At 46.6% G+C, this 245,543-nt stretch overlaps 11 protein-coding genes across 24 annotated transcripts in view; 5 read left to right on the top strand and 6 right to left on the bottom strand.

Moving 5' to 3' along the window:
* The window catches only part of FASTKD5 (FAST kinase domains 5), a gene marked incomplete at its 3' end in the record, with an annotated part of 2,342 nt that extends 1,299 nt beyond the window's left edge, over positions 1–1,043 (top strand). The window contains exon 1 of the mRNA XM_084246921.1: positions 1–1,043. This exon is cut by the window's left edge and continues 1,299 nt beyond it. Coding sequence (XP_084103047.1) covers positions 1–1,043 — 1,043 coding nt within the window.
* Positions 1,044–17,003: 15,960 nt separating this feature from the next.
* UBOX5 (U-box domain containing 5) lies at positions 17,004–23,139 on the top strand (the record flags this gene model as incomplete). Of its 3 annotated transcripts, none has more annotated exons than XM_084248047.1 (4): positions 17,004–17,057; positions 18,424–19,618; positions 21,550–21,711; positions 22,833–23,139. In XM_084248047.1, the coding sequence occupies 4 exons, from the start codon at positions 17,004–17,006 to the stop codon at positions 23,039–23,041; spliced, it is 1,620 nt and encodes a 539-aa protein (XP_084104173.1). In that variant the 3' UTR covers positions 23,042–23,139. The 3 variants fall into 3 exon arrangements, with proteins under 3 accessions (XP_084104173.1, XP_084104172.1, XP_084104174.1); XM_084248046.1 differs by having other exon boundaries at positions 22,838–23,139; XM_084248048.1 differs by lacking the exon at positions 21,550–21,711.
* A 14,773-nt stretch (positions 23,140–37,912) lies between these two features.
* On the top strand, positions 37,913–40,057 carry AVP (arginine vasopressin; the record flags this gene model as incomplete). The annotated part of the gene is made up of 3 exons (XM_084247531.1): positions 37,913–38,032; positions 39,505–39,706; positions 39,870–40,057. 3 exons carry the CDS (start codon positions 37,913–37,915, stop codon positions 40,031–40,033), a joined length of 486 nt encoding a protein of 161 aa, XP_084103657.1. The 3' UTR covers positions 40,034–40,057.
* A 9,074-nt stretch (positions 40,058–49,131) lies between these two features.
* Positions 49,132–49,919, bottom strand: OXT (oxytocin/neurophysin I prepropeptide; the record flags this gene model as incomplete). Its single annotated transcript, XM_084246463.1, has 3 exons — positions 49,132–49,187; positions 49,266–49,467; positions 49,800–49,919. 3 exons carry the CDS (start codon positions 49,917–49,919, stop codon positions 49,132–49,134), a joined length of 378 nt encoding a protein of 125 aa, XP_084102589.1.
* Positions 49,920–58,441: 8,522 nt separating this feature from the next.
* MRPS26 (mitochondrial ribosomal protein S26) lies at positions 58,442–59,950 on the bottom strand. The gene is made up of 4 exons (XM_084247166.1): positions 59,687–59,950; positions 59,418–59,564; positions 59,209–59,332; positions 58,442–58,672 (listed from the first exon to the last, which is right to left on the bottom strand). The coding sequence occupies exons 1-4, from the start codon at positions 59,905–59,907 to the stop codon at positions 58,538–58,540; spliced, it is 627 nt and encodes a 208-aa protein (XP_084103292.1). The 5' UTR covers positions 59,908–59,950; the 3' UTR covers positions 58,442–58,537.
* A 5,283-nt stretch (positions 59,951–65,233) lies between these two features.
* PTPRA (protein tyrosine phosphatase receptor type A) lies at positions 65,234–151,657 on the bottom strand (the record flags this gene model as incomplete). Of its 10 annotated transcripts, XM_084247052.1 has the most annotated exons (22): positions 65,234–65,308; positions 66,060–66,195; positions 70,650–70,801; positions 70,882–71,007; positions 71,818–71,952; positions 72,443–72,519; positions 72,794–72,887; positions 74,014–74,163; positions 75,136–75,271; positions 75,751–75,917; positions 76,543–76,662; positions 77,219–77,316; positions 81,496–81,532; positions 82,884–82,960; positions 83,807–83,897; positions 96,961–97,097; positions 97,317–97,390; positions 98,564–98,648; positions 115,948–115,974; positions 123,528–123,866; positions 124,377–124,455; positions 151,631–151,657. In XM_084247052.1, 22 exons carry the CDS (start codon positions 151,655–151,657, stop codon positions 65,234–65,236), a joined length of 2,439 nt encoding a protein of 812 aa, XP_084103178.1. The 10 variants fall into 10 exon arrangements, with proteins under 10 accessions (XP_084103178.1, XP_084103181.1, XP_084103180.1 ...); XM_084247055.1 differs by lacking the exon at positions 115,948–115,974 and having other exon boundaries at positions 70,650–70,792; XM_084247054.1 differs by lacking the exon at positions 115,948–115,974.
* A 40,680-nt stretch (positions 151,658–192,337) lies between these two features.
* On the bottom strand, positions 192,338–205,562 carry VPS16 (VPS16 core subunit of CORVET and HOPS complexes; the record flags this gene model as incomplete). Of its 2 annotated transcripts, XM_084247167.1 has the most annotated exons (24): positions 192,338–192,492; positions 192,606–192,709; positions 193,332–193,428; positions 193,510–193,679; positions 193,774–193,851; positions 194,111–194,218; positions 194,299–194,396; positions 194,485–194,593; positions 194,689–194,823; positions 194,983–195,091; positions 195,272–195,307; positions 195,433–195,560; positions 195,664–195,795; positions 196,235–196,311; positions 196,418–196,539; positions 196,615–196,704; positions 196,976–197,031; positions 197,161–197,283; positions 197,382–197,497; positions 197,618–197,762; positions 197,843–197,971; positions 198,054–198,151; positions 198,359–198,447; positions 205,495–205,562. In XM_084247167.1, the coding sequence occupies 24 exons, from the start codon at positions 205,545–205,547 to the stop codon at positions 192,348–192,350; spliced, it is 2,547 nt and encodes an 848-aa protein (XP_084103293.1). In that variant the 3' UTR covers positions 192,338–192,347. The 2 variants fall into 2 exon arrangements, with proteins under 2 accessions (XP_084103293.1, XP_084103294.1); XM_084247168.1 differs by lacking the exons at positions 195,433–195,560; positions 195,664–195,795; positions 196,235–196,311; positions 196,418–196,539 and having other exon boundaries at positions 205,495–205,547.
* An 805-nt stretch (positions 205,563–206,367) lies between these two features.
* PCED1A (PC-esterase domain containing 1A) lies at positions 206,368–210,617 on the top strand (the record flags this gene model as incomplete). Of its 2 annotated transcripts, none has more annotated exons than XM_084247321.1 (7): positions 206,368–206,506; positions 207,025–207,104; positions 207,214–207,452; positions 207,562–207,712; positions 207,826–208,072; positions 209,683–209,958; positions 210,274–210,617. In XM_084247321.1, the coding sequence occupies 7 exons, from the start codon at positions 206,383–206,385 to the stop codon at positions 210,510–210,512; spliced, it is 1,356 nt and encodes a 451-aa protein (XP_084103447.1). In that variant the 3' UTR covers positions 210,513–210,617. The 2 variants fall into 2 exon arrangements, with proteins under 2 accessions (XP_084103447.1, XP_084103448.1); XM_084247322.1 differs by having other exon boundaries at positions 206,383–206,506; positions 207,367–207,452.
* A 6,952-nt stretch (positions 210,618–217,569) lies between these two features.
* Positions 217,570–218,049, bottom strand: TMEM239 (transmembrane protein 239; the record flags this gene model as incomplete). Its single annotated transcript, XM_084247653.1, has 1 exon — positions 217,570–218,049. The coding sequence occupies exon 1, from the start codon at positions 218,029–218,031 to the stop codon at positions 217,570–217,572; it is 462 nt and encodes a 153-aa protein (XP_084103779.1). The 5' UTR covers positions 218,032–218,049.
* A 706-nt stretch (positions 218,050–218,755) lies between these two features.
* LOC311180206 (uncharacterized protein C20orf141) lies at positions 218,756–219,349 on the bottom strand (the record flags this gene model as incomplete). Its single annotated transcript, XM_084247872.1, has 2 exons — positions 218,756–218,993; positions 219,087–219,349. 2 exons carry the CDS (start codon positions 219,347–219,349, stop codon positions 218,756–218,758), a joined length of 501 nt encoding a protein of 166 aa, XP_084103998.1.
* A 5,912-nt stretch (positions 219,350–225,261) lies between these two features.
* On the top strand, positions 225,262–231,114 carry CPXM1 (carboxypeptidase X, M14 family member 1; the record flags this gene model as incomplete). The annotated part of the gene is made up of 14 exons (XM_084248347.1): positions 225,262–225,433; positions 226,781–226,942; positions 227,089–227,198; positions 227,315–227,454; positions 227,545–227,635; positions 228,031–228,181; positions 228,266–228,354; positions 228,710–228,833; positions 228,917–229,113; positions 229,199–229,378; positions 229,460–229,757; positions 229,934–230,073; positions 230,643–230,745; positions 230,873–231,114. The coding sequence occupies 14 exons, from the start codon at positions 225,262–225,264 to the stop codon at positions 231,112–231,114; spliced, it is 2,199 nt and encodes a 732-aa protein (XP_084104473.1).
* Positions 231,115–245,543: the final 14,429 nt, after the last annotated feature.

A 245,543-nucleotide genomic window follows, 5' to 3' on the forward strand; every position in this document is an offset into this window, starting at 1 on the left:
GAGTTCAGGGTGTCATGCACCTGACCCTTGCCTGTTCAGCCTTACGTTTCCTGCATGAAGGGGTAATGAATGCTGTGGCTGCTTCTTTGCCATGTAGGGTAGCATACTGTCGAAGTAAAGATGTCGCTAAGATTCTTTGGTCATTTGGAACTCTGAATTATAAGCCACCCAATGCAGAAGAGTTTTATACTAGCCTGATAAATGAAATTCACAACAAGTTACCTGAATTCAACCGATACCCAGAACACCTGCCCACTTGTCTTCTGGGCCTGGCATTTTCTGAGTGCTTTCCATTAGAACTGATTGATTTTGCTTTGAGTCCAAGGTTTATCAGGTTAGCTCAGGAGAGAAGTAAGTTTGAACTCATTAAGGAGCTGTGTACTCTTGATGGAACAGTTGGCATTGAGTGTCCAGATTACAGAGGCAGCCGTCTTAGTTCTCACCTTCAGAATGAGGGGTCAGCAATTTTGTGGAATTTAGCAAGGAAAGATATGAACTCAAAACCTGAATTCCTTGAAGCACTCTCTTTACTTGAGACCATGCTGGGTGGTGCCCAGTATGTTAAACACCATATGATTTTGCCTCATACCCGATCTTCCGACTTAGAGGTCCAGCTTGATGTTAACATGAAGCCATTGCCATTCAACACAGACACCACACCGACTGAAGATGGAGCCAAATTGAGGCTTAAGCATGTGGGAGTCAGCCTTACAGATGATTTGATGAATCAGCTACTAAAAGGGAAATCAAGAGAACGTTTCCAGGTTGACAGATTGGGAGCCATGGAGATGACTGGCTTCTGCCCCCCAGACTGCATACAGCACCCACAAGTGAAATTGGCTATTCAGCTGACAAACAGGAACCAGTACTGCTATGGTTCGAGGCATCTACTTGGACTGCACAATATGAAGAGGCGGCAGTTGAATCGACTAGGATACCGAGTGGTGGAGTTAGCCTACTGGGAATGGTTCCCGCTGCTGAAACGAACTCGCCTAGAAAAGCTGGCATACCTCCATGAGAAAGTGTTCACTTCTGCTCTCTGAAGGGCCTTCAGGGGCATTTATAATCGCAAATGCTGTAGATGTTCACTGTACCAGGTGTTAGGACACAATTATAAAAGCCAGAATATAGGTTTGGTAACAGAGGAGACTTAGTTGTGCAGACTGAAGTTTGTGTATGTTACAATGAATTAATTATAGCCTGGCCCACCTGTACAAATTGCTTATTTGTGCAGGTATATAATAAACATCTTTAAATGTCCTATGGTCAAGTCCTATCTTTTTTTGTCTTCTGTGTTTATGGCCTTATCTCATGGTTATTTTGAATTTTTAGGGTAATAGTATAGTTAGACATTGTCTAAAGCCTATTTTTTTAAAGATTTATTTATTTATGCATACAATAACTGGGGTACAGGCCAGAGGTGAGGGGGGTTGAGAGGATTCACCAGAGACAGAGTGGCGAGCAGAGCAGGCAGATTGACTGAAATACATTGCTAGGGGAGCAGTGGTCGAGACGGGAGAGGTCTACTGCGCCATGTGGGTCACTTCCCTCGGTGGGGATCGATCTCGTGCTGCAGTGGCTGTGTATAGCTTCATAGTGCTGTGTCTTAACCCCTAGCGCCACCAGGGAGGCCCTAAAGCCAGTTTTTTTAAAGTGGTTTTCATATACTTTGTTTCAAAATAAGATTTTTTCATGACTTCACTTACATTTCAGGATCTCCTCCCACCCCCATGTTTTCTTTATAGCCTCTAAAATTAATGTTTTCATTCTTGTGTAAATTTGTTTAGTAGTCCTTTGTTGCTGGCTATTCTTGCTTTAAAGAGCTGTTTTAGAATCAGTGAACTTAGTATCTTCCTCTTTGCCCCCCTCGTCTGCTTTTCTACTTCTCTTGCATAAACTCTACACACCCCCTGCCCTCCCAGGATATTTTCATCCTAAAATTGGACCTAGAAGAGAATTATATGAATGCCTGTTGGGTTAGTATTTCCCAAAAATGATGACCAGGCAGAATATTTTTCATGGCAAGTGTCTCAGATGAAAAAATGTATTCCTTTCCATAATAGGAAGTCTAGTGGGTTTCAGATTTGGTTGGTTTTAGAGTCACAGCTAAGAAGAGTGTGTGTGTGTGTGTGTGTGTGTGTGTGTGTGTGTGTGTATGAGTAACTTCATACAATTAATTTTTGTAAACACTTGTGGTCTGTGAGAATTTCTTTTTATTTTTTTTCTTTAAATTTTATATAATTTTTTTTTAAGATTTATTTATTTATACAAGCATTGGGTACAGTCAGAAGCGTGGGAGGGTGAGAGGATTCACCAGAGCCAGAGCGGGGAACGGAACAGGCAGACTGAGGAAGTGCACTGCTGAGGGGAGCAGCGGGTGAGGCAGGAGAGGTCTGTGCGCCATGTGGGACCCTCGCCGGTGGCCGGGGAGCAGCCACCAGGGAGGCCCGAGAATTTCTTTTTAAATGGATCTCTTCCACTATTACTTAAATCTCCTCTCAGAGATTAACTCTGTCCATATTTTTTTAAAAAGATTTATTTATTTATGCATACAAGAACTGGGGTGCAGGCCAGAGGTGCGGGAGGTGAGAGGATTCACCAGAGACAGAGTGGGGAACAGAACATACTCTGTCCATATTAACTAAAACAGTACCTCTTGTCTCTGATCATGTTGTCACCTTCTCCAACTTATTTTCCTCTTTGCACTCTGCAGTATCAGAAATTACTTTTTTGTTTACTTGTTGGAAGATACAGCCCATTGAGTTAATTTTGTTTAGTTAACAGATTTATCTGCAGTGCCTAGAATGGGTCCTGGCACAAAAATAATACTGTTTAGTCAGTGTGGTCTGGGAATTCAGAGAGGTTGGACCTTATTAGGGATGGAAGGAGGGCCGAGTGTGGGGCTAGAGAGAGGTACGTGGGTCACAGAGACATGGCTAAAAAGCCTAAGTCTTTAGGGGCTGGAGTAACTCTAAAGGAATCTTAAATTGTAATAATCAGGTATATTCATGTTTTAGAAATACGAAAGGAGCAGGATAGGACTAGATTGGGGTGAGGAGATAATGTGAAATGAGTCAGTTTCAATAAAAAGCTCTTTACTGAGTAAGGTTCAGGAGAGAGCTAAGAACAGATCAATTAAGACCCTAGAAGGGGGGACCTCCCTGGTGGCACAAAGGGTTAAGCAACGCGCTGTGAAGCAATCAGCAGCCTCTGCAGCACAAGTTGGATCCCTGGCCGGCCAGGGAACATCCCACATGGTGCAGCAGACCTTTCCTGTCTCACCCGCTGCTCCCCTCAGCAGTGTGTTTTGGTCAGTCTGCCTGTTCTGTTCACCACTCTGTCTCTGGTGAATCCTCTCACCACCCCGCACCTCTGGCCTGTACCCCAGCTTTTGTATGCATAAATAAATCTTTGGGGGAAAAAAAGACCCTAGAAGGAAGAGACAAAGTTAGGGTCAGGTTTGTGCTTGGCAAGTTTGACTCCCTCATTTGGTTCCCATACATTTTTACTGAAACTGCTATTAAACTGCTGAGTAGTGAGTGGGAACCTTTCGCCTATCTGTGCCTTGTTTTGAGACTGTGAGTTCCTTAAGAGTAAAAACAGTGCCTAGCACTGTGCCTCTACTTGTGCCTAGCAGAGTACCTAGTACATATCAAGGGAATCCAGTTATATAAAATCACAAGCTGCTTTTGGCTCCACACTTCTGGACTGCCTGTGCACCTCTCACTGGTGGGTGGCTGTGTGGGATAGGCTGGGACAACCATCTTTCATTTTAACCAGCTCTAAAAAAATGCACACAGTCAAAATTTTTTCATGGATGGACAAGTAACTCAATTTAGAAATTACAAGAAGTATTGTGCTTCTTTAAAAGCTGAAGTGCCCAATTTGTAAAATTGCTCAGTGAATTGATATTCCACCCACTCTTTGAGGTTAAATGCTTTTCTCTTTGACAGGTAATCTTTTCTTCTTCTTCTTTTTTTTTTTTTTTTTTGCGCTATGTAACCTGTTTGAGCCTAGTCTTTAAAATGTGTATCTGTCAGAATTACTTTCTATTACATTTTTGACAGACTGAAAATCTCAGCTACAACTTCTTTATAGACCAAAGGAAGATGATGGATGCCTATGTGTTCACGGTCACCTTATTCTCTTCCTATTGATGCCTCCTCGCCCCCAGGATTCTGAATCTTCAACCACAAAAAGGTTTGCTTCTCTGCTTCAAACTCTAAAACAGAAGAAGCCTTAGGCATAAACCATAGCATGGACAGATAGGATGACCAACCAGTTTGCCCAGGACTTTCCTGGTTTTAGCACTGAAAGTTCTAGAAAACCCTTCATCTATGGTAGACTGCATGGTTGGTCACCATACTTCTGGGTACCTTATAAGATTTTCACTTGTACATTTCTTACTCAGCCTGAGTACAGGGAGATAGTGAAAGGTCCATTTTCTGGACATCTAACCCTATACTGGAGGTCAGCTGCAAGAAATACTCCAAGCACAGTTATCTAGAGCCTCATTCCACTTCGATAGCATCCTGGGGCCTCAGGAACCCAGTTCAGTTGTTCAGCTACTTTAAACATATGAAAGGGGGAAAAAAAAAAACTGCTCCTTACCACTTTTAAAGGCATATTTAAATTTCTATATATCTACCATAACTTCCCCAACTCTTTATGTTTACTATTTCTAGATAGACTTTTTTTAACAAATGTATGATCCTAACACTTCTACTATTTTGTGCTCTTTTTCTTAATTTTATTTTTCTGCATAGTCATGATAGTGTTGCTTAGGTGACACTGAAGTTTTATTCTTTCTTTTTTTTTTTTTTTAAAGATTTCTTTATTTATGCATACAAGAGTTGGGGTATAGGCCAGAGATACAGGGGGTGAGAGGACTCACCAGAGACAGAGTGGGGAACAGAACAGGCAGACTGACTGAAATACACTGCTGAACGGAGCAGCGGGCGAGTCAGGAGAGGTCTGCTGCACCATGTGGGTTGCTCCCTTGCTGGCCGGGGATCGAACTCATGTTGCAGAGGCTGCGGATTGCTTCATAGTGCAGTGCTTAACCCCTTGCACCACCAGGGAGGCCCCCTGAAGTTTATGTCTTACAATGTAGGTAGTGGGATTAACAGTCTTCAACTGATAGATTTATAGTTGGGTGAAGAACTTCAAGACTTTTGTGGTAATAGAGTATTTGGATTTATAACATAGAAGGATTCTTACAGGGATGTACAAGGGATCCTAGTGCTAGAACTGTTCTGTAATCTTGAATTGGCAATGATTACCAAATCTATACATAGAGTAAAATTGCCTAGAAAGTAATACAAAGACATATACAAAGGAATTCCTGTAAGACTGGTGAAGTCGGAATAAGATTCCTGGGTTATGTCATTTCTTGGTTATGAGGTTGTAACACAGCTATATAAGATGATATTGTTGGGGGAAACTGGGTCGAGGGTACATGGAATCCCGAGGTGCTCCTATGACTGCACGTTGATCTGCAATTATCTTAACCAAAAGTTTAATTAAAAATTTTTAAAATAGACTTCTTAGAGGGTAGTTTTGAAAACCTTGTGAAATGCTCAGTAATACGTTATACAGAGTTCATTTTCCTCCTTCCTTTTTTAGAGAAAACTTCCCTAAAAAAAATGTCAAAAGAAAAATGGAGACTGCCAATTATGTCTAAGTAGTTTGTACTTTCATACTCATTTTTTATGTCTTCAGGAAGCCATTTGCAGAGATAGCCTCTCATGTAGTACAGAAAAGACAGTGAGAAGATGTCAGCCAGAGGAAAGGGAAACCTCTTGAAAGGTGAATTGCCTCTAAGTGGTTCAGAATTGCTGTTGACATCCAGGAGGTTAATGGCAGACTTTTCATTAATGTCATTTCTTTCCCTTGTTATAAGCCTTCTGTGACTTCCCCCTAACCAGAGGCTTTCAAAAAAAAAAATTTTTTTTTTTACTATACTCCTTAGTAAGAAATGCCTTTTACATCAAAACCCTGAAATAACATATATATTCTGGGGAGGTGGGACGAGGTTACTATATATGTATGTAACATATTTGTTTATATGTGCATAAAAATAACTGAAACAAAAGTTCCACAAAATACAACTCGTTCTCCATGTGACACACACTGGCATTTTCTTTCTCTTCTAAATTTTTTTTTTTAAAGATTTATCTATTTATACAAGAACCGGGGTACAGTCCAGATGTGCCGGAGGGTAAGAGGACTCACCAGAGACAGAGCGGGGAACAGAACAGGCAGACCAACTGAAACACACTGCTGAGGGGAGCAGTGGGAGAGACAGAAGAGGTCTCTTGTGCCATGTGGGATTCTTGCCAGCCGGCTGGGATCGAACCCGTGCTGCAGAGGCTGCAGACAGCCTCACAGCGCTGCACTCAACTGTCTGTGCCACCAGGGAGGCCCTCTTCTACTTAATTAAAAAAAAAAAAAAATGCTGGTTATGACTCAATAATGTGAGTTCTTGATTCTTGATCTGCAATTTGGAAAATCACTGCCTTGGTCCACCAGGTATAGTCTGAAGCCCCTAAGCATGACATTGAGGGCCTTCCCCATCTGACTCCATCTGCCTTTCCAGCCCTACCTCCTCTAACCCCTGCCAGCTGAGAGGCATATTCAGCATTTCCTGAACCTGCATCACGCTATGCTTCTTAGTGCCCTTCTCCTGTGTTCCTGTTCCTGCCTCTTGGCACCTGTAGTCAAGCCCCTGTCTCCTGTTGTATTACTGGTATGTAGTGTCTGTCTCTGCAGAGTTGCCCATAAGGTCAGGCTCGTATCTTCCTTGTTTCAGTTCAAACCTTACTCCTATGAATTTGTCTCTGACTTCTTTTTTTTTAATTAATTAATTAATTTTTCATTTATTTATTTATTTATTTATTTATACAAGCACTGGGTACAGTCAGAAGTGTGGGAGAGTGGGAGAATTCACCAGAGCGGGGAACAGAATAGGCAGACTGACGAAATACACTGCTGAGGGGAGCAGTGGGCGGCAGGAGAGGTCTGTGAGCCATGTGGGACCCTCACCGGCAGCCGGGATTGAACCGGCGCTGCAGAGGCTGTGGGCAGCTTTGCAACCCAGTGCTCAACCGCTGCGCCACCGGGGAGGCCCTGTCTCTGACTTCTAATATACTTTTCACCAGTGTTTTTCTTTCTTTTTTTTTTTTAATTAAGAGTCACAATAAGAAATAGGACCTCCCCAGTGGCGCAGCGGTTGAGCGCTGGGTTGCTGGGCTGCCCGCGGCCTCTGCAGCGCCAGTTCGATCCCCGGCTGCTCCCTGGCCACCGGAGGAGGGTCCCGCATGGCGCGCAGACCTCTCCTGCCGCCTGTTGCTCCCCTCAGCAGTGTACTTCGGTCCTTCTGCCTGCTCTGCTCCCTGCTCTGGCTCTGGTGAATTCTCTCACCCTTCCGCGCGTCTGACTGTACGCAGTGCGTGTATAAATAAATAAATCTTAAAAAAATAAAATAGAAGTCCAGGATATGCCTTTAAATATATATATATATGTATTTTATGTTGCACCTAGTATATGTATTTATTTTTTTAAAGATTAATTTATTTAGGGCCTCCCTGCTGGTGCAAGGGTTAAGGCGTAACCTGTGAAGCTGTCTGCAGCCGCTGCAGTCAATTGCCTGTTCTGTTCCCCACTCTGTCTCTGGTGAATCCTCTTACCCCCCGCACCTCTGGCCTATACCCCAGCTCTAGATTTATTTATTTATACATCCAAGAGCTGGGGTACAGGCCAGAGGTGCGGGGGGTGAGAGGATTCACCAGAGAGAGTGGGGAACAGAACTGGCGGATTGACTGAAATACATTGCTAAGTGAGCAGTGGGTAAGACAGGAGAGGTGTGCTGCTCCATGTGGGTCACCTCCCTGGCCGGGGATTGAACTCATGCTGCAGTGGCTGCGAATAGCTTCATAGGTTGCATCTTAACCCCTTGTGCCACCAGGGAGGCCCCAAAGGACTGTTTCAATCTAATAATCAGTGTTATGTTCAGATATTAAACACTTAGGAGGCGTTTTCTTTTTTTTTTTTTTTTTTTAAAGATTTATTTATTTATTTATACAAGCATTGGGTACAGTCAGAAGCGCGGGAGGGTCAGAGAATTCACCAGAGCCAGAGCAGGGAGCAGAACAGGTAGGACCGAAGTACACTGCTGAGGGGAGTAGTGGGCATGGCAGGAGAGGTCTGCATGCCATGTGGGGCCCTCGCTGGCAGCCAGGGATCAAACCGGCGCTGTAGAGGCTGTGGGCAGCTTCGCAGCCCAGCGCTTAACCGCTGCGCCACCAGGGGAGGCCCAGGAGGCATTTTCTAATAGGTGTGAAACAAGCACAGCAACTCTTTCATTTTCTTTTTATTACTATTTTTATTTATATCTTTTACATTATTGTGTATTACTTCTAAAATTTCTACCACCAAGTCACCTGTGGCCCATCACCGTAGTCCCTTGTGCCTTCTCTCCCCTGTTTTGATCCCTTTTCTTCCTTCTCCCTCGTAGAAAGTCTTATTTATGGTTGCCTGCTAATTTTGATTTTTTAATTATTATTGTTTATTTTTTCCCTGATCCCTTATTTAGTTCCCCTATATTCCTCTTATAAATGAAACCATCTGATATTTTTCTTTTTCCTCTGGCTTATTTCACTGATCATGATCCCTTCTAGCTCCATACATGTTGCTGTGAATGGCATGAGTTTATCTTTTTTGATTGCTGAATAGTATTCCATTGTATGTATATACACACCACATCTTGATCCACTCATCTGTTTTGGGATATTTGGGCTGTTTTCATGTCTTACCTATTGTAAATAGTGCTGCAGTAAACATAGGGGTGCAGGGGTCCTTTTGAATTAATGTTTTTGTGTCCTTTGGGTAGATTCCTAGGAGTGAAATTGCTGGGTGATAGGGCAGCTCCATTTTCAGTAGTTTGAGTAACTTCCACACAGCTTTCCATAGTGGTTGGACCAGTTTGCACTCCCACCAGCAGTGTGGGAGAGTTCCTTTTTCTCCACATCCTCACCATCATTTGTTGACAGCAACTCATATAATTCTGCAAGTTTAATGTAGCAAGATGAGAAACAGAGGTAAGAACTACCATTTTGAGAAAGACTGCTAATTTTTGAAATTGTAGAAATACCCCCTCCAGACCAACTGAAAATCTGTTAAAACCACTGAGTTCAGTAAGACAACTGAGTACATAACAAAGGTACCAAGATAGGAGGCTTTCCTTTATATAACAATAACTGGCTAGAAAAACTAACAGGATAAGAGGGTTTTTTTTCATAAATAGCAGCCTTAACAGGCTTTCTTAAGACCCCTTAAGAAAAAAAGTCAAAATTATACTAAGATTTAAAGATAAAAATATACTTAAGATTTATATCTTAGTATTAAGTAGTAAAAAAAATATAAACAACCTAAATGTCTACCAAAAAGCGTATTATTTTTTTTTATACCCCATCCTGTTTCAAAATGATTTTAAGGTAGCTTTCACAATATGCACACTGACGTAAAAATAAAGTGAATTCAGACAGAAATTTGAGTGATGACCTACAGATTTTATTTTGAGCTTTCTAGCTGCAAAAGAATCATGATCAATTATATGATTCATAGCACACCATAAGATATTAAGGTGACTAATAATGAGACCAAAGAGAAGTTTCTCATGGGTCTCTGAGAGGATACCATGCAGAGTAGAGCATGATCATTTGACAGCCTAATAAGAACAGCAAACATGTTCTTAGAAATTTCCGTACTGATAAGTCACACAAAACCAGCAAGCTGTTAGGTAAAGAGTACTTGTGGAGTGACGAATGTCAGTCATGGTGGCTCAGAACACTGCTCTCGGGGCAGCTTAGTGGGTAATACATTTTAGAGACTAAAATTGTGGTTCTAGCTGATGTGTCATGGCACCCCAGTGTCCTGTAAATTTCACAGATTGGCCATCGAGTTTTTATCAATTGTGTTACGTTTATTTTTCCTGTAGTTGAGGATCAACACTGCTAAGAAGTCTGTCAGATGGTGTGGGATATGACTGTAGCAGCCACCAGTGATGCCAGGCAAGATGCAAAAGGTGCCACTTAAGCTGGCATGAAAAAGAATTTAATGTGGATAGACTGAACAGTCTTCATAGGTATTCTCTCAAATTAGAATTTGGTGTTACAAAGAGCAAGGCGATAGACTGTGGTCAGCTGTAGGTCCTTTTGTTTTAATAGTGAAATTAACTAGCAAAATTAACAACCTCTGAAAACACTGGCAAAGTCTCATGAGGTAAGATGCTTGAATAGAAGACTAATTTACCTAAAGATTTTCCTCAAAAAAACAGCTTGGATTGATCTGACACATGTTGGGAAGGGCAGTCAAGGTTTCCAGATTTCTCTGTGATAGAACATAGCTGCCTTAATTTGAAGTTTGAAAGGATTGCTTTTTTCTTTTTTAAGAACCCTGACAACAACAAAGTAAGATATCCTTAGAACATGACTTTTTTTAAAGATATATTTTTATTTATGCATACAAGATCTGGGGTGTAGGCCAGAGGTGCAAGGGGTGAGAGGATTCACCAGAGACAGAGTGGGGAGCAGAAGAGGCAGATCTACAGAAATACGCTGCTAAGGGGAGCAGTGGGCGAGACAGAAGAGGTCTGCTGCACCATGTGGGTTAGCTCCCTGGCTGGCGATAGCTTGATAGTGCTGAGACTTAACCCCTTGCGCCACCAGGGAGACCCCAGAAAATCTGACTTGAGCTATATAACTTCTCAGCAAATTCTTTAAGTTAAATGATATCCAAGTAGACAGTAATCACAGTGGTTTAGATAAGTTTGAAATCTGATTCTCAGCTTAACCTCTCTTTGAGCCCCAGTTTCTTAATCTGCAAAATAAGTTTATTAGTGTCCACTTAGAGCTAACTAGTTGGCAAGAATAAAATCAAAATCCCTGGTGGCCTCCTCTAAACCGTTTTGTATATTTGCCTCCCTGGCCAGAGTTGTGGTTTTGCCACCAGCTGGTGCTTGTCTAGTCACTAGAGGAGTGAGCCCTCTGTTTGCTGAGACGCGGTACAGATAAAGCCTTTTAAACTATTGTATTGATAGAAGGAGCTGTGGTGGAATTTTTTTTTTTTTAAGATTTATTTTTTATTTAAACAATAGCTGGGTTATAGGCCAGAGGCGTGGGATGGTGAGAGGATTCACCAGAGACAGAGTGGGGAGCAGGATAGGCAGACAGACCCAAAGCACTGAAGAGGGGAGCAGCGGGCACAACAGGAGAGGTCTACTGCGCCATGTGGGAATCTCCCTGGCCGTCTGGGAATTGAACCCACGCTGCAGAGGCTGTGGATAGCTTCACAGCGCTGCGCTCAACCCCCTGCACCACCAGGGAGACCTGTGATGAATTTTTAAAAGTTTAATGATAGCAAAAGTTTGAAAGCTCTTGGGTCATCCTTCCCCTTTATATTCTGGTTATTTCTGAGTCCAACCACTGAAGAAGGTGTCTGGTGATAACTGAACCAGAGGTTAAAGGCTAAGGGCAGTTGTCCTGAAGGTGGTCACTTCTGGACAACTCACTCTCTTGCCACCATTTCTTACTGTACTCAGGTTTTGAAGATTTTTCCATTTGACTTCATACCTCACAGAGAAGGTTTTCATAGCTCCAAGAATACACCTACCCAACATTCTCTGGTCCTGAAATGTTGGTTCTCAGAGAAATAAACTTCATGGTATGTAGAATTGTAGGGTAAGTGATTTAATCAGGCTTTTTACACCACTAGCCTTTGTGAAAGCCTTGTGGCTTTCACCTGTGGCCTTGATTGTGGGAGCGTGGGTGCAGGGCGTGGGTGCGCTTGATTGTGGACACTGGCGCATGCCTAAGTGTGCACACCCGGGCCTAGAGTCTAGTGCTATAAGGATGGTGAGAGGACTAGTGACTACAAAAGAGGTGAGGCCATGAGAGAGCGCCAGAGAGAGCCCAGAGAAAAAGCATAAACATTCGCTGGGTGTTGGGGGTTTTGGTTGCTGCCAGCCTTCCAGCTCCTCTGCCCACCCTGCACCTGGTTGCCCCATGACAAGAATGAATCAGTTGAAAGATCACAGGGTGAAATGTCCAAGAAGATAAGGAGATAGGAAGAATGGAAATGTTTGCAAAATCAGTGCCTCCTTCTGGGAAACCATATCAGCACTTCAAGAAGTTGGCATTATTTCCTCTGCCAGAATTGTATTTTTCCCTTAAAAGGGGGATTAGACCTTTTTGGTTTTGTTTTTTTTTTTTAGATTTATTTATTTATTTATACAAGCACTGGGTACAGTCAGAAGAGCAGGAGGGTGAGAGAATTCACCAGAGCCAGAGCGGGGAGCAGAGCAGGCAGAAGGACCGAAGTACACTGCTGAGGGGAGCAGCGGGCGGCAGGAGAGGTCTGCGCGCCATGTGGGACGCTCCTCCGGTGGCCGGGGAGCAGCCGGGGATGGAACCGGCGCTGCAGAGGCTGCGGGAAGCTTCGCAACCCAGTGCTCAACCGCTGCGCCACCGGGGAGGCCCGGATTAGACCTTTTTGTAACCAAGTTTTTATCTCTTGTTTTTTCTTACCAAAATTTCTTCTTAATCAGGGCAAAAAGGGGAGGAAAGGCAGCTCTCCTGCCCATCTGTGACTATGCAGGTGCTTCTCTTTTTCATTCTTTTTCCTAATAAACTTATCCTTTTAAAATGTAAATAAATAGGGCCTCCCTGGTGGCTTAAGAGGTAAGATGCAACCTATGAAGATCTCCACAGCCACTGCAGCACGAATTCGATTCCCGGCCAGGGAGCAACCCACATGGCGCAGCAGACCTCTCTTGTCGCGCCCGCTGCTCCCCTTAGCAGTGTACCTCGGTCAGTCTGCCTGTTCTGTTCCCCACTCTGTCTCTGGTGAATCCTCTCATCCTCCACACCTCTGGCCTGTACCCCAGTTCTTGTATACGTAAATAAATCTTTAAAAAAATGTAAATAAATAAAAGAGGGGAGGAGAGAACTGCTTGTGGTAGTAAACAGAAAACCCTCTCAAACCCCAGAATCATGAGACTTCACCATTTTGCCCCAGGCCAACCCGTTCTTCACTTTCTTATCTGTTCTGTCACCATCTGTGTCAATGTCATGTGTCTGTTTTCTAGCTTGCTTTTCCAGGAGAAATGCTCTATTTATTTGTTTGTTTCTGTAGAAGAGCTGGGATGTAGGTGGTGAGAGGATTTACCAGAAATAGAGTACGGAGCAGAACAGGTGGATTTACTGAAATACACTGCTGAGGGGAGCAGCAGGTGCGACAGGAGAAGTCTGCTGTGCCATGTGTGGGTGTAGGGGCAGGATAGGCCATTGAGCCGGTTTTCTATGATCCAGCAGACTGGGTAAAGGAGGAATCAGAGACCTCAGCAGGTCTTCACTCTGGGCTCTCCAGCCTTCTCTCAGCTTCTGCTTCTCTTGCTTCTCTCTCGGCTTCTGCTAGTGTCCCCGTGATGCCGCCCTTAAAAGCCCAGTCGAATCCCATCTACCTATGTCCATACCCTACTCCAGGTGCCCACCATCAGGCATGCATTCAGGACCGCAGGGTTCCGTCATCTATCCTAATGGCAGGAGGGCAGAAAAGTCTGATACTTTTTACCTTACCCCACAGTGGGTTAGCTCCCTGGCCAGGGATCAAACTCAGGCCGTAGAGGTGATATTGCTGAGACTTAACCCTTGCACCACCTAGTATGCCCTATTTTTTTTGTCTTTTTAGTACTTCCATATCCAGTCAAAGTTAATAGCTGTATTTTTGTATTTAAAATAAAGCAAAAACTTAACAAGAAGTCACTGTCCTAATTGGGCAGGAGAATTGAAAGAAATGCTGCTCTAGTGTCTTCTGGTTTCCTGGTCAAGAGGAAGTATCTAGAAGTGCCCTGAGAATACTTGCAGATACTGTTCTTCAAGCCCTCATTTTTGTATTTTTGCGGCAAATAAGAAAAGTGTCAAAAACCTGGAGACATTGTTCATAACAATTAAAAAAAAAAAAGGACTTATATAAACTAGTCCATGTTTATAGAAATCTTTCAAGAAAGATTCTAGAATGTTCTGGCAAAGATAGGACTTGTAGTCCTCAAAAAAAGGGAAAAACACTAGGAGTTTCAACAGGTTACAAAAAAACAGGAGATTTTAGCATAAGAATTCTCTACCTCCATCAGATTTATCTCCCTTTTTTAATAATATGTTGTAATGTTCCTTCTGGTACCCTGAATTTAAAGTTAAAGATAGGATGTCCCTAGTGGCCTAGGGGTTAAGTCTCAGTGCTATCACTGCGATGGCCTGAGTTCAATCCCCGGCCACGGAGCTAACCAACCCACATACAACACAGCAGACCTCTCCTGTCTTGCCTTCTGCTTCCCATAGCAGTAGATCTGCCTGTTCTGCTCCCCACTGTCTCTGGTGAATCCTCTCACCTCCTGCAGCTCTGGCGTACACCCCAGTTCACAAAAATAAATACAATCTTTTAAAAAAAAAATACAGGGCCTCCCTGGTGGTGCGAGGGGTTAAGCACCACACTATGAAGCAATCTGCAGCCTCTGCAGCACGAGTTCGATCCCTGGCCGGCCAGGGAGCAAACCACATGGCGCAGCAGACCTTACCTGACTTGCCCGCTGCTCCCCTCAGCAGTGTACTTCAGTAGATCTGCCTGTTCTGTTCCTCACTCTGTCTCTGGTGAATTCTCTCACCCCCACCCCAACACCTCTGGTCTGTACCCCAGCTCTTGTATGCATAAATAAATAAATCTTAAAAAAAAAAAAAGAGCAGCTAAGTCTTTAAAAAAAAACATATAACCAGGCCTCCCCTGGTGGTACAGTGGTTGAGCGCTGGGCTGCGAAGCTTCCCCCAGCCTCTGCAGCGCAGGTCGATCCCTGGCCACCACCAAGGGTCCCACATGGCGCGCAGACCTCTCCTGCCACCCGCTGCTCCCCTCAGCAGTGTATTTCGGTCATTCTGCCTGTTCTGTTCCCCGCTCTGGCTCTGGTGAATTCTCTCACCCTCCCGCACTTCTGACTGTACCCAGTGCTTGTATAAATAAATAAATTGAAAAACAAAAACCAAAAACCATACAACTGACATTTTTTAAAAAACAACATAATATGTTTGCGTGTGTGTATAGGTACATGCGCATATAGTCATCCTTACACCCATACATAAATACACACAAATGCCTTACCAGTAATAGAAAGGAGAAATTATATATATATATATATATATATATATTTAGGCTCTAGATTTATTTATTTATTTATACAAGCACTGGGTACAGTCAGAAGCGCGGGAGGGTGAGAGAATTCACCAGAGCCAGAGCGGGGAGCAGAACAGGCAGAAGGACCAAAGTACACTGCTGACGGGAGCAGCAGGCGCAGCAGGAGAGGTCTGCGCGCCATGTGGGACCCTTGCCGGTGGCTGGGGATTGAACCACGCTGCAGAGGCTGCGGGTAGCCTTGCAGCCTGGCGCTCAACCACTGAGCCACCAGGGGAGGCCTGAAAGGAGAAATTTTAAAGTGTGATAATAAAATTTGCTCTCATGTAAATTTTGGATATGACCATACTAGAAGTACAAAGAAGTAATCAGAAGCTCTTACCAACATATAGAATCACCTGGCATATCAGCTGCTATACAAATGTAGACTGTCAGTGATGTAGTTTTTAAAAATGATAAAAGCCTCTTGGTAAAGATCCCAGCAAAACAAAAGTATGATCTTCCTATGATTTACACGGAAGCTACCTTTCAAGAAAAATCAGCATATATTAAAGCCATCTTAGAATAATACTTTGTGTTAGCTGTAACCAGAGTGAGGGACTCTGGCTTGTACTCTTTGTGTGCTGAGATGCAAACATTTAAAGGTCCCAAGGCAGATCTTCACTCTGCATTTTACCCACTAAAATGTTGTGGGGTGCCCAGTGCACCTGGCCTCTGCAAAGGGTACCTACTGATCCTGACAACACAATGACCCCAGAGGGTGGCTGGCAGTTTTTCATGTCCTTGCCTGTCAGATGGAAAAGCATAGAATAGATGTCTGCCCTCAAGCAAGGAGTTCAAATGTGCTGGAGAGGCCTGGCAATGAAGGGGTCTTTCTAGTGTTGCCCTACTTGTCTAGAGTACCAGAATCTGTTGGACACTGACCGTCTTTTCCTTCCAATTTTATTGAGATGCATTTGACATAGAATACTCTGATTTGACATAATGTGTGTATTACGAAGTAATCTACTTACCACAGTAAGTCGAGATAGCATCCATCACCTCACATAGTCAGACATTTTTTGTGTGATGGAAACCTTCCAAAATCTCTGAGCAACTTTCAGATACACATTACAGTATTCACAGCAGTCACCATGTCATATTTTATGGCCCGCAACTTGGATTCCTCTTTCGGCTAGAAATATGTACCATTAACCACCTTTACCCATTCCCAGTCCTGGACGTGGCTCACTAGAAAGGTTGTTTGTTTATAAAAAAGGAAAGAAAAAGGCTTGGTTAGATGTTCTTGTATGGTACTTTCCAACCCTAAGGCTTTGTATTGACTCTTGTAATTGCTTTCATTTTAATAAGAAAATGTAATTACCTTGAAAGTGACAAAGATTCCTTAAAACCACTGAAGATTTCCAGTGACCCTTTTCATTCTAAGCCCTCTAGATAAATAGTCCTGTTTTTTGTCTGAGCTCAGCTACTTTTGACCTCCGTTACCTGTGGGGAGGCCCTTGCAGAGCTGACGGGCCCTTGGCTCCAGAGTGCCAGCTTCTCAGTTTGCAGTAGGCCATTTCCTAGCATCACGAGTAGGGTCCAGAGAGTGAGTCAGCCCACGAGAATCTGTATGTGTTACAGCTTTTGTTGCTGTCCTGTTTGATCCTCCTTGCTTGGGAATCAACTCTTAAAAGTTTAGAATTGAACTTTAACTTGTCTAATATCAAATTTTATTTTTTATTTAAGGCTATTTCTGATGTTGGGAAGCTATCCTTTCGGCCACAAAGATGGTAATAAATCTTTGCCTCCCACAATTCAGACCGAGAATTTACTGCAACAAGGTAAAGAAAACAAGTATATGCATATAAATAGATGACATCTTTCATGCTTTCTCCATTTGCTGCCTTGTCGGGTTTAATGTGCCTTCTCATTTTTGATGCCACCAGATGGGATTTAGGTATGGGGCAGGTTGCACCTATAGAGTCACACAGCACCATTCCGGAGGACCTGTCACTCATTTTGTAGAGTGTCATATTCATTGTGTTCTTCCTCTGATAAATTTCATTTCCTCTCAAAGTCGTGGTGAAGATAGAAATACTCTTTTCCCCAGATCTTGCTAATTTCTAATGCTAGAAATAATGGCTTCTATCTGTTATTTGGATTCCTTTTTCTTTATGTACGTTAAGCTGCCTCCCCTTTTATAAAAAGGCAGGGAGTAGAGAAACTCCAAGGAGTTTGTTGAACCACTCCCCTAATTGGAGTTTCTGCATACAGAGTACTATCTCAGCTTCCCGCATTGCTAAGCTGACTCCTTTGCACAGAGATAGCATAAAATTTCCATTGATTGTAACAAATATTAGAAATATTAAAAGGGGACCAGGCCTCCCCGGTGGCGCAGCGGTTGAGCACTGGGTTGCGAGGCTGCCCGCAGCCTCTGCAGCGTCGGTTCGATCCCCGATCCCTGGCTGCTCCCTGGCCACCGGAGGAGGGTCCCACATGGCACGCAGACCTCTCATGCCGCCCGCTGCTCCCCTCAGCAGTGTACTTCAGTCCTTCTGCCTGCTCTGCTCCCCACTCTGGCTCTGGTGAATTCTCTCACCCTCCCGCACTTCTGACTGTACCCAGTGCTTGTATAAATAAATAAAAATAAATCTTTAAAAAAAGGGGGGGGGACCAACTAACAGTCTGACCCTGCTTGGGGGTCCCTCTGCCCAAGCATATCACTATTAAATTTCCCAGTATTTTGTGACTTTTTTCCAGTGTACATTGTTTTTACCAAGTTTGATCACTCATAGATTTTTAGGAAGCTTGTTTGTTATGCCTTCCTAGGGAAACTGGTACAGTTAGTGGGGCAAAAATACCAAATTGAGAATTTTAATGAAAGTCTTTGTTTTCCCCTAGATCTGCATGTTTTCATCTCCTGAAATATAAAACCAGTAGTGTATCTGCCCCTTTTCACACAAATGTTATTTTGACGGGATTTTTGCTTGAGTTTGGTAGAGTTTTGTTGCTCGTGTTTTTTAAGGATGGTCAGTACTTGGAAGTACAGTTCCCCTTGGCCTGATGTGATCTTGGGTGCCTGCAAAAAGACCCAGGAGAATTCAATGTGATCATGGAAATTTGAAATGAGAAGTGGGTTCTTGAGAACTGATTGTCTTCTTTTGGATCTCATCAAATCCGTTTTCTCATATTTGTCATTAAATTTAGATATCAGCTGATGGTTACGAAGTTGAAAATCTCATCTCAGAGGATCTCACAAAGAGAAGTCGTGGTTTTAGGACAGAGTATTTCATTAAGCCACCAGTCTATGTGACAGTTTCCTTTCCCTTCAACGTGGAAATCTGTAGGATTAACATAGATCTTACAGCAGGGGTAGGCCAGAATGTCACTGGCGTGGAAATGTACACGTCTGCCTCATCCAGCAGGGCATCTTGGAATACCCCTGAGTTTCCATGCCCAGCTGAGCCATCCATCCCAGACAAGGAGGCCTTCACTTTGGTAGGCAAAGTCTTGTTAAAAAATCAAAGCCAAGTGGTGTTTAGCCACAGGGGTTTCAAGGCCAGGCCTCCTTTTGGCCCATTGGAAGCCACACTCCCCTCCCCTGCTGTTGTGACTCAAGAACTCTGGAATAAAGGGGCTCTTTCTCTTAGCTTTGTGGCCCATCTCAAGATATGTATCACCCACGTGACAGGCAGTGGCATCCCTTGCATCAGGCGGTTGGAAGTGTGGGGTCAGCCGGCCAAAACCTGCTCTCAGGAGGTGATAGACAGCGTCCTGCTGGTTGCCTCAGAGAGCCTCCCTCAGGACTTGGCCCTGCAGGCCCCAGCCTTGCCCATGGAGAGTGACTGTGATCCAGGGGACCAGTCGGAGGACCAGCAGGACCTCTCCAGCTTACACGAGCTGACTGAGGTAATTCGGGATGTACCTGAGGAGTTCCTGGATCCCATCACCCTGGAGATCATGCCTTGCCCCATGCTGCTGCCCTCAGGCAAGGTCATCGACCAGAGCACGCTGGAGAAGTGTAATCGCAGTGAAGCCACTTGGGGCCGAGTGCCCAGTGACCCTTTCACAGGGGTGGCCTTTACTCCACAGTCTCAGCCCCTGCCTCATCCCTCCCTGAAGGCCCGGATTGACCACTTCCTGTTGCAGCACTCCATCCCCGGCTGCCATCTGCTTGGGAGAACACAGACTGCACTGGCAGTGACTCCTTCTGCCATTGTTCTGCCTTCTCGGAAAAGGAAGATGGAGCAGGCTGAACATGCCCCAGACAGCAGCCTTGGTATAAATGCTTCCTGTTTTTCTACAACAAGCCTTCTGGTCTCACCCACTACCTCAGAGCACACTGCTAAGAAAATGAAAACTGCCAGTGAACTTGGTCTGACACACATGGACTGCTCAACAGGTAACCACCACCATCTGAGTCCACGCCTCTTGTCATTCCTACCCTCTCAGGTAGCACTTGGCACTGTTGCCCTTTGCTTTATGCTTTGCCACTTTAAACTATTCCAACACTGAACTGGCTTGAAGCATCACCTTATCTCATAGCTTCAGCAGTCAGGAATCCATGCATGACTTGCCTGATCATCTGCTTCAGGGTCTTCCAAGGCTGCTATCAGTGTTGGCAGGGCTGCAGAAGTCTCAGGCCTTGACTGGGGAAGGATTCACATCGAAGCTCATGCATGTGGTTGTTGCAGGGTTCAGTCCTTGCCACATGGGCCTCTCAAGGGCCGCATACGACCTGGTAGCGGTGCACCCAGAGAATGCAAACATGGTACAAGTCACAGACTTGTAACCTCATGGAAGTGACATCCCATCACTTTTTTTTTTTTTTTTTTTGCTATTGGACCCCAGCTGCAAAGAGTTAAGTTAATCCTATTCTTTTTTTTTTTTTTTTGATTTTTTTTTTTTTTTTTTTTTATAACATCCCATCACTTTTACTGTATTCACTTTGTTAGACGCAAGTCACTAGGTCCGGCCACACTCAAGGGGATGGGATACCCAGGGGCACAAATACTAGATTAGGAGGTGGCATTCACTGGGAGCTGCTTCAGCTCTCCTTCCACACTCTGAGTTCCTGTTTTATTCAGTTTTATTGTCCAAGATTGGTGGTTGAATTTTGTCCAGTTCCTTCTTTGTGTTAATGGAGATAACGTGATTTTACATCCTTAGATCTTTTAATGTGAAAAAGTACATTTATAGACTTCTTGATGTTGGACCATTGCCACATTCCTGGAACCAGCCCCGTTTGGTCATGCATCTTTAACGTGCTACTTGGTTCACGTTTGGTAAAATGTTCACCCTTGTGCTTTTGGAGCTAGCACTTTGACAGCTTTTTCCTTATGAAAATTAGTCTCTTTAGGTTTTATCATTCTTTTAATTTCATTTCTTACTCTAAAAACCCTGTGTAAATAATATACTTAAGCATTATATCTGTGAATTCTCTGGTTTTGAGCATAAATTCGTTAACATGACCTCCAGAAATTCCTGGAAGCGTCTGAGCTGCAGGGAGATGAGGAGGAAAGTCCTTAGCCCTGGAGTCTGTGGAGGTCTCTAGTGGTGTTGACCTCCCCATGTTTGTTATGACACAGCACCACGCAGCACCATGTCAAGACCCCAAGCTGACATCCTAGTCTCCAAACTATAGATAAAATGTTCTGCTCCCCTCTTAGAGGCAAACCCTGCCACGGTCAGGTCTCTGGGTCCTTGCTTGGGTGGTTCCCTTTACTCTCATCCACAGCTTTGCTCTCAGTGGGCCACACACAGCAGGCCCCTAGCGCCTAGATCTTGGGGGAGACCGAGGTATGGTGTTCATTATTCTACTAGGTAACAGTTGCTCTGCTTTACCTTCTAGGAGAGAAAAGATACACACCCCTAGAGTGCAGGCCAGTGGCCCTGCAAAGTGGTGGGGCCCCAGGAAGAAGGATATGGGGAGAAAGCAGACCAAGGCAGCTGCTGGGGAGGGACTAGGCAGGGAGCATGGTGCGAAGCTGGGCATTTGCTTGTCTGTCAATTTCCTTGGCAGTGAGCAGGGAGGTCTTGGGAAAGGGTGCAGGTCTGCAGATGAGCCACGAGGTGGCTCGTGCCTGCCCAGTACTTTGTTCAGGAAGAAGAAAACTGGCGCGGAGCCCGGGAACCCTGGCAGTGATACGGGATGGGTGGGAACCGCCAGAGTCCCCAGGGCATTTGCTCCTGGTTTTACATGGAGAAATTGCTTTACATTTGTGTCTGTTTGAACTTGAAAGTGCTGTTTTGTGCTCCTCAGAGGACTTGTAGTTTGGTCTGGTTTTTTTGCTAAATTTCTCTGGATATCGTGCTCTGTGCATCTCTTGACAGGTCCAGTGTCCCATGAGCAGAAGCTGTCACAAAGCTTAGAAATTGCCTTGACGTCGACCCTTGGCTCCATGCCCTCCTTCACAGCTCGGCTGACTAGGGGGCAACTCCAGCACCCCAGTACAAAAGGGAGCAGCACTTCCTGGAGGCCAGGCACCAGCTCGGGTAACATGGGCCCTCCCTCTCCTTGGAGCTCTCGGACAGGATGCTGGGCCCTGCCATCTGACTCTGTGACCCTCGTCCAGCCTCCTTAGCGCCCCGCCCAGTCCTGGGGAGGACCTGGTTTCTTTCCTTCTCCAGGGGAGCAGAGGGGCTCTCTTCAAGTTTAACTCTACCCTAAAGGCTTTCTTTGTCCGCTCATAGTATTTCTGTGAACTGGTCTCCTTTCTTGTTTCCTGTTTCTGATCTAGTCTGCTTCCTGTCTGACACCTAGGGACTTAGGCACGTGTGACGGGGGTTTGGGGTTATGTGTCATCTTCATTCCTTCCTAGCAACATTTTTATCTTTATCTTAGAAAAGAACAGTGGTAACTTACTGGCCCTTTTGTGGTTTGTCCCCAAGGAGGCCATCCTTGCCCTCTCCAGCGGGGTGTGCCTGGGAGAAAGAGCAGCCTCCGTAGGTCAGGACCAGGAGAGAAGGAAGAGCAGCGGGTACAGCTTCGTGGGGGCGGGGGTGGGGGTGGCAGGACTGTGGTCCTCATTCAGGAGGCCCTTCGGGTAGCATGGAAGGAGAACGCGCCTGCCCAAGGGGCCAGCGTGGCACGGGGATTGATGGTCACGGGGAGGAGAGCTGCGGGCTGCAGGACTGAAGATAAGTGGGCCCCAGGCCCAGCAGGCAGGTGTGCTACAGACAGACCTCAGCCCTGCCCCTCTGCTGACCTCCCTCCCCACCCCTTGACCATTTTCTGCTCTTACTTTTGTTTATCACATCATGCCTTCCTTGCAGTTTATTAAGGGTCCTGTGGTGAACTTGTGCCTGGTTCTGGCCTTGGTGGCCTGTTCCGGTGGGGAAGTAAATCTTGCTGGGAGGCTGGGAGGAGGGACTGCTGTTACCCAGTTGTGCTCAGAAGCCATTTATAGGAGCCCCGAGATTCGGTCAGTCAGGAAGAGGCTCCCTGTTATCCTCTCTTCCCACACCAGCCAGAGGCAGCCTGGGGCGGGAGGGTGAGAGTGAGAGGGAGAGGCGGCTTCTGTCCCACTCCGGGCGGTTGCTTGCCTCCAGTGTGAAGCCTGGAGCAGGGGGGCCGCATTCCCTAACCCTGGCCTCTTTTCTTCCCTGATTACCAGAGCAGCCTGGGAGCATCCTGGGCCCCGAGTGTGCCTCCTGCAAAAGACTGTTTTCTCCCTACTTCAAAAAGGAGCCTGTGTACCAGCTTCCCTGTGGCCATCTTCTGTGCCGACCCTGCCTGGGGGAGAAGCAGCGTGCCCTGCCCATGACGTGTTCAGCCTGCCAGCGGCCAGTCGCCAGCCAGGACGTGCTGCGGGTCCATTTTTGAGTGATGGGTATCACCTGAGAAGACCTATTGCTGGGAGGAGTTGAGGGAGAGCAGGAATGGGGGGTCAGAGCTCCCCTGAAGTCTGGCCAGGGGCCAGGCACAGAGGAGCCTCAAGCAGGTCCCTGAGCAGCCTCTTCCTTCCCAGGGGACTTGCTCTTTGTCTCCTTCTACAGTGTAGCGCACAGGCCCAGAGTGAGGGGTCGAGAGGGGCCACGCTACTCCTGCGCCAGTGGCAACAGGATAACAAAGCCATAGTTTGGGCTGGGAGGGAGGGAGATGTCCCTGCCCTCCTCTGCCTCCCTGCCACACCCCTGCCCGAGTTCAGGGCCTTCTAGACCCAGCCCCACCTTGGGCAGGAAGATTGCCCCTATTGAGGGTCCCTCCCCCAAGTTGTCTGTGCACCCCCATCGTGCAGGGTGGTTGTGAGTGGAACACAATAGACTAGTTCAGCTCAAAGTGAGCCACCCAATAGTAGACTGTGGGGGTACGTGGGGTCTGTGGAGTAAATGGCCCAGCCCCTCAGCCGGTAGCCCGCTCCGAGCCTTAATAAAGCACTGGTTGATGTCAGCTGTGCGCGTCCTCGTGGTGGGCCGTGCCCCACCTGCACCCACACGACATGGGACAGGGCAGCCTTGAGCAGTCACTGCCTCCCTGGCAGGTGGTAATTTGGGTCATTGCCCAAAAAGGACAAGAAGTCACGTCATCAGGTGTGCCTGATGGTGGCCGGGGGCGAGCGGCCTCCCTCCTCCTCGCTCGGTCAGCTGCCGCGCTGTGCCCGGGCTCCTGTCAGGAAAGCCACTTGTGCGTGGACTCTGGTTTTTTCCATTCAAAGTTTAGTTTTATTTAGTTTGTAGCACATGAATATTGCTACAGTTCTGTCTGCTGTGTGGATTGGAGTCTAGTCCCCCGAAGAATACAGGGAGGAAGCACGCGGCTCCCTGTTTTCCTCTGAGCACCCCCGGAGAAGAGCACCTGTGACCCTTTGAATTTTGTCCTGGAGATTTCCTCTTGGGGACCTGTGCACAGGCCATGGGGGCCTCATGCCACCCAGGATTCTGAGCTTTCTGCTGTCCCTCCTTGCCTGCAGCCCTGCGCTGCTGCCTGGCTGCTTCGAGGGGAGCCCTAGGGAGGGAGCCCCGTTCGTTCCCCCTTCCATGCTTTGCGTTCGCAGCAGAGGGAACTGGATCCCTTACACTGAGGGAAGTGGGGACCTTACTAAGAATTCAGATTCTTGGGCTGATCTAAAATTTTAGATCTGGAGTTGGGGCTCAGGAGTCTGAGCTTTGAAGAGTTCCCAGGGGATTTTTGTGTCCCCAGAGGTTTCTGCAGTGAGGTGATCGTGTGTTTCCCACTACTTCCTGCTGCAGCCTCAAGGCGATTTCAGGGTCTGCATCACTGGGGTCTCCCCTGGGCTCCCGAGGCTCCCCTTTGCCCTTGGCTTTATGGGTCTGGGCCATTCCAGGCTCTTGCTTTACCCTCCATGGGTGCTCTGTTCTTAGAGAAGTGCTCTGTAGCCAAGTATTGCTGCTCCTGCGGGTGGGGAGGCTCCTAACCTCAGCCTGTCTGGCCTCAGGGTGGTGGCTGGCTTTCCGCTGGCAGGTTGCTACCATCTCTGGAAGGTGTCCTGTGGAAGGTGTCCTGTCTGCCCCACCAGAGCCCAAGGCAGTTTCTTTTCCGATGAAAATGGGAATAACATTTCTCTTGCTACCAACTAGGCCCAGAGGATAGTTTATTTCTTGCTGGAGCCTGGGCCGGCATAAAGCAGCTAACCAGTGAACGTGCTGAGCTGACTCCATTGACTGGGAAGTCTCAGAATCTCAGAGCCCTGAGGTGACCCTGCTGCCCCCATTCTGGCCACAGGGCCTGGGGCATGTACCTTCACGTCTCCTGTATGATTTACTCAAGCCTGTTTGAGGTGCTCAGAGAGCAGAGGCTGGGCCACAGCATCCTGAGGCTTTTCAAGGCAAGGCCCCGGGGATATCTCCGGAATCGGGGAGGCCTTACTCCAAGTCCTGGCTGTCCTTCCTGTGAGGCCAAGACCACCCCAGCCCAGGCCTCTGTGTTCTCACATTGCAGCTGGGTGGGTTCTTTCTGGTTATTCTTGGCCTCTAGCAAGGGAGGCTCATTAGATGTCCTGAAGATAGAAGTAGAAGAACCAAATGGCCAGGAAGAAGATGAGCATGTGCTCAGTGCTCACAGCCTGGTCCAGCTCCTGGCAGCACGGGGGGACCCTGTAGTACCTGGGTCTGGGGGCCCGGTAGATCCCCCTATGCCCACACCTGCCCTGCCTCCTTCTTTGGGTTTCCAGCTTGAGGCCACCCAGCAGCTGGGTGCTTTTCCATTCTCTGCCGCTGCCCAGGCTGCTGTAAGTAGGTCTGCAGACAAAGGGACCTGCTCCTGGAGGAAAACACCCGCAGTTTCCAGGCTGCCGCTCCCCTCCTGCTGGCCACGCTATTGTGATGCTCTGCTTGGTCATTGTAAGGGTGGGGCTTGGGTGGGGCTGCCTGGGGCTGGGCCTCTCCTTCCCAGCTGGCCCCTCAACCCTCTCAGTTTCCTGCCTGCCCTCCCCCAGCCTGCACTACCTGACTGGCCTCTGAGCCTCCTGGCTCAGGCATAGGCAGGATGTCTCCTGTTTCTCGGCTGGAAGGAGTAGACTGGGCCAGAAATGCACTGTCCACTGTAACAGCTGCTGGCCACATGTGGCTGTTAAGAGTGAATAGAAATTCAGTTCCTCAATCACACCAGCCACATTTGGGGTGCTTAATAACTGCCTGTGCTGGTGGCCATCCAGTTGGACTGCACAGATACAGGACATTTCCGAAAGGTTCGGCGGTAAAGAAAAGGAGAGCCAGGCTAAACTTTCTCAAAGGAAGGGAGAATTGATTGCACCTCTGGGCGAGCTGTGGGGGTCCGTGAAGTGGGGGTCCGTGAAGTCAAGCCTGTTGGGGGGCGGGGAGATGTCCTTTTATGTGGTGAGGAGAGGTTAGGCAGGAAAACTGGGTTGGCAGTGGGGGAAACAGGTTTAGGCGGAACAAAGTTGTTTCTCCAGCCGAGTTGTTTTTCTCCTGTTTATGGCTTCAGTTTTGGTTTGGTGGTATCAGTGGTCCTGGTGTCAGGGCCATCTTGTTTTTTCTGTGTGGGCGTCCTCATTCCTGGCCCCTGCATCGACCTTTCAGTTTCCACCCTTGCAGAACATCCTCTTGGACAGGACTGGGGCAAAAGGAGAACTTGGTGACCCTCGCCCTTAATGTTCCTCTCACCTTAGAAACCTGTCACCTGGGAGTAGGAGGGTGGGGGTGGGGTGGGAGCTTATAGTGAAGAGTAGGGCAATAGATAATGGGGTGTGCTTGAGCTTTGCCATACTTCCCATCCCTTAGACCCCTTCCCCAGCTGGGAGAGCCCTGAACCCCCGGCTCCCCGTTACAACCCTCAAGCTCCCTTACAAAGAGGTGCTATGGCCCAGAGATCGCCATTGGTGTGGGATGAGGGGAGAACACAGGGTGAGCAGGCAGCTTTGTGGCCATTGGCAAGTTCCTTCCATCAAGGTTTGTGCTCATGACGTGATAGTGAGGCCTAGAACCACACTCAGGTGATGGCCGCTCAAACCTTGCTTTTTTCCCTTCCCAGCATTTTCCTACTGTGAAAAGTTGGGTGTGTACATGGTGAGGGTCTGTTGCACCATTTCCATTAACATTTCACAGCCATTTATCCTGGTCACTAGACACTATTCTTGGTGAAGGATCATGTGGAGGAAAGAGCCAGAATAACCAGGAAAAGCCTTGTTTTCCAGATTTGGGCTGAGGGCGGGAAGAACTAACCTATAAATGCCCAGAACAGTGAAACAAATGACGGTCCAGACACAGGCCTGGCTGCCCGCGGAGGTTCTGCTGGCGGAGAGACAGGCTCTGGGCCGGGAAGGGTGGGGCTTCCGGTAAGTGGGCCTGGTGTCGCTGGAAGGTGAAGACAGCAAACAAGGGCATTCCTGCAAACCTGGGAATGAGAAAAACACAAAATCCAGATACTGGCAGGGAAAAGATTGGTAAATTTGACTACCTAAAAAATTTTTTACAACAGTACCTCCTAGGTGACCAAAACGAACCATTAGCAAAGTAAAAACAAATTACAAACTGGGGAAGTAGATGTGACTTGCATTACAACGGTTCATATCCCTGAGGTATAGCTTCTAAAAATAAAGTCACAGAGAAAGGTAAATGGCCTTTTAAACATGTCATAATGTTTAAAATGCCCATAATGCCCATAACTCATAATATTCTTGATACAATGAAGGAAAGAGGGCCCTGAATTGCCTTTTTTTTTTTTTCTTGCCTGTTGCCGCAGCGCAGACCTGCAAGTTTGGCCCCATCTGTTGGTAAAGCTGTGGGTTGACTGGCCCTGTCATGCTCGGCTGGTGGGAGTGTTAGGGGTGTGGCCTGTCTTCGATGGCAAACATGATATCGAGCCAAGTTACATGGGTGTGGACGCTCCGAGGCAGCCATTCCATTTCTGGGGTGCTAGCCCCAAATCTGAAACCTTTTGGTCCCACCAGCAAGCAGTCTGAGCGGCAAGGGCTGGCCCGTGGGGCCTCGGGAACCATGTCCCTCCTCCCTCCACTGTGGAAAGGCCAGCAGGTGGACCCAGTTTACACGTCCATGGTTTTTGCATGTTTGTATAATCAACAAGATTATAGAGACTTTGAAGGTCGCCCATTTGTATTCAAAAGTTTCTGTATGGAACAGTGCTGGGAGTGGTGCGAAGCACTATTTAATCCTCACAACTCTTGCAAGAAGGAGGAAGCTGAGACTCATCCATGAAGAGCCCATCTTAGTTACTCCAAAGTCACCAACTTTATTTTTTTGGTAAAGATTTATGTAAAGGCAGGGATGGACACAGTGCAGGTTTTCTGATCCCATGCAGACCGGGTAAAGGAGGAGTCAGAGTCCTCAGTGGTTTTACAGGTTTTTATTGGGGTTCAGCGGGTACGTGGCAGGCAGGGGTGCTGGGGGGCTGGGAGGCTGGCAGTTCTCCCAGCCCCCAGCAAATCTTCACTCTATCTGGGCTCTCTGGCGTTCTCGGCTTCTCTTCGGCTTCTGCTGCTGCTTTCTCGGCTTCTGGCGTCCCTGTGACGCCGCCCTTAAAAGCAGTCTTAGCGCAGGTGTCCCCACTCCAGGTGCCCGCCATCAGGCACGCATTCAGGATCACAGGGTTCCCTCATCTATCCTGATTGTGGGAGGGCAGAAAAGCCTGATACCTTTCACCTTACGCTACAATTTATTTATGCATACAAGAGCTGGGGTACAGGCCAGAGGTGTGGAGGGTGAGAGGATCCACCAGAGACGGAGTGGGGAGCAGAACAGGCAGATTGACTGATTCACTGCTGAGGGGAGCAGCGGGCGAGACAGGCGAGGTCTGCTGCGCCATGTGGGTTGCTCCCTGGCCGGCCAGGGATTGAATTCATGCTGCAGTGGTTGTGGAGAGTGTCATAGGTTGCGTCTTAACCCTTTGGGCCACCAGGGAGGCCCAAAAGTCACCAACTTTAACAACTGAGATGCTCCGTAGGTGGCTGAAAAGGGCAGGACAGGACACGGTGCAGGTTTTCTGATCCCATGCAGACTGGGTAAAGGAGGAGTCAGAGTCCTTAGTGGGTTTTTGCAGGTCTTTTATTTGGGGTTCACCAGGCATATGGCAGGCAGGGGTGCTGGCTGGGGGGCTGGGAGGCTGGCAGGCCTCCCAGCCCCCAGCAAGTCTTTACTCTATCTGGGCTCTCTGGCGTTCGTTCTGCTGCTTCTCGGCTTCTGCTTCGGCTTCTGCTGCTGCTGCTGGCGTCCCCGTGACGCTGCCCTTAAAAGCACAGTCTCAGCCCAGGTGAATCCCATCTACCTATGCCCACACCCTACTCCAGGTGCCCGCCATCAGGCATGCATTCAGGACCGCAAGGATCCATCATTTATCCTGATGGCAGGAGGGCAGAAAAGCCTGACATTTTCTTTACCCTACAGTGGCAGAGGATGGGAAGAGCAAACCCAAGTCCCCTCTACCTGGGTGTCCTGGATGCTGTCACCACGGGACCTAGAATCCCGCCACTGAGCTGGAACCCCGCACAAGGTCCAGGGGCACCAGTGGCCTTGATCTTGGGGGGACGGCCGCAGAGGGTGATTGGTCAGGCTTTTACGCCACTAGCCTCTGGCGATCACCTGTGGCCTTGAATGCCGGAGCTTGGGGGTGTGGGGCACGTGTGCCTGATGGCGGCACCTGGAGCACGCGTGGGCGTGCTTAAGTGGGCGCACCTGAGCCTGGAGGCTGAGCCTATAAGGGCAGCGTCTCTCCGAGACGGGGGTCTCCGGGAGGGAGGAGGCTTGCGGACAGGGTTGGGGGGGGGGCTACAAGAGGGCGAGGCGCGGTAGCGCAAGGAAGCGCCCCCAGAGAACTCCAGAGAAGAACGACCTACAGAGATACGTGGGGGCCAAGCCCTGTCTCCCCGCTGGCTTGCTTCCCCCGCGGGCTATTAAAATCACCTGCGGGGACGGTGCCGCGGGCGCCAAGGTTCCCTCCAGCTGCCTGAGGCGGCGGTGACCTACCCCGTGCCGCTGCAAACCACAACCCAACTCCCTGACCAGAAACCTCCCCTGGGGTCCAGACCCACCATGCAAAGCAGAGCCAGAGGCACAAAAAAGTGATGATGGATGAACAATTCATGATCTAAACAGCAGCGTTCTGGAAAATTCAATCATCTCACACCCTCAAATAAAAGACGTTCCCCCCATAACGGCTCGGCAGACGGAACTTCATGTAACGGAGACGCCTGTTTGAAACGTGAATGGAAAAGTCCCTCAGTAGCCACCGCTGCCGGAAGGGGAGACTGCGGGGAGCAACGACCCCGACAGGGGAGGCACCGGTGCCCAGCGGCTCGGGAACCATCTTGGGCAGACTGGCCAAGGGCAGTTGGCACGAGGATCCTACCTAGATGCAGTTGCCACGCTGCAGGCGGCGACCCGAGTTGTGTGATGTGTGTGGCCGAAGGGCATCGGCTTGAAAGAAACGGGGTGGCTGGAAAAAGCGTGAGCAAGTGACCCGCGCAGGGTCCTGCGGGGCGGGAGGGCGGGCGGGGTGGACGGGAGCCGTCCAGGAAGGTGTCGAGCAGCAGAGGCGGGAGTCGGGGAGGGGGTGCTGCTGGAACCCTCTGAAGATGGAAAAGGGGCTGCAGGCTGGCTGGCCTCCCCCCCATGATTCCTGACACCCTCCCCTGGGGTCCCGGGCGCGTGCACTGTGACTCAGCTGATGAGATGCAGGCCCATGGCCCGTCAGGAAGTCTGTAATTAGCCAGTCTCAGAGCCGCGTCCCCCAGAGAGAGCCCCTCTCACCTGCCTTCCCCTCCTTCCCCCTCCAAGGATGAGATCAGGCTGGGGGGGACCTGGCCCCGGGGAATGGGGAGCGGGAGGAGGCGCGTGAGCCCCCGGGAAATGAGATGCTGGGGCACGCGCTTGCCTGGGACGGCCTGGGTCGCCTGACCTGCGAGGATGAGAGGACAGAAATGACGGCGACTGTCTCAAGTCCCGAAGTTTCTTCCTCTAAGAAGGCCGGGCCGGGCCGGTGTGATTCACGCCTGCTGAGAAGTGGCCCGCGGGGGACGTGGGCAGAGGAAACAGGCCCAGCAGCCGGGGCGGCCCTCCACCTGGTCGGGGCTCAGGAGTGCCCGCGTGGGGGGCTCCCCCGCCCGAGGGCCACTCCAGGGCGGGCAGCTAAATGCCCTTAGCAGCCGGGGCTCGGCCCCTCTGGGCAGAGGGCACCTGGTCAAAGGGCGAGGGGCGGTGGCTTCACCCCCTCAGCCTGGAGCCTCTCTCAGGTCACAGGCCAGGGTGGGCTCAGCTTGGCTTCTCTGCCGCCCTTGGGTGTCGGAACGAGGCGTCCTCAGAGACAGCAGTTGCTCGAAAGAGAATCGGGTGAGCTCAGGGAGGGGCACAGGGGGCGGGAGGACTAAGCAGCTCCCCCACGCCGCCGGGGGTATTTTTCTGAAATCAGAAGCAGAGCCCACCTTTCCTCCTCCCCCCGACCTGCTCAGACCGGCGCCTCTGTAGACCCCTGCGGGGTCCTAGCAACGCCTTGGGGGCTGTGTCCCCGGCTCCCGCCCCCCCAGACCTCGCTCTGAGCCGCGGTGTGTCCGCAGGACTCGGCCTGGGCCGGACACGGGGTCTGCAGTGAGTGCCCGGGGCCCATGCGGGCGGCTCGGGCGAGCCCCTCCTCCTCCCGAGCTGCTGTCCAGAGTGGGCCCTGGTCAGGATACAGAGGACCAGCACCCCCACATGTCACTCTCCCCCTCCCCTCTCCGTGAGGCCGCTGCCCTCCCTGCCCCTCCCCTCCCCTCCCCAGCAGCGGTGCAGGATGCTGGGGCCGGGGCAGCTGCCCTGCCTGTTGCCAGCCCCCCAGCGTGCCCTGGAACGTCGCGCACGCCTTGTCACGCTCATGGACTCTGCAGGGCAGGAATCTAAAGAGGTACAGCAAGGACACCCCTATTCTGCTCCACAATGTCTCCTCCACCGAGAGAGGGAAGGGCCCGGGGCCGGGATGATGGAGACGTCCTCACTCACCGGCCTGGGGCCGGGGCCACCCCCACGCCGGGTTGGGCCGGGGCTGCCCACTGGAGACCTGCCGGCCCGTGGCCTACCTGTGTGGCCGCTCACAGCTCCGTGGCCCCGGGAGAGCTGGACTCACGTGGCGGCCCAGGGCCTCAACAGCAGGTGTGCAGCAAGCAAGGCAGAGTGAGGGCCGTGACCACAGCCACGGAAGCCACGGAGCACTGCCCCACCGCAGGCCGCCGGCCGCGCCTGGCCAGAGCCAGGGGAGGAAAGCGCGTCCCTCGGGATGGCAGCTGCTGAGGAACCGGCCCCCCCGCCGGGAATCGTCCCGTGACGTGGTGTCAGGGGAGGGGGTCACAGTTTGGAGCAGATTTTTCCAAGGAACCCGGAAAGGGAGGGGAGGGGAGGCTGCAGCCGTCAGGCGGGAGGAGGCGTGGGGTGAGGACGGGGCTCGGAGAAGGGTCGCTGCTGCTTCACACCCACTCTTGGAGCCGGTCCTGGGTTCAAGTCCTGTGGCCCCCAGAACCACCCCAGTCCCGCGCCTGCTGCTCTAGCCTCCCAGTAAATTCCTTTTCAACTTTTTTCAAAGAACATGGGACAAGGAGCAGCGGGCGGGCTGGTCCCCAAGGGGGCAAGGCCGGGAACGGATGTGAAGACTCTGGCGTGGCCCGCGGGCCCCTGTGGCAGGGGGGGGGGGCTGAAGCAGCTGAGGGCGGCGCCTCCTGCGGGTGGGGATCTGACCTGCGCCACTGGATTTGAGTTGAGGGCTTTGAGGACCCATCATGCCTGAGACCCTGGCCCTGTTCCCATGCCATGGAGCCTGCTTTGCCCCCTTCATGTGACTCCAGGGGCTACATCCGCCCAGAATCCTAACCCTGTGGGCTGTGCCTTGGCGCTCCCGGCCTCCCTGCCCCCCTTCCTGGACCGGAGGCCTTGCTGTCCCTTCCTCTGTGCCCCACCACCTGCCTCAGGTGTGCCACTGAGAGCGGGGGCCGCTGCCCGAGTGTCGCTTCCCTGGGATGACAGAGGTGGCGAAGGAAACCCTGTTGGTGGCTGCCCCTGACGGCGAGGAGAGACCCCCAGAGGCGCGGAGGGTGAACAAGCTGCAGGCCGCACCCCTGACCGCGCAGCCAGGCACAGGCCCGGCGCAGCCTCCAAGCCCGCGGCCTCTAAATTCCAAGCGCCCCCGGGCGCAGCCACCCTTGGCTACACGCGGCAGCGGGGTGAGGAGCGGACTGCGGGGCTCGCCTCTGAACCCCAGGTCTAAAGTCACTGCCTGTGCACGGCGGGACGTTTCTCCATCTCTGTTATTCAGCTTCCAGGCTACACGTGAGGATTAAAAACCACCACGACCAAAACACACGCTGCCTCCGCGTAGGCGCCGGGGCCAGGCGCACGCGAGGAGCGCGGGGCCGGCGCCGTCTCCGGGGCTGCGGGCGGGCCGGGCGCCCCCTGCGCCGAGCAGCTGCGTCCCGCCCCGCGCCGGATCCTGCCCCTGCGCCCCTTTGGCGACGCTGCCAGAGGCGCCCTCCCGCCCGCGTCTCCTGGGTGTCCCGGTCCCCCATCGGCTCCCCAAATGCGGGCGCCGGGAAGCCTCTCCTGCGGGCGGGCCTGCCCCGTCTCCGCGACGGGCGGGGCGCCGGGGCGGACGCGGTCCTGCTTTTGAGACGCCGCCGCGGGCGGGCCGGGCCGGGGAAGCCGGACCCGCCGCCTCCCGCCGCAGCCGCCCGCTCGGGGCGCGGGCCCAGCCCGCTGATGGCGCTAAGTGATTCCGGCGCCGCGCTCCCCCGGGGCCGCGCTCATGCGGCGCTCAGCATTCCCGGCACAGCTCGGCCCGCCCAGGCTCCCCGGCGCCGCCGGCACAGGCGGGGCGTGCGCCCGGGCCCGGCCGTCCAATTTGTGCTCGACCCGGCCCGCCCCGTCGGGTCCCAAGACCCAGGCGCTTCGGGTCTTGGCTGCAGCTTTGCTCTTGCCCCGCCCCAGCCCGCGGGCACCCCTCGCCCCCCACCGGGTGTGGACTCCCCAGCCCAGCAAAGGGGGCAGCCTCTGTCACCCCCACCCCCCCAGGCAGTAGTGGTGACGCTGAGACTTACCCCCGAGCCACAGGCAGGCCCACGAGGCCTTTTCCACCCTGACTCTTGGGGTGGATCTGTTAGGGGGAAGATCCGTTTCCTTTCATACCCATCAGCCCAAAAGCCAGCACTTTTCTCATCTTTATTATCCCTGCGCTATACCCCCTCCTTCTTCTTATTTTTTTTTAAGATTTATTTATTTTTATACAAGAACTGGTGTACAGGCCAGATGCGTGGGAGGGTGAGAGGATTCACCAGAGACAGAGTGGGGAACAGAACAGGCAGACTGACGAAATACACTGCTGAGGGGAGCAGCGGGCGAGTCAGGAGAGGTCTGCGGGGCCATGTGGGTTACTCCCTGGCCAGGAATCGAACTCTTGCTGCAGAGGCTGCAGATAGCTTCATAGTGTGGGACCTAACCCTTTGTGCCACCAGGGAGGCCCCTGGAGATTGGGGTTTTATCTGGAGGCTTGCAACTTTTTGTTATGTAAAGACTGTAGACAATCTGAACCCTTGCTAGCCTCTTCACTGCTTCCCTTAAGACCTCAGTGGGCTAGGCGGTAGGGTCAGTACATCACACAAGTAACTTAGGGAACAGGTGGGGCTTGCCCAAGGTCACGCTGTAACTCCTGGGAGAGCTGAGGCTGGTTCCCGCCCTCTCTTCTATTCCTCCCTGTACAGGCACCTGTGGAATATTCCCGGAAAACACACTGTGGCAAGCACTGCACCATGAGTGGCGCTGCTGTTACAGGACATGAAAAGAGTCCTTTTTGCCTTGGAGCTGTTACTCTAGAGGGGGTAAAGGTGCACATAGAGGGTGCACAGCCACATAAGGCCACACACACAAAAAGACAATGTACCACAAGTTGTAGTGAGTGCTGTTAAACCCACCAACAGATACCCAAATTAGAAAATAACACGGGTGATGGGTAGGCTCCTCTTAGGAGATGACATGTAAGCAGCCATTTGAACCCCGGGCAGGAGGGAAGGTAGGTGAGTCTTCTAGACTAAGGGACCATCCGGTTCTGAGATCCCAGAGTAGGAACGGAAAGATGCAGACAATTTGAGATAGCCGGTAGAGGTAGGACTAGCAAAGTGAAGGAAAGAGAAGGACCAGGCTGAGTCCCAGGTTCTTGGAAGAGTGGCTGGTTGGGCGGTGGTGTGATACAGTTTGGGGGACCTCGGGAGTGAGCAGGGAGCTGAGAGCTGAGTGAAGTTGGATCATGTTAAATTTAATATCCAAGAGGAGGTGTTGCTGGGAACTTGTAATCACAGATCTGGCACCTGGGAAGAGAGGCCCAGGAAGCAGCTATGAATGGGTGAGTCATTACTTTGTGGGAAGTGCATAATGTGGGGTGAGAAGCAATCGTCCAGTAAGAGAAGAGAGAGGACACAGGACTGAGTCCTGGGGTGCACCAACATTTAGAAGTCAAGGACCAAGAGAAAGAGCCAGAAAAGGAAACTGAGAAAGAACATCCAGGTGGTGGATTTAAAAAGCATTATTTAAAAAAAGAACAAGAGTTCAACCATGTCAAATGCTGCTAAAAGATGATATAAAATGAGGACACAGACATGATCACCAAATTAACGTTGTGGAGGTGGTTTATGACTTTGTAACAGGAACTTCAGTAGACTTGTTTGGGTAGACGCCTGAATGGAGGGAGTTGAATACATGTTGACTTCTGGATTAAAATGGCAGATGGAGGGGCTTCCCTGGTGGCGCAGGGGTTAAGTCACAGCGCTATCAAACTATCACTAGCCTCTTGGGCATGAGTTCGATCCCCGGCCAGGGAGCTGACCCACATGGCACAGCAGACCACTCCTCTCATGCCCCCACACCTCTGGCCTGTACGCCAGCTCTTGTATGCATAAATAAATAAATAAAAATAAATTTAAAAAAATAGCAGATGGACTATATTGAAAAACCAAGACAATTGCTAACTTTGGGGAAAGCAAAAAGTCATTCAGTCATAGAGGAAGGTCATCGGAATATATCAATGGCTTAGCTTGCAGGGCATATTTGCTGTCTAATTCTTTTTTTTTTTTATAGAGGCATGTTTTATTTATTTGTTTGTTTTGTTTTGTTTGTTTTTTATTTATACAAGCACTGGGCACAGTCAGAAGCGCGGGAGGGTGAGAGAATTCACCAGAGCGGGGAGCAGAGCAGGCAGAAGGACCGAGGTACACTGCTGAGGGGAGCAGCGGGCGGCAGGAGAGGTCTGCGCGCCATGTGGGACCCTCCTCCGGTGGCCGGGGAGCAGCCGGGGATCTAACCGGCGCCGCAGAGGCTGCGGGCAGCTTTGCAACCCAGCGCTCAACCGCTGCGCCACCGGGGAGGCCCTGCTGTCTAATTCTTAATACTGATCTAACCATTATGATACCATTTTATCAAGAAATGGTTGGTGAAGGGGCCTCCCTGGTGGCGCAAGGGGTTAAGACGTAAACTGTGGAGATGTCCACAACCACTGCAGCATGATCCCCAGCCAGGGAGCAACCCACATGGCGTGCAGACCTCTCCTGCCGCCCGCTGCTCCCCTCAGCAGTGTACTTCGGTCCTTCTGCCTGTTCCGTTCCCCGCTCTGTCTCTGGTGAATCCTCTCACCACCACCCGCCCCACCCCCCCAGGCACCCCAGGCACCTCTGGCCTGTGCCCCAGTTCTTGTATGCATAAATAAATAAATCTTAAAAAAAAGAAAAGAAAATAGTAGGTGGGAAGGTGCTTGTGGGGGATGGTGGGGGAGGACTGGTCGCAAGAGACATCCTCTCTTTTCGATGACATATAATCGACATCTTGAACCGAGGTGTGGGAGATGTAAGGATGAAGGTGTGAAAGTGGTTTTGATAAAGGAACACACAAGGGAATGGGCCGCACATGAGGCAGCGAGGCCCACATACACCCCCAGATGCCCGAATCACGAAGGCACAGAGAGGTCGTGGAGTGACCGGCCCAAGTCATGACATTTCAAGCAACAGAGGCAGAGTTGGACAGACCACTGTCCCCACGATGTTCCTGCAAAGCCTGGTTTCAGGTTCTGAGAGTAGCACCAGCCCCCTCCGGCACTTGGAGGGAAGGAAATGGCCGTGTCCCTGGGAGTTCCTCGCACACCCTGGAGAGAAGGCCAGGAGTCTGGGGCTGTCAGAGCTGCAGGCTGAGCCGCGCCCAAGAGGTGTAGTGGGACAGCTAGGCCGGACCCAATGACCCGCGGGGTGCTTGGATGGCCTGGGAAGGGAGGCTGGGGCGCCTTTCACCTGTCAAGCTGAGGTCATGAACCAAAGGCTGCTCTTTCAGACTAGGCCCATTGGCTGTGGCTCCTCACCTCCCCCGGCCCCAAAGCCCCAGTGCTTCCTAGACCTGAGATGCTGCCTGACTTGGTCCCCACAAACTAGGGTCCTGGCGGAGGTAGGGACTGCGCCAGGCTGGCTGCCGGGTTCTATGCCCCCCCCCCCGACACTTTGGCACCATACTCGGTCTGGATTTCTCTTTCCTCTAGTAGAGGTTCCCCCACACCCAAGTCCTGCCAAGGTGGGGACTGATGGGAAACAGACCAAGAAGCTGCCCCAAGGCCCTCAGTCCCTGAAGCCTGCTCTGGGTGTGCAGAGAGTGGGGGCTCCCCTGCCTCCCTGGGAGCCTGATCCACTCGCCTACCCCGGGGGGGATGCCCCTTCTGACTCCATCTTGGCCCCTTCCCTCCACGGCGGCGACTGCCAAGTGTCGTTTCCTCTCGGGTGGCGCCAGCACAACGCTCCCTTCTCACCATCTTGGGTGTGTCGCTCTGGCTTGTTTGTCCTTTTCCCAGGGCTAACCCTCTGGCAGGGCCCTCCAGCGTCTCACTGTCCCGCCGCTTTGGGGCATGTCTCGCCCCCCAGCCCCTTCTGGGCGGCCAGATGCCCAGAGACAGCTGCAGGCCACCCTCCGCCTGTCCCTCCCCAGAGAGCCTCAGTCACGGTCGCAGCAGCTCCTGTCACATCGTGGCTGCCACATGGGGCCAGTGACAGCCCGGAGGCCAGCGCTCCCCTCCCCCGCCGCCCCTGCACACGCGGGCCCACGTGCCTCCCCAGATGCCTGAATCACTGCTGATGCTGCAACCTGGCGGCCCTCGGCTCCGGGGGAGCCACTGGGGAGGGGGAGGCCTCACTTCCGAGAGACACCTGCGACCATAAATAGGCAGCCCGGGGAGGCGGCAGCGCAGTGCAGCCTCCGAGCAGCCACGCCAGCCACCTGTGCCAGGATGCCCGAGGCCATGCTGCCCGCCTGCTTCCTCGGCCTGCTGGCCGTCACCTCGGCTTGCTACTTCCAGAACTGCCCCCGGGGCGGCAAGAGGGCCGCGTCCAACCTGGAAGTGAGAGAGGTATGACCGACCTGGCCGTCTCGGGTCTCGTCTCGGGTCTCGGGGCTGCTGAGGGGCAGAGTCTCAGGCTCACACCAGAGGGAGGAGGTGGGAGAGGAGGGCCCGGGGGAAGTGCCAGCAGAAGCAGGTTGGGCATGGCCAGGCTGCCGCTGGGCAGGGTAGGTTGGGCTGCAGGGTCTGGACACTGTCCCCTCCTGGGCAAGGTCTGTAGGAGAGAGAAATGGTTCCCTGCATCGCACCTGGGGCTGAATCTGGGGATCAAGGTCTCCTCCGTGGTCCAGGCCTCCCGGGTCCTCCCTCCAGGCCTGGCCAGAGCAGAGGAGGGGCTGTGACTCAGTGTCCACAGCCCCCCTATCCAGCGTTTCCTCGCCACGGCCCCTGCACCCCCTCCAGAAGATGCCTTGCTCTGAGCTCCCCTGAGCGGGGAAGCTTCCAGGCAGCCCGCCAGGAAGTCCTGCTGGGTACCGAGCCCACTTCCCTCATGCTTCGTGTCCGGGGGATTCCTTTATTCTCTTTCAGCAAAGCTGAAGGAAACCCAACCACCCACAGTCAGTTCTGCTCAGGCCACGGGGTGTGTGTGTGTGTGCGCGTGTGTGTTCACTTTTGAGCTGTTGAAATGGGTAGGCGGGCAGCCCACAGACTACCCTTCCCTCTGCTTGGCCTCGTTGGGGCCTGAGTCCTGCAGGTGTCTCACCATCGAGTCTCAGGCCCTGGCGGTCTGGTTAGTCCACAGGCAGGTGAGGGAGGCCAGGTCGCCCGGGGAGGCCCAAGGAGCGGCGGGAGGGGCTGGGATGGCGCCTAGGCCAGGGCAGGGAAAGCGCCCCAAGGGCCGCCAGTGGTCAGGAGGGGTCGCAGCCTGGGGCCTGGGACAGGTGCTGCAGACAGGCCTGAGCCGCGGGCACAGGATGAAGATCTGTCTTCGGGGAGAGGTGGTGGGTGCCGAGATGCCACACAGGGGTGCTCCCAGCTGAGAAGGGTCTCCCCGAGCTGCAGCCGGCAGGAGCGCCCCCTCAACAGGGAGGGAGCCTGCTGCGGGCTCATTGCGAGGGGTCTTCAGCCGCCTGAACTGGGGAAATGGAGCGAGTTTAGGAGAGTTTGGCTGCAGTTCTGGGAAGGCTTCTGGGTCCAAAGCCGAGCCCCAGGGGCCCAGAAGCTCGGGCGCGCCTCTGCCCGGCCTCCCAACCTCCGCCCCAGCCTCCCTGCCTGGCTCGCCCACCCTCCTCGCACCCCCGCACCTGCGCGCGCCCCCCACCTGCGCGCGCCCCCACCTGCGCGCGCCCGCTGCCCGCGGCCCCCACCTGCCCGCGTCCCCCACCTGCGCGCGCCCCCACCTGCGCGCGCCCGCCACCTGCGCGCCCCCACCTGCCCGCGGCCCCCACCTGCCCGCGCCCCCCACCTGCCCGCGCCCCCACCTGCGCGCGCCCCCACCTGCGCGCGCCCCCACCTGCGCGCTCACCCCGCCGTCCCGCCAGTGCCTACCCTGCGGCCCCGGAGGCAAAGGGCGCTGCTTCGGGCCCAGCATCTGCTGCGCGGACGAGCTGGGCTGCTTCGTGGGCACGGCCGAGGCGCTGCGCTGCCAGGAGGAGAACTACCTGCCGTCGCCCTGCCGCTCGGGCCGCAAGCCGTGCGGGAGCGGGGGCCGCTGCGCCGCCGCCGGCGTCTGCTGCAGCCAAGGTGCGCGGCGCGGGGCGCTGGGCGCGGGAGGCCGGGGAGGGCGGGAGGCCGGGGAGGCCGGGGAGGGCGGGCGGCCTGGGGTCCCGGCGAGTCTGGTCCCGGCGGATCTGGGGCGCCGGCGGGCTCGCCGCCCGCACCCCGCGCTCAGACCCGCCCCCCGCAGAGAGCTGCTCCGCCGAGCCCGAGTGCGACCCGAACCCCGGCGTCCGGCGCGGCGCCCTGGCCGGCGACCCCAGCAACGCGACGCGGCTGGACGGGCCCGCGGGGACCCTGCTGCGGCGCCTGGTGCAGCTGGCGGCGGAGCCCCCGCAGCCCGGCGCCTACTGAGCGCCCCCCCGCCCCCCGGCACCCCCCGCCCCCCCCTGAGAAATAAACCTTCCCGCGCTGGCCGGCGTCTGTCTCCGTTTCCGAGGAGGGAAGGGGAGGCGCGGAGGGGGGTGCGGACCCCTGACTCCCAGCCCCGGGCTCTGGGCGGACCCCCTGGAGGACCGCAGCCCCCGGGGAAGCCGCGCTGGGCCCGCGGAGCTCGGGGAGGGCGCGGGGGCCTGGGCGGGGCGCCCGGGGCGCGGGGGGGGGAGGCGGGAGACGCTGGTGAACAGGCCCCGAGACCGGGACGCAGGGGAGACTCTGAGTGGCAGAAGGGGACGCGCCAAGGGGTGGCCCCGAGTCCCTGTCCCCCCTTGCATCCCGGGAGGCTGCGGCACCGCAGACGCCCAGATCCCCAGCCCTGTCGGTCGGGGAGGGGCCGTGACCCCAGAGCCGCAGAGAAGGGGGGGTCTTCTCAGGCCCACCCCCTCAGTCAGAGGGCCAGGCCGCCGGCGGCCCCCCAACCCCACCCCCCAGGCTGGCGGCGAGGCTGGAGACTCGGACACGGGCCTGAGACACACGCTGAGTCACAAATGCACCCAGAGAAACAGACACAGGAGACTCCACGGGGAGGTGTGCGCACACACGCGTGCACACACACACACGCGCGCACACACGCGCACACACACGCGCACACACACGCGTGCACACACACACACACGCGCACACACACGCGCGCGCGCACACACGCGCGCACACACGCGCACACACACGCGCACACAGTGCACAGGCCGCGGCACACAAACCACCTGAGGGCGCAGGTGTCCTGAGCGTCGGGTGGCGGCTCCGGTCCTCTGTCCCCGCGGTCACGGCTCTCCCGGCCGCGCCTTCATCCCCTGCGGCCCACGGGTCCCCTGTCCTGCCCCCCAGCTCCTGGGCTCTCTCCCGAGTCTCTCTCTGCCCCCCACCTCTCCCCCTTGCCTTTTCTGCCCCCCACCCGCTACCGCGGCTCCTCCCTCTGCCCTTTCTCTTTGCCTCTTCTTGGGTTTCTGGCTCCAGGACGGGGCGCCAGAGGCTGCGTCTGCCCTGCAGCCCCTGCTGACCGGGGCGCGGGGCGTGTGGGCCTGGAGAAGCCGCGCCCTGACCCCGCGCCCTGCCTGTGACTCAGCCTCAGTGGCTCTGGCCAGGCCAGGCCCCCGAGGGCAGGTGGCCTCCCTGAGTCTTCCCGCAGCTCCGCCTTGCTGTCCCCGGCCCCTCACCGCCCCTCGTGATGAAGGCCCCTCGGGGAGGGGGCTCGGGATCCCATCGGCCGCGCCGCCCTGATGTGCTGTCCCTGTCCTGTGTGGACGCGGGGACAAGGCCGCAGGCCCAGGGAGCAGGGCCAGACCCGATCAGCCCCCCAGAGAGGCAGGGGTGGTGGCCCTGCACGCCAGGCCTGGGGCTGCGGTCCCGCAGGCCCCTCCTCCCCCGGGGCCAGGCGCTTCCACTCCTGGGAAAGGGCAAGCGTGGGCCCGACCCAAATCACAGCTCCCGGGACGCCGCGGGGTGGGGGGGGTACAGCTCCTGCTCCGTGAGCTCAGCCCCCCACTCGCAGGGAGCTTGTGCACGTGGGTGGCCCGGGTCAGTAGGGAGTGTGCAGCCGCCGCTGCACCTGTTCTTCCCGCGGGAAACTCTTGACCGTTGTTGCCCAAACCTCGTCCTCTGCCTGCACTCAGGACCACGGCTTTGTGTTGCATCGGGCTACGCTGTCAAGTCTGTCTTCTCTGCCTTAGATGCCTCTCACTTCTTATTTTCCCTTTCCTTTCTGTCCTTTGGGGCTTTCTCTGCTAGTCTTTCCCCAGCTTCTTAAGCTAAACATTAAACTAATTAAAAAACAAACAAATTGCTGTCTTATTTTCTGTGCTTACCTGAAGCTGCACACTTGCCTCTGGGTCTTGCTTTCTTCCTTTTCACACTGAGTCTCCTCCTCCCCAGCTCTAAATAGTTGGTAATTTTTTTGATGATTGTCTCGTTAACCCAAGGGTTATTTTGTAATAAGCTTTTAGAGTGCAGGCCTGGATTTCCTTCAACTATTCTTCTGTTAACTTTAATTATATCCGTGAAGGTCAGAGGACAGAGTCTGCATAATATTGACTCTGAAAATCATCTTCTTTTGTGTCAAGTTCACAGCTGACTTTTGTGAGTGTTTCCTATGTGCTTCCCCTAAATGCACACTTTCTCTAGCTGGGGTGTATGTATTTATGCGTTCAAATTTATTTATTTTTAAGAATTTTATTTTTATTTTATTTTTTTAAAGATTTATTTATTTATTTATACAAGCACTGGGTACAGTCAGAAGCGCGGGAGGGTGAGAGAATTCACCAGAGCCAGAGCGGGGAGCAGAGCAGGCAGAAGGACCGAAGTACACTGCTGAGGGGAGCAGCAGGCGGCAGGAGAGGTCTGCGCGCCATGCGGGACCCTCCTTCGGTGGCCGGGGAGCAGCCAGGGATCGAACCGGTGCCGCAGAGGCCACGGGCAGCTTCGCAACCCAGCGCTCAACCGCTGTGCCACCGGGGAGGCCCTACGTATATATTTTAATATCTAGCTTGCTCCATTTTTTATTTAAAGGCTCTTTTCCTGTTTCTTTTTCTTTTTGTATTTAAGGTATGATTACCATATGGTAAAATTCTTTTAAATATACAGTTCTATGAGTTTTTTGTTATTCATCATTAAATTTTTAAAGATTTATTTATTTATTTATCCATAGAAGAACTGGGGTATAGGCCAGAGGTGTGGGGGAGGGGTGAGAGGCTTCACCAGAGACAGAGTGGGGAGCAGGACAGGCGGCTAAGTGTATTTCAGTACATTCACTGTACTGCACTGTGCTTACTGACACAAGTTTATGTCATCTCTGTATGAGAAAGTTTTCTAAGTGGGGGCCTCCCTGGTGGCAGATGAGGTAGGAGAAGCTGGGGCGTGGCTTCTCTGTGCTATTACGTCACCTGAGTTCGACCCGGCCAGGGAGGTGACCTCCATGGCGCAGCAGACCTCTCCTGTCTCACCCGCTGCTCCCCTCAGCAGTGGATTTCAGTAGATCTGCCTGTTCTGCTCCCCACTCTGTCCCTGGTGAATCCTCTTATCCCCCACACCTCTGGTCTACACCCCAATTCTTGTATGCATAAATAAATTTAAAAAAGTTCTCTAAGTGAGTCCACACAGCTTAAATGTGTGTTGTCCCAAAGTCAACTGTAGGAAGTCTGGGAATTAGACTGTGTGACTCTTCCAACTTTGTCCTTTTTCAAAGCCGTCTTTGACCATTTTAGTTCCTGAACCTTTCATGTCAATTTTAGAAGCAATTCAATGATTTCTATCAAGAAAACCCTTGTGCGATTGTGATTGGAATTATGTTGAATCTATAGATCAGTTTAGGGAGAATTGAAATCTTCACTACGAGGAGGCTTCTGAGCAATAAACAGTGTCGCATTACCCGGGTCTTCCCCTACTCATTTACTTATTTTGTGAGCATTTAACCGTTTCCGGCACACAAATCTGGTGCATAATCCACAGAACATGAACTATTCAGGCACTACGTGTAACGTGTTTGTTATACGTCACTACATACAATGTATTTGTTATACGTAGCTGTCCTCGTCAGATGGCTTTATTGTGTGTGTGTCGCTAGTACATAAAGCCTGTTGAGTTACATATTAAAGCAATATTATTTTACAACATTGCCTTCTTTTTCTCTGCATTACTAAGTGTAAGGGCCAGGACTGGCCACAGTGCAGGTTTTCCTGATCCCATGCAGACCGGGTAAAGGAGGAGTCAGACTCCTCAGTAGTTTTGCAGGTCTTTTATTGGGGTTCAGCGGGTATATGGCAGGCAGGGGTGCTGGCTGGGGGGCTGGCAGGCTGGCAGGCCTCCCAGCCCCCAGCAAGTCTTCACTCTATCTGGACACTCTGGCGTTCGTTCTGCTGCTTCTCGGCTTCTCTTTCGGCTTCTGCTGCTGCTGCTGCTGTTCCTGCTCCTGCTGCTCCTGCTGCTGCTGGCGTCCCCGTGACGCCGCCCTTAAAAGCAGTCTTAACTCAGCAGAATCCCATCTACTTATGCCCACACCCTATTCCAGGTGCCCGCCATCAGGCATGCGTTCAGGACCACAAGGATCCATCATCTATCCTGATGGCGGGAGGGCAGAAAAGCCTGACATTTTCTTTACCCTACACTAAGCCTAGTCTTGTGTCGGGCAGGCAGGCATGTTATCCAGGAATCTCGCTTCTGGGTGGTGATGTGGGCTCACAGAGTACCAAAGTTGGGGGGCGGGGAGCTAGAGGTTTGCAGGGTCATTCCATAAGGACCAAAGACCGTGGGACTAAGCAAGGAAGGAGGATGGAGGATGATGGAAACTTCACTTCTGCGCAGGGCTGGCCGCTGCCGGGGACACTCTTCCCTTTCCCCCCACCCCGCACCCCGGCTTCTCCTAGCTCATCTGCAGTAGATGACAATGTAGGGTAATACGCTGACTATAATGTCATGTATGTGTTTACATACATGCCTCCATGCTGCCTGGGAGGGGACGGCACAGTCAGACCTGTGTTGTTTTTTATTAAAGATTTTTTTTTAATTTATGCATTCAAGAACTGGGGTACAGGGGCCTCCCTGGTGGCGCAGCAGCTGAGCACTGGGTTGCCAAGCTGCTCACAGCCTCTGCAGCGCTGGTTCAATCCCCGGCTGCTCCCCGGCCACAGGAGCAGGGTCCCACATGCCGTGCAGACCTCTCCTGCCGCCCGCTGCTCCCCTCAGTCCTTCTGCCTGTTCTGCTCCCCGCTCTGGCTCTGGTGAATTCTCTTGCCCTCCCGTGCTTCTGACTGTACCCAGTGCTTGTATAAATAAATAAAATAAATCTTAAAAAAAAAGAACTGGGGTACAGGCCCGAGGTGTGGGGGGTGAGAGGATTCACCAGAGACAGAGTGGGGAGCAGAACAGGTGGATCCACTGAAATCCACTGCTGAGGGGAGCAGCGGGGAGACAGGAGAGGTCTGCTGCACCATGTGGGTAGCTCCCTGCCTGGGGATCAAACTCATGCTGCAGTGGCTGCAGATAGCTTCACAGTGCTGACTCTTAACCCCTTGTAGGATAAAGAAAATGTCAGGCTTTTCTGCCCTCCCGCCATCAGGATAGATGATGGATCCTTGCGGTCCTGAATGCATGCCTGATGGCGGGCACCTGGAGTAGGGTGTGGGCATAGGTAGATGGGATTCACCTGAGCTAAGACTGTGCTTTTAAGGGCAGCGTCACGGGGACGCCAGCAGCAGCAGTAGAAGCCGAAGCCGAAGCCGAAAGAGAAGCCGAGAAGCAGCAGAATGAACTCCAGAGAGTCCAGATAGAGTGAAGACTTGCTGGGGGCTGGGAGGCCTGCCAGCCTCCCAGCCCCCCAGCCAGCACCCCTGCCTGCCACATACCTGCTGAACCCCAATAAAAAACCTGCAAAACCACTGAGGACTCTGACTCCTCCTTTACCCGGTCTGCATGGGATCAGAAAACCTGCACTGTGGCCTGTCCTGCCCCTACACCCCTTGCGCCACCAGGGAGGCCCCAGGTCTGTGTTTTGAGGCTGGGAAATACTGCCTGGCGTTTGAAGGAAAGAATAGGGCAGTGGGTGGGTGTCTGAGAGGGTGAGGGGACCCTAAAGTCTGTCCCCAGGTGGGGAAACCTAGGCTGATCCCTCAGCTCTGCGTGAGCCAGAGTGTTGTAGAGCAAATGAGTTAAAAATCTGGCTTTTTGTGCCCTCCCGCCATTAGCATCTATGACCAGCACCTGCAGACCTGCACGTGCACCTTAGGGCGCAGCACGCAGGGGGCATGCGCATATGTAAATGGAGACACCTGAGCCGAGGGCACGGGCCTATGGGGCAGCATCCCTCTGCCCGGGGCCTGCAGATGAGAGGAGACAGCCAGGGGAGTTCTGAGAAAGCTGGTCTGTGCCCCGATTCAGCATGAAGGCCTGGGCGAGTCCACCCAAGTCTCCAAAGTTACCTTTTCATCTGGAGCACTGACCGTGGACCTCCAGAGCTACCTCGGATGGTAGCAAAACAGGCGCCCAGGACACCCCGGGGAGAGCAGCCGGCTGGGGGTGAGGGCTGGGGGTGAGGGGTGTGTGGGGGCTTGTTCTGCACGTCCCGCTGGTCCGGCAGGGGGCGCCCAAGCGTGGAGAAGGCACACATCTGCAGCTGCGTTGCTGTCTGGAGAAAGCGGGGTTCCTGCCGCGGCTTACCCTTTTGTTCTGTGCGGGACCTAAGACCTCTCGGGAACAGGCGTGGATGACTCACCGTGTCCGTCCGGCCTTCACCAGAGCTGATGTGAATAGGACTCCTCCGCCTTGAGCACCTCTTGTTCCTTCCCCTCCTTGCCCCCAGATGTGGCTCATAGGAGGGTCACCCCACGCCCCCCAGTGTAGGTTGCTCTTGGCCACTGGGGCTTTCAATAGCCTCATCTCTATTCTCTTCATACCGCTTAGTGATGTTGGGCACAGGAGGAAACCCCCCACCTCTTTGGGGTCTCCTGAGGCCGGATGAATGAGCAAATCAACTTCGGTTAGATTAGTGGGAGAAAAAGATGGATGGCGCAGCGTGTGTACTTACAGGACTAAGATCTAAAATAAGTGGGGCCACCAGGGGTTCGTGTCCTGTGTTCAGGGACCTGGGCCATCAAGCTAAGAGGAGGGGGGCTGACTTCATGTTTATTCTAAGGGTAAAAACATGGGGTTCCCAGATAGAGAGTACGTGTTCAGTGATGAACTGGTACCTAGATGACACCCCCAAACGTATTTTTCTAGGGGACGGGGGTCACACTTCCTTAATTAGAAGGGGGCAAAGGCCTAGCGAGCGATGGTCTCTGATGAGGGGAAGGGCAAGGAGAGCACCTCGTGTGACAGGCAAACCCCCCTATGAAATGGGGTTGCCTGACTGGGGGTCCTCACCCGCGCGCTTAAAGGGGACTTACTGATGCTGAACTGCAGACGCACACGAAGCTTGATGAAAGGTTTATTTACAAGGGCGGGGGAAATGGGGAAACGAGTAACTCAGGGAGACAAGAGGGAGATGAGTGTGTAAATGTGTCCTGCCCGTTCCGCTGACCTGGGACCCCAATGACCCGCCGAGCTGGTGAAAAACCAGCAGGCCTGGAAGCCAAGAGGGGTACCCCCCACCCCACATGGCCCGTTACACACCCAAACCCAGAGCCTAGTTGCTAAACTCCGCCCTCAGGTCCCCGCAGCCTCCCCTGTGGTGATGATGGGCGTTGTGGTTCCCAGTGCGGTGGGGTGGAGTCCACAAGCCTGTGGGGGGTTTGCTCAGGACCCCCTTCCCCCCAACAATGGCTCTGAGCTGAAGCTAATCTGCATCTTCACTGTGATAGGAGTTGCTCTGAGACTCTTCATTCACCTTCATTGCACACTAACAGGTGACACCTGTTGAAAAAGACCAACTTGGACATTTGGGGAAAAGCTACCTGACCCTTTGTGGGGAGACTAATCCCGCAATACCTCTTTTTTTTTTTTTTTAAGATTTATTTATTCATACAAGCACTGGGTACAGTCAGAAGTGCGGGAGGGTGAGAGAATTCACCAGAGCCAGAGCGGGGAGCAGAGCAGGCAGAAGGACCGAAGTGCACTGCTGAGGGGAGCAGCGGGCGGCAGGAGAGGTCTGCGCGCCATGTGGGACCCTCGCCCGGTAGCTGGGGATCGAACCGGCGCTGCAGAGGCTGCGGGCAGCTTCGCAGCCCAGCGCTCAACTGCTGTGCCACCGGGGAGGCCCCCGCAATACCCCTTAGTAATAAAATCTTTCATTAAAAAAAAGTTTATTCCAGTATAAAGCATACAGAGAAGTGAACAAAGCACATGTACGCAGTTTGATGAATTTTCGTAACATTTTATTTTACCAAAGCCTGTTTCCTCAACTTCCAGGCCAAGAAGCCGAACAACCAACACCCCAGCAGCCCCCATCACCCCTTCCAGTCACCCCCCCCCAAGACCCCGAGCAACTAGCTTAGTTTTGCCAGTTTTTATAATTTATATGAAGAACATGGTAGAGTCCTCTCAAGTGTATCTTTCCTCCCCATCAGAGCCCCACATCGAGCAGGGCGTGGTGCTGTGAGAAAGGCCTCGAAAAGACATTTTACGAATCCCTGACAGAGGCCCTGTTCCCGTCATCTGGGGTGTGAGTGTGAGCTCGGGCCAGGGCGGGCCTGCCCAGGGCACGGGCCAGGCAGTGAGGGGCTGTTCCCGGGGAGGGGAATCTGGCGTTTATTGATTCCCAAAGGCTCAGGCAGGAGCAGGCGAGAGCGGGGTGGCGGGGAGCTGCCGGCATGCTTTCTATTTGCTTGGTCACTTCTGTGGCCGTGGGCTCTCGGGAGCCCCTGTCCCACCAGGCCCAGGGCCCCTCACATTTCTTCACTGTTGGGCAGGAGCAGGAGCAGGAGCAGGAGCAGGAGCAGGAGCAGGAGCAAGAGCAGGAGCAGGAGCAGGCCTGCTGGGTTTTTCCCTCAGGGTTTGCCCAGGACTCCTTGACCCACCCCCAGGGAGCAAGTTCCTCACGTCGAGGGCCCTGTATCCCGGCTTGGCCACCGCTTTTGAGCACCAGTGGCCCCCTGTGACCTGGCAGCCCAGTTCCTTGGAAACTGGGAGACGTCGAAACTGGGAGACGTCCCCTCCCCCAGCCCTGGCCTCAGGTGCGCTCAAGCCTCCCCCCGGGGCTCGGGAAGCCCTTCCCTGCCGCTGGCACCCTCCCCTTCCCGGGTCCCGCCAGGACAGCAAGCCCCGTCTTCTGCCGCCCCACGGCTGCTTTGCGGGTGAGGCCGCAGGCGCTTTCCATCTCTTGTCGGCCCCGGGCGCCACCCCCGTCCCGCGCGCCCCCCGCGGCCTGCGGCTGGGGAACAGCCCCCCCCCCCCCCCCCCCGGGGCTGCTGATTGCCGACCCCTGCTGCGAATCGCCCGGCGCTGGAGCCCAGCTGGGCGCGATCTTCTCTCCCCGAGACCCGCCCAAACCATTTCTCACACCGGACGCGGCTGGAGGCAAAAGGTTCCGCTTTATTTTAAGTTCATGGTCGCGGGGGCGGCTACGGGGGCGCGAAGGGGGCGCCTCTGGCTCAGCGCTGGGGGAAGGCGGCCTCGGGGTCGCAGGCGGGGTCCACGCGGCAGCCGTCTGGGGGGAGAGACGGGGTCAGGGGCTGCCCGGCGGGTCTCCCGGCCCCCGCCCGCCCCCGCGCCCCCCGAGGCTCACCCGGGCTGCAGCAGACGCCGGCGGCGGCGCAGCGGCCCCCGCTCCCGCACGGCTTGCGGCCCGAGCGGCAGGGCGACGGCAGGTAGTTCTCCTCCTGGCAGCGCAGCGCCTCGGCCGTGCCCACGAAGCAGCCCAGCTCGTCCGCGCAGCAGATGCTGGGCCCGAAGCAGCGCCCTTTGCCTCCGGGGCCGCAGGGTAGGCACTGGCGGGACGGCGGGGTGAGCGCGCAGGTGGGGGCGCGGCAGGTGGGGGGCGCGGGCAGGTGGGGGCGCGGGCAGGTGCGGGGGTGCGAGGCGGTGGGCGAGCCAGGCAGGGAGGCTGGGCCGGAGGTTGGGGGCCGGGGTTCCGGGCAGAGGCCGCCGGAGCGTCCGGGCCACTGGGGCTCGCCTCTGCCCCCCAAAGCCGTCAAAGGGCGGGAGTCAGAGCGCACGGAACGCCCGTGGGATGGGGCCGGGCTGGGGCGCCGCGGGGCGAGCGCGAGGAAGGGGCGCCCGCGGGTCCCCCGCACCCGGAGCCCCGAGGGCCGCGGCTCACCTTGCGCACGTCGAGGTCCAGCGCCGCCCTCTTGCCGCCCAGCGGGCAGTTCTGGATGTAGCAGGCCGAGGCGAGCGCCAGGAGGCCGAGCAGGCAGCAGGCGAGGCGGGGGCCGGCCATGGTGCGCTGCGCGGGCGGGCCGGGCTGTCGGGGTCGGGCGGGCCGGGCTGTCGGGGTCGGGCGGGCCGGGCTGTCGGGGTCGGGCGGGCCGGCTTTTTATGCCCGGGGCCGCGGGGCTGGAGACTGGCTAAGAGCGCGGCCGCATGGCTGGTCACGGAGGGCCGCCGTGGTCAGGCCGGTGCGCCCCGTGCGCCCCTCATTTGCAGGGGCGGGCTCGGGTCAAGGTCACGCGTTGGCTAATGGGCTGCGCCGGGAGGGAGCAGACGGTCAGGCGGGCGCCGGGAGCCTGTGGGGTGTCCTGTGCCCCTGGGGTGGAACGGAGAGTGTGTGGGGGGTGCAGTGGCGCCTCATCTGGGAGTGGGGGTGCGGGGTCGGCCAGGCCCCCCCCCCCCCCCCCCCCCCGCCTTAAGAGGCGCCGGGACAACACCCTTTCCACCTTCTTGGTCTGCCACCCAGGCACCCTTATCCCTGCTGTTAAGAAGGTGCCCGCTTCCCGAACCCCAGTTTCCTGGAGTCCACGCCACACCAACACCCACTGCCCTGCACGGAGAACTTGGATGGGAAAAGATCTTTTCTCTAACTTCTAACTGAATTTAGCATTTCTTTCCCCTGTGAGGTGGGCAACAAAGCCTGTGGGGCCGGTGACATTTAAGGCTTTGTCACCAACGGAAATGGCAGGTGTCCTCAGGCCTGTTTTAAAAAAATATTTATGCCTACAAGAACTGGGGTGCAGCCCAGCGGTGGGGGGGTGAGAGGATTCACCAGAGGCAGAGTAGGGAACAGAACAGGCAGCCTGGCTGTTCTGCTGAGGGGAGCAGCGGGCGAGACAGGCGCAGCTCCCGGCGGGCAGGGATGGCACCCGCTGCAGAGGCTGGAGTCCGCCTGCCAGCGCTGTCTTTCACCCGGCGCCACCAGCAGGGCCCCGTCCTCAGGACCACTGCAGCTGTCCCCGGATGTCACCAAGGCGCGCAGCACTTTGGAACCACGGCGGTGCTGGTCCCGCCTCTAGGTCCTATCAGTGCTCTAGGTAAAGAAGCACGTTGGTGACTCTGTCGTGACTTTGTTCTTACATTTTGATTCCTGAAGAGACATCTAATTGGTTTCTTGGTAATCCATGTCCTTTGCATTTAAAAAGGATGGGGCTTTGGGGGACATTTTTAATATGTCTCAAAAGGAAAATAATTAAAAGTAAGAAAGAGGTTGTACTGGTGAAAGGAGAGTGGGTTACCCCGAACAGGAGCTGCCCAGGGGGGATCTCTCTTCAAGAGGGGGCTTCCCGCTCCCCTGCTGGCAGTGTGGTCAGCACTGGGCCCCATCAGGGTCTGTCTCAGGTGCTGAGACCCCCCCGACCCCGGCCCAAGATTACCCCCTTCCCATCTTGTCCACATCTCTGACCTGTCCACTTTGGCCCAATGCGGGACGACTGTGAAGGACTATTTCAGCTGGACAGCCCTGTGGGGACAACGGAGGCCAGCATGGAAGTCCTCCCTCTGCCCCCTCCTCACTGGTGTGGGCCCAAGTCCTCGGTAATGGACAACCTGGGGACCCTAACTTGGAATAGAGGGAAGGAACAAGGCCAATGTCAGAACAGACCCTGCTGGGTCAGTTCCTCAATGTCACCCCTGGAGAGAGGGGCTGGAGGGCCCTCACCTCTCCTGCACTCCTGCTGACCCTCCTGGAGGAGGCTGCTGGGCTGCGCGGGCCCCAGGACCTCGTTGCCTGAGTCACTGGTGCGAGCTGCCCTCGCCGGCTGACCTGCATTACTGGTCAGTGGCCGTTCTCGTTTCTCATCCAAATCAGCTCATTGGCGCTGCAGGGCTAGACGACCGGGGGCCTGACCTCAGCGGCCTGTGCTGTGGACACAGTGACCTCAGCCAAGTCAACACGTGCACATACATCCCCTTAAGCACAGTGACGTCCGGGGCCGGTGCTACTCCCTCTGTCCATCAACTTGGCTGAGGGGGCACCGGTCTCAGTACAGATGCCTGGAAACTTCCTTTGCCAAACAGACAGAAGTCCTGGCACTCAGGGGCTTGTATTCTAGTGGAGGGACAGGGAGAGGTACTGAGCAACAATCACATGTCCGTAGGTGAGGAGGCAGCTAGTGCTATGGAGGAAAAGGGGGTGCTCTTGCACTTTAGGGTGTTCAGCGGCAGCTGCTTTGTGAAGATGTTCTCTATCACTTGGAGGGCGAGGAAAAAGGCGTGTGGATGTCTGACAGGGAGTCGTTTTCTATTGCTGTGTAATAAATCACCACACATTTATCCCTCAGCTTCTGTGGGTCAGGAGGCTGGCCAGGTCTCAGCAGGATATTGGGGGGCGTGTGTGTGAGTGTGTGCACGCGCGTGCGCTGTAGTTCAGGTGCCAATAAGGCCACACTCCCTTCCAAGCCCAGGAGACTGTGGGCAGAAGTCAGTTCCTTGCAGCTGTAGAACTTAGCGTGGCTTGTTTCTTCAAGACCAGCAACAGAGACCTTCAAGTCTCCAAGTCCCACGAAGCCTTTTACAAAGGCTCGCCGGATTAGGCCAGGCCCACCAGCATTATCATCCTTTTAACTCAGTGTCAGACTGACTAATTTGGATAGTTGGGCCTTCATTACCGCTGCAAAATTCCTTTACCTTGCAGGGTAATATAACCATGGAAGTGGCAGCCCATCCCTTTTGCCATATTCTTCTAATGCTTAGAAGAAAGTTACAGATCCTCCCCATTGCTACAGGAGATGACACAAAGGTGTGGATGCAGGAGGTGGGCGTCACAGCGGCCATCTTAGATTCTGCCTCCCAGGGAGGGCGAATATTCAAGGCAGAGAAAATGGCAAGTGCAAAGGTCCTGAGGCAGGACTGTCCAGCATGTTCAGGGAACAACAGTGCAGCCACTGGGCCTGGGGAGTGACTGAAGTCCCGAGGTCAGAACGGCGATGTGGGACGGGGTCACAGGGGGCCTCCATTTCAGGAGGAATGAGAGAGGGTTTGGAGCAGAGGAGGAACGTGATTAGGTTTATGTATTACTAGGCAGTGGCCAAGGGGGAGTCGGAGAGGCCTCTGCAGGGAGACACGACAGCTGAGGTGGGCAGGTATGGGTGAGAGGAAAGAGGAATGAAAACGCCTCTGAGGCTTTGGCCGGGGCAGGGGGAAGGCCTGAGCTGCCTCCTACTTCTCCTAAGTCCCAAGTCCCTCATCATCCAGCCAGACCCCTAGCTACCTGTCGTGAAGGTGATGTTTCTTGTGGAGCAGTAGCTGATTTCATTGCTTTCTGATGTTCTACTGCCTGCAGTTGTTTATTCCATCTGACTGTTAACGGGCATCTGGCTGGTTTCCGGTTTGGGGCTGTTACGAATAGTGCCCCTTTGCAATGTGTCTGGACAGTGATGTATGGAAATATGTGGACTCGCGGCGTGGAAATACTGGGTCACGTGGTGTATGTATGTTCCGGTCAGTGATGCTGCCAGTTTCCAAGTTGTACCGACTCGCATCCCTCCAGCATGTACGGATGTTCCCTTGGCGCCAGAGTCACTGGGTAAAGCCGTTCTGAACTTTAAATTCTAGTATTCTAGTGGGTGTCTATCCCATGGTTTTAATTTAAATTCCCCCAGGAACAAATGGCCAAGTACCCTAGCAGTTTTATTGGATAATCGCATAGCTTCTCTTGTGGTTTCCTCCTGGCTCACTTGTCTTTCTGAATGGATTTGCAGGTGTTCATTTTCTGTTTTGGCCAGGAGTCCTCTGTGGGGTGGACATGCTATGCATTTTTTTTTTTTAAGATTTATTTATGCAGGGCCTCCCCGGTGGCACAACGGTTGTGCGCTGGGTTGCGAAGCTGACTGCAGCCTCTGCAGCGCCGGTTCGATCCCCGGTTGCCCCCCAGCCACCAAAGGAGGGTCCCACATGGCGCGCAGACCTCTCCTGCCGCCCGCTGCTCCCCTCAGCAGTGTACTTTCTCAGCGGTGTACTTTGGTCCTTCTGCCTGCTCTGCTCCCCGCTCTGGCTCTGGTGAATTCTCTCACCCTCCCATGCTTCTGACTGTACCCAGTGCTTGTATAAATAAATAAATAAATCTTCAAAAAAAAAAAAAAGATTTATTTATGCATACAAGACCTGGGGTACAGGCCAGAGGTGCGGGGGGTGGTGAGAGTATTTACCAGAGACAGAGTGGGGAGCAGAACAGGTGGACTGACTGAAATACACTGCTGAGGGGAGCAGCGGGCGAGACAGGAGAGGTCTGCTGTGCCATGTAGGTAGCTCCCTGGCTGGCAGGGATTGAACTTGTCCTGCAGAGGCTGTGGATAGCTTCACAGTGCTGTGAAGGTTAAACCCCCTTTTACATTTTTGAGGGTTCTGTCCCAGTCTTGGCTTCACAGGTTAAACCCCCTGTGTTTAACCCCCTTGTGTTTAACCCCTGTGTTTAACTCCCCACCAGGGTGGCCCCCATGTTGTGCATTATAATAATGAACGTTTGACCCACCGGGATCTTTGCGAGGCACTAATTAGTTGTGGCTCCCCGAGATCCCACTCGTTCTGTCTGGTCAGAAACACTCCTTTTTTTTTTTTTAACATTTATTTATTCATGCATACAAGAGCGGGGTACAGGCCAGACACGCGGGAGGGTGAGAGGATTCACCAGAGACAGAGTGGGGAACAGAACAGGCGGATCTACTGAAATACACTGCTGAGGGGAGCAGCAGGCGAGACAGGAGAGGTCTGCCGCATGTGGGAATCTCCCTGGCCAGCCGGGAATCAAACCCACGCTGCAGAGGATGCGGACAGCTTCATAGCGCTGCACTCAACCACCTGCACCACCAGGGAAGGCCCAGAAATACTCCATTTGTGGTGACCGGGACCTAAGCTGAGCCAGGGCATGATCACACCCTCATTCCCATTTAGCCTTAACAAGGAAGGAGGTTCTGACACTGACTCAAGCTACAACATCGATGGACTTTGAAGGCGTGAGGCTCACTAGACAAGCCAATCACAAAAAGACAAATATCTGCATGATTCCACTTATAAGAGGTGTCCAGAACAGCCAAGGTCATAGAAACAGAAAACAGGAAGGTGTTATCCGGGCTTGAGGATGCAGTGAGACCTGGGCTGGTTTGATTTCCTGGGTAATGGCATTCTGGTTATGTTGGGGAATGACCTTGTTCTGGAAAGGTACATATTTACGTAGAGACCGTGAAGTGTCATATTTGCAACTTATTTTGAAACATGAGAGAGAGTATAAATGCCTAGACAGCAATTAATTTGAGGCAGTGTGGTTTTCCGGGAGACTGAGATAACAGCCGTCACCTTTACATTTTTGAGGGCTCTGTCCCAGCCTTGGCGAGACTGCCCTCTGCTGGACGTCCAGGGAGCTGCAGGGCAGACGGTGGCCTCCAACCAACTATTCCTTCTGAATTTGGCAGAAAATTCTTGGTCTGTGTATGAGTTTGAAGGTATTTTTTAGTTGAATTAAAAACAATAAAGGGAGCCTTCATGGTAGCGCAGGGGTTAAAGACAGCGCTCTCAAGCTATCCGCAGCCTCTGCAGCACAAGTTTGATCCCTGGTCAGCCAGGGAGCAACCCACATGGCGCAGCAGACCTCTCCTGTCTCGTCCCTGCTCCCCTCAGCAGTGTATTTCAGTAGATCTGCCAGTTCTGCTCCCCACTGTCTCAGGTGAATCCTCTCACCCCCCCACACCTCTGGCCTGTACCCCAGTTCTTGTACACATAAACAAATCAATCTTTAAAACAACAACAAAACCAATAATGGCAGGGAACATGTTTTAAGCACTTTCTGTGTCTCAAGTACTGAACTTAGTTTTACATGAATGTCTCATTTCATCACCACAGTGGACACACATTGTCCCTATTTTACTTTTGAGACAGACATAGAGACTAAGGTATGTTTCAAGGTCTCCCAGATAGTAGGAGGGGGGCTGGGGTTCTCTGCAGGCAGATGGCACCAGGAATGTAACCAGGAGTCACGTAGCCTCTCACAGTATTTTTTTAAAAGATTTTAAAATTTTATTTATTTATGCATACAAGAGCTGGAGATCAGAGGTGTGGGGTGTGTGTATGTGTGTGTGAGGATTCACCTGAGACAGAGTGGGAAGCAAAACAGGTGTATCTACTGAAATACACTGCTGAGGGGAGCAGTGGGTCAGATAGGAGAGGTCTGCTGCGCCATTTGGGTCAGCTCCCTGGCAGGGTATTGAACTTGTGCTACAGTGGTTGCCGACAGCTTCAGCGCTGAGACTTAACCCTTTGTGCCACCAGGGAGGCCCCCCTCTCACAGCAACTTATCTTTAATTTTTTCATAAATTTCAGGGCTGAAGCAGTGAGTGGAGGAATCATGTGAATATCTCTACCTCCCTTGGAGATTTTATATGAAGTCTTATTTCTATTTTTTTAAAAATTTATTTCATGCATAGAAGAGCTGGGGTACAGGCCAGAGGTGTGGGGGGTGAGAGGATTCACCAGAGACAGAGTGGGGAACAGAATGGGCAGACTGACCAAAATACACTGCTGAGGGGAGCAGCGGGTGAGGCAGGAGAGGTCTGCTGCGCCATGTGGGTTGCTCCCTGGCCAGCCGGGGATCGAACTCATGCTGCAGTGGCTGCAGACAGCTTCATTAGGTTGCATCTTAACCCTTTGTGCCACCAGGGAGGCCCAAAGATTCATTTATTTATGCATACAAGAACTGGGGTACAGGCCAGAGGTGTGAGGGGCGAGGATTCACCAGAGACAGAGTGGGGAACAGAACAGGCAGACTGACCTAAGTACACTGCTGAGGGGAGCAGTGGGTGAGGCAGGAGCGGTCTGCTGCACCATGTGGGTAGCTTCCTGGCTGGGGATAGTAGGGGCTGCGGATAGCTTCATAGGTTGCATCTTAATCCCTTGTGCCACCAGGGAGGCCCTGAAATCTTATTTCTATTACCAACTCAAAGGGGCCAGGAAGCCACGAAGTTTGATTTTATTTATTTATTTACATATATATATATTCATTTTAGAAGGACAGGTGTATTAGGAAAAGGAGAAAAAAAGAGAGGCACCTGCATAGTCACAGGCGGGCAGGAAGCTGCCGCTCGTTTTGCAAAGGGAGTTTTTTAAAGATTTATTTATGCATAGAAGAATTGGGGTACAGGCCACAGGTGCGGGGGTGAGAGGATTCACCAGAGACAGAGTGGGGAGCAGAACAGGTAGATGTACTGAAATACACTGCTGAGGGGAGCAGCGGGCAAGACAGGAGAGGTCTGTCGTGCCATGTAGGTCACCTCCCTAGCCGGGGATCAAACTGGGGCTGCAGTGGCTGCCGATAGCTTCATAGTGCTGTGACTTAACCCCTTGCGCCACCAGGGAGGCCCCTGCAAAGGGAGGCTTGTGAAGAAAAACACCTGCATAGTCACAGACCAACAAAGTGGCCACGAGGTATGATTTAATCAGCCTGTCACCCTCAAATCAGTCTTCCCCTTGACAGTAGTGATAAATGTCGGAAGATTATCCACAAACACTGACCTAAACTTTGCCAGGTCAGGAAGTAACTGAAATACTAGAACTTCGTTACTTAATTTTTTCCTCCTAAGTGTGGGTCAAAATGAGTAGCAATAAAATATTCAAAGGGACAAAGAAAACAAGACTATGACAAGCCTAATAAATGATGAAAGGGATATAGCACTGTTCAGGAAAATGGTGGCAGAGGCACAGCAACTCAGACTCAGGGAAACATCTCTTCGACCCTATCCTAGGCTTCATGGCCTGCATGCGAGTATGGGCCATGGCTGTGTGCTCCCCCCATTCAGCTTTGTGAACTTTATCCCAAGTACCTCCATTGCCCACAGGGCTTGACAAGGCCACTCTTGGTTTAGTCAAGAGTAAATCCTTTGTCAACCAGGGCGACTCAACCCTGCCAGCACCAATCTGGTCAGTGGTCCAAGGAAGCTGGGAGTGCCAGGCAGATGCAGGGACTGAGGCCATGGGTGGAGAGGGTCACTGGAAGAAGTGTGGTCTCCTGGCTTTCTGTGGGCACCACCTTTGCCAGCAAAGTCCAGGATCAAGCAGAAGCAGGTCTTTGGCCAGTGGTTAGCTTGTGTCTCAGGTACCAAGTGTTACCAGCTCCTGCCTGGAGCCCTAAAACTCTAGATCAGACGTTAGCAAGCTCCTTCCATGTAACACCACTGAACAAATTATTTTAGGCTTTGCAAAGTAGAGTAGATGGTCTCTGCTGCAATGACTCATCTCTGTTGTAGCATGAAAGTAGTCAACAACTGGGTATGGAAATGTTGCAATAAAACTTTATAAGGACAGGCAGCAGGCCAGACTTGGCCCATGGATTATAATTTGCCCTTGCTGCTGCTCAGGAGGTGACCTGGCTGGCCGTGGCTCTGGCCCAGTCTGCTCCTCTGTGAGAGGGAAACTCTAGGGTCTGGTGGTGTGTTAAGAGGTGCACCCGGGGCAGAACAGGGTACTATGTGTGGGTATTTCCCATCAAGTGGTAAGTGCAGAGGACAGAAGTTTTAAGAGTCACAATGGAATAGGTTGAGCTTTTTCCATTGGAAACACCAACTACTTTATTCCAGATGAGGCCCAACCCTCCTCTCCCCATACACATGCGGTCCCTGGGCAGGTGTTCTCCTCACTGGGTCCCTAGGAACCCTTGTGCTGTGGCCTGACCACCTGCCCTTCTCTGGTGACCGCCCAGTTGTAGCTCTTCGGGGAGTCCAATGCTTCTTGAATTTTTGCCTCCAGGTTTTCTCGGGTGATGAAGCTTTTCGCCTCCTCCTATTGGGAGAAAGGTCAGCTGGAGAGGAGCCCTCAGCATGGGTGGAGAGGCTCTAGCTTTCCCTGGGGAAGGCTGCCTGGAGCCCAGGTCCTCTTCGCCCTGCGGACCTTCAGTGGAGTAACAGCAGGCAGCTGCCTCACTCCTTCCTGGGGCGGGACAGTCAGCTCGCGGCACACACACCGGCTGTGGCAACACGGTGCCTCACTAGGTGGGCTTAGTCTCTCTCACTCACCCTTCTGTTACTCTAGCAACCTCATCCACTCTCACTGGATTTGCCATTTTAGCCCCGGCTTAATCCTTGAATGACTTCATCATCCTTAAAGTAAAATCCAAACTCCTGGTGAAGCACAGACGCTTGAACACCCCCCAACGTCAACTGTCCCCTCTGGGTCACCTCACCCGACAGCCGCACGCCCCACGAGCCTTCTCCAGACCCTCACCTGCTCTCGAACTCAAGTCCGCTCGCGCTCGCGCTCTCCGCCCCCTCCCGGGGCCCCCGAGTTCCCCGGCTCGAGCCCCGCGCCCGCACCCGCACCTGCAGCTGCTGCACTTCTCGCGCCTTGAGCTGCGCCCGGGCTTGCGCCTCCCGGGCTCGACGGGCCTGCTCCTCCGCCCGCCGCTGCTCCTGCTCCCGCGCCTCCCGCCGCAGCCGGGCGATCCTGCGAGGGGCCGGGGCCGAGGCTGAGCCGGCGGGTCTCCACCCGCGCAAGGGCGGCCCCGCCCGCCCGCCCCGCCCCCCCTCACCGCAGCTCGTGCAGCCGCCGGTTCTCCGCCAGGTTCCAGGCCATGAGCGCGCTGTGCTCGGCGGCGTCCTCCTGGGCTTTGCGTTCCGCCAGGACCCCGACGCGGGCCTCGCGCACCTTCTTCCGCACCTCGGCACTGAACTCCACCCTGGGTGCCCCCGCGCCCTCGTCGGCACCTTCCTCGCGCGCCCGCCGCCCCCGGCCGCCCGGCCCCCGCCGCCCCAGGGCCCCCGCCGCCCTCAGCCCCCCCACCCGCCCCGCCGCACACACCTCAGGGCGCGCACGGTCTCGCGGTACTGCCGGTAACGCTCTGTCAGCACGAAGAACTCCGCGGGGTCCACGTCAGGCGCCTTTGCCACACGCCCGACCTTGGACTTGGACTTGGCCGGGGGGTCATGGCGGGTCTTGCGGCCCCGCGCGGGCAGCAGCAGCAGCGGCGCAGGCGGCCGGCACCCGGGCCCCGCGCCCAGGCGGCTCAGGGCGCGCAGCATGGCCGAGGGCGTCCCGCGCCCCGCGTCCCCGGGCCCCGCGCCCCGCCCGCCGCCGCGCGTCCCGGGCCGGAAGCGGCCGCGAGGCACCCTGGGAAGCGTAGTCCGCGGCCCGCCCCGCCCCGCCCCCGGGTGGCTGACGGGCTCGGCCCCTCCCGAACCTCCCGGGCGGCCGGGTCTGCGTCCCTTCCCCGCCCAACCCTGAAAGGGCCGGGGAGCGGGGGAGAGGGAGAAAGGACAGAACTCGAGGGAACAGTTTCGGGGACCTCACATCTTTATTGGAGGGTGGAGGGGCGCGGCGCTCGGAGTCCGGTCTGCGGAGGGGGAGGGGCGTGCTCGTTCCCGCAGCGTCGTCCCGGCTCCTAGAGGACCCAGTCTGGGGGCGCTCCGGTTCCCTGCAGGGGGCGTTACCCACCCGGAACTAGCTTCATCTGTGAAACCCGAGCTCCCATCGGCTTAACTCAGGTGGTGAGGTTTTGCTTTATAGGAAGTTGCTATTTTCTCCTGTATTTATGGTGCTCCCCTGGTACACTTTAAAATACAATTTGAAAATTAGCAATAGGCCACCTCGCCACACCTGGCCTCGGCTCTGGCTCTGGGGAGTCCTGCAATCACTCAGGCATTCCGAGTGCACATGGCAGTGACCGCCCACGGGAACCTGCCCACCTTGACTTCCCTTGACTGTCCAGAAAGACGTCTGGGGGACCCCACCGCTGCCAGTGTTGTATTTATGAAGGTTTTTAGAACACTTATCTCTTACTCCACTAGTGGCTTCTAATCTTTTACTTTAACAAGTATTTTATAAACTGTCTAGAATTCCGGAAAAGGGAAAGATAGCAGAGGGGATGTTGTGGCAGGGGCCTCTCATTTCCCAAAACACCCTCTTACTCTACAGAGAAGTGGCCTCTCGCCCTACTTACCGGCAAAGTCTGCACTGGGTGCTGCTTCCCACGGAGGGGCCACTGGGCCACGGTCCTGCCCTTCCAGGGCACACTGTTCTCAGGCTTGGGGAGGGCATCACCTCGGAGGCTATGGGGAACCTGGCCAGTCCTGCCTGCTGCAGCCCAGGACCCCTCTTCAGAAGGGGGCCAAGGATACAGTATACCCTCCCTGCTCCTCCTCCTTCCCACACTCAGGCTAGGGAGACCCATTACCCACCTGTCAGCCTAGGGGCATATTGGGGGTACTGGGGTGAGCTGGAGGTCCGCTTTCCTCCAGGGTACCATCCGTGGGACCAGTGCTGAGCCCTCAAGGATCCAGGGTGAGTGGTCAGCAGCAGCAGCAGCAGCAGCAGGCCTAGCTGGGAGCTGGCCATGGCAGAGCTGTTCCCCTGGATAGTGGACAGCACTCCAGGGGCCTGTGGGATGGGTGTGCTGCCAGTGCTATAACCCTTCATCCTCCCATGCTAGGTGCAGCAGACCCAGGAAGAGAGAATGTTGGGCCTGGCTCAGGCAGCAGGGGGACTGGGAGGAGGAAGATGAGTGGTGAGCCATGCACCCAGGTTGGAGCCCCATCCAGGAGTCCAGCTCTTGCGGGGAACAGCCTGCTCACTTACCAGGGAAGAGCTGTGGATGCAGTGGCTCCTCCAGATGGCAGCAGGACCCCAAACACAGAGCTTGTGATTTATCCATCAGGCAGCTCCACCCCCTGCTCCTGGCCATCCAACCCCTTCCCTTTCCAGTGTGTTCAGCCACTGGCCTGGGGTCACCAGACAGATGCCCCCTCCCCTTGTCCTCCCAGGGACAAGTCACAGGACTTCTGCTCCAGCCTGGTCCTGATTGACGTCTCATCTTCCCACTTTCTAGGCTGTTTTCTCAAGCACCTGCCCTTAGGCTTAGAAAGCCCTCACAGCCCACCTTGAGCCAAAAAGGAATTTGCAGCCCAGAATAGGGGCAAAGTCTGTGGACTCTGAGTCCTATCCAGTTCAGGCCTCAGGGGAAGAGTGGGGAGCCCCACAGCCTATGAGGTGGGGGGAGGCTACGACCATCCTCCTGAGGACTTGTCTGCCTGTAAGATGTACTCGGTGGGATGGCGCTCACCCACAAACCTGGGCAGGAGGCTGGGTCACTCAAGGTGAAGGTGGGTATGGGTAGGCCAACCAGTCTACATGTGGGGTCCTTCCCCTCCAAGCAGGCCCAGGAGAGGGGGTCCAGCTGTGGGGGCGGTACAACCTCTGTGGTTATAACTTTCCCTCGTTTCCACCCCTCATCATCCTGTGCTTAACTTGGGACTATGCGTGGATTCTGGTCCAGCTGCCCTGGGACCCTAGAAATGGACTCCCACCTCTCAGTCTGCGTCAGCTCTGCTTTCCAGCGCCAGCCACCAGCCTCCGGGGAGCAGAGGCCTGTTTGCAGGGTTAATAGCTAATCTCCGCATTTGGGCTGACAGCGAATGCGAGGGCTGGGGTCAGGCCTGGCATCGTGGTAGCTGGCACAGGGAGAGCAGGTGCATCAACTCCTGTGCAGAGGTGGGGGATGGGTGGCGAAATGGGCATTTGCACTTCAGCTGCCCGGGCAGGAGGGCACATGTGATTTCCTAGTTGACTTCTTCAGCAGAGACGTGAAATGAATGTGTGTGTTGTATGCTCAGTTGTTTTGGGAAATACAGATTTTTGTTCCTGTATGTAGTGGTTAACCTAAGTCATTTTTAGAACATTTGCTTTGTGGCATAGTGAAAATGACGAAGTTCAACAAACTAGCCTAGCTCTGGTTTAGAAATAGAAAATGTTTTATTCAAAGCTGCTGGTGTTCATTTTAAAAGAGGAATGGGTGCTTTTATTTCTCCTGTAATTTGTAGTTTTTCCTGTAGAACCCAAATCAGAACTACCTTCCCTAGGGAAGCTCTGGTCCCTTTCTCTCTGGCAACATACTTAGCTTTTCAGGAATGCTTTGCTGTCTCCTTCCAGTCTCTAACCATAACCAGACCTCACCCGCCTAGCCCTCTGGCAGAATTTGGAAAGCCATTTGTTCACCCTCGGGCTCCAACTAATGCTAAGCCCTAGGCACACCTGGGAGCCGCTGTGGTCAGCTCACAGCTCAGGTTCTGTTGGAGCAACACAGCTGAGCAGGTGGTCTCCGGTGTAGGAGGAAGACAAGTTAGCTTGAGTGGTAGAAACAGGGCAGCGGAGTGCTTCAGTGTAAAGACCAAAATGGAGAAGAGCCAACACAGGACTGAGCAATGGGTGGTGGGGATGCAGCATGGAGGGGGCGGGGGTTGGGGAAAGAGAATACTGGAAGGCTACAGGAGGGCCTCCGAAGAGGCTGGGTGAGCTGCTGGGCAAGGGAATGTGAGACTGGTGCCTCTGGGTCACTGTGCAGGAAGCAGGATTTGTGGACCTGGAGCTCAGGCAGGGGCTCAGGAGCCACAACATAGAGAGACCCATGAATGCCTGAGGAAGGGACCCAAGGAGGAGCAGCCAGAGTGAAGACAGAGGTCAGAGGGAACCACTCCCACCAAGGAGGGAGCTAGTGAGCAGACATGGATGCCTGGTGCTCTGCACCAAGGTTGGCTTGGGTGAGAACAGGTGAGAGGATGTGTGGAGGTGAAGCATCCAGACTTTCTCAAGCAGCCTAGTGTAAAAGGGGAAGGACTCAGCTTGGGGAAGGCTCTAAGAGCTTATACCCAGCTCTTGCTAACTTCCAGGGGTGTTGTCATGATGCCCTGGCACCCGACATTCTGAGTATGTGGTGCAGAAGATAATCCCTAGTGTGGCGCCCATCTTCGAGCCACCATTCCTTTATAATTTGCTAGATGCCGAGGCCTTCTGTAATACGGCTCCATTGGCCTTCCTGCCTTTGCACTCATCTACATTTCCAGCCCACAGGGCCCCGGTCCAGGTCTAGCCTCTCCTCCAAGAGGCAGAGCAGCACTGACCTCTGATGGATCAGGGGGCTGCCAGCTCTCATTCTGGGTTCCTAAGGAGCCCAGACCTGCTCCTCATAAAAGGCCTGAGGGCCCAATGCTCTCAGTGTTACACTGATAGCGCCAGCAACCAGTTTACTCTCTTGCTCCCAAGATGAGTGGCTCATGAGGCGGCAGTGGACAGACTAACCTCTCAGCTGTGGCCCCAACTGAAGACTACATTTCCCAGCATTCCTTGTAGCTGGGTATAATTTATGACTAGGTTTTAGCCAATGGGATGTGAATGGCAATGAAAAATGCAACTTTTGCTTTATATTCTTAAAATGAAGCTGCTTGCTCTCATGGGAAAAGACAGTGACCTGGCTTCAACTGTGAGGATAAGACTAAAATCCTAAGGAAGTGGAACTATGAAACGGGAGGCTGCTGGGTCTCTGAACTGTTACATGAGATATAAATTAATATCCATCTCACTTAAAACACAAAAACTAGACACTTTGGCTAACATATCAGGTTTGAAACCAAGTTGGGATTCTTCTACATAAAAGTCCTGGAAATGAGGGCAGATATGAAAAAAATTGGAAGGTAGTTAGCATCGTAATTGTGGTACAAAGACTTACTCTGGACAGAATGATAGCATTCAGACAGTTTTCTAGTGAAGCACCAGGAATGACGAGGTCAGACTAGTCTCAAAGCTGGGCCCCCTCCTCCATGCCTCTGAACTTAGTGTTCTCTGAAGTGCAGCCCTTGGCCACCTTCTCAGGGAGCGAGGTTGGCTGGGCTGTGCTTGCTGGCGAGGAGTCCGGAGGACTGTCTTCTCTGAGGCTAATCCAGACAGAACAGTAACAGCGGGGCCAGGAATGCCCAAGCCCTGGTATGGTTGCCCCACCCCAGACAAAGGGAGAAACGTTTCCTCAGGGAGTCAAAGCTTTTTATTACCTGATAATCCCTAGTGTGGTGCCAGAGATACCGCTCTAGTCCCTTTACTCCCCCCTGGGGTGTGGGTGTGGGTGGTGGTGGTGGGGCAGGTGGAGAGGGGAGGGATTATTTACAGAGCAGGAAGGGAACAGGAGTCTGAATGGGAGTGCTGGGACATCCAATTTGCCAAGAGCTCTGAGAACTTTGTGCTTTTTAAAACTTAGTTGATGACAAGCTACCTGGAATGGGTTTGTGTTTCTTCTTTAGGAACAGATGTATGAATCAAAGAACAATACAGCCCAATTTCCAGGCAGAGGATTTCACGATATCAATCCAAACATCACACTATTTAATTCCCCAATAAAACATTGGAAAAAGGACTATCAGTGCTAACACATTTACATATAAAATCTCCACCTAATAGGTAATAGAAGCCTATGTACCAATTTCTAAAACAGTTATAAGATATATACACAATTTTGGGTATATTAACAAAACAGAATATTACAAAATATTAAAGGCAATTCTCCTGTCCATGGGGTCTCATCGCCGCTTACTTGAAGTTGGCATAATCTGAGAATGCGTCAATATATTCCTGCACCACCTTGTAGCAGAACTCATACTGTTCCTGGAGAGTGAAATCGAGGAAAGAGCCAGGGTTATGGGAAAGCACAATGTGCCTGCAGTTCCAAATAGACTTAGTTTTGAAAACATGAAAAATCCAGAGGAAATTCATGTTTCTGGACTTCCCTGAGCCCTGATCTACCCACCAGAGTCTCAAAGCACTCCCCTTTCGGACTGACTGCTGTCAGTCTTCTAGGACAGCAGCCACCAGACACAAGGATGGTGGTGCTAGGCCTGCAGAGTTCAGATGTGAGTGGGCTGGCAGACTGGGCAGCTGGTGGTGTGACCCTCACCTCCCCATGGGCACCAGGCTGGAGGTGCCTCAACTTTCAAAGCCTCACCAATTCCCAGACTATTTTAATATTCATTTGACTTTCCCCTTCCGACAGTTCTAGCTTCACAGGATTAAAGAGCCTTTTTGGATATCCATCCTCATATTCAGTGGTTACCAGAACCTAGACTGGAGTCAGATCTCTTGATAGGGAGCCTGAGCAAGAGGGGAGGCACTCCGGCACCCCATTCTAGCCTTCACAGTGGGTAAACTCACATTTCTTACTGGTGTGGGAGCTATGGCCCCATGGTGTCCTGCCTTCCAATGCTGTTAGTCTGGGGCAGCTTGGAGAGGGATGAGCCTGTGGTTACATTCTTCTGACAACCAGATGGCCCCTTGGGAAGAGCCTCCCTCCCCCCAGCTGGCCCTGACAGAGAAGGGCTACAGATGGTGTGGTGCAAAGACAATACTGGGGGCAGCCTACCAGTGTCTGGACCATGTGTGGCCTCTGCAGCCGCAGGCTCTTGACGGTCTGGAAGACATCTAAAATCCCCTCTGCTTTCACCCGTTCCAGGACTGTGCTCAGGGCACAGAAGGTCCCCGTCCGTCCTGCTCCCGCGCTGTAACAAAGCAGACACACTTACCACACCTGCCGCAGCCTGCAGTCATGAAAAGGCAAGTGATTGTGTAATAAGCAAGTAAGGCTGGTGCTGTGTGTGCACCCAATGCCCTTCCTGATAACCTGCTTTTTCTGCCAAGGGACAGTGGTGAAGAACCTCACACTCATCCCCCAGCATTGAGGCTTCAATTTCTACCTATAAACGTGCCTGGCTTGCCCTGACCTGCTGCTCACGCAGGTTACAGTTCTTGCCTCTTTTTCCTTCCCTGACAAGCCCTTTCCTCAGCCCTAGTATGTGTGCGCCAATTCTTTTTCCATGTCTCTTATTCTCTGCCTAAATTCCAGGTATCCACACTCTGACCACACTATCCATTCTGTTCAACATCACCAGTTGATTCACTTACCGGACTCTTACTGAGTTCCTGCTGTGTGGTGGGGCAATAAGATAGCAGATTAGGAAGGGAAAAGATGACCAGAACTTCCAGGCGGGATGGGGGGAGCTGCAACTGTGAACAGTGTCAGGGAAGGCTCTCTAATAAGTGCTACAGGAGCAGGAGACCCAAGGCAGGTGAGGGTAAGGCCCAATGCTGTCTGGGAAATGAGCATTTTAAGCACAAGGCAGGAATGTCTAGGAGCTGAAGCCAGCGTGTAGTTGCATCGGAAAAGAAGGGTGGTGTGGGTGTGGTCAGAGCCCTCAGATCATGCGGGGTCTTGGGAGCTGTTGTTGGGGTTTTAAGTGGTGTGACTGAAATTTTAGAAAGCTGCTACGCTCCTGGGTTGAGAACTGACCATGGGGGAAGGGTGGGAGCGGGGAAACCCATGAGGCTAGTAGTTGGTGGGGAGAAGGAATGGTGACTTGGACAGAGGTCACGGTGGAAGGACTGAGGAGCACTTGATTCTGAAATGATTTTGCCTATTGAGCGTTAGAAAGCACATGTGTAAGCAGAGAACGGGATGGCTTGAAGGCGTCTCAGCAGAGTTAAGTGGGTGAATGAAATGCCACTTACCAATTTGCAGAGGGCAGTGGAATAGCAGAGTTAGAAAGAAAGATTACGAGTTCTGATTTGAACCCTTTAAAATGAAGATGACAAATGTTGAGTATGTAATTGGGCATATAAATTGGAGTTTAGGGGGGAGGGTGAATTGGTAAAGATTTGAGAGCAGGTATTAAAGTCAGGAAACTGAATGAGTTCACTGAGGAGAATGACTGTCAGCTGACAGAAGAGGTACAAGGACTGTGCCCTTGACCGCAGAGTCAGCAAAGGAGACAGGAGACAGCAATGAGGACAGAAGCCATGCTTTCAAATGTTCCACAGAGCAGTGAGTGATCAATTGTGTCTAATGCTGATGGATAACGAAGCTGAGGCGTGATCACTGGGCTCAGAAATATGGAAGTTACAAGTGGCCCTGACAAGCACAGCTGTAATGGTGAGTGGGGTTAACTGGAATGGGTTCAACAGAGGAACTGAGAATGGACAAATCTTTTATTTTTTTTTTAAATTTATTTATGTATACAAGAGCTGGGGTGTAGGCCAGAGGTAGGGTTGTGTGTGGGGTGTGTGAAAAGATTCACCAGAGACGGAGTGTGGAGCAGAACAGGCAGATTAACAGAGATACACTGCTGAGGGGAGCAGCGGGCCAGACAGGAGAGGTTTGCTGTGCCACGTGGGTCAGCTCCCTGGCCGGGGATCAAACTCATGTTGCAGTGGCTGGCAAAAGCTTCATAGTGCTGAGACTTAACCCCTTGAGCCACATAGGCGGCCCAGACAAATCTTTTAAGAGGCTTTACTATTAACAAAGAAACAGAGGTAAAGGGGAAAGAGAGTGTCTTAATATTGAGATGGGAGAACTATCGTGTCTGTACAAAGATAGCAGTTATCCAGGTACTTATCCAGAGGAAAACCTGGCAAGGAAGGACAGTGAAGACAGGCCCTGTCTTTAGGCAGAGTGAGATAAAAAGTGTGATACAATTGGTATCCAAGTGGATGGGGGTGGGTACAGTACACTATAGTGTGGCTCCCAAGATCCTTGCCCTTGTGATCCCCTCCCCTGGAGAGTGGGTAGGGCCTGTGAGGTGTTTCTAACCAACAGAAAATATTGCAAGGGTGATGGGACATACACAATTACATGTATGTGATACATTCCATGAGAGCATAATGCTGGTCTTGCAAGGAGAGAATCTTGCTGGTGTAGAAGGAGCAAACAACCATTTGAGGAAGGTCCTCAGGGCAAGGAACTTCAGAAAACAGAGGCTCTCAGTCCAGCAGCCAACAAGGGACCAATGCTACCAACATTTACACAGATTTGGAAGAGATTCTTTCCTAGCTGAGTATCAGATGGGGACCCAGCCCGAGCCAACACCTTGATTACAGCTTATGAGACCCTGTAGCACAGGACTTGGCTGAGGTTGCTCAGACTCCTGACAGAGATAGATGTATGTGGTTGCTGAGTTTGTGGTAATATTACACAGCAACAGCTGATTAAAGTGGTTGGCTTCAGAGAGAGGCCAGCCTGCACATCCACTGAACAGGAGGGCTGCAGCACCAGTGCAGGTAGGTGGGGAGCTGCAGAGGTGGGAGCAAGTGGAAGTTCTCTCTGATGGCGTCCTCTTTTCTTAGTCAAATAGAAAACAAGGTCATCTCTTAAATATGAGGAAGAAAGAAGTGTTGGAGGTTTGAGAAGCATGAAACGATTATCTAGGACCAAGGTTGGCAAACTTTTCTATAAGGGACCAGATAGAAAGATTTGGCAGTGGGCACTAGTTTGCCTTGTCCTGGTCCAGAAGAGTGGGAGATGCAGGAGGACTACGGAGCCTCCCCCACCTAATTATATAAAAGTACTAAGGGACACCGCAGGTCAAAAGTCAGAAATGTAGGGGCCTCCCTGGTGGCACAAGGGGTTAAATCTCAGCACTGTGAAGCTATCAGCAGCCACTGCTCCTTCCACATCCCTGGCCAGGGAGCTGACCCACATGGCGCAGCAGACCTCTCCTGTCTTGGCCACTGCTCCCCTCAGCAGTGTATTTCAGTCAGTCTGCCTGTTCTTCTCCCCAGTCTGTCTCTGGTGAATCCTCTCACTTCCCGCACCTCTCTGGCCTACATCCCAGCTCTTGTATGCATAAATAAATTAAAAAAAAAAAAGTCAGAAATGTAAAATGAAACCTGGGAATAGGGTGCTCTTCCTCAGCCACATTTGGATGCGTGGAACAAGAGAATACTGGGGTTTGCCAGGAAAGGATGACCAAGGGGGAGCAGCTTGGGAGATAAAGTTTGGGCAAGAAAGTACTTACTTGGTAGGGCAAGCCCAAGGAATCACTGTAGTTTTGCTGATCTAATAGGCAAAAGCCATGTTTCATTGTTTTCATTGCTGTTTCTTATCTTACTAGTAAGAGTTAGCATCTTTTCCTGTTTATCGTCATGTTACTGTATTAGTTGATGCACTCTGCCACTTTTTGTTTTCTTCCAAAAAGTCTTCCTACTCCATTTCTCTACCCTTCAGTTTCCTTTCCGGAAAAAGGCCAATGTCATTCAGTCCTTGCATGCTCACACCAACACAAATATATACTGTTTCCCCATCTCCCAATGCTCTTCTTACCAAACAGTAAATCTAGAGGATTATTCCATACTGATACATAAACAGGTTTATCAATTTTCTGCAGCTCTGTAGCCCAGCTTACCCACTCAGTCCCCATAAGCCATATTTAGCTTATACTCATTTACTGTCACAACCAGTGCTTCTTCAAGGTGTGAAGTTACACTCTTGAAATTATCTAGTTTTGTAAACTTCAATTACTTCATTTTGGCTGCCTGAAGAACATTTACTGGAAAAATTCTTAGAAGTTCCTTTACATATTTTCAAAACCACTTTGTAGAAATTTTTAACATAATCCTTTCTTTTAAAAGAGCTTTCCCCCCTAACTATAAAAGCAACACAAACTCATGAGTTTAGAAAAACTTTTTTCTAAATCCAATCTCAAACATGTTCTAAGCAAAATTCACTTTTTCTTCCCAAACGAGTCCTTTTACCAGGCATCTTTCTTCTGTCAGTGATCGCCAGTACTGGGAACTCACTCTCAAAGCTGGGAGACCCCCTTCACTTCTCGTTCACAATTCTGTTCTTCATTTTTCTTCAAACTGTTTTCAAAACAATCGCCCCTTTTTTTCCCCCCATGTTTCTTAAGGAGGACGGCACCTCCCCCACACATTGCTCAAATGGCTTTTCCACTGTCAGTGTCACCTGTCCCATTATCTTAACTTTATTGCTTCCCAAGCACTTCAAGATCCAAGATCCTCTTATCCTATATGACCCTGTCCTGGTTGTCAAACCTGACTGCCATGTGCTCACCAACATCCTGCTCCTGCCTGGCTCTTACTGCCACCTGACAGATGTTCACCCCCCCCCCCGCCCCCTTCCTTCTCTCTCTCCGCTCTGACTGAGGGCTGGGGTGGGAGGTACCTGCAGTGCACCGTGATGGGGTGGTTCCCTGACTGCTGCTGCTGCTTCTGCACGGCTGCGATGATGCTAATCATGCCCTTTCCATCACTGGGGATGCCCACTTCAGGCCAGCCATGGAAGTGGAACTGCCGAATCTGCCGGCTCTTGTTCTCCTTTGGAGAAAGGGGGGTTAGAGAGGCAGAGGCCACTCTGCTTTCCCTTGGTGAGGCACTCTTCCCACCAGACCTCTTACCCTGGTGTTGGTGACCAGGAGGTCTCTGACAGTGTAGCTCTCACATTCTTCCTCCTTCTTCAGCTCCACTGTGATGTCTCCATAGGACACCAATCCATCGGAGGGCCAGTACTGGGCACACTTCTCCTGGATGGGCAAACGTAAGAGGTGAGGGGCTCAGAATAACAAGTGTGCTAGAGGTAGAGCTGCCCCATGAATAATGGCCCCCTGATGAGAAGGCTGCCTCTCAGCACCTCTTATTCCGACACACTTCATCCCCAAGGTATCAAAAACTTGGAGAGTCACTACATTATTTAACACCGCTCCAATTAACCGAATCTTCACCAGGGCACCAATTTAAAAACTTAATTCCATTATCGGAAATAATACTTAACCTTTTGGTGTTAATTACTTAACCTAATTTGCAACACTGACAGGATCTGAGAGGCGCTCAGAGTCATATCCAACACTCAATGGTAGGGTAGAGGGAGAAAAGTCATGAATATATTTGTTCCAGTTCTTTTTTTCCTTCCTTTGCTTATCCCTTGGGGTATTTCCAAATTCTATAGTTTCTTACATACACATCATTCTGAGGAGCCAGAAAAACTGAACCCAGTTACATTCCCACCCAGTCCTAGGGCTTCACCACAGTTCCATCCACAGTGTCCTCCATCCCTTTTCTCTTTAGTGCTGTAATCTGCAATGGTACCAGCACCCACGAGCAGGAGGTGCTACTTTTCATCTTTTTGTTACCAGCACCTTGCACACTGGCTGCTGATGGCAGAAGCTACTGGTTGTCACACACCAACTGACTGGGCAATACTGCCTGGACGTAAGGTTTTGGATGGTTTAAGTCAAAGAAAAAGTGCAAATATACCTTCTAGCTGCCCCCACCCCTCCTCGAATGCCCTTTTCAGGCAGTCTTTCTCCAATAGCCCAGGGCCTTTCTGCACCCACCTGGCCTCTCTCCTCCAGTTCTGTTAGCATCACAATAGAGCAGGATTTCCACTCCCAGATCATCCTCCAGAAGTCCTCAATGGTGTGGAGAAGAGGGCCCTGACTGGCAATGTAGGAATCCTTCTGCCGGTAGCCCTATACAGGCCAAATCAATAGCAGGAGTGAGGAGGTTTAGTGGGGAAGGAGAAGGGTCCTAGTGAAGAAGATAGGTCCTTAGGGAAGGATGGGGGTGGCTTGGAAGCAAATGTCTCTGAGGCAGAGCTCCCCTTTGGCCCAGGACCAAACTCTGACCAACTGGTCTCTGTCTTTGGTAAGAAAAGGGGAGGGGTGGGGGTACGGGGTTGAAGTGAGGAGGAGAATGGGATAGAAAGATCAAAGGTATTTTCAGCTTTTGGTTGTGGTTTACGTTGTGAATTTTTCTTTGCAGCTGTTACACTGGTGTGTACTCTTAGTCTCCTACCGCCTTCTGCTCCCTGGGGCCTGAAAGACCATTTCACAGGAGGGGTATGTATTCTGCATTTGATGATGGACTCACAATCTTCCCAAGCACTGGGATGGCAGCAGTGCAAGGCAAAGCTGAATTTCCATGGGGTGTTGGCGCTCAGGGAACACAGCCACCACTTACATCAATGAAGGAAGCATTCACATAGTCTGTGTTCTCCTCGCCCCTCTTCACTGGAATGATCACTCTGTTGAATTCATCTGCAAGAAAGACAGCAGCAGTCTTTCCATCTTTCCTCCCAACCCCTGGGCAGAATTTATCCCAGGTGGGCAAGGACATGGCGAATCATAGCCCAGAGGGAGCGCCTTTGGTCTTCACATTTTTATTTCCAGAATCCACTAAAAAATTAGGAGTAACAAGAGGCAATGCCCTAATTTTTGTTTCCAAACTGATCATTGATACGGAGAAGTGGAAGAGGTAGAGGGTTAAGGGGGAATGGGGCACTAAGGCTTTGGGGTGGGAGAGGAGTCTCACATGGAATGATCTGTAAAACTCGGTTCTTCTTCATATTGGCTGGGAGGTTTCCAGTCCGCATCTTGTCATTCTGGATTTTGATTGATGTTAATTTCTGAATTGGGAGTGGAAGGGAAATATTACTGATCCTAGAAACTGAATTTGACAGGATGACACCTGTCATGGACTTCTGCCTCCAGGCTAGTCACCCTGGTTGCATGCCAGTCCTGTTCACATCCATGTGTTCTGTGCTTGAACAGTTTCTTTTGTCTTTAAGCTCAAAGAACAAGCCAAAAGAACAGGAAACATTGCCTTCTAGGCTCCTAGGGACCCTTCTGAGTTTCCCTTGGACTGGAACTTTAAAGAACTACAGAAAGAATCCTAACCCCACAGGAGAGTGCCTGCCTTCCCTCTCTCCCCTGCTGGTCTGCCCCTAGAAGCTGTTTCAGACTCTTTAGAAAACTTTATTCAAATGTATATCTTCCTTTTCCTAGATTCTGAGGTTCCTTCTTGATCCTTGCCACTCAAAGTATAGCTGATAAACCAGAAGCATCAGCCTCATATCTTGTTAGGAATGTAGAATCTTGGGTCCTAACTCAAGACATGAATCAGAACCTGCACTGTAATAGAATCCTGAGGTAATTTTGTGCACATTAGTTCAGCAAGGGTGACTTTAAGGAATTTGGTCTCCCCCACCCCACCCAGAATGGCTTATTTCTGAGCAGTGATGAGTGTGTGTCAAATTCCTTAGGTGTGCTGAGAACCACTGTTTAATGCAATATAGCAGGGACAATCACTATAATACATGGATTGAATCTGACCTGCTGGCTGTACATAAAAGTTTTATGGAAGCACAGCCATGCCTGTTTGCTTACATAGTGTCGATAGCTACTTCTGAGCTACAACAGCAGTATTAAGTAGTCACAACTGAGACTGGAGGGCCTCTAAAGCCTAAAACACTTATTCGCTAACCCTTTACAGAAAAATTTGCTTTCACCACACATTATAATTGCTGTGGGGGTTGGAGACTAAAAAAATAAAAAACCATTGCCTCCCCCTCCTCCCCAAGACAGTTCAATGACTCTAATGTGCAGATGGATTGGCAATGACTCTGAATACAAGTAAAGGGTCAGAGACCTACCTCCTTAGCCACTATCTGCCTCTATAAGGAGTCAAGCATCCTATATTATCCAGATTAAAAAGGACACCTCAGTCAGAGAGGGGATTCAGCTTCCACTCACCTTAAACTCTTCTTCTAATCCATTGTTGCTGGTCCCTGGGATTTTGTTGTATATTTTCTGCAGATGTGTTTCTAGAGAGGTCACTTCCAGTTCTGTATCTCCATAGAGATAGTGCTCCAGAAGGGCTTGGTATATGAAGACATACTGCATCTGAAACGCGGATGATGTCCATGTTCCCAGTTAGATACAACGTAGTCTTTGTGGGGCCAGGTCATTCCTCCCACCCCCATTTCATCCCAGTCCCCTTCTCCTTTGACCTGAGCAGGGGAAAAATGATTTGCTCTCCTTTCAGTTCAGTGAGGCAGGACTAGAAATACACGTGTCCCTCTGGGGGTGCTTAGCTGGGAAGGGTGAGCCCTAATCTGGCACCCTCCCTAGAGTAAAAGTCTGGAGAAAGGACAAATTCAACTCCTGCTCATTCTAAGAGCACAGGTTTGATAGTCTGAAGGGGCTGTCAAAAATCTGGTGACACACAAAACCTGTGCCAGCCTCCCTCCCAAGTGTCCTTTGAACTCTGTGCCCCCTAGCCAGAAGTCAGACATTGCTGAGCTGTGTTAGCACTCTGTGAGTACTGGCTTTCTCAGTTGCCCCCGTGCCTGTTTCCCCCAGGACCTGTTTCTTTTCTCTCTTATTTTTTTAAGAGGTGGGGTACAGGCCAGAACTGCAGGGGGTGAGAAGATTCATCAGAGAAAGCAGGGAGCTGAACAGGCAGATGTACCAAAATACACTGCTGAGGGGAGCAGCAGGCGAGAAAGGAGAGGTCTGCTGCCCCATGTGGGTTGTTCCCCAGCCAACCAGGGATTGAACGTCAGCAAATGAACTTGTGCCACAAAGGCTGCGACAGTCTCACAGTGCTGTTCTCAACCCCCTGCACCACCAGGGAGGCCCAGGACCTGTTTCTTATCCTTAAAGCCTAGTGCAAGTGTCATTTTCCTTCTCATTTCCCTAGGGACAGCCTCTTCTGTGATTCACATTTCCTTTAATACATGATTTATAAGGGCCCCTCATCTCACTGTACGATGATTATTTACAATAACCTGGGAGACTGAGTAAGCCATTAGGTGGGTAGATGTTTTCCTTTCTGAAATGCCCCCAACCTCACCTCAACCACACATTACTCACGTCTGTCTGCACCATCTGGCAGCGCTGTGCCCGGATCCGGCTCACAAAGCCATACACGTCCACTTTCCGCTCTGTATGCATCATGTCCAGCATGGCATCAATGACGACAAAGGTACCTGTTCGCCCTACCCCTGCACTGTAGCCAGAGAGCAGGAGTGTTACGAGGAGGGCCAGCATGCCTTGTGGGAGCATACAGGGAGTGGGCAGCACAGGCCGGGCTCTTTCCTTAGGTTTTGAATTCTGAATAGGGTATTGCTGGGACTCTCACGGAGCCAACAATCCACTATACCTTTACCTCTTGCTATCAGGGCAGGGATGCCTGACACTCAGAGAGGTTCTGAAGGCTCCGAGTATACAAGGCAGCATTCAACCCAGTTTCTTGGCTTCATAGCCAAGATGGGGGTATTCCCACTCCCAATCCTGGAGAATCTTGCCCTTCCCTCTTTCCTCAAGGGCTCTCTACCCAGCACCAAACTTGAAGAGCTTCTCTGGGGGCCTCAACAACTCAACTGCTCTGTGCCAATCTCCTTAGTCAGGGCCCCTACTCTCTCCCCTGATATGGCCATGGGAGCAGAATGTAGTATGAGTGGGGAGTCAAGGGTCAGCCACACTGACCTGCAGTGGACCACGATGGCCCCTGCATACTGAGGGTTACAGGCCTTCACCTTCTTGAGGAACTTGAGCATGCCAATAGGGGTGAAAGGCACCCCAAAGTCTGGCCAGCTGGTGAAGTGGAACTGAGTGATGAGGCGCTGTGGTTTTCTGTTGGTCACGTCGCCCACCTGTGAAGTGAGGGTCAGAGACAACGGGGATGTGAAAGTGTGTCCAAGGAAGTTTTAACCACAGAAAATCTTTCCAGGAACCCCATGGGATAGGTAGAGCTGTTACTCTTCTCAGCCTACAGATGTGGAAAGTGAAATTCAGAAACATTGAACAAGCTGGCCAAGGTTCCAGAACTAGTAAACGGTTTCCGGTCAGAACTAAAATGCAGGACTTCTGATTATGGGAAGTCTCCTTTTTATAGTACCATGCTGTCCTCAGCTGAAGGTGACCTCTGCTCAGGTCTCCAGGGTCATTTTGAAGGGCTAGGAGCAGAGCCCACCACTGCCTTGATGTTAGGAGTCTTGGAGTAAGAAAGGAGGAAAGGTGAGACAAGTACCCAGGAGACTGCACTACCTCCTGATGTACCTGGTTCATATGTACTTTTCCTCCCAATCATAAATCTACTTCCTTATCTTTGACAAAGAAGTTCTCTGAGAGCACAGGTCTCTGGTTTCAGTCCAAACATACCACACACAGAGCAATTCCTGTCCACCCTGAGTAAGAGAAGGGATGCCACAGCCAGTGCTGCCATCTCAGTGGTTAGCTGATCCTGAGGAGAACTGAGAAGGGGGAGGGCAACAGTACCTGCTGAATGCAGAACTTCCGCACTGTGTAGTCCACCAGGACAGTCACATCCTCTACTGACACACGGATATTCCCATAGGTCCAGCAGCCTTGGTCTGGCCAATACTGGGCACATTTACACTGAAAGAAACAGACACACATGCTCTGATCTCAAGACCTCTCACTCCTAGCACAGGACTGGTGCTGGCTGTGGCCAAGTAATGGGGTTACCAGGCATGTATTTGGCAGCCACAAAAAGAAAAAGATCAGCCAGAGGAGGACTGGCTGTAGGTCAAGCCTGAGCCTTAACTTCCTTTTTACTGCTCAGGGCCTCAGTTCATATAGCTCCCTCTGCCAAGACAGGATGAGGGACTAGAGAAGTCACGGGAGGAGAGTCCCTCAGTGGCTTTTCTATGACTTACCCAAGTCTTTCATGTTGTTTTGGAACCAATGTGATTGTTTCTCTATCAGATATAGAGAAAATGCTGTGCCCTAAGCACACCCAAGATTAAGTGGAGGTTTCCAGGTCACACCGAAGTCTGATAGGCATACTGGCCTGATTTCTGTCTGGATGAACAGCTTGCACAGTAATGACCAAGGGTGGACACCCAGGCTTAAACTCAGAGCTGCAGTAGAGCAGTCCCTCTGCTGGGTCATGCCTGTATCAGGGGCCCTTCTACCTCATTTCTCCACTTACCTCCTTCCTCTCCTTCAGATTGGTCACCATGACGATGGTGGCTGTATTTTGTTCCCAGATCATCCTCCAGAAATCATTCACTGTTTCTTCTTTTGGTCCTAAAGCAGCCAATAAGCAAAGATGAGGAAAATATACACCAAGGAGACTACAGATACTGGAAAACTGGGACTACACATTCCTGATTTTTAGAAACCTGTCCCCACATGACCCCAGCTAAATAGCCAAATCCATCTATGCATCCACCCATCTCTATCTGAACACAATGTTTCCCAAGGATGTTATAGTTGAACAGAAATCGTAACTGCTCACCGAAGAACTTACTTTATGGGCTAGGCAGCTTAAGTGCTTTATAACTTAGGGATTCTTTCCTAACATGCTTTCAGGTTGTCATCAGCAACAGAAAATTTGGGTGACATACTCAGGTTAGAATTTAAAATTTACCCCCCTCCCACAGCCTTTTCTAGGAAGCCACCAGAAGATTTTTAAACAAAAATGAGATTGCAAACAGAGAGAAGTGGGATCTAACAGAGAGGAGAGGCTAATGGAATTCCCACAGTGTTGGTGAAGGAATGGCTCAGGATGATAACTCGGTCAGAGACTAGAGGGCAACCAATCCATAATGAAACCAAAGAAAGAAGGCTCTAACATGATTCCAAGTCTAACTGCAAGGTAGTTTGTAAGAGGATTAAATAATTATCATGTACACTAGTCAATACATAAAAATGGGCGGGTTAGACTAAAGAAGTGAAAAAGAAAGGAAGAAATCTTGGTTTTTATAAGTCTTGCAATACCTTTTTCTTAAATTTTGTATTCCCTTTGGTAAACAAAAAAAAAAAACCACAATAGTATTGAAAAGAAAACAGTAATAGATGTAAGATACATACAAAGATGTTCAGAGGGGAAACTGTTTCACTACCTGGTAAGATAAGGAAAAACTTGGAGGAGGTAACATTTGGAGGAGGTAACATTTGAGCCATATTGTAAAATAGATCAGGTAGATGGGAGCGTAAAAAGGAGGTACAGGGAGAAGAGGCTTCCCAGGCACAGGTGAAAGGGTTAGCAGTGAGAAAGAACATGAGATGTCCAGGGGCTCTAAGTTCAGCCAGGTCATTATGAAGGGTGGTAGAAGATGGAGTTGGAAAGAGTGAGGGATGAAGGGCAGGCTAAAGGAGGATTGTCTCAGATAATGGGAAATCATTATAGGGTTTCCATGAGAGTCCTGACAAGTTTTGCATTGAGAAAAAGGTCCTTCTGGCAGAAGGTGTACTGCAAGAAGCCAACTTTGGTCTTTAAGAACCAGCAGCGAGGGTAGGGTAACAGAGCTGGAAGAAAGGTGGGAGGAGCGTATCGGACAGATCTTGAAGAAGAAACAAGAGGACTAATACTATTCAGATGAAGGGATCTGGAAGATACCAAATCTAATCTTATTAGGTGGATTACATTCCATGGGGACAGCCAGAGATTACAGGAGGAAAGCAGTTTTAGGACTGAGAAAGTCGTATTTTATTTTTTGATGTTGAATCCAAAGAGTCTGGGGGGAGTATGCAGGTGGAGTGCTACAAAATTGTTTGAAAATGTGGCTTAGGAGCTCAAGAGATGTAGCAGCCAGTCAAACAGAGGTGGGTTTTAGATGAGATTTTTCAAAGAGAATATAGATGGGGAGAAGAAAAGAAGAACACTGTCAGCATTTCAAGTTTACACAGAACAAAATGCCTGGGAAAGAGAACAAGTAAGAGCAGATGTAGAGGCAGAAGAACTGAGAGAAAATGGTGCCATGAAAGACAGAGATGGAGTTTCAAGGAAGCAGACACCCACAAATTTGGGGAAAAACTATGTTTAAGGGGGCAGAAAGAATAAAAAGGCAGAGAAGGACTATTTAGAAAAGTGAGAAATCAAGAGAACTGAATGTCAGGAGAGAACTGAGGGGTTTCAAGGAGACTAAAGTACTGTGGAAAGGTTCAAAAGGACAGGAAGCTGGGAAGAGGTCCATCAGGAAGTCACAGGCAACCTAAATATTCAACAAATATTTTAGCATCAACAAGGTCCCATAGCAAATAAAGAGATAACTTGTGGTTGTTGGTGTCAAAGTTATCACTGAATAGGTGGTAGCTGAGCCGGAACTAGGAGGGCGGGTCTGAATGGACAGCTAAAGAGGGAGGGAAAGCAGACCCAGTTTGGCAGGCCCTGGCGGGAGACTGTAGAGGGCAAGCAGGCTCTGAGGCTTTCCCAACCACCTTGTACTTTCATTTTATCTCCATCACAGTTCTAATAGAACTTTCTAAAAACAATGGGAATATTTTATATCTGTGTTAATATGGTAGCCTCTAGCCACATATTGCTACTGAGCCTTAAAATGTGACTAGCATGTTTGAAAAACTGAAGTTTGGGCCTTCATGGTGGCGCAAGGGGTTAAGACACAACCTATGAAGCTGTCCGCAGCCTCTGCAGCACGAGTTCGATCCCGGCCCCAGCCGGCCAGGGACCAGCCCACATGGCGCAGCAGACCTCTCTTGACTTACCCGCTGCTCCCCTCAGCAGTGTGTTTCGATCAATTTGTCTGTTCTGTTCCCCACTGTATCTGGTGAATTCTCTCACCAACCCCCGACCCCATGCACCTGGCCTGTACCCCAGCTCTTGTATGCATAAATAAATCTTAAAAAAACAAAACTGAAGTTTAAGTATTATTTAGTTTTAATTTAAAATTTAATTTTAGGGGTCTCCCTGGTGGTGCAAGGGGTTAAGCACAGCATTATGAAGCTATCCACAGCCTCTTCAACACAAGTTCAATCCCTGGCTGGCCGGGGAACAACCCAAATGGCGCAGCAGACGTCTCCTGGCTCGACCGCTTTTTCCCTCAGCAGTATTTCAGTCAATCTGCCTGTTCTGTTCCCCACTCTGTCTCTGGTGAATCCTCTCGCCCCCTCACCCACACCTCTGGCCTGTACACCAGCTCTTGTATGCATAAATAAATCTTAAAAAAAAATTTGTTGAGTGACTAAATAAATGGGCTTTATGGGCCATATACATATATATATTTTTTGTGGGACCCTCGCTGGTGGCCGGGGATAGAACCGGCACTGCAGAAGCTGCGAGCAGCCTCGCAACCCAGCGCTCAACCGCTGCGCCACCAGGGGAAGCCCCCATAAAAATATTTTTAATGCTATAAACATCAAGATATTTTTCAGGCTATCAAAATATATATGGAACATGTATAGGACTGGCACTGGGTCCATTCTATGAGGGTTCCTAGAACACTTATTTGTGAATAGGGGTCCACGAGCAGGGGAGATGACCAGCTTGGCTCCTGTGAGGTAACCAATTCTCTCTAGAGAGTGATTCCAAATTAGAACACTTTTTTCCTTTTTTAAAGATTTGTTTATTTATGCATACAAGAGCTGGGGTGCAGGCCAGAGATGCGGGGGGGGGGGGGGTGAGAGGATTCACCAGAGACAGAGTGGGGAACAGAACAGAGAGACTGAATGAAATACACTGTAGAGGGAAGCAATGGGCGAGACAGGAGAGGTCTGCGGCACCATGTGGGTTACTCCCTGGCAGGCCAGGGATCGAACTCGTGCTGTAGAGGCTGCAGATTGCTTTATAGTGCATTGATTAACTCCTTGCGCCAGCAGGGAGGCCCCCAAATTAGAACTCTTGAGCAGTCTGTCTAGAATTTAAGGTTCCCAAAGGGCCCCAAAGATAGAGGGCCTGATTAGATTGTGTTTTGTGTGAGTGTGAGTATGGCCTTCCCCTGTCTTTTTATGAACATTTATACAAGCTAAGTCATCAAGATGCAGGCCCTCAGTTATAAATGTCCAAGATAGATTACATTTCTTTCAGGTGATAATAAGTATAGAAAAGCCGGGCCTCCCTGGTGGCGCAGCGGTTGAGCGCTGGGTTGCGAAGCTGCCCGTGGCCTCTGCAGCGCCGGTTCGATCCCCGGCTGCTCCCCGGCCACCGGAGGAGGGTCCCACATGGCGCGCAGACCTCTCCTGCCGCCCGCTGCTCCCCTTAGCAGTGTACTTCGGTCCTTCTGCCTGCTCTGCTCCCCGCTCTGGCTCTGGTGAATTCTCCCACCCTCCCGTGCTTCTGACTGTACCCAGTGCATGTATAAACAAAACAAAAAACAAATAAATAAATAAAAAAAAGCATGCCTCTATTAAAAAAAAAAATAAGTATAGAAAAGCCTTTGCATTCTTATTTAGCATTGGTGAGGGGGGAGTCAAACCCACTATGAGCACATGGTTAAGTTCAAGAGTAAAAAATTCCCATTACTTTACCTTGTGCAGCAATGAATTTGTTCTTTTCTTGGTACCCCTGGGTGGGGGTGGGGGACAGGGAGAAAAAAAGTGAAAACCAAAAATGAATTGGAATAAAATTCTCATAACTCCCAACCAGTTAACAAAGCCTCCCTTGTGAAAACGGTCCAGGCAATTAAAGATTTCCACTCTAGAAATTTCTAGGGATTAGCTTTGAATAGCAGGAATCATGACTTTTCTTAGAGAAAACAGATGAATTCCTTGACTGTGATTCACTCATACTTACAAACCATCTCTATTGCATATCTCCCTGTATCAGTGACTCTCAGAGGAAGAAATGTCCCTTGTTAGTTCAACACATTATCTCTCCATTAGTTGTCTTTGAAAAAATTTTGGTAAGATATAGCTATACATATAAAATTGACCATTTTAGTGATTTTTATGTGTAAAGTTCTGTGGGCTTAATTAAGTTAACTTAATGGTTAGGGAACCATTCATCTCCAGAACTGTTTCATTTTCCTCAACTGAAAGTCTATACCCATTAAATAATTATTCCCTACTCCTCTATGCTTCTAGCCATGAATAACCACCAATCTACTTTGTTTCTATGACTCTGATTACTCCAGGTACCTCTAGGCATAGAAGGAAAGTCATAGAATATTTGTCATTTTGTGACTGGTTTACTTCACTTAGTATACATAATGTTTTTAAGATTCATCCACATAGCATTTGGAAGGATTTTCTTTACTTTAAAAGGCTGAATAATATTCCATTATATGTATATGCCATATTTTGTTTCTCCATAGCATTTGGGTTGCTTCCACCATTAGGCTGTGTTTAATGCTGCTGTGAACATGAGTGTACAAATTCCATCATTATTCTCTTCAGAGCATCGTGTGCTTTAAAATCTCTTTAGTTTGCTCTTGCTAGCTTGCTCTCTTTCTCTTTTTTAAACTTGGCTCTTTTCCTATATCCTATACAATATTCTCAAAATTTTCAAACCATCTCTGTAAACATTTTCTAGATTACTCTGAAAAACCACCTCACAGCTCTAGCTCTCCTCTCAGGCCTTGGTCCATAGTAGACTTGACCAATCTAACCAGATTTAGTTCATGTCAGGTGTTCTGTCTTGTTCTCCCTTTTACTAGAGGGCCAGGCCTGCCTTTATTTTGTAATTATCTAAAGGAGGTGACTCTTACAGGAAAGCACATATTTAGATTCAGGTTTCTGCATAGGAAAGCTTTGGGAATGGTGACAGGGTAAACAGATAAATACATTTTAAACTATCCATATGATCTTTAAAAATATGAAATTACAAATAACTGTCCCTAATGTGCAGCTGAGAAGGTGCCAGTCGATGGCAATCATAATCATTCAAGCTAATAATGAGAAAAACTCAAGTTCCTTACATTGATGAATGAAGCATTGATATAATCAGAATCTGGAACTCCTTCAACTGGGGTCAGGTGGACTCTAGAGTGGTCATCTAGAAAAAAAGCAGTAATTAATATTCAATTAATTCCAATTTTATTTCTTAATGGCTCTGATGCAACCAGGTCAGTTGAGACATCTGTGCCTATGGGTACAGAGACACAAATATGCAAAGATGTCACTGCATCACTATTTATAACAAAATTTGGAGACACCTCAGCCAAAACAAGGGAACTATTTAAATATATTAATATACATCAACAATATGAAACAATAAGTAGTTGACAGGCAGAAGTAATTGCCAACATATAATGGCTGAAGAAGAAAGACTATTGTAAACAGCACACCAATTATATTAAAATATATATGTACATACATTCAGACACAAATAAAAAACTTAAGTGTCTTCAAATGCTTAGTATATGGGTTTCTATTACGCAGTCAAAAATACACCAAAAATTTTAAAAGAATGAGTTTAAAAAAAGGTTCAGATATTTTGCTCTCACATTCTATTGAATTATGGATATCCCATTCTGGAGACCACTGGCCTGAAAAAAATGTCTGTTAGGTTAGAGATCAACTGGAAAGGGGTTATAAAAAGAACTCTGTATTAGAAAGTCTTTGAAATGAGAACTACAAAAACCCCATCAACTCACTTCCTATCTGGTTCTAGTGAAACTACTCCTTGGTCTGCCACAAAAAATCTGGTTAAATACCTGGGGTTCCCTTGGAGGCTGTAAAGGTTCTTTCAGCCCAAAGGCATGATCTTATTCTTATTACCAGTCCTCCTATGATCTATTTCAAGATTCTTTCCAGATAAATACATTTTAAACTATCTACATGATCAGAAAATCTGCAATTTCAGGTTACATCCCAAGAAAACCTACAAACACACACTCACAAGGCAAGATGTTTACATATCGATTTTTTTCCTTGTTTTCTTCCTTGGAGGCAGCTTCGCAGGTGGCCTGAATAGGACAAGCAGGGAGAGCCTGAAAGGGTGAGAAAATTGAGGAATTACTTACAGGAATAAACACCAAACATACAACCTGAAGCATCAAATCCTGACATGGCAGCAAGTTCTATGTTTTCCTGGGGGAAAAAGATGGGCCCAGGTAAATAACACCTAACAGAGTGCACCTCTCCTTAAATAGCCTGCAAGCTACTTAAGAGTTTAACCCAGGAATCGGGGGGGAGGAAGGGATGCACCTTTCTGCTACTGCAAGTGCAATATGCTCTTTCTAGATTACTATGTGGTTAGGGGCATGTTATGATGTTGGGTCAAAACTGACCACCCCTGTAATTAAGAAAGGGGACACAACTTATAGAGTGGGCATTTATCCCCATACTACCCACCACACAAAGGTAAAATGCATTTTGGAGTGATCTATATAGGCAGGACGTGGCTGGTGAGCTGAATTAGGCCCTCTCTAGGAACCTGACCGGTGAGCACAGCAGCCCAGCCTCCAGCACCATGTGGCAAACAAACAAACAAACAAAAAACAAGGACGGGCAGGCAGGAGGGTGAGTGGGCATTCCGGCATTCACAAGGATTTAGCAGTTAGGAAGTCAAGGCTCTGAATGAGGTGATATTGAATCTGCAGCAGTTTTGGAGCAAATGTAAATTAGCAAGCACTAGGAGACGTGTGAATAAGCAAAAATGGTTTGACAGGAGTTAATTGGAAATGTGTGAACTTGAGCAAATCTGTTAAATTTTCTAGGCCCAAATTTCCTCATCTGTGAAACTAGGATAATATCCATCATTTTAGGCAGTAAGATAATCTCATGTCTGTCACATAAGTGTTTAATAAATTAGTTTTATAGGAGTAGGATGTTCAACTTAATTGAACTATTTTCTTCTCATATGTTCCGTATATTCAAAACTAAGAAAACAAAAAGGGAAATAATTTAAATTTCCTAACAGAGATAACCTTTCTGTAAGTGATTAGGATATATGCTTTACAAGCCTTGAAAATATTCACACTCTCTGATCTAGCAACTAGATCAGAATCTAGCCTAAAGAAATAAAATTTTCTTTTTTAATTATTTACTTCATCATGGTTAGAAAGACCCAAAACTGAAAACAACCTTAAGTATTCAGCAGTAGGGGAACAGTTAGGCAGTTTATGGTTCATGTATTATTTCTTTCATTCTGTCAACAAATATACATTGTGTACCTATTATGTACCAGACCTGGCACAGAGTAAACACTGGTGAATCAATCGTATACACAGTTCTTGCTCTCATGGACAATACAACTTATTTGTAAAAAACAGTCATTAAACAAATACAAAGATAGATATAAGATTACATACCATAATAAATGCAATGAAAGAACAGAATGCTACCAGGCAAAGTATCAGAAATGCCCAAATACTCACATTTAGAATAAGGGTAGATCTCTATAAGAAGGATGAGTGTGGAAAATAGTATTCCAGGAACAGAAAACATCATCTGTGATGACCCAGGGAAGGAGAAGGCTTGGCTTGTGTGAGGAACTGAAAGGTCAGGAAGGTGTAACAGAGAAAGTATGGTTGGTGGGGATGGCAAGAAGTGGGAGATGAGCTTAGCAAGGCTAGATCATCTATTTCTATGTAGATTTTTGAACAGAGAGTTTGAATTTTATTTTAAGTGCATGAGGAAACCATTCAAGGTTTTTAAACTGCAACCCAATTTACATACTAAAGAACTAAAGAATTACTGCTAGGTGGAAAATGAACAGAGAAGAAGGTAAGAATTGAAATGTGAAAAGATGACACTACAAGGAAATGGATGCAAGCGAAATATATTCTGGATTTAGAATTACTAAATTTGGAGATGGAATGAAGGGAAGGTGGGTTGGGGAGAAGAGGAGACAGCAATGAAAAAGGCGCTCAGGTTTCTAGCTTTGATAATCAATTTACATAAACACACACACACACACACACACATATATGATTAAAAAGCAATGATATCCTAAAAGGAGCCAATGTTGCAAGATGAAAGCAAGAGTTTTAAGTAAGAAGCATATGTATTTCCTGGGAACCAGCAAGATAATGGCAGGATAAACTGAAATGAAAGACCTTAAGTTAAAGGGAGTTAGGGTTGCATAAAGTCCATCTGCCCTCATTTACTTTCAGAGCTAAAACCCTGGAGGTTCTGCATGTTATTTACTAAGAGAGGCATTTCCCTTAGACTCTATGCTGTCAGTACATGAAGGGGAGAAAACTTTCATGGACCCCTGCACATGGAAACAAGACTACACTTTAGACTGGAATCTCCCAATTCACCCACAGTTTGCCTTCTCTTCATCCAGATAGGCTAGATTTCCTCAGGTTTCCAACTAGGTACAGGACAGGATGAGATACAACTATTTAAAGCCCCCATAACTAATCCAAAGCATTACTCTTCTATATCCCTTGTCAAAAATATGAAACAGGCCATGACAGTAAGACTCTTAAAAGTAGTCTTCAGAGATGATGACAATCATCACACTTCATAGTCCAACCAGAACCTCTAGATACCCAAGTCATGATGGAGAAACACTTGGTTTCCAGTTAGTTGGAGGCTCCTAAAAGAAAAGTTAGGAATAAACAGGAGCCACTGCGTGATAAGAGAAAGAAAGGGCCTGACTGGAGAACATCATGCTAGATGCAAAGGGTCAGACTGAAGAGCATAGGTTGGGGATGAAAACAAAGGGAATCCTATTCTGCTCTGTTTTTACTCTAAAAACACCTAGTCCACAAAATTAAGTGAAACAGCTGAACCAAAGGCTGTAAGACGTTAACCTTAGTAACTAAAGGCTGTAAGACGATTAATGCCACAGGTGGCATTAAAGATGATTTCATCCCTTGCTGATAATAGCAACACCATGTAAAGTCATTTAAAAAAAAGGGGGGGGGGTTAAATTTTTAGATTAAAAAAAAGATAATCATCACCCAATTTAACTTAGAAGTTTTCTTTGGGCCCTTTTCTTGTCATATTCTTTTCCTTCTCTCAGGTAAACTTGGAATTTTGTTTATAATTATCTTGCTTTGGATCCCAAACATTTTGTATCCTTAAACAATGATTTTTTATTGTTCAGTCTATTTTTTAAAATAAAAATGGAATAATGTTTCCACTGATAACTTTCCCTTTTTGCTTAACATGATGTTCTGAAGATTCATCCAGGTTGTTCTATATAGTCAAAGTTCATTCACTTGAAGTCCTTTGTAGTGCTCCATTTTGAGAGTTTCCATTCCACTACTGATGAATATTTGGGTTGTTTACAGTTAACAATCCTGTTTTAAGCACTAATTTGTATGTGTTTCTTTGTGCACACAAGAATCTCAGGTATAAGTATCTTTAACTTTACCAGGCAAGGTCACATTGTTTTTCAAAGAAGTTGGGCCATTTTTACTTTCATCAGCTATGCAAAGTGTTAGTTATTTTGTATTCTTACTGACATTTGCTGCTGTTAAGATTTTCAATGTATCAAATGTAGCTTTAAAGTACATTTCTCTGATTATTACTGAGGTTCACCGCCTTTCCACAGTCTACAGGTAAATGGGGTTTCCTCCTCTATGTAGTAGCTAGCCAAGTGTTTTCCTCATTTTTCTACTTGACTGCTTATATTTATTTTCTTAATTTCTAGCAGTTCTTTATATGTTCTGGATGCTAATCCTTTACTGGTCAAATATCTTTCACCAAGTTTGTGAACTGCTCTTTCATTTTCTTTATATCTATTTATGAATAAAAGCTTTGAATATGTAGTCAAACTGATCAACACTTACATCTTAAGAAATCCTTTCCTACTGTGAGATCATAAGTATAATTTCCTATGTTATTGTCTCTACGTTTCAATGTTTTGTCCTTTAAATTTCAGTGGTTAAACCAACTGAATTATTTTTATGTTTAGTATGAGAGTTCAATTTCATTTATTTCTATAGGGTTACCCGATTGTCCCAACACTATCATAAAGACCGTTCTTTCCCCACCAAAGCTACAATAGCATTTCTGTCATGAATAGGTTTCCATTTATACATAAATCTGCTTTTGGGCTATTTTATTCCATTTGTCAATCCATCTATCCCAGGCTCAATACAAAACTGTCTTAAATACTAAATTTTATAATAACTCTTTATATCTGGTAAGGTAGGTCTCCTCACCTTGTTTTCTTCTTCAGGAATGTCTTGGCTATTCTTGAATCTTTTCTCCTCCATATAAATTTTAGAATCAGCTTGTCAAGTTCCACAAAAAACCTGTTGGGATTTTTATTGGAATTGCATTGAATCTATATATCAATTTGGGGAGAATTGACATCTTACAATATTGAGTCTTCTAATTCATTGATCTTAATTAACTTCATTAGTTTAGGCTTTTTTTAAATGTCTGAACATTTTTGTAATTTTTTCCAAGCATTTTGTAAATCTTTATTTTCTCTTAGATTACATTTTGGATGCTATCTAAGTGGCATCCTTTAAAAATTAGTATCAGATTTTCTGATTGTGGCTTATGTATAGAAATGCATTCATCTTTATGCTGCTCAGCAAAGTGGCTAAAATGATTTTTAACTCTAATAGTTTATCTGATTAGTTTTTGGGTTTTCTCTGAGAAAAATATTCCCCTCTGTGAAAAATGTATATTGTGTTTCTGCCTTTTCAATCCTTACACCTTTCACTTCTTTCTTACCTCACTGTGCTAAGATCTCCAGAACAGTACCAAATCTCATTCACTTTTAAGTGTGAATCCCTTTGCAAATAAGTACTCTCACCTAACAGTCACCAGTGCCTGAATACTTGCTGTGATGGGGGATCTACTACCACCCAAGGCAGTTCATCTCATCTTGCACAGTTCGGAACACAATATACATGTACACAATTTCTTTTGTATTTCCTTTGTACTGACTAGTGTAAAACCCAAAGGTAGCTACCACCTCCTCTGTGCTTTAGGAAGGCTGAACCAACTCCATGGAAGGCTGGATACCAACCAAAGCCTTTGACACAGTTCCTGCTAACTCCCATAGGACTGGCATTGATTCACTTAGCGACAAGTCATTGATGTAGAGGCTATTTTGCCTCTGCCTCAATTCAGATGTCACACAGTTCTGTCATCAGATTATATACACAAGTCTTTTTCACCTGGAAAGCCAAGAACTAAGCTGTCTTTCCTTAACCAAGGGTGTGTGTGTCACATTTCAAAATACACAGATTTTGACTACTTCATTGGCTCCATCTCTTTCCTTCTCTTTTCTCTAGCTTATCTGCTTCCTCATAGGAGCTAACTTTTATTTTTAAAGCTCTGAACATGCTCTAGGGACTCCAAAGTGGCTTTTCAAAGTTTCTTTAAACGAATTCAGTATTTCCTTCTGAGACAAATGTTAGGAAATAAAAAAGTTCCAGCTTATTATCTCTAGGATAAGATCCATAACCTGGAATTTCCAACCATGGTGGACATTCAGAGAAATGCTACACACACTTCTAGTCTGTCAAAGATCTGTACACAGCTGTCATGCCCTATGCCTATTATACTTTCAGCTGTCCACTCTAATGGTCCCATTTTTCTCAGGAACAACTTCCCACTTAGTGACATTCCTTTTCATGGATCCCTGACCACAAAACTATCTTCCACAGTATAAATCCATTAAAACATAATGCATATTATGCTAAAACCAATTAGTTTTGTTTACCATATTTTAAAAAAACTCTTCTTTTTAAAATATTGTAAAGAGAATATGCTTGTAAAAGAAAGTCAATTAAGCAAAAAAAAAAAAAGAAAGTAAGTAAGTAGAAGTTCCCCATTATGGTACCTTCTTAACTGCCTTGTAAATAATCACTACTCACAGTTCACAGTATTCTTTTTGATTTAAAAAAAATATATTAACACACTCAAATACACATGGATATACATAGTTGTATATTTTCTGAATGAAGATTATATAATATACTCTTCTGTAATGTGTTTTCTCCCGTAACGATGACTTGGAGATCTAAGACAACACATTTAATGACAGTACAGAATTTCATAAGGGATGTAAGAAATCATTTAGCCATTTTAATATTTCATAGGTACTGCCTTTTCATTTAATTTTCTTTGCTATTATAAATAATGCTGTCCAACAAAGCAAAAACAGACAATTATACATCAGAGACATACTTCAGGGGAGGAGGAGGGAGAGGGATCAGAGGGAGGGAGGAGAACAGGGGACTGAGGTGATGGTGCACGGGTGCATTGGGGCAGGAAATTCCATGGGGACTACACCAGAGGGGGTGGGCGGAACCAGATATTGTTTAAAAATGAACAGCGATGCAAAAAAAAAAAAAATAATGCTGTAGTGTCATCCTTATACAAATACATATTTGTGCACAAGAAATTTTCTGAGTGTCCCAAAAGTTAGGTCAGGTAATACAAGCATTTAAAATTTGTCAAATCCATTACAAAAAAGGAAAACTACAGACCAATATCCCTGATGAACACAGGTGCAAAAATCCTCAACAGAATCTTAGCAAACAGAATTCAACAATACATTAAAAGATCATACATCATGACCAACTGGGATTTATTCCTGGAATGGCTCCACATATGCAAATCAATTGTTGTAATTCGCCATATTAACAAGGAAAAACAAAAATCGTATGATCATAACAATATATGCAAAGAAGGCATTTGACAAGATGTAGCACACATTTATGATAAAAATTAGTAAAATGGAGTTAGAAGGGACATACCTCAACACAATAAAGGGCATATATGATAAATCCACAACTAACATCACATTCAATGTTGAGAAACTGGAAGCTTTTTCCCTAAGATGAGGTACATGTCAAGGAGGTCTATTCTCACCACTACTATTCAATATAATATTGGAAGTCCTAGCTAGAGCAATTAAGCAAGAGCAAGATATAAAAGGAACCCTAACTGGAAAAAAAAAAGCAGAACTATCACTATCTGCAGATGACATGATTAACATACATAGAGAACCTTAAAGACTCAATTAAAAAACTACTAGAAACAATACATCATTAAAGTGTCAAACTACAAAATTAGTATACAAAAGTTTGTTGCATTCCTATATGCAACTAATAAACTAGAAGATAAAGAGATCAAGAAAATAATCCCATCTACAGTAGCATCAAAAAGTATTAACTATTGGGCCTCCCTGGTGGCGCAGGGGGTTAAGTCTCAGCACTGTGAAGCTATTGGCAGCCACTGCAGCATGAGTTTAAACCCTGGCCAGGGAGCTAACTAACCCACATGGTGCAGCAGACCTCTCCTGTCTCGCCTGCTGCTCCCCTCAGCAGTGTATTTCAGTCAATCCACCCATTCTGCTCCCCACTCTGGCTCTGGTGAATCCTCTCAACTCCCCCCGCATCTCTGGCTTACACACCCCAGCTCTTGTATGCAAAAATAAATAAATCTTTAAAAAAAAGTATTAAGCATCTAGGAATAAATTTAAGGAAGTGAAAGACCTGCTCAATGAAAACTATAAGACAGTGCTAAAAGAAATAGAAGACAGGATATGGAAAGATACTATCATGCTTACGGATTAAAAGAATAGACACATTCAAAATGTCCATCTTGCCAAAAACAATTTATAGATTCACTAAAATCCCTATCAAGGCTCCAAGGGAATTCTTCAAAGAAATAGAGCAAATATTACTAAAATTTATATGGAACCACAGAAGACTGAATAGTCAAGGCAATTTTGACAAAAAAGAGGCCTGGTGGTATCACACACCCAGACTTGGTACATATAAATGATGAAATACTATTTAGCCATAAAAAGATGAACTCTTGACATTTGTGACAACATGGGTAGAACTGGAGGGGGTTATGCTAAGTAAGATAAGTCAGAGGGAAAAAGACAGATATGGAATGATTTCACTTACATGTAGAATACAGATAAACAAAATAAAGGAACTGCCAAAACTAAACTAATACATGGTCTAGAAATTAAGGTTACTAGAGAGGGAAGAATTGAGGCTACTAGAGAGAAGGTAGAGGTTGGGACAAAGCAGGGAGAAGGCCCAATGATACATGGTAAAGGGATCTGGGTATTCTAGGGGTGGGTGTACCTTGATATATATCTGAAGAGGGCTGAATCATATTCAGTGCTGTGGACCAATGTTAACTCAATAATAATGAAAAAAATTTCAGTTTCATCTCCCAAAATAAAATATAAAAATTGTCAAATCATTCTTCCAATGCTACACCAATTTAAACTAGCTCTACCTATGTCTAAGAGTAACTATGTCCCGATACCTTTATCCATACTTGATCTCAATCTTAATTTTCAACCAAATAGGACTAAAATATTGCTTAGTTTTAATATGTACTTCACTGATCACTAGACATACGTGAGCTTCTTTTTAAATTTAAATTTATTTATTTTTAACTGAGTTAGTACTTGGATACCCCCATCAGGTATAGCCGCCATAGTGCACCTACCACCAAATCACTCATAGTCCATCATCATCGTCCATTGTGCTTCCTTCCCTCTTTGCTCTTAACCCTCCCCACTCTGAGTGCTTTCATTCTGTAGTCAGCTTTCATGGATTAATTTTTATGCTAGTCTTACCTGATTCTTAGTTTCTCTATAGTCCACATATTAGTGACACCAGCCAGTATTTATTTTTTCATGTTTATAAAATCATTTATTTTTCTGCTGCAAACTACCAATTTTTCTATTGCAATACTTTTTTCTCACAGGTTAGAAGTTCTCTATGTATTATGGGAAATCCTCTAGCTGCCTGTGGCAAATAGTTTCTCCCAATTGGCCACTTTCCTTATGGCATCATTCATTATAAAGACAGTTAACATTTTTTTTTTTTGCCATTGGAATCATGTCTTTATTTTTTTTATGAATTAATTTATTTTACATAATTCTTATATCATTTTTGCATAATGTATGCATTTTCATTTTGGTTATACTCCCCATATAATTCCCACCCCCTTTTTCTGACCCTAATCCCTCTTCTCCTCCTCCCACCCCCCACTGTAGTGTGAGACAGTTAACATTTTAATATATTATCTTTCAATCTACCCCCCATCTTGCTTCTGAACCTTGTGTTTTGCTTAGAAAGGTCTTCTCCATCCCATAATTACAAGAATTTTTTTTTCATGACCGACACAAATTGGTTATTATTCCTCTTCTTTCTTCCCAAGGTTAATTGATCTCAAGCACAGTTATACCTGACTCACACTGTGCCAACCAGATTCCCTCTCCCAGGATTTTAAAACCTGGAAAGAAGCTGGGGGTCCCTAGAGGGATTGAGAGTCACTGAAAAAAGCCTGTCCTGCCCAAGGCTTGGTAGTCTAACTCATTTTTTTTCATTTTGCCAGCACCCCCACTGTATTCACAAATGAGGGTCTTGTTATTGATTTTTGCTTAATTGAATTGACTTCTCTTGTTTTTAAATGAAGGAGCTTAAATATTAACTGACTTAGCATTTAATATCAGTGAGAGTGATTCCTGAAAAACTCTTGGGGGGAAATATAAGTGATGTGACTCTGATCATTGGGTTCAGATGAAGGGAAAGGAACTGTCAACCAATTCCTGGAATGTGAAAAAGCAGGCTGCTCATCGTTCACAACTGCTTAGCAGTTTACTGAGTTATTGTTTGCTATCACCTGGGATGTGTTCTAGCTGGTGGTAAAGAGGTGGGGGAGTTTTAATTAAAAGGTGACAGGAAGTGTTGAAACCAAGGAGGATTACTTCTGACAACACTAGATAACAAGAAAAAGTCCAGTTCCAGTATCAAATGTTCATCTCTAAAAGACAGCAAAAGACTCACGATCTTTCTATGTGCTATGTATTCTGATAAACCAAATCTTAAGACTTATGAATTTTGTTGGTTGCTGAATTTTAATGTCAATGGAATTCACATCTTTCCTGAGTTGCTCATGTGAAAGACAGGGCTTTAAGTGAGACGACAGACAGGATGCTGAAAGAAACAGGGATTTCAGAAGTCAATGTCCAAAAATCTCTATTATGTCCTCTACCACAGCTTGCTTTCATAGTAAAAACTGTCCCACAACCCAGCTATCATAGCTCATGGATTATCAAGACCTATAGAATAAGATACAAGACAGAAAAGCAAAGCTCTAACACCTAAAGGAAACTTTAGGAATTCACTGGGTTAGATCATCAAAAATTTCAGAACAGTTATTGATACAGATTTGGGGGATAGTGACCAAAGACGACAGAGTATAATTTTTGGCCAAAATTTGGCCAGAATATAATTAAGGCCAAATTTCTGGTTGTGGTATGGTCAATTAAACTGAAATTAGGGTAACAGCTCTGGAAACGGGCCACTGGAAACCAGGATTAAATGCTGGCTGGATTTAGGTAGGTAACAATGAAAAGACAGGAAGGGCCTGGCACAAAATAGAGATCAGTTTCACAGGATCCAACAGGCTCAACCCTACTGTTGACATCTTCACCATGTCCCTGATGGGATCTACAACCTGTGCCTTGCAGGAGGGTGTATATTGGTGAGAAAAGCACTGGAATTTTTTAGAACTGCTTGCCAAAAGTATATATCCCAGACTGGAAGGGACTGACTTAAAAATGGGATTCTTGATTTTAGTGATAAAATACCTTCAAGCAAGATATTATAGTATCTATTCCACCAGACATCAGGATCTAAGCAAAACCCTGGGTAGTGGGTAACTAGAAAAAGGAAGTATTTATGCTCAATGCATATGTTTACCAGATGGCACTATTAAAATCCCAGGAGGCATTAGCCCTTTCCCTCACTACCCCAGCGCTGACCCAGCAGGCCTATGGATATAGTGTTGGATGGCAGCAAGGCAGATGGCTCTCACAATATTTACCTGAATTTGCCTACCATGCCTCTGGCAACACCACCTCCATTCACAGATTTACTGGAACACGTGAGATCTTAAGGAATATTGCCCCCAAATAAAGAACTCATTTCACAGAAAAAGAAATATGACTGTGGGGTCACATACCTTATCACCCAGAGGCAGCTGGGACTACAGATTTCAGAATAGTGGAGTGTCTGTTGGAAAACTATGGCGCTGTCTTGTGGGATGAGGTAAATGTTCTTAATCATTAATGAGCATTAAATGGTGCTGTTTTCCCAACAACCGGAATAAAGAGTGCAAACTATAGTTGATCCTTGAGCAAGGTGGGGGTTACAGGGGCTGACCCCTCTGTACAGTCAAAAATCTGCAGAAAACTTTTTCCTCGCCCCCAAAACTAGTACTAGCCTGCTGTTGACTGGAAGTCTTACTGATCACAGCTGATGAACATATATTTTGTATGTTATATGTATTACATACTGTATTCTTAAAGTAAGCTAGAGAAAACAAAATGTTAAGAAAATTAAGGAAGAGAAAATAAGCTTACTATATTTATTGAAAAAAATCTGACTAAAAATGATCCACACAGTTCAAAGCTGGGTTGTTCAGGGTCAACTGCATTTCATGAACTCTTGCCAGGTAAATGGTCTCTTGCTTCAACCCTTACTTCCATTCCATCTATTGTCCACATGGCAGAGTGTAAATCTAACTAATCTCTTCATACTCCACTCCTGCAAGCTGCTCAGCAGTGTAGCAGATAAAAGTGGTATCTGCCATCCAATAACCATTCTTCCCATCCCCCTCAGTCCCATGTGAGCCAGTTCCCATTATGTGCAGTTGTCCACCTATTCAAGCATGAGTCAGGGTTAACCTGGATTGATCTCAGCCAGTTGCAGTAATACCATTTTTCCCTTGCTTTTGACTGGTTTAAGAAGGAGCATGTGACAAGGGAAGTCCCCGGAGCTTTGGGGAAAGCGTTCCTCACTGATTAAAGAAGACACACAGGAAGAAACAATCTTTTTTCCATCATAACTGTAACAGTTATTTAGCCTAAGGGACAAAGCTGACAGATGGCTGGGTGGAAAGGTAGAAAGGAGAAAAAGTTTAACAATGCTCAAGTTGATGCATCAACCAATTTTGGACCTATTTGTCTATGTTCTCAAATCCACCCCCGCCCCCCTAATCATTACTACCTGAGGTTAATCTACCAGCACCTCTAGTCTTAACAACTATTACAGTCCCTAACTGTATTTCCTGTATCTTATCCTGGTCTCCCCACAGGCTATTCTTCATTACAGCTGTCAGAAACAACTTTTCAAAATACAAATCTGGTTGGCTTTCCACTTCTCTCATGACAATCTGCAAGATCTATCACCTGGTCCAGTCTTCTCCCATAGTTTCATGTCTTATTACTCCCTTTGATCTCTATCCTTCACGCACATATGGGCCTACTGTAATTTTTTTGGATGTGCCCTTTTCTCACCAACCCTCCCTACTGATAGTTTGCTCATGCTCGTGTTCCTGGAATGTTCCCTATCCCACTTTCCCTGCTGTGCTTGCCTACAATTAGGTTTTGGTTAAAACATCATTTCTTTAAGGAAGTTCTAGATGTAGGGTCAAACTGGTGAGCTGGAATCACCAAATGGTAGATTCATAAACAGGTTCTGCTTCCTTGAGGGAGCTATAAAAAATACTAATCTAAATATCTAAGGTGAAGCCTGTGATCTACAGTTTGCCATGGTCCTCATTTCCTACAATGATCTATCCCTATTGTTGACTGAAGACTCTTTTCAAACCCTGTTCCAGACCCTAATGATCAGCTCTTTTAACATAGACTCCTACAAGTGTGTAGCAGTCCTTCATGTCCTGTAATTGCTGTCTGAACTTATTTTTGTTCTTGTTTGTGGGGGTTTCCTTTCTGGACAGCAAGTTCCCTGAGTGCAAAAACTGTTATCAGTTTTTGCTCCCCATTAAATTCCTAGCACCTAGAATACTAGCTGGTATATAGTAGATGCTTGGTAAGTATTCATTAAACAAAGTAACAGATGTGATAATGGATGGATGGATGGATGGATGGGTAGGTAGATTAGTGAAGTAAATTGTTTTTCACTTCCTATCCATGAGCACATAGGAAAGGAATAAGATGAATTTTGCAAAAAATTTCTCACCTCTTAACCCATTAGAAACCTGTTTTCTATGCCATGACTCAAAAGGTTTGACCTTAGGTCTGCTTTCCTCCCTGCTGACAGACCAGCCTCAACAAGAACTCACATTGAATTCTTCCCTGAAGAGTTTATTGTCATCGGCCATCCTCCGATTAATCTCCTCTTCCAGCTTGTCCACGGGCAGGGGTGGGTACTTCCTGTTGGTGCTTGGGGATCTGGCCAGAAGCGGTACACTCTGGGGCTCTGCAGTTCACAAAAGGAGGCTGGTCAGGTGCTCTGTAGTAACACACCCTTCTCTGGATACTAAACTGGGGGTGGGGGGGGTTTCCACCTCAAGATCAGGCCTCAAAGAGCTAGGGCTTCCCTCTTCAAGTCTTTTTTTCCTTTTTAGGATAAAGAAGCTGCTAATTTCTTGATTTTCTTCTCTATCAAGGTTCCCCATGCCATTACGGGGTGGCTTACCCACATCCTCAGTGCGGCCATTGGATAAGCGGAAAGAATTGGAATGGCTCCCAGCTTGCTTATATTTCTTAAATCTAATGAGGAAAGGTCATAGTGAAAAAATAAAAACAGAAGAGGTCAGTCATTGCACTTGTATTTACACTTACCAATTCAGCTTTTCTAAATTTCCTTTATCAAATAAACAGACTCATTTAGAGGCATTTCCTTCACATGCTGGGGAATCTCCATTACATGGTGAATGAGCTCAGAATGTTCATGATCACCCTCAGCACATCAGAATCCAACCCAGGTAACACCAACAGAATAGTCTGACTTATATGGCTTCTCTGAGCAGCTCCTGTTCCAGGACCCACCAGAGATCATAGCCACCACGTGAAAAGGGAGCAGTGGGTAGAATATAGTAAGGGAAGACAGGAAGATCTGCATCAAACAAAAATCCTGGTATCTCCCCAGTGCAAACTAGAGCTTCAGACTGAGTGGGTACTGCAGTGAGATCTGGTGAGAGGTCTCCTACAGAATGGTGGAGACACATGCCAAACTGTTACTTTCTCTCTCTTTATTCCTCCAGAAGAACAGAGGGAATACAGAGCAAATTAAGTCAAAGATAGGAGCAGAGCTAAACCCAATCAGTTAGAGTTAGTAACTTCAGCAGGAAGATAACAAATGCATCTCCCTCTTTTCTCCCTTGGATCTCCCCTTCCTTGCTTTTGTTCCCTGCTTGAGTAGTAATTTCTAGAGGACCCTGAAAAAAAGTCAGAAAGAAGAATCCTGCAACTCACATGGTTCAGCTCAGTAAGCCTTAGGATAAACCCTTAGAGGGGGTTGGGACAAAGTCCCAAGTAGGTAAAAAGTAGGCCTTTGTTGAGCACATAATCTACATTGGGGCACTTTTATGGGCTTGTATTAATAGGGTTACATCTGATGACCTTGAAATACATGTCCATAGTAACACAGACTATGGTTTCTTCTCTTAACCTCCCAAACCACCATCCTGGGCTTTATAGTGAACTGGAATTGGGGGATTGGAGGTGGACAGATGGAAGAAAAGGGTAGGGGCTGAGTCTTAAGGAAGACTATGCAGAACTTTCAAGCCATTTCTAAGAATTTTAATCTGAGCACTATTCTGAGCCATTCCCCTTCTCTGTTATTCATTGTTCTTAGACTATGTCTTCTGGACTGGGTGGGCTTACTGCAACCTTGGGAGTAATGAAAGAGTCCAGAAAATGCAGAAGCATTAGTATGCTCACCTTAACATGTACAGAACTATGATAATAAACACGATCACTAACAGAGAAGATAGGGCCACCATCACCGCAATAATCGGTGTCTCATCTGAAATCAAGAAAACAAAACATGTCATTACTATTGTGTGCCAAGGAGGCTCAAGTTGGCTGCTCAGAGAATGAGGAAGGAGGGCTTATTCTGTAGATGGCAGGACATTAACTAAGTGAGAATGTGTATGAGAGAGAGAGAACTTCCCAACATCACTTCGCAGCTATTAGAGGGGAAGCAGGGAAATATAAATATACTAAATATAAATATACTATTATATACTATATATACTATATACTATTATATACTACTATAATATACTAAATATAAATATACTATTTAGTATATAAATATACTAAAACATAACAAAAACAACACTCAAGTGTTTGAAAGCATGAACACATCCAATCCCAATGGTAAGTTGGATATGCAGGGCCAACAATGTACTCTCTCCCAGTCATCCAGCGGAAATGAGAGAGTAAGGGAAAAGGACAATTTTCCTAGTATACACCAAATGGTTTCCTGGCACAGAGAACAATGCTCCTAATTAAAACAAGACGACATTATTAGAACCTTAGGCAACACATATCAAAACATGCTGGGTGCTCTTTTCTACAAAACTCTTCCCACAGCCACCTTTTACCATGACCCCAACTACAGCAACACCTGGCTTGGTCTAGGGGCAGTGCAGTAACATACATCTGAAGTGGTGTGAACCTATTCTCCTTTTCATCTACAGTGATGTAAACCAATCTTGCCTCAATAAAGGAAAATAAATTAAAACAACCCACTTGGCTTAGAGATGTAACAACCCTCCCTCCATTCCCCAGGATCAGGTTTCCTTCCCACCCAATACTTGGCCTCTGTTCTCATGGCAGTTGACCAGGTGTTGACTCATCCTCCTCCACTCTCCCGCTCCCATGGCAAATTATATGACCCATATGAATTTGTAACTATCTTCATCATTTTAAGTCCAGCTCAAAGGGAAGACATAGCCTTCCCATGTAAAGGTTAATCCTGTCACATATGCTCTTGAGTACATCCATTATTGTCACCTCAAAAACAGACATCTTGACCTTATTTCACTTTCTTCCACCTACTAACAGCCCCATGTCTCTCTACACAGTTAACTTCTTATAACAGCTGTCATCTCTAATTCCGTAGCTCTAGATACTCCTTAATCTACTTTGTTCTGACTTCTATGCTGAGAGCTCCATTTAAACTGCTCATGAAGGAAATCAACAAATGTCATATTGTCATAATCAATGGAAACATTCCCATTATCATCTGACTCAACTTCTTAGCATCATTAATTCAAAAAATATTTATGGGGCCTCCCCTGGTGGCGCAGCGGTTGAGCTCTGGGTTGCGAAGCTGCCCGCAGCCTCTGCTGTGCCGGTTCAATCCCCGGCTGCTCCCTGGCCACTGGAGGAGGGTCCCACTTGGCGCACAGACCTCTCCTGCCACCCGCTGCTCCCTTCAGCAGTGTACTTCAGTCCTTCTGCCTGCTCTGCTCCCCACTCTGGCTCTGGTGAATCCTCTCACCCTCCCGCGCTTCTGACTGTACCCAGTGTTTGTATAAATAAATAAATAAATCTTAAAAAAAAAAGAACATATAAGAATTATAAAAAAACAAAACAAAACAAAACAAAAATATTTATGGATCAGCAACTATATGCCAGGCAGTGGTCCAAGCACTGGAACAGAACAGTGATCAAGCATACAAGTGACACAGAGGCAACATTCTGAAAGAAATGGGAGGGAGGGGAGAAGGACACACAATATTCATAAACAAGAACTCAATTCACAAAATGACAAGTGCTATGAACAAAAGAGGAGTGAGACTGACAGGCTGTTGAGGGGGCAGGCAGGCAGTGGCTGACTATTTTAGAGTGGTTTGGGAAGATCTCTCTAAGGTAGTTATAACTGAGTAAAGGTCAAATTAATGTGAAGTGAACTATGCAAAGATGTGTGAAGAACTTTCTAGGCAGCAGGAATAGCAAGCATAATAGCCTTTAGGAACTTGGAAGGTTCAAGAAACAGCATAAAGTTCAACTTTGGTATAAGAAGTGGCTAGAGAGGTGAACAGGAGTCAGAAGGCTTTGGGCTTTGTAGGCTGTGGTTGTGAATGTGGGTTTAATTCTGAATATGATGAGAAGCACTATGTGACTGGAGGGAACTGGATTTATATTAAAAAAAAAATTTATGCATACAAGAGCTGGGGTACAGGCCAGAAGTGTGTGTGGGGGGGATGGTGATGAGCGGATTCACCAGAGACAAGGTGGGGAACAGAACAGGCAGAATGACTGAAACACACAGCTGAGAGGAGCAGCAGGTGAGACAGGAGAGGTCTGCTGCACCATGTGGGTTAGCTCCCTGGCTGGGATCGAACTCATGCTGCAGTGGCTGCTGATAGCTTCATAGTGCTGAAACCTAACCCCTTTGTGCCACCAGGGAGGCCCCTGGATTTACATTTAAAAAAAAAAAAAGATTTATTTATTTATACAAGAACCAGAGTACAGGCCAGATTCGCAGGAGGGTGAGAGGATTCACCAGAGACAGAGTGGGAAACAGAACAGGCAGACTGATGAAATACACTGCTGAGGGGAGCAGCGGGCGAGACAGAAGAGGTTTGCCGCGCCATGTGGGACCCTTCCCGGCTGGCAGGGATCGAACCGGCGCTGCAGAGGCTGCGGACAGCTTCACAGCGCGGCTCTCAATCGCCTGCGCCACCAGGGGAGGCCCTGGATTTACATTTTTTAAAACATCAATTTAACTGAGTCACATGCAGCAGTCATAGGTGTTACGCTGCATCACGAGAATTAACAGCTTTTCAAGAAAGAGGGAGTAATCAATTCAAATACTACCAACGGATTAAGTAGGACATAGAGAGGTGAAATTGAATCTGACAATGGCAGCTATTGCTGACTTTTTCTTTTTTTTTTTTTTTTAAAGATTTATTTATTTATTTATTTATACAAGCACTGGGTACAGTCAGAAGCGCGGGAGGGTGAGAGAATTCACCAGAGCCAGAGCGGGGAGCAGAGCAGGCAGAAGGACCGAAGTACACTGCTGAGGGGAGCAGCGGGCAGCAGGAGAGGTCTGCGCGCCATGTGGGACCCTCCTCTGGTGGCCGGGGAGCAGCCGGGGATCGACCCCGCGCTGCAGAGGCTGTGGGCAGCTTCGCAACCCAGCGCTCAACCACTGCGCCACCGGGGAGGCCCTATTGCTGACTTTTTCAAGAGTAATTTGAGTTGAGTACTAAGAAGGCCTATATGGAGTGAAATATAGAAAAAGGAGGTAGGCATCAATTCCTTTTTCCATAAAGGGATGTAGTGAAAAGGAGCAGCTGGAGGTAGATGTGGGGTAGAAAGTTTGTTGTTTTTTTTTTTATTAAAGATTTTTTTTTTTATAGAGGCATGTTTATTTTTATTTATCTGTTTGTTTGTTTGTTTTTGTTTATACATGCACTGGGTACAGTCAGAAGCTTGGGAGGGCGAGAGAATTCACCAGAGCCAGAGCGGGGAGCAGAGCAGGCAGAAGGACCAAAGTACACTGCTGAGGGGAGCAGCGGGCGGCAGGAGAGGTCTGCGCGCCATGCGGGACCCTCCTCCGGTGGCCAGGGAGCAGCCGGGGATCGAACCGGCGCCGCAAAGGCCGCGGGCAGGTTCGCAACCCAGCGCTCAACTGCTGCGCCACCGGGGAGGCCCTTGTTTTTTTTTTTTAAAGACAGGGGGGACTATACCACGCTCTGTTAAATTTTCTTTTTTTAATTTTTTTTATAGAGACATGCTTTATTTGTTTGTTTGTTTGTTTGTTTATACAGGCACTGGGCACAGTCAGAAGCGCGGGAGGGTGAGAGAATTCACCAGAGCCAGAGCGGGAAGCAGAGCAGGCAGAAGGACCGAAGTACACTGCTGAGGGGAGCAGCGGGCGGCAGGAGAGGTCTGCGCGCCATGTGGGACCCTCCTCCGGTGGCCGGGGAGCAGCCGGGGATCAAACCGACGCTGCAGAGGCCGCGGGCAGCCTTGCAACCCAGCGCTCAACCGCTGTGCCACCGGGGAGCCCCACTCTGTTAAATTTTCAAACACATGATGTGACTCATAAAATAAACATTCAATCTGGCTAACTCTACTCTTCTTTAAAGCGTTTCTCTCTCTGTATCTGTAACAAAGCATTCTTCTGATTTTCTTTCTATCTCTTGGCTGCTTCATCTCATTTTTTCCCTACTAGCTGTTCCTCTTCCAATATTGGATCTTTAAATGGCTGAATTCCTTGGGGTTCTGTTCTGGCATTCTTCACTAAACTCTATCTAGTTGATCTGATGAGACACACAGCTGTAAGCACAAATAACATGCTAGCAATTCCCACATTTGCACTGCTTGTTAAGACCACTCTTCTAAGCTCATCTCCCAATTACTTATAAACAACCTTCACTTTAAATTTCATGAGCAATGCAAACTGTGTGTGTCTAAAACCTTTCCCTCTTCATTTAGTAGCTAGAACTGCCATCTACCCGGTTGTTCAAGTAAGAGATGTGGAAATCCCCTTGATTTCTTCTCCTCCAGCTAAAAGTACTATGTTTTAGGGATAGCAACACAACAAATTTGTTGCCTCTTCCCCCTTCTATTACCATTTCTATAATCTTAATTCTCTCAAGTGCACTCAGGGTGTCTCTCTCCCCAGCCAGTCCAAAAATAGACAGAGTGATCCATAAGAAAGCAAATTGGACCATGTCCCTCTCTTACGTAAAACCTTTAGATGGTTTCCCAAGTCTTCAGAATGAAATCTAATATCCTTACCCTGGTCTAAAACAACCTCCTCATGTAGCCCATCTCCTATCACTCTTTGCTCACTAAACTTTAGCCACTAGCATCCTTCCATTTTGAGTTCATGCCTTCCTTACTAGACCTTTGACTATGTTATCCTTTCTGCTTTACACAGACTCTTTCCATCTTTTGTCTGACTAACCCACGTTCTCATTTTAAGTGTTACTTTTCCCAGCAAGGTCTGATACTAAATTAAAACCCTAAGTTTTCATTTCTTATCTCTAAAATTTACTCTCAAGATTAAATGAGATCACTATGTAAAGTTCTTGACACAGTAACTAGCATACATTATGTACTCAGTCAATGTTAGCTATTATTTTCTTTATTTTTCTCACAGAGCAGTTATTTTCCTTGATAATATCTCTTACACTTTGTAATTATATATTTGACTGTAGTTGATTAATGAGTGTCCCTTCTTTACATCATAAATTCTACAATAGCAAGGATTACATACCTACTTTATTTCTCACCATACACCTAAGACTTCGCAGAGAATTTCACAAATACCAACTACTGAGTGAATGAATAAAATTTAATATCACTAAGCATATCTTTGTTAAATGACCATCACAGTATATATAAATGACAGAAGCAAAAAAAAACTAATGAATCGAGAGTGTATCTCAAAGGTAGTAAAGATTGGCATTACTAACCAGAAACTGAGGTAATTATGGAAAATAAAGCGGACTGGAGTGGACTGTTGAGGAGACCAATCAACACCAAAGAAATCTCCAGTTGAAGTACAAATCTGTAGGTACACAAGTACATGCTAGTTCTATCAGCCTGGGCCTCAAGCTGTCAACCAGGACTGGGTATGAAAACAAACCACATGGGCCTCCCTGGTGGCGCAGGTGCTTGAGCGCAGCACTGTGAAGCTGTCCACAGCCTCTCCAGCACAGGTTCAATCCTGGTTGGCTGGTGAGAATCCCACATGGCGTGGCAGACCTCTCCTGTCTCGCCTGTTGTTCCCCTCAGCAGTGTATTTCGTCAGTCTGCCTGTTCCACTCCCTCCTCTGTCTCTGGTGAATCCTCTTACCCTCCTGCACATCTGGCCTGTACTCTGGTTCTTGCATAAATAAATAAATCTTAAAAAAAAAAAAGAAAGAAAGAAAGAAAATGGGCCACAGGGTAGTAGGATGGTTATGTAACCAAAGGCCAATATAGGTATACCCAAAGGCCAAGTAGAAAGCAGTGGTGCCGATTCCTAGAGCAAGTTAGGGATAATTAGGCAGTTTCAGGGGCAGTGCAGGGACCTCAGGAGAGTTAAGGAAGGCTCCAGAGATAAGGGCAACAAATTCCAAGGCAACTAATCAAACTCCCCAGGACTAGGGGCAACAGGACATTCCCAAATAAGGATGATAAAGAAAAGTATGCTAAGATAAGGGCTAGGACACAGAGACTTAGTTCTGGGCACAGAGACATCAGGGCAGTGAGACCACCGAGATCTAACCAATCACAAAGAGACTGGTGGAGCTTTAGAATAATTAGGGAAAGAAGGCCCCTCCCTGGCCTGGTTCTACCGGCCTGGGAGTCCTACTTTATTTCTGCTCCTTTTCTTCTCAATAAACTTTTTCTTTCTCTAAACAAATCTGCCTCTTTTCGCTTGCTTGCTTGAGTGTCAGCAAAGTTCCTGCTGCGGCTTTGTGAGACACCAACCTGTGGTGGTCTAGTGGTTGGAGCTCAGCGCTGCCATTGCAGCCTGGGATCCATTCCTGGCTGGGAGACTAGGCCTGAAAACCTAACATTATAGTATTAGTGTCCCATTTAGAGGCTCAGTTGAAAAAACAATGCTCTATATAGAGTGAGGGGGGAGGGTATCACAAAGAGTGCTCATGGTTATTTTTTAAAAATTTAAGTTGCATATATTTTCAAACTTTTATTATGTAAAACATTCAAATTTATACAGGATGTAAAGATACCACAACAATAAACTCTACACACATCACTTTGTTTCAACAACATCATTGTGTGCCACTTCCCCCCACCCCGCCAACTATGCAAGGACTTCTTAACCTTGCACTAATGACATTTTGGGCTAGATAATTTTCTGTTGTGGGCAGCTGTTGTGTGCACTAGACATTCTACCTACTAGATGCTAGTAACAAGCTCCCAATTGTGATGACCAACATTATCTCCAGACATTGCCAAATATCCCTGGGGGAGGGGAAGGGAGGATCACCCTCCGTTGAGAACCACTGGATTACTTCACCTGCAATTACTTCGGTCTGTATCACAAAGAGATAAGGATTTAAAAACATAATCACAACACTGCTATCCAATTTAAAAAGCAATCCTAACTTCTATCATCCAATACTTGTTTACTATTTAAATATTTTTAATTATCTTGTACATGTCTTTTAAGCTTTGGTTAGAACTGGAATCCAGAGGGTCTGTTCATTATAAATGATTGCTACATACACTAGGTCTACAAAGGGTTTCCAGGGTGGACCCTGAAGACAAAGAACAGGGTGGTTCCTGAGATAATTCTAAGCAGTCACAAGAGATGTAGAAGGGGAAAAGAGAAACTATGTCCCAACTTCCTAAACCACAACCAACACCCTAGTTTAGGACATGTCCCTACTTGTCCTCCTGAAGGTTATATCTACTATGAGTATGTTCCAGTCTACACAATGCTCCAAAAGCAACGGTCAACCAGAGACCTACAAGTGATCTTCACAAATACCAAGGACAGCAATAGTAGCCATAGAAAGAGGTAGAGGTACACAAGAAATAGACTCTTTAAAAATATACTACAATTTGTGGAAGAGGACACCACACTGATTAATAACAAAAATCTACTATAAAAATAAGCAATTTCACACCTATCATATTGTTAGGGGGAAATGATGTCCTGAGTTAATCCCATACAGGCTTTGTGGACCCCAACCCCACTCCAGACTAAAGCCATCAAGACATTGGGAAAGACAAATCCCATCACCACCAAAGGGAGGGTGGCTGGGACCTGAGGGTGGAGTTGGGCAGCCAGGTTGGATATAAAAACCAAACACATGGGCCTTGGGTTTCTCTGGCTCGCGATAGCTCGCCCCCTGGCTTCACCGCTCCTGGCTGGCAGCGAACTCTGAGAGCGCCATTTTGGAATTCCTGATCGGCGGATTGGGTAGGACTCATTTAAAACTTTGTCTTCCACTTTTCTCCCAGAGCTGTACATTTCCTCATTTCCCCTTCCCTTGTAAATAAACCTTTTTTATTAACCTTTCACGTGTGCCTGCAGTAGAGCATTGATAAGTCCTTTTAAGCGCGCGGGTGAGGACCCACAGTCAGGCACCCTGTTTTGTATCGGGGTTGCTCTACAACAATATGATTACTATTAAAAAACCAGAAAATGGTAAGTGCTGGTGGCATGTGGAAAAACTGGAACACTTGTGCATTGTTGGTGGAAACCTAAAATGGTACAAACTGCTGTGGAAAACAGTATGGAAGTTCCACAAAATATTAAAAATAGAATTACTCTATGATCCAGCAGTTCTACTTCTGGGTATGTACACCAAAGAACTGAAAACAGGGTCTTGAAGAGATATTTGTACACCCGTGCTCACAGCAGCATTAGTCACAATAGCTAAAATGTGGAAGCCACTAAGTGTCCATCAATGGGCAGATAAGAAAATGTGGTATACAGAGACAATGGAATATGGAATATTTTCAACTTTAAAAAGGAAGAAATTCTGACACCGCTATAACACAGATGAACCCTGAAGACATTATACTACGTGAACTCAGTCACAAAAAGACAAATAATGTATGAACCACTTATATGATCCACTTAAAAATTGTCAAATTCGGGGTCTCCCCGGTGGCGCAGCAGTTGAGCACTGGGTTGCGAAGCTGCCTGCAGCCTCTGCAGTGCCGGTTTGATCCCCGGCCGCCAGGCGAGGGTTCCACATGGCGCGTTGACCTCTCCTGCCACCCGCTGCTCCCCTCAGCAGTGTACTTCGTCAGTCTGCCTGTTCTGCTCTCCGCTCTGGCTCTGGTGAATTCTCTTACCCTCCCGTGCTCCTGACTATACCTAGTGCTTTTAAATAAATCTTTAAAAAAATAAAAATGAAAATGAAAATTGTCAAATTCATAGAGACAGGAAGTAGAACAGTGGTTGCCAGGGGCTGAGGAGAGAGGGGAATAAGGAGTTATTGTATGTGTGCTCTCAGTTTTACAAGATGAAAAGAGTTCTGGACATGGATGGTGGTGATGGCTGTACAATATTATACATGCCACTGAACTGTATACCTAAAAATGATTAAAATCGTAAATTGTTATGTATATGTTACCATAATTTAAAAAATGGGGAAAACAGCAATCTGAGTATTTAGAAAGAGTGTTCTTAGAAAACGAAAACATAATTGGGGGCAAATTATCTCAATAGACAGGCTGAACAGGAAAATAAACATAAGTGAAAAACAAATAGTAAAGATCAAATCACGGAAGTTCCCAGAACACAGAGCAAAAAGAGTTATTAATTATGAGGGCAAAAAGACAAGCTACACAGATCTCAGAAATCTAATACCTGTGCAACAGGTATTCCCAAAGAAGAAAATAGTAAGGAAGGAGGGGAAGAAATTATACATCAAAGTCCTCTGAGTTATCAGGCAAAAAGGGCCCATATCAAGTTTGAATGGCAATATTAAAAAACAATCTTTACCCTAGATGTATATAGGTAAAAAACTTATGAAATTTGGGATTGAAATCAACCAACCATCCATCCATCCAATCAATGAAAGGTCATCCATAAATACTTCTGGCAGGAAAAAAAAGTTTCCTATATAGAAACAAGAAATAGTTTCACGTATGATCACTCATCTGAAACACCTAGAAGTCAATGGTTCATTGTCTACTAAATTCTTAGGAAAGATTTGGAACCTGGAGTTATTTACCTAGCCAAATATTCATTTCAACATGAGATCAAAAGAAAGCTTTTTCCAAAGCATGGAGCATAAGGTCAGACAGATCTGTGAGTTCATTCTCTATTATCCCCACTTAAAAGCCATGTGACTATCTCTTAGAATGCTTTACAAAATGCAAATATATCATCACTCTCCACCATTTACAATTAATGAAAGACTTAAAAGAGGCAACACTGCGGTGTGCATGTGAAAGAATGATGGATGAAGGTGACCAAAATGTACACAATTCCAGTTATAAAATAATCACTGGTATGTAACGTACACATGACAACTACAGTTAATAACCCTTTATCATATATTTGAAAGCTGCTAAGAGTAGATCTTGAAAGTTCTCACCACAAATTTTGTCACTATGTATGGTGACAGATATTAACTAGACTTACTGTAGTGATCATTTGACAATATATACAAATATGGAATCACTGTTGTACACCTGAAACTAAAATTATAATTCAATTAAAAAAATAAAAGAGGCAACATTTGCAAAGCACCTGATATCATGGGAAAAGATCTGGTTCCTTTGGCATCCAGAAGCTCATGTGCTAACAGAAAACTTCAGTTTAGCTTCCTTGGCTCAGGCAGATAAACTTTGTTTAGAACAGGGAAACTACAGCCCAAACATAATCTATTGCCTATTTTGTAAATAAAATTCTACTGGAGCACAGCTACGTTTGTTCATTTACATATTAACTATGGCTGCTTTTGTACTATGAAGGCACAGGTGAGTAGATGTTATAGCATGGTTAGGGTTAGTGCAATATTGTTGATAACTATTACTAGAGTTGACAACTATAAACAACATGACAAAAGGAGTTGGCAAGCCTGATAACGTAGAAATTAAGTATAAAGCTTTTACTATTAGTTATTATTACAGTTCATATTTGAGCACTTCTATAGCAGGTACAGAGCAAAGCATATGTACACAATGTCATTCAGCTATCTTAAAAACTCTAAGGTAGACAGTCATGAACCCTACTTATGGATGAGGAAACCGAGCAGAAAGGTTCATTTGCCCATATTAAACAGCTGCTAATCTAAAGCAAGAAGACTACTAAGTTCTAGACTATTCATAAATTACTGAACCAATTTTAACTCTTCTGAGCTCAGGCCAGAACAGTTCTCTATCATAAGTCAGATTTTACTTCCTGATTTCTGAATTATATCCATGTTTTTGACACAGCTAAAAACAATTCATACAGTAAAGATGTCCCTATGTGTCTGTGAAGGAAGAAGACTCAGATTTATTAAGGAAACAGGAGAGAACTTAATCTCCCTGTGTCAAATCTCTTGGAGATAGGCTCAGGACCAAGTCACCTTCCTAGGGCTCCTCCCAAACTGGACAGACTAGTTGTCTCATCTTGCTCAGGCTTGTCTTGGACTGGGTTATTTGGAAAGGTGGCTTTACATGATGCAGGCTGGCAGGCATGCTAATCCATTCCATACTCTGCTCCCCAACCCACCCATTCTACCAAAATTTTACCTCCTAGACTTCAACCAGGGGTGGTATTACAAAGATACTAGTGTTTTTGGACAACAAATATTTACTTGCTATATACCTTTGCCAAAAAAGAAAACAAAGGATATTATTAGTTTAGGGGCTAAGTAAGTCACTAAGGACAGACACAGCTTGGTCAACTATAAAAATAATCAGTGATTTGAATGATGTACTCCTTGAGTCCCAGCTACATATCTGGCCTATACATGTTTTGGTAGAAATATTTATCAGCTCTCAAAGGCAAAGCTAGAATGTGGTTGTAAGTACTTCCTATTGGCTCTAAAAACAGTAAAAGCCATCAGGTTGCCTCTGGTGTCCAAACCACTGGATTGAGTTCAATTACTGTTGTCTGGGGCCAAGTTATAATCCCACATTTTTTATTTCTATTTTATTTATTTATTTGTTTGTTTTTTGTTTATACAAGCACTGGGTACAGTCAGAAGCACGGGAGGGTGAGAGAATTCACCAGAGCCAGAGTGGGGAGCAGAGCAGGCAGAAGGACCGAAGTGCACTGCTGAGGGGAGCAGCGGGCGGCAGGAGAGGTCTGTGCGCCATGCGGGACCCTCCTCCGGTGGCCGGGGAGCAGCCGGGGATCGAACCGGCGCCGCAGAGGCCGCGGGCAGCTTCGCAACCCAGCGCTCAATCGTTGCACCACCGGGAAGGCCCACATTTTTGATTTCTATTGCTCATCTACCTTCCCTAAGACCTTGCCCTCTGAAATTATCTTTTTACAATAAAAATCTCACCATGTCACTTCCTTCCTTACCATTACAAAGGGACTGACTCCTCAGTGCAAGGCACCACCAGACCCATATTGTTACGGTTATCCTCCAGACACTTCCTACCTCACCCACACCAACTGTGCACAGTTCCTCAAACATGTGGCTTGCTCTTTCATCTGGTGTCCTCATTTTCCTCAGTTAGTATATTAATTTTAACTGTTCAAAGCTCACTATATGTTCTTCCCACTCCCCAGGCACAATGAGTTTTAAGCTCTCTCACAGCACTTCGTATAATATATTCAACAGCATGTAGCTGAGTGACTTTGATTCTCAGTGTTAATGTGTTTCTTCCATGACACAAGGGAACTCCTTTCTTTCTGGAATCCTTAGCATCTCACAGGTACTGAGTGAATATATTATTAAAGGTACTTAGGGAGGGCCTCCCCGGTAGCGCAGTGGTTGAGCGCTGGGTTGCGAAGCTGCCTGCAGCCTCTGCAGCACTGGTTCAATCCCTGGTCACCGGGCGAGGGTCCCACATGGCACGTAGACCTCTCCTGCCGCCCGCTGCTCCCCTCAGCAGTGTACTTCGTCAGTCTGCCTGCTCTGCTCTCCGCTCTGGTGAATTCTCTCAACCTCCTGACTTCTGACTGTACCCAGTGCTTATATAAACAAATAAATAAATCTTAAAAAAAAAAAAAAACTTCCTTTAAAAAAAAAATGAAAGCACTTTAAAAAAAAGGTACTTAGGGAAAGGGAAAGCCATCATAAATGGAGTTTCACAATAATAGTGTCACTGACAATTCAAAAACTTTTTTTTTTTTTTGAAAGATTTATTTGTGCATGCAAGAGCTGGGGGTGCAGGCCAGAGGTGTGGGGTGTGAGAAGATTCACCAGAGACAGAGTGGGGAGCAGAACAGGCAGATCTACTGAAATACACTGCTGAGGGGAGCAGTGGGCAAGACAGGAGAGATCTGCTGCGCCATGTGGGTCACCTCCCTGGCCTGGGATCAAACTCTTGCTGCAGTGGCTGTGGATAGCTTCATAGTGCCGAGACTTAACCCCTTGCGCCACCAGGAAGACTGCCCAAAAAACCTCTTTAAAACAAGAATATCAACCATTTACTAGTCTCCAACTGTAGTAAAGAATTTAAAGAAGAAAGCCTGGAGGAACATATGATTTGATTTGAGAACTGAGAAACTTTAAGGAGTTTCTGGGATTGGATAAGAATGCTTATACTGGCCTCCCCTGGTGGCGCAGTGGTTGAGCGCTGGGCTGCGAAGCTGTGCGCAGCCTCGGCAGCACCGGTTTGATCCTCGGCCGCCAGGCGAGGGTTCCACATGGCGTGCAGACCTCTCCCGCAGCCTCTGCTGCTGCTCCCCTCAGCAGTGTACTTTGGTCCTTCTGCCTGTTCTGTTCCCCGCTCTGGCTCTGGTGAATTTTCTCACCCTCCCGTGCTTCTGACTGTACCCAGTGCTTGTGTAAATAAATAAAATAAATCTTTTAAAAAAAAATTGAAAAAATTTGGGGAAAAAAAAATAAAGAATGGGAAGCTACTACTTACAGATTTAAAATTTTAAAAGTTATATAAATCACCATATCTAAAATAATTTAAAATATGGTTACAATAGCTTTATCCTGTATTCTTGCTACTTAACAAATAGTTATAAGGTCTTCATATGAAAATCCAATTACTGAAACAATCCCTTGAAAGAAAAGGTAGGGGCGTCCCTGGTGGCGCAGCGGTTGAGCGCTGGGTTGCGAAGCTGCCCGCAGCCTCTGCAGCGCCGGTTCGATCCCCGGCTGCTCTCCAGCCACCGGAGGAGGGTCCCACATGGCGCACAGACCTCTCCTGCCGCCCGCTGCTCCCCTCAGCAGTGTACTTCGGTCCTTCTGCCTGCTCTGCTTCCCGCTCTGGCTCTGGTGAATTCTCTCGCCCTCCCGCGCTTCTGACTGTACCCAGTGCTTGTATAAATAAATAAATAAATGTTAAAAAAATAAAACAAAATAAACGGACCTTCTTAAAAAAAGAAAAGAAAAGGTAGGATGAGACTAGTTTATGCAGAATTTTGTTTACGTGGCCCAAGGGGTTAAGTGTCAGCACTATGAAGCCTTCTGCAGCCACTGCAGCACAAGTTTGATCCCCAGCCAGGGAAGCAACCCACATGGCACAGCAGACCTCTCCTGTCTTGCCCACTGCTCCCCTCAGCAGCGTATTTCAGTCCATCTGCCTGTGGTTTCCCACTCTGTCTCTGAATCCTCTCACCCCCCACATCTCTGGCCTGCACCCCAGCTTTTGTATGCATAAATAAGTAAATCTTAAAAAAAAAAAAAAAAGGCTCAAGGCAGAGGACTCTCTGAGGTCTATGGTTGTGGTGGTATGGTTGCACTGTGCCCCTGCCTTGGGAGCCACCTTGCACACTAGTCTCCAGGGTTGTTTCCGAGTTCTGAGTGACTGGCTCAGATTCCCATTCTCCTCGGTCTCCCATCTAATGCTAAGAGTGGTGGTGGCAGGAGTAGCAATAGTGATGGTCAGCATCTGCTGAGCAACTGCTATTGCAGACCCAGCATTAAGCCAAGCATTTTATGTACATCACTTCATTCCTCACGACAACCCTATGAAGGAAATCCTATTTTGCAAATGGCAAAATTAATAATGGCAGTAGAGTCAGGACACAAAACTCAAGTAGCCTAACTCCAAAGCCCACAGTTTTAAACACTGTACTACACTGTTTCTCCAGTTATTTCACTTTGCCATTCACTCCTCAGTCTTAACACATATTAAAAACCATTCAATAGCACTTTCTTAGATTGGGGAAAACTTCTTATTTATGAATGGAAGCATGCATCACTACATGTTCAAATTTAATGGGAATGGTAGTAAATGTTACAGATCCCCCTTCAGGACCAAAGAATCCATTCCCCCAGCTGCTGGGATGGCTTGCAGTTAAAAGGATTTTCAGTCAGCTCCTTCCCCAGGAAACGCCCATGTCCTAAGAGCCTGGTCCAAGGGAAAGGTTCCACTCCCTATTCCAATGCCAGGGCTTCTTGTGGAACTGAGGCCTTTTGCTGCCTTTGTTCTAACCACAAGGCACCTTATTTCCTTCCGTTAACCAACACTACTGCCTCCACTGCCTCATATGTGCTGAAGGGAAAAAGTACTCCTAATTAACTTGCTGCACATGAATCTGCACCAGAGTGCTTCACCTAGAGGAAAACTAACAAAACTGAGATGTAAAACAAGTGAGGAAATAACCAGAGAGTATATGCAATACTCATCATGACCACTGACTTCAGGGTAAAGAGGTACTTAATAGATAATGCCATATTAGATTTAGTACATAATATACACACAAATCATCCAACTTAACACCAGTAAAAATGCTTAAGAAGCTGATTACAAAAAGATAAATAACGTATGATTCCACTTAAATGAGGTACCTAGAATAGAAAAATTTATGGAGACAGAAAGTAGAACAGTGGTTAGCAGGGACCGGAGAGGGAGGAAAATAGGGAGTTATTATTTAACAAGCTCAGAGTTCCTGTTTGAGATGATAAAAAAATCTGGAACTGGGTGGTGGTAATGACTGCAACAATGTGAAAGTACACAATGCTACTGAACTGTATACCTAAAATGGTAAATTTCATATTATGCATATTTTAGCACAATTAGGAAAAAAGCTGATTATATAAAAGTAATTTGGAATACTTTTAAAAAATAATACATGAGAAAATAACCAGTGTTTTGGACTCTGAAGCACAGTTGCCTGTTGTCTTCCCTCTTTTTATTCCTTTCTGCTTTAACAATTAAAACATTAGCCACTGCTCTAACAAAGTACCACAAAAGCCAGTGGATAAAAATCTGTAACCCTTAATTCACATGAAGACATAATTCCCTTAGCAAACTCATTATTATGCAAATATTTTCAAACAGTTGTCTCATTTCTCAAAAGGCATTTGTATTAAAATTAGAATGTGATATTGAAATTTCCAGCAATATTTCTAAAGATCTACTCTGATAAAATTTATTCATTACATATGGGGTTTTTTAGATTATGTATGCCTCTTCATTTTCCTGTTTGGTTATTCTTTAACTTAAAAAGGAGGTTATATTAGTATGTCACAATTGGCAACAATCTAGGTAACTGAGGCAATTCTATTTCTTTTTAATAATAATGTTGAAACTACTCAAATCAATAGTAGTTAGTTAAAACAGGGATTCTATCTGGGGTAAGATAAAGGCTGATTAACAAGATACACACTACATAAGAGGAAGGAATCACACATTTTGCTTAATCTTAAAAGTTATCACTCTGACTTTATTGTAAAATTGGATAAAAGCAATTTAAGGTGCAAATATAAGAACCTATTATAACATACATTTACTAAGTTCTACATTTATAGCTGGAAACTGGTGAATGAATTTGAATAGCAAGCACACTGCATTAAATAAATTTGCTCCTGACTTTAGGAAAGCTAGAACTAGAAAACTAAGGGAAATCTGTGCACAGTAAAGATATTTCATCATTTCTTATCAAATACAGTGGCAGGTGGATAACACAGAAAGGGTCAGAGTATTTACATTTCTGATTCAAATGCTCCCCAGTTAAATGGGATTTCAGAAGCTTTCAAATGCTTCATTATTTTAATTGGGTAGGAAAAATCATCTATGGTTAAATTATGGAATCAGAAAAAAAAAAACCTCAAAAAGTCTGATTGATAAAAAGGGAAATCAAGATGAAACATTTTCCAAACTCAAATGCAATGATAACTTCTTAGAATGCTCAGTGATCTCTTTTCCTTGTGCACTTTGATGGTAGTCTTACTGTTGTCCTAGGCAAAATGTGCCACTTCTAAACATGAGTACCCATGTATTCCTGCTTTCTCGTGATAAGGAATCCAGCAGTTTTGCTTAGGTCACTGACACAGCATCTCTAGCCTTAGGGACTTTACACTAGAGGACAGAAAATCCATAAAATCTATCTAAAGCAACAAAGGGTTGGCATTTTATAGGCTAGGGAAAAAAACAACAACACAAAGTCAAGATGTTTAAATGTAGTTATGGCCTAAAAATTGTAAGTATGGCATAGAAGTTATAGCCCATATTACCAGAAGGTAATTTTAATAAGGCAACACAATAAAGACACAGCTGTTTCTTCACCTATTAAAATATATCATAGCTATTAGAATTCATAATCTACATTTAAAAAACACACTGAGTACTTTTTTCTGTTACTCTTCTATATGAAGTTAACATGGAAACAACTTAAGAGAATTTAAACACACAACAGTCAGGGTTACCACAGACTGTACAAGGTTACCACAGACTATGAACAGAGAAAACATGGATGAATATTGTACATTGTAAAAGGTACAACAGACATAAGGTGAGTGGCTCACCTCTTCTGTCCTTGGAGTCAGTATTACCTGTGTAATAAATGAAAAATAAAAACATTCATTCAGATTAAAGAAAAACATTACTATTCAATCTAAGGTAAGATACAACAAGCTCCAAGAATATAGACACTTTTCTTTTTGTATATGTAAGAGCTGGAATGAGATATTGTCCAACTGGGAAACAACATTGCCCAGGTTCACTAAATTTTAATCAGTGGTTTGTTCTTCCTGTATATAAAGGTAATGTAGCATCAACATTCATAAAAAGTACAAATATGCAAAGAGAAATAAGAACACAGCAATGTTAGAGATCTTTTGGGTCATAAAATGCAACAGGGCAAAATGAATGATATAAAAAAACCAAAATGATAACAAGTAATAAAATCTAATTGGTATATACCAAACTTTAGGTACCAGCAGAGAAAACATTAAAGATTATGGAATATCAACATGTCCTTATAAGTTCCCCACAGTAGAAATATTACACACAATAGTCTTCTATTCCCCCTCCCTCCTTTGAACTAGTTTCACCTTTTACTCTATTATTTAAGAAAATCCAGAGTTGAAAACAGCTATTGTGAGTATATAGTACACACAATATTCTTTCATCAAAATGTAAACTGCAATACCACTAGAAGTTAAAGTTTGAAAACTACAAAACACCTGAAGAAAAACCAATGAAATCATTCTTAACAGCAGAATTCACCACCCCTTGCCTAATCTTTCTCTGCTTGCCTTTGGTACAGAATTCCTGTTTTTTAGCCGAGCACAAATCTGTCCAGGAAGACGTAATATTTCTGAGACTCCTCTGTGTTAGAGGTAGTCATATAAAGATTTCTAGCCAATGGGAGTCATCAAAAGTTACGAGGGTATAACATCTGGTCACATCGTTTGCAAAAGAAATTATCTGTCCTCATTTCCTTTGTTCCCCCTTCCAAGTGGTTGGAACCAGAATTCAGATTAGAGCCATCTCTGATCAAGCATACAAGGGCAATTTTGTTAGGAAGGCAGGGCCACAAGAGAAAAGGAAGATAAAGCACAAAATAAATCTAAAAAATCTTTAAAAAGCAGAAAGAAGAATAAAAAGAAACTGACATTAAGAACAAATGAGGGCCTCCCCTGATGGCGCAGCGGTTGAGCGCTGGGCTGTGAAGCTGCCCGCAGCCTCTGCAGTGCCGGTTCGATCCCCGGCCGCCAGGGATTGTCCCACATGGCGCGACAGACCCCTCTCCTGCAGCGCCCACTGCTCCCCTCAGCAGTGTATTTCGTCTGCCTGTTCTGTTCCCCGCTCTGGCTCTGGTGAATCCTCTCACCCTCCCCTGCATCTGGCCTGTACCCCCACTCTTGTATTAAAAAAAAAAAAAAAAAATGAAAAACCAGAGTATACAATAGGAGATTCTTTGGAAGAAAAAAGCAACGAACCATGAAAGAGATAAATGATGAGTCAAACTAAAAAAGATAAAAAGGACATTAAAAACATAAGAAATATTCATAGCTCTACAGGAAATTAATCCTAACAGAGGACTTTTTTCAAATGATTCAAGTATATTTGAAAAAGTAAATGACATGCAGTTTTCTGGGTAAATCTCAGTTCTTTCTAGGAAGAAAACAAAACACTAATAACCAAAACATCAAAAACAGCACATATACAAAGGAAAACAGAGACCAAACACACTTAGAAATAACATATCAACGGAAAAATCCTAAATAAAATAAATTATTACAGCTCACTATAAGAATACAAAATGACCAAGCAGAGTTGTTTTTGCATGTAATGTAGATGGTTCAAAATTAGGAAATCTATTAATATGATTCACCATAGCAACAAATAAAGAAGAAAAAAATCTTACAGGTATTGCCCTTAAAGTTGACCAGGTAACTGGCACAATTTACACTCATTCTTGATAGCTTTATATGCTCTTTAAAAACAGGAATTTATGAAGACAATGGTATAAAATACAACTACAAAAACCAATAGCCTTCATATCCCCAACAGCAGCTAGAGAGAAGATACAATGGAAGGAAATACTCCATTAATACCACTAAAAAACAAAACAACAAAAAGAAAAACCTTTGGAACATATAAAAAAAAGCTGAAAACAGATGCAGCATTAATGATGAAAGCTTTAAAACACTTCTAATAAATACAAAATAAGAATAGGAGCAAATGCAATACATCACTCCTTGGATAGAAAGACTAAGGATTATCAATTGTTCCCATTAATCTGTAAATTTTACATGAACAATAAAAGTTTTAAAGCTTTGTTACTGCTAGACAAGATTGTTCCTAAGGAAAAATAATCAACAACTGCTAGCAAAAATTATGAACAATGAGATTAAGAAGGGGGTGAGTCACCTTATCAAATATTAAGTAGAACTCATGTATGAGAATTTAAGTATATGTAAATCCGATGTATGATAAAGGGGCATTTTCTATCAGTGAAGAAAAAAATATATTACTCAATAAAGTTGGGACAACTCTGGGAAAAAAATTAGATGAAAATAAATTGTAGATGGATCAAAAATTTAGGGGCCTCCCTGGTGGCAGAGGGGTTAAAGAAAGTGTTATCAAGCTATCGCCAGCCACTGCAGACAAATTCGATCCCCAGCTGGCCAGGGAGCTAACCCACATGGTGCAGCAGACCTCTCCTGTCTCGAGAGTTGCTCCCCTCAGCAGTGTATTTCAGTAGATCTGCCTATTCTGCTCCCCAACTCTGTCTCTGGTGAATCCTCTCACCTCCTTCATACCTCTGGTCTACACCCCAGTTCTTGTATGCATAAATAAATCTTTAAAAAAAATTAAGCTCACATATGCACATGCATAAACACAGAATAAAGAAGCCAAAAAAGTTCAGAAGAAAACATGAGGAAAATTACTTTATCTAGGACATTTAAAACAGTTAATACAAAATGATAAATTGTTTACTAAAAAAATTAAAACTTACTAACGATGGCTTCTGCAATGCAGAGAAGATGATCAACTGAGGGAAAAAAACATCTGCAACTTTATCAGACAGATTCCCTAATGTTAGGGAAAGTTCTTTGCCTATCCATGAGTCAGAAAAACGTGACACCCCAGTAAGAAAAATGGGCAAAGGGTATCAACACAAGTCTCAGAAAATATAAATATAAATGATCCTTTCAAATATGGAAAGATGGTTTGCTTCACGCAGTGAAATGCAAATTAAAGTTATCCTGAGGTATTACTTTTTACCTGTCAGATTGGTATAGATCCAGTTTGAAAATCTATTACATTGAAGAGAGTGAAGGAAAACAGAAGTCTTGAAACATGCTATTAGGATAGGATATATTCCCAACAATGGAAATTTGGCGATATTCATCAATTTACGAATGCACACTTAAAATAATTTAATAAACCAATATTTTCATACATGTTTGAAATATCAAACTGTAAGAGTACTGTGAAAACAACCTTAAGTCACTGATAGGGGAAACTAGATAAATAGATTGAGGTAAATTCATACAATGATGCAGCTCTTTAATATTTTTTTTGATTTATTTATTTTATTTTTTTTTATTTATACAAGCACTAGGTACAGTCAGAAGTGCGGGAGGGTGAGAGAATTCACCAGAGCCAGAGCAGGGAGCAGAGCAGGCAGAAGGACCGAAGTACACTGCTGAGGGGAGCAGCAGGCAGCAGGAGAGGTCTGCGCGCCATGTGGGACCCTCCTCCCGTGGCCAGGGAGCAGCCGGGGATCGAACCAGCACTGCAAAGGCTGCGGGCCGCTTCGCAACCCAGCGCTCAACCGCAGCGCCACCGGGGAGGCCCCGCAGCTCTTTAATATTAAGCAAGCATGGTAAGCTATATGAAAAAAGCAATGTGCAGCAACATACATATTTATTGTGTTATTAATGGGAAAAAGGGGGATATCTATCTATCTACACACTTGCTTATTTTAAAAAAGAAAAAATCAGAGACTCAAAGCAAATGTCAACAGGAAAGGAAAAATTAAGAATCCAGGATATGTTCTATATTCAAGTAATAGAAGTCTTAGAAGATAAAAGAAAATTTTCAAATAAGTATAAGGTTTACAAAAAATACAAGAAATATAAAATTTTCCAGAACTGAATGGTCAAAGTTCCAGAGATCTCTCAAGACTTCCAAGACCATACCTCTTTGATTACTACTGTTGTGCAATACAGTCTGAAGTCAGGAAGAGTCATACCTCCATACAAATTGTCCCCTTGAGAACAGCCTGTATCAAAAAGACTGGAAATAACAAATGCTGGCAAGAATGTGGAGAAAAAGAAACATTCATCCACTGTTAATGGGAATATAACAGAAAATTCTATAACAGAATATTGCAGAAAATTCTATGAGGATTCCTAAAAAAAAAGAAAAGAAAACAAAACAAAAAGGAAATACCATACGATCTAGTAATACCACTACTAGGTATTTACCCAAAGAATATAAAAACACAAGTACAAGAAGATATGAATGCCTATGTTCATAGCAGCCTTATTTACAATAACCAAGTCATGGAATCAACCTTAATGCCCACTGATAGACTAGGCAAAGAAATTGTGGCATATCCACCCAATGGAACACTACTCAGTTATTAAAAAAGACAAGGTAGTGTATCTTTTGTGACAAAATGGTTGGATCTTGAGGTGATTATGCTAAGTCAGTGAAAAAGTGAAAGACAATTATCAAATGGTTTCACTCACTTACAGAACACAAATAACCAAAGAAAAACTGGTAAAGTGCAGCAAAATTAATCCTTAGACTCTGAAAAATACACTAGTTACTAGAAGGGGTGGGGGAGGAGGGGACAGAGTGGGAATAGGAGAGGGGAGGTACACAGCATCAGTACCGGCGCTTTGGTGGAGGGTGAGTGAAGTGCACATATGGAGATGTCACCTGTACTCCCCAAACTATACAGATTTGTAAATAATTCAAAGTTTGAGGGGAAAAAAAACTTCAACATGAATGAAAAAGACAAAAACCCATTTTTGTGAAATATGGAGAAATTAATGATAAAGAAAAAACAAATACAAAACATTAAGAATTAGGGTATCAGTAGAATCCTTCAAACCTGGTAAGCTAGAGTCAGGGCAATAGTTCAAATATTCTGGGGAGAAAAATATTCCCTTATATTCTATACACAGTCCTAAATGTATTTTTAAACATAGACGGTATCATGCAATTTACCTTCCATGCACCCCTTTCTCAGAAGTTCCTGGAGATAGTCTACTAAACGATGGAGTAACCAAAAAAAAAAAAAAAAAAAAAAGAAGACAATACTGAAGTCAGGAAGCAGAAAAGGGAATTTCCTCATGTAGAGAAGGGCAAAGGGCAATCTCATGCGAACACACCTGCGCAACAATCCTAGCAATCAAGAACCTAGACTTGAGTAAGAAAATGGCCAGCTCAGGAGGAAGGTCTCTGGGTAATAAATAACAATATAGTAGGTCTGATTTTGTAGCAAACTGTTGGCTATGCAGAGTGTGAGAAGAACCAACTAGGGAAAGAGAAAACTAGGCAACAAAAACATAAGTCAGTGATTAAATCCAGAAAATATTAAACAAAAAAAGCAATCGCATACCATGCCTAGAGTTAGCTCAGCAACAAATATTATATAGTCATAATGATATGAAACAACAACTATCATTTAACCAAAAAGTATGATGCAACAATTGTGGGAAAACAGGTAATACCGTAGTGGGTATCATAAAAGTTTCCTTGTGTTTTACTCACATTGAATAAAATTACCACTGAAATGTAGTCTGTTTCTTCTGAGACATAAAATATGTTAACTACAGAATAACTGGTTTCTTAGCTATGGCATAATTTGCCCTTAGGCAGATTATGGAAAACTCAGTTCCCTCATAGTAGAGTTGAAAAACCATAAAAATGAGAAATAGGACTAACTTGCTACCTAAATAATCCCAAAAACTAAAGCAAATCATTTCACTTCTATAATTTAAAATAAGGATCTATTTAAAAGGATACAATTATCCAAGATCATCTCACAAAATTCTTAAATAAAAGACAGTATGGACTATAAGAATATAGGCTATAAGCACAGTGCACCTGGGTTACAGTCTCACCTTTTTCATTTACTTATTTATTTTGTACAAGTTATTCTGCCTTTTCTCCCTATGTAACGGCCATAATTCACAGCAAGAACTATGTTCTACACCATTACTCAGTAATGTTTGCATGTAACTGAAGCAGAAATTTGTGAAATAATACACGTAATGTGAAAGAACAGAAATGGAATAGGACTATTAAAAAAATACCACCAAGCTCATTCATTAACTTGGTCTACTAATTGATTTCCTGAATTGGTCATGACCTGTTACTATGAAAACTCCCAAAGTTATAGTTGTCAATATAAAACCGCTTTACCTGTAAAATATAAAATAGAACCTACATCACAGAATTCATAGGATACCACATAGTATTATTTTATAAAACTTTAAGTACAATGCTTAATACTTAAAAAATAGTGCTTTCCATGTGTAGGTGCACTGTAAATGCTTTCTCCATACTGACTCATTTAATTCTAATAACTTCGATGGAAGTTGAGTACTATCATTACCATTTATCTTTATTTTACTGATGAGGTACAGAGAGACTAAATAAATGTGCTTATGGTCAAATAGCTAGTGTATGGCAAAGATGTGCTGTATTATTGTTTTCTAGTAGAAAATATGGGATTAAAACATGCAGGTGGGTTCTGAGGTCTAGCTAAGAGATGTCATCTCTAGCAACCAAATGAGACTCATATCAGACTCGTATCTGATGCCTCCATGAGCAGATGTGATTCCACCGAAGGGCACTCACCATCTAATGGGAGAAACATGAGCCAAGGGAATGTGACCACAGAAGTGAGAACAATGATTTTTGCTTGAAAAGGAGTGGCAATTATGTAGCTGTCAGGGAACAACTATTTTCTTTACTCCTCACAGAAGCCCTTTTAGGGACTCCCTAATGCTCTGTTACAGACAAGGAACCTGAAAAGCTCAGAGAGATCAGAAATTTGCCCTACTTATTAGTCTCAGACTCAGGCTTCTGATTCTATTGTGGGGTCACTTCCACTTCAACCAGTGATTGGTTCAAGCAGATAAGTGAGCAGGTTGATGCCCTGAACAAACTGGCAGTACACTGCAACTTAACTGCACCCACCCCCGACTAAAGGAGTCCCACTCCATCTCTAGTTTTTATAGACATCCACATCTATTCTCCTACTTAAGGTCTCCCTTCTTTTTCTGGATCCCTTCCTTTTCAACACTAATCTTATTACTCAGCCTCTGCAGCTCTTTCATCTCCAATCTCTTGCATCATTAATTACATCCCCTTTTTATCTTGTCTTTTTAACCTTCTCTACCTTGTGGTAGGTTTAAGCCTCCCCAATCTAAGCAGGACCACATGCATAGCAGAATATCCTCCAGAAACTGTCGTTTTTCCTCTTAACTTTATATTAAACAGATACTTCTCTGACTGCTCTGCGCGGGCAATTATTTCAAGACATTTTATGGCTAGAAAGCAAAGATAATAAATGGGTAAATAAACTCAAAGAGCAAAAGGAGTACATATAGAAACCCATTTCTAGTACCTGAAGGAGGGAAAGTTTCTGGAGTGGTTGCTGCAGTGCTGGAATTCCCCTCCCAAATTTCTGTTCTGGCATCTGTGAAATGGTTATCTGGAAGCCACGTTCCATTCAGTGAAACTGTAGTGACTACGGAATAGGAGCTTGCTGTTCTTGTGGTCCCATTGTCAGAGTCTGAAGAATTGACAGTGGTTACATAGGTGGGTTCCAGAGTTACATTTGGGCTGAATGTTGGTGTCATGGAAAGAGAAGTTACTGAAGAAGCAGGATTTGAAGTTTTGGCCTCTTTAAGTGATTCAGCTGTTGATGCTTTAATTGATCTTGTAACGCTGACTGAAGGTGAAACTATAAACACGAAAAATAAGGAAACATCATACGAAGTATGTGACAGCTTCAAAGTTATGATGCACAAAACAGCAAACCTTAATAAACTGTCAAACTCTTGGAGACCAAACATCAGATATGCACCCTCATGGTTCATATTTAGTACTGGACCTTCCTACCACCCCCAAAGGTCTACAGTGTAAGGAAGAAACTGCATTTTTCACTAAGTTCCCCAGATAAATATACAGGAGTCTTAAATAACACCAATATATGTGTATTTTTACTTTTTAAGAATAAGCACATAATCTCCCTCATTACTTCACAATAGTATGTGATATATAGAACAATGTTAAACATTCAATATGACTAAGAGATTTCCAAATACTCTTAATTTTACCATTGCTTATAAATAAAATTTTTATTATTTCCTTTCTTTAAATTTCAACTCCTCACCTAGGTCTCTAAATATGTATCATTAAATGTGGAGCAACACTGTACCCTCAATGCCGGCCTTAAAGAATGACAATTTACCTGTGGTAGCATTGTTGGCACTGACATATATCAGACCACTGCAGAGCAGAACAAGAATGAACCAGGAATCCATGATGACCTGAAAAATAGAGAACCATGTTAGATAAGGTCCTATATTATCCTAACTATGTCTAAACTACTCACCAAAAGAGTACTGGGCAGAAATTTCCCACCTATTATTAAAATGTGCTCACGTGACCAAGTTGGACATGCACATTCCTCCAGGCTAAATGACAGAGATGTTCACTAAGCGGAAGAGGTAGAAACAATCCAAAATCCCAATAATAAGGAAAATAGGAAAAAGTTAAAATAAATATTATATTGCTATTTAAAATGCTATGTTCAAAGAATTTAAGAAAATGGAATAAGCCCTTCACTTTATTTTTTAAAGATTTAATTATTTAGGCATACAGGAACAGAGGTGCGGGGGTGTGTGTGTGAGAGAGGATTCACCAGAGACAGAGTGGGGAACAGAACAGGCAGACTGAAATATACTGCTGAGGGAAGCAGCAGGTAAGATAGGAGAGGTCTGCTGCGCCATGTCAGGTCCTTGGCTGGGGATCGAACTTGTGCTGCTAAGGCTGCGGACAGCTTCACAGTGCTGTGCTTAACCCTTTGCGCCACCAGGGAGGCCCCAAGCTCTTCATCTTTAAGCTTAAAAAGGTCAATTCAAAACTGAATATACCATGATCTCAAATTTATGTATGCATATGAGTGAAAGTAAGACTAGAAGAAAAAAATTTATATAAAATATTTTGGCACTGAGCTTTATGCTATTTCTTTTTTTATTTTCTAAGTGTCTAAAAACAAAAGGTATGATATTTTGATAAGTAAAAATTATAAATAAGTTAAAAAGAAAACAGATTTTGACTACAGAGCATGACTATAAGAAGTAAACCTAAAAGGAAACTGCATATACCTAAAGTAAAAGAATGCAAGAGTGAATGCCAAATTGGAGAAGATTTGCATGTGTAATATAGGGAGTGAGAGAAATGTCAGAATTTAAAATCCATGTCACCGACAAGATCTAACCATAGATCCAAACCAGGCAAACCCTAGAGAAGGCCTACTCTTCCCAAAGGACATAAGTATACTCAGGCAAATTCTGGAGACTTACTGACTAAACTGCAACCACACCCATCCTTATTTCCCTTCCCTCCTCCAGTCTCCAAGTATTCTTTTCTAAGCAGCCCAGAGCTGCACATCAGGAAGTAGGGCTGAGGTTTTGCATTCCTCCAATAAACCGTTTTTCTTGGGGTCCACTATAATAGTCCCTGTTCTTAAAGTCTTCTTTGTCTTATTATTTCTGGCACTTCCTTGTCACTGAAGACATTGCATTGTGGCTCACAGTTTTCTTCCCATCCCCAAGTTTTGGTATTCTCCTGGAAGACATCTTCACAGATCCACAATTCACATCTGGGCCAGCCTCAGAGTTCTTTGCCTCCTCAGATTCAATGACCTGACCTCTACTCCATCTGGGGCACCCATGACAATGGCTGCACTCGAAATTTTGCCATCACCAGGAAAAGCTATCATGCTGAATCTTACCTTCCCATTCTTCAACCATACTTCCTATCCCTATAGTTCTCTCTGTTCCTGATGAACCACTCTCTCAATTTTCTTTCTGAAAGATCTGTATTATCTTTATTTTCTTCTCTACAAAACCAAGAAAACTTGGTGCCAGTTCAATCACTCCCTCGCTAATATTCTAAATTCCTTTGCTAATATCCTAAATACTGTTCCTCTATTACACTTATGAAGGGATAACAAAAGGTCCGATCTTGAATGAATTCAACAGTTAGCCCTACACTAACGCTGCCAGATGTTACTTAATAAATCAAACAACCCATAGGTTGACAATACTATTTGCACCTCACTTTCCGCAATCTTTCTGTACTTCTCTAGTCGGCTCTCACCAATACTTCATAGCAGTGATTGCAAAGAACCTCTTTTCTCCAACCATCTCCTTCCACAACCCTGGCTGTTAGCCTTGCCTTCACATCAGAAAAAAAAAACAGAAGCAATTGGACTGGGACATCAGTTATCATATCTACAAATTTCCTTCTCTGCAATTCCTACGGAGAATCTCTCAGTAGGAGAGTTGCTTAAGATCCTTGTCCTATAGATCCCTACCACCATCTTAGCCTGACTTCTCCCTTTTTTAAGTATTAAAACACAATTAAGAATTTCTCAAAGAGAATGGCACATATTAAAAAAACTAGCAACAAATGTTGGCGAGGGTGTGGAGAAAAAGGAACTCTCCTGCACTGTTGGTGGGAGTGCAAACTGGTCCAACCACTATAGAGAGCTGTGTGGAGATTTCTTCACCTACTAAACATAGCACCTCCATATGATCCAGCAATTCCACTCCTAGGTATTTACCCAAAGGACACAGAAACATCATTTCCAAAGAGCACCTGCACCCCTATGTTTATAGCAGCACTATTTACAATAGCTAAGCTTTGGAAACAACCCTAATGCCCAAAAATAGATGACTGGATCAAGAAGATGTGGTACATATACACCATGGAATACTATTCAGCATTCAAAAAAGGTAAACACATGCAATTTGCAGCAACATGGATGGAGCTGGAAGGGATCATACTCAGCGAAATAAGCCAGAAAGAAAAAGAAAAATACCGGATGGTGTCACTCACAGCAGGAATCTAGAAAACTTAAATAAGGGACCAGGAAAAAGAATAACTATAAGAAAGAAAATATCAAAATCAACAAACAACTATGAACCAGAGACACTCTATGGGGGTTGTGGGGGGCAGGGAAAGGAGAGATTGGGGTCAAAATAAGGGGGTTGTAATTGTATGGGGAACATAAAAATAAAATTTAAATAAAAAGTTACTGGATATGATGAAAATCTCAGGTGCTGTAACTGCCTGCAAAACAGCACTAATGGCGGTAATGCTGAATTACCATGGAAACTGCACTAACTAGCAGGGTTCAAAGCGTAGTGAAAAGAGCAATACCTAGTGATTCCACCCTGGAAACTGAGTGATATAAACACAGTTCCCAATGTGGACGCTTGAAAGTCACTGGATATAAGGGAAATCCCAAGTGCTGTAACTGCCTGCAAAATGGCACTACTGCTGGTAATGGTGACTCTCCACGGAAACTGCACTAAAACTCACAGTTCAAAGTTTAGAGACAAGTGCTACAAAATGTGATTCCGCCTTGCAATCTGTGTAAAATACACATAGTTACCAACTGGGACTCTGAAAATTAAAAAAAAAAAAAAAAAGAATTTCTCAAAGAAAAGAAGAAAAATTCCATTGAGTCTACATCAGTCCTCCTGCTAGCATTCTCTCTACTCCACAAATCCACTTCACAGTCAAATTTCTAGGAAGAATTGTCTCCATGGCAATCTGGCTGTTTCTTACAGTATTGCACTAAAACAGCTATGGCCTTATTTCTAAAGAATGAGTTATTTAAAAATATTTACAACTCATTCACAAATGTCTAATTTCCCTATATATGAAGGATTCCTACAAATTACTAAAGGGTACCAAAAACAACAAAAAAGGGACAAAAAAAATGAAACAGACAATTCGCAGAAAGCCAAGTAGTTCTCTTTAATATTTAAAAAGATGGTCAATATCATTCATAATCAGAGAAAGTAAAATTAAAGCTATACTGTGATGTTATTTTCTACCTATCAGATGAGGAAAAATAAAAACTAGCAATGCTGCACTGGCAAAGGTTTAAATAAATAGGCACTCTCATAGGATTTATAAATATCAGAATTACAAAAGCACAAAAACTGATACAATTACACTTGACAACTCTGCAGACACACCTATACTTTTAAAGTGACCTATGTACAAGGTTATTCAATACAGCATTGTTTTTTTAGCAATAGAAAAAGGTTAGAAATAACCTAAGTGGTTATTAATGAGAGTGGGGGGTGTGGTTAAAGAAATTATGGCATATTCACAAAATGGAATTTCCAAACAGCTGTTAAACCAAATGAGGAGACTCTTTGGAGATCATTTCAGTATACAAGACACCCTTTGATTTTGAGCTATCTAAAAAATAACTTTTGCAAAAAAATAAATATAAATTCATGGAGAGAAAAGCCCAGATATCCCCCTCCACATCTCTTTGTTGTTAACCCTTACCATCACTCTCTCATACCTAATTTAATGACACCTCACACTTTCTCATATTCATCTCTTCCCCACACCTCTCTCTGAATCAAGGATTTTAAAAGTTGGTTCTATAACGAAGCTCTAGTCTTGATACAGATAAACAGCTGAGTCTGAGGGACATATGCTCTATCAATGTCAGAAAGAAACCGGTCTTGCCAGCTGTAATCTGCAGGATGCCAAAAATCCTGTGCATACATTCTAACAGAGGAATGGTTCTGCCTTGTTTGGCATGATTTTTAGGATGGATTGCTATTTGTGACATTTGTTTTAAAAATTAGTTTGTGTGACAGTTTTTCATAAAAATAAACTATACCTACTTTATGATCCATGCCTATATATTTACTTAGGAGATAGAAAAGCATATATCCACGGGAAGACTAGTATAGGGATGTTCATAATAACTAAAACCAGAAGAAAACTTACGTAACCTTCAATAAAATATTATATAAACAAAGAGTGTTATATTCTCACACTGGATTATTATGCAGCAATAAAAAGGAAACAATCACCCATCCATACAACAACATGGATGAATCTAAACAATATTATGCTGAGTGAAAAAGGGTAATGAAAAAGAGAATACGATGTATGATTCCAAATAGATGAAGTCTGTAATAAATGGAAAAAATCAAAATGGTTGTCTGGGAAAGAGATGGAGGGTTACTAGAAAGGAACATGAAGGTACCTCCATGGACAATAGTGTTTGTATTTGGACAGGGAACTGAGTTGCATGGGTGTTCACATTTTTCAAAACTCACTGAATAAAACAAGATTTGTACATTTCACTGCACATAAATTTTACCTCTAAAAACAACTCCACCATTTAACAAATATTGTACTATAGTAAATGGTATGCACTCTTAAAGTACTTGGGAAATACGTATCTAACCTTGAGATACATTTAAAATAGTATGAACTGATAGATGAGTGTGAACTGGCTAGATGGCAGATATATAATTAAACAAGTATAGCAGACTGTTAATTATAGAATCTAGGTAGTAAGTATAAAGTTCTCTCAACTTTCTCTATATTTAAAAGTTTTTATAATAGGGCCTCCCCAGTGGCACAGCGGTTGAGCGCTGAGCTGTGAAGCTGCCCGCAGCCTCTGCAGCACCAGTTCGATGCCCGGCCACCGGCGAGGGTCCCACATGGTGCGCAGACCTCTCCTGCCACCCGCTGTTCCCCTCAGCAGTGTACTCTGTCGGTCTGCCTGTTCTGCTCCCCGCCCTGGCTCTGGTGAGTCCTCTCACCCTCCCGCGCTTCTCACTGTAACCAGTGCTCGTATAAATAAATAAATAAATAAAATATTAAAAAAAAGTTTTTATAATAAAAGATTGATAACATACTAATCCAAGGAAAACCAGCATTAACATGGTATTGAATTTTATAGTCCTGGAATGCAGTATTTTTGCCATTTAGTCAAGTTTATGTTTCTCAAAGTGTTATCATATTCTTTTTGCCATATACATTTTTCCTGCATTTATTCCAGGTTATACAGTTACCATTGTGAATAGGGGCCTTTTTTTTTTTTTTTTTTAAAGAAACTGCTTATTTTCCATCAACTTATTTCCATTTTCTATTAAAGAATCCGTGGAAGAATAGCTTAAGACCACTCTGTGGTTGTTCCCACCCATTTAGTAGTCTGAGCAATGGCAGCTGCAGACCAGTTCTCAGTGGCAGGCTGGGCACTCCAGACTTCAATAGGGATTGCTGCATAGGTACAGAGGGCACTTGCACACCTTCAGACCAGCCTGCAACCTCAGGTTGAATAGCAGTAAATTACTATAAGATATTCAAGTGTACATTGTTGTGATTTGAAACACACACACACACACAGTGCTTGGATTTCCCTCATTATGTTAATTAACACAGTCATACCTCGCAGTTTTGGGGGGGAGAACATTTACGTTCTACTCATCAAATTTCAAATATACAATGTGATTATCAACTACAGTCACCATGTTTTACATTAGCTCCTTAGACATTATCCATCTTATAGCTGAAGTGAATGGAATCTTTCAATATTATTAAAATTACTTGGCAGTATAGGAAAGATACTGGGCCTGCCTCTCCTCCACAGCAAATATAAACTATTTTTTAGGTATAACATGCTAATTATAAGAAATACGAACAGAACAGAATAACACAAAGCAAAACGCAAGTTTCATTAACTGCCAGTCCTAATTCCCAAAAGTGGTAACGAAACACTTTTTTGTATATCCTTTAGAAATTTCCTATACTATACCAGCATAAACCCACACATTATGGAAAAAAAAACCTACTATAAATAAGATCACATAACACAATTAGAAGCTTGCATATTTACTGAAACAAATTTTCTCAATGTCTGCATGCATAGTGTTTCATTGCATGGATATATCAGAATTATTTTAACTAATCTTTCTGTTTGCTTTTGCTAAGAAAGAGTTGTATGATTTTATCACCCATCCTATATATTACTTTTGATTAGGCCTGACTGAAGATTAAATTATATATTCCATGTTTTTTTAATCTGATTTCTAGGTTTATAGTGTTATGACCAGAAAGAATGCTTGGTGTGATTTTAATCTTCATAAGGTTATTTATTTATTTTTAAAGATTTATTTATTTATTTATACAAGCACTGGGTACAGTCAGAAGCGCGGGAGGGTGAGAGAATTCACCAGAGCCAGAGCGGGAAGCAGAGCAGGCAGAAGGACCGAAGTACACTGCTGAGGGGAGCAGCGGGCGGCAGGAGAGGTCTGCGCGCCATGTGGGACCCTCCTCCGGTGGCTGGGGAGCAGCCGGGGATCGAACTGGCGACGCAGAGGCTGTGGGCAGCTTCGCAACCCAGCGCTCAACCGCTGCGCCACTGGGGAGGCCCCTTCATAAGGTTATTGACAATTGACTTGTGTCCCAACATGTATTTCATGTGCACTTGAGAAAAATATTTATTCTGTTGTTTGGGGGCAAAATGTTCTGTAGATGTCTATCAAGCTCATCTGATCCAACTCATCATTTTAGGTTATTGTTCCTTATTTATTCTCTGTCTTGCTGATGTGTCCATAGTTGTAAGTGTAGTGTTCAAGTCCCCCATTACTACTGCATTGAAATACTGCTCTTTGATTCCATTAGTAACTGCTTTATATATCCCGATACTTCATCATTTGGTGTATATATACTTTTAAGTGTTATATCTTCTTGTTGTATTAGGTCCTTAATCATTACATTATGTAATTGCTCATCTCTCTCTCCCATTAGCTATTTTTACCTGGAAATCTATTTTATAAATATAGCTGTTCCTGTCTTTTTAAGCCATTTGCTTACAGAATTGTCTTCTAGTTTACTGATATACACACATATATGTATGCGTACACATATATTGTCATTTTGTTATTTTTTGTGTATGTATGTTCTTATAGTTTGTCCTTTTACTTTTTGACCTATTCCTTTTTATCTTGTTTCGATTTCATTTCCATTGTCTTATGTGTCACTTGTACTGATTGTTGTTTGGAGCTTATACTGAGGTTTATGGCAATCACCTGTACTTGTGACCTTCTGAGCAGTTTGATTTCAAACTCATTCTAATGGTACATATTTTTACTCCCTTCCTCCTCATTGTATAATTTTGGTGTCTCTTACTTTCAGCTAAAATTTTTTATTTTGTGGTAGTCCCTTTAGAATTCCTTTGAAAGCCAGTGTGGTGATGATATATTCTTTTAATTTTTGTTTTTCTATAAAGCTCCTTATCCCTCCTTCAGTCTTAAATGATAGCCTGTCTAGATAAAGTATCTGGGCTGACAGTCATTTTCTTTGTAAACTCCTTTTATAATTGTGTAAAAAGAAATACGTAGGAACTAACAACCAAGAAGGTGAAAGAATTATATAATGAAAACTATCAGAAACTATTAAAAGACATAAAACAAGACATAAAGACACAGAAAGATATTCCATGTTCACAAATAGGGAGAATAACAGTCAAAATGGCTATTTTACCAAAATTCAAATGTGTGTGTGTGTGTGTGTGTGTGTAAAACACAATCCCCATTAAAATTTGAATAATATCAAGGAAATAGTACAAAAAATATATAACCATAAAATACCTCGAAATAGCTGAAAAAAAGACAAACGGAACATCATGTCACCTGATTTTAAACTGTATTATAAAGCAACATCAATTAAAACAAAATGGTATTGGAATAAAAATAGGCACACAGATCAACAGAATAGAACTGAACTCCAGAAATGAATCCACACATATATGAAAACCTAATTTATGACAAAGAAGCCATAATCATCTGGGCCTCCCCGGTGGCGCAGCGGTTGAGCGCTGGGTTTCGAGGCTGCCCGCAGCCTCTGTGGTGCCGGTTCGATCCCCGGCTGCTCCCCGGCCACTGGAGGAGGGTCCCACATGGCGCGCAGACCTCTCCTGCCGCCCGCTGCTCCCCTCAGCAGTGTACTTCGGTCCTTCTGCCTGCTCTGCTCCCCACTCTGGCTCTGGTGAATTCTCTCACCCTCCCGCGCTTCTGACTGTACCCCGTGCATGTATAAACTAAACAAACAAACAAGCAGACAAATAAATGGAACATGCCTCTATTAAAAAAAAAAAAAAAAAAAAAAAACAACTTTTAGAAAAGAAGCCATAATCATACAATGGAGAAAAGAGATTCTCTTTAACAAATGATGCTGGGAAACTGAACAGCTACATGTAAAAGAATGAAGTTGACTCTTTTTCTAACTCTATACACAATAATAAATTCAAACTAAAGACTTAGACATAAGACCCAAAACTCTAGAATACATAGAAAAAAGCACAGGTTATATATTTCAAGATATCATTGCTAGCAATGTCTTTAGGGACTTGACTCCTACGCCAAGGGAAAGAAGACAAAAAATAAACAATTGGGACTATCTCAAAAAGCTTTTTACACAGTGAAAAAAAATATTAGCATATCGAAAACATATCCAATTGAATGGAAGAAGATATTCACCTATCACCCAATTGACAAGGGGTTATGCAAACAAAGAATTCATCTAACTTAACAACAAAAACACAAGCAACCCAGTTAAAACACTGGGCAGCAGATCTGAACAATTTTCCCAAGATGATATTCAGAAGGCCAATAGATAAATGAAAATGTACTCATCATCACTTCTACTAAGGGAAATACAAAATGAAACCACAATGAGATATCACCTAATGCCTGTGAGACTGAAGTACATCAAAAGGACTTCCCAACAGTGTTAAAGAGTTTGTGGAGAAAGAGGAACACTTATATTTTGTTGATGGGAATGTAAATTAGTGCAGCCTATTTTGGAAAAATGGTTTGGCCCTAAACTAAAAGTAGAAAACCCAGTAATTCCACTTTGGGGTCTCTATCTGAAGAAGATATAATCATTAACTTGAAAAATTCTATGCTCCACAATGTTTATTGTATTACACACAATGACTAAGATATGGAAGCAATTCAAGACCCCACTGATATCCAGAAGGCTGGATAAAGAAGATGTGGTATATACATTCAATGAGATACTATTCAACTATAAGGAAAGATGAAGTATTAACATTTAAAGCAAGATGGAAGGAACTTCAGAGGATTATGGGAAGTGAAGACAGAAAGACAGCTATTGAATTATTTTGTATATATGAGTAATATAAGTTAACAAAACAGGCATACTGACAAAGCCATGTTATTATAAACTAGTGGACACTGAAGGGGGAATGGGAGAAAAGGTCAAGGAGGTTAAAAAAATTATATATTTAGGAACAGTCAAAATAAAGAATCTCAATTTATATATACATTCTCAAAAAAAATTTTTTTCATTTTTCAAAAAGCACTTGTAAATCATAAGCCTTTGGTTAACTGTGAGTATATAACTGAGCTTTGGGAGATGAATCATGAAGTCTGGGCAGTAACCTAATTTATTGAACACAATGGCACACACATTGTGTTCTCCCTTACCCTACCACACCCAGAAAAAGGGCCAGTATACAGTCCTTATTTCATTACAAAAACATTTCTTACTTAAAAATACTGCTCCCATTGCAAATATATTAGGGTGTTCAGTCAGGAAAGTTTAACATTCAAACACAGAGGAAAACCAGATGCCATTAGCAATATTTAAAAACCCTAAGATAAAAGACAAAGGAGGTTCTGAAAAATTAATATAGTTGTTTTCCTCACATTTGAGAGTCTAAGAACACTGTCTAAATGTTCTGAAAATTCACATTCGGTATAGCAGATCCAAGACATTTTCTAGAAATATGTGGGAAGCTGGCCAGTTAAATTATTCACACATGCCTTCCCATCTTAAAGCTCAGCCTGCAAGGAGTCTGTTGTATGGCTCCTCTCAATCTCCTCAAGTTTATGATGTTAATATTGGCATTATTATGAACTACCATGTTATGTACCTTTAGGGGCTGGGGAAATCTCTCTAAATTGCAGAAAACTTGAATATTAAATTCATTAATCCTTGGTTATACATGCTTACACATATTTCAGAAGTACATTATTTTTTTTTTCACCCAAAAAGTTTATTTGTCACATTCAAAGTACAAAACCAAAACAAATGTAGACACTGGGCCACATACACACCTATACATCTGTAAGAAGTACATTATTTGAAATATATATGCAACACCCAAAATAGGGCCTCCCCTGGTGGCACAGTGGTTGAGCGCTGGGCTGCGAAGCTGCCCACAGCTTCTGCAGCACCGGTTCGATCCCCGGCCGCCAGCAAGGGTCCCACATGGCATGCAGACCTCTCTTGCCGCACCCGCTGCTCCCCTCAGCAGCGTATTTCGCCAGTCTGCCTGTTCTGTTCCCCGCTCTGGCTCTGGTGAATTCTCTCACCCTCCCACGCTTCTGACTGTACCCAGTGCTTGTATAAATAAATAAATCTTTAAATAATAATAAAGGAACTATAATAGGAAGAAGAGAGAAAATTGGGGGCTAGTACAAAGGAGAACATATCCCTTCCTCAGCTATGTGTGAACAAATGACTAAATTCTGGCCAAAGAGATATAAACTAGAGTATTACAAGATTCTAGGAAGGTGTTTTAAAAGGAAAGGGAGGGAGTCTTTTTTTCTTGTCCTCCAGTCTGTAATCTGCAACTTAGATATGATGATTACAGCCTCAATAGCCATTAACAACCCTGAAGTTACTTTGAGAATTGCAGATTACAGCACTAGAAAGAGAATGAATTCTCGGAAGACACTGTCAAAATGTCATACCAGTCCTATTTACATTCAGATTTTGTATATACAAGAAGTAAATCTATTTTATTTTTTGATATATACAACCAACCTCAATTCTGATACTGCTAGTTATAAGGAATCAGAAGACTAACTCTCAGTGTTAGAACTTGTCATGGCCCAGGAATGGTAATGATGAGGGTGCTTGGGAATGCATTTTTCTAAGCCCTTATGTGCTAGTAAGTACAATGCTGCTTCTACTTGTTAGAGAAAAAATTGTTAAAAGAAATCAACACTATGAAGTCTAGCAAAAAAGTGCTCAAGCTACATATTCCCTAAGTTTAGACTTTGGCTATGATAGCTTCCATTAAGAGTCCATTAATTCAAAGTTAAGTATTCAATATTCAGTACATTATTATTGATAAAATATGACCAAGTGTGAGGTCCATATTATCTCAATATGCAACATTCTATCTCAAATCACACAGCAATTCTATAAGTTACTCTTCTTACTCATATTTTGCAGATAAAAGAGAAACTAGGCATTTTATATGCTTTAGACCATTTAATCTTCATAACCACTTCTTGAATTAGATACTGTTTTTCCATTCCACAGGTGCAGATTCTAAATATTACAGAGGTTAAGGAGTTTGCTCAAGGTCACCTCACAAGTGACTATTAGGATTCAAATTCTGGGCTTTTAAAATTCCAAAGTTCATGTTTTTATTTTTATGCTTCACTAGATACTGGGAAAACAGAGAGACAAATGTAGACATCATCATGAAATAATCCACTCACCAGTAGCGAGGCACAAATAAACTAGAACTGGGTAAGGACATCCAACAGCTCTTCAACAAATATCTGTTAAATGAATGGGAAAAGGTCAGACAAGAAAAACCGGGTCTGTAAGGCTATATGGAGGAAGTGAAGATGCGGGTAGCGAAAGCAATGATTAGGTCATGACGGGGCCTATAAACCACAATAAAAAGTTTTGAGCTTTCCACTGAAAACACTGAAGAATCACCAAAAGCTGTAAGTCCAGGGAGGTTGAATAGAACAATATGGATTTAGAAATGATTGACAACAGGTGTCATCTACTGATGGGTTTTGAGGTTAAGAAGACCACTGAGTGAAGCTTCAGAATGAATTTATCCTATAAATCAAGGGAACCTCAGTGTAGGGCAGGAATACCCAGAGGAGACTGGGGAGAATTTATAAGGGTAGAATTGAAGACTTGATAATGAGGTGCCATTCTTTCCATCTCTGGCCGCTCAGTGAGAGGAGCCACCACCATGTCTGTGCATCTCCAATGGATGATCAGTTGAAACTGCTCCAGTTTCCTCATCAAGAGGAACAAGCAGATGTACAGTATTGAACTCAACAATCCCGAGACCTGCTACTCCTTCCACTACAACTTGCTGACTCACCAAAAGACTGTGGGCATGCAGCCAGCCAAGGGAAAGATGTGGTGATGGTCATGAATCAAGATCTGGCCAGTGAAAACCCACCACCTATGTGTGGCCCATGAGCCACAAGAAGGCCCAGGCCACTCTCAACAGCGGCTGGTATGACCTGATATGTAAATCAAGTACCGCTGCGACCTACACACGGGTGTCATGAGCAGGGCGAGTGCCATCCTGCACAGCCAGAAGCCGGTGATGGTAAAGAGGAAGAGGACCCACCCCACCAAGAACTTCTGGGTACACCCCAAACCCCACACACACCCAAGCCATAAAGATGTTAGCCAATTCTGAATGAGTATGTCTGCTGCAAGAAAGTTCCAATTGCCTGAGTCAGGTAAAAGGCAATGTTATCAGAAGGATGGCAGCTTTGGGTCATAATATGGGGAAGCTGATGAGATTTATTTCTGACTGTGAGGAAGGTGCTACAATACTTGTTGTACCTACATGGGACAGGGTTAGGGGGTGGAGGGTGGGAGAAGGGACAGAATGGTAGACAGGCAATGAAAGCAGCTGCCACGGAAGTCAGGCAGTAAGCCAAAGAAAGGAAGACAGCTGTGAGAGTGACAAAAGCAGCAACGAGCGAGTCAGGCAGGAGACATCTGACAAGCATAGGAAGTTGTAATAGGTGGGTGTTGATGAGAAGGAAATTGATATATGCCACCAAGAAGGGTGGAGTAGGACAGCACTGAATATGTGCCAGTGAGAAAAAGCAGGTTGAAAAACTGCTGGTAGGCCTCTGAGGAAGTCCTAGGATACCAGAAATCAACTTACAGGTTTTCTCTTGAGAAAGGGAATGTGATAGAGTGGTTGGTCCAAAATAAAGGAAGAGGACCACCTAAAGTTAGCAGGGGTCTGAGGCCCTGGAGAGGTGCTCAGTTCCACAGGTGAAATTATGTAGATAATGAAATGGGATGACTAAGGCTATTAAATAGATTGTTAAATTCTATTGACTTTTATATCTACCTAAAGCAAGATTCAGTCTAGAGCCTGGAGAAAGATGAACCGGAAGCAAGGAGGTCAATCAGATTATTTAAAAAAATATTCAGTGTAGTTTGGTAAAAATTTATATTGCAGATAAATTAAGACAAAGAACAAGAAGGAGAAACATTTGTTCTGCTCACAGAATACTTTGGAATAAACCAGATATATGAAACTAAAGTAGTGTACAGTGTATATACATAAAAGCCATGAAAAATTCTGAAAAATAATAAAATGGGAGAAATCAATGTTAAGGTTTAGAATATAGTGACCATAATTAAGACCATAATTAAACAAGAGGATAAATACACAGAGGTATGAATAAAATAGAGAACTAGAGACAAATACTAATAAGCCCAAATAATTTTTCATTAAAGTACAAAAAAATTCAAAGGAGGAGGTATAACCTTTTTAACAAGTTGTTGAGAAACCTGCAAAAGATTATCAAAAATCTTTGCATAAAAGATAACATTATAAAACTCTTAGAAGAAAAATTTAGGGGGAAAAGTACTATCTGTTCATGATAACACATTTGACAATGATTTCAATATTACACCAAAGGCACAGGCAACGACTAAACAAATTAGATAAGTTGGACTTATTTAAAAATGTCTGTGCATTAAAGGATGCTAGAATATAAAGAGAATAAACAATATAAATAGAATATAAAGGGAATCCACAGATGGGAGAAAGTATGTACAAATCATCAATCTGATAAGGGACCAAAAGCCAGAACATAGACATAACTCCTACAACTAATAACCAAAAAACAAATCAAATTAAAAAATGGGTAAAGGGGCCTCCCCTGGTGGCGCAGCGGTTGAGTGCTGGGCTGTGAGGCTGCCCGCAGCCTCTGTAGCACCCGGTTCAATCCCCGGCCACCGGGCGAGGGTGCCACATGGCGCGACAGACCTCTCTTGCCACACCCGCTGCTCCCCTCAGCAGTGTATTTCGTCACTCTGCCTGTTCTGTTCCCCGCTCTGGCTCGGGTGAATTCTCTCACCCTCCCGCGCTTCTGACTGTACCCAGTGCTTATATAAATAAATCAATCTAAAAAAAAAAAAAAAAGGGTAAAGAACTTGCATAGACATTTCTACAAAACAGTTACAGTCAATAAACACAAGAAAAGATGATTAATATCACTAATTAGGGAAATGCATATCAAAACCATACTGAGATACTACTTCACACCCATTAGATTGGATGTTATAAAAAAACAAAAAACAAACCAAAAAACCCCACAAAGTAGCAAGCATCCAAATGGATGAGGATAAATTTGAAGCCTTGTGCACTGCTGGTGGGAATGTAAAAGGGTGCAGTTGTTGTAAAAAACAGGATGGTGATTCCTCAAAAAATTAACCAGAATTGGGCCTCCCCCCGGTGGCGCAGCGGTTGAGCGCTGGGTTGCGTAGCTGCCCGCGGCCTCTGCGGCTCCGGTTCGATCCCCGGCTGCTTCCCGGCCACCAGAGGAGGGTCCCACATGGCGTGCAGACCTCTCCTGCCGCCCGCTGCTCCCCTCAGCAGTGTACTTCGGTCCTTCTGCCTGCTCTGCTCCCCGCTCTGGATTTGGTGAATTCTCTCACCCTCCCGCACTTCTGACTGTACCCAGTGCATGTATAAACAAACAAACAAACAAACAAATAAATAAATAAAACATGCCTCTATAAAAAAAAAAAATTAACCAGAATTACCATATGAAACAACAATTCCATTTCTGGGTATACACCCAAAAGAACTGAAAACTGGGACTCAGTTTTTTGTATACCCATGTTCACAGTAGCATTATTCAGAACAGCCAAAAGGTAGAAGCAAGCTAAGTGTGCACTGACAGATGAATAAACAAAAATGTTATTAGACACACATACACACACCAGAGTATTATTCAGCCTTGAAAAGGAAATTCTGACACCTTCTATCACACAGATGACCCTTGAGGGCCAGTTAAGTCAATCACAAGAAGACAAATAGTGCATGATTTCATCTATATGAAGTATACCAAGTAATCAAATTTATAGAATCTATTGGGGGGTGGGAAAGAAAGAAACGAAGTTATTGTTTAAAGACTACAGAGTTTCATTTGGGAAGACAGAAAAGTTTCAGAGATGGACAGTGCTAATTGTTACCCAACAGTATGAAAAAATACCATAGAATTATACAATTAAAATTGGTTAAAATGGTAAATTTTATGTTAGCTATATTTAGCCACAATTTTTAAAAATGGTAAGTCCACAGACTGGGGGAAATATTTTCAAAGCATTGACCTATAAATATAGGTTTGGTATTCAGATATATAAAGAACTATCAACACTCAAAAAGAAGAAAAGCATGCCGATAAAATAATGGGTAAAAGATTTTTTTTTTTTTTTATAGAGGCATGTTTTATTTATTTATTTGTTTGTTTTTGTTTTGTTTATACATGCACTGGGTACAGTCAGAAGCGCGGGAGGGTGAGAGAATTCACCAGAGCCAGAGCAGGGAGCAGAGCATGGGTAAAAGATTTGAACAAGTATTTTCACCAAAGAAGGCAGAAATGCACAAAGATGTTGTAAGTCATGAATCATGAGGGAAATGTAAAATAAGACACAAGATACTGTAAGATCCCAATAAAGTGCCTAAAATAAACAGATCAATAATATCATGTGTTGTCAAGGATACTGGAAAATTAGAACCCCCCACACTGATGGTGGAAATGTAAAATGGTATACCCACTTTGGAAAATTGTTTATCAGCTTCTTAAAAATTTAAACATAGGACCTCCCCGGTGGCGCAGGCGGCTGAACGCAGCGCTATGAAGCTGTCCGCAGCCTCTGCAGTGCTGGTTTGATCCCCATTGGCCTTGGAGCAACCCACATGGTGAGCGGACCTCTCCTGTCTCGCCCGCTGCTCCCCTCAGAAGTGTACTTCATCAGTCTGCCTGTTCTGTTCCCCACTCTGTCTCTGGTGGATCCTCTCACCTTCCCGCGCATCTGGCCTGTACCCCTGCTCTTGTATAAATAAAAAATAAATCTTTAAAAAAAAATTTAAACATATATCTACCATAGGATCTAGCCATTCTACTTTTGGATACAGTAAATATAATTACCCATTAGAACAAGAAATATGTATCTATGTACCAGTTCTGTACACTAATGCTCATGGAAACTTTATTTGTAAAAGTCAAAAACTGGCAACAACCCAAATGTCCATCAATGGATGAATGGATAACCAAATTCTGGTATATCCATATAGTGGCTATCTCAGAAATGAACTACTGATATACACAACATGGATGAATCTAAAAATAATTTAGCTGAGTAAAAGCAGCAAGACAAAAGAGAGTACAGATACTGGTTTTAAAACATAGGTTTAAAGTAAAAAAAGAAGCATAGGTTTTATTCTTCAGGCATGGTGAGACCAATAAATAGGATGGCTGTCACTGAAAGGAAAGTTTGCTAGTTTGTTACTCACGGCTCCCAAGAAGAGGCGGCAAGCCACGCCACACAGGGACCACACATGTGGAGGGACCAGGATTGGTCAGAGGTAGCGGGAGTGAGGGGGAAATGTGACCAAGAAACTTTACTGTAGTTTCTACAGGAAAAAATAGGCAGGGTAAACAATATTAGGATTAGCTAATCTGAATATTATCACTGGGGACTCCGGGGTTTAGGGGCTGTTCCTAATTGCCTGGTAACAAGTCCTGGGGTGAATCACACTGGTGGATCGTGACCCAGAATATGAGAGCCCAATAAAGGAGGTGGTTGGGGTATGGGTTCTAGATTGGCTGTTTTGTATATGAAAGGCTTACAAACAGGTGAGTTGTTTACATTCTCTAGAAACTGGCTAACCTGGGCAGTCTCTACAGGGCTAGCAAGGCTCCGGATGTCAAAGCATCAGAAAGACAGTTACATAATAATGCATGACTTCACTTATATAAAATCCTAGAAAACACACACTTTCTTTAGTGACAGAAAATAGATCAGTGAAGACTTAGGGACAGAGTAGTGGTCAGGGGCAAGATGAAAAGATTACAAAGTATCAATGCATTTTGGAGGGTGATGATTATGTTCACACTCTACCTACTGTGGTAATAGTTCTGATGCCATCAAAACTTCCTGAATTTTACACTTTAAATGTATCCAAGTTTATTGTATATGTCAATTTTAAAGTTGTTTTAAAATTATAGGAATAGCCAATAATAAATACAATAAAAAGAAACAGACAAAAAAATTAAACAAGGCCACTGGATTTTTTGGTTAAAATAACAACAGATAAAAAGAGAAGGTACAAAAGAATATTATTTAGGAAAAGTGGAAATAACTACAGATATAGCAAATAAAAAAGACTTAAAACTATAGGCAAAAACACTGAAAAATCAAAAAAATGAACAAATCTCTAGAAAAACAGAACTTAAAACTATGTTGGGAAGAAAAATCTGACTATTCTTATAAATCTCAAAGAAACTGAAACAGAAACTAAAATTTTTCCCACAAAGAAAAGATGACCCTGATGATACATGAGACAGAAGAGGGAAAACCTCTCAGTTCCTTCTAAGAGGTAAATGAAACCTGACACTAAAGTTGGACAATTTTATTCTTATAAGTAAGGAAATTATAGCCCACTTTCGCTCAATAATATAGATTCAAAATATTAACAAAATATTAACACACTGGTACACAAAAATGATAATCCATGATCAATCTGAGTTTACCCAAGGTGTACAATATATTTTACACTTGTTGTTAGCCAAAAAGCTGAGAAGCAAAGTACAAGCTATTTTAATATAAAACCTCTATACAGAACTCACCCATATTAAGTAAAAAAAAATCAGAATCATTTCAATTGATGAAAAAACACAAGAATACATGATTTTAAAAAGGGGGACTTTTTAATTAGTAATAAAAAAAACTTCCTTAAGCAGATGAAACAAGTTATTTTAAAACAATAACATTACACAATTATCTTTAATAGGGAAATATTGAAAGCATTCCCTTGGGGCCTCCCGGGTGGCACAGCGGTTGAGTGCTGGGTTGCGAAGCTGCCCGCAGCTTCTGCAGCGCTGGTTCGATCCCCGGCTGCTCCCGGCCACCGGAGGAAGGTCCCACATGGCGCGCAGACCTCTCCTGCCGCCCGCTGCTCCCCTCAGCAGTGTACTTCGGTCCTTTTGCCTGCTCTGCTCCCCGCTCTGGTGACTTCTCTCACCCTCCCGCGCTTCTGACTGTACCCAGTGCATGTATAAATAAATAAATAAATCTTAAAAAAAAAAAAAGAAAAAAGAAAGCATTCCCTTTAAAAATTGGAACCCATTATTACTTCTATTCAATAATATTCAAAGAGGTTTTGGCCTTATCATAAGATAAGAAAATCATTAAATTAGATAGGATAAAATCATTTCAGAAAATGATTGTTTACATAGAAAACCTAGGCAAATTATCAGAAATAATATGGAGGTTACCAAGGTGATTAGAGATGGGATTTTTATATCTTAGCAAAAATAGTGACAGATTTGCATTCAGGAAAGGGCTGACTGGTTTGTTAGGTTAAGAGAGACTTAATCTTGTTCAAATGCTGAGAATAAGGAATCAGGAGGGAAGGAAAGCAAGATACATAAGATAGGAAGAGATACGGGAAACAGAAAAGTGAGGAGCTTCAATCTGACATCTTCAAGATTTCCTGTGAAATATGTAGCAAAATCAAAGGCTAAAAAGTGGGAGATAAAGTTTTAAGATCAAAAAGACTAAGACTGCTATTGCAGAAAATGCAAGCGCTGACACTGGCCAGCTCTGGAGGCCCAAGTAAGATGAGACCTATTTTTTAAAGAATTCTTTTCTAGAAAAATGTTCTAAGCACTGCTCAAGTAAATGTAACAGAACTATATGCAATAGGGTAGAGTACTGACAATAGAATAGCTGACTTGGCACCTCCACGGTGGCGCAGTGGGTTGAGTACAGTGCTGTGAAGCTGTCCACAGCCTCTGCAGCACAGGCTCGATTCCCAGCCGGCCAGGGAGATTCCCACATGGCACAGCAGATCTCTCCTAATGTGCCCGCTGCTCCCCTCAGCAAGTGCTTTCGGTCTGTCTGCCTGTTCTGCTCCCCACTCTGTCTCTGGTGAATCCTCCTATGCCTCTGGCCTGTACCCCAGCTGTTGTATAAATAAAAAATAAATCTTTTAAAATAAAAAAAAGAACAGCTAAATTGCTGAACCAAAGGCTAGGCAGGACTTATTAGGAAAGGAAGGCAGATATTAAAGATGACAAAACAAAATACTGGTCTTAACTGATAGAGAATATTTTCTAGTTCTTACAGAGAGTAAATAAGCTGGAAGACTGAGAGATTAACTTTATCAAAAGTTTTGAAATCTAGTCATAATGCCAGTAAAACACAAATCCTTTACTACTCCTCAGATTATGTCACAGTGTGCTAAATACTTAGCCTTCAATGTCTCATGCTTATTTTCCTCCTCTACACAAAGGACAGGAAAAGTGTTTTCCCACAGGTAAAAGTTTAAAAACTATTTTGGTTTTAAAAATAGATGACTGGATCAAGAAGATGTGGTACATATACACCATGGAATATTACTCAGCATTCAAAAAAGATAAACACATGCAATTTGCAGCAACATGGATGGCGCTGGAAGGGATCATGCTCAGCGAAATAAGCCAAAAAGAAAAAGAAAAATACCGGATGGTCTCACTCATAGCAGGAATCTAGAAAACTTAAATAAGGGACCAGGAAAATGAATAGCTATAAGAAAGTGAAAATCAAAATCAATAAAAAACTATGAAACAGAGACACTTTTTGGGGGGTGGGGGGCGGGAGGGGAGGGATTGGGGTCAGAATGGGGGGGTTGCAATTGTATGGGGAATATAAAAATAAAATTTATTATTAAAAAATAAATAAATAAATAAATAAAATAAAAATACTTTTGCTAATTTCAAAAAAAAACTATTTTGGTTTTATATTCTTTTTATAAAGTTAATTATGCATATGTAGTCATTGGAAACATTCATTAACCTATCAAATTGATTAGTCAGAAAGTAGAGGCAAATTTTACATATAACTTTAATAAAAACACTTTTTAAACTCTGCACTAATTAATTGGGCAAAAATTAAGTTGCAAGTTACTGTATCTATTAGACGCTGGTGAACATTAACTTTATAGCTAATGACACCAATCAATACTGAAATCTCCTATCTGTTCATATAGTCAGTGTCTGCAAAGAGTTCCTGCTGAACTATAAACAGTGCAGCATGTACTCTACGAAAGAGTCCATGAGACAGGCACAGCGGGCGGGCGGGGTGGGGTGGTGTTAATCCTTTCACAATGCCTGCGGAGAGTCTGGCAGCGATAAAGCCTAGAAAACTCATGAAAGGCCCTTTTATAACCAGGATGAATGTGGAGCACAAAAGCAGAGTCAGATGACCTACTTAAATCTGCTTTTACTGATGACAATTCTTATTCCAGATTAGTCTCTTTCTAGAAAAAGAAAACCTTACATAATGGTTGGAAAATTAAGATACAGGGAGTATAACTCTACTAAGTTCCAATTTTTCACTCTCAAATATCAGCTCAAGACCAAACGTCTGTGACCAAGGACAGAATGCACTTCACAAGGCACTGAGAGGTATGCTCTTGTTTATCTCAATATGATAATGTGTTCTCTGACTGTTCTGCTTTGAGGAAATTTAAGTTCGATAACCCATCAATCAGATCAGAAGTTTAGGCTAATAATATTATGAAGGGAAATAGTTTCTTAATCTCTTCCTGGAATTTATAGAGAGCAAGTGGATGATAAACATGTCTTGTAAGGTAAGGACAGTCCTAAATTTCTTCAAAGCAAGGAACAACTCATTTGCCCATTTGTTCCACTAGGTTCTTGTCTTGGACCAACTGGTGACGCGAGAGAGAAGATCCTACCCTCAAGGAACTCACTTCTCAAGTGTTTTTCTCATGTTAATAAAACTCTTATCATCCAGAAAGTAGGTGAACATGGAGCTTCTTTATTTTGATTGATTTAATCTCCATCCTTTACAATGAGGAGCAACTCAGAAATTTTTTTTAAAAGATTTATTTACTCACGCATAGAAGAACCGGGGTACAGGCCAGAGGTGCGGGGGTGGGGGTGGGGGTGAAAGGACTCACCAGAGACAGTGGGAAACAGAACAGGTGGAATGACTGAAATACACTGCTAAGGGGAGCAGCGGGCGGGTGAGACAGGAGAGGTCTGCTGCACCATGTGGGTTGCTCCCTGGCTGGCTGAGGATTGAACTGGTGCTGCAGAGGCTGCGGACAGCCTCACAGGTTGTATCTTAACTCCTTGCGCCACCAGGGAGGTCCCAACATGGCAAATTTTTATCTCATTCTTCCTTTCTATAATTTCATGTAAAAAATCCTCTATTTTCATTTTGCCATATCATCAAGTACTTACAAAATGCTTACCACAAGTGCCAAACTGAGCAAACACTTGTGAGGAATATTAAGAAACTTGACACAGACACTCTCCCATGTACTCCATTCACCACTTCCTATCCCATTTTCATGTTTGTCCTCCCCATCCGCCCCACTCATCTTCCCTCCCTTTCATCTAAACAAAGAATTAGGTAGCTAGTCCAAGATCACAGAGCTCAATCTGGAGTCTAGATTCACTAATCTTCCCAAAGGGAAATGGGAGAAAAGTGGTGGGAAAGGTCGATGTTTCCCAGAACTTATTAATAGAGTTCTAAATCAATCTTAACCCCCTTCACTTATTCTAGTTGCCACTGTCTGATAGGCTGTTTCTGTTTAGAAGCTTCTGGTCCCAGCTCTCTCACACCAGCAAGGTCTCAGCTTAAACAAAATCTGCCCTGGTTAGCTATGGTAATAACACTCCCAACTTCTCCCCACTCCCAATATTCACTACCATGGCAGCCAATTTATTGCTTTCACAAAACTAACCTGCATATTCACCTACAAATTATAATCAAGACTGTGCTCAATGAGAATGAAAACCATGTCCGCTCTACTCATAGGACATAATCTGTACCTAGCAAAGTGTCCCACACATAGTAGATATCCTCATCAACTTGCCCCTGTAGGAACTGTAGTTTTGCTTAAAAGCACCCCAGTCTCTGAAACTGAATTAAAATTATTCAAGACATGTAGGTAAGATCAGAAACAAACGTAAATCATCTATAGAAAGAAGATATCGGGCCTGCCTGGTGGTACAAGGGATTAAGTCATAGCACTATGAAGCCATCTGTAGCCTCTGCAGTACGAGTTCGATCCCCAGTCAGGGAGCTACCCACATGGTGCAACAGACCTCTCCTGATTCGCCTGCTGCTCCCCTTAGCAGTGTATTTCAGTTAATCTGCCTGTTCTGTTCCCCACTCTGTCTCTGGTGAATCCTCTCACCACCACACTTCTGACCTATACCCCAGTTCTTGTATGCATAAATAAATCTTTAAAATGAAGAAAGAAAGGAGATATCACCTTAGATCTCAAATTATTTCTAAAAGCAATTTTGGAAATACAAAGTCTGGGCCATGAATTGATAACATGAGAATCACAGAAAACAGGCAAGAACAGTAGCACAGCATTAAGGACTTTGGTCAAGAATCAATGTTATGTGTATATAAAAATGCAATGGCATTTGCAGCAACATGGCTGGAGCTGGAAGGGATTATGCTCAATGAAATAAGCCAGAAAGAAAAAGAAAAATATCGGATGGTTTCATTCACAGGAGGGATGTAGAGGAACCAAATAAGGGGTTAGGAAAAAAAATAACTATAATAAAGTAAAAATCAAAATTAACAGGCAACCATAGATCAGAGACATTCTATGGGGAGGAGAAGGGAGAGGTATCAGGACAGGGGTGGGAAGAGCACAAGGAACTATGGGGATGGTGCACGGGTGAATTGGTGGTGGGAATTTCACAGGAAATCATACATAGTACAAAAATGAAGGATGATGTTTTATATATATATATATGTAAATGCAATGGCAGATCAACAAAATTTCTCAAACTGAGATAATACAATAGCTGAAAGAATAATAGATGGATTAAAGAGGTAAAGAAACAGCTGAATGGAAGATAGGTCAAAAGGAAGTGCCTACACTAACACAGGAGGTGGCAAGACAATGAAAATACAGAAGAGTGGTTAAGGGATAAAGAGAATACAGTGAGATGATCTAATTTATACATAATTTGAGCCTCAGATAAAAGAGAAAAATGTGAGGAAACAAAGGTTGAAAATTCTCCCAAATTAACCAAAGACATCAGAGCCACAGACTGAAGAAGTTCTTAGAACTCTAAGCTAATACATGAAAAGGAAATTTCTAGATTCTCTACAGTAATGCTTATGAAAACCAGAGAAATCTAAAAATCTTGAAAAATAAGTCAGAAGGAAAAAAAAAAAAACACACTATGGTAGACTGCTTGCAAAGATGGCTACAAGAACTCCTTCCATACCTGTACACACATAACTTTTATTTATTTTTTTTAATAGAGGCATGTTTTTTATTTATTTGTTTGTTTGTTTGTTTATACATGCACTGGGTACAGTCAGAAGCGCGGGAGGGTGAGAGAATTTACCAGAGCCAGAGTGGGGAACAGAGCAGGCAGAAGGACCGAAGTACACTGCTGAGGGGAGCAGCGGGCGGCAGGAGAGGTCTGCGCGCCATGTGGGACCCTCCTCCGGTGGCCGGGGAGCAGCCGGGGATTGAACCAGTGCCGCAGAGGCTGCGGGCAGCTTCGCAACCCAGCGCTCAACCGCTGCGCCACCAGGGAGGCCCAACACACATAGCTTTTATATGAGACTCTGGTATACTCCGCCTATCAAAAGGTGAAGTTTATGTCCCCCACCCCTTGAATATGATGAGCTGGACTTGTGATCTGCTTGAACCAATAAAATGCAGCAAAAGTGATGATATGATTTCCAAGTTGACACATCAAAAGACCTTGTAGTTTCTACTTTGCTCTCTGGGAACACTGTGAGGAAGCCCTGCCCACCTCTTTATACAGCAAATAACCAATTACCAGATACATGTTTAAGATGATTTCAGTTCCACATTAACCACTATCTGACTACAGTTCCAATCAAGGCCACTGATGAAATAGTTAACCTAGCACAGACTGCTCATTCACAGATTCATAACCGAAATAGGTAAGCGTCCCTTTAAATAACTAAATTTTGGAATCTTTTGTTATGCAGCAATACAGAAAACATACAGAATGAAGAAATATTTTCAGAAACACAATTAAACTAAACAGCTGACACAATACTGATCTTTAAATATTTTAAGTTTATAGTATTTAAGTTACAGAATATCATAATAATATAAATGCTGTTTATTGGATTCCTAGTTTTAGAGATAATCTATAGACAGTGCATGAAAGGCTTCGTTGTGCTTGGAGGAGAGTTAGCAGAGACTAAAATTTCTACAGGTTAGGGACTCCCTAGTGGGGCAAAGGGGCCCCACTAGTGGGGCATAGACTCCCTAGTGGGGTATAGTTTCAGCACTATGAAGCTATTGCCAGCCACTGCTGGATGAGTTTGATCCCTGGCTAGGGAGCTAACCCACATGGCACAGCAGACCTCTCTTGTCTTACCCACTGCTCCCCTCAGCAGTGTATTTCAATAGATCCACCTGTTCTGCTCCCCACTCTGTCTCTGGTGAATTGTCTCACCCCCCTGCACCTCTGGCCTACACCCCAGCTCTTGTATGCATAAATAGATCTTCAAAAAAAATTTCAACAGGTTAAACTGAAAATTAAGTCTAACAGAGGTAGGGGTGCTAATATCTACCTCACAAAATAGGAGAGTTAAGAAATACTGCTGAAAACCGACAACAAAACAAGAGGTTCAAGAGCACTACTCATAGAAAGTTATCTAACTTCTTATGGGATGAATTGCATCCTTACCCCCAAACCCTCAAAGATGTTAAAGTCCTAACCCCAAGTTACGATTCGGGGTGAACATGATCTTACTTGGCAACACAGATTTTGCAGATGACCAAGATAAGATGGGTGGACCCCAGTGCAATATTACTAATATACTTATAAAAAGGAAAAATTTGGCTAGAGATACACACGCTTACAGGGAAATGAAGTAAGGACATGGGGAGAATGCCATCTACCTGGCAAAGAATGTCTGGGCTTATCAAACTAGGGAAGAGGTAAGAACAGATTCCTCCTTCAGCCCTCTGAAGCAATCAACTCTGCTGACACCTTGATTCTGGACTTCTAGTCTCTAGAACTGTGAAACAATAAATTTATGTTGTTTAAACATAAACATTTGTGGTACTTTGTTATAGTAGTCTTGGGAAACTAATACACAGCAGAAAGACAAAAAAATAAAGCATACAACAAATGGGCCAGGTGATGGTATGAGGTTAATTTTCATCATTCATATTAGCCTAAAATTGTAAGGAGTTGAATATTTAAAAGGTTAAAAAAAGGCACAGCAATGCAGGTATTATAATCTAGAATTATAGAGGTCATCAAAAAACAGTTCTGAAAACAAAGACTCTCTCAGCACAGTGGAATGGAGAGCTGGAAATTATCTCTGGTTTGTATTCTCTAAGTCTTGTATGTGCATATTACAGTAAGAATTAAAAATTTAAAATCAAATGATAGAAAACACATAGGATAACCTCACTTTTGAAAAGGAAATATGAAGCCCAATATTTAAAATGATCAAAGGATTTGAATAAACATTTCTGCAAAGCAGATAATGAATAACTACATGAAAAGATGCCCAATGTAACAAATTATTAGGAAAATGCAAATCAAAACCACGAGGACACCATTTATACCCATGAGGGTGGCTATTATAAAAAACAATAATAATAATAATTATTGTTGGTAAAGATGTAGACAATCCAGAACCCCTATATGTTGCTAGTAGGGATGTAAAATGGTGCAGCCATTATGGTGGTATATGGTTTATGTATATGACAGCTCCTCAGAAAAACTAGGTATAGAATTAGCATCTGATCCAACATTTTATTTTTTTAATTTTTTTAAAGATTTATTTATTTATATAAGAACCGGGGTACAAGCCAGATGCGTGGGAGGGTAAGAGGATTCACCAGAGACAGAGTGGGGAACAGAACAGGCAGACTGACGAAATACACTGCTGAGGGGAGCAGTGGGCAAGACAGGAGAGGTCTGCTGCGCCATGTGGGTTTCTTCCAGGCTGGCTGAGATCGAACCCATGCTGCAGAGGCTGTGGACAGCTTCACAGTGTGGCGCTCAACCGCCTGAGTTACCAGGGAGGCCCTGATCCAACATTTTAAAGTAATCACTGGGCTAAGAAAGTCCTTTGATTCTGATTCATCACCAAGCTGACAACCACTCTCTAAAAGGGTAATTATAACATTATTAATCATAAAAAATATAAGCTACTCATATAGCTTGGAAATAAAAGGGAAGGGGAGAGAATCTGGTTTTAGCTTTACTCTTTGAGGACCCTAACTTGGGTGGCAGAACATCATCACAGCTATAATCTTGTTGCTCTTACCTTAGTTATTTCAACTGCATCATCCATCAACGCTCATTGGAATTCCATAAATACCCTTTTTAGTTGTGCCACCTGCAACAGAGGACAAAACTTTAGAAAAATGAAACAGTTTTATCTACACCTATGAATTTGTTCCAGGGGAGAGGAATATACTCTAACAAGATTTCTCAATTAGCTGCACTTAATACTCCAAGAGACACAGAACAAAACTCCATTTTAAATAGTAAGCCTGAGTCACTGAAAAGATCCTGAGAATTGAATTTGAGGAGAAATCAGAACTTTCCAGTGAAAACAGGATGAAGTATTGCTGCTCTCTTATCCCAAAACATACTTAAATTATTAAAACATCTTCATTTTTTTTTTAAAGATTTATTTATTTATACAAGCACTGGGTACAGTCAGACTTGCGGGAGGGTGAGAGGATTCACCAGAGCCAGAGCGGGAAACAGAACAGGCAGACTGATGAAATACACTGCTGAGGGGAGCAGCGGGCGCAGCAGGAGATATCTGCGCGCCATGTGGGACCCTTGCCGGCAGCTGGGGATCGAATCGGCACTGCAGAGGCTGAGGGCAGTTTCGCAGCCCAGCGCTCAACTGCTGTGCCACCAGGGGAGGCCCAAAACATCTTCATTTTTTCACAATACAGGATTTCTCCCTCTCCCAGTTTTCTCCCCACCAAAGTGCCCACAGGCCTTCAACACACTGCACTGCACTCTTCTCTTCCCCGTTCTCTGCTCTCCCCCCTCCCTCCCGAGTCTGCTTCCAAAACTTGAACTATTGTCCCAGGGGATATATGGAAACGCCTGAGAGGTAGTTTTGATTGTCTTACTATCCACAGAACAGTCTTCTATAACATAGAATTGCCTGGCCTCAAATGCTAAGATTGGAAAAATCCTGTATTGGTGAAGACCCTTCTTCAGATCAAAGCTCTACATTTATTAGTTAAATGACCCAAGCCAAATCTATTATTAACCTCTTTAAGCCTCAGCTTTTTTCTCTTGGGGGGTAAAAAAAGTAGCATCCGAATTAAATGTTCTCTCCTGCTTTAATTCCTAATATACTAAAATAATCAAATTAATATTGAAATAATGCCTAACACTGAATAAATGCAATGACCGAGACATTATACTGAGTGTTTTATGATTTCTACATCATTTAATCTTCAAAGCAGTTATATACAGAAGGCAGATGCTATCATTATCCTTGTTATTCAGATGAATAAACTGATGAATAAAGACTTGCCAAGGGCCTCCCCGGTGGCGCAGTGGTTGAGCGCTGGGTTGCGAGGCTGCCCGCAGCCTCTGCGACGCAGGTTCGATCCCCGGATGCTCCCCGGCCACCGGAGGAGGGTCCCACATGGCGCGCAGACCTCTCCTGCCGCCCGCTGCTCCCCTCAGCAGTGTACTTCGGTCCCTCTGCCTCTGGTGAATTCTCTCACCCTCCCGCGCTTCTGACTGTACCCAGTGCTTTGCATAAAAAATAAATAAATAAATAAATAAATAAATCTTAAAAAAAAAAAAAAACTTGCCTAAAGTCACAAAATGGTAAATAGCAGAGCCTGGGTCGATCTGATTCTGGAACCCTCATTCTTATCATCTTCACCACTTTGAACCTTTGGACAGAGGTCCATATCCTTCAATTCACAGCCCACTAAACACCATACAAGACTGTAGGTCAGAAACAGTGGATGAGAAAATAGATTGTAGAATTAGTTATACCTGGTTTGAGTCTCAGTCTTCCCACATGCCAGTTGTTTTCAGAGAATATGATATTATAAGGAAAAACCTTAAGTCTACCAAAAAAGTAGAACCAGTAACTTTATCAAAGTAGTAGAATACAAGTTGAACATAAAATAAGCAAATAAATACATAAATAGCAAGTGCATCTTAATATATTAGCAATAAACAGCTGAAAATTTAAATATATTAAAAAAGCATTGGGAATAGGATTTAAAAAACACAAACTATTTATGGATATATTTAAGAAAAGATAGTGTTAATTTAGTGATTGTTGGTTGACTTAAATATTGGCACAACATAGAATGATGAAGGACACTAAGTTCACTAAAAAAATAAAAATACTGCGATTCTCAACAAAGAAACTCGTGGTTTTGGGTGTTTAACTGTTTCTTGTCTGCATCAGCCAGCAAGGTTTAAAAATATATCTGTTCAATTTCATGCTTGAGAGAAAAATAATCCTTAAATGTTCATGCAATTAGGCCTCCTTCCTGAAAAATTGTATCAATCCCATGCTCACCCATTCACATCTTTAATCATCAAAATATGTATGTGAGATGTGGGAATATATATGTTCTTTATGTGTATACACGGGGAGAGAGAAGTTAGAACAACTGGTTACTGTATTCACATAGGAAGAAAAACAACGGCACAAACACAAGTACTTTGTTTTGAAATGCGTTGATGGGGTCATTTAGCTGGTTAGGTACAGGTGGTCTTCAAGCGCTTGTTTTCGGGCCCTGCCCATCTTATTCCTCTTTGCCTCAGTTTCAAGCTCAAGAGGTATTTTGGAACGCTGTAAGTTGGAGGCCTCCCCAGTGGCCTAGGGGTTTAAGGCTCAGTGTCGCTAATGCTAGCGCCCTAGAGTTCGAGCCCTGGCCAGGGAGCCTGACGCAGTATGGTGCAGCAGATCCATATTTCGTCTGCTGCTCTGCTGCTGGGAGAGTGTGTGCGCGAGAGAGAGAGTGTGTAGTGCAGCAACCTGTATTGTATCATCTGGTGTATAGTATATTGAGGGAAAGGACTGGTTCCTGTATTCAGGAAGGAAGGAAGGAAGATAAAACGCTTACAATCTAAGGAGAATAAAAAAGTAAATTGATATAGATGAGATAATAAAAGCAGCTTAGGGGAGTTGGTTTTAGTAAGGTGGTTAAGCAATAAACTATCTAGAACCTTGTAAATATGGCTTATGTTGATCAAATTCTTGCACTAACACAACCATTAAATGGTTGTCTCTGGAGAAGATATTCCAATAACTTCTTAGGACTTGAAGTAAATTCATCCCAATGAAGCAAATATGGTCTAAGTATTGAAATAGTCCCATGTAAACCTTAACACCTCCCCTTCATCTGAAATACATACAATTTTTATATGTACATATAAAAGTTATTATATAATATGTAGCTAATATTGTATTATATAATTAATATATAGTTGTGTGTGTTAGAGAAATAATGTCATGAAATTTCTACCTTTATATGTTTATCAGGTCAATCAGTGCAGACCATTAAACCAGAAAATGCTATTTGGCAACATCAGAAAGCCTGGGTTTGAAAGTCTTTTCTTTGCTAACTACAATAAATTGAGTGAGTTACTTCACTGGATAGTAGAAATGGGAAAAACTTGCTTATTTCATATAGTTGTAATGGGGTCAAGGTACATCAATAGTCATATCATTAGCTCCTCTGTAGGAGCTAATGGAAAGTTTCAATGCATTGCTAGAAATATATCATATTGTCATATAATTTCCCAAGTATGGTGCAATATATGAGGTTTTCTGATCACTCCGAATGAATGAATAAAATAAACTAGAAGAGCCAATTCCTTGACATAGCTGAACCACCGATTGCAAAAATTGGAAACAAAACCTTATGGCAAATTACAGAGGCACTGCCATCATTCCATTTCCTACTGCTAACAGCATCATTGCCAGGAAGTGTCATGCTTCATGCTTACTACAGCAACCACCAGTCTTGCTATTCACCAAGTTTTTGTCTTTTTGCTTCCTCAGGAAGCAGACAGGAAAATCAGGCTCCTGGATCTCTTTTTCAAAGAGGAGTTATCATTTAAAAATAGAAATAAATATAAAAAAGTAATGTTGAACTTTAAAGTTAATATACAGAAATGTTGAATGTCAACCAATCTTTAAAGAAATCTTTTTTATCTTGCAATATAGCAGTCCAGAAAATTCTACTAAAACTCTCCCATTTGTAAAGACTAGAAATGTTGAATAAATGTAACATCTTTTCAGAAGCTTAGCAAAGTTCTCAAGAAAGTAGAGAAGATTGCCAGTAGCATGAAACAATGAAGTTATGTGCTGACCTGGCCTCCCCAATGGTGCGAGGGGTTGAGTCTCAGCGCTATCTGGCTGTTGCCAGCCACTGTTGCATGGGTTCGATCCCTGGCCAGGGAGGTAACCCACATGACGCAGCAGACCTCTCCTGTCTCACCCACTGCTCCCCTCAGCAATGTGTTTTGGTGGATCTGCCTGTTCTGCTCCCTACTCCATGTCTCTGCCGAGTCCTCTCACCCTTGGCCTTTACCCCAGTTCTTGCACCTCTGGCCTTTACCCCAGTTCTTGTATGCATAAACAATAATTTAAAAAATTAATTAAAAAAAAAAAAGAACTATGCGCTGACCTCTATATTGGCCCCAGGAGCATTTGTTAAGACACTGGAATAACCAAGAGAAGTCAGGAGATGGAAGCAGGAGAAAAGAAAGACTATTGAGGTAGGTAGGGAGTTGGATCCAAGAAATCTTACAAAACTGCAGCCCGCAAAGCTCTATATTCTCAATGAAAATAGACCAAAAAAAGAAAATCCACCTTCATGAGCAAGAAGACCAGAAAACTAATCTCAGTTTGAGCTGTGGGAAAAGAAAGGAAAATGCTTCCTCTCGAGAATCTGAAATCATAGACAAATACATCATAAGTATTTGAAGTCTAAATTTGCTCTACCAATATGGTCCAGGGAACCCCAGATGGTAAATTAAAAAACTGATTCATGCCAGTAATGCAACTATACATCTTCAATAGAAACAATCACTGAGGAAAGGCAAATCCGCAACACCAAAGGCACAAGATTCAATTTTAGTATATGTGCTGCCGAAGCGAGCACCCAAAGGCACAAGATTCAGAAAGCAGAACAGTCTCATAAAAACTACAAAATGAGTGTGTTTAGCCATGATTAAAGATAAAAGCATGAAAAATCATCAATTAAAAAAAATAAGAAAATAAAGCAGAACCTAGTGGTACTTTCAAAATGAAAAAGAGATGCTGAAGTCTAAAATTCTGTAGCTGGAGTAACCACTAGAGAAGACAGAAGATGACAATTAATAAACTGGAAAATATATCTCAAGAATTTATCAAAAATGTTGTAGAGAAATATGCATTTTCTGATTTAGAAAAAAAAATTACTGCAGAACTAAATTTGTAAAGCTGATAGTAAATCTTACATGGAAATGCAAATAACTAACAATAGCCCAAACAAGTTTGATAAAGAACTGAAAGATCTAACAGCACAGCCATTTTTTACACTTTCTCTCCCTGTAACACATATCAACCAAATAAGTTCCTTTCAAGCAAACTAGGAACTACAAGAAATGTTCTCAACCTCATCAAATTCATCTATGGAAAAAACTCACGGTCAACCTCATATTTAATGGTGAAATACTAAAAATGGGAACACCTCTCTTATTTGATATTGTATTGGAGGATACTAGCTAATCTAAAAAAGCAAAATAAAAAATCATGTAAACTGGAAAATAAAATTCTCTTTATTTACAGAAAATATGATATTATAGGGAAAAACCTTAAGTCTACCAAAAAAGTAGAACCAGTAACTTTATCAAAGTAGTAGAATACAAGTTGAACATAAAATAAGCAAATAAATACATAAATAGCAAGTGCATCTTAATATATTAGCAATAAACAGCTGAAAATTTAAATATATTAAAAAAGCATTGGGAATAGGATTTAAAAAACACAAACTATTTATGGATATATTTAAGAAAAGATGTGCAAGACCTGAAATTAGATAGAGGTGATGGTAGCACAATACTTCGTATGTAGTACATCATATACTTTAAAATGGTTAATTTTGTGTTATGTGAATTTTACCACAATAAAAAAAAATGTAATTTAAAGTATAACTAAGGATTCAGCTGTGCAAAAAGCAAAACCTGTTAAGGTAATACAGTCTGCAAAATAAGGTTTTTATAACATTTGTGTTTGAGATGACTCTTTTTGCCCTAAAACCTCTCCACATATTTAACAAAGAGCATGCAGAGAGTAAGTATGGGATCAAACCATAAATTGGTATAAAAGCTAAGATTCTTATTTTGTTGCATAGCTTTTCCACCAATGACTCTAAGAGCAAAGATAATAAATGGTTCTGATTTTATATAAATAAAAATAAAATGTTTTCTTTTTACACTATAATTAAAAGTTTATAATCAACGCTTCTTATTCATGGTAGTTATGATCTTTAAAGTTACTGCAAATACTGAATTGGCAAATATTAAATTGTTGGCCCTAAGGAAAATACCAGGTTAGATTCCTATGAGCCTCTGGTCACAGTTTCATCAACCAAAATGCCATTTGTATTAACATATTAAATTTGTTCACCAATGTATTTCTAAAACAAACCAACCTCAGAATTGAAAACTTTTTCTTCCACATAACCTATTTATAACATAGCAGGTATATTAACAATTCTTCTGCAGCTTCCTGATCTGTAGAGCTTGCCTTGTCTGCATCTAATAACATTTTCACATCATATCACCTTTTGAAACATGCAAACCAGCCAGCACTAACCAAGAAGGGCTTACTATGATCCTGGGTAACATGATTAACTTTATTAGCCTTAGCCTCAACAATACTGCCCACTATGCCTTTCTTACATTCATCATCTCATGAATCCACAAATTTACTCACTTTTCCATAGACTCTACTATAGATGTGATCACTTTCTGGAGCAACCTTATGGACAGACTGGTGAATTTCCTCTTCCTTTTTCTGGATGTATCATATTGTGGATTCATTAACTCTAAACTTACAAACAACAGCACAGTAACTCATGACTGAATGAAGGCTATCTAGCACATGTATCTTTTCCATAAGGAACATAATATAGACGTCTTAGAATACTAGATTACATTTTAGCACTACTTGGGGGGGGGGCATTTAAACCAATTAAATAAAAAGCACAAAAAATGCAAAAAAAGTGGCACTAAACAGACTGTGAAAAGGTCACTTATTTACAGTATGAGAACTGAAACAAGAAGGCAGAGCACCGCCTGGTATGATACTCTGGGAATGTGCACTGTGGATGACACAAATTCTCACCTTTCTGTGTATGTCAACTGACAACCAAGAATGTACTGTGAGTGCTGATTTTGGGGTTACAATTAAATCTTAGCAACTAGGTGAATCTGCAAATACAGAATCTGTGAATAATGATCCAATGTACTTCCTTACTTCCTGAACAATGTAATTTAAAAACCATTAAATGAACACAAACAGGACCAAAGGCTGTTGGTTACATGAAAAAGTACAGTAAATCAGGTAATTTTATTTATTCATTTATTTGTTGTTTTTTTTTTTAATAGAGGCATGTTTTATTTATTTATTTGCTTGTTTTGTTTTGTTTATACATGCACTAGGTACAGTCAGAAGCGCAGGAGGGCGAGAGAATTCGCCAGAGCCGGGAGCAGAGCAGGCAGAAGGACCGAAGTACACTGCTGAGGGGAGCAGCGGGCGGCAGGAGAGGTCTGCGAGCCATGTGGGACCCTCCTCCCGTGGCCGGGGAGCAGCTGGGGATTGAACCGGCGCCGCAGAGGCCGCGGGCAGCTTCGGAACCCAGCGCTCAACCGCTGCGACACCCGGGAGGCCCAAATCAGGTAATTTTAAAATATTTTCTTTTGAACTAAAACAAATACATGTACTTACATTTACCAATGTTTTGGTAGAAAGCCAGACTTTTTTTTTTTTTGAGCATGAATATACTAATTGTTTCACATCTTCTTTCTTATTTGCATGATTCTTTTTCTTAAAAGTGGAATAAGAACTTAGACAACTGTAAGAAAACTGAGCACAGAACCTTTAATAAAATTTTTATGACTTCCTCCTAATCTTTTAAGTGTTTCAAGCCCAGAAGTAATTAGACAATAAATTGGGAAAAGAAGGGAATTATGTTTACCCAGGCCTTTCAAGATGTTCAACTAAATTTTCTTAAAAACTATTTTTGTATTTATATTTAATTATTTATATCATAACTATAACTGGCTAAACATGTTTGGAATATACTGACCCTTGAATGCATAAATTCAACTAGTGGTTGCAGGTGAGGCATTCTAGAGTAGTCTGTCTACCAGTCATGCGTGCAGCTTATTCTACAAATCATTCAGTTCATTCTAGAGGAAGAATGAAGTGCAGTTTATTCATTAATTTGGTTAAATATACTCTATAATATAATGATTATTTGACCACAGTCATTTAATTAGCATTTTTTGTCTATATCCTCACTCCCCAAACAGTCCATTGTTTCAGGACCATTGGTTGAGGAGTCCATCCTTCTCTCCCTGATTTTTTTTTTTTTAAAGATTTATTTTACTTATACAAGAACCAGGGTACAGGCCCGATGCATGGGAGGGTGAGCGGATTCACCAGAGACAGAGCAGGGAACAGAACAGGCAGACCGACGAAATATACTGCTGAGAGGAGCAGCGGGCAAGACAGGAGAGGTCTGTGCGCCATGTGGGTTGCTCTGAGGCCGGCGGACTGGCACTGCAGAGGCTGCGGACAGCTTCACAGCACTGCGCTCAATCACCTGTGCCACCAGGGAGGCCCCTCTACTTGATTTTTAAATGTTTTTCTCCCTTCTAAATTCCAAATGTATCCAGGCCTGTCTCTGGATTTACTATTCTGCTCTATTTATCTATTCTAAAACAAATGCCAAACTGTCTTAATATATTTCACTACGTGTAAGTCAAGTATCACATGCCACACCCTCCCTTCTACTGCCCTCCAGTTGTTTTTTTTTTAAAAAAAAAAATTCTCAACTACTGAATTCCAAATGAACTGTATATGCAATCTGTCAAACTCAAAAAGGTTTATATCCCACCGGATTTATAAAGCAATTTGCATAAATCTGTAGAATAAATTAGGAAGCAATGACATCTATCAAATATCTTTATAATGTTTAAAGTTTACATATAGGAATATAGCATAAACATTGAATTTATTATCTTTTAAAAGTACTTCAGTAAAGCTTTATCATTTTCTTCATGAGTCTTGCGTATTTCTTATTAATGTGTACTCTATTTCCACATCACTTTTAAAAATTAAAAAATCCATTAGTGTAGCACCTATCACAATGTATAAAGAATCATTTTGTATAAAGAATCTGCATTTCTTCACTCTTCTCTATCCCACACCCCTCCAAAATAGGAAGCTGTTGAAGGAAGAGGATGTGTCTCATTCGCCACTGAAACATGAGCATATAGCAATCAATTAATCAGTTTCTTTCTTTTTTTTTTAAGATTTATTTATTTATTTATACAAGCACTGGGTACAGTCAGAGGCACGGGAGGGTGAGAGAATTCACCAGAGCCAGAGCGGAGAGTAGAACATGGAGAGTGACGAAGTACACTGCTGAGGGGAGCAGTGGGTGGCAGAAGAGGTCTGCGCGCCATGTGGGATCCTCGCCCCACGGCCGGGGATCGAACCTGCGCTCCAAAGGCTGCACTGGTCTGATGCAAACAGCTGCAAACAGCTTCACAGCGCTATGCTCAACCACCTGCACCACCAGGGGAGGCCCTCATACAAACTTTTTTGATTTTTTATTTTGTCTAGCTTTTATAACTTAATCAATAATTTTGTTCGTTATAAATGGAATAGTGAACATTTGCTATGTGCTCCCTGTAAGTCAGCCATGTGACATAACTTAGCCCATTTTGTCCTCACTACAACCCAATGAAGTGGATGCTATTAATAGTCCCCATTTTGAAGATGAGAAGACTGAGGCATGAAGACATTAAGTAATTTGCCCAAGGTTACATATCTAATAAGCAGCAGAGATAAATTTTGAATCAAGGCAGTTCAGCTTCAGAATCTGCATTTTAAAAGAGTACATTAACTCATATCTTCATTTCATTAACTTTACTGGGCCAGATGAAAATCTTCATTGTGCTAAATAATGCCCAGCATTCTTAATATTCTGAATTCATAAGTTAAAAAACAAAACAAAAAAGGCCTGATATTATAACTAGAAATATTCTTAAATATCTTAAAAAGAACTAAACATTAATAATTTTGTATTTTAAAAGCCCTTCTGTTTGACAAAAACTTCAGTCAAAACTCTGCAGTTTTGGCTTAGCAAGCTGTCTATATGTAACTTATTCACTTAAATCTATTTAACAGCATTCCCAACCCCCCTTTGGGATGACCTGGAATCATTTGGCACCAACCTTCCCAAAATGTATTATTAAAGAATCTCATGCTTTTAAAAGAAAGGATCAGACCAGTGCTGGCAGCTGCCAAGAATGAATTTACTGCCTGGTTTCCATGACTGCATCAATCTGAGACCAGCACAAGAGAGAAGACGTATCCTTGGAAACAAACTCTTTGCTTTCCTCAAAAAAAGGAATAGGAAAAAAGAGAAAGCAAGCTTCAGAATAATTTAACTTGTGTATAATGTGCCCATTGCACATGATAATCATGGGCAAAAGTCCTATCCCAATCAAACTTGTGAGAAAGTTATAGTGTTTAGTGGAAAACCTCAAACTGGTTTTACAGAACATATCTAATGAGTCATCTACAATATTTCAGTTTCAAGCTTTAAAATAAAATCACAACAGAGGCTGTATCAGTAAGAACTACATGAATAATTTCTGATTGCGAACAATATTTAGTACCCCCTAAATATCCTTACTGTGAAACAGAATCATACCATCTGAATTCTCCACACACATCCTGTAAACTCTTGAAGAGTCCTTTGTTTTAGTATTGCAAACTACTGAAATTTCAAAATAGGTTTTTCCAAATTCAGCAGCAGACTGAATATACTTATGAAAATATCTACACTTTGTAATATGTTACAGGTTTTATCTCAACTACATTTTCTAAGACAAAAAATTTCCTATGAAGTGCAAATATGCTTTAATAAAATATATTAAATACAGCCTTCCAGGTTTTCTTAAACCAGAAGCCATCCCAACCTTCCTTTCCTGGAGCTATAAATATACTTCCTGTCATCAGCAGCAATAGCTAGAGCAACCCCTCTGTTCAAAAGAACCAAAATGCATTATTATACATATCCTCTCTTTTGTTACCCACCCACCATTCCAAAAGGAACTGACAGAGGGAAATGCAGAGCTGAGTAAAGTTCAGCTGAGTGGTGCAGAGCTGTAATTTTTATTTAAAAAAAAAAAAAGTCTACATTCAATTGAATGATGTCTAGGGAGGTTACAGGATCAGAGTAAACTTTAAACTCAAAATTTTAGAGCAGCTATTCCTGATCACAAGTTATATTTTGTTTTTCATTAATTGTTATTTGGGCACTGGTGTCATTTAATTAAATCATGGTAACAGAAATTCGCGATGCTGGAAGGATGGAAAGTAAAGACCATCTGTATACAAAAATGGTTCATGGAACTAGAGGGGGCTGCTCAGTCAGCACTTTCAGTGGGGCTAGGGACAAGAAAATGGCCCTCGTTGTCAAGAGATTATTACCTAAAAAGAACCAGATTCTCAACATCAGAGAAAAGGGAAATAGGAAAAAAAAAAAAAAAACCCTATGGTGTTGCAAAATAGAATTAGAGTGAAATCACACCTTTCAATTTTTATAGATATGTATATCTGTGTATATTTACAAGCACATGCATGTATTTGTATAAAAATTTCACAAACCCTCTAGTCACCAACATCCGTGTTTCACTTCCTGCCCAATAGGGGATGTTTCCACTCAACTTCTCACCACTACGATAATAAAGGGTCTCCCCCATGCTTTCGCCTAGTTCCTTCTGCCTCCTGACTGACCCTGGTGCTTCTCCCCTGTTGTCCTGCATAGTATGCTATGTCTCCTGCTTCTGAGTAATAAACTTCCTTCAATGGCACTGACCTCTCCATGCTGCAACTTAATCATATGTATAAATTAAATCACTATTACAATATAAAACAAATTTCTGCCTCTGAACTCTAGTAAGAGAGTAATGACACCCCAATAGTAAGGAGCAAGTCTGATATCCAGATCTTGTTTTCTAAATATATCCTTTAATGAAAGAACTAGAGTTACTTGATGAAACAGCTGATTCTTGAAGATAATGAAAGTACAAGATGAGCATGGAAGATCTTGTGCCAGAAGAAAGAAACGTAATGATCAAAGGATGATGAGTATATGAAGAAAGGGCACAGGAGCCAGTTTGGAAGGGCTCCCGCTGGCCAAATCTGGGATAATTTGAGCATAAAAATAAATGCAAATTGATAAAACAGGAATCTAGGAACCTGTACATGTCTAAACGATTTTTTTTTTTTGGTAAAGATTTATTTATACAAGCACTGGGGTACAGGCCAGAGGCGTGGCAGGGTGAGAGAATTCACCAGAGATGGAGCAGGAAGCAGAACAGGCAGAAGGACCGAAGTACACTGCTGAGGGGAGCAGTGGGCCAGAAAGGAGAGGTCTGCCTCGCCATGTAGGAATCTCCCTGGCCGGCCAGAAATCGAACTGGCGCTGCAGAGGCTGCGGACAGCTTCACAGTGCAGCGCTCAACCTGCTGTGCCACCGAGGAGGCCCTGTCTAAATGGTTTTTTTAAAAGGGGGAGAAAGCTTCTCCTTACAGTGAAATGCCAAATGATGACTGCAGAAGGAATGATGGCATTTTTTAAATTCACCATCTGGCAACCACTATAGTAATAACTGATTCAAGCACAAATGATCAATGGATGCTAAAACTAGGTGAAAATTTGATGAGAAATGGGCTCTTTACATAGTCTCAAAGTATATCCTATTATACATATATATAACTTATTAACTAGTAAGTGCAAAATGCTTTTGAACTAATTTTATAGTGTAGAAAATGTCAAACAACATCTTAACTAAGTGGTAAAATTTAACATAACCAGTAACAAGGACAAGTGACATATGTCTCCTGACATGATGCATGAGACTACAGCACCATGTTTATGGTACTCCTTGTAAAAATGCATGCTCTAATGCTACTTATGAGGAAATATCAGATTAACCCAAATTAATCAAAATTCTACAGAGTGATTGGTCTATTCTTTAAAAATGTCAAGATCACTGAAAACAAGATTGAGGAACTACTCCAGATTGAAGGAAACTACAATGACATGACAACCATTAATGCACAGCATGGTCCTGAATGATCTGTGAATCATAAATACAAGAGGAAAAGGAAGGTTTTTCTGTATTTTTTTAAAGGAAGTTGGATGTTTATTCTTTTGTTTTTTTGATCTTTGCTATAAAGAATACTAATGGGAGGTCAATAAAATTCAAGTGGGGTGTATGATTTACGGTATTAGGCCAGTATTTATTTCCTGGTTTTAATGGGTGGGCTGTGATTATCTAAGAGTGTCCTTTGTTCTAAGGAATTACACACTGATTCAGAGGTAACAGAGCAAATTATTTCTCAAATGATTCATAAATATTATATGGACTAAAGGACAAAGTGAGCAAGATGAGGCAATATGACAAATTGTTAACAATTTAACATTAACAATGTATAACCTGGGTGAAGAATACAGTAGGTCAAAGAGCAAATGCATGTTAACAATTTCCAAAGGACTGAAGTCATATAGGCCGTATTGTTTAACCACAATGTCATTACAAAAAAGTAACTGGAAAAACTTCAAGTTTGAAAATTAAAAGAAACACTTATAAAAAACCCATGGATCAAAGAAGAAAACCACAATGGAAATTAGAAAATAGCCCGAACTGTTAAAAATTCTAACCAAAATACTATCAATAGTAATCTGACACCATCAATGTATAAGATGAAAATAGAGTACACATCATGACCAAAATATATTTAATATTAAAAACTAATGAAAGGTGGTTGTCAGGGTAAGGGAGAAAAATGGGAAGTTATTGTTTAAAGGGTTCAGAGTTTCAGGTGAAGATGATGAAAAAAATTTGGAGATGGGTGGTGGTAATGAGAATACAATAATCAATGCGAATGGTTATTTATTAGGTTATTTTTAACCTAAAAATAGTTAAAATGGTACATTTTGCTATATATATTTTACAATGAAAATTTGATAAAACAATGTGCTTAAAAGAGAAAATAGCATTTTCTCATAAAATATTAACATTTAAAGGAAAATCATGAGAATATCAATATAGGATAAGCATAGGATTTAATGAATTCAGCATTCATTTATAAGAAGCTCTTGCAGACCAGGAATGGGGGGGGGGGCTCTTCCTTAATCTGATAAATGGTGTCAACAGGCAAACTGACCTAATAATCACAGGATTAAATTCAAGAGACTGCTCTAAGATCAGATAACACTGCATGGATTATAAACTCTTTGCACCTTTCTTTAAAAATCTTATCTCAATTATTTGAAATGTAAAAGACAGAAAAGGAAGTTCTAACCTCTATATTGACAAATATTGTTTAGATGTTAAGAACTGCTTCAACAGAAAAAGGGTTTTTGTAAACTACTTGAGAAAAAATGGCTGAAAAAAAAATAACAGCTTTAAAAGAAAAAAAAATCACTTTGGGCAGGAAGTTAATAGTCAACAATCCCATTAAATAGCAAATTCTATTTTTTTAGAGTTAACTTTTCCAAAAGAGTTGTTCTGCTGGATTCCCCGGGAAATTATGCTGTTTGAAAGTAGGCATTTTTAAAGGAAGATCACTGGTATCTTTCTATAGCTAAAATGAGTAACTGGATACTGGAGCTTTGACATTCTTTTCCCAGATTAAATTCATTCAAGTCATGCGCTATTCAACTTGGAGAGCTGGAGGCTGATCTACCCACTCATTTACAAGATGGAGCAGTCAAACCCTTTTCTGATAATCATCTTGGTCTGGCCTGCCACTTCCATGCGGAGACAAAAGGAAGTAGCTACCTACTCAAAGGAGCCAAGATCTTTAGATGTCTTCATTTGCAAGGTAAGTTGGATTTAAAAAAAAAAAACGATTTATTTATTTATGCATACAAGAGCTGGGGTATAGGCCAGAGGTGCAGGGCGGGGAGGTGAGAGGATTCACCACAGAGTGGGGAGCAGAACAGGCAGATCTACTGAAATACACTGCTGAGGGGAGCAGCGGGCAAGACAGGAGAGGTCTGCTGTGCCATGTGGGTAGCTCCCTGGCCAGGGATCAAACCTGTGCTGCAGTGGCTGACGACAGCTTCATAGTGCTGAGACTTAACCCCTTGCACCACCAGGGAGGCCCTGGATTTATTATTATTTTTTAAAGATTTATTTATTTATTTATACAAGCACTGGGTACAGTCAGAAGCGCAGAAGGGTGAGAGAACTCACCAGAGCCAGAGCAAGGAGCAGAACAGGCAGAAGGACCGAAGTACACTGCTGAGGGGAGCAGCGGGCGGCAGGAGAGGTCTGCGTGCCATGTGGGACCCTAGCCTGGCAGCCGGGGATCGAACCGGTACTGCAGAGGCTGCGGGCAGCTTCATAACCCAGCGCTCAACCACTGCGCCACTGGGGAGGCCCCCTGGATTTATTATTAATCAGCAACTGTACTTGTAATTTCAAAGTTTCTTTTTCTAACTCAAAATTTGTTGAGAAATGATGTATAGAAAATTGTCTTTCATGTTTTGAGTGGGTATTTCTGGACCTTGGAATAAGGGAACTGTACCAAGCTTCAAAATCACAAAAAATCATTGTAAGTTTCTCAAATTTGAGAGATCTCTTTCAAAGGGGATTTTTTTTTTTTTTTTTTTTTGCGTAGAACTGGGGTATAGGGCTTCCCCTGGTGGCGCAGCGGTTGAGCGCTGGGCTGCAAAGCTGCCTGCAGCCTCTGCAGCACCGGTTCGATTCCTGGCCACTGGCGAGGGTCCCATATGGCGCCGCACCCGCTGCTCCCCTCAGCAGTGTATTTCGTCAGTATGCCTGTTCTGTTCCCTGCTCTGGCTCTGGTGAATTCTCTCACCCGCCTGCGCTTCTGACTGTACCCAGTGCTTATATAAATAAATAAATCGTTAAAAAAACAAAACAAAACCCAGGGGTGTAGGCCAGAGGTGTGAGGGGTGGTGGTGAGAGGATTCATCAGAGACAGAGTGGGGAGTAGAACAGGTGGATTTACTGAAGTACACCACTAAGGGGAACAGAGAGCGAGACAGGAGAGGTCTGCTGCACCATATATGGGTTAGTTTCCTGCCCAGGGATAGAACTCAGGCCTTAGATATGATAGCACTAAGACTTAACTGCAAGGCCACCAGAGAGGCTCTAAAGGGAAAAAATCCTAACATACCTCCAATGCTAAGTAAAACTTTTTATACTCAAGATAGATAAACATTAAACTATGCTCTTGCAACTACAAAGCCCCCGAAAATACAAATATATATTTTTATAAAATGAAATTCAAATTAATAATAGGTAATAGGTTTAATGCGGAGATTAAATGACCACTTGCAGCATTAAATCACATCATGGTATTGACTACTGTATCTTTTTTTTTTTTTTTTTTTTAGCTTGACATGCCTAAATGCATGCCATATAATACCAATTCTCCAAGCACCTTCCCATTCAAGCAACCGCAAAGAAGTTGCCCAGCCCTTCCAGGACTACTTGGCCTTCCCTGGTCCCATAAACTATTTATAAACTAAGAAGATATAACCAATGATCCTAAATATACATAAAAATGCAACAATTCAGCTATAAGGTGGGCACTTATATGCTTCGAGTTCAGATTACTGAATTGCAAAAACCATCAGATTTCACCAAAGAAACTTCCCTCGAAAATCTATCAAAGGGGGCCTCCCTGGTGGCGCAAGGGGTTGAGACGCAACCTATGAAGCTATCAGCAGCCACTGCAGTGCTAGTTCAATCCCCGGCCAAGGAGCTACCCACATGGTGCAGCAGACCTCTCCTGACTCGCCTGCTGCTCCCCTCAGCAGTGTATTTCAGTCAATCTGCCTGTTCTGTTCCCACTCTGTCTCTGGTGAATCCTCTCGCCCTCCACACCTCTGGCCTGTACTCCAGTTCTTGTATAAATAAATTTTAAAAATCTAAAAAATAATATATATATCTCAAAGGACACCCATTTCAGATACTGCATTAGAGTATGACTGTAGAGGTTTGTTTTTTAATTATTTTATTTTTAATTAACGTAATATTTATTTTTGTGTGTGTGTGTTTTTTTTTTTTTTAATAGAGGCATGCTTTATTTGTTTGCTGGTTTTGTTTGTTTGTTTTTGTTTATACATGCACTGGGTACAGTCAGAAGTGCGGGAGGGTGAGAGAATTCACCAGAGCCAGAGCAGGGAGCAGAGCAGGCAGAAGGACCGAAGTACACTGCTGAGGGGAGCAGCGGGCGGCAGGAGAGGTCTGCACGCCATGTGGGACCCTCCTCGGGTGGCCGGGGAGCAGCCGGGGATCGAACCCGCGCCGTAGAGGCTGCGCGCAGTTTCGCAACCCAGCGCTCAACCGCTGCGCCACCGGGGAGGCCCTTGACGTAATATTTAAATACCCCCATCACAATTTGCCACCCACAACCAAATCACCCACAGTTCACCACCAGACTATGGAGGTATTACCGAAAATATTCTCTGCCATATCACACAATATCCTCTTATGAGGACAACACCTTAAACCTTAGTGTCAGGAAAGGTTATGTTTTCCACTACTGATGATGGTTTACACTTTGTAAGTCAAGTGAATCTTTTGGAGCCTTTTTGCTTGGGCTAACACAATTCGAGAGCTCAATGTATAGTTGCCTTTAAATAACTGCACACTCTGTACTAACATTCCCAGGGTGCCTCTCTTACCATAATGCCCTTACCCTCTCTTTAATCTTTTTTATATGTATATGTATATTTATATATTTACATATTATTTTCCTTATTGGATAATTAAGCACACATTATAAAATTCAAAGAATGCAAAAGAAAACACACTGAGGGCCTCCCAGGTGGCGCAGTGGTTGAGCGCTGGGTTGCGAAGCTGCCCGCAGTCTCTGCAGCACCGGTTTGATCCCCAGCTGCTCCCAGGCCACTGGAGGAGGGTCCCGCATGGCGCGCAGACCTCTCCAGCTGCCCGCTGCTCCCCTCAGCAGTGTACTTCGGTCCTTCTGCTTGCTCTGCTCCCCGCTCTGGTGAATTCTCTCACCCTCCGCTTCTGACTGTACCCAGTGCTTGTATAAATAAATAAATAAATAAAATCTTTAAAAAAAAAAAATACACTGAATAGAAAGTACCCTCCCCACCACCAATCATCCTGTTGTCCATAACCCAGAAATAATTATCACCTCATATTACTATTTAGTATCTTTCTAGAGAGCTCCTAAACATACACATTATGGTATTTTATATATACATATATATGTATGTATGTAGTACACACACACACACACACACACACATATCTCCCCCTCCAGTAAATTACTTCAAATTCTCCTTAGAATGAGTTAGGCTGTAAGTATTTCTTTTACTGGTTCTAATATTTTAGAAAGTATAGTGTTTTAGAATTGGTTAACTTTTGGGATAGAAAATCTTATCACCTTAAAGATGAAGAAACTGTGACACAGGTAGAGTTGCTTAAAGTCACATGTCCAGAAAAAGAGCTGATATCTGCTAATTCGAAATTTCTTCCTTACGATGTACTCAAAATTTCTTTATATTTTCCACAATCGTGGGGTGTTTAATTAGTCTTAACCATATGAAATTGGAAGGAGGCAGTTACCCTTAAAATGGATCTTTTTTCACTGATGAAACATTGGTTTGCTGTGATAAAGCTGATTAGTCACCATCTGAGCAATGATTTGTACACACCAAATCTAACATGTATATATCACCACTAACATTCTCAGCAATTGCCAGGAAACAACACTGAAATTTCATGTAAACACACATCCTTTAAATTATCAAAAGAAAAAGAAATTTTATGACATTATTATAGAACATAACATTTTGGTTTTAATAAATGCCTGGTCATCATATGAAAAAATATTCAACATCACTTGTAATCAGGGAAATGCAAATCAAAACTACCAGGAGATACCATCTTACACCAGTGAGAATGGCACATACTAAAAAAACTAGCAACAACAAATGTTGGCGAGGGTGTGGAGAAAAAGGAACTCTTCTGCACTGTTGGTGGGAGTGCAAACTGGTCCAACCACTATGGAGAGCTGTGTGGAGATTTCTGGACCTACTAAACATAGAGCTTCCATATGATTCAGCAATTCCACTCCTAGGTATTTACCCAAAGGTCACAAAAACATCAATTCCAAAGAATATCTGCACCCCCATGTTTATAGCAGCACTATTTACAATAGCTAAGCTTTGGAAACAGCCCAAATGCCCAAAAATAGATGACTGGATCAAGAAGATGTGGTACATATATACCATGGAATATTACTCAGCATTCAAAAAAGATAAACACATGCAATTTGCAGCAACATGGATGGCGCTGGAAGGGATCATGCTCAGCGAAATAAGCCAGAAAGAAAAAGAAAAATACCGGATGGTCTCACTCACAGCAGGAATCTAGAAAACTTAAATAAGGGACCAGGAAAATGAATAAGAAAGTGAAAATCAAAATCAACAAAAAACTATGAACCAGAGACACTTTTTGGGGGGTGGGGGGCAGCAGGGGAGGGATTGGGGTCAGAATGGGGGGGTTGCAATTGTATGGGGAATATAAAAATAAAATTTATTATAAAAATTAAAAAAAATAAAAAAATAAATGCCTGGTCATCAACAAATATGTCTCTGCTTCTATATGCTAGCACTTCATTCAATGTTGAACTCATCTCCTGCCAGGAGCACTAAGACATGTTCCTTAATAAATAATTGCCCTCAATAAAGTACCAAGAGGGCCTCCTTGGTGTTGCAAGAGGTTAAGACGCAACCTAGGAAGCTGACCACAGCTGCTGCAGCATGAGTTCGATCCCCAGCCAGGGAGCAACCCACATGGCGCAGCAGACCTCTCCTGACTCGACCACTGCTCCCCTCAGCAGTGTATTTCAGTCAATCTGCCTGTTCTGTTCCCACTCTGTCTCTGGTGAATCCTCTCACCCCCACACCTCTGGCCTGTACCCCAGTTCTTGTATGCATAAATAAATCTTAAAAAAAAAATAAAGTACCAAGAAATCAGCTATGAAAACAAATCCTTAAAACACATAACAATCAATACTGTAATTATTATACCAATACTAAAAGAAGGAAAAAGCAATTTCTAGGAGAATTTGAACTTCATTAAGCAGGTGACAATTTAGCTGGATCTAGAAGAACAAATAGTAGTATGGTCACTTAAGTTTTTGTTTAATGAACTCAATTTCAAAGAAAAAGATAAACTGAATCATACAGTCATTGGCAGTTACAGTGACGGTTGCAAACTGGTGACACAGTGTAATAAAGATTGAATTTAAACTTCTTTAGATAAGCTCAAGAATCTCCAGTGTGACACAGGACTCAATAGATCTCTCATTCACATTTCCTGTCTCCCCTCCAAAAACATACTTAACTTCGTAACATCGACTAACTTAATGTCAAAGACAAGGGAATGGGAAGAGGGAAGAAGAAGAAAAGGGTATCTTAAAAACCTAGGTTTAAAGGCATTATAAAGGCTGAAAGTTCTTGTATAGATGTTTTTTCCAGTTTCAGAATCAGTAAATAAAATCTACAAAACAAGAAGATGAACAGGAAAAGGCAGGAAATATTCCTAAACAACAACCCAGCTTTAGATGCTGTGTAATGTTAGATTCACTGAACAGCTAAGTGGAACCGCTGCTGCTACCAAACTCAAAGTACAAGTAATATGAACCTGTGCCTCAACAAAATTACATATTTCCACACATTCTGGACCACCAGGACCCACCTAAGACCAATAATATTGCATATGCCAATGAGTCAATTATCAGACAATATAAGCTTATGGATTATCACACACTATAAGTGAATAGAAGTAAGAACAGTATCTACACCTAGGTTAGACCTGAGGGTGTCAGTAAGGCAATGCTGACTGGAGGTGACCCCTAGCTAAGAAACTTGAATGCCAGGTAGAGAAGGAGATGGACAGTTTAGCCAAAGGTAGAGGCAAGAGTCAGATGGTGTCACAGGGGAAACTATGGTTAGAATGGTTGAGATCAAGAAAAAAATGCTACGATAAGGAGTTTGGATTTTATCCAAAAAATTTTAAGTTGGGCAGTGCAGTACAATTAGGTAAGTCCAAAAGATTAGAATGTGATAAATGACATGGAACAAGGAAATAATAAGTAGACAACTATGGCAGCAGTTATCTGAGGGAAAAACCTGAACCAAGGGACACTAAAGATGAAGGAAAATAGGCAAATTTAAGAAATGAAGTAAAACTGACAGGAGCACATCACCAATCAGCTGAACATCATCCAAGTTTCTGAGATTCGTCAAGACAGAGAATATAAAAATTACACTTTGGGGGTCTCCCTAGTGGTGCAGGGGTTAAAGACAGTGTTATCAAGCTATTGCCAGCCACTGCAGCATGAGTAGGCTTCCCTAGTCGGCCAGGAAGGTGACCCACATGGCGCTGCAGACCTCTCCTGTCACAACTGCTGCTCCCCTCAGCAGTGTATTTCAACAGATCCGCCTGTTCTGTTCCCCACTCGGTCTCTGGTGAATCCTGTCAAACACACCCCCCCCCGCCCCGCACCTCTGGCCTAGCTCTTGTATGCATAAATAAATCTTTTTAAAAATTACACTTTGTATTTATTTTTTTTATATCATTGTTCATTTTTAAACAATATTTGCTTCTCACCCCCCTCCAGGTGTAGTCCCCTCAGAATTTCCTTCACCATTGCACCAAGAGAAGATGAGGTCAGTTCTGTGCCTATTGCAGGTGTGCGGGAAACAGCCCAATGGAGATAAATAGTAGGTTAAATTGCTGGCTATCATTCAGGCCTTTGCTGAGGACACTTTTTCTCCTAATTAGCAATGAGCTGGAAGTTGAAATTATAAATATAGGCATTGCTTTCAGGAACAATGTGTGGGATGAAACACAAGAGGGCTAAGGATAAGGATAGAATACTAAGTCAGAAAACGGTCAGAGGGGCCTATGGGGCCAGAAGAGTGGCTGAGAGGTAGGGAAAACTAGGAGTATGTCATAAACCTCTAGGGTAGATAATTCAGGGAGTTGTGCAGTTTACCACATTTGCTCAATTTTTCTGCATCTCTCTTCCCTCTCCCATTCTTTTCTACATTTTCCCCTGTAAAAATCAGGAAACTACAAAAGTTTTCAGTGATAATTCATATAGCCACATTATATTCTAACCAATTACAATGGGAAGACAGATATAACCAATATAGTGAATATTATTACTATTCACTATATTATGAATATTTACTATATTATGAATGAATATATTATTATTCACTATATAATCAGTGAACATATTAATATATTCATTCAGTATATTCATGTATTCATTAATTTATATATAATGAATATATTGTTTTACTATATGCTAAGAACTGCACTAAGCACACAACACGTACTATCTAATCCATAAAATAAACATATGCAATAAAAGAATACTATTGTTGAACTCACTAAGTAAAGAAATTGAGTCTCAGGGCCTCCCCTGGTGGCACAGGTGGTTGAGCGCAGCGCTGTAAAGCCATCTGCAGCCTTGGCAGCACCGGTTCGATCCAGGCCGGCCAGGGAGGGTCCCACATGGCGCAACAGACCTCTCCTGTCTCGCCCGCTGCTCCCCTCAGCAGTGTATTTCGTCACTCTGCCTGTTCTGTTCCCTGCTCTGTCTCTGGTGAATCTTCTCACCCTCCTGCGCATCTGGCCTGTACCCCTGTTCTTGTATAGATAAATAAATAAATCTCTTAAAAAAAAAAAAAAAGAAAGAAAGAAACTGAGTCTCAGAAAGTTATCTTATCCAACTTCACAAAGTATGAAGTCAGGGGATATGAACATTACTCACATCTAACTCCCAAAATTAAAATACCTGTAGGGTCTGAAAAGAAATAAGTGAAACAGAAAATCCAGTTTGATTTGGGGAGGAAAAAAACTGAAAGAAATGTATAGGAAACTGCAAAACAAATCCCACACATGGATTCCCCAGGTGAAGCCAAATTCAGGACTCTAATGTAAGAAAAGGCACCTCTTAAATAGTTATCCTGGAAACACAGAGATAATCTCTTTTCTCAGTCTTAATCCTATGACCAGTAAATAACTATAGTGATCCTGTATTTTCAATCTGGTAATCTTGGCTTTTTTGATGGTAAAACTGTCCTCCTCAACTGGGTGACATCGCAACACCTCAAGGAAAACATGTTAGCAATATGAGATGAGGCACATCAAACCTATTGTATTAGAACTTTCAAGTTAAGTTTAGGATATGCATTTTTCAAAAGTTGACAATTTAGATTCCACTAATGAAAACACTGGAAATCTTAAGAGAACGTGCTTTACTGCATTTATAAGTTTAATTTATCAGTATTGCTCAAATGCTTAAGGAAATTCTGCTTGTTAAGGTTAACGCAATCCTGTGAAGGACTGGTTATGCGCGACAGACTCAGTGTATAAATGTATTTTAAAATTATAAAGACCTCTCCTGTCTTGCCTGCTGCTCCCCTTCAGTAGATCTGCCTGTTCTGCTCCCCACTCTATCTCTGGTGAATCCTCTCATCCCCAGCACCTCTGGCCTATACCCCAGGTCTTCTATGCAGAAATAAATCTTTAAAATTGTAGCTGGTTAGAAGACAAATCTTTAAAAAAAAATCTTACACAGTAACACAGACCAAGCTGCTCTGTTAACCACGCGCTCTATCTATAACTATTTGGTCTCACAGAAAAAGTGGGCAGAAGCACTATTTCTGGGACTGGCCTCATTCCCTGAAAGGTGGGTAAAACTTGTACATCACTGGAGGCATGGAAAGGGCCACAAGGAGAATAGAAACATCCTTACAGAAGTTCTGGTCCCCTCCCCTAGTTCGTTTTTGAACAGTGGAAATCCTGGAACTATTCCACATTGCTCTGCTAAATGCACTGCTGATACATCAATGGAAGACACTCTCTTTATTAATGGGTAGTATTAACACACTTACAATGTTGTATTAAGCTGCCTGTCAACCAATGTTTGAAAACTAATTGCTAGTTAAGCTATTTGTCAATCAATATTTGAGAACTACTTGCATAATTCACAGCAACCAGGTTTTGACTTCTTCCCACACATACAAAAGCTCAGTTCACTAACAATCATCTCTTCCAAAAAACCAGATATCTGGAATGCTGCTACTACTTGATTTGTATTTATCCACATTATTCCCATCCTCATCAGCCCCCACCCAATTCCAAACCAATCCAGAACATCATCATCCTTGTTCAAATCTGCTTTATCACCAAATTAATCTCTATGGCGTGTCCAGTCCATTCGCCACAGTAGTGACTATCAAACCTTTTTACTGCATACCCCCCCAACATATGTTCACCTATAAATGACAAAGATAATAATACATATGAATGCTATCAAAAACTTTTGTAGTATTCATGTTCAAATGAAATAAAATAATGATTGCAATCACAGTTCTATAAAAAGTATGCCCACAGAAAAGGCAAACTCATATAAACACCATTATTGTTATCACTTAAATATTAATATTAAACTTACTTTTAAAATATTTTTGTCATCCATATAATCAAATATTTATCAATTATGCTTGAAAAATCTCATTTTAATACTTTGTAATGGAGCAGCCTGAAAGTCTGGTTTCAAGTCAATACTTGGTTTTAATGGCTGTCATAGAAACATGGTCTAAAGGGAAGAAGCACTATGGCTCTGCTTAGTAATGGTGACATTTATTTTTTCACCTCTCCCCTTTATACAACCAGTTTCCTTTAAACTTGGCTAGCAAATCTCCATCTTTGCAGATGCAATTACTCTTGAAAACTTACTGCATATTACTTTTCTTATTTCTAACAAATGGATTTGATACCCAGTAAAACTATTCACTGGGAGTATTTTTAAACTTTTCTTTGGGGATTTTGAAACATACAGAAAAGTGGAGAGAACTCTGTAATAAACCCTACATGCCTATTATCCAGTTTCAATAATTATCAAGCTTATCTATAACTCTTCAAACACAATGAATTATTTTAAATCAAATTCCAGTCATAATCATTTCATCCATCAAAACTTTATTACTTACCTCTAAGAGAATGGAGTCTTTTAATATAACTATAATATTATCATACCTTAAAAATAATTGTTTAATAATCATCTAATATGGGGCCTCCCCGGCAGCGCAGCGGTTGAGCGCTGGGTTGCGAAGTTGCCCGCAGCCTCTGCAGCGCCGGTTCGATCCCCGGCTGCTCCCCGGCCACCGGAGGAGGGTCCCACATGGCGCGCAGACCTCTCCTGCCGCCCGCTGCTCCCCTCAGCAGTGTACTTTGGTCCTTCTGCCTGCTCTGCTCCCCGCTCTGGCTCTGGTGAATTCTCTCGCCCTCCCGCGCTTCTGACTGTACCCAGGGCTTGTATAAATAAATAAATAAATAAATAAATAAATAAATAAATAAATAAATAAAATCGTCTAATATATAAGAAGTATTCAAATTACTCCAATGGTCTCATAAATTATATCTTTTTACAACTGGTTTGTATGAAACAGGATCTAACAAGGTCTACACATTACATTTAGTTAATATGCCTCAAATGTTTTCTGAACCTGTAAGTTATTCCACTTTTTTTCTTGCCATTTATTTGAAATAACTGGGTTCATTTGTCCTAAAGAATTCCACATTCCGAATTTTGTGATTACATACTATAAACTAGTTGTAAGATCTAGTTTTTACTAGAGCTAGATTTAATCAGAGTCACATTTTACATGACGGCGGGGCAAAAACACTTCATGGATGGTGCTATATTATTCCTATCATACCACATCACAGGAACACAGATTTGGTTTTACCCATTCTAGAGATGTTATGATTCATCAGAAGACTGACAGCCTGATCCTCTTACTATAAAGTCTCTAATTGTTTTAACAGTCACTGATGGGTGATGCCTAGGTGCTTTATTACATTAAGTCATTTGGGGGCCTCCCCTGGTGGCGCAGCGGCTGAGCGCTGGGCTGCGAGGCTGCCGGTTCATTCCCCAGCCACCGGCGAGGATTCCACAAAAAAAAATAAGAATTAAGTCATCTGGAACTACATTTTTTTTTTCAAGATTTATCTATTTATGCATACAAGAACTGGGGTACAGGCAGAGGTGCCAGGTGGGTGTGTGTGAGAAGATTCACCAGAGACAGAGTGAGGAACACAACAGGCGGATTGACTGAAATACACTGCTGAGGGGAGCAGCAGGTGAGTCAGGAGAGGTCTGCTGCGCCATGTGGGTCAGCTCCCTGGCTGGGGATCGAACTCAAGCTGCAGTGGCTGCCCACAGCATCTCAGTGCTGAGATTTAACCCCTTGTGCCACCAGGGAGGCCTTGGAACTACATTTTTTAAATCAGGTTTTTCCAAGTTTTTTATGAGTGAGAGTTTATATGAGAGTTTATATAGGTGCAACAAAATCACAATGAGATCATGAGTCATTAGGGAAATGTAAATCAAAACCACAATAAGATACTACCACTTCACACCCACAAAGACAGCTATAATGAAAAAGAAAGTGATTGACAAATGTCAGTAAGAAACTGGAACTCTCCCCACTGCTACTGGGAATAGAAAATGGTGCGAGTGCTTTGGAAAGCAGTAGCTCTTCTAAAATTTAAATGGTTATTACCATTTAATCTGGTAATTTTTCACATAAGGGGGTATGTCTGTCTCTCTCTGAAATGGAAAGTATATATCAACACAAAAACCTATACATACATATTCACAGCAGCATAATTCATAATAGTACAAAAGTGGGAAGAACTCAAATGTTTATTACCTGATGAATGGATAAACAAAATGTGGTATAGCCATAAAATGTAGTACTATTTTTATTCAGCTATAAAAATGAAGTACTGACACACGCTATAACATCATGCTAAGTAAAAGAAGTCACAAAGGCCACTCATTGTATAATTCCATGTATACAAAATGTCCAGAATAGGCAAATTTTCAGAGACAGAAAGCTTAGTGGTTGCCAAGGGCCCTGGGGAGAGCAGAATGGTGAGTAAGGCTAATGGGTAGAGGCTTTCTTCATGAGGTGGTGATAATGTTCTGAAACTAGATAGCAGTGATGGCTATACAACATCATGAACATATTAAAATCCTCTGAATGGTACAGTTTTAAAAGGTGACTCTTATGGTATATAAACTATATCTCATTAAAGCCTATAGTTTTTGAAAATTATGAGAAAAATGCAATCACAGAGCACATTTCTTTCTAAGAAAAAAACAATTTATTTTCTCATTCACTGTTAAACTAGTACCTCTACTTGAAGAGACAGATTAACGATATTAATTTTCAAGTGATATATACTAAGCAGCCAAATCACAAAGTCAGCATTTTTTAAAAGAAAAAAATGCTTATCGGGCCTCTCCGGTGATGCAGTGGTTGAGCGCTGGGTTGCGAAGTTGCCCGCAGCCTCTGCAGCGCCGGTTCGATCCCCGGCTGCTCCCTGGCCACCTGAGGAGGGTCCCACATGGCGCACATACCTCTCCTGCCACCCGCTGCTCCCCTCAGCAGTGTACTTTGGTCCTTCTGCCTGCTCTGTTCCCCGCTCTGGCTCTGGTGAATTCTCTCACCCTCCCGCGCTTCTGACTGTACCCAGTGCTTGTATGAATAAAATTAAATAAATAAATCTTTAAAAAAAAAAAAAAAAGAAATACATTTATATTTCTTGACATACTATTTTCCATGGTTATATCAGTCTTTCTTTAAAAATGGGTTTTGGGGGGTGTGAAGGAGAAACTGGAAGAACCCGGCAATGGTATGTGCCTTTTGTGTCTTTTTTAAGAACAAGAAACCCCCCAAAATTTATTGTAATCATTAGGTTAGTAAAACTGTATAGCATCTCTGATTAAATATCCTATGACTTTAAATTTCATTTAAAAGAATGTAGTGGCTCTTTTAATGCTTCAGAAGCCTAGTGTTCTAAAGTCCTGGTACTCAAATTTTATTACTTAATATTACAAAGTTATACATACCCTTCAAACAAGACTAGTAATGACAGAGGATGTAAATCCTCTGGTTCAAATATACTTCATGATACTTTCCAGTATAATAAAAACACAGATTTATTTAACCTGATTTAATGGTTCACCACAAGTTCACAATAGGAGTTGGGCATGGGTCAGTGCTGCCACTTTGTTTCCTTGAACTTGCAAACAATTTTCTTCAATTACTGGTATCCTTGCAGGAATCATTTTAAGCCACTTGTCTATTTTGTGTATGTTAGTTTAATGAAAACTGGGTAATATAAACTGTCATATGTTGCCATACACTGAAAGCAAATGTATAACATGGCTCTGCTTGCTCACAGACCTTGGTCTCCCTTCAGGATGACCAGAATTCTGCAGTTAATATGTTAATATTGCTTGACCTACAGATCCAAGAAGATGCCAACGACAATACCTAAATATAATGTTTTATCATTTTGTAGATAAAAATAGTAAAAAGTTGTAAAATTTTTTTCTAACAGCCCAGTGAATCATCTTATCTATCTCACTTTGACCACTATTGCTCTAGACTACAGCCACAGCGAATTTCACACCTGCAAAGCAGATCAGATCATGTTCCTCTTTTAAAAATCCTTCAATGTCTGAACTCTGCCTTTGGGATAAAGTACTTTAAAATCCTTGCATGGCACACAGGACCCTCAACTCTGGCTCCTGCTCTCTCTAGTCCAGTGATTCTCAATACAAAATGCACATCAGAATCACTGAGGGAGTTAAAAATCTCAATCTCTCCCCCCCCCCCCCCCCCCCGCCCTTCCCTCCTCCATTCAAGATCAACTAGATCAAATACCTGAGGGTGGGGTATTTGCACCTGTGATTTTAAGTTCCCCAGGTGAATCTAAATTGCAGTCACCTACTTAACATCTTTGCTTCTGCTGTTTGCCCAAACTCTCAATCAGACCTACTCCCAATGTGATCCACCCACCAGCAGCATCTGCCTCACCAGGGGGAACTGGTTAGTAATGCAGAATCCCAAGTCCCACTCCAGACCTACTGAATCAGGACTTGGCATTTTAACAAGATCCCCAGATGGCTTTTGTGAACATTCAAGTTACAGAAGGACTGCCCTAAAGTACCAAGCGCCTTCCCAGCTCAGGGCCTTAGTAAATGCTATCTAATTATAAACGTTGTTTAAGTGCTGAATTTATCTGGCATTCCCAAGAAAACCTATTCTTCCCCTTAGATCACATCTGTAATTATCATAAGGTAATTAATGTCTGTCTACTGTACTGGCCCACAAGTGTCATAAGGAGAGACATCGTACCATATTACTCTGGGGTATCCCCAGTTTGACACAAAGTCTGGTATTTTCAGGTGACTAGCATCGTCTTACATTTCATACCAACATGATCTTATCTTAGTTTCCCCAACACTTCTGTCCCTTCAGTTATATAACTGCTCTCATAACTCTTGGACATGATGATATACACCCAAGCATTTGTACTTAGTTCGAAATCTAAATAAGCTACTGGTCTTTTTTTCTAAAGGGTAATTTAAACATAATTCAAAGTAACATTACATTTCTTTTAAATTAATAAAATCAAATATTAAGTTTTGCTAAATAGCATTGGCTAGACTGCTAGGAAAACAACGTCACATAAATTGTTGATATCATAAAACTAATTCAACCTTTCCAGATAGCGATTCAGCATTGAAACTATGTTCTGACTCAGTAAGTCCACTTTAGGGTTAAAAGTCCAAGAAAAATAATCCAAAAGAAGTATCTGATCAAGGGTATTTAGAAGTACAATTTACTTAAAAGGAGAAGAATACAACAAACTATGGTTATCAGAGCACAGAATACTATTTTATGGTTTTAAATAAGAAAGATATATAAAAAATAAAAAATATTTGGTTCTATTCAAGGATACAAAAATCATATTCTGTATGCACTATTTACAACTATAAAAATGTTTGCCTGATACAAATGGATGTGAATTTAGAGAATCTCTAGATTCTTTTTCATATGTGAAATATATTAAAACAAATTTCAATTTTGGGTTATCTGTGGGCTTTTAAATTAGTGTTATAGTATTACTATTTTTGTCGTACTCATACTCCCTAAAAAAAATATTTCTTTAGCTTTGACATTTGGGAACATTTATTATTGCACTAGGAAGTAAAAAAGAAAAGATTCTACATTTGGCCAGTTTCCTGCTTATAACTCAAACTTCACCTGGAACTCATTTTACTCACATGAAGGTGGAGACAATGCAACAATGTTTACAAATGGACCCTGAAGACCTCCAAAGAAAGTGCTGGGCAAATACAAGTATCAGAGCTGCTTAAAAAACTACTAACCACACTAACTTGCACAAGTCATTTTAAGAAGTTTCAGTGTTTCCCTCTGTAAATTTAAATAAGCTAGACTCAAATGGATGGAGGTTAAATGAGGGAAAAATAGGCATATGAAAGCTAAAAAAAAAAAAGGCATCGAAAGTGATCCTGTGACTACTCTGATGAACATATAAGTCCCACTTACATTTGGGGGAACAGAGCCTGGTTAGTACATCCCCTTCAAGGGACATATCTAAAATTTGTAAATGCACTTATCCTTTGACACAATAATTCCACTTCTAGAATTAAACAGATAATTTCACACATGAGCACATACAAATACATTCATTGTAACTCAGTAACAGAAAAACTTAGAAACAAATGTTGAAGTTACAAATCATGGTACAGTCCTACAATGAAATAAGAAAAAGTCAACAATATGTACTAATATGGGATGGTTTCCTACATATATTATAAGTTAACAAAAAAGAGCAAGATGTGACTGGTATGTTTATAAGGATGAGTAGTCACACATTTAAAAAGGAACAGGTCTATGTAATGCCACAGAGACTGGAAATGTCAGTCCTCTCTTAGGAGGAGGTCAGAGTAGCAGGGACTTTTCTCTATATACCCTTTCCTATGATTAGAATTTTCTCCTCATATATATTATCTTTTGCTGAAACTAAGCAGGGTTCTCTCTAGACCTTCCTCTGGGTCCAAGAGGCTGTTCCTGCGGGGCCTGGCCACTGCCTCCTAAATTGCAGGGACATCAGCATCTGGCCCCATACTGACCCTGAAATAACCTTTCCAAAGTCCAGTAAACCCAATTACCTGACCACCTTTAAAATGCCCCAGTGGCTCTGCCAAGCGCAAACTCCAGCATTGCACATACAGCCCTTCAGCTGACCCTAATCTCATCTCCCATCCCTCTTCCCTCTACCCAATTTGAATATATTTAAGGTCTCCCTGCATCCAAGGGCAATGTGTTCCTTCCACCTTCAAGTACTGCTCCCTCATTCCTGTATCCATCCACCAAACACCAACGTCCATGCACCCTTCATGACCTACAGGCCCCCAGGAAAGCTTACTCAGACCACCTCGGGAGAGAATGCCCTTTATATAGCCTTGTCGATGCTCTGGCTCTGGAAGTAGCAGACTACTAAAATCTTAATCCTATTTCCTCAGCTGCCCACCCGTATTGCCTGTTTCCACCCATCAAGTAGGAATAAGCCCCTACACAACCACTGAAAGAAATAACTGGAGGAAAGCTTGTTTACATAGCCTGTCACAAAACAAATAAAATAGCTATTATTACACTCTCATAGCACCTGTGTTGTTAAGTAATTGTATCCACCTGCATTAGACTGTGAGCCCCTCAAAGGTAGACTTCCTCATTTTTACTCTGTATCTCAAGCGCTCTACCTGGCATATGGAAGGCACATGGACGTACTTAAGTCAGAGGACTGGCTTTTCTGATTCTAAATTTCACCCAGATAGGAAATAAGTGGCTGAGAGGTACCCAGTAAAGAGCCTCCTCAGTCCTACCCCATGCTTTAGAGAGCACTTATCAGCTGGACCACGGTAGGCAGGCAGAAGTGAAGAGACCCTGGGACTTCAGGCTTTTCAGAGACAGTAAAGCTGATTGGAGGCAGGTGGGATAAGTTCTGCCAGTTCCCGCCTGCAGGATGGGCATCTGGTACTAAAAGTCCACGATATGCTCTCCAAGTAGGCATTCAAGAAAGATTATCTCAGGAAGTGAGTATGAACAGCCAAGAAATAAGGGGGAAGAGAAGGGAAAGGACAAGACAATTTGAGAGAAAGAATCCTCTCAGCATGGGCGATGTGAAGGTGAACAAGGCACAGTTCCTACCCTCAAGAAGCTTCTCAGGCCTCCCCTGGTGGCGCAGCGGTTGAGCGCTGGGCTGCAAAGCTGCCCAGCCTCTGCAGCGCCAGTTCCATCCACTAGCAACAGCGAGGGTCCCACATGGTGCGCAGACCTCTCCTGCCACGCCCGCTGCTCCCCTCAGCAGTGTATTTCATCAGTCTGCCTGTTCTGTTCCCCGCTCTGGTGAATTCTCTCACCCTCCTGTGCTTCTAACTGCACCCAGTGCTTGTATAAATAAATAAATAAATAAATAAATAAATAAATAAATAAATCTTTAAAAAAAAAAGAAAAGCTTCTCAAAGGAGAAGGGTTTTAAAGGCAGAGCTTGGCAGGCAACGGAGGGGAGGAAAGAGTGGTCACACACGCAAACGAATGGCAACATGAAGAGGTAACCAAGCAACTCTGAATGGCAAAAAAAAGGAGGATGAGGGGTAGAACTAAAGGATTAGCTACAAGAGTAAGTGGAGGCAAGTCTGTCAAGGGCCTAGTATGACCTGAGAAGGCATCACGGATGCATTCACCCCATGGGAAAAGGAGAGCGAGGGAAATTTTAAGTAAACAAATGACAGCATCAGCTCTGTTTTAAAGGAGTGGCCAGGCAGGAAGATGTTCTCCCATCTTCCACCATCAGTCCTCTTCTCGCCCACCATCTTCTGGTTCTAGGCTTAACAGCAAGCAGGTGGCCAGTGAGGAGATGTCCCTGGAGACAGGCCAGTTTCTAGAGCAGGAATCCCTGCTCAGGGCAAAGGCTTTTTGATCACTCGCGCTCTGGCCTCGGGAGGATTTTAAAATTCCCTTTTCCTGTCTTACAAATAGCATCACTGACCTCAAAAACACACTCAACTCTGGGCTCAGCTATGCTGTTATTATTTTTCTCTTCAGGAAATACAATTGGGAGCGAAAACACAAACAAGCAAACAAACGGACGATATTCTGTATTTTATTCACCGAAAGTGGAAAAAGCAAGGAGATCTGTTTCCCCAATCGGTTCGTTTTGAATTGTGGGCAATTCCGGGCCCCTCTCTCGCTCGTGAGCAGCCTCAACAGTTGGGAGGAGGAGGAAACCAGGGAGGCCGGGGTGGGGGCTTGAAGGCAAAGAAAAGTTGGTCCCTGCAAGGGCAGATTCCTCGGGCCAAGAGTCGCCTTTCTTCCCATTAAATGAACCTGAGTAAACGCTGTTCTCACACTTCCAAGTTTCTTCTTTCCAACGCAACGACGACAGCGCCCTGGCCCGGCCCCCCAAGGACGCACGCGAAGTTCCCGGGCAGTCGAGGGGGTCGGCGCCCCGTTCCGCACGTTTCCGGGGACCCCCCCCCCCAACACACACGCCGCGGCAGCGCAAGGATGTGGGAGCCGACTGGAGACTCCCGAGGGATTCTGCCCGGAAAGAGGGGTTCCGGCTCGGGCCCGGGCCCCCTCCCGCGCGCCGGGGCGCCGCCCCCCCCCCGAGCGCCCACCCGCCCGCGGCGGCCCCAGCGCTCACCGGCTCCGGCTGGGCGGGACCGCGGGGGACGCGGACGGCGGCTCCGCCTCGGTTCCGCGGCGGCGTCTCGGCCCGCCACACGCCTCAGGGCCGCCGCCCGGCCCGCGGCTCCGAGCCCCGCGGCGGCGGCGGCGGCCTCGCCTCCATGGCGAGGGGAAGCGGCGGAGGGGCGAGCGGGCGGGCGGCGGCGATGGCGGCGCGGCGGCCCGGGGTCCGAGGGGATCGCGCGCGCGCGCGTCTCTGTCAGCGCCGCGCTCGCCGCAGCCTCGCTCCCGGCCCGGCCCTAGCTGTAAGGCGCCTCCTCATTGGCCGTTCAGAGACAGGCGCTGGTTGGCCCGCGCGGAACTGGCGTCTCCCGGCCCTCGCGGGCCCCGCCCCGGCGCTCCCGGGAGCTGTCGCCCGGGCTCGGGGCCGGATCTCCGGGTGTCACGCTCTCGGGGTGGCCGAGGAGATGTGCGCCCCACGCAGCCCGATCCTGGCGCTGCCGGACCCGGAGACGCCGGCAGCGCGTGCGGCCATGCGGTCCACCCCTGCGGCCCCAGTGCCTGGACCGGGTGCTGCTTCCCAGTTCCCAGAGGTGGACACTGAGGCCTCGTAACGCCAGCTGACCCCGGCGTCCCGCGGCGAGGGCACTGACGGCGAACGTCGTCCGTCCTCTTCTTTCTCCAAATGTGTTCCATTCGGGCTTTTTTAGTTTTTGCTAATTGCTGCAATGTATTTAAAGGCTGTCACGGGGGAGAGGACCCCGCCAAGCCCTTGGAAGGGGCCTGGCACAGTGGGTGCCGTCTTACAGCAAATCGGCCCCCGCCTTCCCCACCCGAGCCCCAGGGAACTCTCCCCCGCTTTCCAGATGCGCGTTCCGGGGCCTGGCTGGGCGCGGAGCCTGGTAGAAGCTGTGACACGTGGTGCTCTGGAGGGGTGTCCTTCGCTTAAGCCTGGTGGGGGAGGGGAGGTTCAAAGCACAGAGGGGACTGGGAGATGCGTTCCCCACGGGCGCAGGATCGTGGGCTCAGGACCCCTGCCCTATTGCCGCCGCCCCCCATTCCTTCCCTAGCCCCCCATTCCTTCCCTCCGTCTGGGGGCAGCAGGTTCGGGAAGAGGGGTACTGCAAAAGCAAGACGCTGTCGTTATGGCCCCCATGGTGAGTCCCTTGGACCCTAGGGAGCTGCACAGAACCAGCCCCTGGGCCTCTGTAGATTGGGGACAGACTGCACAGCAGTATGTAAGTGAGGCTTGCTGGAGACCCTTCATCCCAGCCAGTGGTGGAGAGCAGCAAGCCTCTCCTCTAGGCCCTCAGCCCTTGAGTCCCCTTCTCCCCGCGCCCCTGGGGCAAGGGCTGTAGCCAGTGGCTGTTCTTCACAGTGGAAGCTGGGACATTTTGGCACAGGACAATGACCCCATGTCAGTTCCACAGGGTTGTTTCCCCTCCCATATCCAGTCTCCACCACCGCCTGTAGTTGGGGTGCCAATTTAGTACTCTGTTCACCCACCTTCCCTTAATTTGTGGAGTAAGTGTATATATGCTGACCAGAGCACAGCCTGGCAGTACCAGGTATGATGGGCCACCTTGAGACCCTCTGCTCCTGGCAGGGAAGTCCCTCCTTGAGTGGAAGTTGTATCTCTCCCCCCATTCACCAGTACCAAACCAAGTGTTGTGAAAGAGCCAAACCCAAGGTCCCTGCACCTATAGTCACTGCAGCCCATGATCCCAGAGGCCACGTGCTCAGACCCCAGGGGCAGCCAGTGACGGCAGGTTCTCTCATAGGGCCCCCATTCTTGGTTCCCAGGAAGGTCAAATTCAGTGTATTGGATATTGAATGGAAAAGTGAAAACACTGACCTCAAATATTTAGAAATCTTAAAAGATGACTGAGAATGTGGGAGGCAACTGGGTAGTTGAGATAGCAGCACCCTAGGACCAAACTCCACCAGCTTAGTTTTGCCTTGTTTACATCTGATCTACACTAATATACTTTTCACACTACTATATTTAAATGTTTTTTGATTTTTTTGTAGTCTTATTTATACTACCATAAAAGGACTTAATGTGGGCCTCCCCTGGTGGCGCAGGCGGTTGAGCGCCTCACTGTGAAGCTGTCCACAGCCTCTGCAGTACCTGTTTGATTCATTCTGGCCGGCGAGGGTCCCACATGGTGCGACAGATCTCTCCTGTCTCGCCCACTGCTCCCCTCAGCAGTGTATTTTGTCAGTCTGCCTGTTCTGTTCCCTGTTCTGTCTCTGGTGAATCCTCTCACCCTCCCACAAATCTGGACTGTACCCCGGTTCTTGTATAAATAAATAAATCTTTTCTTTTTTTTAAAAAAGGACTTAATGTACTTATATATTCTAAAATGCATTAAAATAGCTACTCAAAGGAAGTGTTCATCCTCAAGCTCATCTAAAGGATCCCCATGGGATCTGACCACATTTGGAAAAATGCTGCAGTTGGGTGTGGTGGTCAGAGAGCCCCAGGGTTCTAGCCCCACTATTGGCTGGGTGGCCTGATTCTCTGTTATTCTTCCTAACAACCCCCCACCCCACCCTCTAGGCTAGATTGAGAATTACATTTCCATTCAATATCCAATACACTGAATTGAGCTTGGCGAGTAACCTGCTCTCAGGAAATGTAGATCCCCTTTTCTCCATGAGACAGCTACACTGTGGCCCAAGCATTTGTGCTCAGGGGTGGCAGAACCTCAGGCCAAGGAGACACAGAGTCTTGGATGTTCCAGCCTGGAGTCCCTGGAAACTAGCTCAGCAACCCACACAGGCCCTGCCTCTGGGGTCCCATCCTTAGCTGCCCACTTGTGGAGACCTGTCAGTCTCCCCATTCTACTTAATACCCAGCTTTTCCCCACCATCACAGGGCAAAGAGCTATGTGTGAAGAGAAAAGGACTGAGAAGGGAGGAGTGGCAGGCTTCTGGAACCCAAGCCTACTCAAGTGGGAAGCTGAAGCCCTGCTCGTGGCCCTGCTTTGGTGTCAGCCTACACAAGCACACACCTACACATAGGCACTTGTCAGTCACTCCAGAGGTGCCCAAGAGTTGCAGAATTCATGAGAGAAGGTTCCTATTTCTTTAGGCAAGTCACTTCCCCTCTCCAGGCCTCCTTTCCCATGTAGTAAATGGAACAATGAGTCATTTACTCAACAAATACTTATTGAGTGCAGACCATGTGCTGGACACAGCAGGAATGAGATAGAAAAAGGCTCTGCTCTCAGGAACTTACGTTCTAGATGGGGAGACAGATAATAAACAACACAAACAAGAAAAGTTCCTAAATTCTGTAATGAAAATAAAGGCAGTGAGACAGCAAGTTGAAGTAAGTAAGAGCCAAGAGCCTTTCCAGGTCACTGTTCCACTTTCAGGGGCATTTGTCAGTGCTTTGTACTCAAGCACTGCAGCCTCTTTAACCCCAGAAAGTGGTTGCTTATAGGAGCCTTTGCTCTGAATCTCACTCCCAGGCTGCCAATGATATCTGTAATTAGAAAAGATGTTTCCAGATTCTCAGCCCCCAGCCTCACAATCCTGGTACCAGGCTCAATCCTGGCCCAAAATTGGCTAAGACTGGTCCCACCCATGTTAGTAAGTACAGGCCTGCTGTACAAGTGGCTCAGAGTTGAAGACACTTGACACTAATTTTAATGGAATCAGAGATTTGAAAAAAATCTAGTTGTTTTTAAAATCATTACTTACAGGTATATACATTTGTCAAAATTCAGCAAATATAGTACACTTAAAATCTGGCTTATATATTTTGTCTGAGAAGAAAAAATTTACAAACAATGACTATTAGTTGAGGAAATATAGTCTGAAGTATTTAAAGGGAGATATACTGATGACAGTAGCTTGCTTTGAAAAGCATTAAAAGACAGGTAGATGCATGAAACACTACAGTGAAATGATGATGGTAGAACCCAGGTGGTGTGTACACAGGTATTCACTGCAAAATTCTTTAGCTGTATGTCTGAAAGTTTTTTTTTTTTCATTTGGAAGTTTTCATGATAAAATATTGGGGGGTCAAATTGTAACAGGGTGGTCCCCAGGAAAGGGGGAGGTTCCCTGCCCCACCCAAGGGAGGGTGGAGCTGAGCAGGAAGAGGAGAGGCTGAAGAAGAGACTGAGGAAGGAAGCAGGATGGAGCCAGGAGACCTGGAGGAGGCGCATGGAGCCTAGAGACACGTGAAGAAACTGTGCTTGTCTTTTGGTTGTGGCCTGGGTGACACAGATGTGGGTGAGACCCATGGGGAGGGGACAATGGCAGCTTTTATCTTGATGTTGATTTTGCTCTTTTCCTTCCGGGCTTGTCCGGTTGTTTGTGACCCTTTGCTGTGGGTCCCCACTGGAAGATGCTTTAGACTTGTAGCAGGCTTTGGAGCCTTGCTCTGGGCCGATCCCATATGGATGGAGTTTTACCCACGAGGGGACGGGTAACTTTGGGTGCTTCATTTAGAAACTAGACTCTTTGCCTTACCTGTATTGTTTCCTAGTTTTATTAAAGTTCCTTCCCATTGAAGTCTCCTATGCTTTGTGTTGATGCGGCGGATGGCAGAACCCATTTAGAATAGGCAGGTTTGCGGGGTTTGGGCTGCCCCTCTCCCTGTCCTATAACAAAATCAGTGTTTAACTTTACCAAAAAAGGACACAATACTGCTTTTAATTTTCAAACTTTCCTCACAGACAATTTGCAGTGCATACACTTTTCATGCATACACTTTTTATGAACTAGTAATCATTATTTTTGTGTAAATGTCATCAGTTCTCACATATTTCTAAAACTTCACATATACAGTGCTTAATGTTTGCATATCACATGAATAAACATGTGGTCTGTTACTTTGGGAACATAGGTTTTTTACTGTGTACATTCTAAAAGTAGTGCCCAGCCTGCCTCCCTGCCAGAGAAGGCAAACTGGTTTGTATGGTACCAATTCCTTTTTCTAAGAAAAAACTGGAAAAACTGGACAAAACCCTTTTAAAAGACATGGAAGAGCTACAAGGATAGCAAGGAATGATGGGGTCAAGAATGGGGTGGAAAGCCCAGAATGATAAGCCCAGTATTGGAGATCTTTTCCCTCCGGGAGCTGTCTACTCATTTTAAGGCTGATAGGCTGTGCCAGATTGTGCTACGGAAAACTAGCCACATTTCCAGTTCCACACACTCTTCTAGAGCCTTCCTACCCAACCCCCCTGACCAAGAGGTGGAGTCTATTTCCCTTAAAAGTGAGTGGGCTAGACCTATGTGACCATCTTGACAAACAGAATGTGGCAGATGTGACCAAAAGCTAGGTTAGGGGAGACAGAATAGCTCTGCCCAGTTGTCTGCGGATGCTTGCCCTTAGGGCCTTGCCCTAGGGTCCACGTGTTGTTCTGGTGAGCAGCCCCAGTGAAGGATCCAGGCCACAACCAGCTTCAACTATGACACTTGAGTTATCAAGTTTTCCCAAGTTAGCCCCCAGCTGTGAAGTCACCCCCCCAACCCTTGAGACTTTCAGCTGATTCCAAACATCCCAGTTTTCTCCTGTCCACCTGGTAAGCATAACAAATGGCTGTTTTACGATTTGATATATATACTCTTAGAGGACTTTAACAAAGTCACACTTAGAGATCAGGTGAGAGAAGAAAAGAAACACTTTCAGTCTTCCTAAGCATGGCTGGCCTTAGAGGCTTTAAAGAAGGCAAGGCTGGAAGCTCCATTGAGACCCTCCCTCTAGCTTTGGTTTTATCCTTCTGGGCTTTGGTTTTCTACTTGCAGACTAAGGGGACAACAGGAGGAAAAGTCATGCCCTCTGTTGGGTGGGGGCACTGGACTAGAAGCCACGATGCACAGAGTGCAAATGGCAGGCCTAGAAGGCACGTCTACTGACAGGGATGGAGCCTCCATGGGTCCAGGGTGGAATCATGGGTTTGCAGTTTGCAGTTCTTGCCAAAGAACTGCCAAAAGGAGAATTCCATTTCCCTTTTCTCTTCTACCCAGAGAACACTCAAGAATTTCTCACCACAGTAGGCAGGGTTTCTGAAGGCTCCTCCTCCAACTCACTGATCACTTGCTTCCCATCATTCTTTCAGCCTTCACTGTACTGCCAGGCAGCTCAGGTCCCCCTCGTAGAGGGCCCGACCTTAGTTCCAGCTGAGTGAACTCTTTTCTGTCACCACCATACCCAAGGAGCAGCTCTGAGACCCCCAAATGCTCAACCTAGTTTCAAAGCCCAGTTTTGCCATATGCTCACTGTGACAGAACCTCAGTCCCCTTTCTTCCTTTGTAAAATGGGATGCTGCTCCCTATCTCACGGGGCTGTCATGTGGAATAAATGAAACAAAAACGGTAGTGTTTGGCACAGTTCTTGAGAGAGAGAGAGAGAGAGAGAGTGTGGGTGTGTAACAATTTTCAGTGTGGGGGGTTTCCCTGCTGGTGCAGGTGGTTGAGCGCAGTGCTGTGAAGCTGTCCGCAGCCTCTGCAGTGCCAGTTTGATCCCCGCTGGCCGCAGAGATGCCCACATGGCAAGGCAGACCTCTCCTGTCTCGCCCGCTGCTCCCCTCAGCAGTGTATTTCGTCAGTCTGCCTGTTCTGTTGCCTGCTGTGTCTCTGGTGAATCCTCTCACCCTCCTGCACATCTGGCCTGTACCCCGGTTCTTGTATAAATAAATCTTAAAAAAAATTTTTTTTCAGTGTGGTTCTTAATGAGTTGGAGTATGTTCTGTGCTCTCTCCCCCCATAGTTTTCCTAGGTGAACCTGAGAAACTTTCCTTAGTAACTGGTCAGAGGGACAGGTCTCTTGTAAAAACAGCTGGGAAGCCCCAAGTCCAGTCCCAACCAAACAAGTGGAACTTTGTTGTGGTGTCTGGATAGCTCTGATTCCAGTGCTTAGGCCAGACTGCATTAGACAAGCATTCTAAAATGTTACAACTTTATTTACAACCAGACTCCCAGTTCCCACCTTAGCTTACTCCCCAACTTTTGCTCCGGGGAAGGGGGAGAATAATCAGAGACACTTCTGTCAAGCCCCTGGCTTGAGGAGATGTGCAGGATGGGCCTCTTACTTCTTCTGGGCTTGTGCTCGGGCCCGCTGAATCTTGTCGGCTGTGGCCCCATCTGTGGCTCCCGTGCAGTGAGACAACACGAGGCTCATCTCTGCCTCATTCCGGTGCTCAATAGCCACATCTGCAGCCTGAGCCACATCCCTGTGGTTTGGGCAGGAGGGGATATGGTGTTGGGCTACCCAAGGGCACAAACTGTCTCTCATCAGCTCACTGGCTCAGCCACCTAGCACCCACAGGGCTTTTAGCCAACTCACCCAACAAGAAGTAAAGCCTTGACCTTCTGCTCAGGACCCACGCGGGATGCATACTTTTTGGCCTCATACTTATTGTGTTGCTTCATGCAGATTTCCACAAAAGGCTTAGGAGAGGGAAGAGGTGGAGGGAGAGTTTAATGACTATATCGTCCCTATGTATTTTTTATACCCTTCAGTATGGGTAACCCTCCCTCCCCCCACCCCAATACAGTAGCTTTGATCTCAACATTCTCAGGGTAAAAAATGACCTAAACTGAAGATCTTGTTGAGGCCAAGCCTTTCCATGGATCCACCCTCCCACCCACTGCCACCCTCACAACAGCTCATTCCTGCCCTCTCGGGTCTGGGTTTTCTCTCCCAGCTACACTTATCCCGTTTCCCCTCCCCCCCATGAATTGTCTGCCACAGAAAACAAACCCCCTCAATAACCTCCATTGCCTCAAAAATGTGCCCTCCCTGTTCTACTCCCTCCAACTGAGAAAGGACTTGCCTTCAGGGACATGGCCCCCTGAGGACCTCCCTTGGGGAAAACAGCTCATTTCCATTCCCCAACATTACAGGCAGACTTGGGCCCATTCTCTGGTATACAGTGGCCTACAAACATGTCTACCCCAAGCACCCACTTGTTACATGGGATAGCTGAACAGATACTGAACAGGCCATTGGCCTTTCTCCAGGGTCCCTATTCTCCCCAGAGATGAGGTGAAAGAGGTGCCCCTGCCTCACCAGGTAGCCAATGGGTGATTTCTTGCTCTTAGAAAACTTCTCCAGCTCCTCCCAGTCTCCCAGATCTGCCAGGGCGGTTAGCTTCAGCCACCAGAGCCTGTAGGAAAGAGGAGCTTGGAGGTGCTGCTGGAGAAGCAGGTGATCCTGGAACCTGCGAGAAGCCAGGGTCCTCACCTACCTCTTGTCAGGAATGCGGAAGTCACGTGCCAGCTGCTCTGAGCGCTTATTGTGGCCTCCGAGGATGAGGGTGGTGACTGTGTCATGTAGAGACAGGTCGAGGAAATGGCCCCCCAACTCGTCTTCTAGGCGTCGCTGCAGCCGTAGGAGCCGCATTTGATCCTCTGTGGCCTGGGGATGGAGATAAGGAAGGATGGGGATGAGAAGAACAAGGAGTGAAGATTGGAAGAGCAGGAGGTAATTCTTGGAAAAGGGTAAGTCAAACCTTGGCTGCAAACTCATTCTTGGCCTTGTAGAAGGCGTCAGCTGCAGTCTGCAGAGCTGCAACACGCCCCTCGATTCGCTGTTAAGAAGAAGAAGGGAAGCCTGAGCTCCTTACCCACCCAGGCTGATTGCTGCATCCAGGGTCTTCAAGGCCCATCTTATCAGCTGGGTGCACCACTCTGGTGACTGTAGTGGGAAGGATAACTTCTCTGGTACCACCCCCCTTCTTGTCATTTCATCTTAGACCCTCAACAATGAGGACCAGAAGGGCTATGCACCAAATATGAGGTACAGGAGGAACCAGACCACAAGCCCCACTCGCTCTGTGGACCTCAGACCTCTTCTGAAGCATAGCTGGCTCGGATGTGGAAACTGCCCAACTCTTGGTGGTTGTCATCCTGGTTGTAAAGGTCCTTCAGTGTCTCTAGTTCCTGATGCTTACAGAACTGAGGACAAGGGCAGACAGTCAGCAATGCCTACTCAGGGGTCAGGAGGCACCCACCCAAGCCCCGCCCATAGCATATACCTGTCTGTACAAACTTAGGGCCATGGGCTGGTTCCGGAGGGTCATGAAAAAATCTCCTCGGTTCAGCTCATTCTTCAGGTGCAGCAATACCGTGAACACTATGGGACATTAAGGTGGGGTGGGAGTTCCAGTCCAGCTCGCTCAGGCGAGCGGTCCTGGTCTTCCCTTTACTCAAGCCCTGCTCACCAAGATCTGTGTCCCCACTCTCAATGGCCTTGTTCAGTGCTAGTTTGCTCCTCTTCATCTTCAGGAGAAGGGGTACCTGCTCCCCAGAGCGTGGCTCATACTCCAATAGCTGAGGGGTAGGGGAAAGAAGACAGAGAGAGGAGTTGGTATGAGGGCTTTTAACACCCACATCAGAGTGTCTTGTGGAGGGCCAGGCACCCACACCTTGATGGCTAGCTCTGTACGGCCACAGCCATAAGCCCGCGCAGCAATGTCAGAGTAAGAGACACCAGGTGTGTCCCCTAGCTTCTGATTAATGGCCCGAGCAACATCCTCATCAGACACATCCTTCTGTTGCACCTGCAGGAGGAGAGGGGTGTGACACACATCTGAGTCTGACCCCTCACCCCACTGGCACTAGAACAATCCCATCCTTTCCACTCTACACTTCATATTTTCCATATCCCACTAGAGCCTGCAAGCCCCTAAATGCCCCCGGATCCTGTCTTACATACTCACCTTGTAGCAGGCCCAGTGGGCCAGGATCCTGCTGACGCCCTGTACTTCAGGAAGGCGCAGGTATTCACATATCTGGATGGCCAGGGGGTACAGTCTTCGCAACACAAGCCTGGCAGGTAAGGAGGATAAAGGGCACAAGGGGTGAGGTGGAGGAGAGAGAGAAGAGCAGCCCCAGGGCTATCTGGATCCCAAACAAATGAGTCAGGCACAGTGACCACCAGACCTTCCCAGGGGCTGTAAAGCCTGCCCACCCGCAGCCCTCCTCACAGGGCCCTTGAGCTGGCTGTACCTGTCCAGTAGCACCTGGATGGTGAGCTGCTTGTATCTGTATTTTACTCAGTTAAGGATCCAGCTGAGAATAAGCCTTATTTGCCAAGGACCTTCACACAGCACCTTCAGCCCCCCTTCATCTCCCTCCCCCCGCAATATCCCCAGCACTTTTGGGGATACTGGCTGTAGGTGAGGGGAATTCCAATGTGGTAGTCCCGAACGGCGTTGAGCACACGAAGCTCCTGACACATGCGCACAAAGCTGTCGGGTGAAAATCTGTCCAGGAAACACTTTCCGAAGGAGGCCGCCTGAGAAGAGCCAGAGGGCAAAAGAGAAAAGCGTCCCCTGCCAGTCCAGCACCGAGCCCCGGCAGTGCCACCACCCCCTCCCAGCCCTGCCTCCCAGGCCAACCCTGAGCAGACTCTTCTGCATGTCTGGCCGGTGCTCGTGTCCCGCAGCCTCGATACACTGCTGCACAGCCTGGGTCAGCTGCCCCAGCTCCTGGATCTCCCGCAGGTACTCATCTGCCTTCTGGCTCTCTTTCTGGGGAGAGGGTGCCAGGGATATGGCATCATGACAGAGAAAACCTCCATCTGATTTCAAGTCTCTCTGGGATGTGGTTTAAATGGGCTGGTCTGGAAGGGCAGCAGAGGCCAGAGCCCAAACCCTCACAGCACACCCAAGCCGTACCTCCCTCCACAATCGCCCCCTCCCGCCAATACCAGCCCAGCTGCCTGTTTGAGAGGCCTTGTGATCTCTCAGGAGCAGTCCTAACTTGTGCCAGGGCTGGAGATAATGGGGGTTACCTGGTTCTCCCCATCACCAAATGGAGGACACCATGTCCCTCAGGTCACTTGAGCCAGCTCTCCCTAGCCCAGCCCAGTCTACTGTCCTGACTGAACCCCTCTCTTAACAGGAAGCAGGGTCAATCAGGGGAAGGAGGAGACCACCCTGAGGACTGGGGAGAAGCCTGGGCCTTTACCTCATATTCCTTCTGGGCCTCTAATAGCAGTGCTCCGGGAGCCATTGAGGCAATTTTGAAGATCTCCTCACTGGCCACTGGGGAGGGAGTTGGTGAGTGGGGATGGCGCAGAGAGAACCCTCAGTCCTGCTCTAGGCAACTGGGGGTGAAGAAGCCCCTGCCCTGGGTCATGTTTTATCTCACCTGGAACCTCATGCAGGAACTCATGGGTGCTGCGGGAGAAGATGCGGACCCCATCCAGCTCTGGCACCAGGTAGGAGTCCTCGTCCAGCACAAACCCGAGCTTGTCAAGGCTCCAAGAACAACTGGAGATGAATCAGGGCAGTTGACCCCCTCTCCTTTTCCCTCCCCCCCCCCAAAAGGCAGCCCTCTAAGGATACTGGATGCTCTCGGGTGCATCGCCTACCACCATTAGTCGCCTTTCCCAGGCCACCACGACAGCCCTCTCCTTGCTGCGAGGACGGCTGCACCTGTGGGCGACACCACCAATACTTCTGGAACACACACAGATGCCAAGCCCACAGCCACAACTCCCACTTCATTGCCTGTTCTCGCTGCCCCTTATTCATTCCTTTGACCTCTCTGCATCCCTATCACCTGGTGCTATCAGTCCCTGGGGCATTTGTGGTTCCCCTCAAGCGTGCACTGGCTGAGAGGATGCAAGGTAAGCTCCACTTGGCTTGGCCAGTAGACAGGATGAATCAAGGTATCCTGCCTTTGGCATAAGACCCCTATACTCACCAGACCATCTGCTTTGGGGGAGCCCGGACGTTGCAGTTGAACTCACAAAGCTTCTCCTAGAAGGGTATAGTGAACATCACTGCCCTCTCCCAGCAGTCATCGGTCTGGTTGAAAACCCTTCCCCTGCCCCGCTCAGATCTTCCCTGGACAAGGCATGTAGCCCCCATGTTGTTCCAGTACCACACCTTGAGGGACGTTGTCCCCATCCAGATGCAGCCTGTATCTGTGAAGAGTGCCAGGTGGCGGTAGGTGAAGGAGACTGCCATCTGCAGGAAACTGCTCACTCCGGGGGACAGGCCAGGGAGTGTCTGGGGCAGAGCCGGGAGGACACCAGAATTACTGACTTCTTAGCGCCTCCCCTCTGCCTCCCCCAATGCCTCCATTTCACTGGCATTCAGGGCCTCACCACTGCAGAGCAGGCTGCATGGTCCAAGAGGTAAAGATCAGGCCCCACAGCCAGAAGAATGTGTGCCACTCGCTCCTGGAACAGTGTGGTCCAGCATGAGGGTGCACTCTGCAGGCCTATGGCCAGCAAAAAGGACAAACTTGAGATGACCAGGACCACAGCATCTGCTGTTGGTCCCAAGGTCTAGAGGCGCATCTGTGGGCACCAAATGCTGCCTAAGGGATGTCAAGTCTCACCTGGAACCTCTGGCATCCGGCGGAGTTTGAGGTCACCCACATTGGCGCTGAGGGTGAAGCGGTGGGCCCCTGTGAGGATGGCCACCCCGGAACCAAACTCAGTATGGAAGATTCGGGCATCCAGAACCCGGTTCTGAAGAACTTCCTGGGGAGAGGGGCCATGGGTTGAAGGAGCCGGAAGGTCACAGGCTCTATCCCTTCTCCCCAGTTCCCTGTGGCCCGTACATTGCCCATGCTGAAGTGTCTCCGGAAGTCACCATGAAGCCCATAAACCAGCACCACACCATCTTCTTGCACACAGAGCAGCTCCTCTTCAGCTGACCAGCCCAGGGACACCACAGGCCCACTCTTCCACTACAGAGAGGAGGGAAGTTTCCAAGGCTGATCTCAGGACCAGAAGCCCACTCCCAGCCCTGCCATGGTCAGGGGCGCTCACCAGTAGGCTGGCCAGAGGCATGCCAGAAGCAGAGTAGATCTCCAGCACAGGCCGTACACTGGCAGCCTTCTCTTTCTTCCAGGGGTTCCTGAGCAGTGCTGCAGTTTGAGGAGAGACTTTTGTTCTAGTTTCCCACCCAGGTCCACCACACATGAAGCAGGCCTCATGAGTACCTGAATTAAAAGCATCTTGGAGGGTGGGAGAGGTATACGAGCAAGAAAAGGCCAACAACAGTGTCCCAGTGAGCAAGGACCTTGAGGCCATCCCATGCATGCAGAGCATGCAGTGGCAGAGGGGTGACATACCAATGGGGCCCCCATAGGGTGCAGCGGCCACCAAGCAGTCCCTGAGTTCCTCTTTCAGGTCCCAGTCCATGCTGTACAGCTCATATTTCCTGCCCACAGAGAGGTGACAGAGATTAGTCTCCTTGTGACCCGGAATCTAGATGGAGTGAGCCCCGGAAGAACCCCTAAAGCCTCCATTTGTTTTCTAGAGGTAGACAAAGAAGGACCCCGCACAACAACCCCCACCAGCAGTGGGGAAGAGGGATGCGTGAAAGCAGCTAGACTGACTCATGCATGTTAGGGGCAGCAGGCAAGGGAGCAGGGGTGTTCACAGGGAAGGAGCGGTCCTTACAGCAAGCTACCGAATTGAATAAAAGAGGTCAGTAGGGTAATCAACAAAAATCAACATATTTTCTATAGCTATAAATGTTCTATACCATAGGAAGAATCAATCAGAAATAGAAATTTAAAAAGATCCTCATCATGATTGCAACAAGACTATATATGACATCCAAAAATTAACCTGATAAACATTTTATAAAATCAAATCAAAATTTACTCAAGGATATCAAGATATGAGAAATATCCAAAAATAATCTGTAAATGTTTAATTCCAATAAAAATAACCCCCTGATTTTTTGGGGGGGGTGGAATTACAAACTGATTCTTGAATTTTTTTATACCCATATGCATTTCTATCGCTTCTCGGCCTTTTGGCTAAGATCAAGTGTATACCCATATGCATTTCTTTTGACATCTCATTACTAAAAGGGCTGAACGAAACTCTGATGGGAAAATGAATATTCACACAGATGTAGGAAGCCAATTATCACGAATCTGCCTCTTGGCTCCAAGTTCACCCGCAGCAAGGGTTCTGTGATAAGAGGCAGGCAGCATTCCTTTACGCCATTCTTCTTCACAGTGTGTGCGTGATGCTAAGCTTTCTCAGTAGAGGGCACTGGAGGGACATACAGGAAGGAAGGGCTCTCTCACTGTGGGCAGTGGGTGGTTCACCACCAGCCAGGACGAGGACATGTGGTCCTCAGGCATACAGCAACCTCACAGACCCACCAGGACTGGAGATTACTTTTCCAGGGTTCCCTAGACAGATTACTTTTCCAGGGTTCCCTACTCCTGGCCTGTCTGCACCAGGTACTACTTCCTCTGCAAGCCAAGATCTGGCACTGGCTGTGCCTGACTCTCTCTGAACCCCCGTGTACCTAGTACTGATTGTGGCTGAACTTACAAACACTTTGTGCTCCAGGTCACCTGTCTGCACCAGTTCCCTACTCTGCCTGCACACTCATTCCCCTGGTCACCAGTTGCAGTTCTACCCACCCACCCACCGCCATGGCTTGCTTGCCTAGCAACTGTAGACCAGCTCTGGGTGGGCAAATTAGTGAACTCTGCTATCCAGTGGGCTGCAGCTATTGTTTTTCCAGTAAGGTCTGAACCCCAGTCCGGGGAGGGTTCCTTTCCAAGTCTCTCATTCTTGTGTACTCACCCTCTCTTCCCTAAGATACCATATAATATTTTCCTATACTTTACAGCTATCCTTTCATCATAGTTTAATAATTTGTACTTATCAAACATTCCCAGGTTAGATGTCCTGATTGGACCTAGACTGAAAGACTTGGCACAGGGAGTGGTTCCAGAAATAGACCCCTGAAGATGAGATTTGGGGACTGGCTTGGCCATATGCATGGGCTTGCGTGCTTTGCTGAGTTCCCTGCCAATGGAAAATGGACATTAGTAGCCTACTGTGTGCAGTGATAACACAGCTAATCGAGCCTGCAGTTTACTGTGGTGAAATGCCAAGTCAAACATGTTCTTTGGGAGTTTGTGTTTGACTGTATTATTTTGAGTGCACTTGAACACTTATTTACAAAGAGAAAATTATAAGTGTGGGTCCGTTAACTTTCAGCTCATGTTGTAGTCTGAGAAGCAAGTTTTCTAACAGTCCTAGAAGAATCTGTTTTTCTGTAGTTACATATCTGCCACTGCTAAAATCACAAACACAAAACTTAATTGTGTAGGTTATTAAATTATAACAGGTGATTTCACCAACACATCATCCTTATGCAAAAGTCAGGGCACTGATCAGGAAAGAATGGGATCCTGAAATATGGAAGGGGGATATCTAGACCTAAATGAAACTGATAATCCTGAACCCCAGGTTATTCTGAGATTTCCTTACCAGAGGAGGTAAGCTTACCCCGGTGTTGGAGGATACTGGCCTTTCTGTGCTTGAAAACCTTGTAATAATTTCCCTTGGGGGAGAAGTTCTAGAACCTCCTTTCCCAAGGCTGACCTGCCTAATACTATGGCTAATCTGCCAAAAGCAGAGAACAACACATGGCTCCGATATGACATCCTGATTGATTACACTGGTCCTTTTTCATCATAGAAGATGCAAAGATTTGCCCTCACTACAATACATTCACATTCTGGATGTGGATTTGTCTTCCTTCCCTCAAAGGTCTTTGTTGGCATCCATTATCTGTGGATTTTTCTACTGTTGTGGCATTCTCTAAAGCACCGTTCAAGTCAAAGACTTCATTTCATACCAAAAAATGCACAAGTAGGCTCAAGTCCATGGTCTGAACATATAGCCCAACACCCAGGAGTGGCTGGTGTAAATATACTGATGACTCCATCAGAGCACAACTGGGAGATAGTATCCTAAAAGGATGGGGTTCTCTCTTACAGATGTCATTTATGTTTATACATCGTAAGGAATTTTCTCCTCCATAGATTACACGGGATGTGGAATCAAGGGACAATAGTGGGAGTGGCTCCTTCTCTCACTATCACACCTCTTACAAAAATGGGGTTTCCAGTTCCAATATCTTTGAGATCTATTGGTTTGCAGAGCTTAGTGTCCAAGGGGAGAATGCTTCCACCAGGAATCACAACAATGGATTCATTGAATTAGAAGATTAAGAGCACCACCAAAACTGTCTTTTTTTAATGTACTCCGAAAAGAAAATGTACTTTGAAGCTATCCTTATAAATTACTTTAAATATGGCATAAAAATTATTTGATTGAAAAGGTATGCCTGGGGTTTGTTTTAAACAGCACCCCAAAAGTATGTACTGGGGTATGGGGGCAGATGAAAAGAAAAACTGTTGATAACTGTTGAAACTGGGTGAGGAGTAAATGAATATTCAATAAACCACTTTACTATGTTTATGTACATTTGAACTTTTCCTCAATAAAAGATTTTTTATACTCTTATTATAGTTGGAGCAAACATAGCCAACAAGATAACAATTTTTAAGCCTAAATGATGGCTATAGGTGATCATTTACACACACCCCCCACCATGCCCAAACACATACCTACAAATTCAATCACTTCAATTCTTTCATCAAGACTCTTTGATTATTCTTTTTTTTTAAAGATTTATTTATACATAAAAGAGTTGGGGTGCAGGCCAGAGGTGCTGGGGGTGAGAGGATTCAGAATAGGCAGATCTACTGAAATATACCACTGAGGGGAGCAGCAGGCAGGACAGGAGAGGTCTGCTGTTAATGTGGGTCAGCTCCCTGGCTGGGAATCGAACTCATGCTGCAGTGGCTGCCGATAGCTTCACAGTGCTGAGACGTAACCCCCTGTGCCACCAGGGAGGCCTCAATGATTATTCTTTAAACAAAGTGATCTACGAGGTCCTAAAAACGTGGCCCTTAAGAGAAAGACATCAACCTCATTTCTTATCCTGCCCCTCCTGTGCCTGTGGCACATAAGCCACATTGACTATGTGGTGTGTATTACATAGAAAGCCACACTGACTTTATTTAGGTCATTGAGAGTGCCCCAGTGTTTCATGTCTCAGAACCTTTGCATATGCTCGCTCTTCCCCATCCTACTCCCTGCTCCTAAAGTCTACTCATCCCCAGATGGAATATCAATATTTTCTTTACCTCTGACCTACCAGTCTGTTATAATTTCTCTTAAAACCTATGCTTTATAATAATTATTGTCATGATCAGCCTAGTGCTAAAGTACTTAGCGTGAGTCCTCTGCTAGCTGTAGCTTTGTAAAGGCAAACAGGGTCCATGTCTTTTCAGTGGTTTGATATATGCAGTCTGGCAAAAGAAGTGTTAGGCAAAATTAACTAATGGAATTAGCCCAAGTTGGGTTTTTAGGATAAAAATGGCTAGAAATCTGGAGTCCCGGAAGTGGTCACCATTCCCTCTCCTTATCTTCCCAAGCTCAGTGAGTTTCCCAGAATACTACTTCCAGTGTAAAAGAATCCTATCCTACAGCTAGGACTCCAAATGCAATGTCTATCACTTGTTTATCATTCACTCACTAACTCACTTAATTTAAATCCTGGCATAAGGCATACACAAACACAAATAAAACCAAGTATCTGCATTTAACACATTTCCACTCAGGTGGACAAGGTAGAACACCCTATTATAATTCTTCTACTAAAAACAAACAAAAACCCAAGAAAATCCTGGTTCCACCACTAACCAGCTCTGTAACCCGGCCCCCAAATCTCTCTGCATCTGTTTCCTTATTAGTAAGATGAGGCTAGTAATGAAACCACCATCACAGGGTTGTGAGACTAAAACAAGTTAAGGGGGCCTCCCCAGTGGCACAGCGGTTGAGTGCTGGGCTGTGAAGCTGACCACAGCCTCTGCAGCACTGGTTCGATCCCCAGGCGCCAGGCGCCAGTCCCACATGGCGTGCAGACCTCTCCTGCCACGCCCGCTGCTCCCCTCAGCAGTGTACTTCATCAGTCTGCCTGTTCTGCTCCTGCTCTGGCTCTGGTGAATTCTCTCACCCTCCCACACTTCTGACTGTACCCAGTGCTTGTATAAAAAAATAAATAAATCTTTTAAAAAATTTAAAAAAACAAGTTAAGTACTTATAAAGCACTTAGTGTAGAGTGTATTACATAGAATGGCGCAACATCTATTAGCAAAAATAACAAATCCTCCATAACAAGGCTTGGTTAGATCTCTACTCCTTTCTGGCAGCATAGGTAATAGATGGCTAGCCAAGTAGGTCATGACTATGGCATGTACTCAATACTTACATTCATTTAACACCTCATTGGTGTATCAAGAAAACTAAGACTTCATATGATTAAAAGAAGCTTTATGATAATGAGATCATCCTCTCTGCTTTAACAAGCCTGTGTAGACAGCATGTATTTTCAAAAGACAAGTTAATATTTTTTAAAGTGTATGCTGTGGGGCCTCCCTGGTGGCTCAAGGGGTTAAGCACTGCACTATGAAGCAATCCGCAGCCTCTGCAGCACAAGTTCGATCACCGGCTGGCCAGGGAGAAGCCCACAAGGCGAGGCAGACCTCTCCTGTCTCGCCCGCTGCTCCCCTCAGCAGTGTGTTTCAGTCAGTCTGCCTGTTCTGTTCCCCACTCTGTCTCTGGTGGATCCTCTTAACCCCCGCATCTCTGGCCTGCACTCCAGCCCTTGTATGCATAAATAAATAAATCTTTAAAAAATAAATAAAGTATATGCTGTGTGCATAAATACCAAATAATACGACTAGCTTGTCAATGGACATTTCTCTTCACATTTCAACAGCTGAAAAAAAGTTATTTCCAACTGAAGTTACACTAAATTTTTTCATATTGTATAAGCATGTTTCAAAGAGAAGAATTATAAACAAATGCAATACATCTTTAATAACTGTCAGGAGGCCTGTGTCCATCTTGGCATGTCCATCTCGATGTATCAAAATTACACTGAACAGTTTTGATATCTGAATAGGAATGGTGTACAGTTTCATTACCACAAACTGATGTCTTTTATTGACGTAAGACCCCAATACAACATCTTTGTAATCTTTAGTTGCAAAATATTTTTAAAAAGCTTTATTGTGCAACTAATGCACAGCAGGCACTATTGTAAAATATGGACTGGTGACATGCCAAAAAAAGATGCTCTGAGGGCCTCCCTGGTGGCGCAGCAGTTGAGCACTGGGTTGCAAAGCTGCCCGCAGCCTCTGCAGCACCGGTTCGATCCCCAGCCACCGGGCGAGGGTCCCACCCGGGGAACAGACCTCTCCTGCTGCCCACTGCTCCCCTCAGCAGTGTACTTCGTCTGCCTGCTCTGCTCTCTGCTCTGGCTCTGATGAATTCTCTCACCCTCCCGCGCTTTTGACTGTACCCAGTGCTTGTATAAATAAATAAATAAATCTTAAAAAAAAAAAAAAGAAAAGAAAGAAAGATGCTCTGAGCTCTCAAAGAATTTGGTTTGGCAGAAAAAAATCTATACAAATATTTACCCTACTGTGCCATACATAATAGACTCTAGCACTGGGCACTGGTGAGGCCCAAAAGAAAAGTCAGCTACCTACTGGAATCTGGGAAAGGTTCAGAAAGAATGCTTGAACTAGGTCCTGATGGATGAGCAAGAATTCTCCAAATAAGACAAAGAGGGAAATGGCAGTGTCCAAGAAGGAAATGGAAACTGGTGCAAGCACAGGGAATCCAGAATCACCAGCTCTGGGGTAACTGTAACTAGAACAGAAGACTTGGGTAAGAAAGGAGCAGATGAAGTGGCAGAGACAAGTAGGGTGATTTACAGATGTTCCACGAGAGGTTCATGCTTTCTCCTACAAGAAGGGAAGCCATTGAAAAACCCTAATCAGAGTAATGATGAGTTCGATTTACACTTTGCAAAGATTAACGGTTTAGGACTCATATCCCCAAGAGAGGGCTGCCTCTAAGAGGGGGTCCTCACTCCCGTTACCCTTGCATTCCCTGAAGACTCGCCCCCATGCCCCATCCTCGGTCTGAAGTCCCCGTCCACCCCGCGATCCCGACCCCCAAGAGCGCCCCAGGGGTCTGCTTTCAGCAGCAGTTCCCGGCGGGAGCCTGAGCACTAGCTGTCATTCGTGAGCGGCCTCCATCACCTGACAATCCTTCCCAGGTTGACAGGCCTGGTTGGGCTACAGCGTAAGGCTTTGCCCCTACATGTGTGACCACCGTGCTGGTCTCAGTCTCCTTCTCGGCTCCGAGGTGGCAGGCGGCTGTGCCTCCGGGGGGGCACCGGCGGGGAGCGAGCAAGCGGAGGACCCCAGTGCTCGTAGTGACGGGAGAGCGCGCCGCCGGCTCGGTCCCGAAACTCCCGCGGGTGGGGCAGCGGGGCGGGGGGTAGGAGGGCGGGACAACTCACCTGTAGAAGGCAGAGTCCCCGAGCGGGTTCCAGTTCGCCGTGTAGCAGTCCATGGCCGGCGCAGGCGGCGGCTGAGCGGCACCGAGGGGACACCCGCCTACCGCAGGTTCCAGGTCGGCACTTCCGCTTCCGCCCGTCCGGGTCACGTGGCGAGGCCGCCGCCACGGCCATCACCACTGTGGGCAGCTACACACGGCCGCCGCCGCGCCCCCGCCCACACCGGGCCTGGTGCCCGCCCGGGTGGGCCCGGCCCCGGCTCCTGCCCACCGGGACGACCACCCCTGCCGCCTTCCTGTCCCCTCTGGCGCTGGGGGTCGCGCAGGGCGGGACATGGGTGACCGGAAGTGGGAGCTGTGAGCGTCGCCGCCCCGAGTGCCCAGGCCTGAGGCGCCGTCGGGGCCGCAGCGACGCACGCATGGAGAGTGCTGGGCACCGGGCTGCGCACCGACGGCTAACCGGGACGCACGGGCTCTGCTGGGCGGGGGCTGTGCAGAACCGACCGGCCTCCGGGGCAATGAGGCGAGACCCAGAGCCCGCAGCGGGCGAGGCGCGCGGCGCGCGGGCCTGCCCTCTTCGCGTGTGAGCCGCGCGGAGCCCCGGGACTCGGTAATTGGCGCGAGCGGGCGCGCGCATGCGCGGGGCGGCGGCGGGCACGTGGCGGGGCGCCAGGCGGCGCCGCGCGGGAAGTGCCGTAATGCCCTAGAGGCCTGCAGGCTCGGCGACCTCCTGCTTGTGGTGCCCGTGGCCGGGTGTCACCATGGGCCCCGCTCTACTGCCTCTGCCTCCTTCTCCCAGTGGCCCTGAACAGCCCAGGAGGGGCCGGTACCCGTGCCCTGAGTCCCGGCCCTCCGCGGCTTAGCCTCCCTGCAGCCCCTCATTGGAGGAGGCATGGTCTTCTGTGTGGAGAACGAGGACCGTCGCCGACCGCTGCGAAGCACCATGGTCCACTTCCAGGCATCAGAAGTCCAGCAGCTGCTACACAACAAGTTCGTGGTCATCTTGGGGGACTCCAGTGAGTGCTCCTCTAGGATCGCACCTTCAGCCCCACACCTGCAGCCTATTCTCTTTGTCTGGACCCGTGTCTTCATGTCTGATCTTTCTGATCCCTGGTCTGTTCCAGTCCTGCAGGTTTTCTCTTTTCCTTTTCCCACAAACCTTCCACAGGTGTCCTCAGAGATGTCACCTGTCAAACTTTTTACCCCATCCTTGCTCAGCATTTTTCAACCTGACAGTGCCCCATAATTTCCCACAGGGGAGTGGTGGATTGTGCTGTTTGTCCCCCCAGGTGACTTGGCTGACTTCTGCCCCGTGATCTATCTATACTAAGTTAGGGGTGTGGTGTTACTGGCTAATAGGAACAGAGACGGTGCTATAGGGCTTTCTAAGGTCACTTTTCCTCCTGCTTCTAAGTAAGCACTCCACAGAGGTGGGTTGGGCAATCACCCACCCTGGGAAGATGGGAGGCCTGGACTTGGGATGAGCTAAGTTGGGTGAGGCCTGCCTCAGCCTTGGGGTTCTATTTCCCGGCAGTCCAGCGGGCTGTGTACAAGGACCTGGTGCTCCTGCTCCAGAAAGACTCACTGCTTACAGCTGCCCAGTTGAAAGCCAAGGTGAGGGAAGCTCGTCGGCCATGCCAGTGGTGGGCGGGCACAGACCCTGGCCTGGTAGGGTCCTCCTCCCTGGCATAGGTCTGACCAGCTTGGGGGGGGCGGTGGGCAGGGGGAGCTGAGCTTTGAACAGGACCAGCTGGTGGCTGGGGGCCAGCTGGGCGAGCTGCACAACGGCACGCAGTACCGGGAGGTCCGTCAGTTCTGTTCGGGCTCTGGCCACCACCTTGTGCGCTTCTACTTCCTCACCCGTGTTTACTCCGAGTACCTGGAGGGCGTCCTGGAGGAGCTGACTTATGGGCCTACCCCGGACCTGGTGATCATCAACTCCTGCCTCTGGGATCTCTCCAGGTTGGGGGGAGATAGGAAATACTGGTGGGGGGGCCGGGAGGGAGGTATATGTGTGATTTAGAGGCTGTCCACCTCCGTGTTCTTGCTCACCTTATGTGCTTCCCAACAGGTATGGCCGCTTCTCAATGGAGAGCTACCGAGAGAATCTGGAGCGGGTGTTTGTACGAATGGACCAGGTGTTGCCAGACTCCTGCCTGCTGGTGTGGAACATGGCGATGCCCCTGGGGGAGCGTGTCACCGGGGGTTTCCTTCTGCCAGAGGCAAGTGGCTTAGGGCAGCACAAAATGGGGACTGGGGTAACTGGTAGGTAAGAACCCTCCTTCCGGACTCTGCGTCATTTTGCAGCTCTTAGATGTTGCATTTTCTCATTTAGCTCCAGCCCCTGGCAGGCTCTCTGCGGCGAGATGTGGTTGAAGGGAACTTCTACAGTGCTACGCTGGCTGGGGACCACTGCTTCGATGTCCTGGACCTTCACTTCCATTTCCGGCATGCAGTACGGCACCGTCACCGGGATGGTGTCCACTGGGACCAGCATGCCCACCGCCACCTCTCACACTTGCTTCTGACCCATGTCGCCGATGCCTGGGGCGTGGAGCTACCCAAGCGTGACTATCCCCCTGGTGAGCCCTGCCACAAGTGTGTGATATAGCGATGCAGAGAACTTGGAAACAGAGTGGGGAGGAGATACTGAGGGAGAGTAGAGGCCCCTTAAAGGACTATCATTATCCTTGAGTGCTGCTGCTTCATTCCCTGGAGAGGATGAGCTCATAGGCGCAGCATTCCAGTCCAGGTTCCAGTTCTGTATGCTCACATAGTATTGTAGAAGCATTGAACATGTGCCACCATGTCCAAAGACCCCTACCCCACAGAGGATAGCAGGAAAGAAATGGAGTTACTTTAGTTACTTTAGGTATAAGTGGGGTAGAAAGACAGAAAGGGAGGACAGTGTGGTAGAAGCAAAAAATCCCCTTTGCTGTGGCTTTCAGCCTCTTAGTTCCTGCCTGCTCACCAAGCGGGCATCACGACTGATTGTTTCCATGTCTGCTTCTCCCTTGGATCATGTCTTCAAAAGGCAAGATTCTTGCCTTGTTGGCAGCTTACCCATTTTGGCCCCAGGGTCTAGCACGATTACCATGCAGAGAGCAACCATACAGATAGTATTTGTTGAATTGGGGGCAGAAGTCTTGCTAGAAGGCTGTTCGTAGTAGCACTAGAAGGTCTGGGGGCACACAGAGAGCCAAGATTGTCATAGAGGTGGACCTTTAGAACTTGATAGTCAGGAGTCGGTGCGTTGGGAGGTGAGTTAGTGCTTTGATTATATAATTGTCTGATTTCGTTGTTTTTTAGATGAGAAAACTGATCCTCAGCAGAGGGATGCTCTAAAGGTTGTGAGGCTAGTTTATGATGGCTCAGGTCTTCTGAGTCCAGTTTGGAGCTGCAGAAATAGGGAGATCAGATGGAAGTGTCGGGTGGGAGGATGAGTTGGTGGGTTGGGTCAGGGCAGCTACTTGAAGTACTGCGGACTTATGGAGCAGATTTAGAGCCAGTGGTGCTCAACAGAGGGAAGGCAGCTGGGGCATGAGTGAGCTGTGAAGGAGAGAGCAGAAGTCAGAAGGGAAGAGGAGCTGGTAAAGGAAACAAGAAGAGACATGGAAAGAGGCATTTTCAGGGAACTAACAAAACTGTCGGTCAAGTCGTGTGGCTGTCGGGAAGAAAGGATTTGTTGAGTTTGTCAGGAAGTGGGTACAGTTAATAGAAAAAGTGTTGAAGGAGTGGAATAGGGTGGAAAGAGTCAGCGAGCTGTTGAGAAGGGAATGGAAACCGGGAGAAATGATTTTCTTGGGAAATTGAAAGGAAAGGGCCTGCGGGAGAAGGGAGTGATGGGCTCTGTCGGTTTATAAGAGTCACGACGCACATTTATTATTTATGGGGAGGAGCAGGGGAGGGGGGAAAGCTAAAGACGAAGGAGCTGGACGAAGGACAGAGGCTCTGGAGGGGAGCATGAGGTCAGAACAAGGGCAGATTCACTTTTGAGAAAGGTAAGAAAGCAGGAACATACCTCCGGCTTTGAAATGAGCGGGAGTGAGGGAAAAGTGGGTCTAAAGCAGAGGGGAGGGGCCGCTGCCTGGTGGCCTTGTTCTGAGATGAGGGCACAGCGACTTGGAGGTGTGGACAGAGTTCAGGGGGCCTAGCTCTCCAGATCTTCCTAAAACAACCATCCCATTCCTAGACTCGTGGATTGAGGACTGGCCGGAACCGGATCATCTGCTCCAGGGAAACCATGGGCAGCCCCCGGACTTCGGGGAGCAACTTCCCTTGCCCCCACCCTGTCCCTCTCCTCTCCCTCCTCCCATGCCTTTTCCCTTCTCCCTCCCTCAGCCTTCGCTGCCTCCCCTGTTCCCACCCCTCTCCCAGGATGCCCCTTTTTTCCCAGGTCAGCCCTTCCCGCCTCATGAATTCCTCAATTATAATCCAGTGGAAGACTTCTCAGTTCCACCCCACTTAGGTAGGTGCCCGCAGCTTTCCCTCGCTCTTTTCCCAGCCGAGCTCCCTGTGCCCGCATGGATTGAGATGATGGGGTGGTCCCTTGCTCCCCCGAGGCTGGGATTGTCACTGCCGAGTCTGGAACAGCAACTGTAGACTCATTAACCAGCTCACTGCTGGTCACAATTTCGGGATTAGGAGGAAGGGGAAGTGGTATTGCCATTTGGTAGCTGTGCTGCTGAAGCCCAGAAAAACCCACTGGAAAACTTGAGAAGCTTGAGGGCAGAGCTGGGCTCATCCTGCCTGCGCACTCTTACAATGACTGGTTCTTTTATAGGCTGTGGTCCTGGAGCAAACTTTGTGCCTGGCCCTTTGCCACCTCCGGTCCCTGGCCCAGTCCCCCATGGTCACCACCGGGGCCCCGTGGTCCATCGGGGGATGCCACGCTGTGTACCCAATGGCCCCTACCATGTACCGAGGATGGGGGGGCCCTGCAGGCAGCGACTCAGACACTCAGACAGACTGATCCACACATACAAACTGGACAGACGGCCTCCTGCCCATTCGGGGACATGACTTGGGTAGGCTGGATATTGGGCTGGGGTTGGATGTGTCAGTGGTCTCGCAGGGCTTGCTTGCCATCCCTGATTGGGCCCGGGTATCTGCTATGCGCGGTGTTGTTCTTGTCCATTGCTATCACCAATAAAGGCATGGAAGAACAGAGTGGCATCTTCCTGTGTGAAGGAGCGAGTCTCCCAAACTATGATCTTAAAAGCTGGGGAGGCTCCACCCTTTGTTCATCCCACACTGTTTAGAAATCATTGTGTGCATTCTTCTCTTGTCTGACACATTCACTGCTACTCACACCAGAATACATGTGTGCTTAAGAAAGATCTTGGGGGGGTTCTACTGTTGTCAGCAGCTTTTTGGGATTGACACTAAGGTCTGAGTTACAATATTTAAATGGAATTTTGGATCTGGCTACTTCTCTCCTTTACCAGTCTCATGCATCCGTGTGTACATTCAGCATTCAACTATTGGAGGTAGACATGTACCTTGTCTTCCACATTACTTGGAGCATGATGGATACTCCAAAAGTGGTTGAAACCAAACAAGAAACTCCCAAACCCAAGCGGGAAACTGATTCTAAGCCCATCATTTAATAGATGTAATGTGCATGGGAGCAGAGTGATCACAGATCAACTTCTTTGATTGGTGATAGGGAAAACAGAGAATCCCAGTGTAGGAAGTAGGGGGCTGTACCAAACTCTGTAAGGAGGTTAAGAGAGTGGTCTTGACTCTAGATTCACGACTCCTAAGCATCAAGATTGGGATGTGGGCAAAATGGTAGCTGGGGGTAGGAATGGAGCGTTGGGTCTATAAGAGACCTGGGGCAGGCAAATCAGATAACAGAGACCCATTCAAGAACCTTAAGAACTGGATGGCAGAGAAGGATATAGTTTCCTTACATTAACTTTCGTGCTTCTTACTGAAATTTTACCTTAGTAAAGAATGTAGCATTTCACATAAAGGGAATGGAAATAGCAGACCAGAAAAATATTAATCCTTGCGAATGACCTGCTAAATATAAGTGAAAGGGAAGATAGATAAATAAATAAATAAATAAATAAAAGTGAAAGGGAGCTGTTAACACACCCTGGTGCTGGGAAAGCTGGTACAGACAATGTGAGTTAATAAAACTCTTGATAGGGCACTTGAGAATCAAATAAGATAGGGTACAAAGGTACTAGCACAGTGCGTAAAACAAGCTTGGTTTTCTTGTATAGAGACAAAAAAAGAATATACTAAAATGAAAGTTTTGTGTTTTTTTTTTTTTAGGAAAATAGAACTTTAAATTACTTTTTTTTTTTTTTTTTTTGCAGAAGTTACCTAGTTTGCCCAGTCCCTCAAAACCTCTGTCCAGACACTTTCCCCTCTGATTCTGGGCCTTCTCAGTTGCTGGAGAAAACAGCATACCTGGGCTGATTTATAGCTTCACTGGGCCCACTCTTGCTTGCCATTCTGGTCTCTAAAATTCCCTGCCACCTTCTCTCTGGAACCTTTCTTAGGCTTTTCTACTCCCTTGAGACCTCATCCCAAACTGAATTCTCACTCTGTTAGCAATCTGAAGACTGCCGAGTGTGCTCTGTCACCCATCCTTCTACTTCAGCATTGCCATCCCATCATGTGATATGACTTCCTGTCCACAGAGAGGCTTCAAAACCTTTTCTTTAGCATCCCAACGTAGAGAGGGTCAAAATTTAGCATAAGAATGGAATGAAAAGAAATTATTTTGTTGTCAGCTTGTTGTAATATAAGCATACAATATATGACTAAAAAGTTTGGCTCCTCTGCTACCGCTTTTATTCGGTCATGGCTGGTAGACAAGAAACTTAAAAAATACAAGGCATTTAAGTTGTTTCCTGCTCCGTGTTTTGAGATATAAAAAATGGACATTTTATGTGCCTTCAGTATGTAGGTGTATTGTTAGTTAAGCATGACAGAACTCAAACTTTATTATCTGAAAAACCATATTTGACCATGGCTAAGTCACGTAATAAGGCAAGCTGACATGACTCCCTCTCATACATGGAATTTTGGTTTTTAAAGGATGGCTCCACCATCCCTTTCTTTGCTATACCAAGATATTCCTGAAAGGAGTAAAAGATGCCTGAGCACATCAGTGGTGACACCAGCCTTTATTTTCCTGGCTAGGTGTGGGGTATCTTTTAAGAAAATCAAAATTATCTTTTTAAGACATTTTAGCCAAACTGAAAGTTTCTCAAGTAGATAACTTGCCTTCTGTTGTATTATCCAGTTCTTTGCATATGTGTTGTCCCTTGATCAAGGTTAAGGACCAAAAAAATCTACAAAATTCTTGATGGTGGAACCTTAGCAGCAGTTCCTTTTAAATCACTGTCAAGTCAAAGGTGTCTGTGAACAGCAGTTCCTGGGGCATTGCCTGGGAATCCTGGTTTGCCCAGGTGTAGGATGAACACACACACGGAGTTCCTATCCCAATAAGCTCTGACTTTTAGATGGATGTATTCTTTGATTTGGAGGGCTTCACAATTTCTACACGTTAACTATATTTTGCAAGTATACAAATACCACATATCAATTTAAAAATTTGTTTTCTGGTTACATATTTGAAGACGTTAAATCAAGTTCTTTTATTTTTTTAGACAAAATATTTGAAAGGCAAGAAGTCAGTATAAGGGAGGCAAGAATATAGGAAATAGTCAAGGGAACCAAATATAGTTGGAGATGGTTGCTCAGAAGGAAAAAAAATAACTTGTCCAAAGCTGGTTGCACCCAAACTGACAATATCAGAAAAGACAGCTCTTCACCCCAGGGGGAATGGGAGATCATGGGACATGGCAGGCCCAGGAGCCTGAGACTCTGAGCCAGCCAGATTGCGCCTGTCTCTCCCCAGATGCTCCCGGGCTCTGCCCTCGATGCTGACTGGCTTTCTGACTGAGGGGCCAAAGCTGGAGATTTGGGGTAAGGGTGAAGAGCTAACAAAGACGCCATTGTCGCCACCGTAGGCCCTAGATGCTCCTCCCTAGACCCGGGATCTACCCGCGTTCTCTGCGCTTGGGATGCGCTTGGGGTGCGCTTGGGGTGCCTCTCGCCTCCTCTCGCGCCGAGCCCGACACTCCGCTGCCAGAGCTGGAGGTCTCCGCCAGGGGGCGCCTTGCACCGTCTGTCGCCGCGTCCACCTGCTGTGATTCTGGGTATTTTTGATGCTCCGAAAGGGGTATCTTTCCTATGTGGGTGCCCACAGCCCTCCGATCCCTGGCTAGACCTGTACTTTCTAAGTCTAAGCATCAGGTCTTCCCGCCCGCTCTGCCTCGATGCCCACCAGCCACTGCCGTCTACGCCAGCACCTGAGTTGGGGAGAGCGCGATGCCGTCAGCAGCCGGTACCGCGTGGTCTGCAGCAGGAATCCAGGACGCCCCGCAGGATCCCTCGCCTTTACCTTCCCCCATCCTCAGCCGGTAGGAAGAGATGCTCCTCCCGGCTCTGAGCACCTCTAGCCCGACGCTGCCTCTTCGCTCCCCGACTCGTGTGCACCCGGGCACCGGGGCATCCGTGCCCTGCACCTGCTCCCTTGGGCGATCTCCCTTCCAAGCGCAGACCGCCTCCTTCCCCCGGCCCCCCATGTTTGGCCTCCTCCCGCCTCCCTCTTCCTGTGCCCACGGACTGCTCTGTGCTAGAGCCGCTTCCCCAACGCCTCGGCCACGACTTATCCTTTTCCCTGCACCCAGGAGCCGGGGAGGGGGCCCCTTCGTGGTTCTCGCAGCTGCCCCCCACCCCTCGGCACTGCCTCCTTCCAGAGACCACTCTCCTTCCCCCACTGTCCCTCAAGGGGTGGCCCCAGAGCGAAGACCCCTTGATGTCGGGCTCCTGATCACTGCTCCTGTTCACTGGGGCACAGGAAGTCCTCCCGGGATGTGCGTTTGTTTCTGTGGGTCCCCTCTCTGCTTCCTTAGTTGCAAGGCCCCTCGCATTGATACCTACTCAGCTGAGGTTGATGTGCTTGTTCTTCCGACCAGACCTAGGGGCTAGTGGGGCTTACCGCCCCTCCTCACTCAAGGCCACTGAGGTCGGTGGGACAGTAGTTCCTTCTTGGACCAAACCATTAAGACTCAAAATTCCATCCTGCTTCCCCCAGGCTTGCATTTTTAAGCCCTTCTAAATGGATGACCTTGTTTACATCTGAAGGAATTTCAGAAATGTCATTTTTTCTTTCAGTTCTTAAGGTCCCTCACTGTATTCCTTTATCTCTACATCTGGTTCCCATGTACAAGCCCCTAGAGTTGGTCATAGCCTCTGTTTATCTTTTGTTTTTACGTATTTTGCAACAACAAAATAAGTGCCTTGTTTTGCTGGCATGTCTTTTAAATTTGTGTAAAAGGAATTGTATTATTTCTCATTCATTTTCACTCCTGCTAGGATTTCCAGATCAATCCATGTGGCATCCACTCCTGCTGCTCCTTTCCACTTTGCTCATCCACTGTATTTTTCTTTTCCATCTCCCTCCCACCATCACCGACAGTGCGATCATCATTCCCAAACATACCCGTTTTATGCAGTGCTTCTCAAGTACTAGTGTGCTTTCTTAGATGCAAGGCCTGGGCCTCCTGTTAAAATGCAGGCTTGTGATTCAGCACCCTGGAGTGGGGCTCAGCACTCTGATTTTTAGCCAGTTCCCAGGTGACGACTGGAATGATGGTCCTGGGCTCACACTTTGAAAACCAGGTCGTTATGGACCTCTGTGAGAATTCATTTTGGGTTGCTGGGTGAAGGGTATGTGTTAATTTAATTTGATAAGAACTGTCCACCTGCTCTCCACTCTGGCTGCCACCGTCTCACCTCACACCAGTAGGGTAGGAGGGCAGGAGGCAGATATTTGTGTGGGGGAAGGGAGAAGGTCTTCTCCTTGCTCCTGCCCATATCATGACCCCCTCTCCACAACATGTGTCTGGTCTGGACCCAAAGCTTCCTCTTCCCCTTAATCAGAGTGACTCAAGGCTCCAGAGTGATGTCCCGGCCAGCAATGCACAGCCAAGTCCGCAAGAGACCCAAGCCTCACATCTCACTTTATCTCCAACAGAAGCTCTTATGAACAGGCATTGAGAACCATGGGGTCTTGAGTTTGGCTGGATTTCCTCCATCACTTTCCTTTAACAGCCTGTAATGCGATATGGGACTCAAGAAACCCAGCCTTGCCACTGGCCAGTAGTTATCCTGAGCCTGAAAATGAGACCATAATGGCATGGCTGCAATTTGTGGCTCAAGGCACCATTCTAGCAACTTTAACCACATACCAGGAGGCCCGCAGGGACCCAAAGACAGATCTTCTGTCTTTCCTTTTACCCATGAGGAAAAGGAAGTTTGAGAAGGTGTAGCAATTACCACAAGGCCATGGAGCTGGAAAGCGACAGTGCTGGGATTCGAACCTATGCTAGCCCCAGGGCCACCCCATCTGCATGCCCTGCCTTGCCCTTGCTACCAAGCCATATTTCAGGAAGACTCACAAGGGATGGGAAAGAACGACTGTGCCTGGGATTTCCAGGCACTGGTGCTGAAGGCATCTAACCAGTGGCAAGGCTGGGTTACAAAATTGACAGCAAATGATCCAGGGTTCCAGAAGTTGGTCCCTGATTTCTGAGTATTTAAGTGGCAGGAGTGGGGGACTTAGGATCTAAGGCTTCAGGAAAGGGATCTTAGGCTTAGACACACAGTGGGGTTAGGACGGGTGGGAGTTGGGGAGAGTCAGGAGTTGGGTGGAGTCAGGAGTTGGGTGGGGAGTGTCCTGCTGGTGGCTAAAGCTGTCTAACCATGCCTTACTTGGTAGCAACTGATCACTCACTGTTTTGTTCAGAGGACCAACAGATGTGTGAGCGGCCAGTGTCCAGCACATTAAGGGATGCCACATTCTAAGACTCTCTCTGTGCTGGGAGCAGCTTGTTGGGTGGGTTTTAGAAACCATGGACTATATTTTCTCCATTCACACAGCTGTGCAAGCATCTCCTGGCACCACACCCTGCGCCCCCCTCCCCACCCCGCCCCTAGAATTTCACAATCAGAAGACAGCATTTCACATCTGCACATTTTGAGATTTCACAGCACACCACCTTTCACTTCTTGTCCATGCCCATCCATCCTGTGTCTACCATTTTGGGGTCAAAATTGCATCCATAACAGTATTTCTCTGAAGGCCCAGGAAACTTCCTGCTCTGTCAGCAGCCTTTGGAGTCAAAAAACCTTTTGAGCCTACAGAGTGTTCTTAGAGTTCAATAGAATATCTTATAGTCTTCTGGTCTTTACAAAATATTTCATATATAGGCAGTGCCTTTGACTCACAAGTCCATGATGAGGTTGGGACCCACTTAACATGGAGGTGTAAAAGGATTAACTGGCCAAGGCCACCCGTTGTGTGAGGGGGTGAAATGGGACATCTTGATAGTCTTAAGGATTTGACACTCTCTGTGGTCCTCACTACTCTGTGGACCCATTTCCCAGATTAGGGGATGTGAACTGAGGCAGGAGGTAGGAAATCTAGGGAGTGGGCAGGAAGGTCTGGGAGGCAAATTGAGGCCTCTCATGGAGCTTCTGGCAGCCTTCTTCCAGCTAGTTTTCTGTCAACAATCCCTAGAGCCTGGGAAATGGAAAGAGGGTACCTCTTCTTTCGAGACAGTCTCAGGGTCCCCAAGTAGTTCTCAGAGAGTCTGAAGACGAGACTGCTGAGTAACTGCAAGAAAAAGAGGCTGCCAGCTGCTAAGGGGAACCCAGTGGATGTCACCACATCCACATGGGAGCTCTTGGTGGCTTGGCCAAACCTGGCCCCTAGCTAAACTGTGTGTCCTGTCCCCTCTTCTCAAAACTCCGGACTCCCTACCCCAAGTACCTGCAGCATCAACTTGAGAGAAATGCCCAGGGGTCAGGCCAGTCCACCCTGCCAGCTCCAGAAACATCACACGTGTCCTGACCAGTGCTAAGGACTGGGGGGGTCCAGGGCCTGCCAAGGCAGGGAGGTTCTGGTCCCACCACCCTCCCTTTCCCCAGGGCCTCAGGCCCTAGGCCAGGGCTCAACAGACACAGGCAGCGGGGTGGGGTTGCCCTTCTATTGGTCCAAGTCCTGAGTGTGACCTGGGTGAGACATGGAGGCAAGGAGGCCCACGAGGCTCAGAAGCGTGGAGAAAAGCAGCAGGAAGGAGGCGGTGAAGAGCAGGGCCGGGAGAGCACTGAGCACTAACAGCAGGACGGCCGGCAGCAGGTGGCGCCACACCGCAGCCATGACGGGCCACAAGGAGCTCAGCAGGTGGGAGCCGGTGGTGAAGAGCGCGTGGCACAGCATCAGCGCCAGCAGCAGGTAGAGGATCCCCTCGAGACCCCACAACACACGCTGCAGTGGCTGCCGCCAGCCAGATGTGCTCCACCAGTGGGCCCAGCTACGGGGCACGTGGCACGAGCACCAGCGCACCCAGTCCTGCCGTGTGACCCAGGTCGACCAGGGGGCTGCCCGCTGCGGCCCCTCGCCAGCCCCAACGGCCATGGCATCGGTCTCCACTCGTGGCTGCTGCATCGTGACTGGTGCACCTGGGGAGAGGACCAGGCCAGCTGCAGGAGCAGCTGGAGACAGAGGGGTCAGGAAGGCACCCACGTCGGGGGGGGGGGGGGGGGGGGTTGGGAGTTGGGGCCAGGGATTACCTCTGGCTGAGTCACCTAAGTCATGTTGTTTCCTGAGGCACCCAGGCCAGCCTGGCAGCCAGGGCCAAGCGCCCACTCCCACTCACCCACACCCTCCCCAGGGGAGCCCCATTGTGACCCGGCTGGGGTGGGGTCCAACTAAGAGGGGAGCCACTGCAGGTGTGAGGCTCAACTGAGTTCCTCTCTGTGGAGCCACCGGGCTGTCAGGGGAGCTTGGCGAACCCACAGAGAGAATTTCTCACGCTTTCTTGTGGGAAGCCCTCCCTGACTCCCTGTCCCTTCCTTGATGGGTTCTGCTCTCCTCCCTTGCAAGTCTTTCTCTCTGGACCCTCATTCTCTAGAATCACAAAAGAGGCTGGCAGGGCCACCCCAACCCACAGGCTGCCACATCCTGCCCTGGGTTCCCTGTTCCTTATCTCACTTCACACATGGACCCAAGGATCTACTGTCTCTATTGTGGGGCCAGAGGTCTCCTGGGGTATAGTTTGGGGATAAGAGGTTCCCTCCTGCCTGCCCAGCTCAGGGTTGAAGAAAGAAGGCCCAAGGAAGCAGCAGGGCCAGTGTATTTCTGCAAGGCACACAGTGATCCAGAAGGGCACTCAGACCCAAGGATGGAGGCAGAAAGCCAGGCCCAGCAGGGCCAGGGGCATGCCACGGGCTCCCAGGAGCAGCCCCAGGCCCAGAAGCAGCAGTAGCAGAGCATCCTGAAGGCTGAGTTGTCTTGGGACCACCACCATCGGTAGGAGTAAAGCTTCCTGCTGTCCTGGACCCTCACCGGCCCCTTGACTCTGGCCTCCTGTGAGAAGGGCGTGCTGTGGCCAGGTGGGATCTACAGGCCTGCGGAGAGAGAGGGTTGAGTTGAACATCAGGAAGCTGACCACTTGCTTACCTGCCCATACTTTCCCACCTGCCAGGTTGATGTCCACTTACCTGTGGAGCAGGTCAAAGGTCAGGAAACTGAGCAGTAGCAGCAGCAGCAAGGCTGGGCCAATGGTGGAAAAGACTGCCGGAACTGACAGCCCCAGTGCCCCCAGCCCTAGGACACTGTCCAGGAGCTGGGCAGGGCTAGGGTCCCAGGGGGACACACATGGACACACTGGACTACCTGACCCCTCCCCAGCACCCAGGCCCCTGGGGGAGACTGGGATGGGATGAACAAGGGTTTGGGGCCTGGGTAAGCAGAGCTGGATCATGGAGGAAGGTGGCCCTTACGGGAAGGGCACTTGTATGGGGGTAGGAGTGTGGGAGGGGCAGGGCCCTGCAGACACTCAAGGGTAAGCTCAGGGAATGGAGAACTGGGCTTTTTGGGAACCTCCCCTTCCCCACATGCCCACCCACCAAACCTTCCTCACCTCCTCCCCCTTTGGTCAGCCATTCTGGGACTGGGCAGCTGGGGTATTGTGACCTACTGCCAGGTGGGCCCCAGGGCCCCTAGGGGGCTGCTGCTGGCTCTGGTCTCATAGGAACTGGTGGCTTAGTTGGGGCTTAGCCAGAAGGAGGTCAGCAATTTCTGATAACTAAGATTCTTCCTCTTGCCTTCGTTAATTCTCTGCACTAGGCCCTCCCATGGGGAACTGAGTCACAGGAAAGCATTCTAACCCTATTGCGGCCTAGACAGCTGACCAAGGGAGGCAGGACTGTTTTCTTTGCCCAGGGATCTTTCAGGACTGTGGCCCTGGCATGTAGAGCTAGGCCCTGCCAGGAAGCTACCTGGGGCTTTCTGGGGATGGGCCTCCACATGACCTACTAAATGGGGCAGGAGGAGCTGTTCAGGTGTTCTGAGCACTATGGTTTGTGGGAGGTATTTCAGATACCTGGGTTTCAGAAACAGCATAAAGCAGGTGAATGTGGGACCTCCCTGGTGGTGCAAGGGGTTAAGGCGCAGCCTATGAAGCTGTCAGCAACCACTGCAGCACGAGTTCGATCCCCGGCCAGGGAGCTCCCCACAAGGCGCAGCAGACCTCTCCTGTCTCGCCTGCTGCTCCCCTCAGCAGTGTTTTTCAGTCAATCTGCCTATTTTGCTCCCCACTCTCTCTCTGGTGAATCCTCTCAACGCCCCCCCCCCATACCTCTGGACTGTACCCCAGTTCTTGTATGCATAAATAAATAAATCTTTTTTTTTTAAAAAAGGAGGTGAATGTAGGAAGACTTTAACATAGTAACCTCCAAACTGGAGGTTAAGGTTGCCCTCTGAGAATGAAATTAAGGACCACAAGAGTGTCTTGAAGAGACAGGTCACCTGGAAAAGAAACTTTTGCCGCTGATAATGGCAGTTAGTTAACAGAGGTTCAGCACAGCTCAGCTTCGTGACTTTTGAGGCAAGAGTGGAGATAAGTCATAACTGAGAGAGATTAATCCGTGTGACATACTATACTTTGAGGGAAACTGATGGGGATAGGGTGAGGAGAAGAGTATCATGCAGTCCCCAGAAGGGGAGGTAGAACCAGACTCAGGCTACACATCTCCCTCTAGCAGGTCCTGTCCAAAGACTCGTGTCTGGTGACCTTGACATCTTTGGTGGTGACAAGCTCAACAGCCCATAGGGTTAATACCTCTGGCCCTTGAGACCATTCATTGATTCCTCTTGCTCTGGCTCTTCCCAGAGCAATAAAGCAATACCCACAAAATTCTGAGGGATCAGGATTTCCAATCTAGAGAAGTGTATCTGTCCACATGATGATCAAGCGTGAAGATAGAGTAAGACATTTCAGGCCACGTAAGTTTTCAAAAATTTGATCTTGCCTACATTCTTTCTTAGGAAGTTATGGGAGAATGTGCGTCAGCAAAACAAGGAATTACACTAAGGGACAGTATGGAATTCAAGAAATGAGGCCAAACTGAAGTGGAAAATGTCCAAAGTTATGTTGAAATTGACAGTAAAGGGGACAGCACTGAAACAACTGATGCCATGGGAGTCCCGTTACATCAGCATTCCAACCCAGGTGCAATAAGCAAGTTTGCTTTCCTTATCATTTGTAAATTCTCCTTTTGTCTGATGGATTCATGGCTGGTCTTTACACCAACAAGGCTGCATTCCAAGAGGAGGGGGAATGACAGAGTAAGCCAACTCCCCTTATCGGCTGCTGGCCCCGTTCCCCCTCCCATTGTGTAACCCCCTTTTTTCTTTCCCTCGTCTGAAGGACAACATGTAATCTACCCATGTAACCTATGTTAAAATAACTGAGTATAAAAGGAAACTTTTGTGTATGCTCAGGGCGCAGACCTCTCCCTGCCTGGTGCCCACTAGTGTGATAACAGTAAACCTGTACCCACCTGACGGTAGAGTGCTTTTTGGTCCTTCTAGCCTGGCGGAATAGTTTTCCTGAACAAAGCCAGGTGAGGGATGGTGAGACTGGCAGGGCGTATCAGTTGTGTTCCTGGTGGAGAAAGCAAGTAACCCAGCCTGGAATCAAAAGATAGATGCTGGGCCTCCCCGGTGGCGCAGCTGTTGAGCGCTGGGTTGCGAAGCTGCCCTCGGCCTCTGAGGTGCCAGTTCGATCCCCGGCTGCTCCCCGGCCACCAGAGGAGGGTCCCACATGGTGCGCAGACCTCTCCTGCCACCCGCTGCTCCCCTCAGCAGTGTACTTCGGTCCTTCTGCCTGCTCTGCTCCCTGCTCTTGCTCTGGTGAATTCTCCCCTCACCCTCCCGTGACTGTACCCAGTGCTTGTATAAAAATAAATAAATAAATAAAAACAAACAAATAAATAAATAAATAAAACTTGCCTCAATTAAAAAAAAAACAAACAAAAAACAAAAGATAGATGCTCCAGGGGGGTGAATGCAGAAGAAAATGAAATTCATTATCTGCTGCTTTTAGACATGCTCAAAATACTTGGTAAGTTCTGTTGGAAGTTTTGGGATTGAATTAGCAATTGGTATCTAGAAAACCAAGATAAAACAAAGTAATTGCTAACTCCAGGGAACATAAAAAGTACACCAAAATATTGACATGGGTTTAAGTACTGAATATTGACTGCAAACAATGATTTAAATCTTTTGAGAGGATTAAATGAGGGGAAATGTAGGTTTGTATACTCGCACATTTGTGTTTGGGAGTGTGTTAGGAAAGCTAAATCCTTAATTTCATAGTAGGAAACCCACAGATCACATTTAAACATAGAAAAATCAAGAAGCAACAATTGAAGCATTGAGGGAAATACAAGGAGAAATAACAAAAAGAATTAAAAGTGGCTGCCTTGAGAATGGAGAAGTGTAGAAAAGAGTGCTCTGTTATAAACCTAAAAATGTAAAACTTTAATCTATAGTATCTTGATAAAAATATTGTGGGGATAGATCCTCCCAGGATGAATAAAATACCAACTTCCTCGTGTCCTGTGGGTGTACTCTCGTGCCTTGAGATAACATTTCCATGAATGGCATCAAACACAGAAGGTTGTGAATCTCGTGCATTTTAGATGGAACCACTGGAAAATCTCCATCTAGAGCTTCTCAGCCTTTAATGTGCACGTGACATGAGGCTGAATCCTCTGGGGATCATGTTAAAATGCAGATTCTGATTGATGGGTCTGGGGTACTGATCTTGCATTTCTAACAAGCTCCCAGGGGATGCTGATGCTGTTGGTCCTCAGCCACATTTGAAGAGCAAAGCTCTCAACGACAGTGATGAACATCAGAACATCAGAAAGGCAGTTCGGGAGGTGGTGGTGAAGGGAGGATGGAAAAGTGGGGAGATGCCTCCCTGTGCATCTAAGTGCACAGGGAAAGCCTATGGAAGCAGAAGGCATTGAAAGGCAATCTGAATGGTGAGGACCTGACCTTGGTGAGCAAGCGCAAAATCCCTGTACTTGGCTGGCTCTAGTGTTATATGGCACACAAAGGAAACATGGACACCAGGGCTAACAAGAAGCAGGTTTAAATACACTGGTGCTGACTCAGTGGATTCGAATCACAAGGCTGAGCCCTCTTTGTAGGAAATCAGGGGCATATATGCACTTTAGTTTCTACAAGGTTCTGGGTGGGCTTGCATTGAGCTATACATGGTCAACTATGACGTGGCTACATACCAAGAGGTGAGTCATAGAGTTGCATACCAAGGGTGAGCAAAGGGTCAGCAGTCACGGGACCACTCAGATCCATCCTGCCTCATGGTGGTGCATGGTCTAACATGAAGCCAGATTCATACCAGGGACTAAGTTGCACACCAGGAACTGGGCAAAAGGTTGTTGCTAAGGTCCCCAGGCTGCTTACCTCAGGCCACCAAGCTTCACAAGCACACGAGACTAGCCAGCATGGCTGCGCAGCTGGAGGGACAGGAGGGACAGCTGGGGAGAGGGTGGGTGAGATGAGATTGGAGAGGTGTGGGTGAAGAACCTTCTTCTGAAGATCATGGCAGGCGAGCCCTCCCTCTAGGACTTAAGCCAGGAGGAGCATGTCATGATGTGGCTGCCGTGCAGGGCATGACTTAGAGGATGTGGACCTTCAGGAGTCAGAGATATCCTAGCTCCCTCATTGCCTCACGCCCTTCAGAGAAACTTAGATGAGGGTGGGGGCCAGAGACAGGGAAGTAGCCAGGTGGGCTTGCAGCGGGGAGCAACCCTCAGGGTCTGATCAGACCAGTTTCTGTTTCCACCTGAGCCTGTCCTAGCTGCTGCCTCTCAGGAAGCATTTCCCACAGTACCTGTTCCATAAGTAGCACCCGATTTGCACCTTGGGGAGCCTGTGCTTTGGCATCCTGTAAGTTTTTCTGGGACCTGGCAGTGGTCATCCAGACTGGGCATTCCAAGGTGGGTCCCTGACCTATGTGGGCAGGGTTACTTCCTTTCAGGGAGTCCCTGGTCCTCTACCCAGAGCACAGGGGATAACCCAATGCTTGGAGGAGCTCCAGCGCGCACCCCGAGGTTGTCCCTGCTGGCAGTGGGCTTCATCCAGGGCAGCTGAGCGGTATTCCTTTCGAGAGGTCTCGTAAGACTGGCCTGCAAAAATGGTGCCCACGCGCTCATTTTAGGTGGCTTAAATTGCTTATACCGACAGTGGCATGCACAAATATTTGCTCAGGGCCTGGTGTACTCCGGAGGATTTCTGACCTCTTCTGGGCAACGCTTCTTTTGTGGGAATAGCGGTATCTCCCTGGCCTGCTCCTTGCAAGGGCAGACCACTGGCCAGAGCACAGTGGACTCACTTCCTTCATTCTTGTGTGTGTGTGTGTGTGTGTGTGTGTGTGTGTGTGTGTCCCTGGAGTGGGGGGAATCCAGGGGGTTTTGCATTTTTGGAATCGGGGATCTGGAGAGAAAGGGAGACATGGGGGAGGACAGGACCCACATCAAGCCTCCACCCCCCACCCCCCCAGCTAGCTGGGTATCCGCTCAGCTCATGCTTCTTTCCTCTGGTTATGTAACCCCAGAACGTGGCAGCCAGCAAGCAGAGGAGTAGGGGAGGGGAGGGAAAGAGGAGGGGAGAGGCGGGACCTGGGTGATGGTGGGAAGGGCTGCCTCTGGCTGGGCCTCCTTGGTTGTCCTTCATAAGGAGTCCTGGAAAGCCAGCCCTCCTGGTGTCCCCGGCCTCCCGCCTCAGTTTCCCCTCTCTCACCCCCTGCCAGGGGGCCTCTGTCTCTGGGTAGAGTTCCCTCTCTGGTGCCAGTTTCCTTCCCAAAGTTTTCAGCTTTCCCACCTTGGCCATGTCAATTTACTGCTGGGACTCAGTTTACCCGTTTGGAAAATGAGGTTTGCCTGGGAGGCCAGGTGTAAGGTGGCTGGCAAGTGCAAGGTACAGGGTACAGAGGTGCCCGCTGTGGAGCGGGCGCCCCCTACTGCGAGGGAGCATGGGAGGGGCTCAGCAGGCTGAGAAGGGGGGTCCCCAGTGAGGCCCGTGCGCTCAGGGCAGCTGGAGAGGGAGGGGGCGGCCGGCGGGTGGAGAGACCTCCGCGACGGCCCCTCTCGGAGATCCGCTAGGTGCACCCCACCCGGCCCTTGAATCGCTTCCACTCCCGGGTGGGAGACCGGAGACCAGGCTGTGGGCGGAACAGAGGCCGAGGGGCGTGTGGCGGCGGCAGGAAGGGGCGGGGGGCTCTGGAGCACCCGGCAGGAAGAGAGGAACCCACCTCCCGCCGGGCCAGTCGCGGAGCGCGCTCCCCCACGTCGGGACGCCATGTGGGGTCTCCTGCTCGCCTTGGCCGCCTGCGCGCCTGCGGTCGATTTGGGTCTGGGGGCGACCAACGCCTCTGTGCAAGGCCTGGCGCCCCCCCTGACCACACAGGCCCCAGTCTCGACCCCGGGCCCGCGTAGAGGCCAGGCACAGCCGCCCACGGAGAGGACCAGCGGTGAGCTGCGGGCCGAGGGCGGCTTCTCTGCTGCGGGTCTCCCACTCTCTTGCCTTGTCCTCACGACCGCTCCTCTCCCCTCGCTTGCTCGCTGGCTGGCTGGCTGGCTCACTCGCTCACTCGCTCACTCACTCACTCACTCACTCACTCGCTCACTCACTCACTCGCTTACTCACTCGCTCACTCGCTTACTCACTCACTCACTCACTCACTCACTCACTCACTCGCTCACTCACTCACTCGCTTACTCACTCACTCACTCGCTTACTCACTCACTCACTCACTCACTCACTCACTCACTCACTCACTCACTCACTCACTCACTCACTCGCTCACTCACTCACTCGCTTACTCACTCGCTCACGCTCCCTGCCTCCTGCAGCGGCTGCTGACTCAGCAGCCCCAGCTTTCTGCAGATCCAGTCAGCAGTCCTGGGGCTGCAGCCAGAGATTGCTGCAGCTCTTTTGCAGCCCCCCACCCTCCCCTTTTCCCGGATGATGAAACTGAGACCAGCCAGGAGGAGGTGGGGAAGGAGATGCAGGAAAGGCTGTAGGGGAGGGGTAAGGGCTGGAAGGAAAGAACCAGGAAAGGGGGACACTCTGTTGCGGCTGCTTGGGAATGGGGCACTCTCAGGAGAGTGAGAAGCAGGCTGTCTGACTTCCCAGCTTTTCTGGTGGGGGGGCATAGGGAGGGAAGGCAAGCGGAGGCAATCAAGGAGGGCTTCTTAGAGGAGGCAAGTGGAGCTGGGTCCTCAAGGGTGAGTACCTCTGAATTCCTTCTCTGAAGGAAGAGGCAGCCAAGAAGGAAACAGTCTGTGCAAAGGCACAGAGGCACCAGACATGCAGGTGCTTGTGGGCCTGGGGGCTGGCCACTGCGGAGCTACTGGCACCTGCGCTGCGCAAGGTCCTGTGCTGAAGGGAGAGCAGGACCCAGACCTGGCCCTGGAAAGCCTGAACACCGAGGCAGACATGGATCTCAGCCTAGAGGGCAGACCCAGAGAGGGAGGCGGCGCCGGGCCTTTGGGGCATGAGATGGGGTCTGGAGGCAAGGAAGGGTCCTCAAGGGGCATTTGGGCTGAGATGGGAAGGGACAGTGGTGATTAGGCAGTGAAATCAGAGGTGATGGGTGGTATGATGGGGAGTTGACAGCCAGGGCAAAGGCCTGGAGGTAAGGCACCAAATAGTTGCCAGTGGCTGGGTGCAGCTCTTCATCAGAGAGGGTTGGAGGTGAGGTTGCACTCGTGGCAGCTGCTGTAGGCTTGCAGGCTTTCTTGGCCTGGCAGAACCCCCTGTCTGGGGGTTTATGCCATTCTTCCCTCTCCTGGTGCTGTGTCTCCCTGGCCCCCAGGGACTTCAGGACAGCATGTCCGGATTCGTGTCATCAAGAAGAAAAAGATCATCATAAAGAAGCGAAAGAAGCTAGTTCGCTCCAAGCCCCTGGGGACAGCCAGTCCTTCAGTGACCACCAGTCCTGCAGGGGCCCTTGACCCTCCCAAGCAACAAAAACCAGGTATCTCCTCATTGAGGTCCTGATTTGACTTGCAGCCTTGGGGCACACACTAAGGTGTCTTCTGATCTCGTGGGTGTGGGCGTCCCTCCCTCCTACCTTGGCCTCTCGCTCTCTGGTCCTGTCTCACTGCTCTTTCTCTGCACCAGACTGTCCCCCTCTGGGCCTGGAGTCCCTGCGAGTTTCTGATAGCCAGTTTGAGGCATCCAGCAGCCAGTCCTTTGGTCTTGGACCACACCGAGGACGGCTCAACATCCAGGTCAGCAGCCCTGTCTCAGAGCAGGGTGACCCTTCTTGCCTGCCTACTCTCCACCCACTGACCTAGCCCGCCCCATGCAGCCTAATTAGGCCCAATCACTTGTCCTTTGTCCACAGTCAGGCCTGGAGGATGGTGACCTATATGATGGGGCCTGGTGTGCCGAGAAGCAGGACACTGAGCCCTGGTTTCAGGTGGATGCTAGGCACCCTACCCGCTTCTCAGGCGTCGTCACACAGGGCAGGAACTCCATCTGGAGGTGAGGCAGGCGAGCCCCCGGCTTGGAAGTCATGGGGAGCGGTGGGAGTCCTGGGGTTCACTGATGATGTCTCCTTACCTCTCCTGCCAGGTATGACTGGGTTACATCATTCAAGGTCCAGTTCAGCAATGACAGTCGCACCTGGTGGGGGAGCAGGAACCGCAGCAGTGGGATGGATGCAGTGAGTGGTCCCATGGTAGCTGGGGGTTGGCCACTGGGCCCACTGGAGCATGCTAGACTGGCCTGGGGCTCCTCTGAGGACTTGGAAGACTTGCATCCCAGGAGAAAAAGGGGATTGCCATCTGCATGGGGGGTAGCCAGGAGGCAGCTTTGGAGCCTGTCTGCTTTGGAACATGCCTGCGTCCTTCCCTGATACTTCCACCATGGTATGGTGCCACTTCATGCCACAGGTTCCAGCTGGGACACCCCTCTGGCAGTGGGCCTGGGGTCATTGCCTCTCTGCTCACCTCCTCATGGCTCTGGCTTGAGTGGGTTTGATGGTGAGCTTGGAGGCCTCAACTCCTGCTTTGGCTGCCGGGGTTCAAGCCGCCTCACCAAAGGACTTGATGCCCCTAGGTATTTCCTGCCAATTCGGACCCAGAGACACCAGTGCTGAACCTCCTGCCTGAGCCCCAGGTGGCCCGCTTCATTCGCCTACTGCCCCAGACCTGGCTCCAGGAGGGAGCCCCTTGCCTTCGGGCAGAGATCCTGGCCTGCCCCGTCTCAGGTGGGTACTCACATAGGGGCTAGATGGTCAGGCTGCAGCCTCCACTGTGAACTCACCCTTTGCCATGGACTTACCCTCTACCAGATCCTAATGGCCTCTTCCCTGAGCCCCCTGCACTGGCATCTTCTGACCCTCTGGACTTCCGGCATCACGATTACAAGGCCATGAGGAAGGTCAGACATAATGGCAGTGACTGGGAGGGGTGATCTGCCTAGCTCAGGCCCCTGCCCACCAGGGCTTAACCTGGTATCACAACCCGACCCTCATGTCCCTCCTTCCCCCTGCTGTTTCACCTTTCTCTCCTTTTGACCCCTAAACTCTGCCCCAATTCCGTTGTCATGGGGCCTCCCCTGTTCGGACCCTTCCTTCTGCTCCGCTGCTGCTCCTCTGCTGCTCCTGCTCTGTGTCATGGTGCCTTCTTCTGTGTGGGCCTCCACTGGCTTTTGTAAGTCCTTCTGCCTCCACCCGTGGTCTGCTCTCTGGGTCTAATCCTCCCATGCCCCATGCCATGCCACACTCTGCCCCCAGCTGATGAAGCAGGTGAACGAGCAGTGCCCCAACATCACCCGTATCTACAGCATCGGGAAGAGCCACCAGGGCCTGAAGCTGTATGTGATGGAAATGTCAGACCATCCTGGGGAGCACGAGCTGGGTACTGACAGATGTGGGGGAGAGGTGGGCACGGGGGTGGGGGCTGCAGGCGGGAGGCAGCTGCGAGCCCCTGTGTGCTCCTAGGGGAGCCCGAGGTGCGCTACGTGGCCGGCATGCATGGGAACGAGGCCCTGGGCCGGGAGCTGGTCCTGCTCCTGATGCAGTTCCTGTGCCTTGAGTTCCTGCGCGGGGACCCGCGGGTGACCCGGCTGCTCACTGAGACGCGCATTCACCTGCTGCCCTCCATGAACCCTGATGGCTATGAGACGGCTTTCCGCCGGGTAGGCGACTGGCACGAGGGCTACCTGCTCCTTCTGTCCTGGTGCCCAGCGATTGCTGAGCTGGAGCAAGTCTTTTCCCTGGCAGGGCTCGGAGCTGGTGGGCTGGGCAGAGGGTCGCTGGACCCAGCAGTACATTGACCTTAACCACAACTTTGCTGACCTCAACACACGACTGTGGGAAGCGGAGGACAATGGGCTGGTACCCAACACCGTCCCCAACCATCACCTGCCACTGCCCACTTACTACACCCTGCCCAATGCCACTGTGAGTATCTGGGGGCAGGATGGCCGTCCCCCCCGGGGACTCTTGTCCCTTTCCTGCCTCTCCTGACCTGCCCTTGTGCAGGTGGCTCCTGAAACGCGGGCTGTGATCAGCTGGATGGAGCGGATCCCCTTTGTGCTGAGTGCCAACCTCCACGGGGGCGAGCTGGTGGTGTCCTACCCCTTCGACATGACTCGGACCCCGTGGGCTGCCCGTGAACTCACTCCCACCCCCGACGAAGCCGTGTTTCGCTGGCTCAGCACCGTGTATGCAGGCACCAATCGGGCCATGCAGGACCCGGACCGCCGGCCCTGCCACAGCGAGGACTTCTCCATGCGGGGCAATATCATCAACGGGGCTGACTGGCACACAGTCCCTGGGAGTATGTGCCCACGGGTGGGGTTGGCCCGTTCTCATAGGCCTGCCCCAGTAGGACAACCTGCTGTCCTATACAGCGCTGGGGTCATTTCCCACTGGCAAGTGTCTCCCAGAGGGGGGCACCAGAGGGGTGGGCTGCTGTGCTGCCCCCTTAAGCTCCCCGAATCTGTGGTACCCTAGGCATGAATGACTTCAGCTACCTGCACACCAACTGCTTTGAGGTCACTGTGGAGCTGTCCTGTGACAAGTTCCCACATGAGCTTGAGCTGCCCCAGGAGTGGGAGAACAACAAAGAAGCCCTCCTTACCTACCTGGAACAGGTGGGATGTGAATGCCCCTCCCCCAGCCCACCCAAGGCCCTCCAACCGCTCAGCGCTCGTGGAGCATGACTTTCACCTGGGGTCTTTGAAGGTCCAACGCGATGGGTCATCCTTGGCATTGGGTTGACTTGGAGGCTTGCCAACAGGGTGGTATATAACAGCATTGGTGGGAGGAGACCCCTGGGGGCCACAAGGTGGTGCACAGAGCCGCCCATGACAGCCTCCCGTGGGCACGTGCAGGCAGTGCCCTGGCATAGCTGCTTCAGATGTCACCGGAGCTCAGGTCCCTTCCCCTGGCTCCCTAAGTCTGACTTCCAAGGGTTCCAAAGCAACAAGCCGGGTGACAAGGGTCTGCGTTTGGGGAAGCCGAGGATAGGCCCTTGGGATTTAGAGTTCTCCTGGTCCAGGTGCCACTGGTTACTCAATAGATCTTTTATCAGAGTATCATCCCCTGGGAACAGAGTAGACTTACCACCTTTACCAAGTTTGCAGGGGAGCAGGGCGAAAGATGAACTGAAGGTCGCACTGTCACGCAGTAGGGAAAGGGTTTCGCTGACCTGCCCACACAGGTGCGCATGGGCATCGCGGGGGTCGTTCGGGACAAGGACACGGAGCTGGGGATTGCAGATGCGGTCATTGCCGTGGAGGGGATTAACCACGACGTGACTACGGGTGAGTGGGGACTGGGGTGTGATTGGGGACAGGCTGTGGGGTTGAGAGCGGGAGAGCGACAGGGGCACTTTAGGTTGGGTCAAAAGCTGAGGGTCCCTGGGTCCTGATCTTGCCCTTCACTCCTCAGCCTGGGGTGGGGACTACTGGCGCCTGCTGACCCCAGGGGACTATGTGGTGACCGCCAGCGCCGAGGGCTACCACTCAGCAACACGCAACTGTCGGGTCACCTTTGAAGAGGGTCCCGTGCCCTGTAATTTCCACCTCACCAAGACTCCCAAACAGAGACTTCGAGAGTTGCTGGCAGCAGGGGCAAAGGTGCCCCCAGACCTTCGGAGGCGCCTGGAGCGACTGAGAGGACAGAAGAATTAACAGCTCTTCAGCGCCCCAAAGCCGTGGCAGGCTGGACCTGTCCAGAACTGAAGTGGGAGAATCTGGGGGAGGGAGGGCAGGGGAGATTGGGGGAGGGGCACCTCAGGCTCATTAAAGCTACCGGCACCCCAGCCAGTTCCTCTGTGCTCTCTATGTCTGTAGAGTCAGGACTGGACACAGTGCAGGTTTTCCAATCCCATGCAGACCGGGCAAAGGAGGAGTCAGAGTCCTCAGTGGCTTTTTGCAGGTCTTTTATTGGGGTTCACCAGGCATATGGCAGGCAGGGGTGCTGGCTGGGGGGCTGGGAGGCTGGCAGGCCAGCAAGTCTTCACTCTATCTGGGCTCTCTGGTGTTCGTTCTGCTGCTTCTCGGCTTCTGCTTCGGCTTCTGCTGCTGCTACTGGCGTCCCCGTGACGCCGCCCTTAAAAGCACAGTCTTAGCTCAGCTGAATCCCATCTACCTAGGCCCACACTCTGCTCCAGGTGCCCGCCATCAGGCATGCATTCAGGACAAGGATCCATCATCTATCCTGATGGCGGGAGGGCAGAAAAGCCTGACATTTTCTTTACCCTACAATGTCCCAGACCCCCGCCCCCTCGGCCAGGCCTCAGCTCTCCTCCTGCGGCCATTGTTATTCTGCACACTCTTGGACTCTCAGTTAACTTCAGAAGAAACTGAGAGAGGCATCCCCCGGGGTTCTCGAAGTTAGGGTTTTAGCTCCGCCCGTCAACTTCTACAGCAGGTGTCACTGCGGTGCGTAACATTCTGTAAGCACCTGCTCAAGGCCAAGCAGGCAAGGGGTCAAGGGTAAACTGCTCATCCAGCCTCCTGGGGCGCCCAGTCCGGAGAGGGCGCAGTCCAGTGCGGTGTGAGGCAGGCTGGGGTGGAGACGTGAGGCTGGGGCACAGGTGGGATTTATAGGCAGCCAAGGGTGCCCTGGGGGGAGGTGAGCCAAGTGTGGGGTGTAAACAGGGCCAACTCCAAGAAGGAGAGAAGCACAGCTACAACAACTGGGAGGGCTTGAGTTGTTTCCCTGGCCATGATTGGAGAGTGTGGGTGGGCTTCGATTCGTATCTTTGAGACTGAAGGGGAAGTCATGTGTCAGTCTGTGGTTTGCCAGGAAAACAGTTCTTTCTAGGTATCTCAAGCATGGGAGAATTTCATGCTGGGAGTTTATTATCGAGGTATTGGATAGCGCTAGATGCAGAAAAGAAAGGAGTTTTATCTAGACGGCGGAAAGCCGCGGGCTGATTTGGTCTGGTGCTGTCTTTGCTGAGGCTGGTGCTGAAGCAGGTGTCACTACCATCACATGAGCCCACTGCAGCCAGCCTCTTCATTCGCCTTTGGTCACCTGCCATGGCTAGAGCTAGACGCAGAGTAACTTCTCCTCCCCACGTTCTAATCTCCAGCCTAGGAAATCCACTGGAAAATCTAACTGTAGCTCGCTGGCGAGGAAGCCATATAATATGTAGCAGCTCCCTTGCCCTTTGGAGAAGCTCGCAAACGCGGGACTTGGGGAGCTACTAACCCAGGCCCAAGATCCACATACCTGTTAGGTCATCTCCGCCCACTGCTGGGCTCTTGTGCTGTCTCTGTGTTTCTGGGGTGTCTCTGTCTCTGCCTCTTACATTTTCAATCTTAGATCATCAAGAGGGGCCTAGTGCCACGTTACCCTGCATCTTCTGATCTCCAACTCTTCTGTGCATCATCACTTTAAAAAAAAAAAATTTATTCATTGAAGTTTGAAATGCAAACTGAAAAATGCATGTAAGTGTGCAGTTTATTGGCAGAGTGGGTTGAAAGACTGGGTCTGTAGGGTAAATAATCGTCAAGCTTTTCTACCTTCCTGCCATTAGGATTGATGATGGATCCCTGCTGTCCTGAATGCACCTGATGGCGGGCACCTGGAGTGGGGTGTGGGCATACGTAGGTGGGTTCACCTGGGCTGAGATGGGGCTTATAAGGGTGGGATCATGGAGAATAAGAGCAGCAGAACCACGAGGAGAACCAGCGAGAGAGCAAGAAGAGAAGGCTGGAGAGCCCAGAAAGAGTGAAGATTCGCCGGGGGCTGGGAGGCCTGTCAGCCTCCCGGTCTGCCCCCCACCCCTGCCTGCCGTGTACCTGGTAAAATCTGAGTAAAAGCCTTCTTTACCCATCTGCTTGGGTCAGAGAACCTGTCCTGTGGCCATCCTGCCGCTACAGGGTCCAACTATATGCTGCAAGGAATTCACTTCAAATATATAAAAGTACCTTGAAAGTAAAAGCAGGAAAAAAGAGGTATCAGGCAAATGCGAATCAAAGGATAGCAGAAGTGACTATCTGAATATCTGGTAAAGTTGAGTTAAGGACAGAGTAAATTATCAGAGAACAGAAAGGCACATTAAATGATATAACTGAACACACCCAGGTTTGTCTGCTGGAAGGTTCCAGTGACTTTCTCCCTTGGGTAATCTTGAAGCAGCTAGTTCAGCACAACTGAAATGGCCTGTGAAATCCTGGAGGTGATGGCCAAGCACAGCCAGCCAGGAAGGGGACAGGAAGTGCCCTTGGCTGCAGAGTTGTCAAGGAGTTCCCAGGTCCCTCCCAGCATCCTCCCAAAATATGGAAATTGACCTTAGAGTGAGGACGCTCTCCTGAAGCTTTCTACTTTATTTTTAAAAGTTTCTTATTTGAGCTCTTTTACCAGTGAAATTGGCCCTGCTTGGCCTGTGTAGTGGCAGGAAGACAGGGTGCAGATTTTCTGATCCAGCAGACCAGGTCAAGGAGGAGTCCTGGAGCCCTCAGTGGCTTTTGCAGGCTTTCATTGGGATTACCAGGTACACGGCAGGCAGGGGTCTGGGGGGCCAGGAGGCTGGCAGGCCTCCAGCCTCCAGCAAGTCTTCACTCTATCTGGGCTCTCCGGCGTTCTCTCTGCTTCTCTCAGCTTCTGCTGGCATCCCTGCGATGCTGCCCCTAAAAGCCCAGTCTCAGCCCAGGTAAATCCCATCTACATATGCCCACACCCTACTCCAGGAGCCCGTCATCAGGCATGCATTCAGGACCACAGGGTTCTGTCATCTATCCTAATGGCGGGAGGGCAGAAAAGCCTGATACTTTTTACCTTACCCTACAGCCTAGCAAGTCATCTTTCAGAGAAAGAGACTTTGGGACTGTAGTGCCAGCGGCAAGGCACAGTGCAGGATCTCTGTGACCCAAGCAGATGGATAAAGGAGAGTCCTGGAGCCCTCGGTGATTTTTCAGGCTTTTACTGTGCTTTTGCCAGATATACAGCAGGCACATGTCAGGCAGGGGTGTTGGTCCCCACCCCGCCCCGGCCCCCCCACCCCCACGAGTCTTCACTCTTTCTGGGCTCTCTGGTCTTCTCTCATGGTGTCCCCGTTGTTTTGCTTCTCTACTGCTTCTGTTCTGCTGTTGCTCTTTCTCATTCTCTTGTTCTGTCTCCTTTCTCTTTTCTCCTGTTCTGCCAGCGCCCCCGTGACACCACCCTTATAAGCCCAGCCTCAGCCCAGGTGCGCCCACCTATGCAAAGCCCACCCTACTCCAGGTGTCCGCCATCAGGTATGCATGTAGGACCACAGGGATCCATCATTAATGCTAATGCTGGGAGGGTGGAAAAGCCTGATAATTTTTCACTTACCCTACAGGGACATTACATATATTCTCCCAACTCTGTGCCTGAACATTCCCCCCAGGAAACTCTTTTTTTGTGTCTGCACCAGGTGACATTATTGGGGTGTGCCTTTGTGTTGCACTTGACATATAGGACAGGATGAAGGATTTGTCAGCACAACCTAGTAAAACTGAAGGCAGAGATGCCCCTATTCCTAGGTGTATGTACAACATATATTCAGAGATTCTTACACATGTGCAAAAATGTATATGAATGCTTTATTTGTAATAGACTCATATTGGAATCAGTGTAAATGCCCATCAAGAGCACAATGAGGAATAAAATATGGTACATTTATGCCATGGAATTACATACAGGAATGAAAATAAACACTAAATACAGCATACATGACACAAAAACAATGTTGAGTGAAGCCAGGAAAACACAAGAGGGAAATTGAATTATATTGCTTATGGGTGCATGAAGGATAAAATAATAAAGAGAAGCAAAGACGTGGTTATGATAAAATTCAGGATCATGATTGATTCTGTGGGGAGTAACAGAGCAACAATCAGGGAGCAGGATGTAGTGGGGGGCCCCCACCCTGCTGCTGGAGTATTAGCATTGAAAGCTAATATAAACACTCACACGGAGGTTTTCATGTGAACACAAGCTTTCATTTCTCTGGAGTAAATTCCCAAAAGAGTGATTTCTGGGTAACACAATAAGTGCCTGTTTAGTTTTGTGAGAAACTGCCAAACCATTTCCAGGGTTTCTGCACCATTTTACATTCCTACCAGCTATGTACGAGTGAGCCGACTTTTCCACATACTTGCCACCATTTGGGATTATCACTATTCAGCGTGTTTGCTGTTTGAATGGGTTGTAGCGACAGCCCACATGGGTTTAATTCCTCTAACGGCTAACTATGATGGACACCTTTTCCTGTGCTTATTAGCTATCATCTCCTTGTTGGTGAGATATCTGTTCATGTTGTTTGTAATTGTATTTTAACTGCTGAGTTTTTTAGTCCACTTAAAAAATGTTTCTTTGGGCCTCCCTGGTGGTACAGGGGTTAAAGACACAGCACTATCAAGCCATCACCAGCCACTGTGACATGAGTGATCACCAGCCAGGGAGCTAACACACACGGCGCAGCAGACCTCTCCTGTCTCTCCCGCTGCTCCCCTCAGCAGTGTATTTCAGTAGATCCACCTGTTCTGCTCCCCACTCTCTCTGGTGCATCCTCTCACCCCCACACCTGTGGCCTAAACCCCAGATGTTGTATGCATAAATAAATACATCTTTAAAAAAAAAGTTTTCTTATTTTCTGAGTTTTGAGCATGCACGCAAGTCCTGTATCTGATATGTCTCCCAACATGGCTTGGCTTTTTATTCTCTTAATAGTGTTCCTTGAAAAGCAGAAGTTTTAAAGTTTGATAAAGTTCTTTTATAGGTGGTATTTTTTTTGTGTTCTATCTTTGACTAAGAACTCTTGGACTAAACAAAAATCATGAAGATTTTCTCCTATGTTTTATGGTTTTCTATATGACACTTAGATTTATAATCCCCTTGGAGTTAATTTTTACATGTGTGAAATGTAAGCAGAAGCTTATTTTTTTTTTGCATATGCAGGTCCGATTCTCCCAGCATCTTTTGTTGAAAAGACTTCTTTCTGCAATGACATGCTTTTATACATTTGTTAGCAATCCGTTGACCATATTTGTGGCTCTTTTCCACAAGTTTAAGTCTGCTACATTGGTACGCAGCTATCCTTTCACCAATACCCACTGTTTTGACTGCTGTAGTTTTATGACACATCTTAAAATTGGGTGTGCAAAAGAATGACATTGGACCCATACGTTATACTATCATCAAAAATTAACTCAAAATGGATTAAATCTAAATTTAAATGAAAAGAGCTTTTCATGAAGATAGTGCCAAGAGCAAAGGCTTTTGCCCTGCCCAAAGCCAAAGCCAGAGCCGGAGAAAGAACCAGACCAGGAGCCAGCGCTGGAACCAGAATCAGGGCCAGAACCGGAGCCAGAGCCAGAACCGGAGCCAGAGCCAGAACCAGAGCCAGAACCAGAGCCAGAACCAGAGTCAGAGCCAGAACCAGAGTCAGAGCCAGAGCAGAACCGGAGCCAGAGCCAGAACTTTGGAGGCCAAGAAAGCATTGCTGAAAGGCATCCACAACCACAAAAAAAGAAAGGAAAGATCTATATCTCGCCCACTTTTGGATAGTCCAAGACACAGAGGCTCCCAAGGCAACCCAGATATCCCTGGGAGAGCATCCCCAGGAGAAACAAACTTAATTACTCTGCCCTCATCAAGTTTCCCCTCCCCTGGTTCCTTGGCCAGTGAGCAGGTTGGCATTTCTGGGTTGCTGGCTTCTTCAATTCCATATCTGGGATGTAGGAGACAAAAAGAAAACCCAGAAAACTCACTGCCCTTTCTTGCCTCAGATGCTGAGATCCGCAGATCACCTGCCTCCTCTTCTTCCTCTTTCGGGGGTCCCTGTGTCCTTGTTTTGTAGACAGTCACGTGCACGCACCGGTGCTTAGGTCGGTGACATGCCCGCACGACGGTGGTCCAGGGGGCTACACAAAGAGGCTGCAGACCAGACCATCTAGGTTTGTGTAATTACACTCGCTGACGTTTGCACAGCAACAAAAATCACCACTTTCAGAAAGACGCCCCATCGTCAAGCGCTGCGTGACTAGTGTAAGACCAGGGTTCTTCTATTTTTTTGTGGGACTCTCGCGGGCGGCCGGGGAATGAACCGGTGCTGCAGAGGCTGCTGCTGCAGAGGCTGCGGGCAGCTTCACAGCCCAGCGCTCAACCGCTGCGCCACCAGGGGAGGCCCTGTAAGACCAGGGTTCTAAGCTGTGTTTAGCAAAAGGAATAGGGAAAAGTACACCCGCTCTGTCTTCTCGGCAGCGGGAGTCTCTCTTTTGTTTGTCTTAGCTGGTGCATGAAGGACCTTCTATGCGTCCTTCCTTTTTTTCCTAATGCTCCTTCCCACGAGATCCCAGTTGTGTGCCCGATTCCCGGAGCCCCTCCCAGAGCCCTCTGCTATCTCACCCCTGGGCACTGCACTGCATGCCCTTGAACGCCCCTCTCCTCCTCTTCTCACTTCTGTGATCCTCCTCCTAGTCCCCAGGAGTGTCCACTCCGCCCAAAGGAGGGTGAAGATGGCTGACCTGCAGCTCAGAAGGGAACAGAGCAGGTTCAGTGACTTTTCTTTTGTTTTGGAGGAGTAGCAAAAGGGAAGGCCGAGGGAAGCCGGAGCCATGCCAAGATGTCTTGGAAAGAGACTGGAGGGACGCAAGTCTGCCACGCCTCCCCTGCAAGAAGTGGGGCCTGGCCTGAGTCGCAGGGGTGCGGGTGGAGGACAGGCACGAGAGCCGTCTGTGGCAACACCTGGGCCGCTCAGGAGACTGCCCTACTGCCCTACTGCCCCACTGCCCATGGTGAGTGCTCACCGTGGAGGCAGCCGTCCCACTGGCCTGCGGCCTCTACTGCAGAGCTCCCTGGGTGGGCCTGCCCTTTGCTTGTTGACAGCCCAGGACACTCCTTTAACCCCCTTTGAAACAGAAGGGGAGTCCTTGCCACATGAACTGTCATGGTGCCAGAAAGGAAGCCTCGCTCCTTTTCTTGGAGGTCCTGGGTATAGTGGAGGCCCTTAGTGTCTCCCCTAGATCCTCCTTAGCAGCCAGCACCCCCATTCCCAAACTGTGGGGAGTGCTGGCTGCTAGCAACTCCCTGCTGCCGCCCTTCTCCCAAGAAGGCGCTTGGCCACCTGGGAGCATGACCCAGAGGTTGGGTGCTCCGTCCCACTCTGGCCAGTGACTGACCAGCACAGGCACACGACAGCCATGCCCTTGCCACGAAGAGGGTTGGGTCGTGGTGGCCTTCACCCTCCAGAACTCACTGGGGGTCCTGAGAGCTCCCTGCTGGGGCCACTCCCTTGCTTTGCCCCTTCTCTGCCTGGTCTCATGTCCCTCCTTTTCCTCCAGTGAACATTTTCCTGTACCCCCAAACCCCCATTTTGGTGTCTACCTCCAAGGAGCCCCATCTAAGGGAGTGAGCGGACATGAGCCCTGAGGGGATCTAACGGCAATGGAACCCTTCACGCTGGACTGTGCTGAGGGAAGAAGAGGCCCTGCTGGAACTTCCTCCTGCTCTGCCCCCTCTCTGCTACACGTGGGCACACACTCCTCCCTGCCCACCCCCCCTTCTGCCCTCTGCTCCTCAGCTGCTCGCTCCCCCCAGGAAGTGGGCTGGAGGAATGAAATTTGAGGCTTGATTATAAGTTTTTGGTTTTCAGATGAGACCAAGAAAGGGGATGTGCCCTCAGCCAGGGGCAGAGGGATGCCTGGCTGTCCCTCAGTAGCTGTTCCTGGCCTGACCTGGCCTGACCCCAGCAGGGCTCCCTCTGGGGAACTGGCAGGGGCACCCCTGACGGGACTGCCAGATTCAGGCCTGCACAGCATCTTCTCCACCACATTCCACCCTCAGCCATAATTTGTCTTGGCAAGGTGGCCCTGTTGGCCTACATCCAGGAAGGGCCTGGGAAGCCGCCCAAACAAACCAGCTTGCACCACAGAAGCCAGAGCTGGCTGCGCTTGAGTCAGTGCCAACCCAAATGTGGCTGGACCCTCCCCCCATGGACCTGAAGGAGAACTCAAGCCCTGGGATAGTGGGTGGATGTGTAAAGGGAGCCAGGCTCCCAGGTGTGAGGAACCCCAAGAAAGGCAGCAGGAGCAGGAACCCAGGCCAGACGGCTTTCCTGCACTCCATCCCTCCACCCCGAGACAGGCCTCTAGGAACTGCGCTCACACTCGCTCATGGGCTGGCTGCCTGGCCATGAGGTGGTCCTTGGCTGCAGTTTGCATAGACAACCCTTGACAGCGCTCCTGGGGGAGGCAGCCACACCTCCTCTCCCCTGGCAGCAGCCTCTTCCCCCAACTCAGCCTTGGAGCCTTGGCAGCCTAGCCTTGGGGCCCAGAGCACAGCCAAAAGGGGTGCAGGCGCAGCTCTCCTTCCAGGGTGACGGGATGGGGAAGGAGTGGCTTTAGGGAACAAGATGCCAGGTTGTTGGCCCCAAGGAATAACAGAGCTGCTACTTGATGGCATTTTCCTTCCCCTTTGATACACTCGATTCATTTCTCTCAAGGAATAAAATAGCCAAAGGAGTGTGCAAAAGAACAGTCTTTTTCATGTTAGTGCCCAGCTGGGAAGTTTCTAGATCTTCAGAGTGGTGAGGTCTCCTCTGTTCTGTTTCCTGTGGGGGTGTCTGTGCACTTAGAGGCCCTCTCTTTGGCTGTCCCTGTGACTTTAAACTCAGAAGGCTACCCCCCTCCCTGCCCCAGCCTAGAAGAAAACAGGGATCGCAGTCCTGTAACCTGAAGGAACTAAATTCTGGCAACACATGAATGCACCTGGGAGAGGAAACCAAGTTCCAGAAGAAAATGTGACACTTTGATCCAACCTTTGCAATTCAGAGCAAAGAACCTGTTACACTGTGCCTGGACTTCTAACCTACAGAAACTATCTTAAATTAAATCGATGTTATTTTAAGGCAAAAAAAAGAAGCACTTACTACAAATCTAAAGTAATGATAGTGTGGTATTGGTACAAAGATAACCAAGAAGACCAATGGATCAGAGCATGGAACTGAGAACAGACTCATATTATACGGACACTTGATTTAGGGTACAGGTGTCCCTGCAACATAGTGGAAGAAAAAGTGGTCATTTTAATAAGTGGTGATAAGTCAATAGGCTCTCCACACCAAAAAGAAAAAAAAAATAAGATTGACCCCTAGTTTATTCCATACACAAAAATCAAATTATCTACCTAATTGTGGGGTAGGTAAAGATTTCTTTACAGGCTACAAGAAGCACTGGCCACAAAGAAAAGGCTGATAACTCTGTGTACACTTAGCTAAAAAGTTATAGTCATGGGGCCTCCCTGGTGGCGCAAGAGGTTAAGACACAACCTGTGAAGCTGTCCGCAGCCTCTGCAGCATGAGTTCAATCCCCAGCCAGGGAGCTACCCACATGGCGCAGCAGACCTCTCCTGACTCACCCGCTGCTCTCTTCAGTAGTGTATTTCTGTCAAAACCTGCCTATTCTGTTCCCTACTCTGTCTCTGGTGAATCCTTTTGCCACCCCCCCTACATCTCTGGCCTATACCCCAGTTCTTGTATGCATAATAAAAAATAAATCTTAAAAAAAAGTTATAGTCATTAAATATCTCATAATAAGAGTGAAGGGGAGAGCGGTAGGAAGATCTGAGTGCACAGGAATGGCCAATGTCCCCACCCAGCCGGCCCCTCAGGTTGGGGGTCTTCCTATGAACACCGGTCTTCAAAGCTGATGACTTCAAAGAGGTGGCTCACTCCCTCCATCACCCAATGGGTATTGCTACTGCCATGGAAGTAGCAGCAGAGGAAGGAAGCACCAGGGTGTAAGTACAGAGGTGAGGAGGTGAGGGAGAGGGGGGCCCCATAATTGAGAAGTAGGGGTTTCAGAGAATGGCTAACTAAAAAGCATGTCCCTTCTAGGGAAGAGAGTCACTGGGGTCTGTGAACTCTTTGTTAGCTAGAAAATTTGTCTTAAGGAAAAGAAATTCGGGGGTTTCTGAAATACCTCGAACATGTTCAAAGTTTGCCTCATTTTAAGGTTGATAAAGCAGTAGGGAAAGAGATATTGGCAGTTACTCTGGCAAAAGGTTTGCAGTTTCTCTTCAAGACCATGCAGCTTTCTTTAGCTTTCACAGTCTACCTGGAATTGACTTTTATGTGTGGTGTGAGGGAGCGACCACGTTGAATTTCGTGCATGGATGTCCAATGGACCCAATGGCACGGATGGAAAAGACTGTGCTTTCCCCACCGCATGGCAGGGTCCATTCTGGGGAATTTTTCTTTTCCAAAGAAGCCAAGGGCTCCACCAATATGGGTGGGGCTGGGGAAAAGGGGATGTTTTGGAGACGAGTCAGCAGTAGGACCATCTGTGCGGCTGCTCTGTCTGAGCCAAATGCAGCCCCAGAGTCTGCCAGCCACAGGGCAGGATGCACAACACAGCCATCTGCCTCTGCTGGGAACTTGTGGGGAGAAACCAGAGGACTTCCCGGAGATGCGCTCCCTGCAGGGCAAGTGGCTAAATCTCTGACTTCCCTCCTGCCCCCACGCCTGGCCTGTTCACCCCGTGGAAAGCCTGGAGGATGGGCTGATGCTGATAAGGGTCCCCTGGTCCCCTTGCATCTTGGCACCCCTAGTAGAAACGGCCTGGATAGATCTGTCACCTGGTCCCAGAAGAGGAGGGCCCTGCAGGTAAAGGGAAATTCATGCTCACTCTAAACTTAATTCAATTAGGAAAAGCCAACTTCCTCTTCCCAGCGTGACGGGCAGGGACTATCTCCAGGGCAGACACTGCTGTGCCCACCTAGACCCCCCATCTTGACCTCTTCAGGGCTCACCTCTCATAGTCCATCTGCCGGCACCTACATCTCTTCACCTGAGAGCCTTCTCTAGCTCCTTGGTGTGCCAAGCTTGGGACTGACTGGAGCACCAGGAAGCAGAGCTTTCCTCCCACGCTCAGAATTCCACGCCCTCCCACTGAGGAGGCTGGGGTATCTGTCCTCAGCCTCCCTCCCGCACAGGTGGAAACTCACGTGTTTTTCACCTGGTTCTCCAGAGTTTCCTGGTGGGATTAAGCTCTAGAAAATCCACATGGTAACTTGTTCATTAACACAGCATCAGATTTTCTTCCCTTCCCTGCCTCTCTTCCTTCCTCCCTCGCCAGTGTTTTCTGAGCTTTCCTCCCAGATAAACCATCCGAACCCAGATCCTTGTCTCAGGTTCTACTCCCAGGAGAGTCGATTCTAAGACAACCTCCATTCTAGGTGAATAATGCTACCCTGAACAAAGGCATGGGACAAGATTAGGATTTCCATCACTGGTGCGGGATGCCCAGCTGGAGGGGTCAGTTCCAATGAATCGACCAAGTCTGTCTCGTGCCCGAGGCCTCAGGGCAGTCGCGAAGATAAGACGCAGTTACGGGACAGCATTTATTGGCAGTGGGGTTTCCATACACAGATTTGGGTGAGATCAAGATTGCTTCTGCCTCCCGACTAACATCACGCTCACACTCAGGATGGCTGAACTATTGAGAATGGAGTAACTGTGATTTAAAAATGTGGGAAGTCCAGGGAGGGATCCAGTCTGTGAAGGCCAGAAAATTCCCTAGTTGCTTAGTTGGCAACCAGACCCAGACCCAGGATTGCCTGCAGGCTTGTCTTTTGCTGACCCATGACTCACAGTCCAGTTTGACTCATTCTCACTGATTTATTGGCTACAAAAAGGCTGATGTGATGCCAGCTTTCGTCGACAATTCTCATCTGAGTGGCAGTCCGGATCAGGGGTTCTGTTGAGAATGTTTCTGTGATCCTGGTGGTTCTGTGACAGGGAAGCTGTTGGTGCCTTGCCCAGATCCCCTACAGGGCTTTGTTTATACAATGTGACAACAAAAGCCTAACAATAAAGGCCTTACTGGTGGCCTTGCCCTGCAGCTGGAGGGCTTGGGGAGGGCCAGAGGGCGAGCCTCCTGGGAGCAGCCTTAAGGGCCTGAGGGTGGCAGGTCCTCTGCCCCTTGTGTGGGAAACCCTGAGGTGTGTTCTACTCTGTCTGCCAGAGTCCTCCAGCAGGAAACTTGTCTCAGGTGCAGTTTCTGGGGGAACCAACACTAAGACATATGGGAAAGAACAGTGTGAGTCAGCCTGGGCTGCCATAAAAAAACACTGCAGACTTGGGGGGGGGGGCTTTAAACAACAGAAATTTATTTCTCATGGTTCTGTAAAAGCAAGAGGTCCCCGATCAAGGCGCCAGCTGCCCTGGTTCCTGGTGAGAACCCTCTCCCCGGCTTGTAGGGGGCCACCATCCTGCTAGGGGACCTCCTCTGGAGCCTGCTCCTCTCTGTACAGGGACCCGGTTCTGTCAGATTAGGACCCCACTCTTATGGCCTTACTTGACCTGAAGCACCTCCTGAAAGGCCCTATCTTCAAAGACAGCCATGTGGGAGGTGGGGTTCGGGTTCAGTGTCTGGATTTGGGGAGGACCCCACTCTGTCCACAGCGTACCTCATAAGCGGCTGGCTCTGCCCGCTGTGGGTGGTGTGGACACACATGGCGGCGCGAGCGCACTGTTGTGGAGGCTGAGGACAGATGGCTCGTCTCTGTCCGGCAGGAACACCTGACCATCCTGGGAACCAGGGTGAGCCCAGCCAGCCCCTTGTCCAGTCTGGATTGGAGGCCTGCAAGTGCTCGCCTGGCCGGGGGTGGGGAGCTCGCAGCGGGAACCGCTAAGTCAGTTGTGGGGAGGGCGCGGAATCTCAGGTATGAGCCAAGAACCCAGGCCCCAGCCCATCTGCCACAGTTAGTCTATCAGGCAGGGGGCTGCAGGGCAAGGGCACAGGGAACGGGAAGGACAGGGCTTCCAGAAGCTGGAGGAAGCACTGCATGAGGTGTGGGCTTGGACACCGGCTCCCGGGACAATGGGTATAACAGTGACTTCCAGGTCAAACTTAGACCTTTGGGGTCTAAGGGACACATTTCAGGGGAAATTGCGCTTCATTCTTGCGGGGAGGGTTAATAAGCCTGGGAACCTTGCTTTGCCATTCCTGCTCCCAAACTCTGAGATGGAAGGTGCCTAGGCCTGGGAGGAAGAAGGGGCGCTGAGATGAGATGTGGCTCTGTAGTCAGCCCTTCGTGCCAAAGCTGCCCCACCCAGCCCAAGTGAGGCCTGCAGGCCCCGGTCAAGAAGAATCTCACTTTTGAAACTCTGCACATCTGGAGAGTATTGTTAGCCAATTCCAGTTGCCAGTAATGTCCTTCTGACAACCCCCACCTCAGTTCTGGGCAGACAGTTGGGAGATTGAGTCCCCAGTGGTCAGACTGTGTGCCCAGCCCAGTCTGGGGGTTGAGTCTGGTCTTGGGTCCCTGGGCCTGGTAGCTTGCACCCCCACTATGCCAAAGAACAGACAAGGGGCAGGGAACACTTGTTTGTTGAACTGTGGGGCGCCTGAAAAGCCCAAGCTGCTGGGAGGCTGTCTGGGGGCATGGTGTGGGGGTACCCAGGGGAGCAGCAGAAACGCTGAGAAAAGCAGACCCACGCCAAGGAAGCAGGCAAGAAAGGCCTGGCGGCCACCTGCAGCTGTGTTTATTGTTCTGTTCTCTCCAACCTCAGCAGAGCAGACCGTGAGGCCAGGGGCAGCCGAGCCCCGTCCATGGTTTTACACGGCCAGCCAGAGTCAGTGCATGGCAGCCAGCATCCAGAGACATCCGCTGGGGGCAAACCCACAATTCAGCGGACCTGGCACCCCCTCTTCTGCACCCTCCATGCTCAGAGCTTCACTGGGATTGATGATGTGGCAAGCGAGAGTGCTCAGGCCTCAAAGGGCCGGGGGTGGGGGGGGGTTTGCTGGGAGCTCCACGGGAGCCTAGGCAGGCCTCCTGAGGCCGCAGGCAGCACCCTTGTCCTGGGGAGAAGTGGGCGCTGGGCCAGCTGAGATGGGTCAGATGCAAACAGGACCTTCCCAGGCCACCGCTCCCTGAGCTGTCCTTTTCCCCAGTCCTCATCCCACACGCCTGTCCCCCGATGCCCTAGGACTACACAAGATCCATCTCGTCCAAAAGAACTGACCTAGTGAGTGAGGCCGGGCATCGAGCACCTCCCTGGACGCTATCCTGCCAAGAGCATCGGCACAGTGCTGGGGCTTCTGACCAGTCCCGAGAAAGGGAGGTGTGAAGCCCGTGG

The sequence above is a fragment of the Talpa europaea genome (genome assembly GCF_964194135.1).
Source record: "Talpa europaea genome assembly, chromosome: 11".
NCBI classification, from domain to species: domain Eukaryota; kingdom Metazoa; phylum Chordata; class Mammalia; order Eulipotyphla; family Talpidae; genus Talpa; species Talpa europaea.

Coding starts and splice junctions, on each gene's coding strand:
- MRPS26 (XM_084247166.1), bottom strand. CDS start 59,907: ATGCTGCGCGCCCTGAGCCGCCTGGGCGCGGGGCCCGGGTGCCGGCCG. Junction 59,333..59,417: donor CGGCGGCTGCACGAGCTGCG/GTGAGGGGGGGC, acceptor GGCCCCTCGCAG/GATCGCCCGGCTGCGGCGGG. Junction 58,673..59,208: donor GAGAAGTGCAGCAGCTGCAG/GTGCGGGTGCGG, acceptor TTCTCCCAATAG/GAGGAGGCGAAAAGCTTCAT.